The sequence below is a fragment of the Capra hircus genome, chromosome 15 (assembly GCF_001704415.2).
Source record: "Capra hircus breed San Clemente chromosome 15, ASM170441v1, whole genome shotgun sequence".
Lineage (NCBI taxonomy): Eukaryota > Metazoa > Chordata > Mammalia > Artiodactyla > Bovidae > Capra > Capra hircus.
The window spans coordinates 66,599,320-66,887,677 of record NC_030822.1 but is presented as its reverse complement, the minus strand read 5'-3'; the positions used below and the strand labels follow the sequence as shown (position 1 = coordinate 66,887,677).

The 288,358-nt window shown below is 44.7% G+C and overlaps 1 protein-coding gene across 4 annotated transcripts; it reads right to left on the bottom strand.

Annotated features, from left to right (window-relative positions):
- Positions 63,918–266,080, bottom strand: AMOTL1 (angiomotin like 1). 4 transcript variants are annotated; one of them, XM_018059853.1, is made up of 16 exons: positions 265,931–266,080; positions 249,950–249,999; positions 229,628–229,762; positions 215,762–215,812; positions 153,957–154,103; positions 146,595–147,528; positions 129,783–130,074; positions 122,375–122,519; positions 121,095–121,184; positions 96,656–96,801; positions 92,125–92,274; positions 86,173–86,363; positions 80,758–80,883; positions 79,454–79,680; positions 71,563–71,838; positions 63,918–69,908 (listed from the first exon to the last, which is right to left on the bottom strand). In XM_018059853.1, exons 3-16 carry the CDS (start codon positions 229,710–229,712, stop codon positions 69,802–69,804), a joined length of 2,967 nt encoding a protein of 988 aa, XP_017915342.1. In that variant the 5' UTR covers positions 229,713–229,762; positions 249,950–249,999; positions 265,931–266,080; the 3' UTR covers positions 63,918–69,801. The 4 variants fall into 4 exon arrangements, with proteins under 4 accessions (XP_017915342.1, XP_017915341.1, XP_017915343.1 ...); XM_018059852.1 differs by lacking the exon at positions 249,950–249,999 and having other exon boundaries at positions 265,931–266,079; XM_018059854.1 differs by lacking the exons at positions 215,762–215,812; positions 229,628–229,762; positions 249,950–249,999; positions 265,931–266,080 and adding an exon at positions 187,491–187,771.

Here is a 288,358-nt window from a genome sequence, read left to right as displayed (position 1 = left end):
CCCACATGCCAGGATAGATGATGAGGTTGTCCTTGGCAAGGCGGGAAACCAAACTCAGATCTCTGTCTTTTCCTCCTGTGATTTTTCAGAATAGTGAGGATAAAGTACCCTGTTATGTTCAGTTCAGTCACTCAGTCATGTCTGACTCTTTGTGACCCCATGGATCACAGCACGCCAGGCTTCCCTGTACATCACCAACTCCTGGAGTTTGCTCAAACTCATGTCTGTCAAGTCAGTGTTGCCATCCTAACATCTCATCCTCTGTCATCCCCTTCTCCTCCCCTCTTCAATCTTTCCCAGCATCAGGGTCTTTTCCAATGAGTCAGTTCTTCACATCAGGTGGCCAAAGAGTTTGAGCTTCAGCTTCAGCATCAGTCCTTCCAATGAACACTCAGGACTGATCTCCTTTAGGATGGACTGGTTGGATCTCCCTGTAGTTCAAGGGGCTCTCAAGAGTCTTCTCCAACACCGCAGTTCAAAAGCATCAATTCTTCAGCACTCAGCTTTCTTCAGCACTCAGTCCAGCTCTCACATCCATACATGACCAATGGAAAAACCATAGCCTTGACTAGATGGACTTTGTTGGCAAGTAATGTCTCTGCTTTTTAATATGCTATCTAGGTTTGTTAGCCCTATTATGTTGTTGTTAGTCACTCAATCATGTCTGACTGTTTGTGATCCCATGGAATATAGCCTGCCGGGCTCCTCTGTCCTTGGGATTCTCCAGGCAAGAATACTGCAGTGGGTTGCCATTTCCTTCTCCAGTTATGGTCTCCTATTATGTTAGAAAACTGCTAAACAAATATACTAGGTTCTGAATGTATTCTTAACCCACACCGAGGCATTCTTCAAGTTGATTTATGGGTTAAACCCCAGCATAGCTTGGCCAGAGCTAGATTTGTGTGGGAATTCTAGGTTTACAGAGAAGTCCAAGGGCTTCCAGGTGGTACTAGTGGTGAAGAACCCACCTGACAATGCAGAAGACATAAGAGATGTGGGTTCAATCCCTGGGTGGGGAAGATCCCCTAGAGCAGGGCATGGCAACCCAATCTAGCATTCTTGCCTAAAGAATCCCATGGACAGAGGATTCTGGCAGGCCACAGTCCATGGGGTCACAAAGAGCCAGACACAACCGAAGTGACTTGCATGCGTGTATTCAGAGAAGCCCCAAAAGTCTTGCAGACTGATGTTTCTGATCTTGAGAGGTGGTTCTAATGTCAGGAGTGAATTTTTATTGCTACTGCATTATCTCATTCATACTATAATGAAGGAATCTAAGCGATTTGTTCCCAAAAAATCAACTCTTGAATTTAGTGATTCTGTGACTATATGGGTTTGTTTCTCATATCCACACATGTATTTTTAAATAATGCTATAGTTCATTTGAAACTCTTGTAAAGCTACTTCCTGGGAAGTTTGCCTAGCCAGGGTGGTAGGATTGCTCCTCCCTGTCTTAAGGTTGAGCCTTTGGCCATCCTTGGAGGAGGAAAGTCAGGGTATCTTCCTGTTATTCCAGGAGAGCATCCATCTACATGTAGATTCCCCTCCTGCCTGGTGCTCCACTGGGAACACGACACCCATCAGATGACAAACTTGTTCCTTCCACCCTTCCCTGCTTATCTTCCCCTTATTTCCCACATTTTTCCCTAATAAGAATTCTTTGATTTCATGTATTATTTTATTGATACATTATTTATTGTTTCTTTAATAATTGTTATGTAAAATAATAATTTACAAAGTAATAACAATAATAAATTCACCATATGTCACTTGATACATACTATTCATCACTCACCATATTTATATCTTTTTGCCTCCCTTTGCCTTTGTTTAAAAATTTTTGATGCAGACATGCAATTTCATGTAAAATAAATAAAATTATATTTCATGTATTATGTGTGATTAAAACATATATATTAAAAGACCCAGTATTTTTCTTCTGCTTTGTTTCTTGCTTTCCCTTCTGTCTCTACTTCTACTACTCCCATGTTAGCGCCAGCCAGGTAACCCGTGTACAACCTAATGTGTACCATCCATGCTTTTCTTCATGCTCATATGGGCTTCCCTACTTGGGCTTCCCTGGTGGCTCAGTGGTAAAGAATTTGCCTGCCATGTGGGAGACCTGGGTTCGATCCCTGGGTTGGGAAGATCCGCTGGAGGAGAGCATGGCAACCTGCTTCAGTATTCCTGCCTGGAGAATCCGCATGGACAGAGGTGCCTGGTGGGCCACAGTCCATGTAATTGCAAGGAGTTGGACACAACTGAGCGACTAAGCACATATAACTACTCACCACGTACACATACACACAGAGACATATTTGTTTTACATATATGAGATTGTGTGGCATAATTCCATATCTTTGTCATTCTGACACAATAAATTTTTTAGAAATATTTCTAAGATAACTAGTATAAGTCTAATTTACCCCTCTTAATAGCAATGTGCAAGACTCTGTGGTGTTCTAGAATCATTACATATTTAATACTCACCTCTTACAAGAGCTAGTTATTAAATATTCAAGAAGTCTGAAAGCTGGTTATAAATACTAAGTAAGCTTGATGAAATCTGTGGTGGGAGAATTTACACCACGGAAATTGGCAAACACTACAAATGCTAGACTTTGATTTTTCAGAGAGCTTTCACCACTGGAGAAAGTTTATAATAATTTTACATAAGCAATCACATTTTGAAAGTCTGTTCACTTTATTTTTCTTTTCTATTCTTTTTCTGTATTTTCCCCCCTCTATGAACAATGCTGTAATGAAAAACAGGGGGAGTTGAGCAAGTCTCTACTGAAGACATTTGGACAGTTGCTCCAAAGTTATTATGAATCCACACAGGGCAGGATAATGAGGGAGTATGGGCATCAGACCCTGACTGACGCTGCCTTACTGTGCCCCGGCTGCCTCCGTTTTTGAGAATCCCCTTCTTGGACGCTTCTTGTATGGCCTCCCACAGGGTTGACCGCTCATCCTTCCATTCCATAGTCACCTCTATTTAAGCCTGTCCTGCCTATTGCCCTTAGCAGCCTCCTCCACCCTAACATTCTGAGGAAGACTCACACAGAATAGCAAAGGCACAGTCCCCTGAGTTTTGAGAGTTCTGCAGCTGATGGCTCATGGTGGTGTGGAGCTGGGTACAGATAGAACAGAGTTGCTCCACTGGGTTACACTCTTTCAGGAAGCCACAGTACGGCTTTATGTGGCTGATCCCCACAACTCCATCTCTGGCTCATGTATTTCAATTTCCCCCATCTACATCTTCGCAAGCTTCTGTTCTTTGTTTCCAGTCATCTGCTGAGCAGTCAATCAGAATCTCACATTCAACAGACGTATCCAACCCAGCACCCTGCCTTTTGCCAACGTCATGGCTTTGGGCAGTGCTGCCATTTCTTCATTAATTTCTGTGGCATTTAAATGATATGCATGAAAAAAAAATAAACGATATGCATGTAAAAGGCCTAAATGGTCATCAAATGTTAGTTCTTTCTCCCTCCTTCCCTTCCTTTATTTCTTCTCTCTTTTTGGAGGAAGAGAAGTTGCAGTTTAGGGGGAACACTCTCACAAAGTTGCCAAAGACAATGCACTTGCCCTTCAAAGTAGACAGAAAAGCCAAGCTCCAGAGTCTCAAGAGGAAAGTGACACTCAGAGTTGATACATTTTACTGCCCTTTTATTGACCAAGGCTCGAGGAAGAGGAGCGATGAACTGGGTGCGAGGAAGGAAGGAACTGGGTTCATCCCGGCTGTCCTGTCACTAGCTACAAGGGGGCTCCAGTCCAGAGTCCGCTGGAACGGATGATGCCCTTTAGGACACTGGTCAGGCTGCAGAAGACAGAGTTATTTGAGGTCATCTAAATCAGAGGGGAGAAAAAAAAAATCAAACTCCTTCTCTTGAGTTTCAGTTTTCTTCTACTTGAAAATCACCAAAGGCTGCAGGCCCATCTGTCAGCCCCTGATGAACCACATCTGTCCTCCCATTATCTCCTGAGCTGGGTCACTGGGAAAATCTCATAAAACATGTGAGGACAGAACAGAACTATTTAATAGGCTGTCAGAAGCCCTAGAGCACCAGGGCCCAGCAGGAAGGCTGGAAGATCGCTCAAGGAGGGCTGGGAGAGGGAGGAGGTAGGAGGGGGGATGTTTGTGGTTTTGAAGTGAAAAGAAACAAAAAAAGATATGCAGGAAATAGAGTTGGAATATGTTTTGCTTATAATAAATAGCGAGGCAGTGCTTTTAGAGAGTGTGTCTAACAACTGCTTAAAACTGAGCACCTACAGTATGTAAGGCGCTGTTCTAAATTTGGAGATTCAAAGGTGTTCAAGACCAGGGCTAGTCTTCTGACACAGCTGTCTGTCTGTCTGGAGTCAGACAGAGGCAGGCTCCAATCAGAGCTCCACTACTTATTTGACTTCGGTTGAGCAATTTCATTTCCCTGTGTCTCAGTTTGCTGATCTGCAAAATGGGAGTAATGGCCCCATTTTTGGAAGAATAAGACATAATATGTGTAAATCTCTTTGCATCCTGCCCGGTACCTGGTAAATGACCAACACACCTCAGTTCTCTCCTGCCCCGCCCCAACTCCCCCTTCCCTTCCCATCAACAAGTTGTCTACTTGCCTCACTGCTGTGTTCCCAGTACCCAGAGGAGTACTTACTGGCACTCAGAGAAGATGGGCATGGTGGGTTGTCCAAAGCTGCACTTGGGGGGAAATAAATGAACATGTTCAGAGGAGAACAAGAGAAAAGAAGAAAAATGGGGAACAGGAACTGCTGAGAGAATCTCACATTTAGTCAAGAGAAGAGAAGACATAGGGCTTGGTTAGAAGGGCAGGAATCCTGTATTCATCAGTGTAGATGGCTGTTGTGTGGACGGGGAGGGAGCCTTGATGGTTGCAGACCAAGGCACAGGTTTCAGCATGGTGACAGAGCCGTCAAGGTGCAGCAACGCTCCCTCCAGTGGGGTAAGGGGCTGGAGGGTGCCGGGTGGAGTTATGAGGAGGGGGGCATAGGTGCTGCAGGCTGGCGAAGAGGAGAAACGACCTTTAACTTTTACCCCTTTCAGCACTGAAGACTCCGATTCTGAAAATCCTACTCTATTAGAAACAGTTACTCAATATCTTGTAATAACCTATAATGGAAAAGAATCTAAGAGAATCTAGCGTGTGCTAAGTTGCTTCAATCCTGTCCGACTCTTAGCGACCCTGTGAACTACTTCGGGATGGGATTCTCCAGGCAAGAAGTGGCCAGGCCCTCCTCCAGGGGATCTTCCCCACCCAAGGACCAAACCTGTGTCCCATGTGTCTCCTGCAGGGGCAGACAGATTCTTTACTCCTAGAGCCACCAATGCAGCTTTGTCACTCACGATGATGATAACCACCGTTTAACTTGGCCCCTGTGTTGGTCTGCCTGTAGCTTCTCAAAGGTTCCAGCAGGCTTCCTACTTCCAGCACTCACTCACACTGTCCCTCTTCCCTTGAGGGCCACCTCCCTCCTCCCAAACTGTCTTTTCAAGTCATGCCCGTCCCTCGTGGCCCAGCTTACATCTATCAGGAAGCTTTCCAGACCCCCACACGGGCAGTCAGCCTGTTCCTGACCCTCTGTCCATGCATTCTCTTTTTAGGTGCAGGAGAGCTCTCCAGGGATAACTCCCTCCCACCCTAGATTAGAAGCTTCGGGCCTCTCACAGAAGCCTAGTGTTACTTATTCTTACTTCCTGACCCCCTCAAAGTTAATGGAGGCTCAATATTTGACTTTTACTTGCCTGAATAGGGCAAGTAACTACACATTATCCTCTCCCCTTTAAAAACAATCAAACGAAAGAAAATGAGAAAGCAAAACCAAAAATCTTGCTTGCATGAGTTTCTGTTTGTCCACTTCATAGCCTCTTCATATTTTGGGTCGAGGAAAAGGAGCTATTACTGACCAAAAAAAACATACAGACTAAAAGTTGGAAATTATATTTTGTTCAGTGGCCTTACTGACAACTGTAGCCTGGGATGTCAGCTTCTCAGATCACTCTGAGGGACTGTTCCAAAGAGGTAAGGGATGAGCAAGGATATATAGGAGCTTTTGCAAAAGTACAAAGCAGCAACAAAACCCCAAGTAGTAAAACAAGAAAAGATTCCTGCTAATGACACATACTCCAAAAGACAGACGTCTCAATGTGATGCAGCTAGCACTCTCCTGTGTGTGGGAAGGTGCAAGAGTCTGGCCACTTAAAAATCATTCGTTTGATATGCATCTTAACCATCTAGGGCCAGTATCCTGTTATATTCCATCCCTCAGGGTGCACCTTGGGGTGGCGGCAGGCACCACAGTGGTAGGTGGCTGATGGCCAGACATCCTATATTTTCTGAAATGGCAGGTGACAGTCTTTGCCCACACTATGCAACTGTTAACTGCTTAGACTGACTGCCAGACCATGATTACTTCCTAGTCTCACGTTCCCAAATATCACCTTTACTCATTTGTTCACTGTAATCCTGACAAATCTCCAGCGGTGAGGAACACAGTTTTATGTATTTGGGTTCAAGTTCTGGCCCCAGCACATTCTAACAGGGTGACCTTCAGTAAGAGAATAGACCTAGGGGACTGTGCCCAGGTTTCCTCCGCTGTCACACAGAGCGGATGACCAACTTGCTCTCGGGATGAGGTGAGAATCCAATAAAATGCCAAGTGCTTTATGAGTGTTGGGAGCTAGTGTTGTTAGTATTTGGTGCAATCATCCCTTCCGTGTTGTTACCAAGCAGAGCCCTGTGGGGCTCCTGGGCACAAAAGCCTTTCTGTGTCCCCCATTTCTTTGATTACAGAAAACAGGCTTCTTTCAGCCTCTAAGACCTTCCCAGTGTTCCAAGTTCCAACTGGCAGAGTCAAACAGTTGTTAATTAGGGAAGGGAGGGGCTGCAAGACCAGGGAGAAACACTCAAGGGAAACAATGGTGCCGCCTTGGGGCAAAGTCCTGGTTTCCCATCAATGGATACACAGGACAGTACCTTTCAGCTTTTTTGCAGATATGGAAACCCCAGCAAGTGGGATAACTTATCGGTTAAAAAGGGCTTGCTGCCCACAAGCACAGAGACCCCAGACCAGTTGGAAACAGATTGAGGAATGCAGACTCCTACTTACCTCCCCGCCCACCCATCAGAAGAAAGTCCCTGAACTGATAAAGCCTCCTTTGAACCATTACTATAAAACTTCTCCAAGGCGGGGGTGGGGACAGACAGTTTGGAGGGCCTTAGCTCTCTGTGACCCCCTTTGCCTGGCAAAGCAATGAAGCTATTCTTTTCTCTTTTTTTTTTTTTTTGCCATCAGATTGGTAGTTTCTTTTCTTTTTTTTTAATATACCAAAACTCTGTCTCAGAGATTTAATTCGGGTACAGATTTGTTTTAGTGTCAAACACATCATGCCAAGCATATGCTTGGAAAAGGGCAGGGGTCTACCCAGCCCATGGGCCTTGACACCTAAACAGGAGCTCAGAAAGGCTGCTCTCCCTCCCCACACCCTGTGCCTGCTATTTCTATGAAGCTCACTTCCTCTCCTGGGATGTCTTGTTCTGAAAGAAAAGAGAAAAGCATTGTGTCCTGCAAAGCCAAAGCATCATTTAAACTCCCTCTTTCATCTACTTTAGTCCTTACCGAAAAGAAGGAACTGTCCGTTCCCCACTGCGGAAGCCTGAAGGGAGATTAATAACAATAATAGTTCATGTGAAGCTAACGCTCCGTGCAAAATACCCCTCCATTCTAATTCTTTCAGTTCAGAGGGACGGGGCCTGAGAGGCAGTGAAATGGATATGACGATGGCATTCTTGGGGAGATACAGAAATAACTCAATGGCCTCAGATTCCTGTCACTTTCCTTCCCTGAGTTCTCCATCAAACTGTTTGTTGCAGGAAGGGGGACCTCTTCCAGGGCCTGAGAATGGGCTCTTGTCTAACACTTAGAAATGAATGATCTGAGGAGACACACGTATGGACAAAGCGGGAGACTTTGTTAGGAAGGGGAGCCAGGCCAGAGGGCAGCAGGGTCAGGGAGCCCAGGAGGACTGCGCGGCCATGTGACTTGCAGTCTCGGGTTTTATGGTGACGGTGTCAGTTTCAGGATCATCGCTAACCAGTCACTCTCAGGGTCCTTCCTGGTGGCACACATCCCTCAGCCAAGACGGATTCCAGCGAGAAGGGTTCTGGGAGGCTGCTAGGATATGCGGTGTCTGGTGTCTCCTTTTGACCTTTCCGAATTCTTCCAGTTGGCAGTAGCTTGTCAGCTCTGCGTTTCTTACCAGGACCTCCTGTTGTAAGACGACTCATGCAGATGGTTACTATGATGCCTGGTGAGGGTGGGTGGTTTCAGACAGCGGTGCCCCCCTCACATATTTGCTTTTCTCAAGGCAGAGTTTTAGTGATGACTAAGCCAGTCCTGAAATTTGAGCCCACAGCACACCCATACCTTTCCATATGCCTGATCTTATTTAAATTAATGGCTTAGATATTGTCTCTGCCCCTTCCTGGCTGGGTGAGCCCAGGCAAGGCACCAGGTGATGCTGGGCCATCCCCTAGAACAAGGGAGCGGCAATGAGACTTTGGTTGTCTAGTCCCTGGCATAGGTAGGTTTTGGCAGCTGAAGAAGCAGTGGCTCTTCTGGAAGAAATGGGTTGGTTTTACCTGACAGACTTCGTGAGTCCTGCAGAGGCCAGGAGCCGCTCTTTGCTGGGTCACTAGGGAATTCTGAGGCTGATCTGTGCAGACCCCTGTGCCCCACCTGCTTCCACCTGTCATCTGCTGGTCACTCACCAGCCCTATTTTTCCTTTGCCTGAGTCCCTCTACCATTTTTTCCTCCTTGGGAGTCATATGTATTTTTGTAAGCACTACCCAGCTTTTCTAGGAAAAAGAGGAAATTCTAAATACATTTCAGAAATCATAGGATGTCTTGGGTTGCTTCTTAATGGTATCTTGTATATCCATTTAAACACAAGTAGATTACACTCAAAACAAGAGAAGGGTGGTATGGATTGAATGTTCGTGGTCCTCCAAAACAATTATCAATATGTCTTAATCCCCAATGTGATGTATTAGGGGTGGAGCCTTTGGGAGGTAATTAAATCATGAGGATAGAGCCTTCGTGAATGGGATTAGCACCCTTATAAGGAGAGGAGTGAGAATGAATACACATATGTTTGGCTGAGTCTGTTTGCTGTCCATCTGAAACTAACACAACATTGTTAATTGTCTATCCTTCAATCTAAATTTAAAAGTTTTTTTAGAAAGTAAGCATCAAAAAAGTTTTTCAAAACATTATTTGTATTGTTATGATAATTATTACAATATTCATTATATTCATCATAATTCTGTATATACTTTGGCTTCCTTAAAATCTCAATTCTTTTTAAAAAACTTTTAATTTTATATTACAGTATAATTAACAATGTTGTAATAATTTCAGGTTTATAGCAAAGGGACTCATCATTACATATACATGTATCCATCCTCCTCAAAATTCCTCTTCCATCCAGGATGCCACATAATGTTGAACAGAGTTCCCTATGCTGTACAGTAGGACCTTGTTGGTTATCTATTTTATTTTTTTAAACATTTATTTATATTTTTAGCTGCATTGATTTTCTAAATTTATTTTTATTTGGAGGATAATTGCTTTACAATGTTGTGTGGGTTTCTGTCATATATCAACATGAAATAGCCGTAGGGTTATCCATCTTAAATATAGTAGTGTGTACATGTCAACACCAAACTCCTAACTATCCCTTCCCCCCATTCTTTCCGCATGGCAACCGTAAGTTCATTCTCTAAGTCTATGAGTTTTGTAATTAAGTTCATTAGTGTCCTTTCTTTTTCAGTTCCACATGTGAGGGATTGCATATGCTCTTTCTCCCTCTCTGCCTGACTTCACTGAGTGACGCTCTCTAGGTCCATCCATGTCGCTGCCAATGGCCTTATTTCATTCTTTTTAATGGCTGAGCAATATTCTGTTGCATACGTGTACCACTTCTTCTTTATCCTTTCATCTGTCAATGCACATTTAGATTGCTTCCGTGTCTTGGTTATTGTAAACAGTGCTGAAGTGAACATTGGGGGTGCATGCATCCTTTCAGACCATGCATTTTTCTCCAGGTATATGCCCAGGAACGGGATTGCCGAGTCATATGGTAACTCTATTTTTTAATTTCTTAAGGGGCCTCTGTACTGTTCTCCACAGTGACTGCACCAATTTACATTTCTACCAACAGCGTAGGATGGTTCCCTTCTCTACATACCCTCTCCAGCATATATTCATCATAATTTCGTATATACTTTGTATCTCCTAGGTAAAAATCTCACCTCTTAAAAAAAGGAAGAGGAATGAGAGAGATGATCTCAGGGCCATGTGAGGGTGTAGCAAGAAGGTCGCTGTGGCAAATGAGGAAGATGGTTCTTGCCAGCTGTTGTTGCAAACAAGGAAGACAGTTCTCACTGAATCTGCCAGCATCTTGATTTCAGACGTCCCAGCTTCCGGGCCTTTGAGAAATAAATCTGTGCTGTTTAAGCCATATAACTTAGGGTATTTTGTTATAGCCGCCCAAGCAGACTAACAGAATCATTTTCCCCCAACTTCTTTTATTTCTCTCATTGTGTCAGCTTGGATCCTCTTAGAAGTAAATGCCAAGACAGAATCAGGCAGGTAAGAGATTTATTGGGGAGCGCACCTATGAAGGATAAAGGGGCAAAGAAGCAGGAGTAAGATGGGTGGGCCGTCTGTCCTGATGCTGGTCTGACATCTGGGGAAGGACAGTGGGAAGGCAGGAGCAGAGAGTCTCGGCCAGGCCGACGGGAGCCTCACTGAAATGTTCTCCACCAGGGGCATCGGCACGGACCAGGGACGTCAGGCTGTGTTATCGTGCTTGGTCACTGACTGTCAACAGCCTGGGGAGAGCACGGCCTCAGCCTGAATGCTTGGGGAGATTCCAAGGAGGTTCTCTTGAAAGGAGATCTGAGCTGCACCGCTGAGTGGCTGCCTCACCCACAGTGTCCAGCTGACTCACCGCAGGAGCTCGGTGCGCTAACTCAGAAGTTTCTTAGAGCTGTGGTCAGGTTTCACACCTTCCAGCTCCTTTTCCACATCAATACACAGCTGTTTTGCATACTCCTCTCTAAGAAATCGTGTCCCATTTTCTTAGGACTTTGACGCCCTCTCCGGGAAATGACTCTCACAGGAGAGTGGTCAGGGGTGTAGGTTCTGGCACCAGATTGCCTGGGTCCATAGCCTGGGAACCCATCACCTACTAGCTGGGGGAACTGGCACAGAGTACTAAACTTTATACCTCAGTTTCCTCATTTACTGAATTATGACAGGAATAAGACCTGTCTCATGGGGTTGTGAAAAAAGCTGTGAAGCACTTAAAACAGAGCTTTGGAAATAATAAGTTCTCAAACAATATTAATTAACAACTGAGAATAGGATCTGCATATGAATGTGGATAGTATATGAATGTGTCCCCCCGAATTCTTACGTTGAAATCTAATCCCCAAAGTGACGGTATTAGAAGGAGGGGCCTTTGGGAAGCCATTAGCTCATGAGGTGGTGGTTGTTGATCAGTTGCTAAGTCATATCCAACTCTTTGTGACCCCATGGACTGCAGCACACCAGGCTTCTCTGTTCTTCACTGTCTCCTGGAGTTTGCTCAAACTCATGTCGATTGAATTGGTGATGTTACCCAACCATGTCATCCTCTGTTGCCCCCTTCTCTTTCCCACCATCAGGGTCTTTTCCAATGGCTCTTCGTATCAGGTGGCCAAAGTACTGGAGCTTCAGCTTCAGCATCAGTCCTTCTGATGAATATTCAGGGTTGATTTCCTTTTGTTATGTGAGGACACAATCAGAAGTCTGCAACCGTGATGAGGGCCCTCACCTGATCATGCTGGCACCCTGATCCTGGGCCATTTAGCCTCTAGAACTGGGAGAAGTAAATTTCTCTTATCTATAAGCCACTTAGTCTGTGGTATTTTGTTATAGCAGTCCGAATGGACTAAGACTACTCATTAATTAAAAATGAATACATTCTCAATCAAAATTAATGTATTAACATTAACATGGCCTATGTCTCATGAATAGTTTTGTCTTTCAATTTGTCCTACTCGAAAATTCCTCATAGGCATTTCAAACAGACTGGCAGAAGGCTTTCAGGAACCCTTCACATCATTCCATGTAGGCTGCTATCTATCTGTCTGACTTTAGAATCAGACATAAAGTGGTTAGCTTAAAGCTCACCACATAACAAGCACTGGAAATGGGAGCTATTTCTACCATGAGCACCATTAAAGGTAGTCTCTGCCTTACATTTTCTTTCCTTTTACCCAGCAATTATTGAGTATCTATGGGTGTCAGGCATGGTGACAAATACCAGGGAATCAGAGATTAGCCAGACAGATCTTGCCCTCCACAAAACCAAACTCTAAGTGAAGAGAAGTTAGAGGCACAAAAAGTAACTAGAATAAAGGATAAAAAGAATTTTCTACTAAAAAGAATTTTAGCAGACAGCTGGATAAAGAGCAGAAAGAAAGAGACACTGCTTCCACCTGAGCACAGAAAAAATGTTCTGGAAAAGTAAATCCTTCACTTGGTTTGTAAATGCCAAGACCTAGACCCATAGGGCCTGGAGATGTGCTGAACGGCAGGAAAATGATGAACTTTGTACTTTCTGTTTGCTATAGCCTATCCTTAGGGAGACCGTTTATGTTGTCAGGGAGATATTGCTTTACAGGGACCAGCTGCCTCTCAAATCATATTAGAAATATAAATGGCAGAACTAACAGCAATGAGAGCTTCAAGCCTGTCACTGCTCCTTTTAAGTGTTCTATAATGAGTGCTCACCTCAGTGCCTTTCTGGAATTCTGGCAAGACACATCCAGGCCCTTTCCTTTCTTTTGTTGCAGGTCATTAGCAGAGTCGTTGGCTTAGGTGCCAGCACCCTGTTGAAGATGGTAACTGCACCCTGCAGGGGAATTGTCACCTGTCTCCGGTTCAGCCTGAATTCCGTGTTACTCTTTTCTAAAAATATTATTATTATTATTATTTTGCCTGTGCTTTGTGGCATGCGGAATTTTAGTTCCTTGACCAGGGAAGGAACCCGTGTCCCCCGCATTGGGAGCACAGAGTCTTAACCACTGGACTGCCAGGGAAGTCCCCATGTTACTCTTTTGATTGGTTCACATTCTACCTTCACAACCTCCACCTCACCCATGTCTCCCACTCGGCTTCTCCTAAGATAAGTGCAACACATGGTCTCACATCACTTGCATTTCTGTTCCTCCAGGCCTCCTCTGGGAGACCGCCATGGCTGAGATTTCCAGTAAGAAGGGCTGGTCGCTGGTCACATTTCAATTGACCCAATTTGGGGTCCATTTTGTGGAACGGTGAGAAATTCCAGGTTGGTTTCACCACCCCACCTTTAATAACCATGAAGGACATGGGACTGGCCAGGTGATCTCACTTAGGCCCCCAAATTGATGGTGGCCATTCTGATTCTAAAGTAGGAGAAAGAATTCCTTGGCAATCCAGTGATTAGGACTCTGTGATTCCACTGCTGAGGGTACAGGTTTGATCCCGGATCAGGGAACCAAGATGCAGCAAGTTGCATAGGGAGGCCAAAACAAAAAACACACAAAACCCCCAAACTCCCTAAGTGTGTGTATCTATTTTTGTTTTGTAAATAAGTTCATTTGTATTTATTATTTGTATTATTTAAGATTCTGCACATAAGCAATATCATATGATACTTCTCTTTCTCTGTCTGACTTACTTCACTCAGCATGACAATCTCTAGATCCATCCATGTTGCTGCAAATGGCACTATTTCATTCTTTTTTAATGGTTGGGTAATATTCCATCATATATATTTATATATGATGTATGTATATGTACATATATAGATATATACATGGACCACATTCTCCTGTAGATGGACAATTAGATTTGCCCCGTGTCTTGGCTTTTGTAAACAGTGCTGCAATGAACACGAGGTGCATGCATCCTTTTGGACTGTGTTTTCCTCCAGGTATATGCCCAGGAGTGGGGTTGCAGAGTCATATGGTAGCTCTATTTTTGGTTTCCTAAGGAACCTCCATAAAGTCTCTGTAGTGACTGTACCCAAGCCACTCCAGTGTTCTTGCCTAGAGAATCCCAGGGATGGGGGGGCCTGGTGGGCTGCTGTCTATGGGGTCGCACAGAGTTGGACACGACTGAAGCAACTTAGCAGCAGCAGCAGCAGCAGCAGCAGTGACTGTACCAATTTACATTCCCACCAACAGAAGGTTCCCTTCTCCCCAGAATTTATTCATTGTGAATTTTTCGATGAGGGCCATTCTGATGGCTGTGAGGCGATATCTCACTGCAGTTGGGATTTGCAGTTCTCTAATAATTAGCGATGATGAACATCTTTTCATATGCCACTCTGCATATGTATGTCTTCTGTTTGTCCTCTGTATGTCTTCTGATTTAAAATGGATAAACAACAAAGTCCTACTGTACAGCACAGGGAACTCAGCTCAATGTTCTGTAACAACCTAGCTGGGAAAAGAATTTGAAAAAGAATAGATCTACGTGTATGTGTAAGTGAATCACTTTGTGGTACCCTTGAAACGAGCACAGCATTGCAAATCAACTATACTTCAATATAAAGTGAAAAGTTAACAAAACAAAAAATAAAGCAGCAGAAATGCAGGGAAGCACGTGGTGTCTGTCACATGAGGCAAGAGAAGTTTCTGGATTTCTGGCACTCTTACCCGGAGGTCCCTTTCATTGAGATGGGAAGCCTGGGGGAGGAGTTGATGGGGAAAGGGGAGGGCAGGGGAAAGAAAAGTTCAGTTTTGGAAAGTCTGAGCTCCCTTTTAAATCATCCAAAGGGAGTTGTAGGGTAGGCAGGTTTGTATCTGAATGTGGAATTCTGAAGCACTGTTGGGCTTAGAGGTATATACAGAGAGAAATGTGAGAACCTTTATGATGTAGGTGTTATTTAAATCTGTGGGACTGAAGACTGTCACCAAGGAAGTAAATGTTTATAGAGAACAGAAGAAGAGCTCTAGAAACTTCCAAAGGTTAGAAGTCAGGGAGAAGATGAGAATCCAGCAGCGGAGGCTTAAGAAGGAACAGTCCAATGAGGCAGAAATCATCTAGGAGAATTCATCCTGGAAGCCACTGAAGGGAGCATTTCGAGCGAAAGGAATGATCAATCAGGCCAGCTGGCTGATAAGTCAAGTTAGGGTAGTACTGAGAACTGATCATTGGATTTAGCAATACATAAGTTGTTGGTGACCTTGACAAGAGCAGTTTCAGGCAAATTTGCTCTGATTTCTGGGCCCATTTTCCCTCTGCTTTCTCTCCCTGAGCCTCACTCTCAGCCTCAAGTGTCTGCGAAGTCCTTTGCCACTGCCCTGATCTTCTGTCTTTAGACACTGCAGAGATTCTTCACATTTTAGGGTCAGGAACTCAGTGAAAAACCTATTTAAGTATGTGATCTTCTTCACATACACATACAATTATGTATTATAATTTTACGGGTTCACAGACTGCCTAATCCCTGATCCCAGGGTAAGAACAACTTAAGACAGGTTACTCTAATGAATTTCCTTTGGGGCTTCTGCGGAGGCTCAGATGGTAAAGAATCTGCCTGCAGTATGGTAGACCTGGATTCAATCCCTGGGTCAGGACTATCCTCTGGAGAAGGAAATGGCAACCCACTCCAGTATTCTTGCCTGGGAAATCCCATGAACAGAGGAGCCTGGCAGGCTACAGCCCATGGGGTCACGAAGAGCTGGACATGACAAGGTGAATTTCACCTTTTTTAAATGAGTTTCCTTTAGCTACAGCCACACAGAGGTCTTGAAACCCCAGTTTGTCCATCCCAGGCCCAAACCCCTCTTTAGATATTTATTCAGATCAGAGACAATGAAAGCTAAGAATGAATGTTTTTAATACAAGCTCTTAGGGAGGCAAATTTAGGACAAACACGAGTAGACATAGTAACCAATTCAAGTAGGTATTGAATGGTATGATTTCACCTATATTCATAGCATCCTAGCTCTGCTTTAGATCTGATATCTTCTGGTAGTTTCCATAGGTGGTTAGGCTAGGGGCAGCCACATCCTCTACAATGAGGATCATAAACTCAACATCTGTGAGAACTGGGCACATAATGACATAAGCTGAAATGCATGGGAAACACCCAAGTGACAGGGTCAATGGTGAACAGGGAAAGTGGGGACTACATGGTAAGTTTAAAAAAGAGAAGCTGAGGGCTTGCCTGGTGGTCCAGTGGTTAAGACACCATGCTCCCGATGCAGGGGACACAGGTTCAATCCCTGCTCAGGGAATTAGATCCCACATGCCAAAGATCCTATGTGCCACAAAGAAGATAAATATCCCACAGGCTGCAAACTAAGACCCAGAGCAGCCAAAAAAATGAAAAGGAACAGATGATACTCTTCTGGCAAATGTTGACATATGAGAATTTCAGCTCATATTGCTGAAATTTTTCAAGACAATGGAAAATATCTTGATTTTTCAAGATAATCTGTAGACTTGATTCCTATTCCTGGGCCATGTCCAAGAGAGAATTAAATTATGTTTATAGATGAGTTTTGGTGTAGAGTCTACTTCTTCTGTTCATTGTGACAGATTGTGTTTTCCAAAAATTACCAAAGTCATATTTCCAGTCCCACACTGTTTCCAGGATATTGCCAGTTGTATTAAGTGAACCTGGAACCCAGGCTGGTCTTTGTAGCTGGCTCCACAGCAGACACTTGGACATATGACTTCCACGATCAAATCATACAAAGCAATATGGTTTCCACGTGAGTCTCTCTCCCTCCCAGGATGCTCAGCCTGGGAAACAAGCCCTCAGGCTGTGAGTAAAAGCCCAGACTAACCTAGCAGAGGTCTCATTTCCGGAAGTGAACAGGCATCAACCACCCAGCTAGTAGGAGAACAAACCTTCAAATGACTTAAGCCCTGGGCCTTGAGTCATCCAGCTGAGGCCATCAAGGAGCAACAGCCAGCTGTTCCTGCTGTGCCTTGTTTAAATTCCTGACCCTCAGATTCTGTGAGCACAGTTGCTTTATGTCACTAAGTTGCAGTGATTTCTTAGTCTGCCTCAGTAACTGAGTTTTCATTTATAAATATGGAAGTGCTTTAGCAAATCCACCTGAGGAATACACCTTTTGGAAAAACGCTTTCTCTCTGGAGTCTTTTTTTTAGAATCAAAAAAAAAAAAAATGAAGGACAGTTGATTTACAAGGTTGTATTAATTTTTATTGTACAGCAAAGTGCTTCAGCTGTACATATATATACATATACATCTATACATTCTTTTTTATATTCTTTCCCATTGTGGTTTATCACAGGACATTGACTATAGTTCCCCGTGCTATACAGTAGGACCTTGTTGTTTGTCCATCCTACAGTATCACCGTCTGCATCTGCTAATCCCAAGCTCCTACTCCATCCCTCCCCCAGCCCCACCCCCTACTCCCTTGGCAGCCACGCCTTTCCTCTGTCTGAGTGCTTCGTAGGTATAGTCATTTGTGCCACATTTAAATTCTACATGCAAGTGATATTATACGGTATCTGTCTTCTGCTCTCTGACTTACTTCACTTAGCATGATCAACTCTAGGGAGTCTTTTTCAATTTTGATGTCCTTTAGCTGATGTCCCTTAGGATTCATGCCCTCCTATGACTCAGACCTTGGGAATCAGGAACTCTAGGAGAGGACCCAGCAGTCTGTATTTGAGCAAGGCCTCCGGTGACTCTGATGCTTGCTCAAGCTTGGGAATGGCTGATCCAGACCACATGTAATGAGATATTAAAGAGTGACACGGAAACGCGAGGAGGGGCATGGACAGTGAGGCCATGAGGTTATCTGGTGTTCCGGAAGTAAAGCCCTGGGGGACCATGAGGAGTGCAGGGGCTGAGGGCTGCAGGAGGAAGGGAAGGCCTGGAGGGGCCGGGCTGGAGCAGACAGTAAAGCTTTCGAGGCGCCCTCAGCTCGGATGTGGCCACTCTGTAGGCTCACTTCAGCGAGACTTGTAAAGTCCTTCCAACTCCACAGCAATCCTGATTTTCCAACGAAACACCATGTGGAGTTGTGTTCAAGAGGGCAGACCGAGCAGCTCGGGCCGAGGGGCCTAGTTGCTGAGGGCCTCTGCCTCTGTCCCTGTGGTATCCTTTGAGCTACTTGCAGAAACCACACATTCAGCTTCCTTGTAGCTGTGGTTCTCTAAAGCTATGAACAGGGCGCTTGGTCATGCCTTAGGGCTGAGCTCAGGGGAGGCCACTAAATTCGTCAGGGGCATGTGGGAGAGTGTAGACAGGTGCGGACTGCTGCTAAACCCCTGTGTTTAGCAGGGGGCGCCAGGGCACAGGCCCCTGGAGGCCTGGTCCCACTGGAAGCAATGTGAAGGTTGGATACCAGGCCAGCCCACCTGACTGCGAGGCCCAGGCCGGTGAGGGGAGTGGGAAGACAGAAACCAAGGGTCAGTCTCCCCCAGGAGGCAGGAGCTGACCAGGACACAGACTCCAGAATAACCACGGGTGCTGGGTCAGCTGGGACAGTTTCTCCCAACAGCCTTCCAGTGGGAGGGTATTTCGGTGGAATGTCATATTGGGCTTCCCTGGTGGCTCAGATGGTAAAGAATGTGCCTGCAATACAGGAGACCTGGATTTGATCCCTGAGTTTGGAAGATCCCCTGGAGGAAGGTATGGCAACCCACTCCAGTATTCTTGCCTGGAGAATCCCCATGGACAGAGGAGCCTGGTGGGCTACAGTCCACGGGATCACAAAGAGTCAGACGTGACAGTGATGAAGCACGCACGTACGCACACGCACACACATACACGCACACACACACACGGAGTTTAGAAAACTAGCCATGATTCTTGATCCTCAGAGAGTTCAGTCCCTTTCACCAAGACATTTTGTTGCAGTTATGAGATGCATCACAGTTACACACCATGGTGTTATTTACCCTTCCACCTTTGCTCTTTCTGGAAAACCTTTCCCTCCCTGAAGATTCCTATCAGGTATTTCCTCTCCCTGGAAGTCCTCCTGATTGCCCTCCCCTACCTTCCATTCCTGCTGCATGTATTTCTGCCATATTAAATTGCTTGTGGACTTGTTGCTTTAGTCTGAGAACCCTTGAGGGCAGGCTCTGTGCATTCAGTGAAAGCCAGCCCCGCCCTACTGCATAACAGACACTTGTAAAATCCCCGCAGAACGACTGCCTCAGTCATCGCCAAGCCCAGCTGACGGTGGAGGTCAGCGCAATGGCCTGGGCTCAGGGTGGCAGGGCAGCGGGACATCACACCTGCTGGGGGTGGGGGGCAGCCTTCACATCCACGGGGAGCCTCTGGTTTCCCTCCTTCCTGCTCCGAAAGAGCAGCTGGTGCGACAGGGAAGGCACAGATCCAGAGCCCAGGAAAGCGCAGCATCCCGTTGGTGGTAAACATCACTGCTAACACCATGGGACTGAAGTCAGTTTCACTGGCCCCCAGACTCAGAAGAACGAATCCTTTTGGCTACAGATTTGCTGGTGACTCTAGAGTTTTCTGCCCAGTTGCTTTTTGTTGCAGCTAATTTGAAGCTCCTTCTCACTGCCCAGGCTCTTAAAAAAGAGGGTTGGTGAAAATCAGATGCTATTGATTAATCTGACCAAGTGGGCTCTTTGCCTTTTTTCCTTCATATCCGAGGAGAGACAGTTTCCATTCATGGGATGGATGCTTGTCTGAGCTGAGACGAAATGCTTTCTCTTTTATCTGGATATATATTATGGGGGATTTACTCTGAATTCAAAAATGAATTAATGTCTACAATGGGGTTTTGTTTTTAAAGCTGGCATTTTAAATATTAACTAAAATGTTATCAGTAAAGTCCAAGTAATTATAAAGTTTGGATGAAAGAAGAAAGTCTCCTCACCCAGGAAGGAGCAGGGCAGTCAAGGACTATTATGGACTGACTCTTTGTATCCCACCAAACTGAACTGAATTTCTGTCTTCCCAATGGCAAGTACCAAGGAAAGGCCATGTGAGGGCACAGCGAGAAGCCTTTACAAGCCGGGAGGGGGCTCCTCACCAGGAGCTGAGCCGGCCAGCACCTTGATCTTCCTTTTCCCAGACTCTAAAACTGTGAGGAAATACATTTTTGTTTAAGCCGCCAGACTACCGTAACTTGTCCTGCAGTCCCCCAAAAGCGAAAGTGTTAGTTGCTCAGTCCTGTCTGACTCTTTGTGACTCCCATGGACTGTAGTCCGCCAGGTTCCTCTATCCATGGAATTCTCTGGGCAAGGATACTGGAGTAGGGTGCCATTCCCTTCTCCAGGGGACCTTCCTGACCCAGGGATCAAACCCATGTCTCACGCATCGCAGGCAGAGCTCAAGCTGAGTGAGAAAAGGACAAAGATGGGAGAAAAACAGAGAAGGCTGGAGCCAGGTCCCAGCTCTGACGCTATCTTCCCCCAGGGCTTGTGTGAAACCAGGCTCTCTTAGCAGATGTACAGCTGGTTGCTATGGCAACGAGGCTGTAGCTGGGGTGACGCCTGGGCACAGACTCCCTCATCTCTGCAACAGGACCGCCTGCTAACAAGGATTGTCACGTGCTAGGCACACTGTGGCATTCAGGCCTACACCCAACCTCAAGTGTCCCCACAGTCCACCCCTCACCAGCAACCCACTCCATACCCCCCACGGTGGAACCACCCAGAGCCATGCTCTCTTGGGGCTTTTCGAGCCAAGGAGCAAATAGCATGTGTGTTTGGGAGAAGTAGGAGGTCAAACAAATTGCGCACGAAATTGGCAACTTTCAACTCCTGCCTTTTCTCCCCACAGTGGAGCTGGCCAGTGGGTTGTAGGGAGGCTGATAACCTTGAATGTTGGTTTGGCATGTTGCTAGAAGGCAACAGCTGTTCCAAGGGAAAGACAAATGTCCTTCTCTGTCACCAAAAGGCCATATCCTGAACTTCAACCCCACCACCTGGCCAGATCCTCACATCAAGGCAGAGAGGAAGGTGAGCCAGAAAGGTTATAACCATACTTTAAAGAGAAAAGGTTTATGCAAGCCCATAACCATAGTCAAAGGTATGGTTTTTTTCAGTAGTCATGTATGGATATGAGAGATAGACCATAAAGAAGGCTGACTGCCAAGGAATTGATGCTTTCGAACTGTGATGCTGGAGAAGACTCTTGAGAATCCCTTGGACTGCAAGGAGATCTAACCAGTCCATCCTAAAGGGGATCAGTCCTGAGTATTCATTAGAAGGACTGATGCTGAGGCTGAAATTCCAATACTTTGGCCACCTGATGCGAAGAACTGACTCATTTGAAAAGACCCTGATGCTGGGAAAGATTGAAGGCGGGAGGAGAAGGGGATGACAGAGCACTAGATGGTTCACTGACTCAGTGGACATGAGTTTGAGCAAGCTCCAGGAGTTGGTGAAGGACAGGGAAGCCTGGTGTGTCACAGTCAGACATGACTGAGCAACTGCATAACAACAACAATATTCTACCACATGGGAAAAAGAATATATATTCTTATATATATATATGGGAAAAAGAATATATATATTATTTTTCAAATTGTTTTCCCTTATAAGTTATTATAAGATATTGAGTATAGTTCTCCATGCCATACAGTAAGTCCTTGTTGTTCATCTGTTTTATACATAGTAGTGTGTATATGTTAATCCCAAACTCCTAATTTATCCCTGCCCCCAACTGTTTTGGTTTTTGAAAACACATTTTGGGGGATTTTTTTTTTTTTAGATTTTGATGGTGGTTGGCTGACTCTTGCGACCCTGTGGACTGTATCCTACCAGGCTCTTCTGTCCATGGGATTTTCCATGCAAGAATATTGGAGTAGCTTGCCATTTCCTTCTCCAGGGGATCTTCCCAACTCAGGAATCAAACCCAGGTCTCCTACACAGAAGGCAGATTCTTTACCAATAACTATGGCTTTATTTGGGCCTGTAACTAATATTTTGAAAAGTTTAAATGAAAAATTTCATAGAATTTTTGTGTTATTTCAGAGATAGCAAAATGCAACCATTCCTTTTCACTTTTATGTAAAGAAATTGGAGTTCACAGAGATGGAGAGATCCCAGGGTCAAACATGTAATAGTGGTACTGTTGGAACCTATCTTTAGCATCTCCTTTCTCACTCTTCACTTGAGCCTTTCCTGACAAACACCACAAAATTGTTTTAAAAATCTCTCTCTTGTTTCTAGAGCTCCTATCCCACTTAATAGCACTTGCCTGGCCACTTATTAGCATTCTCTAATTTCTTAAGGTCAGGCACCCTATTTTTATTGATGTATTCCCAGAACCCGGCTTAGTTCTGTGTTCAAAGTAGGGCCCAATAAAAATGTGTTGCATGAATGTTCTCCAACCCTGGAACACCAATGTCAGTATAGCAGGCCCGTGACCACCCCCAAATCACTTCCCCAGTTCTTGTTTACAGATGGCCCCAGCTTGGCTATAAGGAGCAAACAGAAACAACCCTCAATTATCCCTGCTAATTGGAGCATGAATACGGAAAATTCCAGAGAGTTCCCAAAGCCTCATTTAAGCCCAGAATTGCAAAGCCTCTGAAAATAGTAAAAGCCATGCATGCCAGAAGTATGGATTTGTGATCCAGACATTTCTGCTGTCCCTGTTCACTGAGTTACACTAAGACCTGCAGGCAGGGAGGAAGAGGAGGCAGTGAAGATGGAGATTTTCCACAAACCCCCAGGAGCTGAATGGTATTGTTGTTTCACGGTATGAAATTTGAGACCAGAAGTCCCTGTGAGCCCCATGGACCTGGTCTCAGGTCAGCTGGCCTCTATAAGGCCAGGGGGTGTGGATCACCATTCCACCAACCTGTTAAATTTTTTTTTTCCCTCCAGATCTCTGCTACCTCCATCTGATGTTAGGGATACCTGATCATCCTGGGGGATATAGAACTGGGGACCAAATGGGGAATTACTGATTCACAGCACATAATAAAAATAGTTCTACTTATTGAATACCTAATACATACCAGGCCGTGAAACAGGCTCTCTGCTCAGTCCTCCAACTAGTCAGCAAAGTGAGCTCACACGCGCAGTCGTTTCGGTCGGGTCCAGTACTCTGTGACGCTATGGACTGCAGCCTGCCAGGCTCCTCTGTCCATGGGATTCTCCAGGGGATCTTCCCAACCCAGGGAGCAAACCTGAGTCTCTTACATCTCCTGCATTGGCAGTGGGTTCTTTACCACTAGCACCACCTGGGAAATCCAGTCGCAAAGCAGCTGTTCCTAAAAGCAATGGCATCCCCAACAACTCAAACCATCCCCAACCCTTGACACAGCTGGTGTGCCATTTCTGAAAGCAACTCTCCTTGGCATCATCTTGTTTGACTTTTACAAAATGCCATCATCTCGGCACAGGGTCTTGTTCCTATTTGGTAAACAGAAAAACTGAGCCCTAGACAGCATTTCATCTGGGCTCACACAGATGGTGGAGTCTGATACGCACCTCCCTGTGCTGCCCGCATCCCAAGTTTGGGATCTCTTTGCGAGGTAGCTGCCCAGAGGGTGTTTGTCGCCCAAAGCCACATGGCTGTGCTGACCCACATGGCTTCCCATATGGAAGAAAGAACCCTGGGATGATTTTATTTCTGTTACTGAGGAGCTCTATGAAATGCAAACTCTCTGAGCTTCTGTTTCTTCATCTGCAAACTGGGGCTGGTAATACCTGCCCTGCCTGGCTACTTTGTGGTGTTTTGAGAGCATCAGAAGAGATGAGGTCAGGGAAAGCATTTCGAAAGAGAGACAAGTGCCCAGGAGTGTTGTTATTAGGGACACAGCATTCCGGGGAACACCGAATTCCTTTGCTTGTAAAGATTTTAAGGTGACCTTTAAAGGAGCCAGCTGGGTTCTTAGTTCACGGTAGTTTAGAACATTTGAATTCAGAGGTTTTTGAAAGTGCAGATGAATCCAGAGAGAAATATTTTAGGCGCAGTTCCCAGAAATAGAAAAGAGAAACCAGAGCTCCCATGGGGTGTGGGGCTGGGGGTCAGGAAGCAAGCCCAGATCTGCTCTGCCACCAGTTTCTCATCCTCGGATGGGGAGACCCTTGCCACTCCGGGGGCTGTTTCCCGCACTGACTTTCCCACTTCCTCCTGCTGGGGCAGGGGCTTTCCTCTGCCCCTCCATCCTAGCCTGGGTGTGGGGAGGAAGCTGGAGGGTTTGTGTGAGGCCTACCGGCCTACGTGGAGGGGGCGTGGGAGAGAGGAGAGAGGGACTGTCATTGCCAATGATCTTCCCCTGTATCATTCCACCGTGCTCCCTTTATCTTATGTCATATGTTAAACACAAAGGCCGTAGGAGGGAGATGTGCCAGTTTCCATTTGAGAAATGAGACGGAGGGTTGAGTGTCATTTGAGAACGATCCCACAGCTCTGAAGTGGAGGAGCTGGATTTAGAACACAAGTCACAGTCACAGCCACTGCTTTCTCCCAAGGCACCTTCTGCGTGTTCATTTCACGGATGTGCAAACCCAGCACTGCACGTGGCGTGGCGGGTAACTTGCTGACCGTGAATGCGCATGCTCCGTGCCCCAAGCCCTGTGCTTACCTCTTCAGTCATTTTCCTAGTTGCGTTATAGTGGATTTACAATGTTGTATCCATTTCTGCTGTACAGCACAATGATTTATGTATATATCCATTGATGTATATATCCATTATGTATATATCCAATGATGTATGTATATATCCATTCCCTTTCATATTCTTTTCCATTGCGCTCCATCGCAGGATGTTGAACATAGGTCTCTACGCAGTAAGTCCCTTACCTCCGAAGCCAAGTTGCAGACTTTCAAAGAGGTGAACATGCACTCACAGGTTCAATCACGGAAGTCAGTTCTGTTTGAGGAGGCACTGTTAGCTCTGGAGACACAGGACCCGAGCGTAGAGCTGTACAGGAAGGTTGCAGCAGCCATTCAGAGTGCAGTCCAGTGCTACCGTGTCATCTATGATGAGAAATAAAGGAGCCACCGCCCAGACATCACCGGATCCTTTATTTAAGAGGGTAGATAGAATCGACTCCAGCTGTGGCATCAACGTCGGGCGTGAGTGAAACTATAGCTTTTCCTCCGTCTCCTTTTGCTGAGGATCCTTCGGCTCTACCGTCTCCCACCCTCCTCCCTCCTCCAGGCTGTAACTCTTCTCGGTTGTTCACTCTGTGCCAGTCCCTGGATGCCAGCTGCTGTGCTGTGCTACTGTGCTTTTCAAGGTCCTGTACTATAGTATTAAAAATGTTTTTTTTTTCTAATCTATTCTTCATGTGGAAAGAATCATAAACCTGTTACAATGCAGTACTACATAGCTGAGTTAGTTGAGTACCTAGGCTAACTTTGCCAGGGTGTTTGTGTGTGTCTTCAGGCAAGAACAGAGGAGTGGGTTGCCGTTTCCTGCTCTAGGACGTTTTCCCACAGCATCTCTTGTGCCATCTGGGAAGCCCCTAACTTCGTTGGCCTTATGAACAAACTGGACTTACATGGGTGTTCTTGATGAGGAACTCATTCATATGTAGGGGATTGATTGTACCTCTTCAGTCTTACCCTCTGTCTTCCCTGTTTTGAATATCTGGCACCGCCACAAAATCCCCAGATACCCCAAACATGCCTCCTCGTCTTTGTGCCCAAGGTCCCCTCAGTCTGCAGCTCCCCTCCAGCCTGCTTCCCAGGGTTCCCCACTGTTCCCTGGACCAGATGCCAAGGGCCTGTCAACTCCCAACTGTCAAAAGATAAACTGAGGCATATTAAACATTAGAAGGGTTTATCTGAACATTGATTGATTTGAGTCGGGCAGCACCAAATCAGCAGTGGTTAGGAGTGCTCCAACAACAGCAGGGTAGAGACTTTTACAGAGAAAAGGTGGAAGCAAAACAAGGACATTTTTAAAAAATTCGTTTTATTTTATTTACTTATTTTTGGCTGCACTGGGTCTTCTGTGCTGCCTGCAGGCTTTTCCTAGTTGCAGTCCACAGGCCTCTCAGGCTGGGCTCTAGACATGTGGGCTTAGTTCGGTAGTTGTGGCTCAAGGGCTGCAGACCACAGGCTCAGTAGTCGGGGCCCAGCGGCTTAGTTGCTCCACAGCGTGTGGAGTCTTTCTGGAGGGAACCCATGTCCTCTGCATTGGCAGGCAGATTCCTAACCACAGGACCACCCAGGAAGTCCAGCAAGAACATCACTGATTGGTTATAGCAGAAAGCCCAGTTATCTCTGATTAGCTGTCCTTGGATTTTGATTTTGTAACCTTGAAGCCTCTGCAAGCTTAGATTTTTGCTTGCTTATGTAGGCGACCATGCATTAGAGCTGCTTCGGTCTAATAGCCTCAAGGGTTAATTAATTTAACATGACTCATCTTTTAAGACGCAGCTCAAGTGTTGCTACCTCCTTGATGCCTTTCTTTATCCCAACCATCATCCAAAGGTGGCATTAATTTTCCTCCTTTGAGCTCCCACTGTGATGTGTACAGATTTCCACCACAGTATGAATAATATTTTGTCCTTTTCTTTTTTCAGGTCTATCCCCTCCTCCCCCAATCAGATTACAAGCCCTTTAGAACAGGGACCATCTATTCATTTTGGACGTTTCACAACTTTTCATAGTGCCTGGGACTTAGTAAATGCAATTTTAATTTTAAAACAGGTGTTAGTGCACAAATACTACACTAATATGTTGCCATTGTAAACATTCCAAGCAATAAAGATGCTGCTAAGTCACTTTAGTCGTGTCCGACTCTGTGCGACCCCATAGACAGAAGCCCACCAGGCTCCCCCGTCCCTGGGATTCTCCAGGCAAGAACACTGGAGTGGGTTGCCATTTCCTTCTCCAATGCATGAAAGTGAAAAATGAAAGGGAAGTTGTCGCTCAGTCGTGTCCAACTCTTAGCGACCGCATGGACTACAGCCTACCAGGCTCCTCTATCCATGGGATTTTCCAGGCAAGAGTACTGGAGTGGAGTGCCATTGCCTTCTCCAGCAATAAAGATAATGAGCAATAAACATCATGAGAGTCCTCCTTGACCCCAGTTCAATCTCTCTGCTCTTCCCAGAATAATCAATGCATTAATGCATCCTTTCAGGTCTTTTTCTATGCCCTTACACATCTGGAAACATGGAGAAATATACAATTTTGAGAAGGTAAAAGAAAAAAATAAGATCAGACAAGCAATTATTTTACAACTTTTTTGTTTTCATTTAAAAACATTCCAGGGCTTCCCTCATGGTCCAGTGGTTACGAATCTGCCTGCCAATGCAAGGGACACTAGTTCAATCCCTGGTCCAGGATGGTTCCATGTGCCAAGGAGCAACTAACTATGGGCACCATGCCACAGCTACTGAGCCTTCACTCTAGAGCCATGCCCTGCAACAAGAGAAGCCACTGTAATGAGGAGCCCACTCACCACGCAACCAGACAGTAGTCCCTGATCCCAACAACTAGAGAAAGCCCATGCATGGCCAAAAGTAACTTAAAAATAAATAAGTAAAAAATATATTCCAGACATCTTAACAACTCGGTATGTATTAATCTATCCATTCTGTTTTAACTGCCAATATTTTTCAATATTAGTGTACCACCCTTGATTTAGCTAGTTCTTTATTAGTGGACATTTATATGTCTTCCAAGATTTACTACAATGAATATCCCAAGACTTACCTCTCAGAATACATGATCGAGTATTTCTCTATGTCAGTAGCTCTCAACCAAAGCTCACCTGGAGAGCTTTTAAAAAATGAAAATAGTTGCAAAAATCCTCAACAAAATATTAGCAGGTCAAATCAAACAATGTACTAAAAAACTGGTTGAACATTCTAAAATCGACTAATATAATCCTATCAATATAAGCAGGAAAAGCATTTAGCAAAATCCAATACCCATTCATGATAAAAAGTTTCAGAAAAGTAGGTATAGAGGGAAGCCTCTTCAACTTGACAAGGAATATCTGCTATATTGTAAATCAACAATTCTATTTTTTAAACTTAATAAAAAAGAGTATCTACCAAAATTCGGACTTCTCAATTGGCAAAGAATCTGCCTGCCAATGCAGGAGATGCAGGTTTGATCCCTGGGTTAGGAAGATGCCCTGGAGAAGGGAATGGCAACCTGATCCACTATTCTTGCCTGGAGAATTCCATGGATAGAGGAGGCTGACAGGCTACAGTCCACGGAGTCACAAAGTCAGACATGACTGAGCATGCACAGACCAAAAATTTATAGCTAATATCATACCTGAAGGTGAGAAACTGGATGCTTTCTCTCCATGACCAAGAACAGGACAAGGTTGTGCCCTCTCACCACTTCTTTCAACATCATCCTGGAAGTCCTGGAATCAACCAAAAAACTCCTAAGACTAATAAAATGACTATAGCAAGCATGCAGGACATGAAGTTAATTGCTTTCCTATATACCTGCTAATGAACAACTGGAATTTAAAATAAAAAACACAACACCACTTACATTAGGTTCCTCAAAATAGAAATACTTAGTGATAAATCAAACAAAATTTCTATAAGGTCTATCCAAGGAAAACTATGAAACACTGATGATAGAAGTCAAAGAACGAAATAAATGGACACATATTCCATGTTTATGAATAGGGAGACTCAAATATGTTACAGTGTCAGTTCTTCCCAGCTTAATCTATAGGTTCAGCGGAATTGAAATCAGAATCTCAGCAAGTTATTTGTGGTTTGTTGTTTAGTGGCTCAGTCTTGTCCAACTCTTTTGGGACCCCATGGACTGCAGGCCGCCAGGCTCCTCTATCCAAGGGAGTCTCCAGGCAGGAATACTGGAGTGGGTAGCCACTCCCTTCTCCAGGAGATCTTCCCAACCCAGGGATCATACTCAGGACTCCTGCATTAGCAAGTAGATTCTTTACTACTGAGCCACCAGGGAAGCCCTCAGTGAACAATTCTAAAGTTATTACTAACAGGCTAAAGATTGAGAATAACTAACACAGCACTGAACAAAATAGGAGGACTGATACTGCTTGATTTTAAGGCTCAGCTAGAGTAATCAAGACAGTGTGGTATTGGTGAAAGAACAGACAAATAGGTCAATGGAATGGAACCGAGAGTCCAGACAGAGACCACACAAATATGGTCAACTGCTGTCGAATAAGGAGCAGGAAGTGGCAACCCACTCCAATGTTCTTGCCCGGAGAATCCCAGGGACGGGGAAGCCTGGTGGGCTGCCGTCTATGGGGTTGCACAGAGTCGGACACGACTGAAGCGACTCAGCAGCAGCAGCAGCTGTCGAATAAAGAGCAAAGCAAGTTCAATGGAGAAAGGATAGTCTTTCGATCAAATGATAGTGGACTAACTAGATATCCACATGCAAAACAGTGATACATAGACTTTACATCTTTCACAAAATTTAACTCAAAATGGACCACAGACTTATAAAATGCTAAACTTATAAAACACTTATAAAACAGAACTATAAAACTTCTAGAAGATAATAAAAGAGAAAATCTAAATGATCTTGCATTTGGCAAGAGCTTTTTAGATACAACACCAAATGCACAATCCATGAAAGAAAAACCTGGTAAGCTGGACTTCATTAAATTTTTAAAACTTCTCTGCAAATGACACTATTGAGGGAATGAAAAATGACCCTATTGAGGGAATGAAAAGACAAGCACAGACTGAGAGAAAATCTCAGCAAAACACATATCTGATAAAGGACTGTCAACAAAATACACAAAGAGCTCTTAAAACTTAACAATGAGAAAACAACTTAACTTTTAAATGGTCCAAAATTTTAAATGGACAGCTTGCCAGTGAAGACATACATATGGCACGTAAACATGAATAACTGCTCAACATTATACGTTGTTAGTGGATCTCAAATTAAAACAAGATACTACTGCAGACCTATTAGAATGGCTTAAATCCAAAGCAATGGCAACAGCAGGTGCTTGTAAGAATGTGGGTACAACAGAAACTTTCCTTCATTGCTGATGGAAATGCAAAATGGTACAGCCACTTTGGAAGACAATTTGGCACTTTCTTACAAAGCTAAACATAAGTGCCCCATATGATCCAGAAATCATCAGGCTCCAAATATTTATCCAAATGAGTTGAAAACTTATGTCTACACAAGAACTGCACATGAATATTTATAGCAGCTTTAAACTTGGAAGCAACCAAGATGTCCTTCAATAGGTGAACAGTGTGGCATATCCATATAGTAGAATATAACGCAGCCATAAAAAGAAATGGGTTATTAAGCCATGAAAATCCACGGAGGCACCTTGAGTGCTAAGTGACAGAAACCAATCTGAAAAGTTGATACATCGTCTGATTCTAGTGTTACGGCAGTGTCACCACCGCCGCCATCATCACCGTGTGTGCAGCCCCCCACCACGTCCAGAAAGCACCTTCACACCAGGGGTCTGAAGTGACCCTCACCACAAGGATCTCAGAGCAGGCGGGGCAGAGGTCCTGACCACAGTGTGCAGATGGGGAAGCTGTGCTTGGCAGCTTGCCCTGCCTGAGTCACATAGCTGGAAACAGCATCACATCTTTTTATCCTAAAGCTTATACCTTAGTTCCTCCAGTTCAGCCTCCTGGGCCTCAATGGACCTTGGACCACAGTGGTGGGGGGATGGGGTGTGTAACTACAGGACTTGATGTGTCATTGTGGACAGGAGTGTGGAAGAGGGTGTTCTGACAAGTTTGCTCAGTGGCCCTTGCTCTTTCTGGGCCCTGGACCAGCTCTTTCCTCCCTCAGTCCCTCCCCGTATCTTTCTCTGTTGCAGGCATTGACACTCACAGCACGCAGAGCGCTGGCAGCAGAATGCTTATTATTTATTCATTGGAAGTACATCAGCTGTCCCTCCTCCATTTGCCTGGAGGAAGCAGGTCAAGAGGTACCAATTAATACCCTATATATCCCAGGGCTGGATTCACTAGTCACAGAGATGCCCACTTGCAGAAAGCAGAAAGAGGACTTCTTTTTATTTTTAGGTAGAAGAGTGGCCCTGAAATATCCATAGATGAATGCAATGGAGATTTGCTGAGGGGTGGGTACAGAGGGGTGGGAAATGGGAAAGAGGTGAGAGAATCTCTAGCTTCTGGTCACCATGCCAATGATGGCATCTTAAAAGAAGCATGACTGATCGTTGTAAGCAGAAGGGGTTTTTGCTTGTTTGTCTTGTTTTAACTTCTTCCCTAATGCTGGAATAAATGAAGGGAAAGGTGAGCCTGCACCTCATCTAGGCATAAAGTACTGGGGACAAATGTGGATCTGAGTCTGGAAGTCCCTAATTTAGTCACCCTGACTCAGAACATCCTTTTGAAAATAGCTGAGCCTGTTAGTGGGAACCAAAAGAACCCATGCTTGGAGTGATTATGGTAGGGGAACAGGCAATGGCTTTTTTCAGAAGAACCAATGGGGCTTACCCTCCAGCAAGGAAGACAGGTACTCTTCACAGTAATGAACAAGGGTGAAGCAGCTATGAGAGATCTGTAGCAGGCTGAGTGATGACCCCCTAAGTATGTCCATGTCCTAATCCCTGGAATTTATTAATATATTACCTTCACAAAAAGCACTAAGCAGGTATAAGTTCAGAATCTTAAAATAGGAGAGATTATCACTGTCCTGGTGACCCAATATAGTTACAGGATCATTTTAAGAGGAATTAGGAGGATATGTGTTAGAGAAGATGAATGCAGGTAGACCCTGGGTCTAACCCCTGGTTCAGGAAGATCCCCTGGAGAAGGAAATGGCAACCCACTCCAATATTCTTGCCTGGAGAATCCCATGGACAGAGGAGCCTGGTGGGCTACAGTCCATGGGGTTGCAAAGAGCTGGACACAACTGAGTGACCAACACTTTCGCTTTCACAGGAGGATAAGAGAGAAGCTGATGTGACAATGGAAATGGAGGAAAATGCAGAAATATGACCACGGAAGTGGGGACCACAAGCCAAAGTATGCAAACAACGTCTGCTGCTGCTGCCGCTAAGTCGCTTCAGTCGTGTCCGACTCTGTGCGACCCCAGAGACGGCAACCCACGAGGCTCCCCCGTCCCTGGGATTCTCCAGGCAAGAACACTGGAGTGGCTTGCCATTTCTTTCTCCAGCAAACAACGTCTAGAAACTGGAAAAGGCAAGAAAAACAGACTCTTTCCTAGAGTCTCCAGAAGGAGGCAGCTCTTTCAACACCTTGATTTTAGACTCCCAACCTCCAGAACGATAAGAGGATGAATGTGTGATGATTTAAGCCACTAAGCTTGTGGTCATTTGCTACAGCAGAATTAGGGAAATCACGAAGGACTGATCAGTAAGGGCAGCAACTGCTGTCACAAACGCAAAAGGGCCAGAAAACAAGGACCTATCAGTGAATGAACAGATTCTCCAAACCTCCGTGTGCCGGGCATCTGAAAGCAGGGCAGGCCCCTTGCGATGATCGGTAAGGTATATAGGATGAGGGAAAGAAGGACGCTAAAGAGTAGAGAAAGGGGCTGGCCCTCATGAGAAGCAGGCAGTGGCGAGAAGCACCGCAGCGCAGGGCCCACCCTTCTTTTCCACATAATCGTGGGGATTGGAAGGAGAAGAGGCGGGGAAGGGAAGCATGAGCTTCAGGGTTTTGAGAACATCAGCCATGGTCAGGAGTGTCAAGTATTATAACTTTCCTAACTCATGCAAACAACTGAAGAAGGAAAACAGAGCAGGTAAGGAGGTAACTGTGGTGAATACTCACCGGCAAATCCAGTCGACGAGTATTTCCTTTGCAAAGCCAGTTACATCCTTGTATTTTGATGTGATTTGAAACTGTTTATGCACATTTATGTATCTATCTCGTGTCTCTGGAATATCCTGTTCTTCCGCATGCACAGGTCTCTCCTGGTTCAGGCCATCACTATCTGCCATCGGGGTTACCATAACAACCTCTATTGGTCCTCCTGCCTCCTCTCTTTCTGCTCTCAGATCCAGCCTCTGAGTGCTTTCCACAACGCCAATCATACTCTATCACCTTCTGAATAAAGCTGTCACATGGCTTCCCATTGCCCTTACGATAAAAGCCCAAATCCTTCACTTCTCAAGACTAAAAGCTAGTGGGTTCAGGTAGGACTTGCCAGCGTGGTAACAGGGCACAGAGCCCGGTAGACACATAATGGGTATCAATAGGGGGCTTCTCCAGTGGCTCAGTGGTAAAGGTAAAGAATCCACCTGCAAGGCAGGAGCTGCAAGAGATGCAGGTTCAATCCCTAGGTTGACAGGATCCCCTGGAGGAGAGCATGGCAACCCACTCCAGTCTTCTTGCCTGGAGAGCCCCATGGACAGAGGAGCCTGGCAAGCTCCGGTCCATAGGGTTGCAAACAGTTGGACATGACTGAAGTGACTTAGCGCAAAACACACACGTATCAATAGGGGGCCTTGTAAGAACTCTGATTCATCTTTTTGAGTTCCTTTTTCAGACTACTCCAGCCCTACTACATCTCTCAATTCCTTGAGCGATCTATTTCTCCTCCAGGTCTTTGGATATACTCTTCCCCATTTCCTGGGTCTCCCATCCCTCCTCCCTTGCGTTGCAATGTCCTACTCATTCTTGGGGATTTAGTTTAAACATCTCCTGTTCTCAGAGACCTGTCCTGCTCTCTAGTTTAAGTCCTCATCGTACAGATTCTTGCAGTATCTCGAGCTTCCTCTACCATGACACTAGTTACACTTGTTTGATGATCATAGACTTTATGCTTAACGATAGGTCTTCTCAACCTCAGCACTGTTGACATTTTTAGCCTGATAATTCTTTGTTGTGGGTGCTCCCTATGTATTGTAGGACATTGATAGCAACCCCCTCCCAAATCATGATAATCAAAAATGTCTGCAGACATTGCCAAATATCCCCTGGGAGGGAGTGAAATTGCCCCACATTGAGAGCCTTTGCTCTATGAAAGTAGGGTCTATGACTTTCTTGATGACTTTGGCATTTCTGATGTTTAGCAAAGTACCTGGGCCATAGCAGGCACTAATAGGTACCTTAAAAACAGGACTTCCTACTACTGGTGGGGCAAGTGGCCAGGTTGCGCATGTCTGGATCTGCACTTTCTCCCTCCATTGTCTGTTTCTGGATCACCCTCATCATCCAGACTCTATTCAGGGACACTGCAGGGATGACCTCCTTGAGTCACGGTGGATCTGCTGCCGTAGACGTTTTAGGCTTGGGACACTCACAGAGTCGCTGTCTTTGTAATGCTGATGCTGTCAGCTGCCCAGACTTCAACTGTTCTGGCTCTTGCCATTCCTCTTTGCAACTGCGCAGAGTCACACATTAAAAGGGACTCTTGGAGATGGCTGTAACCATCCTAGTGCCTTGTCCCATGCTTGGATCAAAATAAGTGCTCCATAAATATTTATGGAGTGAATGAATAATGCTTCTGAAAACCACCTCTTACTAAATGCCTACCAATATACTCATCCAAAGTGTCTGCTGTAGCACCACTGGGAGAAGTTGCCACTGCCCCATTTTCCAAGAGCCTTTTTTCTTTCCTGGACATCAAAACTATGCTTAATGCAATAGCTAGAGCCAAAAAAACAAAACAAAATGAAACACCACACTTGTTCCTTTCAATAAAATGTAGCTTTGTCCCCTCTTTACAATTTGACTGTTTTATCTTCACTGCATGAAGATTTCAAATGAGGCTTGAAAACTGGGAAGGCCCATAAAAGCAGAATAGCTACTGTTTCATGTGGAGTAATAAGTTATTCAAGGTTTAAAACAAAAAGAACCTGACCTGACTCCCTGGTCCTAATGTTCAGTAGATATAACTATATTTAAATGGGTTCAGTGTAGCAAAAGTGCATTTGAAAGAAACAGGGAAACATAAGATGAAAAATTCTTTTGAGTGGCTCACTGAAACAGTTTGATTGCTAGGAATCTCTTATTCCTACAGGCAGCAAACCTCGGTTACATCAGTTAAACAGTGAGACAGAAAGAAGTGCTCAGGTTTCAGGCTTTTTTTTTTTTTTTTAAATGTGGCTAAAGATCATCAGAATAAAAAAAAATTATTTAGAATAAAAAAAAGTGCACCTGCCCCGCCCCCTCTGCCTGACCAATCACCCTATGATACAAGGGCCACAGAGATCCCTCTATAAGATCCAACTTGGTTCCTGGAACACCACTCTCTTCTGGTTTTCCTTCGACCATTTTGGTTTTCCCTTCTCTGTCTCCACTGAAGGCTGGCCTTCCTTATTCTATCCTCCCATGGAGCTCCTCAAGGCTTCAGCATAAGTCCTCTCAGTACTGACTCCATGTGATCTCCCCTGACAACCTCAAACATATTTGCAGGTTTAATTCCCACCTACAGACCTATGACCAGGATATTTACTTCTCTAGCCCAGGTATCTCCTCTGACTTCCAGACGAATTCATTCGGTTGCTTCCTTGATGTCTTAAACACCATCTCAGCGGCGTTTCAAACTCAGTTCAAAATGAACACGTGATCTTTACTTTTCTGCACTGTCACTTGTGTTGGCCAATGGCCCTGCCAGCTGTCCGGCTGCACAAGCCAGATTCAACTGTCCTCTCCAACACAGGCATCCTCCTCCAGCCCCATGTCTATCACCGAGTTTTCTTTCCATCTCCATCATTACTACTCAGGAACAAGTGACCACAACATGTCACCGCAGTTATTACAACAGCCTTTCAACAGATTCCTGTGGACCTTTCGGTTCTTCCAAGTAATTCCTGTCCACTGAATTGCAGATCTAACTAGCTCCCCACTCCCAACAACCTTAAAAAGTCAATGGCTTTTCCCAGGAGTCCCAAACTCTCCTGAAGATGAAGATCACCTGGAAAATCGTTGAAAACAGTTTTCGGGGGCCTAATACAGATCGATTGAATTAGAATTTCCAGAAGAGATGTCTAGTAATCTGGTTACTAAACAACAATTCCAGTGATTCTTATCACTGGGAAAAATTTTAAATGCCCCATACACCCTCTCCTTCCCTTCTTTAATGCCACCTTTCACGTCTACCTGCAGGCCTTCAAAACTGGATTCATTTATTCCTTCTGGGGCTGGGGGTGGGAGGAGAAGTCAGCAGCCAGGATACAACTGAACCAGACTTCTCCAGGTTTCTAGGACTCTCCAGAGAGCTTGTCCTTCTGCCCTCACTCTCCTGTATGAAATACAGAGCTGACCGATGCAGAGATGACCTTGCCACCAGCTAGGGCAGTATCTTTTCCCCTACTGCTCCCCGCCAGCTCTATCACCCTTTCTTTTCGGCTCAGAGGGTTCAGTGCAGATGCCTCTCTCCTTGCTTTCCTGGTCGAGGGGCCAGAGTAAATTTTAAGAGAGCTCTGTAGAGCTTTCTTCCCTTTTGGGTCCTGGCTGGGTGAGGAAATACCTTAAGAGACCACCTCTCTGTTGGGATATGAAAGTGAAAGTGTTAGTAATTCTTTTTGACCCCATAAACTGTAGCCCACCAGGCTCCTCTGTCCATGGAATTTTCTAGGCAAGAATACTGTAGTGGGAAGCCATTCCCTTCTTCAGGGGATCTTCCCAACCTAGGGGTCGCACCCAGGTCTCCTGCATTACAGGCAGATTCTTTACCATCTGAGCCACCAGGCAGGTTGTTGGGATGGATCCCAAGGAAATGGCTTCTCCCGGTGAAAAGAAGATGATAAGATGGGACTAGTCCTGGGGCAGAAGGATTTATGCAAGAAGAAGACAACCTGTACTGCCTGTAAGATTCGAGAGAGTCTGGCATCTTTGTACCTTCCCTGTCTTTGCTCCTTCTAATGTCTAGCATAGTGTATAATGTGGGATTAGGCCTGGGATTCAGACCACCTGCGTCTGACTCTCAGCTCAGCCACTTACTAGCAGGGTGATGTCACACAAGTTACTTAACTCTTCTACACCTCCATTTCCTTATCTATAAAGTGGAGATGTTGGTGCATATACCACAGAGTTGTTGTGAAGAGTAACTGTGTTATACTCAGAACATGTGAAACAGTGACTAGCCCAGATTAGGAGCTAAGAGTCATTATTCCTGTTATTGCCTGTATTCCCATTATTAGTGATAATTATCAAGGGCATCAACAGAAGAGATGCTGGGGTCCACTGAGACTCCAGTGTCTACCTTGTCTAGGGGCAAAGAGTGTGAGGGGCAGAGAAGGTGGCCAGAGGACTAAAGGAGAAAGATGAGACCCTGGATGGCCAAGAGGAGACCCAGGTTAAGCAGAAGTCCAGGGGTCAATGAAGGTCTATGAGATATAGGGGTTCAGAGTGTGAGCCTTAGAATCTTTCAGACCTGCACTCAAATGCCTGAAGGGATATGGATGGACTATGCTCCAGGGTTTGTTTGTCTTTTTTTTTTTTAATATATAATGGAAATAATATTAGTATATACTAAATACTGTGGAAATAAAGACCACCCAGATTGGAACATACAGAGGCCATTGTTCAGAGTTTTCTATAACAAGGGCCAGCCACCATCAGTCGGGCTTGGTAAACAATCAAATGTAGGCAGGGGAGTTAGAAGGTCTGTCACAGGTAGGAGAGAAGACTTCAGGTGATCCCTGACTGGAGGCTGTTGGCACCGGGAAGCTAGAGACTGGCTAAGGAAGCAGACCCTCTTTTGTGATTGGTTCAGGAAGAACATTTGCCTTTCTCTGATTGGATCAGAGTTGGAGGTGGAGGCAACAATTATGGAAGCTGTCAGTCATTAAGTTCTAATTATTTGGGGCTCTTTTGCTACTGGGGTTGTGGTTGGGCCTCTGGGGCTGGTTGCTGTAGCGTTCTGTCTTCATATAGGGTCAAGTGATTGTCCATTTGTTTATTCAGTCTCTCAGTATTAACTTCTGTTTATAATTATCAGTGACAGATTCTACTAAAATGACTAAAGCGCTTAGCAGAATGCTTGGCACATTAGTGTTTAAGCAATCTTGGGAAAAGGAAAAACATAGTGAAACAAGTTCTTGAGAACATACAGCTACGAACCACATAAATCAAACATTGTGAAATCAAGCTTAGTGTGTTTGACATTGGAGAGGTGGATGGGCTGGACAAAATGCTTTTCTAGCTCTAAGATTCAAGGACGCCGAAGGGAACATGTGTGCCTCTCATTGCATGAGCATTTATGTGATTGTCAGCATTTCCCAGTGGAAAAAAGCCTGTTCATGTCTGCACTCGCACCCTCCAACAGCACCCAGCTCCTAGCAGACACTCAGGGAGCATCACCTTTACATTTAAACCCTTGACCAGCATGGGCTGTGCTCTGGCTCATCTTTTTACTTGCAGAAGGAAGCTTGGTCCTACCAAGCACAGCCTAAGTGACACTCGACAAGTCATTGCTCCATTTGAGTTTCCTTCTCTGTAATGTGGGAATAGTGATTCCTGCTCACTCAGCTTCACGGGGTTTGTAATGAGGATGCAGTGAATCAGTGTGCCCGAAAGCACTTTGTACACTGTCAGTAGGGGCTGGATTATTAATGTGTATTCCTTGTCCTTCTCTGTGCTCCCTTAGACTAAATTCCCAGCATGCTACCTCTCTGACTAGGAAGTGAGGCTCTGGGAAGGGAGGATCAGGGAAGGCCAATTCTGAGAATGACATGAAAGACATAAATGAGCTTGAGGTCGTGGGTGTGATCGGCTCAGGAGCCAGTTAACTCCCCCACAAATGGGACTTCAGTCATAAACAAGCACGGCAGAAACCCAGGAACCTTAGAGACGGGCAGGGCCTCACTTTCAAGTCCTCCAAGCCAGCCCCCACTCAGGGCAGAGTCATGTATCCAGGCGTCCCGACAGGTGGCCCCAGACTAACCTGGGAGCACCTCTCCTGATGGAGAGCCCCTTCTCTTTGGGGGGTGTTCTGGTTATCTAAAAAGTCCTCCGTAGGGCATAGCATAGCCAAGACTGTTTCTCTGTTAGGCCACGCTTGGACCACTGCCTCGAGTGGCTCAGGGCGAGTAGACGTTCCTCACTGCATGGCAGTCCTTCCGGTATTTCTGAACAATAACTGACCTTATCATTATCGTCAGCTGAAGAGGAATGGTTACACGGCACCAGCCTGGAGCTGCTGCATGTGGGAAGGTTGCCCAGGCCTGGCCAGGTTCCCCACAGATGGAATCTGATTTAAGCTCAAAGCTCATTTGGTCTAGAACAGTTACACTTCCTGACCCAAAGCAGAGGGAACAATCCTGCATTGAGAGGGAGCCATTATCCTACCATGAGCAGCAATCAAGAGCTTTATGCAAAGGGCATACTGCTGCTGCTGCTGCTAAGTAGCTTCAGTCATGTCTGAGTCTGTGTGACCCCACAGACTGCAGCCCACCAGGCTCCCCTGTCCCTGGGATTCTCCAGGCAAGAACACTGTGGGTTGCCATTTCCTTCTCCAATGCATGAAAGTGAAAAGTGAAAGTGAAGTCGCTCAGTCGTGTCCGACTCGTAGCGACCCCATGGACTGCAGCCTACCAGGCTCCTCCGTCCATGAGATTTTCCAGGCAAGAGTATTGGAGTGGGGTGCCATCGCCTTCTCCTATGCAAAGGGCATAGAAATAAGTAAATCTCCTTAGAACATAGATCATATTTGCCACGAAAAGTGAATTCTAATCAGTAACAAACGCAACACTTTTCAACATTTTAATAAGAAGCACTCTGTTACAGGGAAACTGCTGCTCAGAGCATACTAGAGGAGGCAAGAATAGGGCAGAATAGGCCCATGAAGAGATGTTCAACATTGCTAATTAATAGAGAAATGCAAATCAAAACTACAATGAGATATTACCTCACACAAGTCAGAATGGGCATCATCAAAAAATCTACAAACATTAAATGCTGGAGAGGGTGTGGAGAAAAGGGAACCCGCCTACACTGCTGGTGGAAATGTAAACTGGCGCTCTGACAATGGAGAACAGTATGAGAGTTTCTTGGAAAAATTAAAAATACTGAAGAAAACCATAATTCAAAAAAATCCATGTACCCCATGTTCATTGCGGCACTATTAACCATAGCCAGAACATGGAAGCCACCTAACTGTCCATTGAAGGAGGAATGGATAAAAAAGATGTGGGGGATGTGTGTGTGTATATATATATATATGTGTATATATATATATAAATTATGGCAGTATATATATAAATGTGCATATAGATATATATATATAAATTATGGCTGTTTTTGGGAAGGGGAGGAGTGATGGCAGAGAAACATGTAGATTAAAAGAGACTGAAAAACATATCACCCAAACACAGTGAGTAGACCTTGCTTGGATCCTGATTTACACCAATGGTAAAAAATTAACATCTATTACATTCTGAGACAAATGAAAGTTTGATATTTCATTTGATATCAAGAAACCTTGAAGTTTCTTCAGGTGACATTAGTACTGTGGTTTACTTTTTTATTCTTTTGAAAATTGTGTTAAAGTAGATTTACAATGTTGTATTAATTTCTGCTATACAGCAAGAAATACGTATATACATATGTATCAGTTATACATATATATTCTTTTTCATATTCTTTTCCACTATGATTTTTAACACAGGATATTGAACATAGCTCCTTGTGTTATACAGTAGGATCTTGTTGTTTATCCATCCTATATATAATAGTTTGCATCTGTTAATCCCAAGCTTGCAATCCTTCCCTCCCCACTGCCCTTCTCTTTGGCAAACACATGTTTTCTATCTATGAGTTTGTTTCTTACATACGTTCATTTATGTTGTATTTTAGCTTCTACATATAGATACCATACAGTGTTTGTCTTTCTCTTTCTGATTCACTTCACTTAGTATGATAATCTCTAGGTCCATCCATGTTACTGTGAACGGCAGTATTTCATTTTTTATGGCCAAGTAATATTCCATTTTAACCTGTGCCACATCTTTATCGTTCCTCTGTTGATGGATATTTAGGTTGTTTCCGTGTCTTGTAAATAGTGCTGCTATGAACACAGGGGTGCATGTATCTTTTCCAATCATAGTTTTGTCTGGGTATATGTCCAGGAGTGGGATTTCTGGATCATATGGCAACTCTATTTTGAACTTTTTGAGGAACCTCCATACCGTTTTCCATGGTTTTATTTTTTTTAATATCCTTATCTTTTAGGGATTAAATTACATAATGCTTGAAATTTGCTTCAGAATGATATGAGAAAGGGGAAATTGATGAGGATACGGGCTGTGAATGGAGTCACGTGGAGTAGCTGGACCTCTCTCAAAAGTGCAATGGTGGAAGGTGCCAGGCCTTCCTAAGGCTCGGGAGGCCTCTGTCTCCTCCTCAGAGGGAGCCACGGGCTGGTCGACGCACCGGCTGGAGTGAGCCACCCTTCTCAGGAGCGCCCTTCTCCGGGGGCCTTCCCTGGAGCCCCTCCCTCTCCTAGCAGGGGCTCAGGCCTCACGCCTCGGAGCCCCACGCACCCCCATCTGCCAGCCTACCCTCCGGAGCAGAGGTCAGGGCAGACTCCCCTGTAAGCGCACCTCCACGGCCCTTAGGATGCAGTCCAGACCCCAGGGAGCGGCCCTCGAGGCCCTGCGCACTTTGCCGTCTCCTGGCCCACCTGGCCGGGCTCAGCCCGCTCCCGGCCTCCTGAGCCCTGGGCTTCCTCTGAACGGCCACACACGCTGGTCCCTCCACCTGCTCCCACCCCCTGCCCAGCTCACATGTGTACCCCGTGTTTATCCTTCACGTCTGGGCTTGGATGTTACCTGTTCTAGGAAGCCTCCTCCCAGGCAGCCACGAGGCCGGCAGACCCGGATCCGCCCTCGGGGAGGCTCCCCTCGTGAGGAACGCGTGAGCGGGCAGCCCTGGCTGCCGGCCGCAGGCCTCCACATCCAGCCGCTGCGCAGGGCTGGGGGCGGGGGGCAGGCCCAGCAGTGTCAGCCCCACCAGGGACCCCGTGACGGGCTGCCTTCTCTCCGGAGCCCCCCACCCCGCCAGCCGCAGCTGGCTGAGGCGACACCGCAGTTCAGTTTCTTCCCTGGCCCCATCCTGCCTCCTCACCTTCCTTTCCCAGGAGTTCATCCCATGCAACATCCCACACCCCAAACTCCATCTCAGCATCCTCTTCCCGAGAATCCAGCCTGCCATCCTGCCCCTAGCCCACATCTCTGCTGATCCCAACTCTGGGTAACCGCCTCTTTTAGCTCATCAAACAACACCCACAATCATCCCATTCTTTCAGGTCACCACCCCCCTGCATCATCATTGTCCATGTAAGAGTCTTTAGCCCCCGCTGGATGAGAAGCTCCACCTTGCAGGCTCACCTGGCTGCACTCCAGACCTAATACAATTCTCAGGACTTAACTGACCTTCAGTCAACTCACAGAAACCCCAGAGAGGAGGGAACTGGAAATCAGTGTGAGAATCCTACTGTTCATGGAATGCATAAATGACTTCCCCACTTTTTTTTTTTGATATTTTGCACCATTTGGTCTAGGAAGCCATTGTTAATGAAATGAAAGCATCAACATTTCAGAGTCATGAGAAACTTTAGAGAAGAAACACCGTTTTTTAAAAATAGGTGGATTATTAAGAGAACCATGAAAGATGAGTTATGCAATGGACATAGCTATCCTTTGGATCTATTAATAAAGAACTTTGTCGCCTGGGCAAGACATTTGAAGACACCATCCTATAGACAGGTTCAAAGAAAAGTTTTAAAAATACTCATAAAGGCTGAGCAGTGAATGGGAACTGACCTCCTCTGGGATGTGGAGGGCCCGAGGAGTGGTGCAGGTATGCTAAGTCTTCCTTAACATTCGCGGGGCTCTCTGGGGCCGTTTTAGACCCATTTCTCATAAGGAATCTGCAGTCAGAGAGAGGCTGCCTGGATTCTCTTCCTGAGTAGCTGCACGGTCATCAGAACACAGAGGGAAAAAAACCCTCTTCTCTCTTTCCCGTGCCCTACAAGCAGATGAGCCGAGTCTCCACAGAACAAAATGAGTAATAACAATATCTGGCGTGTGCTGACTGCTTCATGTGCACCAGGCCTGTGCTGTGAGCTCAGTGTTGGTTATCTGAGTAAACAGGCTGCAGGTTGCCTGCAGCAAACCTGGGAGACAAATGTTATCCCCAACCAGATGCAGAAGCTGAAACTGAGAGATGAAGATGCCCAAAGTTTGTGGGAACATTCAAATCAAGGTTTGAATCCAGGGCTCTTTGACTCCATAACCCATCACCTGAGCCACAAGTGACATCACCTCACCAAGACGGTGCCCGTCATAGGGACTGACAATGGCAGCTCTCAGGGCAAGAGGAGGCCCCGAGGGCAGAGGGACAGCCGCTTCACTGGGCTTATGTTCTGCTGTGTCGGCAACGACCCGGTTTATAAAGGCCCAGAGCCTGCCTTGTAACTGACTTTCTGAAATATGCTAAATGTATGAAAAGTTCTGGGACCAGTTCCAGTGTTGGGGTGGTAGGGCGGAGGGATGGCGGTGAGGGTGGTTTTCATACATCACCAAGCAATTCTCCAAACACCAGCTGGGTGTCCTACAATTTAACCCAATTCTGACACTTTCAGATTCCAGTCTAAAGGCTGTATCTCCTACGAGACTGCCACCCACTCTCCACCTACTGAAGACGCTAATTGTAAACCCAAAGCAACTGACTACAGACTGGAGCTTTCTCAGGCTTGTTTAATCTGCCAGTATGAACTTTAGATGCCCGAGTCCAGATTGTACCTATGCTTCTGATCAACTGAAGTTTCCACAACCCTCTTTTTGAGTTGTGTTAGTTTGGTAGAGCAGTTCATACATGTGTGTGTGCTAAGCTGCTTCAGTTATGTCTGACTCTCAGTGACCCCAAGGACTGTAGCCCAGCAATCTCCTTGTTCATGGGCAAGCATACCAGAGTGAGTTGCCATTTCCTTCTGCAAGGGATCTTCCTGACCCAGGGATCGAACCCATGTCTCTTATGTCTCCTGCGTTAGCATTCCAGTTCTTTACCACTAGCATCCTGGGAAGCCTAGAGCAGCTCCTAGAACTCAGGAAACCTGTTTACTTGCTAGATTGCCAATTTATCTCAAAGGATATTAAAGGACACAAATCAATAGCCAGATTAACAGACAGATAGGGTGAAGTCCTGAACAAAGGAGCTTCTATCTTCATGGAGTTTGGAGCCTGGCATGGGGCATAGGAAGTGTCCTGTTTCCCCAGTCTGGAAACTCTCTGCACCTCCTTTTGGGTCTTTATGGATGCTTCCTTACACAGGCAGGATTGATTAAATCACTGACTGTTGGTGATCGCTTTAACCTCTAGTCCCTCTCCCTTCCTTGGAGTGCTCTGGGGTAGGACTGAAAGTGGGAAACTTCTATTCAGGGTTGGTTCCCTTGGCCACCAATCTCCATCCTTCCTGCTTTTCAAAACTCACCTTATTAATATAAACCAAGTTATGGTGGAAGGTGGCTTGTTATTAATAAATAACAAGACACCCATTTAGCCTCTAAGGCTCTCATGTCAAGAACTGAGGACAAGAGATCATAAATGTAAGGGTTTATTGCTAGGCTCTCAATTCCATTCCATTGATCCACACGTCTAAATTTATGTCAGTTCTCTACTGTCTTGATAAGTGTAGCTTTGAGGTAAGTTTGGAAACTGAGAAGTGTGTCTTCCCACTTTGTTCTTTTCAAGTTTGTTTGATATATTCTCCATCTTTTGCATTTCTATGTGAATTTTATGCCTATGTCTGCAAAAAAAAACACAAAAACAGAAGCTGGGATTTTGATAAGGATTATATTGAATTTGTAAGTATTTGGGGGAACTATTGCCATCCTAACAAGATTAAATATTCCGTTCCCTGAACATGTATGTTTTTCCATAGGTTTGCTTTCATTTCTTTCAGGAGTGTTTTATAGTTTTCAGTGTACAAATCTTATAATAATCTTGTTATATTTATTCCGAAATATTTTCATCTTTTGGATGCTATTACAAATGGAATTGCATTGTTAATTTCACTTTCAGATTATTCATTGCTAGTTTATAGAAATATGATTTTTCATATATTTATTTTCTATCCTGCCTATTAGTAAACTTATTTATTGGTTCTAATTTTTTTCTTTTTCCTGCTATTGCTGTGAACTCTTCATTATGTTCAATATACATGATTACGTTATCTGTGAATAAAAATAGTTTTACTTTTTCCTTTTCAACCTGAATGCCTTTTATTTCTTTTTCTTGTCTGATTGCCCTGGCTAGAACTTCCAATACAACATTGAATAGAAGTGATGAGAAGAGAGCAGACATCCTTGTTTTGTTCCTGAACTTGAAGTAAAAGTATTTAATCTTTCACCATTAAGTATGATGTTAGCTGTGGTCTTTGGTAATTGCCCTTATCAGGTTGAGAAAGTTTCCTTTCTATTCCTATTTTATTGTGTGTTTTTATCATGAAAGAGTGTTGCATTGTGTCAAATACTTCTTCTCCATATATTAAGATGATGATTTTTTTGATCTTTTATTCTATTAATATGGTTTATCACACTAATTGCTTTTGGAATTTGAACCAACCTTATATCCTGGAGAAGGGAATGGCTACTCACTCCCATATACTTGCTTGGAGAATTCCCTGGGGTTGCAAAGAGTCAGATACAGGTGAGTGACTTTCACTTCACTACATCCTGGGATAAATTAGTTATGATATATAATCCCTTTTATATGTTGCTGGGATTAGTTTTTTATTATTTTGTTGAGGATTTTGGCTCTATATTCACAGTGAATATTAGTCTGTAGTTTTCTTTTTCGTAATGTCATTGTCTGGTTGTGGTATCAGAATAATATTGGCCTAATGGAATGAGTTGGAAGGTGTTCCCTCCTGTTCTATTTTTGTGGGGGGGGATGGAAGAGTTTGTGGAAAATTGGCATTAATTACTCTTTTAAGCTTTTGATAGAATTCATCAGAGAAACCAGGTTTTCAGTATATTCAGAGAGTTGTGCAACCATTGCAGCATTCTAATTTTTGAGCATTTCTGTCATCCCAAAGAGAAGCCCTGTGCCCATTAGCGGTAACTCTTCCTTTCTCCCAGCCGAAGGCAACCAGTGCCCTACTTTTGTCCCTATAGATGTACCTATTCTGAATATTTTATACAAATGAAATCATGCAAAAATATGGCATTTATGACCAGTCTTCTTTACTGAGCATATTGCTGTCAAGTTTCACCATCCTTATATTAATACTTCATTCATTTTAATTACTGAATAACATTGCTGTAGAGACATACTAAATTTTGTTCACTGTCAAATGTGAGACGTGGGTCATTTCCACTTTGAGCGACCATGAGTAATGCAGCTATAAACATTTGTGTACAAGCTTTTGTGTGAGTTAGCAATGTTTTTTTTTTTTAAATACAATTTAAAAATTTCATCTAACACTTTGTTTTTGTCAACTGAACTGCCAGAAACAGAAATCAAGTTGTGCTTTTTCCCACTCAGCTTGTGCTGCCTTTTTAGCCCTCACCCTAAAAAGCATTTGGTGTCCCAGCATGAAGAGAATCTCCAGCAGCCGTAACTGAGGGCTTTTTGCAGGGGAATGCAGGAAATCCGCCCATCCATAAATACCACTCATTAATTAATAGTTCTGAGCATCTACTATGTATGAGAGGCTGAAGATGCAAGGGAGTACGAGACAAATCTGGCTCCTACCTCAGAGCGCTTACAAACCAGCAAGCTGCAATACAATTTCATAAGTGCAATGAAAAGGGAAGAACAGGGGAATATGGGAGGAAATGGGAGGACTCAGACCGTGTGGAGAGGGCAGGAAAATCTTCCCAGAGGCAACAGGAGCCACTTCAGTTGTGTGTGAGGCAGGAGGTTGACATGCGAATAAAACTTCTTGCACTGTTCACAGCCTCTTATCCAGAGACTCTGATGCAGAGACGTATTTGCACAACCCAGGCCCTCCTCCTGGTAGGACGATGCGCTTAGTACAGTGCTTGGCCGAGACATGCAGGTTCTCTCTGTGTGTGCACTGTGTATTTTATGGGACACATGTACACACGAAACGAATGAGTCCATGCCAACGTGAACTGCATCCCCCAGGGTGGCTGTGATCTTCCTAAACTTACACACCGCTGCATGAAAACTCTCCTTCAAGGGCCGAGCAGAAGGGGGGAATGTGAAGTTTGTTCTTCAGTTCTCTAGGCTGCAGGACTGTCCCACAGAACTTTCTGTGATGATAGAAATGTTCTAGACCTGTGCTCTGTAATACGGTAGCCACTAGCCACACGTAGCTACGGATCACTTGAGATGTAGCCAGGGTGACTGAAGCACCGAATTTTTATTTAATTTTAATCAATTTAAATTTAAGTAGTTGCATGTGGCTAGACAGCATACAGAACTACCTTAACATTTATTTATGGATGCAGTTTTCACCTCCTTTTTCCTTTACTGTCTCTTTTGATCCTCACAACAATTTTATGAGAGGCAGACACCAGACATCATTAATCTCATTTCACAGATAAGAAAACTGAGCCTAAACGGAGGCTAACGAGTTGCCCCTGCTAAAGACTGAGCTTGGCCTAGAGACCTGGTCTCTTGAACAGTCTGAGGGAGTGAGGTTCTTGCCCTCTAGACATCAAAAGATGACCAGAAAGCCCAAATCATGTCTCACCTCATTGCTATGACTGTTTAAAGAGTGAGGCAGGCCAGAAGCCAGCACTGGACTAGCAGAACTTTCAAGTCCCCATCCTAGGAGAATGGTGGCCATTTCCATGGTGAACCACTAGAGGGATTTAGAGCAGCAAGTTCTGACACCAGCTCATCTCCTTTATTCTAGACATTTCAAAAGTAGAACAGATGGTCAACTTCTTGGTGATATTTCCATGTCATATGTAGGAACTGGCTCCCAAATATCTTTTCCTGAGATTCAAACGCATTGATTAGATTTGGGTGTTTTTTCTTTTTGGTCTGAAGTTATTTAGAGGCAACTTCCCTGGTGGCTTAGAGGGTAAAGTGTCTGCCTGAAATGCGGGAGACCCGGGTTCGACCCCTGGGTTGGGAAGATTCCCCTCGAGAAGGATATGGCAACCCACTCCAGTACTCTTGCCTGGAAAATCCCGTGGATGGAAGAGCCTGGTAGGCTACAGTCCATGGGGTCGCAGAAAGTCGGACATGACTGAGCGACTTCACTTCACTTTTTCAAAGAATTGTTGTTGTTGTTCAGTCGCTAAGTCATGCCTAACTTTTTGCTACCCGATGAAGTTCAGCACACCAGGCTTCACCATCTCCCAGAGTCTGCTCAAACTCATGTCCATGAGAATCACTGAGGCTTACCAATCATTTTCTGAAAGTAGATTGAATAGGAGAAAGAATAGAAAAGCAATGAGTTGGGTAGGATTTAGGGGAGGAACTGGTCACTGAGAAAGTAGGAGCAGAGGAAACTAATGGCAAACCTCAATTACCAGCCCAGCTGTCTCCCCATGTGAAAAGAAAACACACGAAGAGTTAAAAGGACTCCATTATCCCCCCGTGGCTGGTGGAGAGGCTGGGAGGGTTGTGTGTCCTCCTGGGACAAGGCCCCAGCCTCTGATTTTGAGTATTTCCATCTTATTCCAAGAAGCAAAGCTCTCCCTCTGGGTCTTAAGCAACAGCTCTTTCTTGTTTCCCCATTTAAACCTGTGAACAAGTTAGATAGGGGGCCACATGGACCCTATTCTATTAGAGACTGAGCTTCAGTGAGCCCAGTGACCTGCCCAAGATCACTCAGCTGGTAAATGGCAGAACCAGTGTAGAACTGGGACTGTGTGGCTTGGCCTGATCAGTACGGTTGTATTGGTTGGGCACTAGCCAATTGCAGGAAGTGAATGAATTTAGGGACCTCCCTAGATATGTATGTTTACAATCATAGGTTTCCAGCAAATGTGCAAATGTTAATCAAAAGTCTTGAGGGAGGGTGCCTTTTTCTAGTTTGCTAAAGGGGCCATTTGATCTTTCAGCATTCCTGGCATGGCTGCAGTCACTCCTTTATGAGGAAGTGGAGCCATGGTGGGCGGTTCCAGGTGCCCAGAAGATCAGCCTCGAGGGCTGGTCCTGCTCAGTTGACTCCTTCATGCACCTTTACTCACCCTAATTCTATGAGGGTCTATGAGAACTTGCTGAATCCCAACCAGGCCTTTGGGTATAGATAGAGGCTGGAGGTCAGTGGAAGATGCCCTTCAGTGAGGAAGAATTTGCTAATAATAATAATTGAAAGTAAACAAGAAAGAAAAAGAGAAAGAGAGAAATAAAGGAAAGAAGGAAGGAAGGAGGAAAGAAAGAAAAAATGAAAAAGAAAAACCCATTTCTTAAGATATATGTCTATATTTTGGGGATGTGGACCACTCTTAAAGTTTTTACCGAATTTGTTACAATATTGCTTCTGTTTCACGCTTTGCTTTTTGTCCGCGAAGGATGTGGGATCTTAGCCCCCGACTAGAGACTGAACTCACATCCCTGGACTGGAAGGTGAAGTCTTAACCACTGGGCCACCAGGAAGTCCCCCCGACCCCCCGACATTCCCGACCCCCCGCTGTTCCTTCCCGACTAGGAAAGGAACAGAAACATTTCCAATGAGCTTGCATTGTGGAGGCAGCCAGACTGTGGCCAATACTCGCCTCCATCACCTACCAGCTGGCTGACAGACAGTAGGTCCCTTACCTTCTCTGAACCTCAGTTTCTTTATCCGTCAATGGTAGACAGGGAGGGGTCACACTTTTTCAAAAGATGAGAGGATTAAATGGAATAAAGCACACAGAGGGCTTGGCATGGTGCCAGGCAGTGTCTAGGCCCCACAGAGTTCAGCCACCACCTTGGCTCGTGGATATCAGATCAGCAGTCAAGGTTGTGGACTTGGAGGGCTGTGGGCTGGGAATGTGGAAGTCACGGACCCAGAGCCAAGAAACCCTTGGCCATCCTGATTGACCTGGGAAGTTGGGAAGTCCCACCCCAAATTTATCACGGAAAGTTGTTGAGAGGGATGACCTCTCCTGGGTATGCCAAGAATGCAAGGGCCTGACTGTTCTTTATCCAGACCAATTTTCAGGGTTGTATTTGCTGCAAGCACCTTTGAGGGTCAGGGTAATGTCTCCCTCTGGACAAAGAGGAGGCTTGCTTACCATGCTCTCTGAAAGCATGGCTGCCTCAATCAAGCTCCGTAATCTCCAGCTTTGAAGTAAACCCACTGCATGGCCAGCATCCACCTGGACCCAGCTGCACGGTCCTGTGTGATGTCGTCCCCAGCGGCAGGGGGGTGTGGGAAATGCCAGTGTGATGCTCAGGCTGCTTTCTGTGCTGTGAATAACAAAGTCATTTGTCTCTGACTCAGGGGTGTCACGCCTTCTTCCAGCCTCCCTGGAACAGTAACAGGCTAGCTTATTACCTGGGAAGTGGGGCAAAATCCCAGACCCAGATGGGAGGGTTGGGAGCCTTCTGTTGGGAGGAAGGACTATGGAGATTTGTCATTTTATAATTCTTTTATTGTTAATTTTTTATTGACATACATTTGATTTACAATATTATGTTAGTTTTATGTGTACAGTAAAGCAAATCTCTCTATATTTACATGTACACATATATGCTTTTTCAGATGATTTTTCATTATAGGTTATTACAAGATATTGGATACAATTCCCTGTGCTATACAGTACATCCTTGTTATTTATCTATTTTGTATATAGTGGTAAGTATCTGTTAATCCCAAACTCCTAATTTACCTCACTCTCCACCACTTTCCCCTTTGGTAACTATGAATTTGTTTCTATATCCTTGAGTTTGTGTCTGTTTTGTAAATAAATTCATTTGAGTTTTTTTAGATTCCACATAAAGGTGATATCATATGATATTTTATCAGTATGATAAACTCTAGGTCTATCCATGTTGCTACAAATGGTGTTATTCCATTCCTTTTTTATGGCTGAGTAATATTCCTGTGTGTGTGTGTGTGTGTGTGTGTGTGTGTGTGTGTGTGTATACCACATCTTATTGATCCATTCATCTGTCAATAACAGCATATGACAGCTCTATTTTTAGTTTTCGTTTGGTGCGGTTTTATTTTTTATTGGAGCATAAGTGCTTTACAGTATTGTGTTATTTTCTGCTGCACAGTGAAGGGAATCAGCTATATGTATACACATATCCCCCAACTCTTGGACCTCTCACCCACCTCCCCGCTTCACACCCATGTAGGTCATCACAGACACTGAACTGAGCTCCCCGTGCTTTATACCAGGTTCCCACTAGCTGTCTGTTTTACACATGGTAGCGGATATATGTCAGGCTTCCCGGTGGCTCAGTGGTAAAGAACCCGCCTGCCAATGCAGGAGATGTAAGAGACGCGGGTTCAATCCCTGGGTCTGAAAATCCCCTGAAAGAGGGCATGGCAACGCCGTCCAGTATTCTTGCCTGGAGAATCCCATGGACAGAGGAGCTGGGTGGGCTGCAAAGAGTCGGACACGACTGAGCAGGCACGCAGTGTGTGTGTCAGTCCTAATCTCCCAGTTTTCCCCCCCTCCCCCCTCCCCTGTGTTCATATTTGTCGTCTATGCCTGCGTCTCTGTTCCTTCCTGGAGACAGGTTCATCTGTGCCATTTTTCTAGATTCCACATGTATCCATCAATGTATAAAGATGTTTGTTTTTCTTTTTCTGACTTCCTTCATTCTGTATGACAGACTCTAGGTCCATCCACATAACAAATGAGCTAATTTCATTCCTTTTTATGGCTAATGCTTCATTGCATATACGTGCCTTATCTTCTTTATCCATTCATCTGTCAGTGGACATCTAGGTTGATCCCTTGTCCTGATGTACATAGTGCTGTGATGAATATCGGGGTACATGTGTCATTTTGAATTATGGTTTTCTCAGGGTATATGCCCAGCAGTGGCATTGCTGTGTCATATGGTAGCTCTCTTTTTAATTTTTTAGGGAACCTTCATAATGTTTTCTAGAGTGGCTGCACCAATTTACATTCCTACCAATAGTGGGATTGTCCACACCCTCTCCAGCGTTTATAGAAATTCTTGAAGTTGCATCTGATTATCAAACACACTAGGGGCAGAAGAGCACATTGAAATTGTATTGACACACCTGCCCCGCCCCACAAATTTCCCCTTTGGCATCAGCACGGTCTTGGACAGTGTCTCATGATTCAGGAGGCAAGTGAGTTGCCTTGGGAGGCTGGTCACCCTGGCCCACTGCTGGCTGTGTCCCGGATGGTGCTGCTGGACTTGGGGAGGGAATGGGGTGAGCCTGCAATGCTTTATTGATTCTGGAGCGTGCAGACCGTCCTGTCTCCTAGGAAAGTCTGAGGCTGAGTGGCTCGACTTTCAAGGGGTTTTAAAATTCTACGTCACTGATCTTCAGCATTATTAAAGAAGAGCTGAAACTGGGAATTTGAAATCACAAACATCAAAGGTATCCTATTTTTGTTTTATGAACCATTCTCTGTGTGTACTTTGCTGCTAGCCGCCTGGAATCCTTGTGGGAAAGATAAAAGATAAAAACAAGTAAGCAAACAAATGTCAGAAAGCTCACAATCAGATCTCCTGTGGGAGAAGCTGGCCAACTTCAAAGGAGGTGAGAGAGGGGAGGGATGGAGATTTTGAGAACATGAAACTGACGTGTTTTGAAAGCTGTGTGTAAACAGAAGCATTGTAAAACTCCCACTTGAAACGCACGGTGGGGTGGAAGGGGCCGTTTCTTGACTTGGGACTCTCGGGGGCCTGTATCTGGCATCAAGAGGGTGGAAATGTAAGGTATAGCTATAGTCTTTAATGTTGATTCTTGCTTTTCAAAAAGGAAAGGAGAAAAGGGCAGATTTAGCTGACAAGAAAGCCTGCAGAGTTGATACCATAGAAAGACGGGAAGCATTCTCACATTTGAAACTGTCAGAAGTCTGACAATGGGGTGCACAGTGAGGACACCCCGAGATCTGGTTTTGAGGTGTTTGGAAGGACACCATGCTCTGGATCCTCTACCCTTGAGGTGGGCATGGGGGCAAGCTGCCTGGGCTGATCCAGGAGCCCTCCTGTGCCTACCTTACTTGGGACCCTGAGTGATGGGTGACTTCAGGGACACAGGTCACCAGCTTGGGCAAGAGGAGAGATGTTTTAGCACCTCACCAAGTCACCAGAAGGACAAGAGCTCAGTGGGGCTGGGATAGCAGGAACAAAGGACAGGAACCCAGCCGGGAGGCTCGCAGCCTCTCCTCTCTGCTATGATCTTTCAACTCTGCTTCCAGACCACTGGGCACCTGTCCACCAGACCCCAGCTCTGCCAGCAGAGAAGGACTGTGGCCTGGCTTGAGCTGAAAAGGTTGCTGCAGAGTGCTGGGGAGGACCGGACAGCTTTCTTTCTCCTTGAAAGCAAAAGTGGGTTGGGCCAAGAATGGACGTGACAGGTGGTAAGATGCTGACGATTACTGGTGGCTTCATCCGTAGCACATCCACAGCTCTTCTGCTAACCCAAAGCACAGGAGCCTGAATCCAGGGCCTCTGGCCCATAGGGGATACAGCTGTATGGGCCCTGACTCAGGGCATCAGTCACGCCTCTGTGTTTGGGGCCAGTTCTCTGCACTTTCCAGCATCTATGAAGCTGCACGTCTGCAAACTGCTCTCCTCCTCCACTGTCTCAATTGTTGGCTTATCCCTTGCATCTGGCTGGACAGATTGACTCCATCTCCACCCCAACAAGGCCAGTAAAATCAGTTGCTTCCTGGACTCCTGCAGAAAACAATGCGTGACCCTGGACCATGAGAATTCACCAAGAAGCCCTTGGCACCGGCCTGCACGCTAAGAACAATAGCTGGCATCTCTCAATTGCTTTCTCCTGGCCGGGTACTACCCAGGGGTGTCTTGTACTTCTGATGGGAACCTCTGTGAGAAAGAGACTGTATTCGCATGTTACAGGTGAGGATGCTGGGGTACTGTGAGGCTGAGTGATGGGCCCAGGCTCACAGCTAGTAAACAGTGGAGCTGGTTTCCACTCGACCAGTCTGACTCCAGAGACAGGCCTTCCTGACCACTCCATGGCCAATGGTGCCATTGAGACGGGAGGCTATCGCTTTATTTACTCATGTCATCATTTGCTGGATGGCAAAGGGATTCATACCAGGTAGGTGGGAAGTCCCTTGGGGGTGATGTCCTCTCTGCACAACGTTAATGAATGACTTGACACCTAATAACAGCAACAATAATAATACCCGGGAATATTAAATTAGTTAATGCACAGAGAATACTTGGCACAGTGCCTGGCCCTTGAAAAGTGACAACGGTCATCTCTGCCTCCTCGGTGGCTGCCCTGATGACATGGGAAGTGCCTGTCATCTGGCACCGTGATGCGGACACAGTCCGAATCTGGCTGGTCCTATTCAGCTCATCAGTCACCTGCCCTTCTTCCTGGTGGAAGCATTCGGGAGCAGAACAATGACTCTGAAGTCTGTCTCCATGCTCTCCTCCCTGTGGCTGAAGCTGCAGCTGGGAGCACACACAGGGCCTTGGGGTCATTAGACTCACACACAGAATCCAGCTCTGTCCCTTTGGGCAGACCTCTTAACATCTTCAGGCCTCAATTTCCTGATATATAAAATGGGCAAGATAATACCTACCTCTTAGATAGAGGGGAGAGGAAGATGAGAAAATGTATGTAAAACTTCAGGATACTGGGTTGGGCGGGTGCCTAGTGAGACAAACTTTGTTTTCCAAAAGAGTCATGGTAATGGACGGATCTCCAGGCACTTGTGCTCTTCTAGAAGCTTGCCATTTCCACTTGAAGAGATCAAGTCTACCCTGCCCCCCACCTGCCCTTGAATCCTGGCAGGTCCTGGCAAATGCCAGACAAATAGTTGTGGCAGAGAGATGCTGTGTGACATCTGGGGCCAGGTCATAAAAGGCAGAATGTCTTTTCTCTGGCACTGTCTTCTCATGTGCATTTGGCACTCAAAACTACTATGTCAAAAGCCCATTCACCCCAAGGTCAACCCGTCCTGCATGCTGGAGAGAACCTGGGAGAGACCACAGTGGGAGATGCCTCGGACTCCCCACTCTTGTAGCCTCTATGCTTTTGAGCCACCCCAGCTGAACCAAGAAGAGCCAAGCAGAACTACTCCCACCCCCACGTTAAGTCCTGCCCAAATTGCAAAGTTTTGAGCAAAATAAACAATTGTTTTATGCCACTAAGTTTGAGAGTAATTGGGACATGGCCATAGAAATGGAAACATCCAGTGTCTTTACTGTCCCTTCTTCATTGTGAAGACTCAATGCAGCCCTTGGTTACTTTCCTACAACATGGCATTGATGGAATCAGAGTATATACCTTTGCACTCCCAACACCGATGACCACAGGACCAAGGCCAGTGTCTTTGGCACAGCAGACCACTTGTCTCATGCCCACTGGCCCCTGCAGCCCAGAGCCATGGTGTCTGGAGCACACCCGGCCTCTGTGCCTACTGTCTCCTCTGCCCTGACCTCAGCCTTGTCTCATTTTTCTCACTCATCCACATTCCACTCACACACCACCTGCCTTTCTGTTTTCCTGCTCTTTCAGACCAACAGAACAACCTGTATAACCCATGAGTTTGATGTTTATTATACATGGTATTGTGGTTCCCTCTGATCTTTTCGCCCAGACTATGAGCACGGGGTGTGGGGTGTGGAGATCAGGTATAGCATCTGGTTTATCCTTGCATCCTTCCTCTAATGCAATAAGGGTTCAGTTCAGTTCAGGGCAGTTCAGTTGCTCAGTCATGTCCAACTCTTTGAGATTGCATGGACTGCAGCATGCCACTCTTCCCTGTCCATCACCAAGCTGGGAGCTTGCTCAAACTCATGTCCATTGAGTCAATGATGCCATCCAACCATCTCATCCTCTGTCACCCCCTTTTCCTCCTGTCTTCAATCTTCCCCAGCATCAGGGTCTTTTCCACTGAGTCAGTTCTTCGCATCAGATGGCCAAAGTGTTGGAGCTTCAGCTTTAGCATCAGTCCTTCCAATGAATATTCAGGACTGATTTCCTTTAGGATGGACTGATTGGATCTCCTTGCAGTCCAAGGGACTCTCAAGAGTCTTTTCCAACACCACCACAGTTCAAAAGCATCAATTCTTCGGCACTCAGCTTTCTTTATGGTCCAACTCTCACGTCCATACATGACTACTGGAAAAACCATAGCCTTGACTAGATGGACCTTTGTCAGCAAAGTAATGTCTCTGCTTTTTAACATGCTGTTGAGGTTGGTCATAGATTTTCTTCCAAGAAGGAAGCATCTTTTAATTTCATGGCTGCAGTCACCATCTACAATGATTTTGGAGCCCACGAAAATAAAGTCTGTCACTGTTTCCCCATCTATTTGCCATGAAGTGATGGGACTGGATGCCATGATCTTCATTTTTTGAATGTTGAGTTTTAAGTCAGCTTTTTCACTCTCCTCTTTCACTTTCATCAAGAGGCTCTTCAGTTTCTCTTCGCTTTCTGCCATAAGGGTGGTGTCATCTGCATATCTGAAGTTGTTGATATTTCTCCTGGCAATCTTGATTCCAGCCTGTGCTTCATCCAGTCTGGCATTTCGCATGATATATTCTGCATATAAGTTAAATAAGCAGGGTGACAATATACAGCCTTAACGTACTCTTTTCCCAATTTGGAACCAGTCCATTATGTCCGGTTCTGTTGCTTCTTGACCTGCATACAGATTTCTCAGGAGGCAGGTAAGGTGGTCTGGTATTCTCATCTCTTGAAGAATTTTTTAGTTTGCTGTGATCCACACAGTCAAAGGCTTTGGCGTAGTCAATGAAGCAAAAGTAGATGTTCTTCTGGAACTCTCTTGCTTTTTTGATGACCCAACAGATGTTGGCAATTTGATCTCTGGATCCTCTGCCTTTTCTAAAACCAACTTGAACATCTGGAAGTTCTCAGCTCAAGTACTGTTGAAGCCTGACTTGGACAATTTTGAACATTACTTGCTAGTGTGTGAGATGAGTGCAATTGTGCAGTTTGAGCATTCTTTGACATTGCCTTTCTTTGGGATTGGAGTGAAAACTGACCTTTTCTAGTCCTGTGGCCATTGCTGAGTTTTCCAAATTTGCTGGCATATTGAGTGCAGCACTTTCACAGCATCATCTTTTAGGATTTGAAATAGCTCAGCTGGAATTCCATCACCTCGTCTAGCTTTGTTTGTAGTGATGCTTTCTAACGCCCACTTGACTTTGGACTCCCGGATGTCTGGCTCTTAGTGAGTGATCACACCATCATGGTTATCTGGGTCACTAAGATCTTTTTTGTATAGTTCATCTATATATTCTTGCCACCTTTTCTTAATATCTTCTGCTTCTGTTGGGTCTATACTGTTTAAGCGTGCTTCTCAGTATGAATCATGAGGGTTTTTTTTTTTTTAATACTATAAACTAGGTGGTTTTTGGCTTTGTTTTTTGCAGTTAGCTTATTTGGCTGCATTGAGTCTTAGTCATTGCATGCAGGATCTGTGTTGTGTCGTGTGCTCTTTCATCGTGGCGTGCAGACCCTCTGGTTGTGGTGCACGGGCTTAGTTGCTCTGTGGCATGTAGGGTCCTAGTTCCCGGTCCAGGGATCGAATCTGTGTTCTCTGCATTGCAAAGTGGATTCTTAACCATTGGCCCACCAGAGAAGTCCCAAGTCATGAGCTATTGGGATGATTTGGGACTCAGCCTGTTACATGTGGTCCCTGCCAGACTGTCATGGGAGGTGCCACTCCAACTCTGTTTCTCAAATACAAAGGGGCCCTGCATCTGCCATCAGCTCTCTCATCGCTGGGAGAGGCCCCTTATCTGTTTCCACGTGCTGTCTTGCTGCAGGGTCATGCTCATCTCAGCTCTGCTATAAGGTTATAGGTTTTGAGGCTGTCAGAGGAAGAGTCCTCAAGCATTGTCTTCTGCATTCCCACGATCCTGGACCCCAGTCTCCTGGATCTGACACTGGGAGAAATCCCAACCTCCGAGTCTGGAAGGATGTCTCTGTGAAATCTCTTGGCTCTTTAGACACATGAGTTAGATGTGAAGCTCTTCTTGGGTGATGCCCTGATCGATCCACTCCACACCCATCACTTCTCCATTTGCTGCTTCCCAGGCAGGAAAGGGTGCAGGGCTCTGAAAAGACCTGATGATGCCCACACAGCATCAGCACAGATGGCTCCATCTGCTCCAAAAAGCACTCAAAGGGCTGCAGGAGGGCCCAGTTCTAATCTGGCTCAGCTGGCACTTCACCATGGCCTTGGGAAGGTGCCCCAGTTCTGTTCTTGTTCTCCCAGCTGTGTAACAAGGAATCGCATACCCATCCCTAGGCAGCTTTAATAGCATGTAACCAAATAGCAATAGGGGTGCCCTGGTGGCTCAGTCGGTAAAGAAGCCGCCTGCAAGTGCAGGAGATACAGATGATGCAGGCTCAGTCCCTGGGTCAAGAAAATCCACCGGCGACAGGGCACCCGCGCCAGGTATTCTTGCCTGGGGATTCCATGGACAGAGGAGTCTGCTGGGCTACAGTGCTTGGTGTCACGAAGAGCTGGACGTGACTGAGTGTGCATGCACCCCACACCAAATGGCAATGAAAGACGCACTTAGGTTCATTTTGCATAGAGTGGGAATGTCACTAAGTAGAGATTTCACATTTATCAGCCACTCATTGCGGCTGCTGCTGCTGCTGCTGCTGCTGCTGCTGCTGCTGCTAAGTTGCTTCAGTCATGTCTGACTCTGTTCGACCCCATAGACGGCAGTCCACCAGGCTCCCCCATCCCTGGGATTCTCTAGGCAAGAACACTGGAATGGGTTGCCATTTCCTTCTGCAATGCATGATAGTGAAAAGTGAAAGTGAAGTCGCTCAGTCGTGTCCGACTCGTAGCGACCCCATGGACTGCAGCCTACCAGTCTCCTCCACCCATGGGATTTTCCAGGCAAGAGTACTGGAGTGGGGTGCCATTGCCTTCTCTGCATTGGCTGTCTGGTATTACCCTACAGAAAGCAGACGTGGGTGGTGTTTGTTACCAGAAGCTCTAATGCAAAGGGCTCCCCTCCAGCTCACTGTGATGGCCTTGACTGAGAGGCACAGAGGACTGAGCAGTCAGTGGCTCTGCCCTTTCGCTGTGTTTATTACTGAGGTATGACGTCAGTTGCACTGCCGGGACAGCCTGAGTTCATGAATCCAGTGGGAAAGGGGAGCAGTGATCAGACAGCAAGAAGAAATGGGAAAGGGAATTTTGTATTTTTTTAAAGATATAAATTATTGACAGAATTTAAAAATTATTATTATTTGGCAGCAGTGCATGGCTAAATGTGGGATTTTAGTTTCCCAACTGGGATCGAACTGAGACCCCTGGCAATGAAAGCATGGAATTCCAACCACTGAACTGCCAGGGAATTTCCAAACAATTTTTTTTTTTTTAATTTTAAATAAAGGCACTGCTTATGGCTATTGGCTCCAACTACCTCCCTTCCAGGTAAAATGAAATTGAGAAAGTAATTAGGCCAGTGAGAGGGGAGGGCAGGGAGCACGCCTGGCTCCTGCCCCTTGGTGGCTCTCCCGGCTCCGCCCCTTCCATGGCCCTCCCGGCCCCGCCCCCTCCGTAGCTGTCCCGGCTCCGCCCCCTCCGTGGTTCTCCCGGCTCCGCCCCCTTCATGGCCCTCCCGGCTCCTCCCTCTCTGTGGCTCTCCCAGCCCCTCCCCCTCCGTGGCTGTCCCGGCTCCGCCCCCTCGGTGGCTCTGCTCCAGAGGCTGGCCCAGGACAGCTGATGGGCCTTGCTGGTGGCCGTGGAGCTTGCAGACACAGCAGAAGGGGGAAGAGAAAGGGAATCTGAACAATGGGGATATGTATATGTATACCTGAATTACTTAGCTGTACACCTGAAACTAACAGAACTATATGTAAATCAACAATATCCAACATAAAATTTAAAACTTATCCCCCCACCCCCCAAAAAAATAGAAGAGGGAAAAGGTGGAGTCCCAGCTGGGGATGGCAGTAGCTGGCTGGAAAATCAGCCAAATCCTTGCTTCCCAATTGCCAGGGGTGATGGGATCTTAACAGGTCTGTCCAGGAAAGCTGGTTTACATACCCCAACAAGGATGAGCAGGGAGCAATGTATTTCTTGTACCCGCAATCTCAATTAGACTTAAAGGCAGAGGCTGCCTTAACGGGAAGATCTTGACTTGTAGGCACCCAAGCCTAGGCTCAAATGCCACCCTGACACTTATCTGGGTAAGGGTGGACCCCGGTTACTTGCAGAAGCTCTCTGAATCCCCCCGTACTTGCTATTCTGAGGCTGCAGTGCAGTGACTGATATAAAATGCTTGCCCAGAGAAGGTGGTCAGCTCACCTGTTCCCCTCCTCTTCCTTCAGGAGAGGAATCACTAGAGCAATCTCTACCCCTGGTTTCCCCTCAGGATCTGAGACGTGCTAGGTGCATAATTAATTCTCAGTAGTAGCACGATTAAATGAGGGGTTCCCTGGTGGTGCCATGGTAAAGAACCCGCCCGCCAGTGCAGGAGACACAGAAGATATGGGTTCAATCCTTGGTTGGGAAGATCGTCTGGAGGAGGAAATGGCAACCTATTCCAATATTCTTGCCTGGAAAATTCCATGCACAAAAGGAGTCTGGCGGGCTTTAGTCTGTGGGTTTGCAGTCAGACATGATTGAGCAACTGAGCACACACATGCATGCATGCTCAACATGGTAAGTGAATCATGAACTGGGCTTCTGTTTACAGGCTATTCCTAAATCTAAATATTTGAAAAATCTGATAGACGCTTTACAAAATGAAAGTGCCAGGGACAAGACAGGGATCAATGTCATCATCACTGGATAAAGTCAGACTGGGCTCACGTTGAGCTGGGTTATGCCAGGAAAATGTTTTTCTCAGGGCGAAAGGCTAGGACACTGGATGGAAAATGAGCCTGTCAGAGCTGGCAGGCTTTCTGGATAGACATAGAGCAGGCCAGGCCGGGCCATGCCTGAGCCATCAGCTGGGGCCGTGGCATTGTCCAGTCCTTGGGATCCCAATGTCACCATGACAGGAATCACCAACTGAGGCTTGGATGGGCGCGTGGAAATGTTACGAGGCCTTGGAGGAACTCGGGGGCAGCGTTTGGCCAAGCCTGACTCATCCTGCAAGTTTGGGCCTGTTTCTTAGCTCTTAGCTGGCTGTCAACGGCTGGGAAAATGCCATGGGGTAGCTGGGGGAGAGGCTACAACGGAACGTAGACGTCAATCATCTCCCCTCTTCCATACAAAACACTATGCAGCCGCCAAAGATAAGAAGACAGGCGTATACACACTGGTAGAGAAATCTGCCTGTGATCTATTACTGAGTGGATAAAACACATTGTGTGAACTAGCATGACTGTAATTTTAAAATTAATACTCACATGTATCTGTACACCTACCTATTTGGCTGTACACAACTGTCCACAGCGGTGACTTATAGGCGTTTAGAGGGGGAGGTAGCTTCTATTTTGTGCACTTCCTTATGGGATTGTTTCTGTAATTAATGTGCCTTTTTTTTTTTCAGCACGATTTTACTCTAGCTTCCCTCTTCTGGTCTGCCTGAAAACTATCCTTGAAGATATGAAAGCAGCAGCTCGGGAGAACTCATATGTGGTTGAAATTTTAATTAGCATCTCCTCTGGATACAGGGTGGCATACCAGGCAGCTCAGAGGTAAAGAAACTGCCTGCCAGTGCTGGAGACGCAGGAGACGAGGGTTCGATCCCTGGGTCGGGAAGATCCCCTGGAGGAGGAAATGGCAACCCACTCTGGCATTCTTGCCTGGAGAATCCCATGGGCAGAGGAGAATGGCAGGCTGTACAGTCCACGGGGTCACAAAAGAATTGGACATGGCTTAGCGCCTAAACAACAATGCGCCATTCACAAACTCCAGAATTTGGGCAAGAGACTTAGTTCTCTGCCTCTTAGTTTTACCAATAAAACGAGGATCTAGTAACAGTGCCGGCCTCAGAGTGACCATAAGAATTCAACGCCCTTAGGCAGGAGTGGTTCACGGGGGCACGTGTGCTCATTCGCTTCAGTTGTGTCTGAGTCTTTGCGACTTATGGACTGTAGCCCGCCAGGCTCCTCTGTCCATGGGATTCTCCAGGCAAGAATACTGGAGTGGGTTGCCATTTCCTTCTTCAGGGGATCATCCCGATCCAGGGATTGAACCCACGTCTCCTGCACTGGCGGGTGGATCCTTTCCCACGGAGCCACCTGGGAAGCCCCAGGGTTGGGCGTGCTGCTGATAAACTCTGGCTACCTCCTGTGGTGGGTAGATTCACTTTATTTTACTCCTAATTAACCAGCTACTCAGTCTGCGAACCCTGTACTCTTTTCACATGAGTTACTTGGGAAGTCACTGTTTGACAGAAAGCCACATCAGATGGGGAGGGTCTCCTGGGGCTCCGTAAGGGGAGAGTTCGGAGGGAGACAGACCGGCCAGGAGAGCTGCCTGCCAGGAGCTCAGTGGCTAAAGGGAGCATGTGGGAGACAGGGCGGTGCCTGCTAAAAGGGCACCGGAAACAGGGAGACAGCAAAAGCTCCTGTTTCATCATCACTGAACTCTATATTTTAAGAAGGGCATTTCAGAGCTCCAGGTTTATTTCTCATTTGGGACCTGCCTCCTGACTACGATGAGCCCAGGCAATCTCAAGGCCTCGCTACTATTTCCTGCGGTGCAGAGGCCCCGGCCCAGGATTCAGGACAAAGGCCAGACCTTGCAGGCGACTCTCTCCAGCAGCAGGCACGGGGTTAGGGCAGGGAGATGGTAGAGCGGGGCGCCCAGCTCGGGAGCCCCCCTCTCCTCCTCTGAGCCCCAGGGCATGCGGATCCTCCAGCTGTCTTCCCAAAGTCACGCTGGGAGGCGGAGGCTGGGGGCTGCCCAGTTTGCCCTTTATTCTCACATGTCACATCTGCACGCATGCGGGGGTCCAGGGGTCCCCGCAGAGAAGAGCTCCTTTGGGTAGAAGGCAGGACAGGTAAGAACCCAAGCTCTCAGCCCCTACCCACAAGTATTGCCAAGTGCATGGGCTCCTGGTCACAGACCTGGATTCCAATCCTGCCATCTTTCACAAGTGACCTGTCCGAGGTTTTTGAGCCTCAGTTTCCTTGTCTTTAAAATGGGGCCAACCAGGTTGTTGTGAAGACTGAAGGCAGGAACACGTGCAGGCCACAACAGCCATCACTGCGGACTAAGGTGCCCCTCTCTCTCCCGGCGCTCACACTGAAGAAGCCTTTGCCAAGCCTGGGTTGGGGGGTGGGCTGGGCGGCAAGAGAGGCTTCCGCTAAAAGACACAGGACTAGGGAACAAAGAGGGCATCTCGTCCTCCGACAGTGTTCCCAGTCCACTGTCCCCTTGGGACAGTACTACACCTGGGGACTCTCCTGACATTTATTCTGAGGCCCCCACCATTTACCACGTGACTTCTTTCTACCAAAGCCCCCCACACTTCCTATGACCCGAAGAAACTAACAAGGCAGCAACATCTGCCACGTCCATCATGGGGTGCAGAGACACGTCTGACCCCAGCCCAGACTCAGGGCCCAGGCTACTCAGGTTAATTCCTGTGTGACGCTGGTCGCTGGCAGGCCCTGAGCCCACGGATGTCCCAAGGGGAAGCTCAGATGCCATCAAGTGGCCACCATCTCCCGGGCCCACGTCCCTGTGTTTCCTCGTACTTGTCTGGAGGGGCGGGTGGGGGCTGGATGGCAAGCTCCAGTGGCCTGGATGACTCATTTCCTCCTTGGGATCAAGAGCAGGAGTTCCACAAGGAGGGGATGGTGGTGGAGGGGTGCAGTGGGGGACTGGAGGCCTCTGGAAGCAAAACAGCAAGTGAGGCCGCCTCCAGGAGTAAAACGAGATGAAATTCAACCCACACTGACTGAGCACCGGGTACATAAGTTCCTAGGGAAAGAAAAGAGCAAATGAGAGGGAAAGAACTGGTTTTTTTTTTAATCCATTTATTATATACAATATTAAGGCACAAATTTAAGCAGCAAAGGATAGGAAAATCTTTGGCTGACCAACAGGATCAATATTTGCTGTAGGGGACACACCGTCTTCCTGAATTTCCCTGCTCTGTACACAGACCCATCCGGCCGTTGCAGCTCTGGGCTCCCCGGCCCCCAGGACAGACCAGCCATACAAAGATGCCAGAATGTTACATCAGAGTCTGCTGGAGAGAACACAGCACACGCAGCCGGTGGGAAGCGTGGTGGCACCCAGGCCAGTGGAGTTCTGGCTGAGGTGGGTGCTCGACCCGCCTTGCCTCACAGAACGTCCCAGATTCTGCTCCGCAAAAGGGGGAAAACACCTTAAATCAAAGAAAACCACTATGGGTCAGTCTGTTCACATCCCAGTTTGTAATAAATACTTGCAGGTGTCTCTGCGTGAACAGAATTCTAGGTAAACCACATGGAAACAGACCACTGGGTACCAGAACTCCAGGAGCTGATACAAGAGAACGCTGTATATGGGCTCCATTATACTGAAAACAGTGTGTTAATTCTGTGAAGAAGCAAAGTTTCACGACAAAGAAACACCCCGGTTTTGGCCTAATATGACAATAACATGCACTTAAGTCTAACATGGTTTTATGGAATTCCAACTGGAGGCAGACAGATACGCATGAATGTGTGTTTACATCCGTGTGTACGCAGAGATGGGAACATGTATAAGGCGTGACAAGAGAGCAGCTTTTTTTTTTTTTTAATCCATTGGAAGTTACATGTACTAGTGACTACTGTTTTCCTTTGAAGTGGTCACTCTGAAAGGAGTCCAAAGATGCAGCATGCCCAGGCACATCTTAAGGACTTTTTTTTTCTAAAAGAAAGAGCTAAAAGGATGTGACTTACCTTCATCACCCATTTTTACTTATCCAACTGAGTCAATGACTTGGGTTTATTTCCAAACTTAAACCCATTCTCAAAGGATGATGATCCCTCATCTCTAAGGACAACCAGAGGAACATGCCAGGCCCCCAGATCCATCCTAACAGAGGTGTTTACAGAATGTTTCTACTTGGACAGCACCGCAGTCATTGGCAAGAGTCTCACAAGGCAGGGTGAGATGAAACACTTGGATCTTCTGGATATTAAGAAAAGAAACTCGACATACAATCTTAGAGCCACATCTCATATGTATGCACTGACAATATATACAGGTTTTTTTTTTTTTTAATGCATGTCTTTAGATACCTTTAAATTACCAAACAAGAAAAGGGGGGTACTACTTAAAAGTGAGAGGAAAAAAAAAAACTGCTTATTAGGTCCAGAAGAAATCCATTTACTGAAGTGCTAACCTTTTCATGCTCCCAGATGATCAGCTTCTGGTAACTTCTTAATGACTCTGCCTATCTTCCATGGAGCCACACACACGGGGACCCTGAACAACCCTCATGTTGAATGAAGACATTCTAAACACACTGATTAATTAGCAAAAAAACACACACACACACACACACACACACACACAGAAGAAGAAGAGAAAAAACATTTGTAAAGCATACACCGCAGCTGCGTCAAGCTTGGGGATAAGCAGGCAGTTGTGGGCAGGATGTTCTGTGTAAAAGGACTCCCTCATATCACGGCCACGGTCCTCCCTGGCTCAGGAGGAGTGTGAGATCACAGGGGGCACACAGAAGCACACCCACTGGCACCAGGGCACATACGCTGGCTGTAGGGCTTTGTTTTGGAAGACACACCTCTCTGCTCATGTGAGCTCCCTGCCTCCAAACCTTGCAACCAGCCACCTACTCTTGGAACCCTGCCTCTTCTGACGTTTGTATTCACACCAGGCTCTGGGACTCAGGATGCAGTAGGGGGAGTTTCTATCATCATCAGCTACCAAGGAGGAATGGAGAAGGAAATGGCCACCCACTCCAGTATTCTTGCCTGGAGAATCCCTGGACAGAGGAGCTTGGTGGGTTACATGCAGTCCATGGAGTCACAAGAGTCACACACGACTTAGAGACTAAATCACCAGCACTGCAGAGGACGAAGGAGACATCTCTAACTGTTAGCACTCAGCATCACAAGGTCAAAGCCACGAGACAACAAACTGCAGGGGTGGCTGACTGTTCTGCAGGGAGCATTCCTGCACGCCTGGATACCCAACCCAAGTCCTGTGTAGTTAAATGCTCACGTGAGTCCCAAAGAGCAAGCTCCGCAAACCTAAAGACAGAAAGAAGGGCCCCCACTCTCTGCCTCCAACCCAAGTCCCGGGAGGGACATGGCAGCCCTGTCCCACGTGTCCACTTCGAGCAGGCGCAGCGCAATGCTGTGGCTGGCCTCCAGCCTGTGGGAAGCCGAAGACAAGCTGAGAAGAAAACGTCAAGGAAAGGCTCTGCACACACTCGGAAATCAGTGCCAGAAAGCAGTGACATCGCCTGCTCCACACGGTACCCCGGGCGGCACGTGGAAATTGCCAGATGACATGCTCAAGGAGGAGGCAGGGTGGCTGCGGCATGTCATCATCACCCAGGGCCTAGGCCTTGACCCTTCACCCTGAGACAGGGCCCAGGAGTTCATGATCAGACACCACACTGGGATGTTCTGGAGGAGGCCTGGCCTCTGGATTACATGCAAGTAAGAGCTTTATAAAACAGACTTTGTGGCCTAGTGTAACAGTACACAGACTCCCATCTATAGCTTGTTTACGGGCAGTCCTAGCAGTTCAGAGGGTCGGGGGGATGAAGAAGGAAGCTGTGTGTGTGTGCGCATGTGCACAGACACACACAGGGGACAGAGCGGGTCAAGGTGTGACCCCGAAAGATGCTTATCACCCCCAAGTCAGAGGCAGTCTGGCCCGCGTCAAGGCTGCTCTCCCAAACCCTCGGTCCAGATGCTGGTCTCTCCTGCAGAAGGGACTTGACCTCCCTGAGCCCCTGTTTCCTCCTCTGTGAAATAAGGATATAAACCTGCCCCTGCTCCCATGTGGTCTGAGGATGCACTGAAAGGTACCCAGTGCTTGCACACAGTTGGCACTAAAAAATACAGCAAGGATTCTTTTCCAAAGATCCAATCAGATCATGTATCATCAACGGCAGGAACGCACAGTGGGAGTTCAGTATCTGCTTTCTCCTAAAGGCAAGAAAGGCTTCGAGAAATCTACGGAGATGAAGAGCAGTGAGGCCCTCGCTGGGCCGGAAATCTGCCATAAAAGAAGAGATTTCAAAGCTGTAAGTCCCTTTTGTTGCAGAGGAGGCAGGTCAGAAGCAAAAAAGGTGGACAGACAGCACAGCACAGTAGAAAAACGGTGACGTCTGTGCATTGTGAGAGTTACCAAGCCTGGCAACTTGGGGGACCAAGGACAGTCAGCGAGCCTTGTGCCTGCACTGCCAGCAAGATGTGCAGGGGCCTAAAGATGAGGCTCTGGCTCTCACCCATTTCTGGGGGACACAGCTCACATTTGGGGTGGCCCAGGCATGGACAGCAGTGGTGGTGGGGCCCTATTTCTACATACTAATTTTTTCCATTCTCAACATTAATCAGGGGTCAAAAGGTCCTTGAGAGAGTCAGGTGCCATCAACGGAGCCTCATCACTTGTTGAAAGTGAAAGAGAAGAGAGATGGGACAGAGAGCCCTCTGCCCCTCCACCCCAACGTGTCCATACTCGCCACGGCCTTGCACCACCCATGAGGTTCACTGCTCTGGCGGAACCCGGGACTGCTTGGCCCCGCAAAGCCACTCCGGTTCCTCAGGCTGCACAACCCTCAGTGATGCTTAAAGTGGGGCCACAGAAGGCAACACGTGTGATACACAGAGCCCCCCACAGAGCCAGGCTTGAGGTGCCTCCCTTCTGCTCATTCTGACCACCAGGCAGCTCCGAGAAGCTCCTGGGCAAAGCCAGCAGTTTCCTTCCCTCCACCCGCTCATCACCCTCTTCTACCATGTGGATCTGGAGAGGCTTCACCCAAGTTACAGGGCTCCCCACAGGTGGCCCTTGTGGTAAAGAACCCACCTGCCAGGGCAGGAGACATAAGAGACACGGGTTCGATCCCTGGGTTGGGAAGATCCCAGGAGGATGGCATGGCAACCCACTCCAGCATTCTTGCCTGGAGAATCGCCACGGACAGAAGAGCCTAGCGGGCTATGGTCCACAGGGTTGCACAGAGTTGGACACGACTGAGGCGACTTGGCAGGCAGGCAGGCACCCAGGTTACACTCCAAAGGCCCACTCTTCAAGGAGCTACCCCAGCCAATGTTCTGAAGTGACATGGTCTTCAGGGCCTCATTTGGGTGGGATGTGAGAAAGTCTCAGATCGTGGGCATGAGGACCTGGGGTGACAAAGATGCCACTGGCCTGGAGGGAGTAAATTCATCAGGACCCCACAAGGGCATCTGATGGCCTGGCTAGCCTCTTTCCACTGATCCGGCACCTTCCAGGTTTGTAAAGGAAGCCGACGTCTGAGAAGTCAGATGCGAAGCCCTAGAGCACGGGGAAAAGGGGGCCACGACCTCACTCATTCCGGGCTCTCTGACCTGGTGCTTCTGTCTTACTTTGGACCAGTTGCTTCAAACTAAACCCTTGAACAATCCAACCACACTGTATCGATACTGGCCTATCAGGTTATGAAGCAAGTCCCCAGCAGGGCAAACCTGACCTGCTGACAACCACAGAATCTGCGTGCTCACCAACTACATCCAGAAGGATTCAAGGGGCTGGCAGAGCAGGGGCCACAAACAGTAGCAAGCAGGACAAGGTGCCAGGGGAGATTCTAAATGCCACCAAGTCAAGTGTCCCTTGTTTCCTGGAGCGCAATCCTGAAAGTCTGACCTCAATGGAGCAGTGAGGTGGATATACCAAAATCCACGCAAGAGCTAATGTGAGGGGAGAAAGTGGTGGTGGCAGGAGCTTAATGCAAGATGTCACAGTGGCCATGAATCCTCTGTCTCATTGGAGCTGACCAAGTTCACTGTCAGAACGTCAACTGCTGCAGCCCAACTCCTCCAAGGCGGAGGAAGCTGCCAGAAAGACACCAAAAGGCTTTGTCCCACTCGTCACTGTGCATGATGACAGATCAGATACTGCTCTGGCAACCCCCAGAATGAAGGAACTCTGCAAGGCTTATTTCAAGAGGAAAAAAAAATGAAGGAAAAAAGGGTAAAATGAAAGAGAATGAAGCAGAGACAGAGATGAACTCAGAGAAGTGGTGGGGGGGGGGTGATGAACCACAAGACCAGAAAGCTCCCATCCTGCTTAGAATATACCGCTCAGTGCAGAAAAGCCAAGAAGGCCCATAACCTCCTGAAAATCCAAACCAATCAGGTAGAGAGGTGGAGATGGCCTTTTAAACCCTCCATCACCCCAGACATTTCTCTTCCCTGCCACACCCACACGCATTCACAGGACAGATCACGGAGGGCACAGGTGAAATGATGTTATGTCAAGACAGACTACAAGATTTCTAGGAGGTTCTTCTCAAAACAAGCTAAGAGCAAGGAGAATGGGCGTATTCCAAGGAAGATCCATGCTCAGGTTTATCTGTTTATAACCAGACCATGGGTGTACACAGACCCTCCCCGAGAGGTACATTTTTCTGTACAATGAAAAAATTTCATTTCCTAGATCTTTGTTTCCAAACCTACATGCATCTTCTCTCTTCCACCATAAGCAGTAAAAATCCACGGCATCCTCTTCATCTTCAGTCATGTAGGTCTCCTGTTTTTGTTTTAACATTTATAAAAAGTATTCTCACTAATCTGAAATCCTTATCTGCTCAAACCATCCCTGATTTCCCATCCGCAACCTTCGTGATCTTTCTTTCTCTTTGCCACGTTCCTCGCGCCTCAGTGTTCCGCTGTTAAATTCAACAGGGAGCCCAGGGTTAGATGAGAACTTCCATCATCTCCCCGTCGGGGAACTCGGGCTTGTGGAGTAAGTTGCTGACGCGGCCTTTGTGGTCAGGCGACTTTCCGTGGCCGGGAGAGTTCTCTGCCAAACAGAAGGGACATATCAGTGGCCCGTTCCCCAGGAGGACCACAGGCCTACCCAGCTCTCTCTCAAATGGAACCACTTCAAGTACCACCCATCACCATCAGCACACACAGGTTAAGGCCACAGAGCCCAGCTTTGGTGGACCAAAGCTAAATGCCTGGGCCTGGGATTCAGACACAAAGAACACAACCAGGACATGAAGGGGGAAGGGGGCATTAGGACTTTGTGCGGGGACCTCACCCACCCTGTTCCCCTCCTCTCCTCTAAATTAAAATTATCAAGTGCCTACAATGCGGCAGGTCCCTCCCCGGTTCCCTGCCTTCTCGGCAAAAGGGTATCCCAGGAATTACATCTCCAAAAATCGAGAATATTATGTGTACTTGTTTATTTTGGAGGATGAACACAGGGAATCCCGTTGGAGAAAACAAGTCATTTATGCCCAGGAGCCCCCACCTCCTCCAAAGGATTCCCTAGCAGAGGGATCCTCACCCCACGACTTTGAACAGTCCAAAGCCAAGTCTGCTCTCTCCAAGGACATTTCTGGACTTGTTGCAAAACTCCTCCCAACCTGTCTTCTATTAAATGTTTGAAAGCAACTCCTCAGAACTGGCCTGAGTGCTGGGCCAGTTCACCTACCTTAAATCTACCTTCTGCTTCAATCGGGACTGAATCAGTGTCTCCTTCAGTCGACACTGAATCCTTGATGAGTAAACACCCTGAAGGCAACATCTCTGTATCTGATGCTCTTGATGGACCTGGTACCTGGTACCAGGTCCCAAACATACGGTGGGGGGGGGGGGGCTAATTCCTTAGCATCCCTCGGAGGGTCTGTTTGCACACCTTCTGGGAAGGGCTAGCTATTAAACATCCGCTAAAAGGACAAATGCCAATTTGTTTGCTCTTTCAAATGGTAATAGGTTAGGAGTCTCTATACACATTTTAGGGCTTCCCAGGTGGCGCTAGCGGTAAAGAACCTGCCTGCCAATGCAGGAGACGTGAGACTGGGTCAGGAAGAGCCCCTGGAGAAGGAAATGGCAACCCACTTCAGTATTCTTGCCTGGAGGATTCCATGAACAGAGGAGCCTGGCGGGCTACAGTTCACGGAGTCACAAAGAGTCGGACGCGACAGAAGCGACTTAGCACGCAAGCACACAAATTTCAATCCCAGAATAATACAGAGCCTGCAGAGTCTAGGGCATCCCTGGGGGCTCAGATGGTAAAGAATCTGCCTGCACTGCAGAAGACTCAGGTTTGGTCCATGGGTTGGGAAGCTCCCCTGGAGAAGAGAACGGCAACCCACTCCAGTATTCTTGCCTGGAGAATCCCATGGATGGAGGAGCCTGGTGGGCTACAGTCCATAGAATTGCAAAGAGTCAGACACAACTGAGCGACTAACCATACCACAGAAAGTGAAATCACTCAGTCATGTCCAACTCTTTGCGACCCTGTGGACTATAGCATACCAGGCTCCTCCGTCCAGGCAAGAATACTGGAGTGGGTTGCCATTTCCTTCTCCAACCATACCGTAAGATAACCCATAAGTGAGAGTAGGTTGGTAGCCCGGCTCCCTCCCCAGCTCAATAGAAGCCCCTCCCCCACCCGACAGGATAGGAAGCTCTATGGAGCTAGAGAGCAGGTGGAGACCTCGTACCCAGTTTTTCTGCTGCGCCCTTGGCCGCTGGGTGCTTCAGCACGGGGCTGTTGGAAGGGGTCCCGCTGAGCCTGCTGCGCGTGGGCAGGGAGGCCACGCCGGGCCAGAAGAGCTCAGCACTCTTGTCGGTCTGCGTGCTGCTGTCCTTGCTGCCCGTCTTGGCGTGGGCGCTGCTGGCCGACGTGCCGGGGGCTGGGGGCGACAGCGTGGTGGCAGAGGGGGTGGGCAGCACGGGGGTGGACGCGTGGTCGTGGTGCTCCTTCCCCAGCAGCAGCCCTGCGGGTGGAAGAACAGCTTCTTCAGTGTCGTGCCTCAAGAAGCAAGACCCATCGGCTGGGCAGGGATACAGACGCCAGCAAAGAGAACGGACGCCTGTACAAGGCTGGGGAGCCGTGAACTGGGAGATCAGGACTGACACACGTACACCACCTGGGTGGCACTGGTGGTCAAGAACCCGCCTGCCAGTGCAGGCCATGTAGGAGACTTGGGTTTGATCCCTAGGTCGGGAAGATCCCCTGAAGGAGGGCATGGCTACCCACTCCACTATTCTTGACTGGAGAATCTCATGGACAGAGGAGCTTGGTAGGCTACAGAGCACGGGGTTGCAAAGAGTCAGACATGACTGAGCTTACACACACGTGTGTAAAAGAGGCAGATAGTGGAAACCTGCTGTATAGCACAGGAGCCCTGTGCTCTGCGGATGGGATGGGATGGGGGTCACAGTGGGAAGGGGGTCCAAGGGGGAGGGATTATATGTATATGGATGGCTGGTTCACTCTCCTGTAGAGCAGAAACTAACACAACATTGTAAGGCAACTGCGTTGCCAACAAAGGTCCATCAAGTCAAGGCTATGATTTTTCCAGTAGTCATGTATGGATGTGAGAGTTGGACTATAAAGAAAGCTGAGCGCAGAAGAATTGATGCTTTTGAACTGTGATGTTGAAGACTATTAAGAATCCCTCGGACTGAAAGGAGATCTAACCAGTCCATCCTAAAGAACATCAGTCCTGGGTGTTCACTGGAGGCACTGATGTTGAAGCTGAAACTCCAATACTTTGGCCACCTGATGCAAAGAGCTGACTCACTGGAAAAGACCCTGATGCTGGGAAAGATTCAAAGTGGGAGGAGAAGGGGACGACAGAGAATGAGATGGTTGGATGGCATCACTGACTCAATGGACATGAGTTTGAGAAAACTCTGAGAGCTGGTGATGGACAGGGAGGCCTGGCGTGCTGCAGTCCATGGAGTCACAAAGAGTCGGACATGACTGAGCAACTGAACTGAACTGAATACCCCAATTAAAAACCAAAAACAAAAAACCTAGCATGGGGCAGGGGAGGAGCTGTCACATAAACTGGTTATAATGTAACATGACAAATGATAGGATACTACTATTCTGAGGATGCTATGGAAAGAAGGGAGAAGAGATGCCTTACAGGCAGAGTGTCAAGGGGCAGGGGCACTCTGCGAGGCTTTCTGGAGACAATGCTTTCTTTCTGTATGCAGCCCAAGAGGGCTAGTCCTGAGCAGTGGCAGCCTGTATCGGCTTCTCTGCTCCTAGACACAGCCCTGTTGGCTTGCTGCTTGCTTAACAGCCCCCAACTCCACTCTTCTCTGGTAATGAATTATCTCCCCAGGGCCTGGGTCAAGACAAGCATGCCTCCTGGTCACGGCAACAGAGTTGTGTACAATATTCCCCAGAGAGCTCCTTGTGATGAAGAGCCATGTCCTCCAAGAGGAAGGAAGCCAGCTGGGTTCCTGCGGAGGGCCGCTTGAACCCACCTGTCCCAAGACCAAAGTGTCCGGGGTGGGAAGAGGGCGGCTGGCTGGGCAAAAGGGAGGTGTGATGTGCCCCATTTCCTCAATGTCTTTCTGCGAGCTGGACAGCACAGCAATTGTTCTAATTGTGAAATACGGCCCTCGTTCTACACCAGCCTACACAAAATGCAGTAACCACAATCAAGTGTCTGTTCATTTAACGAAGTTCACAGTCTCCTTGCTAGGGCTATTTCAGGTTGCCCATTCATAATGCAACACAACTCAATCCAGTCTGTCTACAGTGATGCTTCTCAACATGTTCACACACACATCAATTACTTGCATATAGTTAAGATAAAGATTCAAGTCAGCGGGGGACCTCGAGCTTCTGTTTCTCTAATAAGCTCCCAAGCGATGCTGGTGGTGCTGGCCCACAGACCACACCTTGAGGAGCAAGAAGCCTTGACTAGGTGCTTCCCAGACATCATCTCACTTCCTATGAGGTAGGTCCTGTTGCTATCTTTTGTTTTACAGAAAAGGAAATGGCCGAAATTAGCGTCTCACCGTTGAGAAGTAGCAGAAATGGCATTTGAAGCCAGAGGTGCCTGCCTTTAAGTCTACTTTCTGTCCTTTTCCGCCTCATCACCCTACCCCTGCATGGAGAGCCACAGTCTAGCGAGGATACTCCTGTGCAACTAAGCCACTGGCCGGTCATCTCACCTGAGAGCCCAAGCCATCAGAAAGGGATATGTTATCACCTCCACCTCCTTCCAGAGCTCCTCAGACAAGACACCGTGGGAACGCTGCGGGGCCTGTGCAGGAGGTCTGTGAGAATTGAACGTGTGCCTCCCTCTGCAGTGGGAGGGCTCCACTGTCTTGTGACATGTGGATGTTGATCACAGTAAGGAGGGGGAATACGAGTGTGGAGAACACAGGAGCTCTTCCTGCAGCTGAGTCCTCCGCTCCCAGGCCTGGCTGAGGCACATCAAATGCTAGGGGTATGGGCACAGCCCCCATGGAAATATCTGCCTGGCTGGATGTCACAGACAGGCTTCTGCCAGAGAGGTTTCTATGGGAGCTGAGCACATGCTGAGTCCCCTCCCAAGTCCACATGAGCACTGCTGCTGAGGCTCTCTAAATTGGGAGGGGAGCTAAGAGTCCTTGGGAGGGGCTTTGAAGATCCCAGCTGCTGTCCACACGCCTCTTCTTTGAAGCGCATTTCCTTGGAGGGCAGGGGCTACAGAAGTAACCCATGGGGGGATTTCAAACAGAGATAATGGCTAGATGCCTTTGATTCTCCCCCAAGTCTGTCAGCTTCCTCCTGGAAGCTCTTATCCCCTTTGACATGAAGCAGCCAGGCTCCTCCACCGTCCTGGGCTAACAAAAACAGGCTCTCAGCTCCATGGATAAACAAAACACACTCTGACCCAGAGAAATGCATCAAAGAAGGGCCAGGCCCCTGGGGCTGCAGAGTCAGGGACAAGAGCGGAAGACGTGTGACCGGGAGTGCTGCCTGTGACCTGGGCAGCTGTCTCATCCTCTCTGACTCAGTGAGCTGGGCTGCTGGTCCCCGTCACCCTAGGATACCAGTTCATGGCTATGACTGTGTTTGCAGAATGCAATTCCAAACTCTGCCTGTGCAAGAACAACCCAACAAAATACCACCAGCAGCCCCTTATGCGAGAGCACTGCTTGCAAAGCGCTTTCTCTCCAGTATGTCATTTTGGCCTTGCAATGACCCCATGAGGTACAGCAGGGAAGATACCTCTAGACACCACCCAGCTTTTCTAGACACAGAAGCAGAGGTGGAGTAGTCCTACCACTGGTTTGGGGCAGAACCAAGTTCAGAGGCCTGAAGTCTCAAAGTCTTCTTCCTACTAAAAATTTTTATAGTGTAAGACACCTTAGCTTTCAGTCATAATGATAATGATTATGATGTGAGTCAACTCATGGCTAACAGTGACTCTGGTGGGGTGGCCTTTGCTTCCACCACCAAAGTATGATGCATTATCCTTTCCACACCTCCACTGGAGACTCCTGGACACTCACAGGCAATTCTGGCTCAGTCTCTTGTGGGGTCACTGCTCCTTTCTCCTGGGTCCTGGTGTGCACAAGGTTTTGTCTGTGCCCTCCAAGGGTCTGTTCCCCAGTCCTGTGGAAGTTCTGCAATCAAATCCCACTGGCCTTCAAAGTCAAATTCCCTGGGGGTTCTCAGTCCCTTTGCCAGATCCCCAGGTTGGGAAATCTGGTGTGGGTCCCAGAACTTTCGCAACAGTGCAAAAACTTCATTGGTATTAACTGTTCTCCGGCTTGTAGGTTGTCTGCTGGGTGGTTCTGTGGTGGGGCTCACACCCGACACCTCCCAGGTCTGCTGCAGCCAGAGCTCCTGTTCCCATGGCAGGCAACTGGTGACCCATGCCCCACCCATCAGAGCAAGATTCAGATTTCCCCACAGCCAGTCCCTCCCATCAGGAAGCTTCCACAAACCTCTTATCTTCATCCACCAGAGGGCAGACAGAATGGAAACCACAGTCACAGAAAACTAACCAAACCGATCATGAGGATCACAGCCTTCTCTAACTCAATGAAACTATGAGACATGCTGCGTAGGGTCACCCAAGACTGACAGGTCGTGGTGGAGAGTTCTGACAAAACATGGTCCACTGGAGAGTGAATGGAAAACCATTTCAGTATACTTCAGAAGAATCCTGAGAAGAACCATATGAACAGTATGAACAAGCAAAAGATATGACACTGAAAGATGAACTCCCCAGGTCTGTAGGTGCCCAATATGCTACTGGAAAAGACTGGAGAAATAGCTCCAGAAAGAATGAAGAGGTTGAGCCAAAGTGGAAACAATACCCATTTGTGGATATGACTGGTGTTGGAAGTAAAGTCCTATGTTGTAAAGAGCAATATTGCTTAGAAACCTGGAATGTTAGGTTCATGAATCAAGGTAAATTGGAAGTGGTAAAACAGGAGATAGCAACAGTGAATATTGACATTTTAGGAATCAGTGAACTAAAAAGGACCAAATTGGGCAAATTTAATTCAGATGACCATTACATCTACTACTGTGGCAAAAAATCCCTTAGTAGAAATGGAGTAGCCCTCATAGTCAACAAAAGAGTCCAAAATGCAGTACTTGGATGCAATGTCAAAAATGAGATTTTTTTTGTTCATTTCTGAGGCAAGCCATTCAATATCACAGTGACCCAAGTCTATGTCCCAACCACAAATGCCAAAGAAGCTAAAGTTGAATGGATCTATGAGGACCTACAAGAACTAGAACTAAAACCAAAAATAAAAGTCTTTTTCATCATAGGGGACTGGAATGCAAAAGTAGGAAGTCAACAGATACCTGGAGTAACACGCAACTTTGGTCTTGGAGTACCAAATGAAGCAGGGCAAAGGCTAACAGTTTTGTCAGGACAATGTACTGCTCATAGCAAACACCCTGTTCCAACAACACAAGAGGTGACTCTACACATGGCCATCACCAGATGGTCAACACCAAAATCAGACTGATTATATTCTTTGCAGACAAAGATGGAGAAGCTATATACAGTCAGCAAAAACAAGACCAGGAGCTGACTGTGGCTCAGATCATGAACTCCTTATTGCCAAATTCAGACTTAAATTGAAGAAAGTAGGGAAAACCACTAAACCATTCAGGTATGACCTAAATCAAATCCATTACGATTATACAGTGGAAGTGAGAAATACTCAAGGGATACGATCTGATAGAAAAGAGTGCCTTAAGAACTACTGACAGAGGTTTGTAACACTGTGTAGGAGGTGGTGATCAAAACTATCTCCAAGAAGGAGAAATGCAAAAAGGCAAAATGGTTGTCTGAGGAGGCCTTACAAATAGCTGAGAAAAGAAGAGAAGCTAAAGGCAAACGAGAAAAGGAAAGACATACCCATTTGAATGCAGAGTTCCAAAGAATAGCAAGGAGAGATAAGAAAGCCTTCCTCAGTGATCAATGCATAGAAATAGAGGAAAACAATAGAATGGGAAAGACTAGAGATCTCTCCAAGAAAATTAGAAATGGTAAGGGAACATTTCATGCAAAGATGGGCACAATAAATTACAGAAACAGTATGGACTTAACAGAAACAGAAGATATTAAGAAGAGGTGGCAAGAATACACAGAACTAATATACAAAAAAGATCTTAATGACCCAGATAACCACGATGGTGTGACCACTCACCTAGAGCCAGACATCTTAGAGTGCGAAGTCAAGTGGGCCTTAGGAAGCATCAAAGATAAATAAAGCTGGTGCAGGTGATGGAATTTCAGGTGAGCTATTTCAAATCCTAAAAGATGCTGCTGTGAAAGTGCTGCGAGCCAGCAAATATGGAAAACTCAGCAGTGGCTACAGAACTGAAGGTCAGTTTTCATTCCAATCCCAAAAAAGGCAAGGCCAAAGAATGTTCAAACTACCACATAATCGCACTCATCCCACATGCTAGCAAAGCAATGCTCAAAATTCTCAAAGCTAGGTTTTAATAGTACACGAACCGAGAACTTCCAGATGTTCAAGTTGGACTTAGACAAGGCAGAGGAACCAGAGATCAAATTGCCAATATCCTTTGGATCCTCAAAAATGCAAGAGAATTCCAGAAAAACATCTACTTATGTTTCATTGACTACTTTAGTCAAAGACTAAAGCCTTTTGACTGTTTGGATTACAACAAACTGTGGAAAATTCATCAAGAGATGGGAATACCAAACCACCTGACCTGCCTCCTGAGAAATCTGTATGCAGATCAAGAAGCAACAGTTAGAACCAGACATGGAACAATGGACTGGTTCCAAATTGGGAAAGCAGTACGTCAAGGCTGTATACTGTCACCTTGCTTATTTAACTTACATGCAGAGTACATCATGAGAAAAGCCGGGCTGGATGAAGCACAAGCTGGAAGCAAAACTGCCGAGAAAAATATCAATAACCTCAGATATGCAGATGACACCACCCTGACGGCAGAAAGTGAAGAAGAACTGAAGAGCCTCTTGATGAAAGTGAAAGAGGGGAGTGAAAAGTTGGTTTAAAGCTCAACATTCAGAAAACTAAGATCATGGCATCTGGTCCCATCACTTCATGGCAAATAGATGGGGAAACAATGGCAACAGTGACAGACTTTATTTTCTTGGGCTTCAAAATCACTGCAGATGGTGACTGCAGCCATGAAATTAAGTTGCTTGCTCCTTGGAAGAAAAGCTATGACAAGACTAGACAGCATATTACAAAGCAGTCATATTACTTTGCCGACAAACGTCCATATAGTCAAAGCTATGGTTTTTCCAATCATCCACGCATGTATGGATGTGAGAATTGGACCATAAAGAAAGCTGAGTGCTGAAGAACTGATGCTTTTGAACTGTGGTGCTGGAGATGACTCTTGAAAGTCCCTTGGTCAGCAAGGACATCAGAGCAGTCAATCCTAAAGGAAATCACTTCTGAATACTCACTGGAAGGACTGATGCTTAAGCTGAAGCCCCAATACTTTGGCCACCTGATGGGAAGGTCTTTTCATTAGAAAAGGCTCTGATGCTGGGAAAGATTGACAGCAAGAGGAGACGGGGACTACAGAAAATGAGATGGCTGGATGGTATCACCGAGCTGACGGAAATGAGTTTGAGCCAAGTTCTGGGAGATTGTGAAAGACGGGGAAGCCTGGTGTGCTGCTGTCCACGGGGTCACAACGAGCTGCACACAACTGAGCGAGGGAACCGAACTTCACATGTGAGTAAACTGGGACTTGGAGATACTCAAAATTCCTATTTTCACAAGGGGGTCTGAACTCCACTGGCCAACTGAGGTGCCTCAGTGTTTATGTGACTCCTGCTCTTCAGAGGCTCACATGAGGAGTGGAGGGGCTCACCTATGCAGGGGTGGGGCTTGCCTGGGGGTGAGTGGGGCTCACTTACGGAGGGAGGAACCTTGCCTGAGGGGGTGGGGCTCACCTGCAGAGGGGCAGGGCTTGCTTGGGGAGGGGCGGGGTGCACCTGCAGAGAGGCAGAGCTTGCTTGGGAGGGGCGGGGCTTGTTGAGGGGGTGGGTCTCTCTGCAGAGGGGCAGGGCTTGCTTGGGGAGGGGCGGGGCTTGTTGAGGGCGTGGGGCTCACCTATGCTCCCCTTCCAGGTCTTCTCCTCCTTTTTCTCCTCAGCCAACTGGCTGCTAGTGAGCGAGGTCTGGCGGGAGTGAGTCCCGGTGGCTGCTGCAATGGATGGCACAGAGCGGGCGGGTCTCAGGCTGGAGGAGTCCGTCTTCCCGGCATCTTTACGGGATCGCTGTTGAAGGACCTTAATCATGGCGTCCTTCTCTATGATTTTGGCATGGAGATTTTTAATACTGTGTAAGAAAACAAAACAGTCATGATCAAAATCCATGGAACGACAGGGATATTTATATTTCTCTCAGGACCCCACAGATTTTAACTATAATTCCAAGGACAGAGTTAATTGCCGCCTGAGTCTTCAGTTACAATCTCCATTGTAGAAGACTGATCTTTTATAGTACCTGAAAAGGGGGCACCTTCTCTGGCCCCTTACGAGGCTCTGGGACCCTGAGGACACACAGTTTGAGTGCCTGTGGCCACCTGGCAGGGACCTCTTGACTGAAGTGTGTCTAGAAGCCTGGCAGTGGGAAGGGCGCGAGGAACTATGGGGAAACACACACAAACTCAAGCCTCACACAGGGTAGGCTGCTCACGAGAGTCAATTTGCCTATTTTCTGAGCGAGGTGGGGGGGGTGGGGTGGGCAGGAAATGGACAAGTTTTCTGTAAGAAGATGATGTTTTCCTCCCTGAAGGTAAAAGATGAGAATTAGGAGACACGCGAGTTCTTTTTCACAACCTAAGTAGTAACTTGCTGAGCTTATCAACGACTCAGGCACGCAGTTCTATTTTCACAGAATGAGAAGCTCAGCTTCCCAGGGCTTGACGGAGAGGGCTGGGGGTGGGTGGCAGGCTAGCTCTGCGATGTCACAAAGCCTGCTGGAGGACTTCTTGTTTACTTCAGGAGAAAAACATATTAGCTACATATATTCTTTATTACTGGCTGGAATATATAAATACTGACTCAAAAACTCTGAGACTCTGGCATATGATGGTTCCCTCTGTCCAGCTGATAATGTCGAGTAGGCTGTTGAGACAGACACCCAGAAAACACATGGGCTTCTAAATTCTTGTTATTAGCCTCCATCTAAATATCTGCATCTGACATGAAATTAGTTCCCAGAGACCTCGGGCTCCAGGCCCCTTGTTAACAGGACTCTTTCCCTGGAATGCGGACTGAGAGGGCTCAAGCTGAAGGGCTGTCTAGACGGGAAAGGGCTGGAGATGAGTGCACACAGTGGGCTGGTGGCCCCGCCGGGCTCGTGACGGGTGGCAGGCGTGGGGCCCGGGGGCTGGGCACGGCCGTCCCTTACGTGTACTCCATGTCCTGACACCTCCTGGTGGCCTGCACCACCTCCTCCTCCTCCTGCCAGATGTGGGCCTCCAGTGAGCTCTCGCCATAGCTGCCATTCCTTGAGTGGTTGACGATCGTGGTGTCCCTGGCAACACAGGACACACACACAGACTGATGTCAGTCAGTTCTCTCCCTGAACCGCTAGAACGAAGCTAGTATCTAAGGAACATAAAATGCAAAATTCCAAATTCCCTGCCCTTTCTACCAATGATCCTGAATCACAAGCGATGTGGTGTGTGTTGAATACAGACACTGTATACTTACAGGTGTAAGGGCAAGTGTCTCCTAGCATGTGGACACTGGATAGTATCATGTCAGTTAGTATGTCCATGCTTGTGCTCTTTCACACTTCTCCTTTCTTACTTTCTCAAACAGAATTCAGGTGTCATTCTATTTCTCCCCCATTTAGGAGCTATCTCAGTGTTTACAGTAAATGGGGACTCAGGAAATCCCTGAGATGGAGCCTGGTCCTCCTGGACAGCAAGGCCCTGGCTGGAGTCCTCTCCCCGCTTACGTCCAGCTCGCTTCTCCTGTGAGCTCCTGCCTAGGATTCAGGTCCGTTCAGTGTGACAACCGTGCTGGGCAGCAGGACACAAACGTGAAGAAGACACACCCTGTGTCCTGGCAAATGCCAGTCGAGGGGGTGGAGTCGGGGAGGGACAGACAGAGGGAGACTGCAAAGCAGTGCAGCTGGCAGCAGGTGCCTGGCTGGAAACAGCCGCTCAAAGAGGACTGCTCTCCTGTCTCTGCTTCTGTCAATATAGTTACTCCTAACAGGGCTTCCCTGGTGCCTCACACGGTAAAGAATCTGCCTGCAATGCATGAGACCCGGGTTCGATCCCTGGGTCAGGAAGATCCCCTGGAGGAGGGCATGGAAACCCACTCCAGTATTCTTGCCTGGAGAATCCCACGGACAGAGGAACCTGGCAGGCATGGTCCATGGGGTCATAAAGAGTCAGATACAACCAACACTCTCTTTCAATGATGCCTGGTAAAGACAAGATAACCATGTCATCTAAGTCAGTGGTCCTTAACCTTTTTGGCACTAGGGACAGGTTTCATGGAAGACGATTTGTCCACAAGGGTGGGGTAGGATGGGGTGGGAGAGGGTGGATGGTTCAGGTGATGATGTGAGCGATGGGGAGTGACAGACAGATGCAGAAGCTTCAGTCGCTGTGTTAGTCGGTCGCTCCTAAGAGCCCATGGTACTGGTTCTCGGCCTGGGGGTTGGGGATCTCAGAATTCTAAGAGATCTAAGCATGTCTGAGGCTGAAAGGCATAATCTTAAATTAGGAAGTGAATCTTTAGTAAGAAGTGATCCAGCTTCACATCCCTTTAACTTCACATTACAGTGTTAAAATCTTTAAGTTCTTTTCTAGAACACTTAAAAGTAGCAAAAAGAGGGGCCTTCTTGCATGTGTCCATGAGGGAGTGTTTCATCATGCCCGGACCTGGGTGAAGCACATTATCCGAGGTATCTCATGTAGCTCTCTCAGGAACTTGGGCAGTAAGCATTATTATCCTCATTTTACAGATGAACAAATGAGTGAGTTTGCAAGAGCACCCAGTTAGTGAAGGCACATGGATTCAAATCCAGATATCCCTGACTCCAAAGTCCATGCTCTTAACCATCACTTCACACTCCTGAGCGTCCCGTGTCTTTATGAAGAAGGCCTCAGCAAAGGTACACAAATGATAAGATAAACCGACAAAGAGGGCACACGTGAGAATGTGGCCAAGTGCAGACTGACTAAAACAAGTCAGAATGCCTAACAAGACAGGGAGCCAGCAGAGTGCTTTACACATACTGACACAATTACAAATTCACTCCACGGTGCTCAAAACTCATCAATACAGGGAATTAGAGCCAGAAACATTTGCAACTGATTTATTTTTAGAGAATTTACTGGAGACATATTTAAAAATTCATATTTACACTATCAAGGACAGGAAGTACAATTAGATGAAAACAACTTAGAAGGTATACACGCACAACTCTCAACAAAATATTACATTGCTTTGAAATGTTTAAAAAGTTTCAAAACTTCCCCACCCCACAAAACAGCCTAGCCTCTCAAACTTCTGATCACTGGTGCCAAAAATCCATCCAGATGGCAAAAGCAGTTGGTACACAAATATCACACTGCCTATAAACATGAAGTATGCAGCAGTCGCTGCAAAGTCACTAAGCTAATGGCTGGGAATAGTCATTTGTACCAGTTCTTACGTAGCCATTTAGCATCTCAGCAATAAGAGCTCAGAATTTTGACCTTTCTCAAAAATTCATTTTCCCTTTCTCCCTTTTTGTTAACAGCAAAGCCATGCTAAACTACAGAGGTTTTCTTTGAAAAGAACAGTAAGATAGGAGTTACAAATGTGACCTCCTCTGAACTGACTTTTCGCAAGACTGGGGGAAGCAGTGGTCAGTAGAAGGGAGGGAAGTTTCCCACGGAATTGTTAGATGCTCAGTAATGACATGTGAAAGTAAAGAAAGGGGAAGGGAGGGATGGTGCAAAGCATCCCCCATCCACCTACAAATCCATCCATCCATCCATCCGGGACTTTAAAGAGCTAAGGAGGAGAGCAACAGGGCTGGGTAAATCCCACAGGATTATTGCCTGAGTGCAAGAGGCCTTTCCCCTGCTTGAAGGACGACAGACGGCCAAGGCTGGGCCTAACATAGTGGGATGGGCCTGACTGCGTGTGGGCTCTGGCTGGTTCGACTCACAACACTCTGCCACCCCCATCCTGTGCCCACTGAGCAGTCTCATGCCTCAGACCCGTTCCATCCCCTACTTCTGACTTTACATTCCAGTCCCATTTGTCTCCGGAACCCCTCTTCTTTTTTTTTTTTTTTGGTTGTTTAGTTACGAAGTCCTGTCCAACTCTTTCACGACACCATGGACTATAGCCCACCAGGCTCCTCTGTCCACAGGATTTCCCAGGCAGGAATACTGGAGTGAGTCGCCATTTCTTTCTCCAGGGTATCTTCCCGATCTAGGGATCAAACCTGAGTTTCTTGCATTGACAGGTGGACTCTTTACCACTGAGCCATCAAGGAAGCCCTCCTGGGGATCCCAAGCATGCATCTAATCCGATAAATCAGGAGTTGAGACAGCAAGGACCCATAACAGCCTTGGGTCATGCTTCCAAGGTAGCGCTATTGGGGTTTCTGTGTTCTCAGCCAGGGGAATACAGTCTGTTTCCTTGCACATCACCAGTCAAGAACTATAATTTCCATTTCAGAAATTAGGTAATTTCTGTAAAGTAAGTGACACTCAGAAAGGCCTTGTGCGTCACACACCTATAGTGGGCAAAAAGCAGGCAGTGAGAGCCCTGACTGGCAGAACGCACAGCCTTGCAGGTCAGCGCAGTGAAAATGCATGCTGGTGAAACAGAAGGGCTGAAAGTGGACGTCCTGCCTGCCTACTCGGTGTTCTTTCCATCGAAAGTCATGCAGAAAGACAATTCCCAGGGCAACCACTGACAGGCAGGTGTCAGACTAAGCTGGCAAACAAGGCCACATCCTTCCATGCAACTTTATGATGGGCTGTTCTCTGCATCGGGATCCAGAGGTGATTTAGTTATTAGCTCAGAAAACAAAGAGCTGAAGATAAAAACATTTCAGTTATGTAAAAAATCAAGTGTTTCCAAGGGCTTCACCAATGTCACCCATACATTTCAAGGGCTGGCCTGAGGCTGCAACTTCCTCCACAGCTGGAGTTGCAACTCACCAAGAGATTGACACATTTCCACTCCCAAACACACACTAAGAGGGGACACTGTGGGCTGTTTTCCCTCACAGCACAGACATACAGAATCAACACTTGAGCACTAATAAAGGATCCCCAAATAGTCATATTCCACTTGGGTCTGCAGGTGCAAGTGTGTTGAGCACCCAGAAGAAGGCATCTGTGCCCACGTGGGTAGCACTGGTCTAAGTTCCTGGAGGTGCCATCTGGGCATTCAGCTAGCAATTCTCCACCTGGGTAATGAACATGCCAGCCCACGCTCAACTTATAAAGTAACTGCCCCGAACCACAAGGGACCTTCTCTACCTCATTCAAGAAGAAATCACAGAGCCCAAGAAGTGGAGGGCTGACTAAACGACAGCATTCTCTTCTCCTGCCTGGTTCATACCCTACCATCCCCAAAGGTACAACAACCCTTATTTAGTCCAGGTTTATTGATGCTCAGTTTTATCTGAGGCTCTCTGCCAAATATGCTGACTCAAAATTTTGGTAAATTCCAAACAACTCTGAATTCAATGCCCACAACTTATGGGCAAAAAGGAGGGTGGTGAGAATCTGGACTAGCAGAACACACAGCCTTGCAGGTCGGTGCAGCAGAAGTGAATGCAGGCTAGGTCCAGCAGTTGAGGAAAACGACCTGTTCATTCAGACAAGGGTAGAACCTAACAGAATTATCATGTGAATTATCAAGCATTTTGAGCTAATTTTTAAAGAAAGAATAAGGCTGTGCACCCACAACAAAGGAAATAAATAAAGCAAGAGAGGTAGTAACTGATAGTCGCAGAAAACCATTTCAAACCAAGTGAAATCAGGCTTTAAGCCGGGCAAATTTCAATTTGGTGGGTGGTACCACCAATTACTACCACTGTGTCTCTCTAAACCCCAATTCTTCACCTGCAAAATGAGGATAATAATAGTCCTCACTCTCAGGGCTGTTATGAGGATTGCATGTTCTTGTCTGGCCCATGAAACATACCCACTGTTAAAAAGAAGTATACTTTTCCAGCATCATTCTGAAAGACCACATAGTACTTTGCTGAACAGATGGACTTTAAAGTATTGACTGACTCCTACTTGTTGGGCTCTACTCTGTTTTAAATGTATTGATGTTTTCAACCACACTGAGATGAACGTCCTTGGACATAAGTCTTCAGGTACTTATATGATTTCCTTAAAAGAAATGTTGAGAACCAGAATTGTGGAACCAAAGCAGAGGTGGTGTTGCTCAGTCGCTAGATCCTATCCAACTCTTTGTGACCCCATTTGTCCACAGCAGGCACGCTTCCCCGTCCATCACCAACTCCCAGAGTTGACTCAAACTCATGTCCACTGAGTCAATGATGCCATCCAACCATCTCATCCTCTGTCGCCCCCTCCTCCTCCTGCCCTCAATCTTTCCCAGCATCAGGGTCTTTTCCAATGAGTCCTCCAAAGAAGACGGAGAGATTACCGAAATCATTCTCCAGAAATCTTACACCACAGCTTGCTCTCCAACTAGCACTACAGCCACGTTGAAATTACTTTTAACCGCTCTCACTCCCTGGGATGCACCCGTGAACCACTCCGGACACCCCGCGCTTCTTTCCACTGTGTTTTCCGAGCCGCGCGGTGCCGGGCCTCACCTCTCTGCGGCGGCGGTGGCCGCGGCGCTCATGGCGAAGTGGCGAATGGCGCTCTCCTCCACGTACTTCTGCTCCCACTTAGTCATGTCAGCCTCCAGCGCCAGGATGCGCTCCTCCTTCTCCCTCACGAGTTCCATGAGCGCGGGAGCGTTGTACTCCGGCAGGCTGGCTGGCTGGCCGTTGCCGTGTTTCTGGAGAAGCGGAAGAAATAACACCTTGATGCTAAACCTGGCTGCAAAGGAGATCGCGCGTGGGCAGAGCTCCCCCGGGGAGAGCGCGCGGTTCATGCAGGTCCTGCTGCGCGTTTCACACGCATCCGCATGCCCTTGCCTCCTCTCCAGCACTGGTGACCCTAACGGGTGGATCCCCACACTGTCAACCCCTATGTCCGGTTCCTCTAGCTCATTTAATTCTCCTGGAACTCTACCAAACGCACAATGTGATCCCAATTCTGCAGACGGGAAAACTAAGCTGTCGAGGAAGCTTGAATGCACTGTTCTGTGTCTCTAAGGCTACTCTTAAGCAGGTTCAGGATTTAAACCAGAAGTCTGTCTGGCTACATTCAGCTTCACCTGTCAGGAAGTGCCTTTGTCCAATGTCTCCCAGTTGATTTATCCCAAGAGTAAGAACAAGAAAGAAGACTGGGCCTCTGGGTCTAGGGCATTTTCTCCAGAGTTCAAGGAAGTGATTCAGCTGTTTGCTTTCCCTGAGGCTGGGAGTCAGAAGGGAGGCACAGGAAGTGGGAGTGAGGTGCCCTAAGGCAGCAGACCTCAACCTTTTTGGCAGGGGACTGGTTTCCTGGAAGACATCCACAGACTGGGGGTGGGGCAGGGGGAAGATGATTTTGGGATGATTCAAGCACATTAATTTACTGTGCACTTTATTTCTATTATTATTACATCAGCTCCACCTCAGATTATCAGGCATTAGATCCCAGTGGCTGGAGACCCCTGCCTTGAGGGCATGCTGCCCAACCTCACCGCTGTCATCTGGGAAACAGAAATTAACACCTACCCCACGTGGAAGCCGAGTAATCAAACAGGACAACTGTGAAAGCACTTAATACAATTTAAGGGGCTAAACAAAGTGCTACCAGAAAACCTCTGATGCAAGTCAAGCTCATTTCCCAGCCCCTTCTCTCCATCTGGGTCCACAAGAAAGCCACCTCTCAGTTTCTGTCTAAATCCCGTGTTGCATCTGAGGCTGGTGACCTTCTCGGGTTAAGAGCTATTTGAGCAAATACATGCAACTCAAGTGTTCAGAGATAGCACAATCTAATGGGTAAGTATGTTGGCCAGAAAAACATACGAAGAGTCAGGCAGGCCAACTTCTGCTGCCTGTTCAGCTAGTCACCAAGTATTTACTAAGCATGCACTCTGTACAGGGGTACCACAAAGAACAGTGCAGAGAAAATCTTTGCCCCCAATGTGTTCACCTGGGAGAAATGCCCTAATTAGCGCCTTGACCTTAAAATGGTCTCTCAGCTGTCCTTGACCTCATTTTGCTCTTCAAGGATATTTCCCCTAGACTTCCCTGGTGGTGCAGTGGATAGGAATCTGCCTGCCAATGCAGGGGACAAGGGTTCAATCCCTGGTCCTGGGAGATTCCACATGGCGTGGAACTAATCCAGTGTACCAAAATGATTGAGTCTGTGCTCTAGAGCCTGAGAGCCACAGCTACTGACCCCACGTGCTGCAGCTACTGAAGACCACGTGCCTAGAGCCTGTGCTCCGCAACAAGAGAAGCCATCCCAGTGAGAAACCCATGCACCGCAACCAAGAGTGGCCCTCACTCATTGCAACTAGAGAAAGTCTGCACTGCAATGAAGATCCAGTGTAACCAAAGCAAAAATAAGTCAGTATATATTTTTTAAAAAGAGTATTTCCCCTTCTCTTCTACCTCCTAAGACCACCTGAGCTCTGTTGCAGGAAAGAGAAGACTGTGAGTTCTAAAAATTTTAATTTCCCTTCCCTTTTTACTGTTACTCTATTTCACTTTCTCCCAACTTCTAATAATGCTTGAGTACTACACTTCACCTCCCAAAGTAGAGGGAGGTGACTTCTAAAAAAAGAATCTGTTCGTGGAGAACTGCTATTTCCTGCTGGTCCTAGCGTCTTGACCTATCTTCCTCTTCCCTCTTCTCAGTCCAGCCACATTTGTCACTTTTTATTTCAGTGGCATTGGAAAAGTTGGAGTAATTTGATCAAACGACTCTGAAAGTAATGATGAGAAAAAACAGCAATGATAGTTATTCTTCATCAGTTGCTACGTGTCAACCACTGTAAGGATTTTGTGCAGATTCTCTTATTTGTAATTACAAGTATATGGTAAGTATAATTTATGTGCCCCATTTTAGAGACAAGGAAGTGAAGGCTCAGAAAGATGACTCTTTCAATAGGAGAAGGCAGGATTCAACCCTGGTCAGCCTAACCTCACAGTCCATGTTCTGAACTGAATTATGATTCCATGCCACTCTGCTCACCTCCAGTCTAACCATCCTTCTGGAAGGTTCCAGGGCACCTTGCAGGGATAATGGAGCTCATCTGGGGCTCGTGTTGTTAGAGGGCTGGGTGGAGAGAGTCAGCAGTGTCTTGATGTGTGTCTAAAGGCAGAGCCCTTTTGCGAGGCAGTTGATTCAAAAGTGCTCTAAGCTGTTCTCTCAATGGTCCTTTCAGAATGACTTTCTATGGGGAGGGTGGGCAATGTGACCTTACTGCTTTGTTGAAGAGAGAGATGACCGGGAGCTTTATTCCTTTTGTGTAACCTCAGTATGCCTTCTGATAGGGTCAGATAAATACTTGGATAGCACTAGAGTGAAGGAGCAGGGTGCAGTGTGGGCTGCCCATATCCCAGGCGGGCAGATGCGTGAGCTCCTCACAGTGAATGAGGAGGAAGCGGGTCAGAGTATGAGTTCCTTGGGTGACCCCGCACTCCAGAGTGGATGCTGGTCATCCCTGCTGAGGGTCAACAGAACTGTGATCGCCACACTTATTCACAGACTACAGGCAGGAATTAGACCAATCTATACAGTATCTGCCACATGGAACTATTAAAACCCCAAGGTGTTCTGGTGGGTTTCTTTGAGACAACATTTTTGCCTTTTCTGGTTATAGAATAACGTATGTGAAGCGTTAGTTGATAAGTCGTGTCCAACTCTTTGTGACCCCATGGACGGTAGCCTGCCAGGCTTCTCTGTCCATGGGCTTCTCCAGGCAAGAATACTGGAATGGGTTGCCATTCCCTTCTCCAGGGGATCTTCCTGATCCAGGGATTGAACCTGGGTCTCCTGCATTGCGGGCAGATTCTTTACTGTCTGAGCCACTAGGGAGTATGCTCACTGGTAAAATGAGAAAATGAAGCATGAAAGGAAAAAAAAATTATCTTTTTAATGAGTAGGGAAAAGTAGGGAAACCCTCAAGTGCCTTTCATAACAGAGGAGACAGATTAACACTCTGATTAAAAAACAACAAAAAAACCCTGTAATATTAATGTAAAGAAATGCTGGGCAGTTGTGTTTGAAGATGTTTCCCCTTTCTCTGGTCTCATGTCAGCCACACACAGCTGGGGTCTGCTATTCCCTCCAAAGACAAGTCCAAACTATAAGCCACATGAGTCCCAATTCTGAAACATCCGTCTTCCCAGTGCGTGCATGCAAAGCTAAGTCGCTTCAGTCACGTCCGACTCTTTGCAACCCACTGGACCCGCCAGGCTCCTCTGTCTTTGGGATTCTCCAGGCAAGAATACTGGAGTGGGTTGCCATGCCCTCCTCCAGGGGATCTTCCCAGCCCAGGGATGGAACCTGCATCTCTAACATCTCCTGCATTAGCAGGTGGGTCCTTTACCACTAGTACCACCCAGGAATTCCTCTGTCCTCCCCACGTAGCCTAACTACCTCCCCTAGCAGCTGACTTTATGTACACCAGGAACGTTGTGTTTGCTGGTCTAAGGGAAAAATGGATGTGAGCGTGCAAGGGTCTAAGTGTGCATATGGGAACAGGCCTCTGTGGCAATAGAGGTATTTTCCAAATAATGTTAACTTCACATTTCTTCTGGATATATAACAAGGATAATGGAGTTGAGTCTGGCTTCTTTCTTTCCTCTTTTTTTTTTTTTAAGAAAGAGACATCGTACAAAACTAAATGTTGTGGATAATGTACAGGAAGATATTCTTATACATTTCAGATAAGAAATTGGTACATTTACTTTGTAGAGCGATTTGGCAATATCTAGCGATGTTTAGCATATGCATTCGCTATCCAGAAATTCCACTTTTAGATATATCCTCTTGGGAAACTCTCACATTCTTTAGCAAGAAGACATGTAAAAAGGCAGCTCACTAGAGTAGTCTACAACAGCAATACCACTGACAAAAATCCAGAGAGTAATCAGTGGGGGAGAGATGGTTGAGAATACACAGAGGAGCTGAAATGAAGAGTCTGGTTTCATGGCACTCAGAAGATCCAGGGGTAAGTAATTTAACTGTAGGGTGTGGGTGGCACATTAACTGGAAAGGAACATTCTTTTTTGCTCTACATACTGAGATGTGCCTATTCTGTCAGCCAGAAACTCGTAAATACCCACCAGCTGCCAGCACAGTACCAGAGAGGCTGGCACCAGAGAGCCTACCCTTCAGTTGGGAAGCTTAAGATCTCAATAACCGAGCAACAGAGACAGCCGAAGGGTGGACCTGAAATGCTGAGGAATGTGGCACAGGTTAGATAGATCGGAGACAGACTCACTTCTTCCTAAGAAGCCAAGTTGGCGGGGGCCTGGGTGGGCTCCTGAATTTTCCGGGCAATCTCGCCAACACCTCCATCTCCAGCCAAGTACACGTGCAGAGGGAGCTGTGTGCGCTGCCACAGAAAGGGCTGAACTGGCCTGAGCCTATGCTTTCAAGCGTTTTCAAGTGTTTCAACCATAACCACTATGCGCTGTCCACTAGACAATTCCATGGAGCCTTGTCTTGTGTTTCCCTGGTTCCAAACTTACAGCACACCCTTCACCAGCTGCACAGAGGACTGGGCCCACAGCACTGGCCGATGATATGCTGGGAGCCCCTGACCAGCCTGTAAAGGGGTCTGACCCAGCTGGCGGATGTCTGCCCTTGTCGAGGCCCACATGGACCCTGGGCTGGGGTGTTTTCATCTGAGCTTCTTCATAGCTGCATTACAGGAACAGCTGTTACCAGGAGAAACAGGGAGTGGCAGACTAAGCGCCTATGGCCAATACTAGCTTTTCGGGATAGTCCTGACTTCTTTTGTCCTTTACCTCTGAAAACTCACTGATGGTCATGTCCTCCTTATTTCACCTCCATTCTAGGTACCTGCCCCACCCCGACTCCCACCATATCTACCCCCTTGAAGACATTAAGAGCCATTCAGGCTGGCCTTCCTGACTTTGACACCTGTCCCTCCAGCCCCTCCTCTGACACCACTGGAGGGCTCCTCCCTCGATCCTACGGGGGTGGGGGCAGGGGTGGGGATCCACTTTCCCAACCTGAGCAAATGCCCTCCACAAACTGGCAGTTGCCTCCTGACCAGCCAGCTCCTTGGACACACTCCCCAAACTGTCTTGGACTCACCGCGTGTCTCACACCTCTCCTCTATGCACTGAACTCCTCTATCTCTGATGCTTCCTGCCGAATGGCCAACAAGCTCTCCTCTCCGAGTCCTACTCAAAGTCATCTTCTGTGAAGTCTATACTTGCATTACTCCATGCTCAGCCCCCAGGGGTCACCTACTTCTTTCTGTAAGGACCTCTGTTCTTCCAAGGGAGTGGACTGACTGCTCCAATGGCTGGACCACAGAGCACAGACGCTCTCACTACTCCTGACCTCTCAGCGCAGAGCGCAGCCCACTGGCAGCAGGCACCCTGCTCCACGCATGCGCCCCCGCTCCACGCACGCGGCCCCCGCTCCACGCATGCGCCCCCCGCCCCGCCCCGCCCCCTCACCTGCTGGGTCCTCAGGGCGTCCAGCTCCCTCTCCAGCCAGGTGCGAAGCCTCCGCTCCATCTGCTCGCGCTTCTCACATGCTGACTGCAGCTGGGTCAGGGCCTGCTGCAGCTTCTCGACTTTCTCCACATATGCCTGCTTCTCTCGGAGCTGAGCAGAGTAAAAAGGAACACGGGATTTAGACAGTGACTCTCGAAGCTGGGGTGGAGGTGAGGGCGGGGTGGGGGGAAGAAAAGGTCAAAGTACCTGGAGATGCTGTCCTTTCCCCACTCCTATACCTTAGCCGTGCTGAAACAGAAAAGATTTAGGCCAAGGCCAGCAGTTACACCTAAAACGGCTGGGATGCTCTGAACTGAAGACCCTAAGAGGGCACCTGCTTTCAGTCATTTATATACTCTGGTTATTGCTTAGTAATTACAGCATGTATGGGCATTGGAAATGAGGTTAATAAAGAATTTTTAATTGTCATGAGGAAATGATTATTCTATAATGTTAACTGAAAAATCTAGAGTCAAAAGTTATATACAACATCATCACAAATATGTCTATCATCAATGTATGAAAAAAGACTGAAAGGAAACAAAAGCATTGTGTTTACCTGTATAGCAGAATGATAATTTCTCATCTTCTTTACTCTCTTCTGTATTTTTCAAATTTTCTATAGTATCAATTACTATTGTAACAGAGAGAGTGTGTCTGTATGTACATATGCATGTGTATCAATTTGTGTATGTGTGAATAAGTATAAACATTTCTTATTATAGATATTTGGAAGTAACTTTCTCCTAAAGATTTCAGAGCCCTTTACGGATGAATAGCTGACAGCCCTGGAGAGAAGGAAGGGCCTAATGAACATGCAAACCACACAATAACTGAGGAGAGGCAGATTAAGGTAAAAATGATTTATGTAAATATCATGTCAGGTATGGATTTAGAACCATCAATCAACAGCTTCAAATTCTTACCCTCAGAGTTTGTTTCCTCCCAATTAGGTGTCTGGTCCATGTTCATAAATTCCAGGCACATTTCTAACTTGCTGGGGATTGGCTGGGGCCAAAAATCAGACTGAGGCATTTATCTGATCTGGTCCTGGGTGAGAAGACACCAGATGCTACTTCCTGTCACTCTGCACCTCAGTGTACAGACACTTGGCAGGTGGTTCAGATCCTGAGTTCAACCTGACTGCACTGGCAACATGCTAGTGGAACACGCTAGTGATTAAAGTACTTACTCACTGCAAAGGTCGGTGTCTGACTTCAGCAGGCAGTCCTGCCGTGACCAATGCCTGTGTCCTAGCCAAAGCCACTGCGATAAAGAAAGGAGAGGCTTCTGACCTTTTGCAGGGAGTGCAGACAGCAACAACCTTTTCCACACCTGCTCTTGGGCTTAGTTTTCCTCTGGCTTTTCCTTCACTGTGACTTTGGTTGCTTGAGGACCTACTGACTGCAGGTTCCTGTGCTAGAACAGCCTCATCTGATAGAATATTTTGTGAGTACTGTTCATATACCACTTACCACGTCCTGGATTTTATACTGTTCTGAGTGTGTAGCCCCTAAAATACTAATATAAGTGCCACAAGACCTGTCTCCCCGGGGCAGAGTGCGCAGTATGTCCCCAAGGCTTGGGACAGTACCTGCCATCCAGTTCAGTAAATATTTGTTAAATGAATGAATTAATATTAACTCTAACTGCAGGATTCCTAAAGACATGGTTCTCTCTCACTCACCCTTGTAACAGCCCTAAGCTCAGCAAGGAGTATGTAATGATGAGGGTGATTAGTCATAACAGTAATTAATCACCCAACATTTTACAAGCACAGCATGCCAAGCCTTGTGCTTTATATGCAATATCTCGTTTAATCTGCCCAATGACAGTAGAGAAGGTAAACTCTTACTGTCTCGATATAACAGATGAGAAAACTGAGGACTGAATAGGTTAGTGATTCACTCAAGGTTACACAGCTGATTTACCAGTCCTGGGGTCAGGATTCTAACTCATGTGGTCTGCCTTTAGAGTTCAAACACTTAAGCGTTGTGGAAAGTTATGGTAAGCCCTCAGTGTGAGCCATCTAAGCTGAGTTAACACCCTTCTTTAATAAGAACAAGGAGGAATACTGGAAGCCAGACACATGAGACATTTTGGAGAAGTTATGTACAATCAGTTGAGCAAAGATCTTATATAAATATAATAACAAGGGAAGATCCATAGTGGTGATTATAAAGAACCTGTCTTCAAGGAGTTCACAACTTTGGCTTTAACAGAAATATTAAATGAAAAGGTTAAAAAATAATCATTTTTCTTCACTCCACACATGGAGATGGGCCCTTGAGAAATGATCTTAGTTATACCGATAATGAGTCCCAGCCTCCATTGCTCAAAGCAGGCCTCCTGTCCTTCAGGGGTTAAGGTCACTTTCTGTAGCAAATGTTTTCCTATTTAATGAGCTACTTGGTGGTGACAGGGAAAACTGTGGGGCTGTTGCCTGAGAAAACTCATGTAGGCATTAAAACTGTATGCAGGGACATTCCTGGTAGTCGAGTGGTTAGGATGCCACACTTCCACTGCAAGGGGCATGGGTTTGATCCCCAGCTGGGGAACTAAGATCCCACATGCCACATGGTGTGACCAAAAAATAGGGGAGAAAAAGAAAATTAAGCATAAGTTGCTAGAAAAAAAAATTGTACATAACACTCGTGGGGTTTAACAAACAGATCTAATGGATGAAACCCTACTGACTTAAATAGAATGGGAAAAAGTGGAAATAGTGACAGATTTTATTTTCTTGGGCTCCAAAATCACTGCTGACTGCAGCCATGAAATTAAAAGATGCTTGCTCCTTGGAAGGAAAACTGTGACAAACCTAGACAGTGTATTAAAAAAGCAGAGACATCACTTTGCTGACAAAGGTCCAAATAGTCAAAGCTATACTTTTTCCAGTAGTTATGTACCGATGTGAGAGTTGGATCATAAAGAACGCCAAAGAAGTGATGCTTTTGAATTGTGATGCTGCAGAAGACTCTTGAGAGTCTCCTGGACTACAAGGAGATCAAACCAGTCAATCCTAAGGAGATCAACCCTGACTATTCACCAGAAGGACTGATGCTGAAGCTCCAATACTTTGGCCACTTAATGGGAAGAGCTGATGCACTGGGAAAGACTGATGCTAGGAAAGATTAAGGGCAGGAGGAGAAGGGGGCGGCACAGGATGAGATGGTTAGATAGCATCACCAACTCAATGGACAGGAATTTGAGCAAACTTCAGGAGATAGTGGAGGACAGAGGAGCCTGGTGTGTTGCCGTCCATGGTGTTGCAAAGAGTCAGACATGACTGAGCAACTGAAAAACAACAGCTACTACTGACTTAACAATCTTTGCCTTTAACTGCTTCAGGCTTGAAGTTTGCTGAGACACTCAAGTCCCTTGGCACCAGGAGATGTTTTTGGAAGGAACAGTTTTTCATTTTCAACAAGAATAAATGCACTTAGATTAATAACAATACTGCATCGTGAGTGTCAAGCACCAACTGGGTTCTGGGGGAGTGTATTTCAGTCCTGTGTCTCTCTGACTTCCAGTTCCTGCACTCCACAGCAGGTCTGTTCAACTCAGCCCCACCACACAGGGGCTTGTGCAGCCGGCTTCTCTGTGCTGTGGTATCTATACCCTGGATCCTGGAACTGGGGCCTCAGGAGTGGTCATTCTCCTTCCCTGGTCAGACTTAAAGGAAAAAGTGCTTCCCTGGTGGTTCAGATGGTAAAGAATCTGACTGCAATAAGAGAGGCCTGGGTTTGATCCCTGGATCAGGAAGATCCCCCCTGGAGGAGGGCATGGTACTCCAGTATCCACTCCAGTATCCTTGCCTGGAGAATTACATGGACAGAGGAGCCTGGTGGGCTACAGTCCTTGGGGTTGCAGTCAGTCAGTCACAACTAAGAGATGAATGCTTTTACTTTCTACTTCTCAAAACTTCACCTAAAGGCTTGATTTCAACAAAAAAGCACTAAACCCATAATGCTTGAGCAGCATCAATATTTCCTGGACCGGGTTGGGGGCAGGGGTGTGGGCGATGGTCGTTGTTAACTGAGCCAACTTCTAAAAACTGGAGACAGGTTTACTGAACAACACTCCTACCCCACCCAGTCAGAAGACTGGGCCTTTTTTATGTACGGGAGAAACCCAAAGACACAACACTTGAACTGTTTTCTTAATTGAGTCTCTTTTCTTCACAGGCACCAGTGGTTCCCAGTCCTTCCATTTATTTCCAGCCCCTGGACACCTGCCAGGTGGTGGGCGGCAGGCTGGGTTTATCGCTGAGACTGAGGTCTTTGCCGATGGTATTCACCACTGCCTCTCATCCTTTGCCCGACGCTGGGGTGGATAAGCTCTGTTTTTACTCATTTTTATTTGAGAGGTCGCCTACATTGCTCCCCTGGAGTTGGCTCTGGTTAAAGTTGCTGGGTTAGGAAATGGACATGGAGGCCCTTGGGGCTCTGGGCACCACCCCTTGTACCCCCTAATTCCCCCACGAGCTCACCTCCTCTTCCAGCTTGATGACCCTGGCCTGGGCGTTGCTCAGAGCCTGGTCTAGGATCTCGATGTGTCTCCGGTGGTCCTCACTCGCGGTCCGCACTGCCGCCAACTCCATCTCTAACTTCTCCTTTTCCTTCAGGAATTCCTTGTCTAGAAGGGAGACAGGAACAAAACGAGCTCTATCAGAAAGCACTCCCCGTCTGGGCTCCCCGCCAGTCTACATCTGGCAAGGATTAGGAGTTGAAAAACATGCACAAAGTGGAGGCTGGAACTACTGCTTCTGCTTCTTGTTCATAGGGGTGGTGTGTAAGGCAAGGATTTTCTTACAAACCACTGTTAACTCTAGGCATACTCCTGGTCACAGCTCCAGAGATGTACGGCACACACAGACCTAGTGAGCCCATATTCTCAGGGGTTCATTTCTGCACATTTGCTTTAAGGCTTCAAATTAACCTTGGGCCTACGATTTCCTTTTCAGCTCACAAGCTCTCCCACCTCTAACTTCCAAACCAGTGATGGAAAGGCAGGCAATACTAATGATAACACTAACACTCCCATTCACTGAAAAATAAACCCCGGTCCAGGAGGTTCAGCTTTTGCTCTGAGGCCAGGCAGCAGAGGGGAGCTTCAACCCAAGCCTCTAATCTCTGGCTGGGTCCTCTTCCATGTAACCCAGCTTCACCTTTTCTCTTGGTTCTGTTCATGAGAGGAACGATGAAGTGCTCTGGATGTGTGCAAACAGCCTTCCTCTCCTCCGCTGACACTGTAACTGAGGGTGATCACATCTCTCCGCATGTGGCATGCAAAGGGCGCCTCCCCCTTGCCGCTCCCACCTGGCCCTCCAGTAGCCTCGCCTGCCGTTTGACAAGCAGGCAGGGCCCATGGTGTCAAGAGGTCAGTATTTTTTACGGAAAACATGTCTCCTGTTACAAAGCAGTGCAGGCATACCTCAGAGATGCTGTGGGTTCTACTCCAGACCACCATAATAAAGCAAGTCACATAAATTTTTTTGGTTTCCCAGTGCATATAAAAGTTATGGGCTCCCCAGGTTGGTAAGGAACCTGCCTGCCAATGAAGGAGGCGTAAGAGACACAGATTCAGTCCCTGGGTCCAGAAGATCTTAGACTATATTGTAGTCTACTAAGTGTGCAATGGGCTTCCCAGTGGATAAAGAATCCGCCTGCAATGCAGGAGACACCGGTGACGCGGGTTCAATACCTGGGTTGGGAAGATCCCGTGGAGGAGGACAGGGCAACCCACTCCAGTATTCTTGCCTGGAGAATCCCATGGACAGAAGAGCCTGTCGGGCTACCGTCCACAGGATCCCAAAGAGTCAGACACAACCGAAGCAGCTGAGCCCGCACAAGCCTGCAGTGATGGCACTGTGACTAAAAAACAATCCTCATACTTTCATTAAAATAGACTTTATTGCTAAAAAAGGCCAAACCAAAACAGTACTGTCAAAGATCATTGATCACGTCACCATGACAAGTATGATAATAATGAAAAAGTCTGAGATATTGTGCGATTTACCAAAACATAACATAGGAACTGGAGTAGATACTTTTGGAAAAACGGCACGAAGAGACTTACTCAAAAGTTTGTAACTACAAACCTTTAATTTGAAAGAAAAAAAAAAGGCAACAAAACAAAGTGCAATAAAGTGAGACATGCCTGTATATTTTATTTTTAAAGTAACTTAGAATATTTAGATATGTTGATTTTAATATGGAGAAACTTGAATGGACTTAATGTGTAAAATTAAGGGATTGGTTAAATAAAGCACAGTAAACCCTACAATAGAGTAGGATGCTGCTATTAAAACTAAATAAGAGAATATTAGTGATGAGGAAAAAAACATCTGCATTGTTGAAAAAAGGTGGTTACAAAACCCTGTGCATACACTTTCATATTTGTAGAAAACAGGGCATTTAACAGCAACAACAATTACAAATTGACTTCTCCATACATGGGATTTTTAAAAGTATCTTTGATATCAATTTCTCATTTAAATGAGATTCTTCTCTTTTAAGAAAAAAATGATTTCTTCTCTGCAATCACCCTCTGTGTTTTTTTAGTCTTTTAACTTTATTGAGGCTTTCAATGGCTAAGTCAAAGATCTCTCATGGTAAATGTCACACAGAACCTGAAAATAAATTGGTCATTTTCAAATATCTTTTGATATTGATTTTTAACATAATTCCACAGTGATAAGAGAACAGAACTCTGTATGATTTCAATATCTTTAGATCATCAAATTTCTGCACCTTGTTTTATGCCCCTGGATATGTTCCAATGTCTCCTGGTTTAGAGTCTATGGGAACTTGAGTAGAATTTGCATCCTATTGTTGTTTGAATAATATATAAATTTTAATTATGTTGAATCGTTTCATAGTGCTTTTCAGGTCCACTATATCGTACCTCTATATATTCATTCTATTACTTTTTGAGAGTTTAATACTGAAACTCCAACCAAAAATCTTAATTTATCTACTTAAAAAATAATTGTAACATATGGTGGAACTATATGTAACCTTGTTCTGTATTTTTCAAGTCTCCTGTAAATGTGTTATCATACTTTCATAATTTTAAAAAAAAAAGGAAAAAAAAAAAAGAAATTGATTTCCCTGTGCCCACACCACTCAAATGCCTCATCCTGGTTATCTAGTCCTCCTAGCGAACCAAACTGAAACACTAAGAACCACAGTCTGGAAGCTGTACAAGCCTGTGACAGTGGTTCCATTCATTCATGGTTTCCTTGGATGGCCACTCATTCATTTAGCAGAGTTATCAAACATCAAGGACTGGTCTTACAGGCACTGAAGCAGTAGAGGCAATTCCGCTCGTAAGGAGAAGGGAAAGTGTGGTTCTGAATATAGGGTGAAGACATTTTAGGGCTGCTTACTGTTGTTCATTTGCTCTGTTGTATCCAACTCTTTGAGACCCCATGGACTATAACACGTCAGGCCTCCCTGTCCATCACCAACTCCTGGAGCTTATTCAAACTCATTTCCATTGAGTCGGTGATGCCATCCAACCATCTCATCCTCTGCTGTCCCGTTCTCTTCTTGCCATCAATCTTAGAGTCTTTTCAAATGAGTCAGTTCGTCGTATCAGGTGGCTAAAGTATTTGGAGCTTCAACCTCAGCATCAGTCCTTCCAATGAATATTCAGGACTGATTTCCTTTGGGATTAACTGGCTTGATCTCCTTGTAAAGGGACTCTCAAAAGTCTTCCCCAACACCACAGTTCAAAAGCATCGATCCTTTGGCTAATATTGAGTAAACAACTCACAATTTTAAAGCCAGAGGGAATCATAGGAAACATCACCATCCAGTTCTGTCCCTTTTGTTTAACGTGTGAGGAAAGGGAAGCCCGGGAGCAAAGGCACTTGCCCAGTGTGCCCGCCAGCTGGGGCAGAGCCAGGGACAAAGGCCGGTCTCCTGATGGCTGCCGTGATGTCCTTCCCGCCTGACTGCACTGTCCTTGCCCTGTGAGCTTATGTCAAGGGAATCAGCATACAATGGAACAGCTTCAGAACGGATGGAATGAACGAGCACACTTGTAAAGAGAGCGCTGGCTGTGATGGTGAGAAATAATGGCATCTCTTGAAAACAAAGTGAGGCCACCAACATCCTGACCCGGAAGAGAGCATTACTTCTGGGCTCTCAGATCCCACTGCAACGACCAACTGCCTTCTCTCTTCTCCCTTTCAGTGGCATGAGACACTACTTCTGAAACTTCCTTCCCAGTGCATGCAAGAGGCCTAAACAAATGGGCCAGAAGCTCTGGGCATCCCCATCCACAGCCCTGGGAGGACCAGAGTATTTCACGCCTTCTGTGCAAAATTACTGACATTTGAGCACTAGCTCCCTGGGTTTGGACAACATCTGAACAGGCATGGTGCCCACTGGCCTTGTCCAGGCTCTGGAGGGCACCCAGGGGTTAGTTTCTCAGCAGGCAGACCTGGGGATGAACCACTGGATTTCAGAGTTTCTGCTTGGTTATCAACCTAAGTTTAACAGTTTCTATCTTTGTTGAGGGCAAAGACACCTCAGGTTTGACCAAAGGCAAAGTCTAGAAGCCACAACTAGAGCTTCTTGCATTTTGCAAGTCGATGATCACAAACACTGCCTTGTCACAATGACAACTATGACAACTCCTTGGATTTCTGGATTAATGAATACCTCCCACTTCCCCCACAAATACAAGTCCAGCTTTTGCTATTCCTTTGATTGGCAGTATCAGCCTGTGGATAGAGAATGGACTTGGCATCTAAAAGAACTGGATTCAAATCCCAGGTTCACCACTTTCCAGCTTTGAGACCTTGGGCGAGGAATAACCTCTTTGAATCTCAGAGCCTTCATCTATCAAATGGGAAAGACAAAAGCTACATCATGGAATTGTTGTGATGAGTCTGTTGACAAAAATGAGGCAGATAAAGGACGGAAATAGATAGATCTTTATCTCTTTAGGTCATTATTGACTCCGTGAGCCTAGCCATTGCCTGGCTCAGTAAATGTTGAATGAATAAGTGAATGAACGAATCTCTACTGGGTGCCAAGTTCACTGCCAACAGTACAATAAACGGCAGCTCTTGTTAGCAGTTAGCATTTGGCCTCCTTGAGGTCTCCTGACAGCCTTTGCTATGCAGCGGTCCACTTCACCTCCGAAGCCAGCACTCATCAGATGGCTGCTACTGACCTGGCAGGTCTCTGGCTCCCCTCTCTGCCCAGGCTCCCTGAATCTCACAGTTGGCGCATCAGGACAAAGATGTGGGTACTGGGTGGAGACTGCATTAGCTCGAATTCCTGGGTTCAGACGTCTCTGCCCTGAGTTTGATGACCTTAAACTTCAGGCTGAAGCAATGTTAGTGTCATTCACACAGGCTCAGAACTCCTTGTCCATCGACAGGAAGTAGTGCTCCCATTTTAAAAACAATGTTCATGACAGCTCGTGTTTGTGAATGGCTACTGTGTCCCAGGAATGGTGACTTACATTATTCCCTTTCATTATTTCATTCTTGATCTCTCCTTTCAACTTACTCTACGAGGGAGGCACTGTTAGGATTCCCATTTTCCCAGTGGAGAATAAGTAACGTGCCCACAAAGGTGACGCTCGTCAGTGGGAGAGCCAGGACCCTCACCACACCTCTGTAATGTATGTTCACAGGCAAAGTGCCACATGCCTCTGCTGTACAAGCATGAAGGGTGAAGACCCCCGGAATGACAGAACAGGAGGTGTGGGAGAGTACCATCGCTACCCAGCTCATCATGGCACAAGTCATGTCGTAAGTATGTCACGGGTCATATCATCATCTCAGTACACAGCAATTGATACTACACGTGTATCTTTTTGCAAATATTAATTGTATTTGCTATGTGGAGGATTCAGAGTACTGGACAAAAGCATGAATCCTTTCTCTTTTAATTAACTTTTACTGGAGCATAGTTGTCTTACAATTTTTTTTTTTAAAACACTTTAAACTTTTTATGTTGTATTGGAGTATAGCCAATCAGCAATGTTGTAGTTTCAGGTGAAGAGTGAAGGGATTCAGCCATACATATACATGTAATCCATTCTCCCCCAAATCCCACTCCCATCCAGGCTGCCACATAACATTGAACAGAGTTCCATGTGCTATACAATAGGATTTTGTTGGTTATCCATTTCAAATGTAGCAGTGTAAACATGACCTTCCCAAAGTCTCTAGCTATCCCTTCCCCTCCGGCAACCATAAGTTTATTTTCTAAGTCTGTGAGTCTCTCTCTGTTTTGTAAATAAGCTTATTTGTATCATTTCTTTCTACACTCCACATATAAGAGACACCATATGTTTTTTTCTCTGATTTGCTTCACTCAGCATGACACTCTCTAGGTCCATCCATGTTGCTGCAAATGGCATTATTTCATTCTTTTCAATGGCTGAGTAATATTCCATTATCAACAGACACCGCATCTTCTTTATCCATTCCCCTGTCAATGGACATTTAGGTAAAGAGTAAACAGCATGTTTACTGGTAAACAGTGCTGCAATGGATATTGAGGTGTACATATCCTTTCGGATCATGTTTTTCTCCAGGTACAAAAGCACGAATCTAGTATCAAGTTTCCTATACAGTTTTGTGACTCAGAATAAATATCTTTGTGCCTCAGTTTCCTTGTCTTTAAGGTAAGGATCCTACTCACCTACTCACCAACAGTACCTATTTCAAAATGCATATATGCATATAACAAATATCAACTATGACACGCTGAAGCTATTCTTCTTGTCCAAAAAGTGTGATAAGTCCTCAAGCTACAAGGTAAGTAGGCCAGAGCACCCTGCTCTTAGTCGGGTGGGAAGAGAGGCAGGGACACAGGCAAAGGCCCTGGGACCAGCTGCTCTAAGAGATGCTGGCGCAGTTTCTATGACAACACAGGGAGGACCCCTGCCACAGGCCCAGGATAGGAAGAAGAGGGGGTGTCAAGGCAGTGAGCCTACGTGGTGGGGTCACTGTGCCCCTTAATCCTCTGGAGACACAGGGACTAGGTATGTCAGAGCCATCTGAAAAAGTCATCTCTTAGGAGATGCCAAGGGTAAGTCCTATAAATGATACCATCTCATAGGAAGGTCCCTCCAGTTTATTAGTGAAGCCCCTTGGGATGGATCTTGAGAAAGACCAGCCTCACACTAAACTTCTGGTTGAGCTCCAAGGTATATACTGAGAATTCTTAGAACAGGCAAGTTGACACAAGGGAACTCACGCCCAGAATGGTCTGTTTACTCAGTGGATATGAATTACCCTCGACTGTGTGGAGTGGGGCGTTGTTTAGCCTAATGGCTCCCGTCCCATTTACACAGAGGATGTCTGCTTGCACACTGTTGACTCTGGAAACCACAGTGATGGCATGAGCTTTGTAGCTGGCCGACCTGGTACGATTCTGGCACCTTCACAGAAGGCTGGCTCACTTTAAACACGTGACTTCCCCTTGCAGACTCCATCTCCTCCGATGCAACTAAGAAGACTGATTTTGCAGGAATGTAGTGAGGATTAAAATGACGACCTAAGCGGCACCAGTGGTAAAGAACCCAGCTGCCCACGCAGGAGACCTAAGAGCCATGGGTTCACTCCCTGGGTCAGGAAGATCCCTGGAGAAGGGACTGGCAACCCACTCCAGTATTCTTACCTGGAGAATCCCATGGACAGAGGAGCCTGGTGGGCTACAGTCCATAGGGTTGCACAGAGTTGGCCATGATGGAAGCGACTTAGCACATAAAATACCTACCGTGGGACCTGGCACTTAACAGACACTTAATAAACAACAAGAGCTGAGACGCACGACACTGGTGCTTCTCCTGCCCCGGGAACTGTGCCTTCAGCTTTACCACACAACCTCATTTCATGAATCCTCGCATTAACTCCATTTGCCAACTGGAAAATCTGAAGCAACATGAGCTATGACACTTGCGACAGGTATAACGGTAGTTTCGTTTGTGGTAGCCTCTACCCATAGGGTCATCTCTTGGCTTGAAAAAGAGCAGAAGTCGATGGAAATGAGAACTGGGTCCAGAATTCAAAGAAGCTCCCCTCCCGTCTTACCCTTCACCTTTGCCAGTTCTGGGCAAAGTCTGCAGTGGACTGTCTGTTGCAAGTGTTCCTGCAATTACTATTAGAGCACCAAGCTTAACTGCTGGCTGAACCACAGGGTGATGCATCCTAGTAACCTCTGTGGTTACTAGGGTAACTGAGGGTGGAGCCTGGGCTGTGGGGTCTGGCAGTGGGGGTGTCAGGGCACTGTGCCCTGCACTGCTGGGTTTTTGTTGCTGTTATTTTTAACTGGAGGATTATCACTTTACAATGTTGTGCTGGTTTCTGACATACTATGATGTGAATCAGTCATATGTATACATATATGTCCCCTCCCTCCTGAACCTCCCTGTCACCTCACCCACCTCTCTAGGTTGTCACAGAGCACAAGGCTGGGGATCCTGTGTCATATAGCAGCTTCCCACTAGCTATCTATTTAACATATGGCCAGTTAGTCAGTCAGTTCAGTCGCTTAGTCGTGTCCAAGTCTTTGCAACCCCATGAACCGCAGCACACCAGGCTTCCCTGTCCATCACCAACTCCTGGAGCTTACTCAAACTCATGTCCATTGAGTCGGTGATGCCATCCAACCATCTCATCCTCTGTTGTCCCCTTCTCCTCCCGCCTTCAATCTTTCCCAGCATCGGGGTCTTTTCCAGTGAGTCAGTTCTTCGCATCAGGCGGCCAAAGTATTGGAGTTTCAGCTTCAGCATCAGTCCTTCCAATGAATATTCAAGACTGATTTCCTTTAGGATTGACTGGCTGGATCTCCTTGCAGTCCAAGAGACTCTCAAGAGTCTTCTCCAACACCACAGTTCAAAAGCATCAATTCTTCGGTGTTCAGCTTTCTTCACAGTCCAACTCTCACATCCATAAACGACCACTGGAAAAACCATAGCCTTGACTAGACAGATCTTTGTTCGTAAAGTAATGTCTCTGCTTTTTAATATGCTGTCTAGGTTTGTCATAGCTTTTCTTCCAAGGAGCAAGCGTCTTTTAATTTCATGACTGCAGTCACCATCTGCAGTGATTTTGGAGCCCCCCAAAATAAAGTCTGTCACTGTTTCCATTGTTTCCCCACTATTTGCCATGAAGTGATGGGACCGGATGCCATGATCTTAGTTTTCTGAATGTTGAGTTTTAAGCCAACTTTTTCACTCTCCTCTTTCACTTTCATAAAATTTCACATATGGTAGTGTATATTACATGTTTCAATGCTACTCTCTCAAATTGTCCCACCCTCTCCTTCCCCTGCTGGATCCATCAGTCTATTCTCTATGTCTGTGTTTCTATTCCTGCTTTGTAAATAGGTTAATACAATTTTTCTAGATTCCTTACATATGCATTAATATATGGTATTTGTTTTTCTCTTTCTGACTTACTTCACTTTGTATAACAGGCTTTAGATTCATCCACCCGACTAGAATGGACTCAAATTCATTCCTTTTAAAGGCTGAGTAATATTCCACTGTATATATGTACCACAGATTCTTTATCCATTCATCCACTGATGGACATGTAGGTTGTTTCCATGTCCTAGCTATTGTAAACAGTGCTGCGATGAACACTGGGGTACCTGTGTCTTTTTCAATTATGGTTTTCTCAGGGTATATGCTCAGTAGTGGGATTGCTGGGTTATATGGTAGTTTTTTTTCCCTAATTTTTTAAGGAATTTCCATACTGTTCTCCATAGTGACTGCATCAATTTACATTCCCACAGCTGTACAAGAGGGTTCCCTTTTCTCCAGAGCCTCTCCAGCATTTATTGCTTGTAGATTTTTTGGATGATGGCCATTCTGATGATCAGTGTGAGCAAATACCTCATTGTAGTTTTGATTTGCATTTCTCTAATAAATGTGCTGCTGGTTTTTAATGCAGAGCTCCAACTCATGGCTGGAGCTGATGAGGGGAGCAAAGCTACAAACTGGCCCTTCTCAAGCAGGAATTAATTTTTTAGGCCTTTCTTTTTAAAAATTTATTTATTTTTAATTGAAGGATAATTGGTTTACAATATTGTGTTGGTTTCTGCATAACATCAATCAGCCATAGGTACACATATATTCCCTCACTTTTACACCTCCCACCCCTTCCCACCTCTCTAGGTTGTTATAGGCCTTTCTTGATATAAAGGTTTTTTGATAAGTTTTCCCCTAAGCCCAATATAGCTAAAGGGACAGAGGAGTCTGGCTACCACCAGCCTGACCAAGGGGTGACTAATTCACTAGAATGCTTGGAAGGCAAAAGAGAGGTCCAAATATCACATGATGTAATTTATATGCGGAATCTAAAAAAAAAAAAAACTTATTTATAAGACAGAAATAGAGTCCTAGACATAAAAAACAAACTTATGGTTACCAAAGGGGATGGTGCTTGTGTGTTGGGGGGAGATATTAATAAATTAGGAGTTTGGGATTAACACATACACACTACTGTATATAAAATAGATAACCAAGAAGGATGGACTGTACTGTACAGGAATATACTCAATATCTTACAATAACCTAAAATGAAAGAGAATCTAAAAAGTATGATGATATATATATAATATATATACACACATATATATTTATGTATGTATATACATAAAGTTGAATCATCTTGCTGTACACTTGAAACTAATACAAAGTTGTAAATTAACTCGATACCTATCTACATAAAGAGGCAAGTACATCTTTACCTGGAGTAGACAGCTGTCACAGTGGCTGCTCAGAGAACTCTCCACTTGGAAAAATGTCTACTATGGTCCCCGTTTTGCAGGGCTAAATTCCAAGCAGCCACGTCTGCATTATAAAGCCCTTATCATCCCCCACCCCACTCTCCATGTGACAGGAGCAAACCTGAAGGGCCCTGTGATCTGAGCTAGGCCAAGCAAAACGTCTTCTCTGGAACTGCATGAGGGGGCACCTGGGCGAGGGGGGTGCTGACACAGACCGGCAGCCCAGCTCTGAGGCCAGAGACCACATCCCACATGTGCGCCAGACAGAGCGTGTACATGCAGAGGGTGAAGAATCAAACAGATGGACATGGAGAGGCCATGGTAGGAAGGGGAGAGGGAAAGGAAAGTCCCCCCAAACCATCTCCCCTTGGATTCTCACAGACAGGCTGGCCTGGGCCCCTGGCCCCTGCGAAGCGTGTCTACACATCTCGCCTAGGGCCTCCTTCACATACTAAGATACTAAAAAAACAAAACAAAACAAAAAACCCAAACTCAACAATAATAGTTCTCTTATCCAGGGCTAAGCTAGCCCAATCAAATCTTTCTTTTTATAACCAAAAGGTCACTAACACATTCACTGTTCTTTCTTTACACCTCTATTTTCTCCTCCACCAAAAAAGGACTTGGACTGCAAGGACATCCAACCAGTCCATACTAAGGGAAATCAGTCCTGAATATTCATTGGAAAGACTGATGCTAAAGCTGAAACTCCAATACCTTGGCCACCTGATGTGAAGAACTGACTCGCTGGAAAAGACTCCAATGCTGGGAAAGATTGAAGGCAAGAGGAGAAGGGGACAGAGGATGAGATGGTTGGATGGCATCACTGACTCAATGGACATGAGTTTGAGTAAACTCCCGGAGTTGGTGATGGACGGGGGCGGGGGGGCGGCTAGTGTGCTGTGGTTCAAGGGGTTGCAAAGAGTCGGACACAACTGGGCAACTGAACTGAGCTGATTCCCTCCTCCACCAAGAAAGGACCTGGTAGTAATGCCTCAGGACAGGCTGCCCAGGACTCATGGCACCAATTCTGGTAATTGGACACTGCTCCACCATGCTGATAAAATGGAGTCCTTCTTCTGGAAAGACATCTGAATAATTATTTGCCTTACTATCCCTTCTTAAAATGTCCCCTCCTGTTTCTTCTTCCTCAGGATTCTTTGGCCATATCCTGGTACCGTATCTTGTAATTCTGAGCAGATGTGGCAGAGGAGCCTATTCCAAGGGTTGGCTATGACTCATGGAATAACTGGAGAGTCAGATCCACTTGCAAGTCCCCTCTACTGGGGTTATGAGAGTGGAAAGACAAGAGGAAGGTACTCCAAGTACTTCACTATAAGCCAAGCTATTTAGGTTCATTCTGCCTCAAAGATATTCTCTTAATGCCCTCCGAAGCTCCTTCTTCCATCTGCCCTCACTCCCTCACTCCAGTTTGAAAGCCACACTGACACATCCAGAAAACATAATCCAAACAGAGCACTGTTTACAGCACATAAGAGCGATCTGTTCACGAGGTTTATCTGATGCAAAACAACCTGAGAGACGATCCACCTTTAAAAGCCACACTCATTCATTCAGAAATGCAAAAGTGACAGAATACAAAGCTGACCCCATATCCTCCTGGTTTGGCTTTTTGTTGTCTTTGTAAACTGAGCTGATAAAAGTTTCTCAGGTAAGGAAGCTCATTATTTCAGACCAGGCTGTTGGGCTCCCTGCCATCCTCGTACGCACGTGCGTGCTGCCACGGTTCACGGCAACAGGGAGACCCGGGTTGTGAGTGGGCGGCTAAATAGGTCTGTGAACAAACAGAACGCTCTAGCCAAGATTTGTTTTAAATGGCTGAGAGTGAACTGTTTCAAAATGAATTCTGTAGTAAGAAAGATTAAGGACCAAACTCTGTTCTGCAGTCCTGTGGGGAGGAGGGGGAGGGGAGAAAAGGGATGCTGGGCCACGTAGTAAGGGGCTCCTGACAAATGCACCCCTGTCTTAACCAGAAACCTGTTCCGGCTTCGTGCGTTTTATCTGGGCTTCCAAATAAGCGTTCTTTTCTTATTTTGGCCGCACCACTCAGCATGGGGGATCTTAGATCCTTGACCGAGGATCTTAGATCCTTGGCCAGGGATCAAACTTGCACCCCCCTGCCTTGGGAACATGGAATATTAACCCCTGGACCACCAGAGAAGTCCCCGGATAAACTCTCTTTAAATAAGACCTCTGAGGTTGACAGCCAATAGTTCAGACATTACAAGGGGAACACAGATTTGTGGATATGGCTGCTGTTAAAATGTAGGGAAGATACTTGGAGAAATGAATCAATCAATATGGGAGGTAAAGCCTTAAGCGTGAAGGATTCATTCAGTCTTCACTGCCCAAAGTTAAAAAGAAAATAGAAAATGTACCTTTTACAAATGGACAAAGAAATGGCAACCCACTTGAGTATTCTTGCCTGGGAAATCCCATGGGTAGAGGCGCCTGGTGGACTACAGCCCATGGGGTCACAAAGAGGTGGACATGACTTAGCCACTCAGCAGCAGCATGGCAGCTAAATTACTCTAACGTACACACCTGTTTTCGAGGCCCGCACTGAAGGCCACACACTGATTCTTGCAATAAAGGAGACCTCTCCTGCACGGGAGAACCTGCACACAGACACTTTGAGGGGGAAAGTAGTTCTTTCCCCAGTCTTGACAGTCTTCTACTTGTACTCCAGGGACAGTGGCCAACGTCTGAGTTAATCCTTTCACCTCCTGGACTTACTTTAGACTTTGTCTAAATCCTTCTATCTTTGTAGGATTTTAGGGATCTAAGATAGTAGAAGTGTTTCCTACGGGAAGAAATATAAAAAGTTCAGGCAACACCTCACCAAATGAGTATTAATCTATTAAGACATGATCAAATTCTAACTTAATCTTTAAAATGAAATTCAAAAATAATCCTTTTCGGATGCTTTTCCCTGGAAAGTAACGAACTCAAACCACAAAATCTACTGATCTAGTTGAGGAAAACAACAGATTTTGGTCTTATCATACTCTATTTATCTGTTGCTCTTTAGTATCTAGAAAGTGAGTTTAATACCCCAAAGTGCTTTTTATAGCACCCAATGTAAAATATCTCAGGCATGGATTTGGTAAAATATTTGAATAGCAGTAAAAGCTCTCTCAATATAATTTTTCTAATCTAATCATTTTTAGTATTGCATTTTTATTTTAGAAACTATACGTATACTTTCAAGTATAATTCATAGGTATTTTTTAACCTGCCTAAATATATACCCAACCTGCAAACTTACTCAGCAAAGCCTTCTATATTCATACATTCATTCACCCGGCTCAGCCTCCTCATGTGCTATTTGACCTTCCACTTTATATTTTTAACATGAAGTAAAAATGTACTGCTACTTCTGTGTCACTGCAGACAGCATAATAAATTATGCAATGCATTAAAAATGCCAGGACCCATAGGGCATTTGATTTTGACTATACACCTATGCATGAACTGACTGTCAATGAAACCTGATGGCTTATGCTTTCTATAATCTCCACAGAAGTCCTTTTTTGCCTTCTCTCTTCACACAAAAAGATAAAGAACAGACATGTCTGTTTCCAAGTATGACAGTCAGAACCTACCAGACAATTTTGCTGCCCCTGCAGAAAACAACCACAAAGCCTGGATATAACGCAGAGACCAACGACCTGAAGGGAGTAAAACAGGAGGCAGGCAGACAGATGGCGTGGGGAGGCCTGTCACTGCAGAGGTCAGAGCTGCACATGCTGGACCTGCACTGGGGCTGGACTGTGACAGCTGTCATGGCTTATTGCCCTGTACACTTAAAATGTGTAAACTTTACTGTATGAAAATATAGGTATGTGTTATAAACCTATATTTGGTTTAATTAAGGGCCTCCCTGGTGACTCAAATGGTAAAAAACCTACCTGCAATGTTGGAGACCTGGGTTTGATCTCTGGGTCGGGAAGATCCCCTGGAGGAGGGCATGGCAACCCACTCCAGTATTCTTTCCTGGAGAATCCCATGGACAGAGGAGCCTGGCAGGTGATACTACTTCACTTTCACTTCAAGGCATTATTATAATATGTATAATAAAACTATGCTTTCTAAACGGGACCTCTGAACGGCAGATATGGCTTAACACCAAAACCTGGGTGAAAGAAGTAGATGCTGGGGAAACTGTTATATGTGGGAACAGAAGTGGTTTAATCTCCTGATCAGGGAGAAAGAAATGAGTCACCTGCAATTACAGATTCTCCCTTCCTTTAGCTTCTGTGAGCTCTTCCATTGTCAATTTTGTAACTTGCTTTGAGCAGATCCTTTTCTTCTTCTTTCTACCAAACCACAGTCTTTGTCGGCAAGAAGCAAATTAGAAGCAGATGCAAGCTTATTTTTAATGGTCCAAGACCAAATTTTCTGAACTTAAAAGAAACACTTTGTCCCCTCAAAGTTCTTGGATTCCATTAAGATACAACCGCATATTCTCTTTCCAATTCATGAACCAAAAATAATTTCAAAAACTAACTGTAAGAAACCACACCCCAGGGTTACTTATTGTAATTTTTTTTTTTTAAATTCTTATCATCCAGAGAACAAAGAGTTTAATTTCATAGATATTTGAGAAAATTTTTAAGATTCTAGGCTGGTCTCAACAATTTTCTTGTTTTAGTATCTGAGGAGATATACTGAATTATCCAGCAAGGCTTTTTATTATAATTGGCTCAGGTTCAAAGACAGATATAAAAGGTTAAGAAACAAAAAATGTTCATTCCAGTAGCTAGAACTCATTTGAGATGACTTGAATACACTATCATTAAGTTACAGTACTGGGCTAAATAATTTGCAGTAAAAATTCTAGTACAAGAATTATTTATGTTTGCTTACTAAGCTGGATTCTTCTCTGGGTAAAAAATGTGAAATCTCTTATTACTTCCAGAGCTAACAGAGATGACCTTTGGAGGCTGGAAAAAAAAAAATAAGAAAAAGGAGGTCCCTATTCTTATCATGGTCTTGCACATTAAGTACTGAGGGAGCCTTGGACAAATCGTTTAGTCATCTTTGGTCACAGTTTCTTCTTTAATGAAGCATGGTGGCCACACTAAGTGAGCCCTAAAATCACTGGGCATCCAACTCTGCTACCTGTCTCCAATGCCCGGTACACAGGAAGTGGCTCTCGAGAATTAGGATGCCCTGGGTTCAAAGCCTGTCTACTCCACCTGCCTGTATGACCGTGGACAAGTTCCTTAACCTTCTTGTGCCATAGTTCCCTCATCCGTTAAAGACCTGTAATACCCACCTCACAGGGCTGCTTGCAGGATGAACCGGGACTGCGCACCAACAGAGGTCAGCACGGTGCTTGGTGAACAGGAAGTGCTCAATCCATGGTGGCCACCTCACCGTTTTTGCATGATCTGAACAAGGACCTGAAGGCTAGATTACAAGGGAGCATGCCTGCAACTCCACCTAAAGGTAAACTTTGAACCATCAGATCAACAGTCTCTGAAATCACTGTCACTCATAATGGCCATCAGATGGCTTTTAACGAGCTCCAGTTCAGAGGATACACGCGCTGCTGGTACGGCCATTCAGATACTCCTCAACCCAAGAACTGTAGACTTCACCTCACAGCAGGATGCTTATGGGAAGATTAATGGCCCTGCTGGGAGAGGGACCCCCTAAGACCTCGGCACCCAGGAGGCTACCACCGGTGGCTAACCACAGGACTATCCTGCCCAGCCCTGTTTCCACCATTAGCTAATTATGGATTCCCACTGGGCTAACAAAGGCTTGTAACTGCATTCATACGTGTCTCAGTTTATCTCATGTGAAATAACCATGCTCACCTAATTAGGAATGAAGTAAGAGATGAAAAAACCCTACCAGGAAAAGAAAATAACAATTAAATCCTGATTTATAAATTCGGACAATTAACAAAATGAGATCTAATAAATGTTTCTGAAGTTCTTTATTTTCCATGCTCCTTTTTTGTTGGGGCTTCTTCTTTCCCTTCCTCCTCCATAGGCATGCATGCTAAGTCACTTCTCCATAACCAGCGCCTAAAACAGAAGTCCATACACTACGGCCTGCAGGCTGAATCCAGCCCACAGCCACAGCATCTGTCCATGGCTCATCTACAGTGACTTTCAGACCATAGGGACGGAGTTGAATAGCTGTAGCCCTCAAGCCTAGACTTATTTACATTTTGTCCGTTTATGGAAAGAGTTTCCTGATCCATGGTCTAGAACACAGCTCATTCATAGGAGGTAGCTAACAGCCCTGGGATTTCTTTGGAAGGAATGATGCTAAAGCTGAAGCTCCAGTACTTCGGCCACCTCACGCGAAGAGTTGACTCATTGGAAAAGACTCTGATGCTGGGAGGGATTGGGGGCAGGAGGAGAAGGAGACGACAGAGGATGAGATGGCTAGATGGCATCACGGACTCAATGGACGTGAATCTGAGTGAACTCTGGGAGTTGGTGATGGACAGGGAGGCCTGGCGTGCTGCGATTCATGGGGTTGCAAAGAGTTGGATACGACTGAGCGACTGAACTGAACTGAGTAACTGTTTTGGACAAAATGATAATGGTCATCATTTCATTCAACATCCAGCAAGTGCTTATTAAATGCTTCCAAGCACCAGGCACTGTGCCAGCTTCTGGAAACATGGTAATTGAGACTATAGTGGTGGGAATGACAGGGTCCATGCCCTCATGGTGTGGACAATTTAGAAAGGGAAGGGAGAAAATGGTCATCCAAATGGTTCCTTATTTACAGTATGATGAGTATTTATAAAGGGAACGGGGGGCTGGAGGGAAATATAAAAGGAAGACTGGAACTTATCTCAGGCAGCCTTCTCTGAGTAACTGTCATTTAATTTGAGCTGAGACCTGAACGTGGATTTCCTGGCTCTGAACTGTCAGCAAAAGTGAAGGGTCCCTGATGCCACATGAAATGCAAATGGGTTTCAGTCTGTGCTTTTTCCATCCATCCATCTAGCTATGAGTGCAAGGAACACAGATCATAATGAAGTTTAAGACACTTGATTTTTCAACCCTCAGACAGGAATAGTAAGCAAATAATTTAAAAACCAATGACGTGAAAATCATAAGCCATGTTTGCTCGTTAGAGACTGGACATCAACATGTGACCGAGAGACAGTTCTGTCATCAGCTCTGGTTCTTCAGGCACAGAAAATCAGCTTAAATTGAATAACATTAATTTTCGCACTTGGGGAGAAGATTTGATGGAATGTAAACAGACACCCTGCAGGCTGGATGCACTGCTGGTTGTCATGAAGGTTTGAAGTTTCTCAGTGCTGCCTGTCGAGGCTGATCAAGTGGTGTAAGCAGTCACACACTCTGCTTTCAAAACCTAGCAAGGCTCGGCAGGCCACACAGGCATTCCTTGGGAACACGGCCCATTTCCCCACTCTGAAAACTGGCAGGTTCTTCCGGAGAAGGTGGAGGAAGGATGCAAAGGAACAGGAAGAAGCGTTGCAGAATAAATGTATAGCCTAACAAATCCATAAATGCAAGTCTGCAGAATAAATGCATAAAGTCTTCTTTGCATTTCCTATCACTGATGAGCCCACAGAGCTCTGCTGGCTGAATTGGGAAGATTTTGTTCTCTATTTCTTTAGATGAAATGTAGGTACAGGGAGATTAAGCATCTTACTTCAGGTCACTGAGCATGTGAGTGAGAACCCAAGAACTGGAAGATGTGGTGACTGATCCAAAATTAGGTTGCTTGAGCTTGTGCCTATAAAGCCTTTGCTTTTTAGGACTGAATTTTTAGTCCTAGTAAAGCAAGGAGATCAAACCAGTCAATCCTAAAGGAAATCAACCCTGAATATTCATTAGAAGGACTGATGCTGAAGCTCTGATACTTTGGCCACCTGATGCAAAGAGCTGATTCACTGGAAAAGACTCTGATGCTGGGAAAGATTGAGGGCAGAAGGAGAAGGGGATGACAGAGGATGAGATGGTTAGATAGCATTACTGACACAATGGACATGAATCTGAGCAAACTCTGGGAGATAGTGAAGGACAGGGAAGCCTGGTGTGTTACAGTCCATGGGATCACAAAGAGTAGGACATGCTTGAGCAATAACTAAATGCAGAGGCCATCTAAAGGTTAATTTAGGGCAAGAAAATTTTCTCAGTTTAAGAAATGTACCTTAGCAGGCTTTCGTGGACATTCCCTTCCTCTGTGCCCAGGAGCTGATCTGTGGTGTCTGGCATGGTCTATGGACTGGTCTGTGCAAGAATATGGCCGGCTGCCCCCCAAATTTTTATATACCACAGTCAGCTCTCAACTTCAACACAACCACAGCAGAGTAAAAAAGGAATCAGGGAACCAACTACATTTTAGTATATAGTAGTCATTTTCATGAAAAACACTACCGTTCCTGGAAGTAGAAGGAAGAATCCCTTTACCTAGATATCTTCGTACTTGAAAAAGCAAGAAAGAAGGGGAAGGGGGAAGGTGAAAGGCAAAAAAAAAAAAAAAAAAAATCAAGGATTTTTAAGTTGCTTCTATTCTATTCTCATTAACAATTTCACCTACTATCTTGAAATAATTGAGCAGAACCAGAGGTAGCTCCTAACATGGGTGGGAGCTAAAAAGAACATTTTGATACTGATGTGCCATGATGAAAATTTCAAGCCTGTTCTTACAAGGATTTCCCACTTTTACTCATTTCCTCAATAAACATTTATTGAGCTCCAGGTACATAAAGATCCAAGGGGTTTTAATGAAGGCTGGGGCTGGATGTTGACAAAGAATGCCTGTAATTCTTTCATCTAGCGGAGGAGATTCACATTAAGAAATGGTGCCCACAGAGAACGCAGGCAAAATAAGTGCTGCAGTACGGGCTTCGCGCCCAGGTGGCAGCTGCAAGCACCATCGGGCCCACAGAGGAGGAGGGAACCCAGATGCATCCACGTGTGACAACATCTAGCCTCTCCTTCCTAATGAAGCCTAATAGAAACCCACAACAGAATGGAATGAAACACAATGAGGATTCAGAATAAGCTCCTTAGGCTCTATGTGGGTCAACAGAATTAATATTTATGTCATTGTAATTTCTGCTTTGGGTTTCACATAAGCCCTTAGAGCAAATACAAAAAGAAGGATTTTCTTGTAGGAAATTATTTTTGTCTCTTTTATGTTCTAAAAAAGACAGAAAATCAAAGTATCTAAAGTAAGACTTAACATGATGATTGTAAGATAAATTGAAAACGGCAAATTATTGTTATTTTTAAAACAGTGGTCCCACACTTTTTCTGGGGGGTTCATTTTTAAACCCATGGGGATTATAAAGGAAATTAAATCCTATGAATTACTCTTATTTACATCCATAACTTATTAATTTAAACAAATAAATGAATGTCCCCAAAATATTTTTTTTTTCTTAGAGAGGGACATTTAACAGACAGAATTTAATGTACACAGACTTCAGTGTAACCAAATATGCTGAACCCATGAGGCCTAAAGAATCCCAAGGAGTGAATGGGGAGTGAAGTTTCTAGCCATCCTGTAACACACATGGGTTTTATCCTGGAATAATACAAGCTGCCAGAGCTCATCAGCTGCCCCTCCACTCAAGAACATAAGATCTCTGCCAGTCTAGTTTCCCCATATCTAGTATTTTATTTTTGGCTTTCTGACCTACTAGTACGGGCTTCCCCGATGGCTCAAAAAGAATAAGCCTGAGATGTAAGAAACACAGGAAATGCAGGTTCAATCCCTGGGTCAGGAAGATCCCCTGGAGGAGGAAATGGCAACCCACTCCAGACAGACTAGTGATAGAAATTCTGTAGAGTTACTAATTTTCAGAAAGAAACAGATAAAACGTTTCACTTATTGACAAGACAGAGCTGAGAGTGATGACAGACATTCCTGGGGAACTTCATTTGGTGGACAGTGGTCTCTTTGCTGTGTGTGTGTGCGTGTGTGTGTGTGTGTGTGTGTGTGTGCGTGTGTATGTGTGTATGTGTGAGACAGATGAGTAAATGGGGAAACCAGGAATCTCAGTAAGTTAAAAAAGCTGAAGTACCCAGTTTCACTCAGCCAGATCAAAAAAGAAATTGGCTAGATGCCCTGTTTTTAAGGAGTAATTTGGCTGTAAACATATTTGGAAAAACAAGAAGTAAAGCCAGAAAAGGCTTCCCAGGTGGCTCCACTGTAAAGAATCTGCCTGCCAATGCAGGAGACTCAGGTTCGATCCCTGGATCAGGAAGATCCCCTGAAGAAGGAAATGACCAACCACTCTAGGATTCTTGCCTGGGAAACTGCTACAGACCATGGGCTTGCAAAGAGCTGGACATGACTGTGCAACTGAGCACACACACGGAATCAGAAAACACACATACAAATTTTTGAATTCTTTGATAGAGAAGAACACTCCCCTGACTCTTGAAGAGTCCCTTGGACTGCAAGGAGATCCAACCAGTCCATTCTAAAGGAGATCAGCCCTGGGTGTTCTTTGGAAGGAATGATCGAAACTCCAGTACTTTGGCCACCTCATGCGAAGAGTTGACTCATTGCAAAAGACTCTGATGCTGGAAGGGATTGAGGGCAGGAGGAAAAGGGGATGACAGAGGATGAGATGGCTGGACGGCATCACTGACTCGATGGACGTGAGTTTGAGTGAACTCCAGGAGTTGGTGATGGACAGGGAGGCCTGGTGTGCTGCAATTCATGGGGTCACCAAGAGTCGGACACGACTGAGCGACTGAACTGAACTGAACTGAGTTTTAAAGCTCCTAATCACTTCATTCAGAGAGATTTTTAATTCAGACAATCTCATGTCCGAGAGGAGCATAATTATCGCTCTGTTGAATGCTTATTTCAACTTGTAGAGCTACGTGTTAATGACCCAGGCAGACCAACGAAGAGAAGAGTTTTGTCTTTAAAGGAAAACTACTCTGGGCAGCAGAGAAACTTGGAAATCAGGCCAGGAAGGACATCCCCTTCCACTGGTTGAGACTTTACAGAAATCCTCCCAACCGCTCATATTGCAAGAATGCCTTGGGTGTGTTGGGACCCGGACTCTGAGCTTCCGCTGGAACATGGACCAAAAGCATCAAACGTGTTATTCTCTATTTTCCCCTTTCCCTGTAACTTTTCCATTGGCCAAGGTGGTTGTCAGGGCCTTCCCAACTTAGCCTTAGCTCCTGGTAGGTAGGATCCAGAGACATCACTACTATTTGCTATGCAGTCAGTCTTACCTTTCTCTTAGCCAAGCATTAGACTCTCAAAAGGCTCACCTGGAAAACATGGCTCCTCTTGAGTGTATATTCAGTGTTTATGATATGATTCTTAGGCATTGAGAAGTATTCTTATAATGGACTTTCTAAAAGACTATACAGGTAATGGAACACATTAATAACTGAAGATATAGTGATTTGTGCCTGCCATTCTGTGCCCACATGCTAAAAGGAAAGCCTGACAGAGAGCACCCCCCATCACCAGCCTCCAGGGTACGTCTGCACCTTTGTCATTACAGCTGCTCACTTAGCTACGGGCTGCAGCAGGAGATGACTCAACATGCTCAAACCTTCACTTGTTCCCGAATCCCCATGTCTCCTCCTCCTCCTTCTGCTTTTTATTGGTAAAGGATGACCATACACCCAGTGGTTCTAGTCACACTCATTTCACTCTCTGTCATTATTCGATTGGTCACCAAGTCCTCTAGTTTGTCAACTGTTGATTTGTCTCCTACCCTCCACTACTACTTCTTAGTTCAGGACCTCCATCTCTCTTGCCCAGACACTAAATTATCTGTTAACCAGTCTCCTTGCCTCCAGATTAGTTCTTCATGAATTTCCCTTCTTTGGTGCCTCCTTAACTAGCTTCTAAAACATAAGCCTTACAAACAATGAAATCATAAACATACATGAAGAAAACACAGGTGAATATGTTAATAATTTTGGAGTAGAAAAAGCATTTCTAAGCATGACCTAAAACCTAGAAGGCACAAATATAGTCACTTGAAAAATCTATAAGATAAAGGGCACTATATTCAAAGATATAAAAACAACTGGGGAAAAAAATACCTGCACTATATATGGCAGGAAACATGTTAATTTTCTTCATACAAAGAATTCTTCCAACTCACTAAGGAAAAAAAACTATTTGTAAATTTGAAATAACATCTCAAGTCCACCTCTTGGCCACTCCAGGAGAGGAAAAGCTAATGCAAATAATTATAAATAAAGCTGGCAGGCAGGCAAGGCACAAAGTGTCCTGCAAAGACTAGGTAATGAAACATTGGTTAGTTATCAGTGTTAGCAACCCTGCTTCAAAGGCCCTGCCGAGATGCAATTACATCACACATCAACACTGAGGCCCCCTTCAGCAGTTGAAAAATGCCCCGGACTCTCTTGTTTATACCTTTGGAACAGCAGAACATATTTGCACGGAACAATTCATTCTTTGTAAAGCTGGAAGGGCCTCTTTGCCTGCACTATTGATGCTTTAGCTTTGAGCCAGAAGGTTAAAGTTGTCGGAACATTTCTGAACTCACACAACACCAAAACCTATTAGTCCATCAGCATAGCCTGAGCTGGGAGGCTACAGCAAATGCTCATCTGATGAAACTCATTGACTTTTCCATTTTGACCTGAACTACATGACAAAATAGTATCTCCTGACAAGAAGGCAGAGTATCAGCAGAGTGACATTGCTGACATAACGGCCACAAGGATACTTACTCTACCTAGTAATATGATCATCCAAAATTAAGGTGTCAAACCCAGAGGAACAGGGTGAGGAGGCAGGTGGGTGGGAGGTTCAGGATGGGGAGGACATATGTATACCTGAGCCAATTTATGCTGATGTATGGCAAAAACCATCACAGTACTGTAAAGAAATTATCCTCCAATTAAAATATAAATTAATTTTTAAAAATTAAGGTGTCAAAATCCTAAGTGCTAACAGTACAGATGACTCATTTATCAAATGAATGTTCAGATGAAACAGTAAATCCACGCATCTATAAGTAGAAATAACTTTTGTTAGGAAAGTGAATAACTCAAGATGCTTATATATATATATAGCTTTGTATACAAGTCTGGAGCACAGGCCAATTCACCTAATGCAAAGGAATCCGGTGCAAAAGCTCAAGACTGTATGAGTGTCTATTTGCCAGACAGAGTTTGAAAAATTAAGCTGAAACTCAAGCTGGAGTCTGATCATGAGAAAATCTGGGAAAAACTGGAGTGCAATTGTGAATTAATTTGGGAAAAAACAAAAAAGAAACATTAACCCCAATGGACAGTATTGGAAATTAGAAAATGTAACCAAATATTTCTCAGCTTTGAAAATGTAGACCTGTATTGAGGGATCCATGCACCAGAATATACTATCACTATACAGTGGATGGCTAGTGTTTGAACAAGACTTTTTGCTGTTAGAACTGTCTTTAGCTGTGAGCACTTAACTCACAATGCTGCTGAGAGTTATGACAGAGAAATGAATTCAATTTTCTATACCGTTTCCCAAAAAAGACAGCTGGATTTTTTCTGTTTCTGATTTAGACAATGAATTTACAGAAATTCAGACCTTAATTGATGGTTTTTCAAAACCCATTTGCTTCTATTATTTGCCTCTGATGAAATTAGTAGAGTATTTCCCAATAAATCTAGAGGCAGAGGAAGCCAATTTCTGGCTGAAATGGGCTCGCTGGGTTCACCATCGAGCATCACCAATGAAGACCCATGCTGGGAACATCTCTATTGCTTCATGCTGCCAGGGGCGGACAGTTCAGAAATGCTCAACCTACGTGTACACACAGCATGACAAAAGAGCGAATCCCACCACAGACCTCCTTCCTTTTCCATGGAGATAAAGAACTATGCCTTACTTCAGGTGGTGCGTGCCAGGGAATACCGCAAGAGTGCTATTCCTCGGAGGGTATTGTAGAGAAACAGAAACTGGAGGTCAGAATAAACACTACTGAAGTATTACAACCTCGGCTTTGTCTTGGGCAGGCCCAAGAGGGCCTCATCTTTGGCCCAACAGCTTATTCCCCTAGTTAACAAACGAAAAGCAAGCAGCACAAATCTTACTCAAAATGAACAGGCTACTATCCTTAGGCCCTGAGCTTTTAAAACCACACAGTTGGGAAAGATAAGCAAGGAGACTCACTCTGGGATGCGTAAAGCCCCTCAGCCGCCCTGTCTTCATGTCCGTCATACTCCCTGCTGGACAGCTGTCTGTTGGCTGTCTCCAGTCGATCTGGACATAGAGAGGAGATGGTTACAAAGACACACATGTGGATCTAAGTCATCCTGCGACTGACAAATGACCTAGGTGCTGAGAGCTGGTAGGGAGAGCTGCGCAGGCAGCAGCCCCAAACTGAACAACTCCTAGGGAGAAACAAGATGTTCCAAAACATCGAAAGGAAAGTCTTCAGTGGCCACACTGTGTCTTTATGCTATCTACTGCCAAGGGGTGCACCAGCGGCAGGCAGTGACGAGCAGGCACCTGCAAGCCTAGCAAGGTCCTCGCAAAGGGCTTGAGTCCCCCTGGCCTCAAACCCAGCCCTCCTCTAAACTTGACTATCAGTTCTCTGTAGCTAGGAAACAAAAAAACTTAAAAATAACAAATAAATAAATACCAGAAAACAAATTAAGATGACCTAATGGATGAGGACTCTACTCAGTGAGTTCTAGGTTTGCTCATGCCATTTCGCCAGTCTTCATTTATTCAATTAAATAATTCAACCTAACAAGGTTTTATTGAGCATACAGCATACCCAAAACTGAAGGGTTTACAGTAATTAAAAAAAAAAAAATGTAGGTTCCACCTACAGAGTCCAAGTACACTGAGTCTTTTGACATGAGAAAACTGAAAAAAATGGCTTGGCTGACTGAAAGTGAAGTACAAGTTCACGGGTCAAATCAATCTGCGTGTGGGAGGTTGTCAAGATCCTGCAACATAGGACCCGAGCATTCAGGAAACTGATATATGTTTACTCTTCTCATAACCATGGGTTTGTTTTTTCTCCAAGAGGGACATGTGTCTAGCTCTGTCTTCTACACTATATATTGACCAAGTGTTAAGTGTTGGCTTTCAAAGAATGCAATCAAATGCTTCAGCTTGACATGATAAGGGTTGTGCATGCAACACTGGTCTTTTCAGACATTCCCATTCACAACAAGAATCATGCTAAGTACTTCTGAAGCAAGAAGGAGCTGCACACATATTCCCTCCCTTTCAAGGACTCATGCATAGAGGTTGTCACTTCTCAGGCTCAATGCTGCACTGGACAACCCATAAGGTGAAAAGAACACGTCTGCTCTTTGGTGCCCCTTCCCCAAGAGTTTGGGATTTACAAGGTTATCTAACACAACTTAGACCTGGAGTTAGACTATCAGCTACATGGGGCGAGGGTGTTTAGGGCAGGGAAAACGTGGGTGATGTACCTCGGAGGTCTCTGTTGAAGTCATGGAGCCTTCGAATCTCGCCTTCGAGTTTGTTCCTCATTGCTTTGTCCAGTGACTCTCGCTTGGTGGTAGACTTGACCAGGCTCTCATAGGCTTCCGAGATTCTCTGAAGTTCTTTCTCAAACTGAAAGAAAGAAACAGCATGGAAGTGGAACCTCTGACATTCTCACCCGTGACTTAGTTATACCAATTCTTGGACGTTCCCAGTGTGAAGGCTGTATCTTCAACACAGCCTTTCTGCACCTCAAGTTTGGCTAGCAAATCCTGTAGTCAACTTTGCTCCCCTGTGTCCCCCAGGACCACATTAGGATCCTGTGAATAACAGACTTGCAAGTCTGGTGGGACCATCTGATGTCACCTGGTACATCAGATGTCTCTCAGTACAATGTCCATCAGATGTCTATTAGGAAGGGGTGAATTTAAACATAACTCATACTCTTACATTTTGTATGCTAATTTATAACTATTATTTTTCCTAGTTAACTTAAGAAAAATATTAAAGTATAAGAAAATGAAAGGATCACAGCTAGAACCCAAACTGCCTGAGTCCAAGTACAGTGTTCTTCCTGAAACCCTCATCCCCAAAGAAATATAAAATCCACATGAAGAAAGGCTTCACTGCTTAGTTTTGTTACCCCTTTGTCTATGAAATTATCTATATAAAGGACTAATGGATTTGCATCTAAGTGTAAACCAGTCTGCCAAATTGTTTCTCTTTATGTGAAGGAACTGAAAAGACTTGAATTAAAACCACCTTTTCTCTTTCGTATTTCACTGAATCCAGGGCTGTCACTGGTAAACTCTTTAATCTATGGCATATATAAATCTATAACAAGTAGCTGAAACTGTTATAACAGGAGTCTAACACAATAGCATGCTTTAAAGTAGATATTAATAAATCCCATTTTATTGCTGTGCAACATACATGCAGGAGGAAAAGAAAAGTGAAAGTTGCTCTGTCGTGTCCGACTCTGGACACTCTACAGTCCATGGAATTCTCCAGGCCAGAACACTGTCCAGAATACTAGAGTGGGTAGCCTTTCCCTTTTCCCGAGGATCTTCCCAACCCAGGGATTGAACCCAGGTCTCCCACACGGCAGGCAGATTCTTTACCAGCTGAGCCACAAGGGAAGCCCACAAAAAGTAAAGAGTGCCTGCAAACTTGGCTACTAAAAGTTGGAATCAGAGGCAAAGTGGCGGGGTTGAGAACTCCAGCACCCCTCCCTGGGCACAGAGACCTACACCGCGTTTTGGTCTCTTCACAGGAGAGCTATGTCACCATAAGCCAGGTACCCTGATTGCCTCCAAATGCCCAGATCAGAAAGTCTCTGCTTAGACTCCTATAACTATTGCTAAACCAATACCTACCCTAACAGACACCTACCACACACTCACTGCGTGTCTGGGTGCCAGGGGAACAGAAATAAGACAGTGTCTGCTCTTGCGGGTCTCGCAGCCTTGCTGGCCTGTGTGTAGGCACACATGCCTCCTCTCCAGTGCAGTCGGACAAAAGGTGTGGTGTTAATGCTATGGTAGTCTACAGATCCCTTAGCAGGGGTAAGAAGGGGTTTCTTTAAAATAAGATTTCAGAGAAAACGCCATTTAAAATGAGTCCTGAGAGATGAACAGGAACTTGCCAAGCAGGAAAGAAAAGGCTAAAGGGCTTTGGCATTCAAGGCAGAAGACAGGGAGGGCGTGAGCCAAGACAGAGCCACGAATGAGTGTGTGTGTGTCTAACAGGGCGGGTCATCTGAGGATGGCAGCAAGGGGCCAGAGGCAGGAGCCAGGCAGCCCGAAGGCAGGGCTTTAAGAGAATGATGGGGATGGGAGAGCTTGGGGAGGGCAGGGCAGCATAAATCTCACCTGAGGTTTTACAGAGTTCAGACTAAAGGACGGGGCTGCCGAGACAGAAGGCAGGAGAAAGGAGTCCAGGTAACAGCTACTGTAAACAGTTCAGTGACACATAACCAAGAGTGAACCCAGACAACCAAAAAGACAGATCCCAAAGACACTGAAGAGAAGATTCAGTAAGCCTCCGTGACGGGTCTGGACGGGCAAGGGAGAAAGAAACCAAACACAGCCACAGCTTAGAAGACAGAGTAACGAGAGTCAGCCAAGATAAATGATGATAAGGCAAACACGTTTACCAAAGAAAGAAAACCAGTCTGCGTTTGGAGATACCAGGCCTGAAGTGCCTGCAGAACAACACGGCAAAGATTTCCAGCTGGCCGGGGAGAGACAGGTCTGAAAGTTGGGAGGGCAAAGTTGTGCCGCTGTGTGTAGAGGACAGATGAGGCCACGAAGTGGAGGCCACGAAGTGGAGGCCACTTAGGGAGGTCACCAGATGCTCCTAGGGCCGAGGATGGAGCGCTGATACTGCAGAAGGTGGGACAGGAGGACCCGGGAGAGAGACCAACACAGGACCGCCTCAGCAGCCAGGAAGCCAGAAACTAAAGGAGAGTGTGGTCACTGCCCCAGAGGTTGCAACGGAGCCAAGACACATCAGAGAAGAGGTGGGTGATGAGGCTGCAGGGTGTCGGGCCTCCTGCTCGGTGGCCTCCAGCTAGGGCAGGGCCGAATACCGAGGCTCCGTTCGGCATGGATGTTCCCAAAGGTCTTCTAATACCAGAGTGGGTTCCTCCACAGTCCCCTTATTTCAACGAGGCCTTTCTATCTCTTCCAAAGATATCATGAATTATTGGTCATGTGGCAGCAGAAAGAACAGCCTGTCCTGAATCCTGCTCATAGTCCTACCGCAAAATTATGTTCCTTCCTTTTAGTTTTGTTTTCAAAAGAGATGGCTCCAAAACATACCACCACTTCTATGCTAATTTCATCTGTAAAAGGTAGCCTTTGCTTGCAGACAGATGGGCAATGCTGCAGGGACAATCCCCCAGTAAGACAGGGCAGCGGTGAAGCCTTCTTCAACTAGGCCACCCATGGGAACTTCCCTCCACCTGATTTCATATACTCTCCTATGTTATATTCAGCTGACTGGAATTCCGATGCATTCTGTGTCTCTGATTTGACTGTCAACTCCTTGAGAGCAGAAACAGCCCCAAAGCCCTAGACTTGCGCCCTGCCTCATGACAAAAGTACCAACTGCATAATTAACCTTTAAATGTCTTACAGAACTACAACTGTATGTAGGAAGTTAGCAAGATGAAATTGTGATTCAACCTCAGGCAGAATTTCCTAACAATCTCTTCCAGAAGTCTACCCAGTAGTGAGCGTCTCTGCTCTGGAGGCATTCAAGTGAAAAAATGAATGACCTCCTTTCAGAGACATGAGATTTCTAAGGAGTGGGAAATTGGACTAGAATCAGTTTAAGAATTTTAAGTCTAAAGCTCTGTGGTTTCTGACTGCACACTCCTTCAGAAGGACGACCACACCCTTTTCTTCAGTGCCTTGGGTCAAAATATCTTAACGCCCTCTTAATGTCACTTCCTAGGTGGTGCTAGTGATAAAGAATCTGCCTGCCAATACAGGAGACATAAAAGACATGGGTTCGATCCCTAGATTGGAAGGATAACCTGGAGAAGGGTATGGCAACCCATCCAGTATCCTTGCTTAGAGAATCTGATGGACAGAGGAGCCTGGGAGGCTACAGTCCAGAGGGTTGCACAGAGTTGGACCCGACGGAAACGACCTAGCACACACACACAATGTGTGTCAGAGGTGAAAGGAGTTGGACAGGTTGGTCTTGATATACAGACCATTTGGGCCAGTCCCGAGTCTGAGCAGGAACATATGAAGAGAGTTTGCCTCCACAGCTCCCAGCAAAGACGTCAAGAAGCTCTTAGGGCAGGCTGCAGGAGATCCGGGAATCTCCGAGAAGCAATCTCTGGCCCAGAAACGGAACTCCAAGCAGAGTGGAAAGCTTACAGTTTCAGCAGGGGCTGCCGCCATGAAGCAAAGGGGCAGAGAGGGCTGTGAGAAAGTCTCAGCCCTTCCCAGTTTAGAGACTGGCTTGTTCCCAGACATCTTCACATGTACAACTCAGGGACCTATAGGGTTGAAGACAGGCCTGCCGTCCACGCCTCAGACTGCCCAACCACAGCCACTGCTGCTTTACTGACAAAAGAAGAGGGTCTTTGCTAAAGCAAGCCCAAAGGAACCATCGACATGAGGCTCTTCAAACATCCACCTACACCCTGGTGGCTTCTGAGGCCAGCCTGCTCAGCAGCCCACAGTCTGGTTCTGCTGGAAATTCCATGCATGAATTATGCTTCAGGGAAACTGGGAGGAAAAAGAAGCAAAATGAGTGGCCGAAAGGAAGTGATGAAAAACCGCCACTCTCTCTGGGGGTCCGCGGTCCTCATTCCAACACTAACAGGGGTAATCACCACCCTGCCCCTCTCTGGAAACAGGGTCTTCATTTCCAGGTGGTTCTTTGGCAGCCTCTGAGCTCAGTCATTGTTTCCTGCTGTGTTCCTGGCGTGCCGCACACAGGCTAAAGCCCTGCAATTAAAAATTTATCTATTTTTGGTTCTGCCTTGGAGATGAATCTCTGAGCAGTCCCAAGGCTGTGAAGAAGGATTCCAGAATGGGCGTTCCTGCCAACACAGGGTGGCCACATCCTACAACGTGGCACCACCCAAAGTGGGGGTCTTCATCCCCGAGGAGTACAGTCACCTCACTGGACAAGCCTCTCCCCAGACCTGGGGCTCAAATTAGAGACACAGCTACAGAGACGCACAGAGCAGAGGGGCCTGGACTAGGGTGACCCCGGGAACACAGGCCTTGAACCACCCAGTCACGGTTTCAGGCCGCTCTTGTGTCTCTTGGTCCCAGTTGCCGAGGACAGCTACAAAGCTAGTGCTGAATACGGCTCGTATCCATCGAAATCTGAGTTTTCAAACCCACAGTTTCAATTAGATACACAACTAATTAGTGATTGATGAAATGTAATATTTACAGACCCATTCACAACATTCAAGGGACTGAAGGAGTTTGGGATTTCAGAAGGGGTACAGCCTTCGATTTTTCCCCTTTTCCAGAAGTTACCAAAATGCTTTTGGCTGCGAAACTTAAGGATCATACCCATGCAGGGAAATTGAGTCCCTGCGAGGCTGATTTTGGTTTTCAAAAACAGAAATGGTCATCGACATCAAGAAAGATGTGTGTTACAGGCCAATAAAGATACGTCTGAATTTTTAAAAAGTCAATGAAGAATAATAAGAACTCCCAGTTTCTGCATCTTCCCTGTAACTGTTCAAAAATATTTATGGAAAAGCGGGAGAATGACACTGGGCCTCAGGAGTCTGCACGGCTCCTGGACACGTTTGCCACTGGGCTCCCTCAGAGAGAGAGGGGAAAAAAAAAAAAGCGACAGACTTCCCAAGAAGTGCTGAGGTGGCCCGTCCTAATTTTCAGCCTGGATCAGGAAAGAAGCTGCCCCGGGAGGCGTGAGAGGCAAGCCAAGGCCTGAGCGAGACTTCCAGGCACGGCCAGGAGCCCGCACACGCGCAACCACGTGACCGGCCCAGGGCGGAGGCCGCCATCTTGGGCAGCCCACCGGTCCCCGCCCCTCGTCTGCCGCCTCCAGGAAAGGCGGTCAGGCCTCTCGCAGCCAAGCCTGGTCTTGACTTCGGGGAGCTCCAGACCCTCGCCGCGGAAGCTCCACACAGACGCGCTGGGACAGGTCCCGTCTGTGAACGGCTGCATCATCCCACCCACAGCACCCAGCCCTCGGGGGAATCAGAGGGGCTGACGGCTCTGACACCTGGACCAGCAGAAAGGCCAGGCTTTACGGAGAAGTCAGCACGGAGCAGCCTCGTCATACAGACGCAGTGACCACTGTGGTCCAGCTGGGAGCAAGCCTTGGCCTGAGGAACCAAAGGGCAAGGCTGCTGTGCTCAGGGGGGTTTACAGTCCCACTTTTTCTCTTTACAAAAGCCCCCACCTGCCCAGGACAGAGAAGGCCCCTAGACTTATGAGATGGCCCCAACCACACATGCCGCTTTGTCCCCAGAAAGGAAACTCCGGTGCCCTGTGGCTCTGCTGCCTGAAACCATCCTATGACTTTTGTCCCTGACCTGCAGGGCCTTTCTGCCTGCAGCTTTTCGGGTGCTGGCATGTGGGTCATGGTGAAATCACTGCCTGTAACAGTTCACTCTCGATAGATGTCTCCCTGTTGACTTTGGGTCTCGGCATAAAGCCCTAAGAATGAAGGCTGCCGTGCGTCCTAATGATCCCATGACAAAGACACGGGCTGGAATTCTGCAGCATCTCCCCACCTGCTGAGTCACAAGCAGAAGGAGAGCATGCCGGAACTTGCACTCTGCCCTGGGTGCTGAGGCATCACTGCTTTTTTTTTGCAGAGACCGGCTAATGAAACCAGCACAGCAATCACCAGGTTCCTGTGTGAGATCCTAGATGTAAAGAAAGAACCTGTCTCTCTCAGCTTGCTGCTCTATATCCCTCTCGGTGTCCCCTCTCCCACACTGTCCATTTGGGGAGATGCTGCTTAGCTGCTGAGTCCCTGTCCAGGGGCACCTCTCCTGTCTCTCCTGTAGCCCCTTGACATTCTACTGCAAGTTTAGCTTGGGTGACTCCCCCGCAACCCCTGCTTTTTTTTTACATAATCAATAGTAAAAGATGTATATCAGTTTTCACAATCAATAGCCAGACAAAAAATACAAGATAATTACAACTGCAAGCCATAATGGGAACATGAGTAACCTAACAATATAAAATAATTACCATTTGGCAGGAGGCCGTCAGGCAGAGTGATGAGGTAAGTGGAAGTACATATATGCACAGATTTTCATCTGCTCAGCCAGCCTATATCTTTTGGTTGGTGCATTTAATCCACTTATGTTTAAGGCAATTATCGATATGTATTATCCTATTAATGTTTTCTTAATTGTTTGGGGTTTATTTTCTGTAGTTAGGTCTTTTTCTTCTCTTGTTTCCTGCCTAGAGAAATTCCTTTGGCATTGGCTATAAAGCTGGTTTGGTGGTGCTGAATTCTCTTAACTTTTGCTTTGTCGGGAAAGCTTTTGATTTCTCCATCAAACCTGAAGGAGTGACTCTCCCTCTTTTGGAAAATAATCTCCTCCAAGGGAGGCACCCTGGCATATTTATTTTTGTCTTCCTAAAGCCTTACATGGTGCCTGGCATAAAAAGGTGTTGAGTTAAACGCTGGCCAGTGAGTCAGTGAATCAACCCCCTTGAAACGTAAGGAACTATGTGCCTTTCGATAACCTTCCCTCTGGCCTCATCTCGTGCTGTTCCTGCCGACTGGGCTCTGTGTCCACTTGCTTTCTCCTACTTGATCTGCTCCTCTCACTCTTGCCTTAGGTCCCGCTAGCCCCGGATTCGATCTGTCTACCTGGAGTACTGAGAACCTTCCCCCGCCCCGTCCCCGGGGAAGCTCCCCTACCTTGTGGAGCTTGTCGGCGTTGTCATAGTAACCCTGAAGCTCCTGGTGCAGCACGCGGTTCTCCTCCGTGAGGATCTCCACCATCTGCTGGGCTCGCTCCACGATCGCGAACGCGTCAGGGCCAAGCTGCTGGCTGGGCGAGGCGGCGGGCGGGGGCGGCGCGGCGCCCAGGGCCATGGGAGGAGCGAGCGGCAGGGGCACGGAGTGCAGCGGCCCGCTGACCGAGGAGTTCTGCGAGGACACCGGGCTGTGCTGCTGCGCCGTGGACGGGAAAGGAAGCTGGCATGGGCGGCTGCAAGGGAACAGACCAGGAGTCAGGGCCAGGGCCACAGGCTGGGGCGGGGGTGGGGGTGGGGTGGGAGGAAAGCCCACAGCACAGGCACTGTGGGTGGTCCCTACCCACAGTGATGCCAGGGGTCAGCATCAACGCAGGGTCCAGGCTGGGCTGAGAGATGCAGCTTCAACCCCCCATCCCACAGATATTCAGCGCTCTCCCTCTGAATCTGCACTGCTCTGGCCATCGGGAAAAGGTGGGCCAGACAGACAGGGCCCTTCCCTGCTCGCATGGAGTTTATGTTCTTGGAGAGAGAGAGATGGGCACAGCAGCAAATGCTGAACACGCAACGCTGGGTATTGAAAAGCAATGACACCTCTCCAAGAATCAACCCAAGGGACAGGGATGGGGAATCACTGAGTGGCCAGTTCATACAGAGGGTCAGGGAAGTGGTCTCTGAGAAGCAGACACCTGAGCTGAAGTCTGTTGACAGACATGGAGCAAAGGGTGGCTGGGGGCAGGGGGTGGAGAAGCAGGGGACGTTTTCCAGGATCAGGGGCGAACGGGACCTAAGGCAGGACGGAGAGGAGCAGATCAAGTGGAAGAAAGCAAGTGGACACAGAGCCCAGACGGCAGGAACAGCGAGATGAGGCCAGAGGGATGGGCATGGGCCTCTGGGAGCCAAAGCCAGACCCTCTCTTGGAGTGTGGAGGGGGCAGGGGAGGAGCTGTCTTCCTGCCTGTGGGTAGGATGTATGTTGGCAAGGATGGACCAAAGGTGCCCAGTGAGGAAACCTGGGAAAGACTGAAGGCAAAAGGAGAAGGGGGTGACAGAAGATGAGATGGTCAGATAGCATCACCAACTCCATGGACGTAAATTAGAGCAAACTCCAGGAGACAGCACAGGACACAGGAGTGAGCTGCCATCCATGGGGTCACAAAGAGACAGATATGACCTACTGACTGAACAACAACAGCCAGGTTAAGAAAAACACAGATGTTCCTTGATGGTTCAAATTCTGGTACGAGCTTCTTTACCTGAAGTCATGAATTTTCATCTCCAATCCCCCCTTCGAAGGATCCCCGCCTCCTGATTCTGTTAATCGGTTTCCTAAGAATCACTGTATTTTCTTCCAGCCTACACCAAGAGCTCCTAACAACAACTCTATAGTATAAACAGCAAAGACAGTCTTGGCATCTAGTTCTGCGACCATGGCTATCTCTGCTCTGTAGACTTGGGGAAACTGGTGTTCTTGTTTACCCCTCCAACCTTTAGGTCCCAGTCTGGGAACTGGGGTGCTAAGAATTATCAGCAACCCCCAAATCACTGACTTCTTTATATCAAAGGGTTGAGCGCCTTCTAGTCCGTAACAGTTTCATGTGTTACCTCCATTCCTTTTGATCCTCCAGGGCCAAATCTCTCAGAACTACCTCCCTTTATCCTCAGAGGTCATCTGACCTTGTATTTCCTTTTAAGTATATTTGCCGCAGTGTTTTTGGACTGTGTCAGCCTCCATATCTCACTATGCAAGTGTATCTTACAGCATTAAGCATCCTCTGAATGCTGACTTCTGCAGCTAAACGTCAAACTCGAGAAGAAAGGGTGTCACCTTAGCCCTCCCTACATGGAGATGCAAACGCCCCTAAAGATACCCTCAGAAGAAACCCAGGGATCCCACCTGAGTGACTAACCACTGGCTCTGTTCTGGTACCCAATATCAGAGTGCTCCACCGGGCTCCCAAGCCAGTTTCCAACTAGATCTCCTTATGGTTTTGATCTAGGAGCCCATCCATTTCATGGTAAAATAGCTGGGGTCTAAGCTCCCTGAGTCAAAGTAGGGAACCATGGAGCTTAAGGTGGTTCTTTACTCCTTAAGGGCCTCAGATTTCAGAAAGGAGTGCTCAGGGTGGGGAGGTGTAAACCCTCCCCCTTCCCTCCCTTTCCACACCTACGATTATTATCTGACCTCATTAGAAATAAAGTATTTCTGCAGTTTGATGAAATACGTGAATGTATTGTCTCGTGTGCATGAGGATGTCTGTGTGTACGAGGTCCAACTCCACAGTGAGAGTGAAATGCCCTTGGCTGCCTTTCACAATGCCCAACTTTCACCCCGACACGGGGATTCCCATCAGTTGTGGACCCAAAACACCACAGGTCCTTTGTGAGTAAGTGCATTCCTGCAGCCTGGCTAAATTCTACAGTGTATTTTTCATGCAAAGAGGTTACCTTGACAAGAGACAAAATATCACAAATTACACTGCCTCAATCCAAAGGTAGACACCCATTCCCATCTCCAAGTTCTCCTTTCCCACTTCATCCAACGCAAACAACAAACATGGCATGTCTCCTTGGAGCTGGGGTGGGCACAGATGAAGCATCAGGGCCCCAGCAGGACCCTTCAGGCATGGGCTTCAGGGTGGGGCTTCTACCTTTTGATATTTGTTAGGCTCTGGCATTTGGAACTCACAATCAAGGATGGGCCTATGTTCTCAGTCATCGTCCCTTATATAACAAAAAGGAAGTTTTCATAATGCCAGCCTAAGTCATCCATGATGGTGACTAGCCACCTGAGTGGCAAGGCAGGAAAAAGGTTCTTGCCAAGTTCAGGGACAGAAAGAATGGGTTTTTCAAAATAGGAAGTCTTTTATGATAAGTAGAGAACACTGGCTTCAAAAAATAACCCAGTTACACATTCAAGAAGCATGGTATTACAATGGACGATGTATAGCCAGGAGAGCAAACCACTGTTCCTTGGCTCCACTTCTCAGCCACTGGGGCGGGTGGGCTCAAAGGTCCGTACAAGGCAGATCTGGATGAGAGTAAATGAAGGGGAAAGAACGGTGTGTGTGTGTGGTGGAGGGGGTGGGGGTGGGGGGTGGTCACAGGAAAATGTCACACACCATCAGACCAGTGCTATGAATCAAGATATCCTCCACTCCCAAAGATAATGCTACTGATCAGCCACCATTAGGATAAAGACTTCTTCACAGTGAAGACACAGAGAAAAAATAAAAAGGAGATGGGAACCAATATTTATTGAGAAACTACCTTGTATAGAATTCTATGTTGTGCTGTGCTTAGTTGCTCAGTGGTGTCCGACTCTTTGCAACCCAATGGACTTAGCCCGCCAGATTCCTCTGTCCATGGGAATTCTCCAGGCAAGAATACTGGAGTGGGCTGCCACGCTCTACTCCAGAGGATCTTCCTGACCCAGGAACTGAACCAGAGTCTTATGCATTGCAGGGAGATTCTTTACCAGCTGAGCTAGTAAAGGTAAGCCCAGAATTCTATGCCACAACTGTCTATTTGACTATAGTTCACTTCCTCTGTTGGGGTTTCCCTGGTGGCTCAGAGGGTAAAGAATCTCCCTGCAATGTGGGAGACCTGGGTTCGATCCTTGGGTCAGGAAGATCCCCTGGAGAAGGGAATGGCTATCCATTCCAGTATTCTTGCCTGGAGAATTCCCATGGACAGAGGAACCTGGTGGGCTAGTCCATAAGGTAGCAGAAAGCAGGACACAACTGATCGACTAACACTTTCACTTACTTCCTCTACTAGAATGTGAAGGCAGAGAGCTGTTACTTGACACCTGTCTCAGTATCCTGGGACTATACCACCACTTGGCTTAAGTTAAAGGACTTAAGGAGTTAATATGTATAAAGCTGGGCACAAATTAAGTACTGGACAAATGTTAGCTATTACCACTATAATTATAATTAGTATCATCTGTATCCCATAGAAGGCTGAGCACTGAAGAATTGATGCTTTTGAATTGTGGTGCTGCTGAAGACTTTTGAGAGTCCCTTGGACTGCAAGAAAATCAAACCAGTCAATCCTAAAGGAAATCAATCTTGAATATTTACTGGAAGGACTGATGCTGAAGCTGAAGCTCCAATACTTTGGCCGCCTCATGCAAAGCGCTGACTCACTGGAAAAGACCCTGATGCTGGGAAAGATTGAGGGCAAAATGAGAAGCGGGTGACAGAGGATGGGATGGTTGGGGGACAGAGGATGGGATGGTTGGATGGCATCACCGACTCAATGAATGTGAACTTCAGCAAAGTCCAGGAGACAGTGGAGGACACAGGAGTCTGACATGCTGCAGTAAAGAGTCGGACACGACTCAGTGACTGAACGACAACAACCCAGAGCCTAGCCCTGACTGTGGCTTTCATGAGAAGTCCAATAATTTTCTTCTGTTACGGCTAACATTTATTGAGCACTTTTGACTCCAGCCACTGTAGTATGCACTGCTACACACATCATCTCACCTTGACCTTCATAACTGCCTTATAAAATAGGCATCACTATCAAGTCTCTGTATTTAGGTGAGAAAACAAGGCACAAGAAGGTCTGTGCTAAGCTGCTTTGGTCGTGTCCGACCCTTTGCGACTCCATGGCCTTAGAGCCCGCCAAGCTCTTCTGTCCATGGAATTCTCCAGGCAAGAATACTGGAGTGGGTTGCCATTTCCTTCTCCCAAACAAAATAGAGCAGAGATAACAGAAACATAAAGAAGATGCAAGCACAGGCTTTGGGATTCCAGAGCTTGCAGCTCACTCATTCCCTGAACAGTGCAGGGGAACACAGGGAGGACAGGCAGGCGCCCTGTGACCTCTGCTGCCAGGTCTCGCAGCTCAGTCTGAGTGACCGCCACGTCCCTGACTCACGCTCTAGAGAAAGCATCAGAGCTTTCCGTACATTCGAGCCGCCTCAGGGGAAGCATGAAGGCTAGAAACCTGCCCCTGTGTTGTTCTCTTGGACTGTTACTTACCTTCAATGCTATTGTCTTTCGCAGGTTAATCTCTTCTACAGAAGCACTCAACTAACACTATTAAGGGTCTACACCATCTGCCAGGAAGCACAACTCATCACCTCGCTTTATCCTCACACACACCAAGGCAGGACCACCACCAGGTTCTGCTCCTGTCTCACAGAATTGGAGAAATCTTGGAACACTGAAGAAAGGGATCTTTTCCCGCCTGCCATCGAACTGACTATTAAATATATCTGAGCAGGGCTGAAAAGCCTCTTCGCCCCAAGTCCACAGTGAGGTATTAGAAACAAGAATCAAGGAACATTTAAAGAGCCACATCTGGGATTTCTCTGGTGGTCCAGTGGTTAAGATTTCACCTTCCAATGGAGAGGGTGCGCGTTTGAGCCCTGGTCAGGGAACTAAGATTCCACATGCCTCATGATCAAAAAAAAAAAAAAAAAAAAAAAAATCAAAACATAAACCAGAAGCAATACTGTAAGTAATTCAATAAAGACTTTAAAAATGATTCACATCAAAAAAATTCTAATTAAAAAAAAAAAAAAGAGCCGCATCTATGATTCAGAATAGGGTCATACAGGGAATATATATGGGCTGATCTTCCGTCATCGATGATTTGGACCATGACTTTAAAAACAATCCACATCAAAAAAATTTTAATAGAAAAACAAAGAGCCGCATCTATGATTCAAAAATATAGGGTCATACAGGGAATATATATGGGCTGATCTTCCATCATTAATGACTTGGGACCGTGACACATAGCCTGACCTGGAATCTGCACTCATTTCTCGCTTGCTAATTTACAGCCCTGCTCGACTCACAGTCTTGACAACCTACCACCACTGGCCTATGTCACGGTTTTGTTCTCTTGAATTTTTATTTAAATATAATTTAATTTTTCATTCATTATTATTCTTCCTAATTAGTAGCAGGCATGTTTTCTGAGGGTAGAAAATTATGACTTACACTAAACTGGTACCCAGTACATTTTTGTCAGTTGATTTGGCCCCAGAGCCCAATAGCCAGTTAGGAGGTCATATATGCTTTATGAACTTCAACACTGTTTTATTGAGGAAGAGACCTCTGGTATTTATATTTGATCTGGATAATACAGTTAGAATCTCCAGTCACGACACTGCTAATTTAAGAACACAGCTCCATGTTGCTTCCTTTCTCATACACAAAATGCAGCTCAAGACTGAAGTGATGATGTAATTTGGATTAGGGAAGCAAGGTCATTGGTGACAGCTACTACTCAACAGCCCCTTTGCTTCTCTCTGCACACAACAAGCCTTCATAAATAAGCTTGTTTATATATTCTCTTAAAAAATTTTTTTGGGGGCCGTGCCTCACAGCATGTGGGATCCCCAACCAGGGATCAAACCCATGACCCCTGCATCGGAAGCACAGAGTCTTAACCATTGAACTACCAGGGAAGTTCCCATAAATAAGCTTGTTTAAACATCTGTATTTACACTACACCTAAATGTGCAATGTACTAAATGTGCCATGAATAGCACTTTACCTCCACTGCCATTTCATTCTCACAAGCTTGGACATTCCCTGCTCTCACAACATATATTATTATTCTGTTTTTAAAGTATGCAAACTAAAGCTCAGAGGATTAGTAAACCAGAGATCTCAGTCTTTACAAAGCAAAACAATGGGCTATGAACTGGGGGTTGGAACTCACATACCTCTACCATACCAGGGCTATCGCCTCATGCTGGGACAAGACTGCAGTATTCCTTAATATGGGACTCTTTTCTCTGCTTCTTTCTAGCCATGTACCCACGGGCAAGTTTTCAACTTCTTATTCACCTTTACATGGGGATAACGGTAGTTATCTACTTCACAGAGCTGTCATGAGAATTAAATGAGACCATGTATATAAAGCACTGCACACAGTGTCTATCTTTGGGAAAATGCTTAATAACTGCTAGCTAGCCTCTGTTATTCTTATTACACTGCTAATGGGTGTCAGGAGAAAAGCAAAGGATAATGCACCCTTGGGTGTCCCTTCCTCTTACACTCTGTGTGGAGAATCCCAGTCCCTAACACTAAAGCTTCAACCTGGAAACAAAGCAAATGCTAGCACCATAGAAGCTTCTATTTCTGAAGAGATTTCTTGAAATGCAATGCAGAACAAGAGTATAATGTCAAGGTGACGCACATGCATGTCGGGATACTCTCTCTTGAACACAGATCCTCACTTTCTTCTAGACCTGTACTGTCCAAATCACTAGCCACAAATCACATGTGGCTACTGAACACCTGAAATGTGTCTCATCTGAGCTGAAATGTGCATGAGATATAAAAGACACATCAAAATTTTAAGACAGTACAGAAAAGGTAAAATAGCAATCGTTTTTTATGTTGATAACCTGTTGAAATGATAATACTTTAGATATAATGGGTTAAATAAAACATGCATCTAAATGTACGTTTTAAAATGGATTAACTAACGGTATGGAAGTTCCTTAAAAACACTAAGAATACAGTTACTGTATGATCCAACAATCCTGCTCCTGAGCATATATCCACCAAACACAAAAACCAATTTGAAAAGACACATACACTTCAATGTTCACAGCAGTACTACTTACAATAGCCAAGACATGGAAGCAACCTAAGCGTCCACCCACAGATGAATGGATAAAGAAGATGTGCTAGGCGTACATAGTTGAATATTACTCAGCCATAAAAAGAAAGAAATGCCATTTGCAGTAATCTCTACGATGGACCCAGAGATTCTCATACTAAGAGAAGTCAGACAGACACAAATATATGATATCACCTGTATCTGGAATCTTAAAAATGAAACAAATGAACTGACTGACAAAACAGAAATAAACTCACAGACACAGAAAACAAACTTATGGTTACCAAAGAGGGGAAGGCTTGGCGGGGTTGGGGGGGGGTTGGATAAATTAGGAGTTTGGAATTAGCAGATACAAACTACTATACATAAAACACATAACAAAGTCTTAACGGTACAGCAAAGGGAACAATATTCAAGAGCAAAAAAAAAATTTAATGTAGTAAGTAAAATGTATAAATGAATCACTTTGCTTTATAGCAGCAACTAACACAAACAACACTGTAAATTAACTATATTCAATTTTTAAAAACAGGTTAACGAAAACATGTTTTTAAATTAATTTCACCTGTTTCTTTTAACTTTATAAAAATGTGGCTGTGAGAAAAATTTTACTTAGATATCTGACCCGCATTATATTTCTTTTTTTAAAGGATGTCAATGTCTTTAGTTTTTTAATTCAGCATTTTAAATTTTTAAATTCTTATTATTAGAGTATAGCTGATTTACAATGTCATGTTAGTTTCTGCTGTACAGCAAAGTAAATCAGTTACACACACAGGCACACAAACACACATCTAATAAAGAGTGTGTGTGTATAACACACATATATCTGTATACATATACAGATATATGTGTGTGTATATATATATGTACACACACACATATATGTATACATATACAGATATATGTGTGTATATATATATATATACACACACACACACAAATCTATCTCCACTCTTTTTTAGATTCTTTTCCCACATAGGTCATTACAGAGTACTGAGTAGAGCTCCCTGCGCTATACAGCAGGCCCTTACTAGTTATCTATTTTATACATAGTGGCATCTATACGTCAATTCCAATCTTCCAATTTATCCCTCCCCCCTTCCTCCTCAACAGTATATTTCCGTTGTTCAGCACTGCTTTGGTCCACACTACACGTACATCAAAAGGTTTCATTTTGGAAACAATTCCAGAATTCAGTGAGCAACAGAGCAATTCACGCAAACAGACCAGTAGCCCCCGCTCCACTAACCCCAGATCTGCAAGCATCAGTGGTGACCAGCAACCTATATTCAAAGTACTATATGTTTGGGGGCTTCCCAGGTGGCTCAGGGATAAAGGGTCCGCCTGCCAATACATGAGATGCAGCTTCTGTCCCTGGGATGGGAAGACCCCCTGGAGAAGGAACTGGCAGCCCACTCCAGTATTCTTGCCTGGAAAATCCCATGGACAGAAGAGCCTGGCGGGCTACAGTCCATGGGTCACAAAAGAGTCGGACATGACTTAGTAACTAAACAACAGCAACAACAACAACATGTTTATCTACAATTAGGCCATCGTGCTAACATTTAATATGGCTTATGTGATTGCCAAAAGTTGTCTAAAACATAACAGGAAAAGAGACATCAATGGATAAGAAGGATGTGTGACCAAGTAATTCAAAAGAGAAAATGCAAACAGCTAAATAAATTTCCCAAAGCAAAGTTATTAATAGACAACTAAAATCAAAACAACTTTTTTCAATGTATCAATATTAACAATCAGTTCAATGAATGTTTACTGAGCTTCAAAGCAAAGATTCTTTAAAATTCTCAAGACATGATACATATTAGGACTTTGCTTGAGTAAAACATTACAGAAAAATAACTAGAAGGAACTATGAAAAAGGACAGAATGACTATCTCCAGATGACAAATTCATGGATTTGTTTTCTCTCTTCCTATTTTTCTATTCTTTATGTAATTTATACAATGAATATGGGTAGCTATTCAAAAAGTTCTGCACTAATGTATATATTCATCATAGAGAAACATATACTAGCCACAGGGGCTTCCCTTGTGGCTCAGCTGGTAAAGAATCCACCTGCAATGCAGGAGACCTGGGTTCGATCCCTGGGTTGGGAAGATCCCCTGGAGAAGGGAACGGCTACCCACTCCAGTATTCTGGCCTGGAGAATTCCATGGATTGTATAGCCCATGGGGTCACAAAGAGTCAGATATGACTGAGAGACTTTCACTTATAGAAAAATTAGAAAATAGAGATAGTAAAAAATCAGCAGTTATTTTAATAATCAGAGGAAGTAAACATGACAAAATAATTTTAAAATGAGGTGAAAATAACAAATGGCAAGGTTCAAATTTTAAGACTTCTCCCTCAGTAAAAATACCTCTTCCCTAGAGGTTTCCAATTTCGAGTATTTTCTTATATTTTCTGATTGTGAAAGCAACAGTGAACAGAGTATTTAAGAGTGGTTTTGCCTGGATAATGGAACTGCAGGCAATTTCTATTTCCCTTCTTAACCATTTTTTAGGGAGTGGGGAAGTGGGAGTTATAGGATCTATATTACTAGATTTTTTATAATGAAAGTGTTTCATTGTTGTAAGGAAGAAAATCAGTCACTTTCAGGAAACATCAGCTACAACAAATTACAGATAAGGAAATTGAGGCTCTGAGAACTTAAGCAATTTGCTACAAAGTGGAAGAGCCAGGACTTAAAACCCCTCAAATCTTCTTTCCCAAACCCACAGCCTTCCCACCTGGACCCCTCTGGTGGTGTGACACGGGACTCTTAAGTGTTCAGACTGAGTCTAGACTCTTGGGTAAACTAAAACCCAAATATGGCTAGGCAGGATGCATATGGATGATCCTCTTGTTTGGAGAAGCCACGCATTTAATGCACTGCAGCTGCAGTTGTGTTACATTTCCTGAGAAAGCAACCTAAATTTGACCCCAGCCTTTTCAAATTCCCACACCGCAGAGTTGCTCCTCACAATAAACAGGGCATTTTACTTGGCTCACCCAGCCACAATTCAGCTTAAAAATTGTACAAACTCGTAAATTTGAATGCTGGTATTCAAAACACATGTTTAGCTGGTGGAATTAAAAAAAAAAAACAAAAAACAAAAAACTCCCTGGCCTCATTTCTGTTCAGAGCAACACATGGTGGTTAATCCAAAAACTTTGGGTTTAGCTCACCTTTTAATGCCACATAGCAATTCATTTTCGTTAACTATCTCAACTGCAAATCCGCACTTTGGAAACACACTCACTCCGAAAATCCCCCTTCCTCCTCTAGCCTTTTCCAACTCAGAGTGAGAGAGGGCCACTGAACATTCTCTGTTGTACTGTACAGCACATTTGAGACCTCACGCCCACCCAGAGTAAAGCTGCTCTTCAGCCCAAATTCTCACGCTTGTTGCACTCTGGCCGCACTGCCGCGTCTGTGTGGGTTCCTGGCGAGAGGCACGGTTTCTCTCTAATCGGCCACGTGGGCTCCAGGACTCTCCTCTTTGCTCCCCCTCTTCCCACTGCACTGTCTGACACGTTCCCAGAGAGCATGGGGGCTTCCCTGGTGGCTCAGACAGTGAAGAATCCACCTGCAATGCAGGAGACCCAGGATCCATCCCTGGGTCGGGACGATCCCCTGGAGGAGGGCATGGCAATCCACTCCAGTATTCTTGCCTGGAGAATCCCAGGGACGGAGGAGCCTGGCGGGCTACAGTCCATGGGGTCGCAGAAAGTTGGACACAGCTGAAGCACCTGAGCACCAGAGAGCATCAGGAACTTTGACTCTGTGCTAAATAAAACCAAACCGGGAGGTTTTTCTAGAGGAAAATTCATAATGAATATTCTAAGGAAAACATGCATGATTTGGGAGGCTGAGCACACCACAGGGTCCCTCCATGAATGCAGGAAGCCATGAGCCCCCAGAACTGATGGGAAGGATGGCAGTGGTGATGGCTGGCCTGTGAAGAGACAAAGCAAGCATGTTCTGTGGAAGGGGATCCATAGCACCACTGGCTCTGACGTCATCTCTTTTTTAATATTTATTTGGGGGATCTTTGTTGTGGCATTTGGAATCTTGAGTTGCAGCATGCAAACTTAGCTGTGGTGTGTGAGATCCAGTTCCGCAGTATCATTCGTGCCTTCACTTCCATTAATGGGACAGACCAGTCAGTCCTAAAGGAGATCAATCCTGAATATTCATTTTAAGGACTGATGCTGAGGCTCCAATACTTTGGCCACCTGATGTGAAGAGCTGACTCATTTGAAAAGACCCTGATGCTAGGAAAGGTTGAAGGCGGGAGGAGAAGGGGACGACAGAGGATGAGATCGCTAGATGGCATCACTGACTCAATGCACATGAGTCTGACTAAACTCCAGGAGCTGGTGATGGACAAGGAGGCCTGGCGTGTTGCGGTCCATGGGGTCATGAAGAGTTGGACACGACTGAGCAACTGAACTGAAGTGATGAAAGTCAAGGAGGCCTTGACCGGTGACCTGTCCATGGGGTTTCCCACAAGAAGAGACCATGACCTGTTACACACCTCCCATGGTTCACGGATCCGAGCACACCGTTACCATTTACTGATGGTAAATCAGTAACGGAGGCCAGAACTCCAGGTTCTTACTCATCCTAAGCTCTGTGCTCTTCAGACCTTTCCATCTCTAGACAGAAAGCAGTGAAGTCTCGACAGTGTGTGATGGATGGGGTGAGAGCGCTGAATATCCACAACATACTGAGCCCATCTTTGCAGCTCGAGGCCAGAACACGAGCCCAATGCAGACAAAGGCCTCCCTGACTCAAGGGTCGTCCATGACGCACTGACCCAACAGCAGGCGGCTTCCCAAACCATCACTGTTAATGACAAACTGTTAAGCACAAGGGAAGGTGACAGTGAAGCTAAAGGGAGACCTGCTCTTCTCTGGGCTTCCCAGGTGGCTCAGCGGGAAAGAACCTGCCTGCCACTGCAAGAGCCGCCGGAGGCACAGGTTTGATCCCTGGGTCGGGAAGGTCCCCTGCAGGAGGGCACGGCAACCCACCCCAGTATTCTCGCCTGGAGAATCCCACGGACAGAGGAGCCTGGCGAGCTGCAGTTCACAGGGCCGCAGGGTCGGAAATGGCTGAGCATGCATGCAACGGCTCTTCTTTTGGGTCAAAGATAGCGTGAACGTCACACCGTGCTGAGCTTCAGATCCAGTCCTTGGAGCTCAGGCCACACTGCATGCGTCTGAAGCAGGGCTGGTGTGGACGCAACTCTGTTTACCCTGCTTGCCAAAGGCTGCCCTGGGGGAGCCACGCTGGCGAGCTGCGGCCAGGCTCACAAAGCCACCTTGTAGCTCTGGGGCTGAGCCTCAATGGTCTGTCTGTTACATCTTTAGGGCATTTTGATGTGTCATGTGGACCCAGCTGCCAAGCCTGGCAACCAGCTCAAATCCTTCAGACACTGCTGCTTCTTTCTGACGTCATCACATCGAAACACAAGACACCGCCCACAAATACCTGGGCAGCCCTCCAGGAATAGCTTCCTCCTCCCCCTTCCTGTCTTCCACTCACAGCATACCTACTGCCAAATAGTAAAAAAGCAGCAAGACCCCTTTATGCCCTGCCACGTAACCAAGAATAAAGCCCAAGAGAAGTAAGGAGACTGGGGATATTTCCACTTTTGATCAAGCTCTAGACACAGAGTTAAATGATTAAGAGAAAGAAAATGTGAACTATCACAACCCAAACTCTGATATGATTCTGCAATCAGTACCATGGATTATTTAACTCTGGCAAATCAACGTGCTAATAACCAGAGATTTGAAGATATATTTTTCCTCTTCCAACCTGATAGCTTTTAAATTTCAATTTCTCCTTGGCTTAAAGATTCATAAAAGGGTGAGAACAAGAGCTCTCCCAGGCTGCATTTGTATACCCCAGTGGGGTCACACTGTGTCCACTGCATCCTGCTGCCTGTCAGGGGCCTGCAGGTCAGTACATTGCTTCAAAACTGCCACTGCCACCGAAGGCAGGGAAACAGGTCAGCAGCTGCCACGTGAGTGACAGGCCAGCTCACTCTCTCTGCCAAGGCCCAGTCACTCTCTTTTCAGAAGATGTACAGCCAAAGTAGGCCCTGCACCCAGCCATTGGGGTCACTTGGGAAAATCTCAGCTCATTTGATTTGGAATCTGATCAATAAAGCCTCTGGCGAGAATGAAGACACAGCCATAACAGGCAGTGACCCACTTGTCTGCTGTTATGCTCCACAGTCTCCCCAGGCAGAGCAAGCTCAGAAACATCTGCTGCTGCTGCTGCTAAGTCGCTTCAGTCATGTCCGACTCTGTGCAACTTCATAGATGGCAGCCCACCAGGCTCCCCTGTCCCTGGGATTCTCCAGGCAAGAACACTGGAGTGGATTGCCATTTCCTTCTCCAATGCATGAAAGTGAAAAGTGAAAGTGAAGTCACTCAGTCATGTCCGACTCTTAGCGACCTCATGGACTGCAGCCTACCAGGCTTCTCCGTCCATGAGATTTTCCAGGCAAGAGTACTGGAGTGGGTTGTCATTGCCGTTTCCGAAACAAAAACTTCTAAACTCTAGCAATTTCCAAATGGGTATCTCCAGAGCCAACTTCTCTCCTGAGAGTTTGCTTTCCAACTGCCTTATTTCCAAGTGTCCATACCTAATCAATCATTAAATGATGTCAGCTCTATTTCTCTTAGCATATAATGCTCCTCCATACCTACGGTCTCAAAGCTGGGCTACCCTCCCCAAGTCTTAACTGGACACAACTGACCCCATCTCTGATGGTCCTCATGGCTTCGAGGTTCCCCTTTCTCTAATTCATCCTTTGCTGCCGTTAACATTAGCCTAGTAAACATCAACACAGTCTTTACTGAAAAACACTGGTTCTTGCAATTGTTTATGGATAAATTCTAAACTCTAGTATGACACTCAAAGATCTTCATCAACGGGTCTCAGTTTCCTCGTCCAAACACACTTTCTGCCACTTCCTACCCCGCCATGGTTCTGCATGACTGCAGCTCATGCCAGACAAAACCCCCTAAGCTCTGGTCTGAAAGTAATGGCCTTTCCCTGCACAGTACCTCCTGCTACTTCACCGCTATCCCACAGCTCTGATTTATTCTTCAAGACCCAACTCAAACGTCACCTCCTCCATGCAGCTCTCCCCAAGCCCTCGAGCTGTGAGTCATAGCACTCTGTCCGGTTCTCGAATGCTCTCTGCACCTTTCTATCCTAAAACGGTACCCTGTAGCCCAAGGATCTGTTCAGATGCTGGCTTCCCTGAGACGATGCTGGGAGGACCTTGAGGGTGGAAACTGTATCTTTATCTCTGAACTGAGTTGCACAGGGCTGCACAGACTACACACATGGTAAGTGTTGTTGAATTCATCAGTGGGAGCAATTAGGGCAATAGAGGGAAAATGGTTTTGAGAATCAGGATACCTGAGCCTCACCCCAGCCGCCTCAGAGTTGAGTACTGCAGGAACTGAGTTTCTCATCTCTTGAATAAACAGAGCTTCTTCCCTGGTGGCTCAAACGGTAAAAGAATCTGCCTGCAATGCAGGAGACCCGGGTACAATCCCTGGGTCAGGAAGATCCCCAGGAGAAGGGCATGGCAACCCACTCCAGTATTCTTGTCTGGAGAATCCCATGGACAGAGGAGCCTGGTGGGCTACAGTTTACAGGGTCACGAAGAGTTGGACACGACTGAGCGACTAACACTTTCACTTTTCTGTTGAATAAAGGGGTGAGGCTGTATGATTTCTAGGTCCCTTTTGCTCCTCTGTTCTAGAATTCAGACTACATTTTCCTTTAAAATCTACAGTGAAGAAAGACTCTATAAAACCCCATGGTAATAACATGTTCCAGAAGTTTGGACACTCTCCACAAAGCCAGCCAGGAAAACCAGTGCTCCTCTAGACCACTGGGCCAAGCTCCCCAGGGACAGCCCGCAATGGAGGCTCCGCCCTAAACTCAGAAATCCCCACCCGCCTTCTGGAACACCTGGAGAAAATCCCCAGTTGACCTCTATTCTGTCTTACTCTATATATTTTGGCCAAAATGCTGCTTACTAAATATTGTGCACAGACCAAAAAAAAAAAACAAAACAACTGATGACAAAAACCTAATATGCCTTGAAAATAATGAGTGTTAAAACCATGAGTGAAACCACTAGGCTTACTGTGGAAAATGGTATGAAGGTTTCTCAAAAAACTAAAACAGAACTACCGTATGACCCAGCAATTCCACTCCTGGGTCTATATCTGAGAAAAATTAAAACACGAATTCAGAAAGACACATGCATCACAGTATTCACAGCAGCATTCTAAGTGGCTCAATGGTAAAGAATCTGCCTGCTAATGCAGGAGACACAGGTTCGATCCCTCTGTTGGGAAGATCTCCTGGAGGAAAAAATGGCAACCCACTCCAGTATTCTTGCCTGGAAAAATCCCATGGACAGAGGAGCCTGGTGGGCTACAGCCCAAGGGGTTGCAAAGAGTTGGACACAACTGAGCAACTGAGCACGCATGTACGCAAAAGTGTTCAAAGGGGCACAGATCAAGAATCGTGCATTCACAGATGATGCAACTTCACGGAAGATAGGGAAGCAACCCAAGTCTCATCAACTGATCAATGGATAAAGAAGTTGTGGTAGATACACATGATGGAATACCACTCAGTCATATTAAAGAATGAAGGTTTGCCATTTGCAGCAACACAGACGGACTTGGAGGGCACTCTGCTAACTGCAATAGGTCAGACAGAGAGAGACAAGCACTGTTTGATATCACTAATATGTGGAATCTAAAAAAATACAACAAACTAGTAAAAGTGATATAAAAGAAACAGATGCAGGCATACAAGGAACAAACTAGTGGTGACCAGTGGGGAGAAGGGAAGGAGGAGGGGCAGTGTAGGGGCAGGGGATTAAGAGGAACAGACTATTAGCTATAAAACAGGCTACAAGGATACACTGTAAGACATGGGGAATATAGCCAATATTTTATAATAACTATAGACGGGGCATGATATTTAAAAATTATGCATCACTCTATTGTACATCTGCAAAACAGTAATAATATTATCTATCAACTATACTTCAATTAAAAGAATAAATTGTTTAAAATTCTCTAGGCTAGATAATCACCTCGTTACCCCGTACTCTGGGGGTGGCTGGTACCTCAGGACGGCCACTTCTGTCCTTGCAGGCTGGGGCGCAGGGTAAGGCTTGACCATCTCGTGGAGCAACCCGGGGTGCTGGTCACTGTAGAACAGTCCATGCTCCTGGGTCTTGCTGACCGGGGACACCATCTGCTTGGTCTTGAAGGGGTACTCAGGTGGAGGTCCTCGGGGGTCCAGCATCTTGGCTGCAGGCTGGGCTGGGGAGGGGCCCCCTCCCGCCTTAAACGCCTTTCCGTTCCCGGGGCCAGGGAGGTGCTGCTTGGCGCCGTTCCTCTCCAGCGACAGCTGCATGATCCTCTCGCTGAGAGAGCGGACGTGGCCCTGCTTGAGTTCCTTCAGCGCCTCGTCCTTGTGCGCCTGTCCGCTGTTGGCGCGGCTCACCGTCGGCCTGCCCTCAGTCCGGGCCTTCTGACTGGCGCCCCCGGCCATGTAGTAGCTGTGCCCCACGGCCCCTGGTTGCTGCTGCTGCGGCGGCGGCGGCGGCTGCTGTCCCCGGAAGAACTGGGACTGCGCCTTGGCCTCCTCGTACGTGGGCAGCTCCTCGTTGTTCTGCTGAGGCTGTGCGGACCGCACCTGTTTCTCCATCACAGTGTTGTCCACCTGGTGTTCCTGACCCTGCGGTTCCTGGCGTGCTGACTGGTAGACCATTTGTGGGTCTTCTTGAGCGAGGTTTTCCGTGGAAGAAAAGTTGTTGGTGGGGTGGGCTGGCCCTGCACTCCCTGTGGCCTGGTGCTGAATGGCCAGCAAGTTCATGTTCTCGGTCGGGGTGCCATAGCGCAGTTGCTCCTGGATCAGCCGCTGTAACACTGTTCCAGCTGCCGCATCCTCGGAACCTCTCATCTCCACCTCTGGGATCCTCGGGAAGTTCGGGGGGTGGAAGTTACAGAGAGGATCCTCAACTGGAAGATAAACATGGGAAAAACATGTCAGGCTGTTCCATACAGGTCTCAGTGTATATTGTGAATAATGAACTTTCTAATGATAGAGGCATTTAAAGTGTTCCAACACCCCGTCACCCCCATTTACCCTGCCGTTTATCCCAGGGAGCATCTCTCCAGCTCAGTGCGCCTCTCCCACTCTCCCTCCCCTCACTTCCTGCTTCCTTCTAGACCCTGGTCAGGCCTTCAAGCTCTCCCTTTAAGCTCTCCACTGACCCCTTCTCTTCATCATATAAACAGTCTTTCCCATCTTAAAAAAATAAAAATCAGAACAACAACAAAAGAAATCACCTTCTCATAGCCCAGTGTAAACCTCTAAGTGCCACCCGGCTTCTCTTCTCTCTTCTTTTCTAACTGTCCTCAGAAAGCAAGCAACCGGCACTTGCCGTCTCCACTTTCCGAACGCTCCAGCCACTGCCCGCCCTACTGCTCTGAGGGTTCAAGTTCCAGCAACACACCAAGAACACAGAGTTCCCAAACATGCTAGCGCTCTCTGGCCTCCAGGACTTTGTCCCCATTCATCCCTCTGCCTGGAAAGATGCATCTCACTACATTTTTCTTGGGAAAGTCCTAGATGTGCTTTCAGTGATGGCTCTAAAGCTGCCTTCTAAGTAAAACCCTTCCTGCTGCAGCCCAGCAGGCTTGAGCCCTCCTTCTCCGATATCGAACCTCTGTTGTCATACATCCCAAAGACCAATCATCACAAGTTGCGGTTTAGTTGCTAAGTTGTGTCAGATGGCACTCATTTATGTAAACAAGACTTTGAACATCTTAAAGGCAGAGATCATGGCTCCTCATCTGGGTCTCCCTAGCATACAACTCTATGGTTTTTCCAGTAGTCATGTATGGATGTAAGAGCTGGACCACAAAGAAGGCTGAGCACTGAAGAATTGATGCTTTAGAACTGTCGTGCTGGAGAAGACTCCTGAGAGTCCCTTGGACTGCAAGGAGATCAAACCAGTTAATCCTGAAGGAAATCAACCCTGAATATTCAATGAAAAGACTGATGCTGAAGCTGAAGCTCCAATACTTTGGCCACCTGATTCAAAGAGCTGTCTCATTGGAAAAAACCCTGATGCTGGGATAGACTGAAGCCAGGAGGACAAGGGGATGACAGAGGATGAGATGGTTGGATGGTATCATGGACTCAATGGACATGAGTTTGAGCTAACTCTGGGAGATGGTAAAGGACAAGGAACCCTGGGGTGCTGTGGTCTATGGGGTTGCAAAAAGTTGGATTCAACTTAGCAATTGAGCAACAACAAGCAACCTAGTGCCTGCATGTAATGGGTGTCAAACATTTAACCAGTAAAAGAGTACCATGAAATATATAATTCATGCCTTTTCACAAAAGTACTTAGAAGGAGTGTATTGAGGATATTTATAGCGATAGGCTAGTAAACATTCTACTACTTACTACTGATAAGACTCTGAGCAAATCACTTGCTGTCTTTGGGCTCAAAATCCTTACCTGTAAATGGAGGGAGCTAGGTGAGCCCATCTCTAAGTAGCCTTCAGCCCTACAATTCCAAGCAGTGATGGTTCTGTGTTTTTATATATACGAAGGACACATTATTTCCCCCCAAACCATCTCCCTTCCCCAAAGTTGCCTTTTTTCTGATAAATGGCATCCTCATCTATGACCAAAGAGTCATCCAGATACAAAGTGCAGATACAATTTTGTCCCGTTTGTTTCCTTTGCTCCCTCCATTTTTTTAAAAAAGTTTTTTTTTAAAAATTGTTGAATTGTAGAGATACTTCATTAATTTATTTATCTATGTATTTGGCCACACCACATGGCATGTGGGATCTTAGGTCCCCAACCAGCGGTCAAATCCACGTCCCCTGCATTGGAAGCATGGAGTCGGAACCACTGAACTGCCAGGGAAGTCCCCTTTGCTCCCTACATTTAATCAAGTGCCAAGCTAGGTTTTCAGTTTATAGTAAAATAAGAAAAAAAATGAAGGTGGTTGCGATACTCTTACAAGATATATAAATACACACATACTCACACATATATATGTGTATATACCTAGATACACATAAACTGAGTTTACTACCTTCTTTTAGCAGGGGCTGCTATCAAGGACTACATTCCTCTTATACTTTTCGGTATTAAAATATGAGAAAAGGTGACAGTAGATGACATTTTGGGTGTCTCTGTAACAGCAAAGACTGCAGCCCCAGCTTCTATGATCTCAACCATTCCCCGGGTTCCAGCTCCCCTACTGCTGCTGCTGCTGCTAAGTCGCTTCAGTCGTGTCCGACTCTGTGCGACCCCATAGACAGCAGCCCACCAGGCTCCCCCGTCCCTGGGATTCTCCAGGCAAGAACACTGGGTTGCCATTTCCTTCTCCAATGCATGAAAGTGAAAAGTGAAAGTGAAGTTGCTCAGTCGTGTCGACTCTTGGCGACCCCATGGACTGCAGCCTACCAGGCTCCTCTGTCCATGGGATTTTCTAGGCAAGAGTACTGGAGCGGGGTGCCACTGCCTTCTCCGCCAGCTCCCCTAACCAGTTGCTAAATGTCCTGAACAGCCTAACATCTGGTCTTGTCACTGGCCTTCTCTTTCAATTAACAGTGTATTTATTACCTGTCTTCTACTAGAATTCTCTAGCACCAGGGAACAGACAGCCTTATCTTAACACGTGCTGTGAACCCACTGTCTACAACACTACCACGATACACAAAAGGCATTCAGGAAAGAACTGATGGAGGGTGGGAGATATCTTAGAAGTTTGCGATTAACATATACACAGTACTATAGTGACTCAGATGGTAAAGCGTCTGTCTGCAATGCAGGAGACCCGGGTACGATCCCTGAGTTGGGAAGATCCCCTGCAGAAGGAAATGGCAGCCCACTCCAGTATTCTTGCCTGGAAAATCCCATGGACCGCAGAATCTGGTAGGCTACCGTCCATGGGGTTGCAAAGAGTCGGACACAACCGAGTGACTTTACTTTCACTTCCACTTTTCATAATGAAATCAGTAACCAACAAGGACCTACTGCATAGCACAGGGAACTATATTTGATATCTTGTAATAATCTATAGCTATGAAAAGAAGAGAAGTGAAAAGCCAAGGAGAAAAGGAAAGATATAAGCATATGAATGCAAAGTTCCAAAGAACAGCAAGAAGAGATAAGAAAGCCTTCTTCAGCGATCAATGCAGAGAAATAGAGGAAAACAACAGAATGGGAAAGACTAGAGATCTCTTCAAGAAAACTAGAGATACCAAGGGAACATTTCATGCAAAGATGGGCTCAATAAAGGACAGAAATGGTATGGACCTAACAGAAGCAGAAGATATTAAGAAGAGATGGCAAGAATACACAGAAGAACTGTACAAAAGACCTTCACTACTCGGATAATCACGATGGTGTGATCACTCATCTAGAGCCAGACATCCTGGAATGTGAAGTCAAGTGGGCCTTAGAAAGCATCACTACGAACAAAGCTAGTGGAGGTGATGGAATTCCAGTAGAGCTATTTCAAATTCTGAAAGATGATGCTGTGAAAGTGCTGCACTCAATATGCCAGCAAATTTGGAAAACTCAGCAGTGGCCACAGGACTGGAAAAGGTCAGTTTTCATTCCAATCCCAAAGAAAGGCAATGCCAAAGAATGCTCAGACTACCGCACAATTGCACTCATCTCACACACTAGTAAAGTAATGCTCAAAATTCTCCAAGCCAGGCTTCAGCAATATGTGAACCATGAACTTCCAGATGTTCAAGCTGGTTTTAGAAAAGGCAGAGGAACCAGAGGTCAAATTGCCAACATAAGCTGGATCATGGAAAAAGCAAAAGAGTTCCAGAAAAACATCTATTTCTGCTTTATTGACTATGCTAAAGCCTTCGTCTGTGTGGATCACAATAAACTGTGGAAAATTCTGAAAGAGATGGGAATACCAGACCACCTGACCTGCCTCTTGAGAAATCTGTATGCAGGTCAGGAAGCAACAGTTAGAACTGGACATGGAACAACAGACTGGTTCCAAATAGGAAAAGGAGTACGTTAAGCTGTATATTGTCACCCTGCTTATTTAACTTATATGCAGAGTACATCATGAGAAACGCTGGACTGGAAGAAACACAAGCTGGAATCAAGATTGCCGGGAGAAATATCAATGACCTCAGATATGCAGATGACAACACCCGTATGGCAGAGAGTGAAGAGGAACTAAAAAGCCTCTTGATGAAAGTGAAAGTGGAGAGTGAAAAAGTTGGCTTAAAGCTCAACATTCAGAAAACAAAGATCATGGCATCCGGTCCCATCACTTCATGGGAAATAGATGGGGAAACAGTAACAGACTTTATTTTTTGGGGCTCCAAAATCACTGCAGATGGTGACTGCAGCCATGAAATTAAAAGACGCTTACTCCTTGGAGGAAAAGTTATGACCAACCTTGACAGTACATTCAAAAGCAGAGACATTACTTTGCCGACTAAGGTCGGTCAAGTCAAGGCTATGGTTTTTCCTGTGGTCATGTATGGATGTAAGAGTTGGACTGTGAAGAAAGCTGAGCGCCAAAGAATTGATGCTTTTGAATTGTGGTGCTGGAGAAGACTCTTGAAAGTCCCTTGGACTGCAAGGAGATCCAACCAGTCCATTCTGAAGGAGATCAGCCCTGGGATTTCTTTGGAAGGAATGATGCTAAAGCTGAAACTCCAGTACTTTGGCCACCTCATGTGAAGAGTTGACTCATTGGAAAAGACTCTGACGCTGGGAGGGATTGGGGGCAGGAGAAGAAGGGGACGACTGAGGATGAGATGGCTGGATGGCATCACCGACTCGATGGATGTAAGTCTGAGTGAACTCCGGGAGTTGGTGATGGACAGGGAGGCCTGGCGTGCTGCAATTCATGGGCTCGCAAAGAGTCGACACAACTGAGCGACTGAACTGATACTGAACTGAATAATCTATAATGGAAACAAATCTGAAAAATAATCGACATATACAGATATATAGATATAACTGAATCACTTCACTATACACTTGAAATTAGCACAGTATTGTAAATTAACTATACTTCAGTTAAAAAAAATGGTTTAAAAAACAAGAAAGGATTGCTGAGTAAAAACTCTACAGACTGGTTTCTGAAGCTCACCTCTGATCTACCCTTCGTGAGCTCAGGCAATTACTTGGCTTCTCTGAATCTCTCTCTCTTCTGAGGTCAGGCTTCATATCTACTTCACAGGATGGTATGTGGAATAAATTCAAACTTACTGCTCATTTTCAGAGAATGTGCACAGTAACTGAGATATAAACCTGAACTTCAACAATTAGAACTTCGCAACAACAAAAACAGACCATTGAAAGTTCACCCAAGATGAACTGCTGAGTAACTGTACTAAGCAATGCACAATCCTAGGAAAGCAATTAACAGCGTGGGTTGAGTTGAGCCATCACTCACTCCACAAATACCAACTAATGTGATATTCAGGCATTCTGACAAGTGCTGGGATAGGAGAGTAAAGAAGACAGTTCTTACCCTCAGGGTTTGATGAACAAGCAAATTCAAATAAAAAAATCAACACTTTAAAACAAAATGGATAAAAATTTAAATAAAAACGTATTTCCAAAGGAAAATGATTTTTTGGATGAATAATAAAAGGAATGGGGTCTCATTAGACCCAGAAACTACTGAATCTCCTTTTCATGAGCACATCTGGCAAGAACCTTAAGATCCTTCTTTAATGTGGTTTTGAAGAGTCCTTCATGGTGTAACCAATCTCATAAACCCTTAAAAATAGGCAGGAAATTTGTACAAAGCAAGCGGTTCCTTTCCAAATATAGTTTAGAATTACTCTGAATTTCTGAATTACCTGCAAAAAGAGGTATAAATGAAAGCAGAGAAGAAAAAAGAAATGAAAGATTCCAGGAAAGAGTACAAAAACATTTAGAAATTAAGAGAAAAATTAGGCACTCAATGCTATAATTCGGAAGTTCCTACATACTCAGGAACTCTCTCTGTTGAGTGAGTCAGGTATTATAATAAATAGTCTATTAACACCAGTGGCAAAGAATCCACCTGCAATGAAAGAGCCACAGGAGACAGAGCTTCCATCCCTGGGTCAGCAAGATCCCCTGGAAGAGGGCATGGCAACCCACTCCAGTATTCTTGCCTGAAGAATCTCAAGGGCAGAGGAGCCTGGCCAGCTACAGTCCATAAGGTTGCAAAGAGTTGGACACTGCTGAAGCAACTTAGCATGCACGCACACACAATGTTAATAGCAAACATTAAAAATAAGGCACCTACCAATAAAGAAACAACCAGTAATCCAATATGTTGCTTTTTAAAAAGAGGATAGAGAAAAAATTATTCAGAAGAGTGAAAAACATAAAATCGTTCTGCTTTGCCAAAATGAGTGCCAGTGAAAGAACTTACCAACTTTTTCTCTGATGCTACTGTTTGCCTCCACTGTCAAAGATGCTTCATGCCTCCCAGGATAGAGCTGAAAGTCTGGGAAAAAGTAGCTGGGGTCCTCCAGAATCTGGACGGGACTGCTGGGGCTGTAACAGGCTGGAGGGGGACCTGGGGGCAGAGAGTAAAGTACACCTTAGTGTCAACGAAGTCCTCCTCGCCATGTGACTCACACCAGCCATTCTCCCCCATGCCTTTCCACTGGCAGGGGCAGCTCTGTCTTTTTGACTCATAAAATTCCAAAGTAACTATTCAGAATCATCACAAGTCTGGCACCCACCACAATGACCTGTGAGGTCATAATCATAATTTTCAAGACACACTGAGCAAAGGCAGGGGCCGTTTCACACAACTCATTACCAAGGCCAGCAGTAGCAGCACCCACAAACATTAAGCCCCCTGTGGAGCTGGACAAGCCACCAGGTTCGGAGTAGTCAAAGGGAAGGGGGCAGGGAGGCCAGACAGGGAAAACTAAAACGGAAAGAGCAGCTGTCTCTTGGAGCATCTTGAAGATGCAGAGGAGTGGTCATTTTGCCAGACCATGTGTTAGCAAGGGCTGGCTGTAGCCCAGCACAGCGCGGCCCCACTCTGGGGGTTCTGGAGCCTTGTGCGGCAGTGTGAGCCTGGGTCATGGGTTCTGGCCCTCTGCCCAGCACTGGCCTTTTGGATCCCACGTGTCTGTTTCACACACAAAGCTGAAAAGTCTTCCTGTTTCAATTAAACGTGACACTGGGTTCAATCCTGCTCTCACTGAACATGAGGTACCATGACATGACGCTGATACACCACAAACAACACTGAGGGAGCACTCAGTGTGATGAGTGGGAGCACCCAGTGTGAGGGGAGAGTCCAGGCTCCGCCCCCTCTGCACTGACTTCTCCCTGTGGGCACCAAGTTGAAGGCTCTTTTTGGCAAAGGTAATTTAGTTTACTCTGGGGAAGGAGTCATGCTTTTTTAAAAAATTAAAATCCCTGCCTCCAAGATCATCCCATTAGTAAAAAATACAGTTTTTCAGCCATCACATCAAATGGGTCATTCGTAATTTCTTGCTAGGAAGGTTATCTATCCATTTCCCATAAGACCAAAGCACCTAATTATTCCGAAAGGCCACAAGACGGAAATTTACTCATCCTCTTCCTGAGTTTCTCTCCCTCAACCCATGAAATGACATTTGGACATGTGCTCACATGTAGCAAAAGGCTTTCCTGGTGGCTCAGTTGGTAAAGAGTCTGCCTACTACGTGGGAGACCTGGGTTTGATCCCTGGGTTCAGAAGATGCCCAGGAGAAGGGAAAGGCTACCCACTCCAGTATTCCATGGACAGAGTGGGCTACAGTTTATGGGGTCACAGACCAAGTGATTAGCTATCTTTCTCTTCACATGAAGCATAAGCATGTCTAGACTACAGAAAAAAAGAGAAAAAAAAGGTTTTGACAACTAGAATATCTTACAATGTTAAAATAAATAATGCAGTCGTGAGTTAGAGCTTAAGGTTGAATATAATCCGGGTATGAATGACATACTATATAAAGATCAGCCTAAAATGACAGTTCCAGCGCCTCTGACAGCATCCGTCGGCACTCTCTTTCTGGCCAATCCGCAGGGACTACCATGGAAAGACACTCAGCCCCTTCTGGGCCTCACCCTCTACATCTATAAGTCTCAAAGTCGAGAGTTAAAATTAGAAATCGTCAATGGCCTGGATCCAAAGGCAAATCTAGGCTGGCTTCTAATTCAGACAGGTGGAAAATGTTGGTGGAAAGTTGGAGAGCCGCATGGAGCAAGCGTGGCCGCCCGAGAGGATCCCCTGGGGAGCTCTCCAATGCCAGCACCCCGGCCTCACCCAGGCCTGGCAGTCAGCGTCCCAGGATAGGACCCGGGCATCTGCATTTCATAGAGCTCTTCGTATGATTCCGATATGCAGCCGCAGTTGAGAAGCCCTAAGCCAGAAGGAGAACAGTGTACACAGACAAAGAAACAGGCAAACACAAACACACCTGCTGCACCCGCAGCCCCTCCCCCACCAGATGAGCGTCAGGGGCAGCTGAGGACCCACACACTTCGGCAAGGAGAAGAGAGTGCGACAGATACGTACCACTGTGTATAAGATAGATAAACAACAACATATTATATACAAAATAGATAAACAGTAGCTAAACTACACAGCACAAGGAGCTGTATCCAATACCTTGTAATAAGCTAAATGGAAAAGAATCTGGAAAAAAATTATATATATATATATATATACGCATACAACTGTATCACTTTACTGTACACCTGAAAGAAACACAACATTGTAAATCAATTACACTCCAATTCAACTTTTTTTTTTTATTGTGGTATTCTCTTACAGTAGATCTGAGTCAGGAATGGCATATGCCGGCGGATTACAACTTCAGGCCCTACTATCAAATTGTATTATCAGATTGACCTCAAATTATAAGTGATAACAGAGAGCAAACTGCCAATAAAATTGAGGCATACCTAAGAATATACATGTGTATTGTATGGGTGTATAAAGGAGTGTGTAGGGGATGTGTGTATGTATGGATACATGCTTTCAACATGGATGCCAGTTGCCATGCGCTCCAGTAACCCCACTCTGGGCATGTATCTAGACAAAACTCTGAATTCAAAAAGACTCATGCACTGCTGTATTCACAGCAGCACGATTCACAACAGCCAAGACCTGAAAACACCCTAAATGTCCATCATCGACAGATGACTGGATAAAGAAGACATGGTACATGTAGACAATGGAATATTACTCAGCCATCAAAAGAACAAAGCAATGCCATTTGTAGCCACATGGATGCAGCTAGAGATTATCATCTTAAGTGAGGTAAGTCAGACAAAGACAAATACCATATGATATCAATAAAGTGCGGAATCTAAAATAAGACCCAAATGAACCTATCTATGGGACAGAAACAATGTCACAGACAAAGAGAGCAGACTTGTGGCTGCAAGGGGGAGGGGGCCGGAGGAGGGGTGGGGTGGGAGGTTGAGATTAGCAGAGGCAAACTATTACATCCAGAATGGATAAACAAGGTCCTACTGCACAGCACAGGGAACTACATTCAGTAGTGAATCATCATGGAGAAAGGAGATTAAAAAAAGAATGCGTGTGTGTGTGTATATATGTACATATGTACCTGAATCACTTTGCTGTATAGCAGAAATTAAAACATTGTAAATCAACTAGACGTCAGTTAAAATTTTTTTTCAAAAATAAATTAATTGGTGGGTGGGGGGGAGAAGCCCACACTAAGTCACTCCTATCACCACCAGACTGGTATAAATCACTTTTCCACATCTTATCCAACGGCCTGCCAAGTGACAGCGAGCTCCCGGGCTCCAGGCCACAGAGCGCTGTGCAGAGGGCAGCGCTGGATGCTGGGCCGAGCACTGAGGACATCAAAGACGTGCCCCTGTCACCATTTCTTCCACAGGCTTCAGTATTAGGAAACAGTATGCAGTTCACACCCGTGCATGAACACACGCACCTATGGAGACTGAAGGATAGGATGCCCAGTTTCTCACCGACAGTCATTTAAGACGCGGCAGCCCCTACACTGAGTCCTGTTCCCACTCCGCCCCTCTTAGAGGGCGAGAGAGAAGGCTGGCCAAGAAGATGATCAGGACAGACCCTGCGGACAGACAGGCCCAGGGTTCATCACTCCACTGAGCGCAGAGATCCCTCCCCTGGAGCCGGGGGGGCGGGGGGTCAGGTACTGCCACACCCAAAAGGAATCACTTTATTTCCCTTCCCTCACTGGGAAGCCAAGGGCAAACAACAGTAACACGGATCACAGGCTCTGAAAGAGCTTCCTGGGCTCTGCGGCAAAAAACAGACATACCAATCCCAGGCCCACGAGCACGTAATCTTTCCCTTCCTGTTCAGTTCAGGATCTTCATTAGGAACACTGGTCGTATAATTTGCATCTGTTTTCCTATGTAAAAACACACTGTCCATAATCTAACCAGTAGGGTCAAGGGTCCCTGAAATCAGAAAACTGGATGTCAGCATCCGTCATGAGCAGAAACAGTGGTTTTCCTTGTTAGCACTTCTCCAGTTCTGGGAGCAGGAACTGCAAGAAACCACAGGAGACGCCTGGACGCCACCCCTTCCTGGAGAGTGCTGCAGGGCCTGGCTGGGGCCCAGGGCATAAGGAACACGGCAGTGTTTAGGGGCGTCCATGAAAGCTGGACCATAAAGGTTGAGTGTGGAAGAACAGATGCTTTCGAAGTCTCTGGAGAGTCCCTCGGATTGCAGAGATCAAATCAGTCAATCCTAAAGGAATTTGTATGGAAATACAAAAAAGCTCGAATAGCCAAAGCAATCTTGAGAAAGAAGAATGGAACTGGAGGAATCAACTTGCCTGACTTCAGGCTCTACTACAAAGCCACAGTCATCAAGACAGTATGGTACTGGCACAAAGACAGACATATAGATCAATGGAACAAAATAGAAAGCCCAGAGATAAATCCACACACATATGGACACCTTATCTTTGACAAAGGAGGCAAGAATATACAATGGAGTAAAGACAATCTCTTTAACAAGTGGTGCTGGGAAAACTGGTCAACCACTTGTAAAAGAATGAAACTAGATCACTTTCTAACACCGTACACAAAAATAAACTCAAAATGGATTAAAGATCTAAATGTAAGATTAGAAACTATAAAACTCCTAGAGGAGAACATAGGCAAAACACTCTCAGACATAAATCACAGCAGGATCCTCTATGATCCACCTCCCAGAATTCTGGAAATAAAAGCAAAAATAAACAAATGGGATCTAATTAAAATTAAAAGCTTCTGCACAACAAAGGAAAATATAAGCAAGGTGAAAAGACAGCCTTCTGAATGGGAGAAAATAATAGCAAATGAAGCAACTGACAAACAACTAATCTCAAAAATATACAAGCAACTTCTGCAGCTCAATTCCAGAACAATAAACGACCCAATCAAAAAATGGGCCAAAGAACTAAATAGACATTTCTCCAAAGAAGACATACGGATGGCTAACAAACACATGAAAAGATGCTCAACATCACTCATTATTAGAGAAATGCAAATCAAAACCACAATGAGGTACCACTTCACACCAGTCAGAATGGCTGCGATCCAAAAATCTGCAAGCAATAAATGCTGGAGAGGGTGTGGAGAAAAGGGAACCCTCCTACACTGTTGGTGGGAATGCAAACTAGTACAGCCACTATGGAGAACAGTGTGGAGATTCCTTAAAAAATTGCAAATAGAACTACCTTATGACCCAGCAATCCCATTGCTGGGCATACACACTGAGGAAACCAGAATTGAAAGAGACACATGTACCCCAATGTTCATCGCAGCACTGTTTATAATAGCCAGGACATGGAAACAACCTAGATGTCCATCAGCAGATGAATGGATAAGAAAGCTGTGGTACATATACACAATGGAGTATTACTCAGCCGTTAAAAAGAATTCATTTGAATCAGTTCTGATGAGATGGATGAAACTGGAGCCAATTATACAGAGTGAAGTAAGTCAGAAAGAAAAACACCAATACCGTATACTAACACATATATATGGAATTTAGGAAGATGGCAATGACGACCCTGTAGGCAAGACAGGAAAAAAAGACACAGATGTGTATAACGGACTTTTGGACTCAGAGGGAGAGGGAGAGGGTGGGATGATTTGGAAGAATGGGAATTCTAACATGTATACTGTCATGTAAGAATTGAATCGCCAGTCCATGTCTGACGTAGGGTGCAGCATGCTTGGGGCTGGTGCATGGGGATGACCCAGAGAGATGTTGTGGGGAGGGAGGTGGGAGGGGGGTTCATGTTTGGGAACGCATGTAAGAATTAAAGATTTTAAAATTTAAAAAATTAAAAAAAAAATTTAAAAAAAAAATAAATAAAGGAAATCAACCTGAATATTCATTGGAAGGACTGATGCTGAAGCTGAGCTCCAATACTTTGGCCACCTGATGCAAAGAGCCCACTCATGGAAAAGACCCTGATGCTGGGAAAGATTGAGGGCAGGAGGCAAAGGGGACGACAGAGGATGAGATGTTTAGACAGCATCACTGACTCAATGGACATGAATTTGCACAAACTCCGGGAGATGGTGGAGGACAGGGAAGCCTAGCATGCTACAGTCCTTGGGGTCACAAAGAGTTGGACACAACTGAGCAGCTGAACAACAATAACAGTGGCTGAGCGAGGATTCTGCGTCTGTGTAATCTTTACAAGGAGTTGCCTCTAGGGTTTCAAAAAGTCAATCTCCACATAAGGTTCTCTTGACTCAGTAAACTGCAGTTACCTGTTTTCAAGCCAGACCTTCATCTAAGGACCACCAAGGGCACAGCTTTGGTCTGCATGGGGAAAGTGGCAGGAGCAACAGAAAACAAGCTCAGGGTCTCCCTCTGGGCAGGGGCCCCCACCTGAAGGAAAACCAGACATCTGTTTGTGTTGCAGTCCACAGAGGGTGAAATTCTGCAAGTCCAGTTTGAGGGTTCAACCTTTCTGCCTTGATTGATGATGACCCATTTCACCCAGAATAGTTTCTTTCTCTTTGCAAAAACTGTATGTCATTTGTCAACAAGAAGAACCCTTTGCTTCTCTATGAGCATGACTGCTTCCGGCTAGCTTCTAAAGCACAGAAAACTTCCTTCCCATTATGGTTCTACACTCTTACTTTCTTTGTAAATGTCCAGAGGCCTTTAGGCAACGCGACACAGAACCAACGAGGCTTTTTTCTGCCTCACTCCATAGTAGTGATGACAAAGGCCTCCTTGTTGAGGGGAAATGAATCAAGGGAAAAATGAAGTGAGTTTCCTGGTGGAAGCGAGAGGCACAAGAACCCTGGTCACCTGCTCACCAGCTTCGCCTTCACCGTTAACTAGTTTGTTCCCTAAGACCAGATCCAGAATCCACAAACAGACCAACGTAACAGGCTCGGGAGCCTCCTTCAGGTGTAGACAGCAGAGGACACACAGCTGGGAATCACCCGTCCTTAATTAAACTGCACTGCCAGCTTGTCAATCCCCCTATACATAACCATTTCGGCTATAGCTTCAAGTTCAAACTCTGCTTGGTTTTCAAGGCCACTACATTCAGACCCTTCCTTTAGCTGTCACCAGTCTCGCCGGTCCCCTGAGCGTTCAAGCATCCCATGGACACGCCACCTTCACTCTCCAAGGCCCAGTTTCACACTCCCTTCCTGAGGTCCTCTAAAGTTCACCCCTACCTCTTCAGGTTACTCCCTCTAGAACACCTCCCCCTACAATGGCCTGCCTGCCCCCAACAGCCACGGCAATTATGATCGAAAGTGCACAACTGAGCACTTGAACTGTCCAGCAGTTTGCAGTAGTCATTTAACACAGGCTGGTGCATCCAGCAATCCCACTCCTGGGCACATATCCATGCAAAGCTGTAATTCAAAAAGAGACATGTACCCCAATGTTCATTACAGCATTATTTACAATTGCCAAGAGATGGAAATAGCCTAAATATCCATCCACAGATGAATGGCTAAAGAAGATGTGATTATATATGTACATATGGGGCTTTCCCGGTGGCTCAGCAGTAAAGAATCCACCTGCAATACAGGAGATGTGAGTCTGATCCCTGGGTTGGGAAGATCCCCTGGAAGAGGGCACGGCAACCCACTCCAGTATTCTTGCCTGAAGAATCTGGCAGGCTACAGTCCATAGGGATGCAAAGAATCGGACACAACTGAAGTAACTAACCATGCAAGCATATATGTGCGTGTGCGTGTAAATAATGGAGATTTATTAAGTCATTAAAAAGAATGAAATACTGCCATTTGCTGCAACATGGATGGACCTAAAGATTATCAGACTAAGCAAGTAAGTCAGAAAGATAAACACCAAATGATACCAGTTACATGTGGAATCTGCATATGACACAAATGAACAAAAACAGACTCACAGATACACAGAACAGACTTGTGGTTACCAAGGGTGGGGGAGAGATGGGGGAAGGACTGGGAGTTTGGGATTAACAGATGCAAACTATATATATAGGATGGATAAACAAGATCCTACTGTATAACACAGCGAACTACACTTAACATCCTATGATAAAACCATAATGAAGAATATACATATGTAGAATCGAGTCACTTTGTCATAACTGCAGAAATTAAACACAGTACTGCAAATCAGCTATACTTCAATAAAATTTTAAAAATACCTATAGGCTGGGGCCAGTGTCCTGGAAAGCCTGGAGCTGGGCACTATCCGAGTCCTTGCTCCTTTCTGTCTACGGCCTGTGTTCTCTTACTCCCTCCTTGCTGACTGATGGAGAGACTTGGCATATCCTCTGGGATGCAGTCACTGCCAAGTTTAAAGAGGTCCTTCCAAAGTGGGTCTCTGAGAGTTCCCGATGACTCCCAGGCCCTCTCAGTCCCCTAAGAGGAGGAAGCACTCACTATCCCCACTGTAGCTGGCAGTGATGCTCTGGGGTCTGCAGGCCAGGTTCCTCAAAGCCTTCACTCACTGCAAAAAAAAACAAAAAACAAAAAACCTCCCAGGTGTCATTGCACCCAAGTGCAAGACTTTCGGCCAGGCCCACATAAGCCAAAACCACCTAATGCCTTCAAAAACAACTTTACCGACGAGATGAGAATAACCTCCTCTAACTTTATAACAGAGATTTTAACCACAGGCAACAGAACAATTCTGCGGCCTCCACCTTCCTTTTCAAAGAGCTGAGGAATTTACTGAGTATGCCAGCGTCCTCAAAGTCAAATGTAAGCAATCAAGCCTTCCGATCCTGGCAGGACTGGAGGTTTCCCTGGGGAGCTGAATACTCCACTCCAGGAGACAGATGCCCTAGAAACGTCGTCTTAGGAGCAATCTGGAGACCCCACGGCCAGTACCAGAAAAATAAGGGCTGGTCTGTTCACAGGCCCTCATGTGAAGCCAAGCTCCCTCCCTGGGGTAGCCAAGTCACACTTTTGAACTTGAGGCCTGGGGGAAGACAGGTCCCAGCAACCCAGGCTATGAATACCTGCATGCATTGTAAAAGGTAACAGGAATCTCCAACACAAAACTGAAGGCACACACCTGAAGAGGCCTTCTCACTTACTTTCCCCCAAGGAACCAGTTTGTGAAACCTAAGGTAGGGTTGGGAAGAGGGTGGGAGCGGGGAAGGTTTCCAAACTTCCCAGTCCCTACCGGGTATGGTCATCCTCGGCACTGAACTTGAATTTGAATCCTTGGACCATCATAAAGTACATGTACAGTAAATATACTTATTTAATTTAGACTCTCTCAAGGTGGAATTTGTGATGAATAACTTTCTCTAAAGTTGTGTGAAGTATAACTCTGTAATGCTTATTTAAAAATATCTCTGAGATATTATCAGTGTGAACCAAAATGCGAATGTATGCTTAACCTTTAAAGCAACAGCTGAGTTCAACAAGGCACTGTGCTGGGAGCTATAAATAACAAAGAAATGAGTAAGACTGTCCTTGGCCTTAGGATGTTATGATTTGGTACTGGAGACAAGGTGCACACAGCGATCCAAGTTTCACTGCAGAGTAAGTGCCCTATTACAGGGACACAAAGTTTTGGAAACTCAGGAGTAATTCCTTCCTACCTGTTGATTGATGGAGGTGAGTTGGGAGCTGAAATGATCAGGAGAAAGAGACTCCTAAGCTTTTTTCCTAAGTGGAAAAAAGGAGGAGGCTGTTAATCCAATTCAGGGTGAGGAGAGGGTGCTAGTGAGGAAAGATGAGCCCAGTGAGGTAAAGGTGAGGCACAGGGACTGACTCACCGAGATGCCTGGGCACTTTAAGCGATAGGGAGTTCACTGGCGCTTAAGTATGGGTAGGGAGCACGACGAAGCTGTATCTACAGATCCAGAATCCAGTATTTAAGGGAGGTTTTCAAAATCCAATAAAGTTATCACAGGATCCAGCAATCCCACCCCTTGGCATATACCTAGAAAATTCAAAAAGATACCTGCACCCCAATGTTCACAGCAGCACAACTTATACCAGTCAAGACACGGAGGCAACCTAAACGTCCGTGAGCAGAGGAAAGGATAGAGAAGATGTGATGCATAATGGAATATTACTGACCCATAAAAAAGAAGAGAATGCCACTTGCAGCAGCGTGGATGGACCTAGAGATTATTATACTGAAGGAAGTCAGAAAGAGAAAGGCAAATACCAAGTGGCATCACTTCCATGCAGAATCTAAAACATGATACAAATGAACAGAAAGACTCACAGACATAAAAAACGAACTTATGGTTACCAAAGGGGAAACAGGATGGGAGGAGGAATTGTTTGGGATTAGCAGATACACACTACTAAATATGAAACAGATAAACTAGAAGATCCTACTGTACAGGGAACTATATTCAATATCCTTTAATAAGCCATAATCGAGGGACTTCCCTAGTGGTCCAGCAGTTAACACTCCATGATCCCAATGCAAGGGGCCAGGGTTCAATCCCTGGTCAGGGAACTAGATCCCACATGCCCCAACTAAGAGTTTGCATGCCACAGTGAAGATCCCACATGTGCAAATAAGGCATAGCCAATTAAATAAGTATTAAAAATAAACCATGATTGAAAATAATATGATAATATATATATGTGTGTGTATCTATAACTGAATCACTTTGCTGTACACCAGAAACTAACACAACATTGTAAATAAACTGTACTTCAATAAAAATAAATAAATAAAAGCCCTAGTGCATTATAAACACTATAGAAATGGAAAATAATTTAGAATTACGTGGTTCAACTTTCAACTATTACCTATCATATTCCTGGTAGGCTGCTGCTGCTGCTGCTGCTGCTAAGTCGCTTCAGTCGTGTCCGACTCTGTGCAATCACCTCTAATTAAATACTAAATTAAATAGTGTTGGAGAACTCTGAATTCACTGTGTAAGCCTTGGGGCTGAGTCCATCTCCTGTTACAGAAACCAAAAGGTCCCCTCTCTGTTCTAGCAGTTAGAAGGACCTAGGCCTAGTCAACTGATATTCCAACCAAAGATTCTGAATCTCGAGGAAATGACACAAAAACAAAGGGTGTTGCTAACGTGTCTATGGTAACAGAACCCCCAAGAGTTTAAGAGCAGCAGTGGTGTCTATGGTGACCGCCATCATCACAAGACAAGTAGTCTAGCCCTGCCTGGCTTCCCAGTATATCTTCACCTAAAGATATACTGTTCATTTTCTGAGCCTTTCCATTAATATGTGAGCTGCCCAAGGTACTTCCAATAAATTCTTCTATTGCTTAAGTTGGCCACCTGATGCAAAGTGCTGACATTAGAAAAGACCCTGATGCTGGGAAAGACTGAAGGCAGGAGGAGAAGGGGACGACAGAGGACGAGATGGTTGGATGGCATCACTGACTCAATAGACATGAGTTTGACCAAGTTCTGGGAGATGATAAAGAACAGGGAAGCCTGGCATGCCGCAGTCCATGGGATTGTAAAGAGTCAGACACGACTGAGCGATGACAACAAACTGCTTAAGTTAGCCAAACTTACTTTTTGCAACTTCCATCAAGAACTTCTGATAGACATATATCATATGATACCACTCATAGGTGGCATCTAAAAAATATATACAAATGAACTTATTTACAAAACACAAAAAGACTCACAGACAATAGAAAACAAACAACACTTATCCGAGGGGAAGGAGAAAAGGGATAAATTAAGAGTTTGGGATTAAAATATACACACTACTATATATAAAATAAATAAACAACAAAGACCTACTGTATAGCACACGGAACTATACTCAGTACCTTGTAATAATCTATAATGGAAGAGAACGGAAAGAAATAATACATTTATACATATATGTATAACTGAATCGCTTTGCTATACACCTGAAACTAACACATCGCAAATTAACTAAATTTCAATAAATTTTTAAAAGAGAACTTCTGATATCTAACTTATTAAAAAAATTAATTGTTCTGACACCTATTCTAGGAAAATAACACTGTTAATAACTAAAGTACTACACGACTTAGCACAATCTCGTGTCTATTAATCCAAATATCCTTTGCACAAAACCTAGAGTAATACTTGCAGTTCCTCCAGAGTTTTCTCCATCTGGAGGGACTTTCTCCCTGTATGAGTTGAGTCAAGGAAGCTCTAACTTCAGCACACACTAAACACTACAATATACACCCTGACTATCCCAATGTCTCTGGAAGTCCTCCTCTAGTGCCACTTCCTCCAGGAAGTCCTCTACCCCTCCTCTCCCAATTTTTTACATGCCACTCACTTACGTTCCCATCACAGTTCATGCACGCTTATGCCACAACATATTAAATTCCCTGTGCATTTAATTTTTTTAGTCCATCCCCCTAATAACTTATAATTGATTAACAGCAGAGGCCATGTCTTATTCATCTCTGTATCTCCAATTTCTAGCAGGAATAAGACCAAAGTAAGTGCTCAATACATATTTATGGGATCAATGACTCATCTGCACACACTCACGATAAGTGAACGTAGCAGTCTCTAGCATGTAATGGATACTCAATGAAAAAGGAAAGAAAAGGAAAAATGTTAGTCACTCAGTCGGGTACAACTCTACAAGCCTGTGAACTATATAGCCCGCCAGGCTCTTCAGTTCATGGAATCTTCCAGGTAAGAATACTGGAGTGGGCAGCCATTCCCTTCTCCAGAGGATCTTCTTGACCCAGGGATCGAACCCGAGCGTCTTGCATTGCAGGCTGATTCTTTACCATCTGAACTACCAGGGATACTCAATAAACATATATTAATGGAATTAAGGTACATGTAAAAATAACCAATTACAAACATATTCTCAATTCTACAGAGCTTAACTCAAAGGTGAGTTGTCTCTTTCAAACTGCTCAGGAACCAAGGCTTGGTAAAAGCTACTGGGGAAAAAAAAAAAGATAGCCATCTAGTGCTAAAACAGGTTAATTACAGGCACGTGTGTGTGCACGCTTAGTCGCTCAGTCATGTCCAACTCTGTGACCCCATGGACTGCAGCCCCACCAGGCTCCTCTGTCCATGGGGATTCTCCAAGCCAGAATACTGGAGTGGATTGCCATTTTCTTCTCCAGTGCATCTTCCCGAAACAAAAATCAAACCTGCATCTCCAGCATCTCCCATATTGGCAGGCAGATTCTTTTACCACTGCGCCACCCTGGGAGCCCTGGGATTGTGTTCTCAATGCAGCCCTTGATTTCTGCTTCCTTCCCACAGGTCTGAGAGCTGGTGCAAAGTCAGGAGACCTCTGAGGGTATCCAACCATGCGCCATTAAAACACACAAACAAAAAAGGAATCATCCCAGTCCTACCACCTAGATTCACAATGAGACAGTCCATGATAAAAGAACTTTACCTACCAAGAGGAAATCATTTTTTAAATGAGGTTTTTTCTTTTTGTCTAAGCTGGATCTTCACTGCTGCATATGGAATCTCTAGCTGTGGCTGGCAGGGGGCTACTCTGCAGTAGAGGTGCTTGGCTTCTCATTGCAGTGGCTTCTCTTGTCTCTGAGCGCAGGCTCTAGGGTGCAAGGGCATCAGTAGTTGCAGCTCTCGGGCTCTAGAGCTTGGCCTTCAGTAGCTGTGGTCCACAGGCTTAGCTGCCTCTTAACATGTGGCATCTTCCCCGACCAGGGATCGAACCTGTGTCCCTTGCATTGGCAGGTAGATTCTTAACCAGTGGACCACAAGGGAAGTCCTAAATTTGAATTTTAATATCAAATCCAAAGACTATGCAAATATCTTGACTCAAATGCACATAATATTATAATTCATATTTCACATTGATGTATTTGCTGTTTAACTTACTTAAAACTAGAAGTACCTAGACTTCAGAGATCTTTTCCTCATGTGTTTTATTAAAACCATTTTATTAAGGTGTTATAAACATGTAAAAAGCTATACATGTTTAATGTATGCAACTCGATGAGTTTGGGGATAATATACCATGAAATCATCACCACCATCAAGGTCACGGACATATCCATGACCTCCCAAAGTTTTCTCTCACCATCTCTGTTGTTTGGTGCGAGAGTGATGTGTGCATGTGTGTGTGGTAAGATCTTACATTAGACCCATCCTCTTAGCAGCTTTTCACATCACAATACAGTACTGTCAGCTCTAGGCACTACGCTGTATGACAGATCTGTCTCTAGAAATCATTTACTCAGATCAGTTTCAATAAATAAGTCCTATATAAATTGAATGACTGAAATTTAAATCATCTTTAAACATATGTATTTGCTTATTTCAGGACCACAAAGGGATTCTTTCAGGTACCCTGGCTCACATTTTGTTCCCGCTGAGGAAGAAAAATTATCACCAGCACATAAGCTTCAAACGTGTTTCTATCACTGTATGCAGACAGCAAGTACTTAATGCTTGGGGAGCAAAGGAAAACAACAGGATGAAGAGCCTTACAACAAACCCCAAGACAGAAAATAAACGCACAGTTGTGCTCCTCATGGCTCCCTCTCACCCACACTGTGGTGAGAAGAGCAGTCCAGTCATGCCTGGCCCTGTTCCTTCAGCTTTCCAGATCTTATGGACGCAGGTTGCTGCGGCTGAGCGACACCCAGAGGCCTGCCAGGCAGCAGTGTCTTGTGGGGACTGGGACTCTCAAGAGGCAAAGTACCTTTCTTCTCATCACACTCACCACCAACTTCACAAATCAACATCGGCTCATGAATGAACTACACAATTTAAGCAGCCAATATCCCCCCAAGAAATTAAACATCTCTTTGGTAATAAGAATATAACCATTCAAGCAGGAGCTACCATTTATTGAGGGCCTATTAAGTGCAAAAGACTCTTGAGTGTTCCTAAACTGCAAGATCAAACCAGTCAATCCTAAAGAAAATCAACCCTGAATATTCATTAGGACTGATGCTGAAGCTCCAACACTTTGGCCACCTGATGCAAAGAGCCCACTCACTAGAAAAGACCCTGATGCTGGAAAAGATTGAGGGCAGGAGGAGAAGGGGATGAAAGAGGATGAGATGGTTAGATGGCATCACTGACTCAATGGACATGAGTTTGAGCAAGCTCTAGGAGACGGTGAAGGACAGGGAAGCCTGGCGTGCTGCAGTCCCAGGGTCGCAGAGTCAGACATGACTGAGTGACTGAACAACATTAAGTGCAAGGGTGATATAAAAATTACTGTATTTAATTATCACAACACTATTCCCATTTTGTAGACAAGGATACTAGGCTCATAGTGGTTAAGTCATGCCCAGAGTCACAAAACCAGCCAGCAGAAGAGTCCCTCAGCCCCTCCAACAACAAAGTTCTTCTTACTAAGCACTCCTGCCTTCCAAAGATCAGTCAGTCGTGCACACAATTTATCGAATTATAGTTGAGGTACAATATTATATGTTACAAGTGTTCAATAGAGTAATACACAATTTTATAGGTTATACTCCATTTTTAGTTATAATAAGATATTGGCTATGTAAGCTAAGTATATCCCTGGAGCTTATTTTAATCATAATAATTTGTATCTCTTAATCCTCTCCCCTATATTGACCTTCCCCCTGCTTCCCTCTCTTCCCGCTGGTAACCACTGGTCAGGTTTCTCTGGATCTGTGAGTCTGCTCATTTTTGTTATATTCACTAGTTTGGGGTATTTTTTAGATTTCATATATAAGTGATATCATATAGCGCTTGCCTTTCTCTGTATGTCTTGCCCTCCAACTCCATCCACGTTAGTGCAAATAACAAAATATCACTCCTTTTTATGGTTGAGTAGTATTCCATTGTGTATATATATCACATCTTCCTTACCCATTCCTCTGTTGTTGGACACTTAGGTTGCTTCCATATCCTGGCAACTGTAAAAAATGCTGCTATGAACACTGGGATCTTTTTGAATTCGTATTCTTGGGGTTATTTTTGGATATATACCCAGGACTGGGATTGTAATGTATACTTAATTCTTTTTTTAACTGAAGTCTAGTTAATTTACAATGATTCAGGTATACAGCAAAGTGCACACTTGATTCTAAGTCCTCTTTTCCTGCCTGATTTCAGTATTAGAGGAGTTTTAATGAAATGTCCTTGCTTGTGAACACTGGGAAAAGGCTCAGAGAAAGCTTCCTTCTCTCCCTATATGCCTGCATAAATGCCAATATATATAAGCAGGTTTGTGTTATTACTTATAAAAGCTTAGGAGAGCAAGCTGCTGCCAACCACTATAACACCAAGGCAGAGGATGAAGCTGCCCCTCCCACCTCTCTCATTTAGCCATCTATTATTTTCACGATAGTGTCTCCACTTTAACAATGAATTCCAGACCTGTGGTGCGTCAAAGTACTCAGGGACATTTTTAAAACGTCACCTCCAAGTCCCCATGTCAGACCTGTAACATCAAGATCACCTCAAGTATGGACCAGAAATGAATTTTGGAGAGCCACACTTCACAATTGATTTGAATGCAGATCAGGGTTGGGAAGTTTGGACTTCCCTGTCATATAAGATCTTGTACAACACACGAACTGAAAAGTTGTGGTAAACTGAAATTTTGTAAATCAATCATGTTTTAAGCCAAAACGTGTTAGATTTATGAACCAAAATGATGATGAACAATTAAAAGTGATAACTTTTCCTAAAATTAGTGAACCAACTAATCTGCATTTACTCCTTTAAAGTGAAGAATTCTTTGCATAAATTTGTTACTTTTTAATAAATTTATATTTGAAGTTGATAGTTTTGGTACCCCGTTATTTCATAACTGCTAACCTGAATGACTGGTTAGCATAATGGAATATGGCTATTTCAGTTACATCGAAAATATTGTTATAAAGATACAATAACAAAGCAATCATACAAAAAATACATCTAATTCAATATGATGAAAAAAAGCCTGGGAAACTGCCTATCATATTATACAATAAATATGTCTACCTCTGAAACTCAGCAATCACATGGCCAACTATTTGTCACCAAGCCAAACATGACAAGCAGCTATCTAATTACAGGGAAGCAAGGCAGAGAAAGTAACATTATTGAGCACGATATGGTACAAACATTACCTCAGATAATTCTCACATCCCAGAGAATTAGGTTTCATTATCTCCTTTTTACCTAAACAAAAACAGGAATGACACTCTGAGTCACAAAGCTCAGAGCCTTAAGGTTAAGATGCAAACTCAACTTGGACTGTTCCAAAGCACACCACAGAATTTAAATGATATTTTAACACACGTAGGTATCTGTGATAGTATCTGGGTTTCTTACAACTGCTATGAGTTACAAAAGCTCGCGGGTCTGTGAGTTGGATTAGCAGCACCGTGCGGAATCACTAATTCACTCATCTCCTTATGTACGGGCTTCCCTGTTGGCGCAGTGGTACATAACCCGCCTGCCAATGCAGGAGAGGCAGCTTCAGCCCCTGGGTCGGGAAGACCCCCCTGGAGAAGGAAACGGCTACCCGCTCCAGTATTCTTGCCTGGAAAATTCTATGGACAGAGGAGCCTGGCGGGCTGCAGTCCCTGGGATCACAAAGAGTCAGACACAACTTGGCAACTAAACAACTCATCTACATATTCCACAAAGATCTATGCCGCTGAGTATCTGTCAGGGTAAAAGAGTGCCCAGTACGAGGCTTGTGACAAATATGAGCTTGTGAGAGACAGCTGTACAAAGTGGAGGACTGCTCACCGGTACAGAAACGTAACAATGCAAGCCGCTGGATGGTGGCGTGGAACAAGCAGTGAGCAGGGATAGAGTCCCACATCCCTCTCAGGGCACACACACTGGATCTACTGGGCCACGCTTACCTCCTTCCTCTCTTTCACCTGCATGTTTAGGATCACCGACAACACCTTTCAAAGAATCTGTCAAGAGCTACAGAGCTAGGTCAAGAAGAATGCACACATACTGAATTCATGAAGTTCACACACAATAACGCCAGTAGAAAAAACACTATTTACTTTTTAAGGTCTGTGACATTGCTTTTATTTCTGCTGTTCAATTTCCCTTAATTCACATCTGATGACTTATCAAACTTCTAGTTTTGTATTGGAGCATAGCTGATTAACAATGTTGTGATAATTTCAGGTGGACAACAGAGGGACTCAGCCATACACATACACATATCCATTCTCCCCCAAACTCCCCTCCCATCCAGGCTGCCATATAACATTGAGCAGAGTTCCCTGTGCTACACAGTAGGCCCTTGTTGGTTATCCATTTTAAATAGAGCAAGTGTACATGTTGGTCCCAAACTCCCTAATTATCCCTTCCCCCGACCCTTACCCTCTGGTAACCATAAGTTCACTCTCTAGGTCTGTGAGTCTATTTATGTTTTGTAATAAGAACTCCCAGTTTATACTAGAACAGAGGGAAACATGCTGCAAAATACAATTTCCTGGAGGCAAATGAACTACATGTCTTGGAAAGAGGGAAATGGAAGTAACCAAACACTACTGACAATTTCCTACGTGAAGGGCATTGAGTAACTCACATGAACTCATTTAGTCCTCCCAATCGCTTTATGAGGCTTATCTTCATTTGTCAAATAAGGAAACTAAGGCACAGAGAATAACTTGCTAAAAACTTACATAACTAGTAAATGGCAAAAAAGCCCAGCTGGTCTGGCTCCAGAATCTATAGTCTTTGCCACTCAAAAAGGAAAAAAGTGCTCTCCTTTAAATTTTTAAAAATTATTGAGGACCCATAAGTTTTTGTTTCCAGAGGTCAAATCTATCCATACTTACTGCATTAGAAACTAAAACTGAAAAACATTAAAATTTATGTTAATAAAATATATGTCAACCATTTAAAACCAATAAACCCAGTATGTTACACATTAGGAACACTCAATTCTAAAACAAAAAGCAGTAAGTAGAATGGTATTGTTTTATAATTTTGCAGATTTCTTTAATGTTTGGCTGAACAGAAGACAGCTGTACTTTAACATTTGCCTCTGCTGTCAATCTACTGCTACACAATTTTTAGGTGAAGTAGATGAAGAAAATCTGGCCTCATTCAAACACACAGGTGGAAAAAGTATTTTAATACCCTTCTCATATATTTGTGACTATTCTTTGAAACTATACCAAAACACAGCAAGTGATAATTCTCTAAAGGTAGTTGCAATGTGCATTATGAAACCATATCATAGACATTTCTCCAAAGAAAAAACAGAGATGGCCAAAAGACACATGAAAAGATGCTCAACATCACTAATTATTGGAGAAAAGGAAATCAAAATGACAATGGGGTATCACCTCACACCAATCAGAATGGCCATCATCAAAAAGTCTACAAATAATAAATGTTAGAGGTGTGCAGAAAAGGAAACCCTCCTATACGGTTGCTGGGAAAGTAAACTGGTGAAGCCACTATGGAGACCAGTTTGGAGGTTCCTCATCTAAAAATAGAGCTATCATATGATCCAGCATCCCACTACTGGGCATACATCCAGAGAAAACCATAATTCAAAAGATACACGTATTCGAATGTTTACTGTAGAACTATTACAAAAGCCAAGACATGCAAGCAACCTAAATGTTCATCAACAGATGAATGGATAAAGAAGATGTGCATATATATATATATACACACACACACACACACACACACACACACACAATGAAATGTTGTATGTGTCAGTTGCTCAGTCGTGTCTGACTCTGCAACCCTATGAACTGTAGCCTGCCAGGCTCCTCTGTCCATAGAATTCTCCAGGCAAGAATACTGGAGTGGGTTGCCATTTCCTTCTCCAGGGACAATGGAATGTTACTCAGCCATAAAAAAAGAATGAAATAGTGTTAACTGCAGCAACACCATGGACCTAGAGACTGTAATACCAAGGTAAAGTAAGTCAGACAAAGATAAATATCATACACTTATATGCTGAATCTTAAAAAATGATACTAATGAACTTACAAAAGATTGAAACAGACTCACAGACTTAGAAAACAAACTTATGGTTACCAAAGGGGAAAAGTGGAAGGGAGGGATAAATTAGGAATCTGGGGATAATATATACACACTGCTGCTGCTGCTGCTGCTAAGTCTCTTCAGTCGTGTCCGACTCTGTGCGACCCCATCAAGCATACACACTACTATATGTAAAACAGATAAATAACAAGGACCCACTGTATAGCAAAGGGAACTATTTTACAACCTATATAGGAAAAGAATCTGAAAAAGAATAGGTACTAGAACTGAATCACTTTGCTGTATACCTGAAACTAACACAACATTGCAAATCAACTACATTTCAATAAAAAATAAGCTTTTCAAAAAGCCATTTCAGGTGAACGTTTCCTGGATATTTCTCTATATTCTGTTATGTTAAAATCTATCAGTCCACCTTTCACTTTGGAATTTTCTTTATCAGTGCAGGATTTGCTAACATCATAGGTTGGTCATAGAAAAATAATGGTTCATTGACCTATACAAAATCTTCCATACATGGAAATATTTCAAGTAAGCAATATCAAGAAAATCACATTGTTAATACACCACAGATCACAATCATCAGAAAACTCTTTCACATATTGGGTAGCTGTCAAGCTCACAGTTGGCAAATGCAAGTTTTTCAAAATTCTAATTTTCACTTGAAAGCTTGAGTTTTACCGTCAGTAGCAAATACTGTCCATTGATTTTCTTGACGTCTCCCTTTATTCACTTTTGAGAAAACAGCAGCTACCAAATACCTAACTCAGAATAACCATAGTTTGTCCATTGTTCTTTCAGCTAAACCTGAGAGAAGCTGCTAGTTAAACTCAGGACTCAAGTGCTTGTCACACAAGGACTCTTCTTCCCTTTGCAACAGAAGTACTTTACGTGTACTTCCCACTTGGTCACACATGACACTGAAAAGATGTACTTGAGCCTGGAGATTTAATAGAATTGATCATTTGTACCACAAGAACATTCTTAAGTGAAATGGGCTTTCTATACTATGTTGGTTAGAAGTGGCCTGATTTCCAGTACAGTCGGAGGCCTCTGCCTTGATTCATATCGATCTGCCTGCAGTTTTACCCACTGTTGCTTCTGTACCATCAGTACAAACATCAATACAGTGGAAAAGACACACATCTTAGTAGTCTTAATATTATTATGAAGCTAATTATTAGGTCTCAGAAACCCTCCTGGTGTTCCACATGACACCACTTTGAAAAACACTACTCTTGTTCTATAACCTCTTCCAGGGAAAGATGTGAAACTTAAGGATAACTTTAAGATGAAAACGGCTGCAAGTCAATCATACCTGAAAATGAGTCACCTCCCTGCCCAGGCAAAGAAAGATGCCCACAGCCCTCAGAAGCTGGTGAAACTTACAGAGAAGACGCACACAGCCCCTTTGATGCAAAGCCCTGCTTGAACTCTATCAGATGAACGAATCCTGCTGATTAAAGGAAATGCATCTGAAGAGAGAGAGCAGCCTCTCTAGAAAACACCTCCACAGGAATACATTTTCTTGCCCTTGAGGAATTCTTATAAAAAGGAACACAAATCAACAATGATATGTGATTGGCAAAAAGCCTCCGTGAGATTACTTTTAAGAGGCGGGAAGAAAAGAAATTGTAATAACTAGCTCAGCAGGAAGTCAGGCAACCCTTGGACAAAGGGAAGGATGTAAGAAAGGATGACTGAAACGAAAAGAGAATGATACTCTCAAGCCAGAAGACCAGAGTATTAGAAAGATTTAAAGAATAAAAATGACAGAAGAGAAAATATCCACCAAATGGAAAGGATGTGCCATGCTTTTCATTTTATTTTGGCAAATCTGCTTCTTAAACAATGTACGTTGAGTCTTAAACAGTGTAAGAATCCAGGCTCTGCCATATATTAAACTACCTGAACTAGAGCAAATGAGTTAACTTCTTGTTGGCCATTACACTGGTATTAATAATTGGGGATAATAGGACCTACTACACGGGGCTGTTATAAAGTTTAACTGAGACAATGGCAAGGGCTACAAGCAGTTGCTCCAGCACAAAGTGTATGTTCAATACATTTTGGCTTCTTTTACGAGAATGGGGAAATGGAACAAGAATCATGACTATTGGATGGAGATTATCAGACTAAGTGAAGTAAATTGGAAAGACAAATATCATATGATATCATTACATGTGGAATCTAAAATATGACATAAATGAACTTATCTCAACTTAAATGAACTTCTCTATGTCAGACGTAGAGAACCGACTTGCAGTTGCCAAGGCGACTGGTGGAGAGATGGATTGGGAGTTTGGGATTAGCGGATGCAGACTAACATAAAAGGCAGAGCAGTTTCTACCTTGCTTGCTGGGACACTCACAGCTGGAGCTCTGAGCCACCATGTAAGAATTCTGACTAGCTTGATACTGAGACGAAAGGCCACTTGTAGGAGCTCCAGTCTGCACACCTAGCCTTGAAGTGCACCCCAGCCCTGGGGCCAGGTTAATGAATGAAGGAGTCTCCAAATGACCCAATCCCAAATCATCCAGTCACCTCCGGCCTCTTCTCAGCACAGAGGACAGAAACAAGCCGTCTCTACTAGGCGCTGCCACAGTCCAGACCCACGGCATTGGCTGGGAGCCTTACTTCTATTATTACTACTTTATACAGCTGAAATAATTATACAGCTGACCATAAGACAGAACCAGGGGAAGTCCTGAGCTTGTTTCCCTGAAACTAGACAGTCCCATTTGGAGGTGATGGGAGACAGTGGCAGCCACACCCCAAGGCTAGCCTCACCAACACAGATCATCAGACATTAGATTCCCCGAAGGAACCGGCAACCTAAATCCCTCACGTGCGCAGTTCACGGTAGGGTTCGAGCTCTACTGAGAATCTAATGCCACAGCTGATTGACAGGAGGCGGAGCTCAGGAGGTAACGCAATGGGGAGCGGCTGTAAATACAGACAAGCTTTGCTGGCTCACCGGCTGCTCACCCAGTTCCTTCCTAACAGGCCACACGACCACTACAGGTCCATGGCCTGGGGGTTGGGGACCCCTCGCCCTTAACAAACCTCCAACTTCTTACACTCACAATCCCCACTGTCCTCAAGGTTTTGTGTAAATGGTATTGTGCTGCTGGTTACAGTACTTTCCCAGGTGCCTTCATTTAAGCCTACTGTGATTGCAGAAGGCATTTTCTTTTCCTCTTCTAGTGAAAGGAACATTAGACCACTCTTTTTTTCAGAAACTAGAGTGCAGTTAGTTGTGTTCTGCAGGGAGTTTAATGCACAGACAGATGTCTACTGCATCCACAAGGTTCCATGATTCTGAAAAAGAACATTTCCTAGTCTCTGTTTCTACCCTTCCTCCTTCTTGACCCGTCCCTCAAAACAGACCCCAGAGAGGCCCTCTTGTCTGCCCTCACATCTTTTTCTTTGACAATTAATGGCTCATCCTTCAATGTATAAGGAGATCTTGCAAATCAATATGCAAAAGTTTCACAGAAATAGAAAGTTCTCAGGAAAACAAATAGTTTATAAATGTCTAAAATGATGCTAAATGCCACTCATAATAAATAAATAAAAATTTAAAATATAACAGTTGTTTTGTTTATCAGTCGGTAAAATTTGAACAAAACTGATTTGAGGAGAATTTATGGAAAAAAACAGAACCTCTGGAAGGTAACTTGGCAATATCCATTAACATTCAAAAGGTACTCATATGTAGTTATCATTCTATGAATTTATATTAGATATATATTAGCACATTTGCAAAGAGGTAGGCACAAAGCTATTAAAGTACTGCCTGTAATATCAAGCACTGAAAACAAACCTAACATCCTAAAATGAGGGTTGATTATAAATTAAGAGTTCATATGAATGGACAAATTGCCCTCACATCTTTCAACCAAAATTTCCCCCATCACCAGGATGAACAACCTGGTGGCCGTGATACTAGGAGGCCATCCCTCAGGAAACAGCCTCACTGGAGAATATGACATTCCCTCCTTTCCCCAGACTGCCCAGACAGAAAGGCTGACTCACGAGAAACCTGGATCTCAGAGCCCTTCAGAGCATGGCTCCCGTGAGGAAGGGCAAGACGGGCCCACACCTGCTCCGGGGCCCCATGCCTGGGCCTCACCTCCCGGAGCAGCCCTTACGGCTGAGCAGCGGCTGCTGGCAGGGAGGTGCCAGGGGCACGCAGGGAGGCGCAGGGCCACGGGGCGTTTGTGGGCCTGACCTCACGCTGAGGAGGCAGAGCGGGCCTGGAGACAGGACACCTGCCATCCTCGTCTGGCTCTGCCAGTTCTGAGAGGGGTAGGGGGGAGGACCGGGCTCATCGGAAGAGGTGCGAGACAGCAGAGAGGGGAGCGCCTATCGCGTGGCTCCCCCACGAGCCCAGGCCACCGGAGTCCAGCCAGCGGGGCGGTGGAGGCACGTGAAGGAAGGGGATGGGTCCAGGAAACTTCCTGGGGCCCACCTGGTGACTGAGCGGACGCGGTAGTCTGCGGAACACCTTCAGAGGCAGCAACAGCGAGAATGACGCAGTGGGGAATGGCATCCGAGCAAGTCCGAACCGGCGCCCTGAACCAGATGAACGAGCCCCCCGCCCACCACCCGCTGGCACTGGCTGGTGCAACGGAGCTGCCGACCCGAGGTGGAGGAGGCCAGGCTGATGGCAGGGCCTCCCCAGGAGAGGGGTTCTCAGGGCTAAATCCCTCCCCAGGAGAGGGGCATCTCAGGGCTAAATCCCGCCCCAGCAGAGGGCATCTCAGGGCTAAATCCTGCCCCAGGAGAGGGGCATCTCAAGGCAAAAGCCTTCCCTAGGAGAGGGGCATCTCAGGGCTAAAGCCCACCCCAGGAGAGGGGCATCTCAGGGCTAAATCCCGCCCCAGGAGAGGGCATCTCAGGGCTAAATCCTTCCCCAGGAGAGGGGCATCTCAAGGCTAAAGCCTTCCCTAGGAGAGGAGCATCTCAGGGCTAAAGCCCTCCCCAGGAGAGGGGCATCTCAGGCCTAAATCCCGCCCCAGGAGAGGGCATCTCAGGGTTAAAGCCTTCCCTAGGAGAGGGGCATCTCAGGCCTAAATCCCACCCCAGGAGAGGGGCATCTCAGGGCTAAATCCTTCCCTAGGAGAGGGGCAACTCAGGGCTAAAGTCCTCCCCAGGGGAGGGGCATCTCGGGGCTAAAGCCCTCCCCAGAAGAGGGGCATCTCAGGGCTAAACCCACCCTGACACTTCCATTTGTTTCTCTCAAGGACTAGATTCCTGGAAGAACCCCACAAACAAATCTAGGAATACCCCTGAGAAACAGTAGACCCCCCCTCCCTTGACAGCAGCCTGCTAAGTTGGTAAGCTCCACACCCAGATGCCTCACTGACCTACCTTCCAAGTGAAGAGTCTCAGAAACACCAAGCGGCAAAGCGGGGTTCAAGCTGACAAGAGCATCCCCCGTGGTATTTTCTCCCCATCAGTCCACACCAGACCTCCAAGGAGGAGTGGTTCATTTCACTCAGAAACATGTCCTGGTCCCACAGTACGAAGCTCAGTGATACTGCCTTCAGACAAACAGGGTTAGTATCTTTCTAGAATAGCACTGGCCAGTGGAACTTGCTGTGATGATTGGAAATGGTTCATAGGCACTTGAATTGTGACTAAACTAAATTGAAGGTTTAATTTCATTTAATGCTCATTAATTTTAGATGGCCACATGTGGCTAGTGGTTACTGAGGACGGAGGAAATCTCGAACTTTAAAAAAAAAAAATAGACGGGCCAGATTAAGCTGCCGGGGGGTGGGGGGTGGGGGTGGGGGGGGTGGGGTGGGAATCATGGAATTCTATTTCTCTACTGTGAGGAAGTGAACTTCCTTAACAGCGCAGCATCCGCTCAAGCATTTTTCCAGCCCTGAACTCTTCTCTGGTCATGACAATTATATATCAATGTGCCTCCAACACATCACAACTCGGAAGGCCCTTAGAGACCCGAGCCCAAACGGTCCACTGTAGGAAGCCACTCTACAATGTACCTACCATCTTTACCAGGTGCCCTCAGCAGCGGTGAGACTCAGCATCAATCCACCCCCAAAATCCTAGGATACTCTTTCAAAGGGAAATCAAGGATGCTCAAAATAATAAAAAAATAAATTTTGCACCATGCTTTACCTCTTATGTGGTCCTTTCACATGCATTATCTCAGGTAAGCCTCACCTCACGTCAGGATATAAGCATTAGTAACACATTTATTTTACAAAAGTGAATTGGCCAAGGCAATATCGCCGGCACTTGGTGACCATGTACCCTAACCTCACATGTCTTCCAAGGAGTGAGAGGTCAAAAGACAATGGAAAAGTCATGGTGGTGAAGGGGGAAGGCGTGGAGGAGGGATTAGAGGATGCAATCAGGCATATCAGCCAGGAGCCACAGAAATCAAACTGACGTTAATCTCAACTATTAAACAGGACAAACTCAGTTCCAAAGAGTAAAGCACCAGTCTAGGCTAATTTATAGGGGCGGGGAGGCTATGCCCTAAAATAGTGCTTCTCAAAGTGTGGTCCCCGAACCAGAACCAGCAGCAACAGTGGCCCCTGGAAACTTGTCTGAAGTGCAAATTCTGAAGCCCTCTCCAAGCCCTGTGGAAACAGAAACAGCCAGTGGGGCCCAGCAGTCTGGCTTAAAACAAGCCCTCCTCCTCCTCCATGTCCACCCACGTTTGAGAACCACAGCGCCACAATTCTATATCTGAAGCCCAGGCCATTTCCTCTGGGAAATAAACAACCTGGTCATCAAGGGAAAGGAAAGGGAGCCGCCAGGAGTGAAGTTTGAGACACGTCCTGGTGACGTCAGCCCTGATGTACTGTACTTCGGGTAATAAGGACTCAGTCCAGTCAGTAGAGAATCTGCCTGCAATGCAGGAGACCTAGGGTTGAGCGCTAGGTCGAGAAGATCCCCTGGAGAAGGAAATGGCGACCCATTCTGGTATTCTTGCCTGGAGAATCCCATGGACAGAGCAGCCTGGCGGGCTTCAGTCCATGCAGTCACAAAAGTCAGACATGACTTAGTGTCTTAGTGACACCACCACCAAGCTCTGAACTAGCTCGGGACCGCACACACCTCCTGTGGTCAGGGCACAGAGGAAATTGTTCTTTAACAGGAAATCTTGGTTTAGGAGCTTTCCTGTTGGCCCAGTGGATAAGATTCTGGATGCAAGTTCCATCCCTGGTCTGGGAGCTAACTACATGCTGCAGGACAACTAAGCCTGTGTGCTCAGCCACAAGTGCAGCCAAAAAAAATTTTTTTATAGAAATTCTAAAAAAGAAATTGGTTTAGAAATAGGGGAAAGGTATATTCTATAGAGAATACTAGATTGTGAACAGGGTATCCTAGCTTCTAATCTCAATAAATATTTGCAAACAGCAAGGTCTTACTGTATAGCACAGGGAACTATGTTTAATATCTTGTAATAAGGCATCATGGAGAAAATATGAAAAAGAATATATATATAAAAATCACTTTGCTGTACAGCATAAATTAACACAATATTGTAAATCAACTATACTTAAATAAATTTTAGAATAGTATTTAGTATACAACCATGTTCCCAAGTGTGAAAAGACAAAGTTCTATGGCTTTTTTTAAGCATCAATGATTAAGAGCTGGTATTCCAGTTTCTCAGAGAAAGAAATGAGAATATACAAAACAAAATCATTTATCTCCTGCTATTTTAAAATAACAACAGGCATTTATTGAATGTGCCCAGCACTGTGCTAAGTACTATATATGCATCATTTCATTTCACCTGCACCCTCCTCCCCCAGGTGAGCACTATGACTATCTCCACTGTCTCTGTGAGGCTGCACAGGTCACATTCGCTGAGATCACACAGCAAGGAGGTGGCAGGGCCAAGAAGCAAACCAGATCTATCTGACCCAAACAATCCAAAATACTACTGCTTTTTTCATTTTGACACATATTCTAACTTTAAATCTATTCAACCTTACTCATACTCTTTATGTTATTCAGTTTTAAGTACTTCCTTTTAAATGCCAGTATGTCACGTGCTGTTCAAAAGAGTCCTCAACCACTCAGTTTACCCAGAGTCCTTCAGCCCGTGCTCAAGAACCAGGGTAACTTACACTGAAGAATTCATGCCAGTAAAATATTCAAAAACTAGATCAAAGGCAAGAATCCACTGTCTTCTCACCATGCTCAGGCAACATGCCCAGGGAAGCCCTCCCTGACCACCAGATCAGAGCAGGAACTCCCTGAGGCTTCTGTTCTCTGGGTTCCCACATACGCCTCGCTCTTCTCTATTCCGACAGTAACACCTGGGAATGTCCACACACCACTGCACCAATAGTGAGCTCGGGAGAGTGGGAACTATATCTGATTCACCAGTGGGCTTCCAGAGCACTAAAATACACAATCGATACCTAAGAGATGGTTGATAACATGGATAGCAAGACATACACATTATTAAGAGAACTGCACTGTATAAGGGAACTGCAATTTGAAGACATAAAATATGAGACTTAAAAAAAAAAAACCAGAAAATCTTTGGGAAATTAACTTGGGCAAAATGTTCTTAGATGTAACACCAAAAGCACAGTTCATAAGAGCAAAAAAAAAAGAATAAATTGGATATTAGCAAAATTTTAAAAAATTTTGTCCTCTAAATGATCCTGTTAAAAGTTCAAAAAGACAGGATACATGTTGGAAAAAAATATATACACAAGCCACATATCTGACAAAGGACTCATATCTGGACTACATGAAGAATTCTCAAAGCTCAATAGCAAAAAAAAAAATACACTTAGAACATCAGCTCACCATAAAGGACACACAGATCACACAGATGACAAATAAGCACATGATGGTCCAACACCATCAGCCATTAGAGAATGCAAATCAAAACCATGATGAGACTAGAACATTTACTGGGACGCTAAAATAATAAACAAATGGTGGTGTGGACGCAGAAAAACTGCACCTCTCACACATTGCTGGTGGGAATGTGAAATAGTATAGCCACTCTGGAAAAGTTTGACGATTTCTTTAAAAAAGAAAAAACTAAACATATGCTTACCATCCAAAACCCAGCAATCGCAATCCAAGGCATTTGTCTTAGAGAAATGAAAACTCTGTCCTCATCAAAACCTGTACATGTACGTTCACAGCAACCTCAACTGTAAGAGCCAAAAACTGAAAACAAGCTAGGTGTCTTTTAGTGGGTAAATGCTTAAACAAACTGGTATATCAACACCAAAGAATACTACTCAGCAATAAAAAGGAATGAACTAGTGATGATGCAACGGTTTGGGTGGATCTCAAGGGTGTTAAGCTGAGTGAAAATGCTAATCTCAAAAGACCACATACCGCATAAAGCTATGTATGTAACATTCTCAAAATTACAGATGGCGAAGGGGTTGAGTAGTCACCAGGGTTAAGAGATGGGGCGGGGTTAAGGGAGGCGTGACTACAAAGGCGTGGTGCAAAGAGCTCGGAGGTGATAGAAGAGCTCTGTATCTTGACTGTGGAAGTAGCTACAGAAATCCACACAGACGAACGATTCTACACGCCACCCCCACACACAAAATGTCCGCATGTAAAACTGGTGAAGTGTGAATATGGTTTCGATCGTACCAACGTTTATTTACTGGTTCCACTGCCATGCTCTGGTTACGTGAGATGTTACCACTGGGGGAAACTGGGTGAAGTGAACACGGGACCTCTCTACGATTTTTGCAACTTCCCATAAAGCAACAATCATTTCAAAACTAAAAGTTAAACAAGGGAATTACAGGCATTTCACTTAAAACAAACAAAGAAGTATACATAGCTGCACGACTGGCCAGTGAGGTCCCAAGTACAGATTTAAACACACAAAGTAGGACCACTGGCTTGATTTTTTTTTGTTGTTTAAGTTAAACCCAATTCTCCAGAGGCATAAAGGGGATACATTTCCTAATATGTTGGAGCTACTCCCCCATACCCCAATAAAGGGAGGAAAGATGCCTGATGTGTGAGCCACTTTGGGAATCCAGGAGTCTGGTCCTAACAGCCTGGCATGAACAGACCCTAGAGTTTCACAAGGATGGAGGCCAAGGGCCCACAAGTCAGAGAACTGAAAGTGGTGCCAACACACAAGCCCAGGCGAGGCTCTCTTTCAGAAAATGCCCTGTGCGGATCTACCCACAATGGCCAAGATTTAAATTCTGCCTTCCTTCCGAGACAAAACAAACCAACAAAATAAATTTTAAAAAATAAATTGCTAAGCAAACAAATAAAAACCTCAACAACCCCAGACTATTTTCAACAAAACTTATAATTAAATATGTCCTCTTCCATGACCTCCAAGCTATCCCTTGCTTTTCAAGTATTCCACTGCCTAGTTAATTCTGGGACATAAGAACCTACCAAAATTAGTGAAAAACTAGGAGGAGAAAAATTATTCAAAACACTAGAGAATTTACTGATCTAAGCTACCATATCCATTTAAAATGCAGACAGATTCTTGGAAGTGGTGAGGGGTTGCGGGGGGTGGGGCGGGACAGGAGAATGCTACTTTGTGAGAATTTTGCTTATCAGGACTATTAACAGGTCTTACAAAGTTACTTCCTTTTTCATTTACTGGCCTGGAAAATCAGATTTTTACAATTTTCACTAGCAATCCCCTCCTTTCCTAAGTCATTCATTATTATTTTTTCTTTGAAAAGCTTTATGTCACACGATACCTCATCATTTTCAAAGCATTTTCACAAATTACTAAGAAACACAGCACTGGTACCCATGGGCTGTACTTTCCCATAAAACTCACCAGCCAGACTGCCATCTAATTTCAATTAGTTCAGCCATGTTTCCCCCAGGCACTGGGTCCACACTTCTCCACAGGGGTGGACATCAAAAAAAAAAAAAGGCAGAGTACTCTACACATAAGCCTTCCAGACCAACCAGTCAAGGGCAGACACTCTCAAGTTTAATCAGCAGAGTGCCTTCCCATAAAATCATTCACATTTCTGCATTCCTGTGCTTTTCTTAAGGACAGTACTTTAAAATTTCATTTAAACTCAAAGTCCTCCATTAGTTTCCATGAAAAGATGCATTTTTAAGTGCTTTGATCTCCACATGTCCTTCTGTACATTAGTATTCTTCACCCTCCACCATCTGCACAGAAGCAAAACACCAGGACTTGTGCACATTTTAAAAAGAAGGGAGAGGGAAGTGGAGTTAAGAGTACCTTCTCAGGACTTCCCTGGTGCTAGAGTGGCTAAGACTCCCTGATCTCAAAACCTGGGACCTGTGTTACATCCCTGGTCAGGGAACTATATCCCAGTGCCACAACTAAGACTGCCTCCCCACCTAAATCAAAATAATTATTATTTTTTTAAGAGCGCCTTTTCTCATCCTATCCTACTTATAGAGTTCACAAGGGTTTCTTCATTTATCTTGAAAAAATGTATCTCACAAAGCAAAGTATATCCATCCAAAAACTAAGCATCCACCCACACCTCACCAGGGAGTAGAAGCAGGCGGCTCTAAAGCTTTCTCCTCTATGCCCTACTCCTTTTTATTTAAATCAGTGGTTTCCAATCCTCTGCTCCCCTGCAGAACAGCTCAAAATGTGAGAAGTACTATGACCACACTTCTTCCATAAAAAGCATTATAGTAGATGCACTATGATGATCTGAGCCCGGTCCTGGGGGTTAAATGTCACACTGGTCTAGATGCTTCAAGAACTTGCAATCTAGAGAGACTCCAATCCCTACCATGGGTTAGATATCCAAGGAGAGCTGCGGGGTCCAGGAGAGGTGGGCAGTCAGGGGAAATCTTAAGTCAGTCTGGCAGGGACACACTGGCCAGTTCTGGAAGCAGAGAGAGGAATGACTGTTCAACATTTCAAGTCCAGACTTTTCACTTCCCGAAAAGGAAGGGCATTTTTTGGAATAGGAGCTATGAATAAGCCCTCTATTCTGGTTGTATTTGCTTATAGCAAGTACCCTTATTGTTTGGGGGTGGTCCAAAGCATCTTTGGGGATCATAAAGGGCCCTCCTGATTCCCTACCTCCATTGCCTGTTGTGTGTGTGTGTGTGTCTGTGTGTGTGTGTCTGTGTGTTTAGTTGTCGAGTCAGTGACTCCTTCCGACCCTTTGGACTGTAGCCCCCCAAGCTCCTCTGCCTATGAGGTTTTTCTGGCCAGAATACTAGAGTGGGTTGCCATTTCCTTCTCCAGGGGATCTTCCCAACCCAGGGATGGAACAAAAACTCGATCCTCCTAACACGCCTTGGAAGAAGGAAGCGGGCAACCATGTCCACACTCCACCAGGACAGGGCAAAGGAACTGAGGGACCGCGAGCAAAAAGTGTTCTGTCCCAACCGCCAAGTCTCCGAGGCCGGCCCATCACCAGGACCACGTCTACAGAAGCCCCAGTCCAGGTGATCCACACACCAGCCGGGCATTTTCCAAAGCACGTGCCACCTGGGGACAGTAAACCAACACCGAAGTCAAAGATGCAAAAACCCTTGGAACCAAAATGTAAAGTCTCTACAGCCATCAATCAAGATACTAGAGGGCAGGGCGTGGCGAGGAGCGGGAGCAGCGGGCCGCCAGCCAGGTTCTCAGCCCAAGCTCCTAAGGGGGAAACCTGGAAAGGTCGCCGCGGCGGGGGCCCCGGAGCTGGTTGTGCGCCAGCAGCTCGTCGGTTCGGCCGCCCGGTCCTCCAGCTCGGCTGCCCACGGGGCACGTCCGGCCCCTGGCCCAGCGCGGGGGCCCGGCTCTGCCCAGCTGTCATCAACCAAAGTGCCAATCTCCCTCCTGCCACGGAAGTCCCATTCCAAGAAAGGCCAGTGCCTTGGAAAGTTTAATGTTTCTCCCACCCCGAAAACAGATGCTTTTGAAGCAACAGTAACAGCAAGGGAGAGAAAGGGATCTAACTCCCCAGTTTCGGCCAAAGAAACTTGTCCGCGGAGAACAAAGAAGGGGCAATCGGAGAAGGCGAACCGAGGCTGGGGCGTCCCTTCGCCGCCCCCACCAGTCAGGGCCGACAGTTTGGGGCCGTAGGAAGGTCCCGCGTGTCGGGCGGGCGGGCGGGCGTGCGCGCCTTTGTCTCGCGCGCCGGGAAGCTACCGCCGGCCACCCGTTCCCTCGGCCGTCGGGGACCGCGCGCGGGCGGGTCGCGCGCAGCGCGGCCATATGGCAGCGCCCCTCCGTTAAAGGCCCGCCCCACGGCTCGGGCGCCCCTGCACCTCGGGTCCCGGGCCGCGACGGCCAAACGACTCCCAGTCTGGGGCCTGCAGAGTGGCGCGGAAACGGAGTTCTAATTTTTTTTTTTTTTTTTAAGTAATCTGGGTGAGGGAGATCAAGATTCCGGTGGCGGGCACTCTCGGTCCCCGGGGCCGAAAAAAGGCTGCCCAAGTCGCTCTGGAGTCGGGCCGACCTCAGCCCGGAGCCCCCCGGGAAAGGAGCTCTCCCCCAACCGCCTCCCCCGGCCCGGAGTGGCTGGGGGCGGAGAGCATCGATCGGCTGGGTCCTCGGCGCTGGAGACTCGGGGGCGCCCCTCCCTGCACCCCGACCGGGGACTGGTTACCTCTCACCGCAGACTCACAAGTTCCCCGGCGCAACTTTGCCCTCCACATGAGGCGATCATGGCCAGCTCAGCTCCGTGACTGGGGACGGCGGCCGCCAGGCAGCGAGCAGGGCACGGCGTGGGGGCAGCCTGCGGAAGCGGCGCCCGGCGATCGCCCCCATTCACACGGGAAGCGGAGACCAGCCCGGGGCTTCCCCTCCAGCCCCAAACCCCAGCGCCGCCTCTGGGTCCTAGAGCGCCCCGCGCCCGCGCCGCCGCCCGGGGAGGGTGGTCCGGGCTGGTCCGCGTAACCCTACACTCCACCCCCGCCGGGCGCCCGGCCGCTGGGCCCTAGAGCCCGCCTGCACCCGCTCGCCGCCCCTCCCCAGGCCACGGAGACCGCCTGCTGCCGCCGCCCAGGGCTCCAGCTCCTGTGTCCGCCCCGGAGTGAGGAGGGCGACGGCCTCTCTCGATTCGGTCTCCTTCCTGCGACTTTCTCTTCCTCCCCACCAGGCCAACTCCGGCCGAAATCGTTTTCCCGATCTGCCCTCAAAGTCCAGATGAGGTCTCTATAGGATTCTTTTTTTCTTCTTCTTCTTCTTAAGAAGCATTTTCAGATGAAAAGTGGCCAGAGTTTTCTCTCTGCATTGCCCTGGTCTCCAGGGCTTCTATCACGCACTGGGATTGGGCGACCAGCCGCTGCGATGGGCTCCGTTGACAAGCAGAAGGGCCAAAACAGATTCTACAACCCGAGAGCCTGCAACCGGTGGTCATACCCCCTCTAGGAGTCGAGGCAAAGAAAGGAACTCTGGGAAAAGGTTGCTGATTCTGCCTCAAGTCTTAAGTCAGGCAATATTGAGTATAATACTCCTCAACCGCTCCTGCATATCCAATTAATGCATCTCTGGAGCCTTGATCTGGGGACCCGAAACTCACCCACATCTTGTAACATTCTCCCTAGTTTCCAGGAGCTGGCTCTGCTGCTCAGCGGAGGAGAGTCAGGGCATTCCAAACCTCTCACCCTGTGCTCCTCTCTAGACCAGGGTTCTTTCAGGGATTCCTGCCTGGACTGAGGCAATGAGCTAACCAGTCCACCAGCAGTTTTACTTCTCCACTCAATCCTAGTGGGTTGTGTGCCCTTCTGATTCCAGTCTGTTCTCCTAATACATCCCTAATGGTTCAGGAACCTCTGCTCTCAAGATTTGTTGTTGTTCAGTCACGAAGTCCTGACACTTCGTGACCCCAATGGACTGCAGCATGCCAGGCTTCCCTGTCCATCACCAACTCCCGGAGCTTGCTCAAACTCACGTCCATCGAGTCAGTGATGCCATCCAACCATCTCATCCTCTGTTGTCCCCTTTTCCTCCCACCTTCTATCTTTCCCAGCATCAGGGTCTTTTCCAATGAGTCAGTTCTTCACATCAGGTGGCCAAAGTATTGGAGATTCAGCTTCAGTATCAGTCCTTCCAATGAATATTCAGGACTGATTTCCTTTAGGATTGACTGGCTTGATCTCCTTGCAGTCCAAGGGACTCTCAAGAGTCTTTTCCAACACCACAGTTTAAAAGCATCAAGGTGCAATAATATATAACAATTATTTACCAAATACCTATCACATTTAGAGTTTGATACCCTAGTACTTGATAACACACAAAAGAAACAGCAGCTAACCACCCCTTCAAGGATTTATTTATTTAAAATAACAAAATATGTCACCACAAAGCAGGAAAGCACTGAAGATACTTGGAAAAACTGAGAGGACTGAGCTACATGCAGGAGAAAGGAGAGCCGTGAAGGGTTCTGGAGCTCAGAGCCACTGGCATTTGTAGGGATTTAGCATCGGCTGGGGCTTCTTCAAATCAAGCTTCCTTGGTGGTTGAGATGGTAAAGAGTCTGCCTGCAATGCAAGAGACTGGGTTCCATCCCTGGGTCAAGAAGATCCTCTGGAGAAGGGACTGGCAACCCACTCCAGTACTTTGCCTGGAGAATCCCATGGACAGAGGAGCCTGATGGGCTACAGTCCATAGGGTCACAGTCAGTCGTGACTAAGTGACTAACATAGGCTGAGGGAGAATGATGTATAGAAAGAAGAGGAAAAGTAGGAAGGAAACTAAAATGTATTAATTGCCCATGATTCTATATCACTATATCCCGAGAGACAGCAGAATTTAATAGTTAAAAGTATCCACTGGAATGAAACCTAGATGGATTGGTGAGTCACAGTTCCACCACTCTATCTGCGGACACTTGGGCAAGTCACCTAACTTTGCTAAATCTCAGTTTCTTCCTTTGCAAGATCAGGGAAATAGCATCAAACCTCACGAGGTGGTTGTAGGAACTGAATAAAGTAGTAAATATAAAATAGCACAATGCACATAAGTGCTCAACAAACATTTGCTATTATTTCAAGCAACACTCCAATAGCCCTGGAGATAGGAAGCCCATCGGGGAAATAGCTGCAGAAAACAATGACACGTGAGGTTGGGCAAAGGAGGTAGAAAAGAGAGATACCAAATCTCTGAAGATACCAAATAAAGGGAAAATAACCAAATCTTTGAAGTTAACATTTTATCTCTTTTCATTGACTGGACAGCTATCCTGGGAGAAAGAACAAAGTAATCAAGTTAACTCGGATTTTGTGGCTGGGTCATAGAAAGAATGGATCATTCTTGGAAGATTTATAAATGAGTTAATCCAAAGGATGGACCAAGGATGGAAGAAGAACTGAGAGGGAAAACTGGTTTGAGAAAGATGTTGAAGGGCTTCCTGTCCTCTGAGCAAGAGAAAATAAGGCACAAGGGCCTTAGCTGAGAAGTCAAGAACAGAATTATAGAGAAAAAGAGATGAAACTGGGAAGATCAGTTTACTTGGAGAATGCCCATAACAGAAAATTCAGGGAAGAAGGAGGCAGAAGAGGCAGGAGCTTGGGAAGAACATGGGTCTTCCACGTTGTAGGCAGACACTTTACCATCTGAGCCACCAGGGAAGTCCAGTAGAAGAGCTAGGAAGGTTTAAAGGCATGTAATCCCAGGGACGGGGGAGCCTGGTAGGCTGCCGTCTATGGGGTCGCACAGAGTTGGACACAACTGAAGCAACTTAGAAGCAGCAGCAGCAGCAAGACAGAGGGGGTTTTAAGAAGATGCTATCAAATACTACAGATTCTTAGGCTTCTGAAGAAGTGACAGGCACAGTATGTGGGCTCAAGAATCTGCTGATCCAATCAAGCAGACGACACCTAGAATTTTCAAATTGATCCGAGTGATGATTAATTTGGCAAGCCAAACATTTTAATTTTCTCAACCATTAATAATCACTATATCAAATACAGAAAATGAATAGTCTTCTACATCAAATATATGTGACTATTTTTCAGGCGTTAAAACCTGAGAAAAACACTTTGGACTTGACCAGTAAGAGGTCATCAATAACATTTTACATATATTTGGTTTCAGATTCCAACTATGATTGGGACCAAATAGAAACAAGGTATGTTTACACTAAAAACTGAATGCAGCTCTACGGGCAGAAAGGTAGTTAATGAGTCAGCATCTGTGGTTTTGGACCTACATACCCTACATTGCTTTCAAACTGTGGTGCTGGAGAAGACTCTTGAGAGTTTCTTGGACTGCAAGATCAAACCAGTCCATCCTAAAGGAAATCAGCCCTGAACATTCATTGGAAGGATTGATGCTGAAGCTGAAGTTCCAGTACTTTGGCCACCTGATGTGAAGAGCTGACTCATTAGAAAAGACCCTGATGCTGGGAAAGACTGAGGGCAGGATGAGAAGGGGGCGACAGAGGATGAGATGGCTGGATGGCATCACTGACTCAATGGACGTGAGTCTGAGCAAACTCCAGGAGACAGTGAAGGACAAGGAAGCCTGGCGTGCCACAGTCCCTGGGGTCGCAAAGAGTCGGACACGACTGAGCAACTGAACAATAAAACAAGCAGGGCCAGGCTCTGTGCTGTCATCCTACGCAGGCATTTGGTTCATTGAGTGAATGATGGATATGAGGCCGGTTTGTCTGGATGTTTCAGCTTCACACCCATGGTGACACACTGGTCTCTTCTTGCCTCATGGCTTTCTCTTCTGAGCACACTACCTAATATTCATTAAACACATGTGCGTGTGTGCTAAGTCTCTTCAGTCATGTCTGACTCTTTGTGACCCCATGGACTGTAGTCCACCAGGCTCCTCTGTCCAGGGGAACCTCCAGGCGAGAACACTGGAGTGGGTTGCCAGGCCCTACTCCAGGGGATCTTCCCTACCCAGGGATTGAACCTGAGTTTCTCATGTCTCCTACATTGGCAGGCAGGTTCTTTACCAGTAGCACCACCTGGGAAGCCCATTAAACACATAATCTGATCTATATAAAACACAAGAAGCAGAGGGTGGATACCATCATGTACAGGGGAAATGCACCGACATTAGAAAGCTCATAAGGAAGAGGAGAGACGTTAGCTGCAAACAAACCCAAGATCCTGACTGAGACACTCAGTAGCTCAGAATATAAAGCGCCTGGCATGTCACAGGTATTTATTAAATGATAATCATTGTTATTTTCTATTCTTACTACAGAAACTTTCAGAATATTGAAAGCTCATACTGTTTTGGCTGAATGGTTGTTTCAAGGTTTCTCAACCTTGGCACGTGTGACATTTGGGGTTGAGATTTTTTGTGATGAGGACTGCCTTCTGCATTGTTAGATGCTTAGCAGCATCCCTGCCTCTACCCATGTGATGCCAGTAGCAACCTTCCCACTCCACGTTGTGGCAACTAATAACGTCTCGTCATTGTTCAGTCGCTCAGTCGTGTCCAACTCTTTGTGACTCCATGGACTGCAGGGCGCCAGGCTTCCCTGTCCTTCACTATCTCCTGGAGTTTGCTCAAACTCATCTCCATTGAATTAGTGATGCCATCCAACCATCTCATCCTCTGTTGTCCCCTTCTTCTCCTGCCCTCAATCTTTCCAGCACCAGGGTCTTTTCCAATGAGTCAGGTCTTCACATCAGGTGGCCAAAGTATTGGAGCTTCAGTTTCAGCATCAGTCCTTCCAATGACTAGTTAAGGTTGATTTCCTTTAGGATGGACTGGTTTGATCTCCTTGCCATCCAAGTTTAACTCTCAAAAGTCTTCTTCAGCATCATAGTTCAAAAGCATTAATTTTGTGGTGCTCAGCTTTCTTTATGGTCCAACTCTCACATCCATCCAAACTATTGCTTTAACCAGATGGACCTCTGTTGGCAAAGTAATATGTCTGCTTTGTAACATGCTGTCAAGGCTTGTCATAGCTTCTCTTCCAAGGAGCAAGCGTCTTTTAATTTCATGGCTGCAGTCACCATCTGCAGTGATTTTGGAGCCCAAGAAAATAAAGTCTGTCACTGTTTCCATTGTGTCCCCATCAATTTGCTATAAGGTGATGAGACTATGATGCCATGATCTTTGGCAATTTTTGAATGTTGAGTTTTAAGCCAGCTTTTTCACACTCTTCTTTCACCTTCATCAGGAGACTGTTTAATTCCTCTTCACTTTTTGCCTTAAGGATAATGTCATCTGTGTATCTGGTAATGTCATCTGGCTATTGATATTTCTCCTGGAAACTTTGATTCCAGCTTGTGCTTCATCCAGCCCTGCATTTCGCATGATGTACTCTGCATATAAGTTAAATAAGCAGGGTGACAATATACAGCCTTGAGGTACTCCTTTCCCAATTTGGAATCAGTCCATTGTTTCATGCCTAGTTCTAACTGTTGCTTCTTGACCTGCACGCAGATTTCTCAAGAGGCAGATCAGGTGGTCTGGTATTCCCATCTTTTTAAGAATTTTCCACAGTTTGTTGTGATCCACACAGTCAAAGGCTTAAGTGTGGTCAATGAAGCAGAAGTAGATGTTTTTCTAGAATTCTCTAGCTTTTTCTATGATCCAATGGACCACCGGGCTCCTCTGTCCCTGCGATTTCCAGGCAAGAATAATGGAATGGGTTGCCATTTCCTTCTCCAGGGAATACTGGCTCCAGACATTGCCAAATGTCTCCTGTGGGCAAAACTGCCCCTGGTTAAGAACGTCTAAATTAGCTGAGTAGTTAATGTTGCCCAGCTTACAAGCTCCCAAGCTTCTAACTATATTGATCATTCCATTGAGTTGTTGGGTGAATCCAATTGCATTACTAATATGAGCCAGCCTCACTTTTGTTCATTCTACAGTTTATGTTATATTATGACAATTTCTTTCTCTTTCTCTCTTCATGAACAAAAAACTAGTTAGGTTTTATTCTGTTTCCAAAGATGGTACAGAAAGTGTCTTTTTTCCCTAAAACCTGGAATCATACTGAGTTTCTAAAACAACAGCAACAAACAATCACTATTAAAAACAAGGACTGTTATAACTGGAGATAACTTCGATCAGAATGTTTACACTTATGATTGCTTACAGTTACCATTCTGAAAAGTATGCTGGTGTGTTTTATTCCAAAAACATGTCCTCTCTGTTCATAGCTAGAAAGAACAGCGAGAAGAATGGCCCCTCCACGGCCTATCCAGCCTATCTAGTTCTTCTCTTTCTAGAATATGTATTAAAGACAAGAACATCTTCCAGTACATCTTGTACCTTAAATGCCAAAGACAAAGAAATGGGGAAGCTCTCACCATTCCCAAGGACTCCAGCCATTCCGTATGGTTCAATTCAAGAGAAAAAAATTCTTTTACAGCATAATCTCAGAGTGGGGGTTTTTGTGGTTGTTCAGTTGCTCAGTCATGTCCGACCTTTTGCGACCCCATGAACTGCAGCACACCAGGCTTCCCTGTCCTTCACTATCTCCTGGAGTTTGCTCAGATTCATGCCCATTGAGTCGTTGATGCCATCGGACCATCTCATTCTCTGTTGCCCCCTTCTCCTCCTGCCTTCAATCTTTCCCAGCAGTGGGGGTGAGGAGTTAAAATTCACATCTTATACGTGATCCATCCAGAAATCAAAAATTACTTATTGTGCGTCAGTGACAGAGCCAGTATTATGCTAAGCAGAACATAATCTTCAGGAAAGTCCAAGGTCAGGAGGGGAAAAATTAGAAATAACTCGAAAAAAAATTAAGTCCTAAACAGAAAGACTACGTGAACGAAATAACAGAAAGCACAACAGGGTTTGAAAGGAGGCAGAACCATGTGAGAGCGGCAGTGGTTCATTTATTCATTCATTTACTCAAAAAATATTATCAATTACGTTGAATAAGCCACACCCTCCACTAGGTGTGCAGATACCCTACCACAGGCCCTGCTCATTACAATGCACATACATCTATAACTACAAACGGGCCTACCTGTGATGAAGAAAAGGAACAGGGTTCAATAACAAAGATTAGTGATGGACAGAGTAGCTACTGAGAGGGAGTGGAAAGGAAGGCTTCTCCAAGGTGACAAAGAAGAGGATGCAGAACAGTCCCGTTGAGCAAATAGCCTTAAGAAGGAGCTTAAAGGAGGCAAAGCAAGGGGTGCCTGTAGGGACCCAGGCCAGAGCACCCCGGGATGAGTTCCTCAGGAAGGTTACGTGTGTTAGTTGTTAAGTCATGCCAGATCTTTGCGACCCCATGGGCTGTAGTCTGCCAGGTGGCTCTGTCCATGGGATTTCCCAGGCAAGAATACTGAAATTGGTTGCCATTTCCTTCTCCATTAGGAAGTGAAAGCCACTCAGTCATGTCTGACTCTTTGCGACCCCAAGGACAGTCCATGGAATTCTACAGGCCAGAATTTCGGAGTGGGTAGCCATTCCCTTTTCCAGGGGATCTTCCTAACTCAGGTTCAAACTCAGGTCTCCAGCATTGCAGGCAGATTCCTAACCAGCTGAGCCATGAGAGAAGCTCAAGAATACTGGAGTGGATAGCCTATCCCTTCTCCAAGGGATCTTCCAAACTCAGGAGTCAAACTGGGGTCCCCCACACTGCAGGCAGATTCTTTACCAACTGAGCTACCAGCCTGTGGGAATGGTCCCTTTCCAATCATCCTTCCCTGGTGGCTCAGATGGTGGAGAATCTGCCTGCAATGCAGGAGACCCTGGTTCAGTCCCTGGGTTGGGAACAGACCCTGGAGATGGAAATGGCAACCCACTCCAGTATTCTTGCCTGGAGAATTCCATGGATGGAGGAGCCTGGCAGACTACAATCCATAGGGTTGCAAAGAGTTGGACACGACTGAGAGATTAACACTTTAACTTTAGGATGTATACTTTATGAGTCTCCAGCAACATGAGTTTCAAATTAAGTGGAACAGAGAAAAGGAACAGCAGAAAATGACCAATTTGGCTCATCTCACACGCTAGCAAAGTAATGCTCAAAATTCTCCAAGCCAGGCTTCAACAGTACGTGAACTGTGAACTTCCAGATATTCAAGCTAGATTTAGAAAAGGCAGAGGAACCAGAGATCAAATTGACAACATCCACTGGATCATTGAAAAAGCAAGAGAATTTCAGAAAAACATCAACTTCTGCTTTATTGACTATGCCATAGCCTTTGACTGTGTGGATCACAGTAAACTGTGGAGAATTCTTCAAGAGATGGGAATACCAGACCACCTGACCTGCCTCTTGAGAAATCTGTATGCAGGTCAAGAAGCAACAGTTAGAACTGGACATGAAACAATGGACTGGTTCCAAATCAGGAAAGGAGTATGTGAAGGCTGTTTGGTGTCACCCTGCTTATTTAACTTATATGCAGAGTACATCATGAGAAACTCTGGGCTGGAAGAAGCTCAAGCTGGAATCAAGATTGCCAGGAGAAATATCAATAACCATATGCAGATGAAACCACCCTTATGGCAGAAAGCAAAGAAGAACTAAAGAGCCTCTTGATGAACGTGAAAGAGGAGAGTGAAAAAGTTGGCTTAAAGCTCAACATTCAGAAAACGAAGATCATGGCATCCGGTCCCACCACTTCATGACAAATAGATGGGGAAACAGTGGAAACAGTAACAGGCTTTATTTTTGCAGGCTCCAAAATCACTGCAGATGGTAACTGCAGCCATGAAATTAAGAGACGCTTGCTCCTTGGAAGAAAAGTTATAAGCAACCTAGACAGCATATTAAAAAGCAGAGACATTACTTTGCCAACGAAAGTCCATCTAGTCAAAGCTATGGTTTTTCCAGTAGTCATGTATGGATGTCAGAGTTGGACTATAAAGAAAGCTGAGCACTGAAGAACTGATGCTTTTGATCTGTGGTATTGCAAAAGACTCTTGAGAGTCCCTTGGACTGCAGATCCAACCAGTCCATCCTAAAGGAAATCAGTCCTGAATTTTCATTGGAAGGACTGATGCTGAAGCTGAAATTTCAATACTTTGGCTACCTGATGCGAAGAACTGACTCATTTTAAAAGACCCTGATGCTGGGCAAGATTGAAGGCAGGAGAAGAAGGGGATGACAGAAGATGAGATGGTTGGATGGCATCACGGACTTGATGAACATGAGTTTGAGTAAGCTCCAGGAGATGGTGATGGACAGGGAGGCCTGGTGTACTGCAGTCCATGGGATTGCAAAGTGACTGAACTGAACTGAACTGTAAAAAGTTTAAGATGGGAACAACCTGAACATGAACTCTACATTGGTCACCTAACCACATGAAAGGTGCAGGCTCTCTAGAGCCTTCAAGTGAGTCCTGCTGAAAACAGAGGAAGACTCAGGATGCTCAGTGCCTACAGGGCAGTGGTTCTTAAACTTTAGCTGCATGAAAGTCACCAGAAGAGCTTACTGAAACAGACTGCTGTGCCCCACCATGGAGTTTCTGATTCTGTTGGTCAGAGTAGGGTCCAAGGATTGCACTTCTAACAAGCTCCCAGATGCTGCTGATGCTGCTGGTCTGGACCACACTTTGAGAACCCCAGGTTTAGAATATTTGAGGACCTACATTTCAATGCACTTAGAATCCCAACCTAAATGAGGGATCAGGTAAGTGATACTGTAGGAGGAGATTGATCAAAACTCAGTTTTCTTTCTGGAGCAAGCAAGTACGGAGGAGCATCTCCTGTGTCCCAGGTGATGTCGTGCGTTATGTGTGTTAACCTTGTTTCATCGGTACATGACACACTGCATGGGAGGCATCATTACCTGTGTTTTACACCTGAGGGAAAGAGGCTGGGCCAGGTTATGGGAATCTTCCAAGATCACATGGCTCTAAAGTGACAGGGCCAGGTTTCAAACCTGTTCTTCAGCGCAGAGCTCTTGATCTTGCCGCTACACTTTGTAGCCTCCCAAGCACACGTCCCCTCCTCCAAGCTCCCCTGGAGAGGAGAGATGCTTCCCTGGCCCCACACCCACCACGCCACTGCAAAGCACTCTGGGGCCTACCCCGTGCAGTCAGTGATGGATACAGACAGTTGTCACCTGGGCTTCCCCAGTGGCTTAGATGGTAAAGAATCTGCATGCAGTGTGGGAGACCCAGGTTCAATCTCTGCGTTGGAAAGATCCCCCAGAGAAGGGACTGGCAACCCCCTCCAGTATTCTTGCTTGGAGAATCCAATGGACAGAGGAGCCTGGCGGGCTACAGTCCATGGGGTGGCAAAGATTTGGACACGACTGAGAGACTAACACTTTCTTTCTCTTGCCTCTTGAGGGCTGCTAGGGACCTGAACTTGTTATTAAGTTCTTCTCTTTCCTTAGGAGACGGAAGAAGCTCTATTAAGCCCCCACAAATGCAATGCCCAAAGTATGTTACAGGGCTTCCCAGGTAGTGCTAATGGTAAAGAATCTGCCTGACAATGCAGGAGATGTCAGAGACAAGGGTTTGATCCCTGGGTTGGAAAGATCCCCCGGAGTAGGAAATGGCAACCCACCCCAGTATTTTTGCCTGGAGAATCCTATGGACAGAGGAGCCTGGTGGACTACTTACTGTCCAAGGGGTTGCAGAGAGTCGCACACGACTGAGCCCGTACTGGGTAGGGGGAAGCATGTTACATACATTATCTCTTTCTAAACCAGCAGAAGTGGTTTTCACTCTGTGGGGTGCAGTTAAGTATTTTAAAACTCAGGCTGAAGACTGAGATGGTTCTGGGCTTAACTTCCCTTCTGTCACTTATTAGTTACATGACTGGCCAAATTAACTGACTAAAGATCAGGTTTTCTTCTTTTGAGAAAGTAGTAATTACAACAGTATTTGCCTCAAAGGGTTGTGAGAAATTCATGAGTCAGTTTCGTGAAAAGCTGCCAGCTCTTAGCATGCAACAAAAACTCCATAATTATTAGCAATGATTGCTAACCTGTTACCCATTTTTTTCAAAATATAGCCATTTTAGAGGACTTTTAATTATTGATGGGCCAGACAGTGCCAGACACACAGCTTCTTCTTGACATTTTTTTTTTTTCTTTTGGCCATGCTGTGTGGCATGCAGGATCTTAGTTCCCTGATCAGGGGTCAAACCTGTGCCCCCTGCAACAGAAGCACAGTGTCTGAACCACTGGACCGCCTGGAAAGTCCCTTTTGACATGTCTTGAGTTTAAGAACATTTGGTTGGTGGATCCAGGAAATATGAATGATGGTATCTTTCTTGATTTGAGCCTCTCCCACATTCCAGCTAGGAAACACATCTCCAGAGACTCTTAACAGACAAAACAGGAAAAATGTGAGGGATTTTTTGATTAAGCATTTTGGGTCCATAAAAAAATTAAATAAGCACACCCAATGGGTACTGATTAATGGAGTGATATTAACTTGAGTGGCCTTTTCTGGAGGCTCTGTGGTAAAGAATCCGCCTGCCAGTGCAGAAGACGTAAGAGACTCGGGTTCTACCCTGGGTCAAGAAGATCCCCTGGAGGAGGAAATGGTAACCCACTCCACTATTCTTGCCTGGTGGGCTATAGTCCATGGGCTCAAAAAAGAGTCAGACACAACTGAGCAACTAAACAACAGCAACAGATTAATTTGGGTGGGGGTCTGAGGTCAAGGGTTCTGATGATCCCACTATGACAAGTATCGGTCAAGTCATACGTGAGGTCAGGCTCAGTTCTTAATGACAAGTTAAAACCAGATTCTTCTCTTAGAAAGCACCTGGCAGAGGTTGAGCAGGATGGAAAGGGATGGCAAACCAGAGCATGTTAAAAAAGAGACCCACAGCCACTGTGGAAAACCGTATGCAGGTTCTTTTAAAAACTAAAAATAAAAGTTACCATATAATCTAGCAATCACACTCCTGGGCATACATCCAGGGAAAACCCTAATTCAAAAAGATATAGACACCCAAATGTTCATAGCAGCACTGTTTACAATAGCCAAGAAATGGAAGCAACCGAGGTATCCATCAACAGCTGAATGGATAAACAAGCTGTGGCCCATATATACGATGGAATATTACTCAGCCACAAAAAGAGTGAAATAATGCCATTTCACAGCAACACGGGTAGACAGACCTAGAGATTATATACTAAGTGAAGTCAGACAGAGAAAGACAAATGTTATATGATGTCACTTAAAGGTGGAATCTACAAAATAATACATATGAATCTATATACAAGACAGAAAAAGACAAACAAGAAATATATGGTAAACAGAGGGGAAGGAGGGAACCATAAATTGGGAGTATGGGATTAACAAATGCACACTACCGTACGCAAAATAGATAAGCAAAGATTTCCTGTATAGTGCAAGGAACTATATTCATTATCCTGTAACAAACTACAATGGAAAAATAGAAAAAAGAATATACATATATATGCGTAACTGAATCGTTTTGCTGTATACCTGAAACTAGCACAATATGGTAAATCAATTAAATCTAATTTTAAAATTAGAGGTAGTAGGGAGGAGATTAAGATACAATTTGATAGCCATCTTTGAATATCTCTAGAGCTTTCAGAAAAAGAGGAACAGATTTACTCTATGTTTGCTATAAAACCTCTAGAGCATTCTTTTTCAAACAGTAGTAGAAAACCCATTACTGGAAATCAATTGAACAGGTTAATCAACATTTTAAGTAAATAAAATAGGACAAAATATAAAATATCAGATGCAGTCAATCTAATAAGAGGTAATGGCTATTCCACGAAACTTCTGTTTTAGTCATATTTATATTCAAATTTGTGTGAGTCTAATATAAAATGTATCCTTATGTTGGGCCACAGTAAAAAAAAAAAAAGAGTGTGAAAGTTCTAGAAGGAGAAACATGGACAAGTGGGCACAAGAAACAAGAAATAAGGGTTCGGCTTTTTCAAAGAAGCTAAAACTTCTTTGATTGTAATAATCAGTTCAGTTCAGTTGCTCAGTCGTGTACGACTCTTCGCGACCCCACGGACTGCAGCCCGCCAGGCCTCCCTGTCCATCACCAACTCCGGGAGCCTACTCAGACTCATGTCCGTTGAGTTGGTGATGCCATCCAACCATCTCATCCTCTGTCATTACCTGCCTACATGGGTGGTGTCTCTAAACTTGCTTTAGAGGATCCCTCAGTCTCTCATTTGGCAAACAGTCTGGAATGTTAAGTTGACAGTCACAAAAATAATGATGATTATAATGGAAAAAGCAGTGAAATTCAAAAGGACATGGTTTGCCAGCTTTGTCCCACTGAACCCTACCACTCCAAATTTGAGGGCCAAACAAGTGGGACAAACACAGGACCTCCCTGGTGGTCCAGTGGTTAAGACTCCACCCTTCCAATGCAGGGGGCCTGGGTTCGATCCTGGTCAGGGAACTAGGTCCCACATGCCCCAACTAAGAGTTCGCATGCCACGACTGAAAGATCCAGCATGCTACAAAGCTCCTGTGTGCTGCAACTAAGACCAGATTCAGCCAAATAAATAAATAAAAATATTTTAAAAGGAAGAGAATTATCTTATATATATATATATATATAAAAGAGTGGGACAAACAGACCCCACAGGATGTGCACAGAATTTGAGGAAGGGGTTACAGTCTCACTTTGTAGAGTTTCCATGCTCAAACTGGGCTTGTGCCAGGGAGAAGATCCTGCCTCATTCACCTGCACCCCAGCATTCAGAACTCAATTTCAGGGAGCCCAGAGGAGGAGTTGACTTTAGCTGCCACCAGCTGTTCTAACACAGACATAACCTGTTCATGCCCTATATCTTTCCTCTTGCAGCTCATGCTGTGAAGGGTGGCTCTCCTCCAGGAAGCTTGCCTGGCTTCCCCTTGACCTCCATGGCTGAGTCAGGCTCATCTTCCCTGGGGTCCCACGCCTCCTTGAATACTTCCCTTATAGCACTCATCATCATAAAAGGTAACTGAAAACACTCCTGGAGTGCCAACTGTTAATATGTGCTAAGCACATAGTTTGCATAGATCATCTCGTTTAATCCCTTCCCTGATGGCTCAGCAGGTAAAGAATCCACCTGCAGTGGAGGAGAGACTGGAGACACTAGTTCAATCCCTGGGTCCGGAAGATCCCCTAGAGGAGGAAAAGGCAACCCACTCCAGGATTCTTGCCTGGGAAATCCATGGACAGAGGAGTCTGACAGGCTACAGTCCAAAGGGTCACAAAGAGTTGGACACAACTGAGTGAATAAATGCAGCTCTACCCTATGAAGTATTTGCCTTCCCATACCAAAGATGGGTAAACTGAGGCCTAGAAAGGTCTGATAACTTGCACAAGGTCACACAGTCAGTACGTGCCCACTGGCCTAGAGAAGCCAGAGCTCCTAAATTGTAAATTTTTCTGTCTATTGAGCTTTCTCCTCGAGTTAGGTTATCAAGTCTCTGAGGGAAAGATTGGGTCTTATTCACCCTCATGTCTCCAAGCCCAGCCTGCTGTGTCTGGTAAGCTGTAGGCAGTATTATAAATGGGTCAGCCCATAATATTATAGTCAAACAGGCCCTTGGACAGCAAGGAGATCAAACCAATCAATCTAAAGAAAATCAACATTCATTGGACAGAATGATGCTGAAGCTGAAGCTCCAATACTTTGGCCACCCGATGTGAAGAGCTGACTCACTGATAAAGACCCTGATGCTGGGAAAGATTGAGGGCGGGAGGAGAAGGGGATGACAGAGGATGAGATGGTTGGATGGCATCACCAACTCGATGGACATGAGTTTGAGTAAGCTCCAGGAGATGGTGATGGACAGGAAGCCTGGCGTGATGCAGTCCATGGGGTCACAAAGAGTGTGACATGACTTAGTAACTTAATAAGAACAAGCCTGGATACAAATCATGGTTCTGCCAAGAATCTGCCACTGAGTATCTGCCACTGAGAATCAAGAGTCCGGGTTCTAATAATTTGCTCCAGAGTTGAGGACAGAGGTTAGGAATTCCAGCAAGAGAGAACAGAACTGGCTCAAGCCCTGGCTCCCCGACTCCCCAGATGTGACTTGGCAAGTTACTGAGCTTGTCTAAACTGTTGCTCTCCATCTGTCAAGTCAGGGAAATCTCCTACCTCAGCGCCTACCTCACAGGATTGTTTTGAGATGCCTGACATAAAGTTCTTAGTGAGTCACCTAATACGTGAAAGGCACGCCACAAAAACTAGCTCTTTGTAAAGTTAATTAATTAATTAATTTGGCTGCACTATGTCTTAGTTTTGGGATGTGAGATCTTTGTTGCGGCATCCAAGGTCTTTAATTGCAGGGCGCAGGCTCTCTCTCTGTGGTCTTTGGGCTCAGTAGTTGAGGTACATGGGCTTAGTTGCCCCAAGGCATATGGGATCTTAGTTCCCCAACCAGGGATCGAACCCACGTTCCTTGCACTGCAAGGAGGAGACTGTCAACCATTGGACTGTCAGGGAAGTCCCAACTCTTTTTATTATTAATATACTGCATTTTATAAAGCCATTTGAACTGGAGTAAATAAATTTTAGTTAACTATTGGCATAAGTATTGCAAGTTTTAGACATAGCTTTTATTCAGGAGATCAGAACTTGGGGAAAATGTGTAAATAATTTTGGGGAAATTTCTTGTATAATTATTTATTTATTTGGCTGTGCCGGGTCTCAGCTATGACCTGCAGGATCTTGATTCTTCATTGCAGTGTGCCATATCTTTTAGTTGTAGCTTGTGGGATCTAGTTGTCTGACCAGGGATTGAACCCAGGCCCCCTGCACTGGGAGCAGGGAGTCTCAGGTACTGGACCATCAGGGAAGTCCTGGGGGAAATCGCTTTTAAAGAATTACTCCAAGAAGAATTTGGGCTTTCTTGTATTTACACAACACTGAAAGAGCTCCCGGAAAAGGAGGGGAAAAAAAATCCATGAGAAGGTTGGGGATGAGGGCTACCATGTCCAGTTACATAAGCTGTTCACTGCACAAGAGTGCCTGGCTGAGGGTGTGTATGAAACAGAGGCGTGGAGCCAGAATCTAGCTTGCCCTCTACTCATGAAACTGGGAACACAGTCTCTGCTTTTCATCCACTTGGAGAGCATGCTTTTTTCTATTTTGCTCTAAGGCACTCTTTGGGCCTGTGGTGGCTCTAGCTTTATACCTTTGTGATTGATCTAGTTTGTTCTTTTCTTTCAGTGTTGCTTCCCTGGTGGCTCAGATGGTAAAGAATCTGCCTGCAATGCAAGAGACCTGGGCTTCAGCCCTGGGTTGGGAAGATCCCCTGGAGGAGGGCATGGCAACCCACTCCAGTATTCTTGCCTGGAGAATTCCATGGATAGAGGAGCCTGGTGGGTCACAGTCCATGGGATCGCAAAGAGTCGGACACAGCTGAGCAACTAAGCACCAGTACAGATGACAGAACAGGGGAGAAGAAACAGAATGGAGCTCAGGGAAGGAAAGCATACTTGAAAGTGACGAGGGACGTGAAGGAAGGTGGGAACAAAGGAAAGCAGTGGAATGAGGGTGACGTTTAGTAAATGCTGGCCATTTGCCGGGCACTGTTCCATGTGCTTTAGTTGTGCTGACTCACTGGGTCCTGGTTACACTCCTACACGACAAGGAGAACCACTGGAGAAGGAGCCGGCAGGTGGGCACGTGAGGTTAACCCACACGTTCATCTGCCCAGGACAGACACTGCTGGCTACGCTCCTTAGTCTATGAAAATGTTCAGAATCTGGAATCTCTCTTTTGAGTCTATGGTGGAAATGGCTTTTAGAGCCATAAGGAAAATAGTTTTTTAAAGGAGATAAATCTGAGTTCTCAGGTGGGTGGCTGGCCCACCACCAGGGCTACATAATGGACTTCTATTTTTGATCAACAGCCGGTCCTTTGGCAGACAGAAGCAAAGGACCCCTGACAGGTTACAAGTCCCAGCTTGTAACATGGTCCCAGAGTTCGACCATGAACTTTCCATATGATTCATCTCAGACCAGGTTCTGACACACAAGCTCCTTCTCTATTTTCTTAAGAACCTGTGAGTGCATGCTAGGTCACTGCAGTCATATCCGACTTTGCAACCCTATGGTCTATAGCCCACCAGGATCCTCTGTCCATGGGATTCTTCGGGCAGGAATACTGGAGTGGGTTGTCATATCCTTCTCCAGGGGATCTTCCCGACCCAGGGATCGAACCCCCCATCTCCTGAGGCTCCTGCATTGCAAGCAGATTCTTTACCGCTGAGCCACCTGGAAGAACCTGAAGTTCCATAAGATATTTACTGTTAAACAGTGACCTGAAAGCAGCTCCAGTGTCCAGTCTTCCTGGTGGTCTTTAAAAGAAACCCTTCGAGGGTGTGGTAGGGAACCCTCCTACACTGTTGGTGCTATGGAGAGCAGTATGGAGCTTCCTTAAAAAACTAAAAACAGAGCTTAATTTATAATCCAGCAATCCCACTCCTGGGCATACACCCAGAGAAACTGCGACTAGAAAAGATACACGCACCCCAATGTTCACTGTAGCACTACTTACAATAGCCAAGGCCTAAGACCTTAGGAAGTAACCTAAGCAGCCATCAACAGATAAAGGTGATGTGGTATATATACAGTGGAATATTACTCAGCCTTAAAAAAGAATGAAATTATGCCATTTGGGGCAACATGGGTGGATCTAGAGATTACCATACTAAGTGAAGTAAGTCAGACAAAGACCAAAATTGCTTATGTGTGTAATCTAAAAAAATTAGTACAAATGAAGTTATTTATAAAACAGAAATAGATGCACAGACATGGAAAACAAATTTGTGGCTACCAAAGGGGAAAGTGGGAAAAGGGATAAATTAGAAGTTTGGGATTATACACACTATTGTACATAAGATAGGTAACCAACAAGGGTCTACTGTATAGCACAGGGAATTCAATATCTTGTAATAACCTATAAGGGGAAATAATTTGAAAAATTATATGTATATATATATATATATAGAGAGAGAGAGAACTGAATCCCTGTGATGTACACCTAAAAACCAACACAGCATTGTAAGTCACCTATATTTCAATAAAAATATTTGTAAATAGATACAATAAAACCTTCTAGGGCCCCCTCCAAAAAAATAACCCTTCTGAAAAGAGGGTGAAAATAAACCTTGCTAGCAGGTGGTCAGTAATCTTGCCTACTCTGGATTTGGGGCTACAAAGGTGACGGCGGGATGAGAATTGAGCAGAGACAAATACATATACATACACAGATTTGATGTTAAAACCACCACACATGTGACATGATGATGAATGCCCACATCTAGCTATTCTGTAAGGAAGGTGTTTCAACTGACAGCCCGAGACAGCAAAACCACCCCTGAACATCTGTTTCCCCCATTTTGCCAAAGAGCATTCTTTTTTAATCCTTTTTTAATAATCTGACCTGTTCCATTTTTCTGGCAGAGGGCCCTGGCAAGGCAAGCACTGGCTTTTCTGTCTGTATTCCAACTTCAGATGGGAACAGGAAGGAAGCAGCAAGAGGGGGAAGGGAGAGGAAAAGACAGAGGGGAAATGAGGCAGACACCGGGGAGAGGGTATACAGGGATCCAGAGGCGGGGAGAAAGGAGAAAAGGGGAGGGACACCCAGGAGAGAGAGAGCCGAAGAGTCCCAGCAGGCCACTTTAATATGCCCACCCCAGGGGGGCACGACTGATTTGAAAGAAACCCAAACCGACAGGACATATTCCAGAAAGATCATCCAGTACAAATGTGACCCAGAAACCCGTAATCACGGCATTCTCGAACAGATCAAGCTGGTTATTTAACACTCTTTAGACTCGGAAAGTCTTTAACAATTGATGAAATATCATCATTTCTAAGTGGTTTGTGTTTAACATTCAAGAATAAATGGACACAGTCCTATATTTTTCTAGTAAAACATCTCTTTGGCAAGGAAAATGTCCTTTCCATTCTGTGTGTGTGTGTGTGTGTGTGTGTGTGTGACTTTTATCCCACTATTCCATACCTCTTTTGCCCTTTTAGCCTAGATAGACAACCATTTGGGCTTCCCAGGTGGCGCTAGCGGTAAAGAACCTGTCTGCCAATGCAGGAGATGTTAAGAGACTCCGGTTCGATCCCTGGGTCAGGAAGATCCCCTGGAGGAGGGCATGGCAACCCACTTCACTATTCTTGCCTGGAGAATCCCATGGACAGAGGAGCCTGGCAGGTTACAGTCCGTGGGGTCACAGTCAAACACGACTGGAGCGACTTAACACAGCACAGCACAGCACAGATAATCACTTACCCGCCGCCCCCCCACCCTAGCCAAAAGTGATTCTCATTTTCTCCTGCCTACTCCATTCTCTCGCCCAACACCTCAAAATAAGACCTCGCCTCCTGCGCAGTGAGCAGTATCACTTCGCCGACAAACACCAGGGGAACTGGGATGAGTTTTACACCCAGGCTGGGGTCCACCTGCCCTCAGTTACACTTTCAGACATTCCCCTCCAGGCTGCCCCTGCCCTGCCCCGAACTGCGCGGCCGCCAAGCTCTGGTTTCCTTAGAAATGGCGTTGGCACCATCCAGAAACGGTAAGAGCTTTCCTGTCCCAGCGGCTCCGCGCTGCTGAAACACGGATAGGAGAGCGGGAACTGGATGATGGAAGCTAGGAAGAGTTTTTCTGATTGCCGTTTCAGATCCCATTATGGAAAATTCCTTTAGACTATATTAATCATTATTTGGTGGTCTAAAGGAAAAATATATATATAGACACATACACATATGGCTTTGCGCATCTCCTATTCATTCATTTATTCAACAAGAACGTATTGGACAGGCTTCTACTGTGTAATCAAGCCCTGTGCCAGTTACTTTTACATCATTTATAGAAACCAAATCCTCCTGCATGCATGCTCCGTTGTGTCTGATTCTGCAATGCTGTGTACTATAGCCCGCCAGGCCCCTTCTGTCCATGGAACTTTCCAGGCAAGAATACTGGAGTGGGTTGCCATTTCCTTCTTCAATCCCCCTGGGAGGAGGGCAACGTCTATATTCTCCTCTCCAAGAAACAGACTTGCTTCTGGAGCCAGAAATTCTATTTCGAGTGGAAGTTTTCCCTCTAACTTTAGCTGAGGGACGTGGGGCAGATAACTTAATCCCTCTGAGCCTCTGTTTCCTCCTCCATGAGGTGAAGATAACTCCTTCTGCCTCACTGAGTTCTTCTGCATTTGAAAGGAACTGATAAACTCAAGGAGATCAATCATGCAAGAGGCTGAGTGCCCAGATTTTGGAAACTGTAACAATGGTGAGCCACTCTGTAATTGTTTTGCTGGAGCCAGGAGGCCAGACCGCGCCTTGCGGTAGGGTGAGGTTTCCTGTGAAGAGAATTGAATTTTCCACAGTCAATCATCCTGAGAAAAGTTAAACTGGAGTGAAAACTCCCTCCCTCTCAGAAGCCACGGCCAGGGGAGGAGGAAGGCAGGCCAGACGGGCTTCGAAAGCTGTAGAGATCTGGGACAGATCCATGGGTGGAGTGAACGGCCCTGGCCGTTTAAAGACCAGCTCAGAGCCAGGCATGTGGCCAACCTAATCCCAGCCCCTAGGTGAGTGGGGGCTTGTGTAGTGACTAGAAAGCCCTAGGCCAACTCTGCAGCATTTGGAGAGGGGTGCCCTTGGCCCTTTGGCCAGCCCAAGGCAGGTCACTGGGAAACCAGTTAGGCTCCAGGCAGGCGAACGCCAAGCCCTGGGTTCTGTCCTGAGTAGAGGCAGCAGCAGTGATGCCTGTGTCGTGGGGTCACTGGTTTCTGGAGAAAGAGGTTGTGAGCAGTTACCAAGGTGTCCACTGGCCTCAATAAGGTGTATCTGGATTCCAGCTCCTTTGGCAAAAGACTGGAACAATCAGAACTGACTCTGTGGATGTGAACAAGCACCCCTGAGAATTACTGGTCTTAAAATTAGAGGGTAGCCTTAGAAAAATTGATTTGTTAGTAATGTGTGCTTAGCCGCTCAGTCGTGTCCAACTCTTTGCAACCCTTTGGACTAGCCTGCCAGGCTCTTCTGTCCATGGGATTCTCCAGGCAAGAATACTGGAGTGGGTAGCCATTCCCTTCTCCAGGGGATCTTCCTGACCCCGAGATTGAACCCAGGTCTCCTGCACTACAGGCAGGAGCCATCAGGGAAGCCCAATTTGTTAGTAATATGCACAGGAAAATCCTTGGAAATTGTTATTGGGCTATCAATGTGGTTGGTATGATTTAAACTCCAAGCTGGGAAGCTGGGTAGACTGTTTAAGTGAATAATAATAAAGGTCTGGGACTTTTCTCCTTATTTCTCCCCACATGATGAGAAGGAAGAAACTTTGGTTGCAGGAACAGATCTGCAACCTCTTGCTGCATCCTCTTAACACAGGGTGCAGAAGAGGAGATGAGTGGCCATATTATTTATGTCAAAAACCAGGTCTTTCAGAAGGCTTGACCATGCCTGTAGGGATCAGGGCATTCGTCCAGGGACATGAAACATAGTAAACATTTAATGATGGTTACGACATTCAGAAGACTCTTGAGTCCCTTGGACTGCAAAGGAGATCAAACCAATCAATATTAAAGGAAATTAACCCTGAATATTCATCAGAAGCACTGATTCTCAAGCTGAAGCGCTAATACTTTGGCCACCTGATGCAAAGAGGCAACTCATTGGAAAAGACCCTGATTCTGGGAAAGACTGAGGGCAGGAGGAGAAGGGGCGACAGAGGGTGAGATGGTTGGATGGTGTCACTGACTTGATGGACGTGAGTTTGATCAAGCTCCGGGAGATAGTGAAGGACAGGGAAGCCTTATATGCTGCAGTCCCTGGGTTCCCAAATAGTTAGACACGACTGAGTGACTGAACAACAACAACGACGACATTCAAGTGTTCCTTCTAAAACCCATTTGCTCCTCACCACTATGGTCTGAGGCTGGAACTATTATTAGCCCTATCATATCGGAGAGAGTCCCAACAGGAAATGGGTGGTATACTCTAGAAAAAGTGGTTGAAGGGCCTGCTGATGACAGTGTGATGGGCAGGGAGAAGGGAAAACAGGTGATGGGGGAGCAGCCTGGGGCGAGCCAGATTGGGTGTGGCTGCCACCCCTCATTCAGAAGGGGAGGTTCCAGAACCCAGCAGGATCCGACGCTGCAGGAGAACAAGCAGTGGCCTAGACTGATGCAGCCATGTCATCCCACAGCCCCATGGGAAGGGACTAAGTACCTTGACATCCCTTGGTTTCCACCCTCCCACAGCCTGGTGGTACCTTTCACTGGCCAAAAAGGAAGCCAGGGGTGTCCATCCAGAAAGGTAAGTTTTCCAGGGCAGTGAGCAGGGTAGTGAAGGATGGTAAGTGGGTCTGGAAGAGCATCAGAAGAGAGCTGACACATGAGTTTATAGATTAGGAAACAGACATATAGATGACATAACCTGCCCAGTGTCACAGAGCAAATAAGAGGTGGGATCAAACTGAAGCCCACACAGTATGACTCTGAATTCATGCTCTCAACCACTAAGACATGCACCCTAGAACTGACTGACAAGATTACTCGTTATCCAGCACCTTCTCCCCCTGCATCCGGCTCAGTCATCCTTCCACTAACAGACTCCACTTACTCCCACCCAGATTTTCCAGCCTTCTTGGAGCAAGGTATGGCCATCTGACTAGAGTTCAGGCCAAAGGAATGCAAATGAAACAATGTGAGCAGCTTTTAGATTACACCCTCCACTTTTCTTCTCTCTTTCCTATAGACGGGGATGTGGGATGTGATGGTGCGATCTGAAGCAGCCACCTTAGCCCACGGCAGGGAAACTCCATTTGAGGTTATCAGAGGATGGCGAAGCCACTACATCAGCGCTGAACTGCTTATGCTCCAAGTGAAAGACAATTTAACTTGTTTCTTGTTTCACTCACTGTTATTTTAGCCTTGGTTGTAGCAGCCGAACCAGTAACTTAAACAATACAAAGACCAGGATGTAGCTCAGTCACTGTGGTTAAAGCAGTAGGAGACGTGACCAGTAGAGGTGGTTAGTGATCACCAATGCAAGTGCGCTTCTCTTCTTTCTGGCTGTTGCTGCTGCTGCTGTTAGTCGCTTCAGTCATGTCTGACTCTGTGCGACCCCATAGACGGCAGCCCAACAGGCTCCCCCTGTTACTAGACTACATTTCCCAGCCTCTTTCCATCTGCGTGAGGCTATAGGACTAGCTCCCACCTCTGGAATTGGAGGGAAGGTGAGTGTGCTACCCCCAGGCTGAGACAACCATCAGTGAGCGTACCTTTGTCCCGCTCACCTTATTCACTTGTCTGCCAAAAGCATGTAAAGCATCCAGTGAAGGAACGTGATGTTCTAGAGTAGGATGGATGAAAACAGGAAAGGAGCCTGGGGTTCTCCATGACCACATGGATCAGAGCCCTCCGACAACTCAACACTTGACTACAATACAAGCAACAAACACCACCTCTATGGTGTTCACTGACATTTGAGCTTGTTTGTTACAGCAGCAGTTTCTCTGTCTATTCTGACTATTTTCATACTTCCCAGTTGCTGCACTCTGACAGACTGAGTACTATTATCCAGCAGTGCAGTCTTAGCCCCTGTTTTAGGAGGGCAAGGGGTGGGCTGGCAAACATTTACTGTTTTAAAGAAGTTACACGACTGTTACCAATTATTGTAATAAAGCCCCTACATCCTGCTTGAATAAGGAAGGCAAGAATAGTACAAGAAAACCCTTTCTCATGGTACACTGGCCCTGGGGGCACTGGCCTTGATCTCTCAAGAATGCTATTCCCATGAACATTCCTTTGGGGACTCAGGAAAGTTCACAGAGTCTGAGCAAAAAAGAGCATCAACTGAACACACTGAGGCATTTCAGAGGGTCAAGAAACCCCAAAGGGCAGCAAATTAGGGAAAGTTAAGGAAACAGCGACCCATCCATGTCCATGTCCTTTTCAGTGGTAAGGGAGTGGACTCTCTTCCATTCTTCCTAATGTCCAAATTTTCTAAAGTAAGCATGTGCTACTTTTATATTAAAAAGTGGCTTTAAAATTTCCATTTTTAAGAAACAAGATAAACCGATTAAGCCTAAGGAATGAACAGATGAGAGAGATACAGGTCAAAGGATAGAAGTGCCCCAAGGCATTGGTATGACAAACAGACAGTTCAGTCTTAGGAATATACAACGATGAAAAAACAAAGCATCTCAGAGGTGACCCTCCTTCACTCATTCAATAAGCATTTCCTGTACCAGGTACTGGGCTGGCTGCTCGATCTGCAAAGAAGAATGAAGTGGCCACAACCGCATACAGTAGCCGACAACCCTGGCTACACACCAGAATAACTTGGGATTCGGTTTTTAAAACACAGTGATAAAATACGGACGCTTAGGTCCACGCTCCAGGGATTCTAATGTAATTGGTCAGGGTTACGACTTGGTCTTAGGACTCTTAATAGCTCCCCTGATTCTAATGAGCAGGGTGGAGAATCCCTAGGAGCATGTGACACATGAACTAAGTGTTGAAGGAAGGGTAGGAGCCAGCCAGGAAAGGAAGAGAGAAGGGGCAGTATTATGTAGCCAGAGCTGCATTTAGACTGTCCCGTCGTTCAATGTAAACAGAGGTTAGGGTGAGGGGGGTTGATGCAAATGGTGGGCGTTACCTCATGGCTAACTGAATGTCTATCTTCCAGGTAGTAGGAAGTTGATAAAGGTTACTAGACAGGGGCAGACATGATCACACCTAGCTTCATTCCAACTCTCCATGCATTCTCTCTTACCCTCTCCGATGGCCATCATTTCTACCTACGCATGGGGCTATAGAAGGGCTATGGAGAGACGATGCAATTTTGCCTCTAGAAAATGGTACCATCACAGGACAGAGGGCATATTTCTGGACTCTCCATCAGAAGACACCTTCAATACAGCATTCATCTCGAGTTAGACTCCTATTTTCACTGCCTTTTCAAAAATTCCTTTTTGTTTTGTAGGGGGAAATTAAAGTTTATTTTACTCACAGGCCCGAGAAACAGGAAGTGTGATGAACTTCTGGGGGGGCACAAGAGATGCCTCAGGGTGGTCAGAGGGCAGAAAGTAGGAGTGCAGGGGAACAAAAACCCCTTTTTGGTTACTTAAATTCATTACAGGATCTTGCTGCAACACTGAGAATAAATGCCCCAAAGCGCTAGTCATAGCTTATTTGGAGACTGATATGAAAATTTGGAGTTGAAGCAAACTACCTATCACATCACAAGAAAGTAGTGGGACTGTCACTGAAGACCCTCAATGGAACACCATTCCATATGCAGCTCCAAAACAAATCACTAAATAATTCAAATAACCTGATCACCATTTCTGAGCATCTGTTTGAAGAATAAGCAAATTACAGAGGAATTTCTAGAAATAAAAATGGTTTCAGTTAATAGGTTGGGACAACTGGTGAGAGCTAGTCCATACTTTATGCATTGGAAATGTGTATTTTAACTGAATAATAATAATAATAATAAATTAACAGCCATAGCACTTTCTGAATATCTGCACGTACAACATGTGGGGCTAGGACTTTACACACACCATTGATCATAGTCACGCAAGGTCTGCTATTAGGTTGAGAGATAACCGAGGCTCAGAGCAGTTTTGTCATCTGCCCAAGGTCACAGGTAAGTGCAGTGATAGAATTCAAACTAAGTCTTCATGGCCTCCCTCCATCTCTTCTCCAGGTCCCTAAGATCCTGGGGACCTAAGGGGTGAATCTGTGTTCTTTTGTGCTTCAGAAAGAATGGCTGCTTGACAAGCTCACCAACTGCTGTAGGGTAATCTTTCCTGCTGTGTGTCTAAGGAAAGCACCGAAAAGTATCACGATTCTTTCCAAGGAAAAAAATGCCAGCTCCCTCTTTGACCTGAATAGTGTGGAAACAATGCAGTCTCATCCAGTGAGCTGCTCTGTCAGGAAGAGGAAATCCATCTGGAGACACCATGCACCCAAGCAGCATGGCACCCGGTGTAAATAATAAACATCCAACAGCCAAACGCCTCCTTTGGCTTAAGATTTCAGGAGGCTGGAATTGGGTGATGCCTTAGAGGCTGCTTGGCACAACCCCTGCTTTTCAAAGATGAGAAAACAGACTGGTTAACAGATCTACTAAAGCAGGCACGGCTCCCCAGGTGGCTCAGTGGTAAAGACTCTCCCCATCAACGCAGGAGACACCGAAGACACGGGTTCAATCCCTGGGTCGGGAAGATCTCCTGGAGTAGGAAATGGCACCCGACTCCAGTATTCTTGCCTGAAGAATCCCATGGACAGAGGAACCTGGCGGACTGCAGTCCATGGGATTGCAAGAGTCGGACACAACTGAGCACAAGCCTAAGGAAGGCATAGCAGCCAGAAACTTGGTCTCAAACTCTGACTCTGTATTTTATATTTTGTATTCTCAATCATCTTGCATCCCAGAGCCCAGGAGGGAACCCCATGATTCCTATAACACTCTCACCTCCTCATGAAAAACTGGGCTTTCCCCACAGAGAAGCTGAAGGGGGAAAAAAAATGCTGTTTTCTGAATTTCTACTGCTGATTTGAAGGGCTCCCCCTACTGATCAGCTGGGCCATCCAGGCTGTGTTAGTCCCAAAGGGAGAGATGGAAACAAAAGAGGATCAATCACCTGGGCCTTTCAGGTACATAAATCACTCTGCCAATGCAAACAATTACCTGTTTATACAGGTGGTTTCTCGGAGGAAGGAATGCTCATTCTGCCATGGCTGACACTTATCTATAATTTAAGAGAACCAAACAGCTTCTGTCCCACGTAAAGCACCAATGCTGGTGTCATTTACACACAAGTAGACACGTATAGAGCAGATCACCAAGAATCTGCCCTCTTCAGAAACTGCTTCATGCAAAGCTATGGCTTAGATGTCATTTCCATTTCATAAAAAGGCTCACCACAGTGTCCCTTCAGAAGCTAGTTTTGTTCATGCATTTAATTTGTGATTCCATTTCCAGAGATGTGATTGCTTCATAACTTGTCAGAAACACATTTTCTGAATAAAACAAGGTCCTCTTCCCTGCCTCAGAACGCCTCCCTTGATCCAGACCTATTTTGGGGGCCTGGCTCCTAGACATGGATGAAAGTCCTTGCTGCGGTGGAATTTAATTAACTTCAGCCAGCGTGGGTCTTGCCGAGGACACACAGACAAGGAGGAAAGGATGATCAGACACATGGTACCCGAGGCTCAGAGCCTCACTGTGGATAAACATTCTTAAACAGCTGTCATTTCATGGAAGGAAGGCGAGATGTTCAAGCTGGTGATAAAAGAACAGCAGAGACAGACTTGACAGCCCAGATTGTTAGTGGCTTAAGGAAACCGAGAATGAGAAAGAAAACCAACACCAAAACCCGTCAACCACTGAGCTACCAAATGAGGCTGGGTGGCAGGAATACGCGGAGGTATCCCAACAATGCAAATGTCTTTCTCTTCACGGGAGGAAGTCTGTCTCTGACAAGTGTGTCCTGGCTCACCCACCACAAATCTACACTTAGAATGACAGGCGGAAGAGGATGAAATGCCCTATTCCCAGACACCTGGAGGAAAAACAGACGTCAAGGACGATCGCAGCTCCAAGGTCTTGGAATTTAATTACCAGAACGTTTCTGGCCCTGGACTTCATTAAATTCAGGTTAGGGAGTAGCCACACGATGTCCTTGTGGCATTTACCTGCTAGCTGCATCTTTCCAGGCAGGATGAGACCGCCTGCTTGCAGGGGCCCGCTGATCAGGAAGTTTGCTGTGGCGCGCTCCTGGGAGCATCAGCAAAGACCAGGACACACACACACACACACACACACACACACACACACACACTGCACAGCCGACTCACACACACTCCCCTCCCCCGCCACCTCCAAAGCACACGCTCCAGGAAAAGGCCAGTTCTCACCGCGAAAGGAACGTGCAGCAGGGCCAGAGTCCCCCAGCCAGCCCTTTCTCTCCGCCCCTCGGGCTTGGACTCCACATTCGCGATTCCCAGGCTGGGTTCTAATAAGAAAAGGCAAAAAGGGCAGACTTACCGAACTCCTCCGGGCTGTAGGGCGCGGGAGAGGGTTCCACAAACTCGTTGTCTGGAGGAAGAAGAAAAGCAGAAAACAAAAATAGAATCTCAACCATTCAGGGCTAATCGATTAAAAATCAGTTACCGCGCAGATCCCTTAGAAAAGCGCGGGTTTCTCTCTCCCAGCGACGGGAATCCGTGAACCCGGGGCCTCACGGAGTTCCAGATGCCAGATCCACTGGGGGGAAGAAATCGTTAAAAAAACTTGGCGGGGAGCATTTCGGCCCAGGAACCAAGCGTCTTCTGGGCGCACGCAAGTGTGCGCCAACTTTCCGTAGGTGCGAGCCCATGGATCCCCAGGCCGGGCGCGCCAGGCAGCGACCTGCCCCTCTGCCCTCAGCCTGCGGGGCGCATCGCGGCGTCCCCCGGGTCTAGTGTTGACGCCCGGCGCCCAGGAGCCCCAAAGTTTCCTGGCGGGTCCGGGAGGCCCGAGAGCGCGCAGCGGCGGCGGCGGCGAGCTCCCTGCGCCCACCCGAAGGAGCGCCCGTGCGCATCCCCACTACCCGTTGCTAGGAGACCGCGGCCTTCACGCTTAGCAGTGGCGCGCGCGCTGCCTCCCGACTCCCGGTGGGAGGGCATCTTCCCCACCCCCACTCTCTCTGACCATTTATGACAAAAGAGCGGGTAACCATTTGTAAAACGATTTCTGCAGCATTTTTGTATTATGTCTGTCCTGTTCCCATGCTTGAGAAATCGTTTTTTGTTTTTTGTTTTTTTTTTTGCTTTTCTTCTCCTGGGGAAAGGCAGGAGTTTCAGAGCTTGAATATTCCCTGAAGCAAGGAAGGGTTTCCAACGCCCCCAATCCTCTCCTTTGAACCTGAATTTTGACTCCACTCCAAGCAATATTTCTTCCTCTTAAGAGACTAGCAGGGAAGATAATATGCCTTCATTTCACAGATAGGGAAACTGAGGCTCAGAAGTTAAGTAACTTATATATGACTGCGCACCGTTGTTATACTGTGTGTGTGTGTGTGTGTGTGTGTGTGTTTGCGCGCGCGTACACGTATCAGGAAAGAGCAGAGCCATATTCCTTCTAATATAAAAAGAGTTGAGCAGTTTCACGTACAGAATGTAGAAACAAAAGTTTGGGTCTGAAAGTCTGAGTTGTAGGTCCTAAAGAAATTGATGTCAGGTTGCGGGAATCTCCCTCCCTGGGTCAGTGGCCTGAATAACTTGTACAGATGGATTATGTGTTTCCTATCGGGACTGACTGACACCTCACTCAGGAGGGCCTTGGGCTACGGGAAAGTGCTCTAGAGATGCTGGGAGGAGGCAGAGGAAGGAAGGCGCAGACATAGAAAACGGCTCTCTATTCTCCATCCCCGGCCTTGGACACTGATAGTTGGAGAGTTAACAGTCTGGGCAACGTCCCGGGGACTTCTACAGTCTCAGACTGATCAGATCGCCAGCTGCAGCAGCCCAAGGGCCCATGGACCTGTGCTGAGGTGCTCTCATTCTGTAAACCTCGGTCATCTCTGTTCTACTGTCAGTCTACAGTTTACCCTGGAGAACAGAAAGAAGGCACCCTGGCCCCAGTACCCACAGAGGAATGGCCGGGGACCAGGCTGAGACTGTCCTCCTTCCACACCAGGGTAACCGTTCTTCTTCTTCTTCCTTTTCTGTTGGCTGCCCTGAGAGCGGCTTGAGGGATATCTCAGTTCCCTGACCAAGGACTGAACCAGGGCCACAGCAGTGAAAGCCCAAAATCCTAACCACTAGGCCAAGGAACTCCCCAAAGCAACCATTCTTGAACTGCCTAGCCTATCTCTCTATACTCTTCTGTTTTCCCCACTCCTGACAGTCTGAGCTCTGAAATCCAAGAAGTGAATGTGCTTAGGTGAATGTTTGCCTTATCAAGACATCCCCTCCCATCTCCTGAAAACCTCCATTTGCTCTCAGGAATTCATGGATTTCCCTGATGGCTAATTGATAAAGAATCCACCTGCAATGCAGGAGACCCCGGTTCGATTCCTGGGTTGGGAAGATCCCCTGGAGAAGGGAATGGTTACCCACTCCAGTATTCTCGCCTGGAGAATTCCATGAACTGGATCCCAAAGAGCTGGACACGACTGAGCGACTTTCACTTTCATTCATGGTTCATCAAACTTTCTTTCAACTCCTCACTCTGATGGAAACCTGGCTCTCCTTGAAAATAACAGAGCACGTTGTCCACGACCTTTACTCACTGCAGCCGTCTACAGACTTCTGTGTTATTCTACCTCATTTCTTGAAGGTGTTGGCATCTGGCTCACTGTCACTTTCCCCAATACCGTTCCCATGATAATTTTTATTTCCAAATCTACCAGTGGATTCTTCTCATACTCTGGTCTCTCAGCTCTTCAACATCCTCTCCCTTCCTGCAGCTCCAGCCATCCCAGCTTTCTGCCCTCCTAGTAACACCATCTGTAATCTCAACACCAAGCATTCCACTTTCCTATCACCATCACTCAGCCTTCCAAGCTTTCCAGCTTATTCTTCCTGTTATCCTCACCCAATGTCTCCTTGACCCCAACCGCTCCTGTAATTTGCTGATCCTGTGACCTTTTTTGTGTCCCTTACTGTCCCTCTTGACATTCTTTTCTCTTTTAACCAGCCTAGTTTCTAGGTTTACTATTATCATTTCTCTTATATGTGCCTTCAAATCCACCTCTCTCTATGTCTACTAAGTCTTTGGGAAAACTATACCCCTGATAAAATCTATTTCTTTATCTTCTCTCTGCCAGCACCGAGTGAAACATGATCAGAGAAGCATAGCATCATGCTGACTGGTCTTATTTTCAATGTGTGACCACTAGCCTCAAGTGGACATTAGTGCAGCCCAGCAATCCCGCTGTGTTTGCCTGGTTTACTTCTCTCCTGCTCTCTTGTTATTATGGATGAACCATCCGTTCTCCAGCTAAGGCCAACTCCTCCGTTGTGTATCAGATCCTCCGTGCCCTCTCACATGGATTTCTGCCCCCTCTCTTCTCTAAGTTGATCTCTGTTCTGGATCATTCCCATCAGTACACAAATATGCTACTATATTTAAAAAATTTTTTCCAACTCTACCTCTCTCTTCCAATTACCGATCTCAAGTCTCAATGACAATTTACCACAAAATTCATCAAAGAATTGTTAACACTCATTGTTTCCACCATCTTCCTTTAATCTTAAAGGCAAACAGGCTTATAGCTCATCACTCTTCCAGAGTAGCTCTTGTCAAGGTCAAGACTGACCTTGGCATTGCCAGATTCCAACGGTCAGTTCTTGGTCTGAGTAGGAGCCTTTGACTCCCTGATGCCATGAGGAGGTGAGCTCAGATGGCGTGTTTGCAGGACTAGTCGCCTCCAATTCCCTGTCAGATCAGGAGGCAACTAGTCTTTGCGTTCCAAGAGAGACAATCTACAGAGGGCTTTGGTATGAGAGCAAAGGTCTGGTTAGGGGTCAACCAGACCTTGGCTCTAATACCAGATTCACTATTAACTAGTAGTTTAATTTTTACTAACCTTAGTTTTCTATAAAAATGGAGATAATTACACCTAACTCATAAGGTTGTAGCAAGAATGCAATAAACTACAGCATTTAGAGCCTGTAGAATAGAGACTGTCACACTGAAAATCAAGTACATGTTAATTATTATTAGATGGTATGCTCTTTCACAACTGAGGAAAATGAGGCTCTTTTCTCTTCTTTAACGACTTCGAGTTACTGAAAGGAATCACTAACCACAGATTATGCTTCCAATTAAAAGAAATGTACATGGTCCCACCTCTTAGTTTGCTTTCTAAGAGTTTCCTTGAAAGTCGGTTATGTGGGATTAGGATCAGCCATTCCCCATAGGAAGAGCATTACAAATATTCTACCAGGTGATTAGGTTCTGGAGCCTGCCAGATTGTTCTAACTCACAATGGACTCCCTTTCAATTTGTTCCCTATAAATGGATGACTCATAAGCTAAGAACTTTTCTTGCAGCCCTTCAGTTATTTAAATTTCCTAATCAGTTGAAAGTTAATGAAAAAATATTTTTCTTGTTTTAATATTTGTTGTTGACAATTTTTCTAAAATATATGATTCCAATTTTCTATCTTAGGAAGCAAAGCAGAGCAAACAATAACATTTCCTGTTAGTTAAACAATATTTATGGGGAAGTATCATGCTTCTCTGGTGGTTCAAATGGTAAAGAATCCGCCTGCAATGCAGGAGACCTAGATTCCATCCCTGGGTCAGGAAGATCCCCTAGTGAAGGGAATGGCAACCCACTCCAGTATTCTTGCCTGGAGAATTCCCATGGACAGAGGAGCCTGGCAGGCTACCATCCATGGGGTTGCAAAGAGTCAGATACGACTGAGCAACTAAGCATACACACCATGCTGCCAGGATGGTAGGCAATGCATCTGCGAGGCAAGGCAGATACAATAGTGGTCAGAATGGGTTCCTGTCCTCATGTTGCTCACTTTCCAATAGGTTCAGAAGTCCTTCCTAACCTTAGGCAATATCTCAAACTGGATTCTTATAGATCTCTTATAAAGAAACGGTTCTGCAAATAAGTTAATCAGTTCCATTTTTCTGGATTCATATATATGCATTAATATACAATATTTGATTTTCTGACTTACTTTACTCCACATGACAGGTACTATTCAATTTGCAGGACACAAATAGAGATGCAGATGTTGAGAACGATCACGTGGACGTAGCGGGGGGAAGGGGAGGGTGAGGCAAACTGGGAGAGTAGCGTTGACATATGCACTATCATGTGTAAACAGACAGCTCGTGGGAAGCTGCTGTATAACACAGGGAGCTCAGATCGGTGCTCTGTGATGACCTAGAGGGGTGGGATGAAGGGAAGAGGCTCAGGAGGGAGGGGATGTATGTATACATATAGCTGAGTCCCTTTGTTGTACAGCAGAAACTAACATAACATTGTAAAGCAATTATGTGAAGTGAAGGTGAAAGTCTCTCAGTTGTGTCTGACTCTTTGCAACCCCATGGACTATAGAGTCCATGGAATTGTCCAGGCCAGAAAACTGGAGTGGGTAGCCATTCCTTTTTCCAGAGAATCTTCCCAATTCGGGGATCGAACTCAGGTCTCCCACATTGCAGGTGGATTCTTTACCAGCTGAGCCACAAGGGAAGCCCAAAGCAATTATACTCCAATATAAAAAGAAATTGTTCTGCTGGGAAGTTATAAAAGAGAGTACACAATATTATAGGTTGGAATCTCAGTTCTGTCAAATTATTAGGGGAGAAATCACAGGGTTGTTACTAGATCTCCCAGAGCTTCAGTTTCCTGACGATAATACTTAATACCGTATTGCTGGGAGAAGCTGAGCAGGTCAAGTGTGAAACAGACCAAGCACAGTGCTGGACACTGTGGATGCTGAGGAAGGAATGTTCCTTTCTCTCCCACACAGAAGGCTTGGGCATGCTGGAGTCCCTTTTTTTTGACTCTCCTACTGGGGCTTCCCTTGTAGTTCAGTCGGTAAAGAATCCGCCTGCAAGGCAGGAGACCCGGCTTCGATTCCTGGGTTGGGATGATCCCCTGGAGAAGAAAATGGCAACCCACTCCAGTATTCTTGCCTGGGAAACCCCATGGACAGAAGATCCTGGCGGGCTACAGACCATGGGGTCTCAAGAGTCACACATGACTTAGCAACCCAACCACCACAGAAGGAGAGTGGGCTTCCTGCTGCTATGGCCTCTAAAGACAGGGACGTAATCTCTGATCTTATTTCTGGGGCAGCATTTATTAGAAAGTGGGACATATGGAGAGAAAGCAGCAAGAAGGAAATATTTCTGGGGCTCAGGGTGAATTATTTCTGGGACTCAGGTTTTCCACAGAAGCAGAGTACAACAAAGGGCTGATGGCTAATCTCCACTCTTACTATTATCCTCTACATGAGGTGAGCAGACTTTTGAGAGCTAACCTGGGAACCCAACCCCTAGCTTTAATATTTCTTTGTATATATAAAGTTAAGAATACATCAAACTTTAAATGTTTTAAATTAATTTTATTTATAAGCAAATAATTTTATTTTATAAGCAAATAATATGTATTCAAGGGGAAAGAAAAAGATATTTATTCCCCATGGGTATAAACTGCAAAAATGGAAGTCCTCCTTTCTCAGTTTCCATCCACAAACTGAAATACCATCCACAGCTTCTTGTGTGCTCATCGAGATTGCTTTTTAGGCACATTCAAACATGTTTATGAATTATTGAAACAAGTTAGGTATCCTATGATGGCTTCTAAATGAAAGACACACTGCATCTCTAAATGAGATCTTGGTCCAACCTTAATCATAAACTGAGGTATGACTATTTTCTGTTTAGTAGTAGGGCAAGAAAGTGTATAAACAAATCTTTGGAAAAAAGTCTTATCAACTGTTATGTACAGAACAGTAAAATCTTGAACAGTATGTAGGCATTTAAAGGGTTCTATTTCAGTTATCCTGGAAACTCACTAAGCAGAGCTCTCATCCCTCCACCCAGGAGCTGTGCTCACGTGGCAACATGGAACATAATGCTAAAATCAAAGGAATTCTTTGATCCATTTTTCTAAAACTAAAAGCACTGGAAAATGCTTTTGGAAGTGTTTCTAGCAAAGCAGCCATCACTAATATCCTGCATGGTGGGCAGGACGGCAGCTGTGTACCAGCCCCTGCCCCCAGGAGGCTGGGGATGCCATCAGCCCCTGGCTGGCCTCTGCTGCGATGGGGCCAGGGCCTGCCTTGCTGCAGCGCTGCTTAGAGAAGAGGCCACAGGGAGGGCCAGCCTAGATGGGCTGCTTTGATACCGCAGGCCCCTTGGTCAATGGAGAAAAGGAGGAGACGGGCCTCATACAGGAGGTGACTTCTTCCCCCAAGAGATGGATGAGAGGTCTAAATGCCACCCTAGCAAGGACTTCCCTGGTGTTTCAGTGGTTAAGACGCCATGCTTCCAATATAGGGGATGCAAGTTTGATCCCTGGTCGGGGAACTAAGATCCCACATGCCCTGTGATGCCGCCAAAAACTTAAAAACAAAAAGTTAAAAAGAAAAAAAAATGCCACACAGGGAAAAGGTTATTTTTCGGCCAAGGTATGCTATCAATTCCCTTTGCAAGAAAAAGCTGCATGGATTCCGTAGTAAGTTAGGATGGTAGCCACAGGCTAGCATCTGTGCACAGCCTTCCGATCCCTACCCCTGGGAGGTCACCGATTTCAAGCATGAAAGACAAGGAGGAGAGAGCTAAACCTTCCCTCTGCCTCCCTCTTCTCCCTGATGTTGCCCTTTGCTCATCTTCTCTGTGGGTAGCCTTCTGTCTCCTGTAGGCTCTCTGCTAGTTAATGGCAGAAGGGAGTGGAGATGCGAAGCTTCTCCTCCCCTCCCCACCCTGGGGAGCGAGGGCGAGACTGATTTAGGAGAGAAGAGATAGGCTGTGGCTGCCCGGGCCAGTCTGACTCTCTGCTGTTATCCCGTCTCTGAGTGCATCCTCTTAGGACAAGCAGACAGAGGACAGCAGGGACACATATGCGCCCACCCATAGGGCTTCATCAAAGAAAATTTTCATTTAATTGGTCTCAGCATTAGCTCCAGGGATGAAATGGCCCAAAGGACATCTCTCTTCTCCTAGGGTTTAATATTCTTTTCTTTAAGCACAACCCCACTTTTTTTTTTTTTTAATAATCCTTGATGAAAGGCAGAAAGAAAACAGAGTTGCTTTGTTCGCTTTAAATGAAAATCAAGCCTCAGAGAATGCTTTAAGTGTTTGATACTGTCCAGAAGAAAGAAATGGCCCTAACGGAAGAATTGTGGGTACCTGCATGCTAAGTTGCTTCAGTCGTGTCCGACTCTGAGACCCTATGGACTGTAATCCACCAGGCTCCTCTGTCCATGGGATTCTCCGGGCAAGAATGCTGGAGTGGGTTGCCATGCCCTCCTCCAGGGACTCTTTCCCACCCAGGGATCAAACCCATGTCTCATGTCTCTTGCATGGGTAGGCGGGTTTGTTTTTTTTTTAACCACTAGTGCCACCTATATGTCACTATATGTCACTTGAAAAGAAAAAAAAATCATTCTTCTTACAGAAACAGTACAAGCCAAGAGATGATACGGTACTAAGTCTGACAGGAGGACAAGGATTCATTTTGGTAAAAATGCTAAGTATGTTCTCTGAACAATTCAAATACCAATGCAATAGATGCTACTAACAACAGCAAAGTGTTTTATGAAGTATATGAACTGGGATCCATCCAGCCCACCTCCCACCCCTAGGTAACACCCCCTGTTACCAACTATGGAATAGAGGTGAAGATTTAAAAGACTCTTCACTCAGCATCATATCAAAGGAAATGAACTCTGGCTGAGCCAAGAAGCGACTAGAAGGTATATGCGGCCATGACTCAGAATAAACCATTCCAAAAATACACACAGAAAAAGGTCCCTGCAGAAGAAAATCATACACTTTCAGCTTGCATTCAGCTGGATCTATTGAGTGAAATCAGACAAAATACCTTGGGTTAAGACGAAAGGTAAAAACATTCGGTGTCATTGAAATCTATAACTAAACTATTATGAGAGGTCCATAGAATGGATGTGAGTTTCTGCTGACATGCAGAGCCTGTCCTCATCTCCCATTTTGGACTGAGGCCTTAGAGGGAATCACTTCTTTCAGACATTGCAAATAGAGTCTACCTGGTGCACAAAAGCCTCTCTTTGTTTCACATTAAAATGGTTTTTCCAACAAACTATGGTCTTAGCAATGTAGGTGCTGAAAGGAGAAGTAGAAGCCTGAGTTCTCGCCTTAGTTTTGCCACTAAATCTTTGACAAGTCTCCAGACCTACCTAGCCTATGATCTCCTCTGTAAAAAAAACAAAAACAAAAACTGACATTTATGAAACTTGTTAAAACAAATGCCAATAGGAGACCAGGGATGACAGATTATGTTGTATCAATCTTTTTACCAGCCTGTATGCAGGAGAAACAGACACAAAGCTCAACTATATCCAATTTTATTTTATAAAATAAAATAATTTTTTTTAAAAAAGAAATAGGACTTCCTTGGTGGCCCAGCAGTTAGGAATCCAGCTGCCAATGCAGGAGGCATGAGTTCAATCCCTGATCTCGGAAGATTCCACATGCTGCGGGACAGCTAAGCCCATGTACCCAAGCCACCATAGTGAGAAGCCCTCACCCTGCCATTAGAAAGTAGCCCCACTCACCCAAACTAGAGAAAGCATGCAGAATCTTCCTGGACATGTTTCGTGGAGTGCTACCTTCAGGTCGTCTAAGTCAGAGCAGTGCTTATTGAAATTAATCATTTCAGGGGGTTCCTGAATCATTGGAGGGGATTCCATCTTCATCCAGGAAGACGCCGCGTGCTACAGGGCGACTAAGCTGGTGGGCCACAGCTACTGAACCCACGTGTCCTAGAGCTCGTGCTTTGCAACAAGAGAAGCCAGAGCAATGAGAAGGTCACAGACTGCTGCTGGAGAGTAGTCCCTGCTTACTGCAGCTACAGAAAGCCCGCACACAGCAACAAGGATTGAACACAGCAAAAGTAAGCAAATAATTTTTTTTTTTTTTTTTTTTTAAGAAATAGACTCAAAGGATCAAGCTTCCTAGACACGTGGCACTGCCCCCTTGAAACTGACAGGGAAGTGAACTGGATGGAGCAGAGCCGTGGAGAACAAAGACCTAAGTGTGACTGTGAGCTCTACTGTCGTTTGCTGTGCAAGCTGGACTTCATATTTGTGTCTTCACACACCTCAGTTTCCTCATCCGCAAAATGGGGTTAATAGTAACTGCTCAAAGAGATTTCAGTGAGGATGTGAACAAAATGAAATAATGTCTACAGCAGTGCTTGGCACTCAGACCGCACTCGGAAAAATGTCCTTCCTTCGTGCAGGAGGGAAGTCCGCCCCTTCCTGTTTTTATAACCAGAATGGAGAAACAGCGCCAATGAATTTCTAGACACACCTGGCTCGGGCTGCCAGGTTATGTTCCCCGCACTTCCTGCCTCTTCCCTGATGATAAGTTTAAGCAGGTTGGGTCCCCTGGGAATAGTGAATGACAGCAGGGTTCCCAAACAGCTGAGTGAACACATGTATTATAGGAAGATGTGTTTTATGGATTCACTGTGAAGGTCTGAGGAAGCCTCCCCTCCTGTGCCAAATCCCCACATGTCTGATGGGGCAGCTGGCGAATCAGAGGCGCCTACAGCACAGCGGTCAGAACCAGGGCTCTGGCCCCCTTCTATTTTGTGTGTCAGGCTCTGCATTTGATTTCATTTGGAAAATGTGTTCCAGGCCTTTAAAATAAATTTGCGTAACCACTGGCCCAGGCCCTTGAGGGGATTTTAAGAGTGTAGGCATTGGGAGTGGCAGAGGGACTTTCCTGGAGAAATTCTGTATCTCCCCCAGACATCCTGGGCTCTTCCCAGCCAGCTTTCCAGGAGGTTGACCCACCCTCATGGTAGCTGAGAGGCCCAGATGTTGCATGGAACTGGCCTTGCCTCCAGGCTCATGACTCACCAGGATAACTGAGCCTCCCTGGCAGATAACACGGTTCTCAAACGACTCGGTGAAGCCAAGAATAAGATCTCAAGGCCTGGACACTTTCAGGACTTTCTCTGGTAGCTCACTAGAAATGTAAACCCCACTGGCCCACACTGAGCCTCCGAGATGGAGCAGCTGGCACCAGCCAGTGTTGGGAGATGGGGGACGTGGGGTAAAGGGTGGAGGGAGGATGGTCCAAAGCAGGTGGATCAAGGCCTTGGCAATGTATTAGCTGAGGTGGCCGTCGGTGGCTCTTGGATGGTAATCCACACATTGCGGCAGCACTGTCGGTTTTCTGGCCTTGTTAGAGCTAGTGTTCTTTTCTACCGTGTCAACAAAATAAGCAGCAAAAAAAAAAAAAAAAAGGTCTGTAACTGGGCCCCCAGAGCTTCTAATTGAGAAGGCAGAGTACCTAGTTTTGGAGGGTGAATTGTCAGGCAATAAGTTGGCAGGGCTAAGCGTTAGGCAGACCTCCGTTCAAATCCCCACATTGCCCGTGACCGTGAGCAAGTTTCCCAGCATCTTCAGGCTCAATTTTTTTCATTCATAAAAGGAGAATAAGGTTGTTGTGAGAGTGAATAGTGATGGTCTTTATACTAAAAAAGGGTGTAGCATCACATCCAGTGTAAGGTATCTATCTAATGAGGGATTACAAATATTCTTTTGTAATTCATCCAGTTCTGACTTAAGTCTGGCACAGAAGTCTCCCACCGTGCAAGTCTGTTTGTTTCTGAGTGTGTTTCCTCACCTCGTTTCAACATTTCACCATATTTCCATTTTACCACCCTACCTAGTCCTCTCAGGACCTGCATCCTTTCCCTGAACCTTGACCTAGACCTCTGGTGGTGGTGGTGGTTTAGTTGTTAAGTCATGTCCAACTCGAGATGCCATGGACTGTAGCCCACCAGGTTCCTCTATCGATAGGATTTTCCAGGCAAGAGTACTTAAGTGGATTGCCATTTCCTTTTCCAGGAGATCTTCCCAATCCAGGGATAGAACACTGGTCTCCTGCACTGCAGGCAGATTCTTTACTGACTGAGCTACCAGGGAAGCCCAGCTTAATCCAGCCTGAGAACCACCCTAATCCAGCCGCCCACAAGAACTTTCACATTTCAGCATACCGCTTCCTTGTGAGGGTGCTTCACCCGCACAGGACAATACAGCCAAACTCTGTCTTGGACACCTCCAACATCACAGACGGACTGTCTGAACTGGGGCCAGATAACATGGTATCTGCTGCCCATCTGAGCCAAGCTTTTCCATCAGCTCCAGAGGCTCATCACTTACCCAAAGTGCCTCTCCATCAGGCAGATCTAGACACCGGCCTGGGTCCCCTTCCTACAAGCCAGCTGTATCTCCAAAGACTGTAGATACATAATGTGGTGAACTCAAGGAGATGTGTGGTAATGCTTGGAACTGCTCACGGTAGAATTTCCAGCCACCCCTTTGTCACAGTGACCCCTGAGGCTTCTTTCTGCTCTAAACTTCCATGATGGATGATGCAGACAAACCATACTTAATTCTTTCTTATGCCATCCAGCTTTGATGAACAAGCCTGGGGTCACTGAGCAAAATGCTCTAGGTGTGCCAAAAGCAAGGTGAAGTGATGCCAGAAGCAGTTGTGCAATGCATTGGGCTGCCACAGTTCAAAAACATTCTCAGTGACCACAGAAATATGCAGAGGACCTGGTCTCCGCCATCATTCATTCATACATCCATTCATTCATCAAGCCACCTGGCCAGCCAGCCACCAAATACGTATCAGATATTCGCCAGGCTGCTTGTGAAAGGGAGGCAAAGGCAAATAAAATAAGACGTCTGCCCCTGAGAGGCTCACAGGTCATCTAGGATGCAGACAGTGACAATACAACATAGCAACTCTGTAACATGGCAGCTCGTTCAGATGAGGATGGGGGTGGACGGGTAAAGAGATTCCAGAAGAGATGACTGAAGCTGGAGCTTCAGAGATGAGCAGGACCTGGCCAGGGAGAAGGCACACACTAATGACAGTCTTTGCAGAGGCTCACAGGTGTGTGAGGGCATGCGGTACTCAAGGCTGCATGGGGAGGTAGATACGGTGACGAGGAAGGGCTTCGTGTTTAGTGAGGAGCAGCAGGAGGTGAGTCTAGAGAGGCAGGCAGAGGTCAGACCAGGAAAGGCAGGCTGTGTGTGGAGCTGAGGAGGTCCAACTTTGTGCCCTGGGCTGTGAGGAGACATGGCCTAAGAACCTCTAAAAAGTGGCTCAGGTGGCAATGTGACAGGGCGTAGGAGTGAACAGAGATTGGTTTTTGTCTGGACTGCATCCAAGTTTCTTCTCTCAGAACCTAAAGCTTCCCTCTGGGGAAACTCCCATTGTGTGTAGTCGTCTTGGTTGGAAAATGTACCCTGATGCAGTGCAAAAACTAAGTAAGTGTTTATTGCTATCTAAGTTACTGCATTTTAGAGATGGGGCACTGTAGGGAGTGTAGTCTGGTGATCTCTGTGTCTATCTTAATCTCTTTTTTATATTCCCAGTGCTTGGCACGTAGTAGCTGCTCATTATTAATTGAGTGAATGAATAAATAACAGCAAATGAGAGGCATACCATTTCTAAAAAGATCATGTGACTGCATTAACTTCAGTGGCCTCTATTTTCTCATCCACAGATTAGCTCCTACCAAAGTGGATCCCCATTAGATCTGGGGGACGGGCAATGGGGCAGACCTTGGACCTGACAGAGGACCACTTGTCTGTGTCAGGGGTATGGTTTTGACACCTGTATGCTCCATGCCAGGACAGTAACAACATTCCAGACTTAACACTGAGTTGCATTAATCAGATGCTAGGATGTGGACACAGAAGGAAATCTACGCCGGTTATACCGGTTGCATTATCCCCAGTATTAATCTTTGCATGGCTGTGGAGAGATGAGAGGGAAGAGATGGGAGACAGGCAAGAAAATAGCGCCTGGATGTTGGGTGCTCAAAGCTATGTGACCGGCTTCCCACCCAGCTAGGGTAAGGGCTCAGTCAATGACAGCTTACATTATTTAATGGTGCTCATCACTAGCCTCCAAGTAGGATTTCTTACTTTCATGTTAAGGCTGAGGAAACAATAGAGTTTCTTAAGGCCCCATAGTGTATAAAGAGAAAATTCCGTATCTGAACCTGGGTCTGTCTGACTCCAAAGTCCATGCCTTCGCCTCTCCACCCAGCTGGTTTTGAAAAGGCAGATAGCACTGGGCACGTAGTGTGTACAGCTGGGTTGACCCAGTGGGTGCATGAGTTGAAGAGGACCGCGTGTATCTGGGACAGCAAAAGCAGCCATACCCCCTCTGGTGTTGGCAAAATGATGAACTCCAGCGTGAGACAGCCAGGTTCCTTCCTCCAAAGGCCATGTTTCACTAAGGTCCATGCTTCCCGCAAGTCTCTTGTATGTGCAGCTCTCTCATCAAACGGAATCTCCTGAAATAATGAGCATGAAAAAATGGAGATAATTGACTACTGATACTCTGCTGAGGGGGGAACATACTCTTGAAGGGAAGCAGTCAATTTCTAGTTTATTATGTTTCTTTAGCACGTGAAGATTGTTGTCAAGATTCAGGTATTCACAATAGCCAAGACAATCCCACTTCTGGGCATCTATCCAGAAGAAAACTCTGAATTCTAAAAGATATACACACTCCTAGGTTCATAGCAGCTCTATTTACAATACCCAAGACATGGAAGCAACCTAAGTGTCCATTGACAAATGAATTGATAGAGAAGAAATGGTACATATATACAACGGAATATTACTCAAGCATAAAAGAGAATGAAAAATGCCATTTGCAACAACAGGGATGCAATTAGAGATTCTTATACCAAATGAAGTATGTCAGGGAGAGAAAGACAAATGTTATATGATATCACATGTATGAGCAATCTAAAATATGACACAATTGAAGGTATCGATGAAGCTGAAACAGACATAGAGAACAGACTTGTAGCTGCCAACAGGGAAGGAGGGTCGTGGGGGATGGACTGAGAGTGGAGCTCGTAGATGCCAACTGTTACATATAGAACAAAACAGATAAACAACAAGGTCCTAACGCATAACACAGGGAACTATATTCAGTGACCTGGGATAAACCATAGCGGGAAATAATATAAAAAGAATATATGTATGTGTGTGTGTGTATGTAACTGAGTCACTTTGCGGTACAGCAGGAATTCACACAACATTGTAAATCAACTATGTGTGTGTGCGCACGTGCATGTGTGCGTGTTAGTTGCTCAGTCATGTCTGACATTTTGTGACCCCATGGACTGTAGCCTGCCAGGCTCCTCTGTCTATGGGATTTTCCAGGCAAGAACACTGGGATGGGTTGCCATTCCCTTCTCCTGGGGATCTTCCCAACCCAGAGATTGAACCCAGATCTCCTGCATTGCAGGCAGATTCTTTACCATCTGAGCCACCTGTACTTCAATAAAACATAAAAATTAAAAGATTCAGGCATAGTCTGAGTGTGAGATCTTCAACAAGTCTAATCGAGTCAAAAAATCATGGTTCCCCGTTTCATTCATTTAGCATGTTTGTGGAACAACAATCACATTCAAGGCTTTGAGCAAGAAACTTACTGTATTTAGTTCTGCATGTTTTATAGAATCCTAGAACTTCAGGGTAGGATAAGAGTTTCATTAAAAAAAACTAAATATATACTTCTATATGTGACTAAAAAACAGACTGGAAAATCTGAACTAAACTTTGGAGGTAAATCCCATCATATTGGAAATATGAGTACTTCTCATTTTCTTTGTAATCTTCTGCATTTTCCATAAGAGACAAGCATTACTTTTATAATCTGAAAAAATATATAATAAATATTATTTTGAAAGAAAATCCGAGGGCTGAGAAGGACCATGCATTTTCCACTTTCTCTTGAAAACCATGATAGAATGTCCATGTCATGAGGGCTCTAGTTTTCATAAAAAGGTCACTTCACTGGCTGTCTCCAAGAAGTCCAGCCTGGGAATCCCTTCCAGTAAACTGTATCTGGGAAGATTTCAACTCACAGCCAAACTTCTCCCTACATTACAAAGAGACTTTATAATGCTCTGCATTGCAGGTCCTCCAAAGAACACGACTGAATAATTGAAGGTGACTGATGGACCTAATCTGTGAATGCAGCCAATGAGACATTCTCCAGGGCAGAAACCCTGTCAGCCTCATTAGGATGGGCCCTGGTGATCACCAGCTGCAATCAGAGCAGCTGGCTTCCTTCAGTCTCAAGAATGCTGCTCAGAGTTGCCCTGCAGTTCCTGCACTGCCAGTCTGTCTGTGGACAAGGCAGACTGATGTGATGGGTTTTGGCTGTCTGCCTAGAGAAGGGTGGTACTCTTGGAGAGTTGCAACAAACATCCACAAATCTCTAGTCGAATACCAGGAGGCACCAAAGATGCACTTAACTGGGTCCTGGCTCACTAGGGGTTTGTGTTCAATCCAAGCACCCCAAAATTTTAGAGGGGAATTCTAGACCAGAATGGGTATAGCCTAATACCATAGGGACAACACTGGATTTGTCATTAGACTCAGATTTTAATGCTAATGCTGGTACTAACTGGGTGACTTTGGGAAAATCCATTTATACTCTTGAGGTTTAATTTCCTCAACTGCAAATGAAGGAATTAGGACTAGATGATGTCAAAGGTTTGTGAAGTCTATAACACTATGCTTTTACATACAAAGGTCACCTATCCAATCACGTTAGTAGGCTGAGAAAGCTGTGTTATTTGTCCACTAGCAAATTTGAGACTTCAGCCTCAGCATGTGAGAGAGGTGGCTGATGAGACTAGAGGTAGTCTGCCTTTGGAACAAGATGGGTGCTCTGTGCAAAACTAAAAACATGTTTGGAACAGAAATTCAATCCTGGGCCATGATCATACCAGTTTCTTGTTCAATCACTAAGTTATATCCAACTCTTTGCAATCCCATGGACTGCAGCATGCAGGCTCCCCTGTCCTTCACTATCTCCCAGTGTTTGCTCAAACTCATGTCCACTGAGTTGGTGATGCCATCCAACCATCTCATCTTCTGTCACCCCCTTCTCCTTTTGCCTTCAATCTGTCCCAGCATCAGGGTCTCTTCTAATCAGTAGGCTCTTCACATCAGGTGGCTAAGTACTGGCGTTTCAGCTTCAGCCTCAGTCCTTCCAATAAATATTCAGGACTGATTTCCTTTAGGATCTATTGGTTTGATCTCCTTGTAGTCCAAAGGACTCTCAAGAGTCTTCTCCAGCACCAGTTTGAAAGCATCAATTCTTTGGCACTTGGCCTTCTTTATGGTCCAACTCTCACATCCATTCATGACTACCGGAAAAACCGTAGCTTTGACGATATGTACCTTTGTCAGTAAACTGATGTTTCTGCTTTAATACACTGTCTAGTTTTGTTGTAGTTTTCTTTCCAAGGAGAAAGTACTTTTTAATTTCATGGCTGCAGGTCATACAGGTATCATCATTTAATCAAATAAGCTAAATATTCAAAGTCTTATATCTTTACCAATTGTAAAATAACATTAATAATAATATTACATCATTTAAAAGCAACATGTATTTGTCATATATTGTTCATTCAAAATCATTTTATTAATCTTGAGAAGTGAGTTGGAGATTATAATAACTTTGTTTGACAAAGATGGAACTTTACTGAATCATTGGAGAAGGGTTTTCAAAGTAGATTCTTCATCTCTCTTGGTCCAATGGCCTAGACACCCACTTCCCTTCTCCAGGGGATCTTCCTAACCCAGGGATTGAACCTGGATCTCCCACATTGCAGACAGATTCTTCACCATCTGAGCCACCAAGAAGGCGGGGGGATGAAACCCACTGGACCCCAAGAAAGAGATTTGTAAGGTGTTATCTTCTGGATGAGGGAGGTTAGGCTCTCACACCCATACATTTTATTTTATTAATCTGAACTACACAGGTTCATGTTGAGTGTTTTATTAACTTCAACTTGAAAGCCCTGCTGGTTTTTCTGATGCTTGAATGTCACACCTCAACTTGGGAAATTTAAGCACAAAATGTGAAATTAAATTGCATCAAACACAAATATTTCAAGGAAGACTGATCAGTTGCATCCGTTCCTGAAAGTCTAACACCATCACGCCAGTCACAGAGTTGCTCACAAAACTCTGGAGGCTAGTGGATATTTTCCTAGCTTCTAGCCATATAAGAAAACTTATCCAGAGTTTTCTATAAAATGTTTACTCTGTAGCCAAGTCAAAATTCTATCAAGGACCAAGTCCATGTAAAAGAAACTAAAAGGCAAAAAAAAAAAAAAAAAAAGCAAGCATAGGAATAAGAAGTGAAGAAAGTTTTCTGTAAAACAGCACATAGCAGCTCAAACAATAATACATATGATAAGGCAGAGTAAAGGGCATGAGTGGGAAAGTACTGGGAACTTACTGTTGTAATTCTGACTTTGAGAAGCTCTTTTTTTCCGAAGAGATATCTGTACTCCCATGTTCACTAATGCATTATTCACAATAGCCAAGATATGGAAACAACCTACGTGTCTTGTCAGTGGACAAATAGATGTGGAAGATACATACAATTAAATATTATTCAGCTGGGGCTTCCCTGGTGGCTCAGCGGTAAAGAATCCACCTGCATTGCAGGAGACCCAGGTTCAGTTCCTGGGTCAGGAAGATCCCTTGGAGGAGAACATGGCAACCCACTCCAGTATTCTTGCCTGGAGAATCCCCATGGACAGAGGAGCCTGGCGGGCGACAGTCCATAGGGTTGCACAGAGTCGGACACGACTGAAGAGACTTAGTGTGCGCGCGTGCGCGCGCACACACACACACACACACACACACACACACACACATTATTCAGCCATAAGAAAGAAGGGAATCTTGCCATTTGCAACAACATGGATGGACCTGGAGGGCATTGTGCTGGTGAAATAAACCAGACTGAGAAAGACAAATAGTGCATGGTATCATGTACATGTAAAATCTGAAGAAAAGAAAGAACTCATAGAAACAGAGTATAAAAAACAGTTGCCAAGGGCAGGGTGGCAGGGGAAATAGGAAAAGGTTGGTATAAAGGGTAGAACTTTCAATTATATGTTGAACAAGTTCTAAGGATCTAATTGTATAACATTGTGACTATAACTGATAACACTATTGTATAACTGAAATTGTTTGAAAGAGTTGAATTTAATGTTCTCACTGAGAGAAAAAATAAGATTGTGTTTACTAGATGGGAGAATCATTTCACAATGTGTGTGTGTATATATATACATCTCAAATCATCATGATGTACACTTTAAATGTCTTCCAATATTATTTGTCAATTATACCTCAATAAATCTTAAAAAATTAAAATAATAAATAGCAAAAAATGGGGAGAGAGACAGAAAGAACTGAGCAGAGTTGGACACTGGGATCTATGGAATACTGGAGTACTTTGAGCTTAATATTGATATTTAATAAATACTGGATGATTCAGTTCAGTTCAGTCCCTCAGTCGTGTCCAACTCTTGCGACCCCATGGACTACTGCATGACGGGCTTCCCTGTCCATAATCAACTCCCGGAGTTTACTCAAAGTCATGTCCATTGAGTCGGTGATGCCATCCAACCATCTCATCCTCTGTCATCCCCTTCTCCTCCTGCCTTCAATCTTTCCCAGCATCAGGATCTTTTCCAATGAATCAGTTCTTCACATCAGATGGCCAAAGTATTGGAGTTTCAGCTTCAGCATCAGTTCTTTCAATGAATATTCAGGACTGATCTCCTTTAGGATTGACTGATTAGATTTCTTTGCAGTCTAAGGGACTCTCAAGAGTCTTCCAACACCACAGTTCAAAAGCATTGAACGAATGAATAAATGATAATGGCCAGTGTAGGTAAGGACCCTAGTCAGATACTATATCCTATTAAGCTCCCAAAGGCAACCTATCTACCCTAAGAGAGGGTGTGAAGCCAAATGGATCTTTGGACTTGAGTTTAGGGCTCAGGTTCTCCAACCACCAGAATTCTTTTTGGAGCTGCCTCTAGAGCAAGCCACCTCCCCAGCTGCCTGAGGGATCTTAATTCCCAAGCAGGGATTGAACCTGGGTACTGGCAATGAAAGCACCAAGTCTTAATCACTGGACAACCAGGGAATTCCCTGGTCATCCTTGATTAGTTGATTGCATCTCACATCTGATCAATCACCAAACTTTGTCCAGTGTAACATCTAAATATCTCAAGATTGCAATTGCTACCCTCTGCTTTCATTGCCTCAGCCTTACTGCAGCCACCATCCCTTCTTACTGAGACACTGTGGTGACTTCAGTGGGTCCCTGGTCTTTCTTTCCTCCAACCCTTTCTCCACACTTTGCTGTAATATTTTTAGAACACAGATTTGATCGTGTCCCCTCCTTGATCAAAATATTCTAATGATTCATTATTCCCAGGAGAAAGTCTGGACCACTTAACATGGCATATAAGGGCCAACTATTGCAAAGTATTTGCAACCCCTGAATTAGCTCCCTTCTTGGATTTTTGGATATTCAGCTATTCCTGGAGCTGAAGCAAGAGTGCTCCTCCTTCCTCACCTTGCAATTTATCCTTCACATTTCATCTTGTATTTGGTTCCTTGTCTCCCAGACTGCCCTGTGCTTGCTTCATTACAGTGGTATCACACTGCACTGTAATTATCTATTAATATGTATGTAGAGTTTAGTTCAAGTTTATGCACATAAGAGCAGAGATTCTATTTGTATCCCTAGCATTGATACAGGGGTTTCACAAGCACTGATTATTTGTTTGTTGAATGAATGAATATATGACTGAATGGTGGTGTTTGGTGCAAGCGTGCCTCATTTTTTTAATATAAATTTATTTATTTTAATTGGAGGCTAATTACTTTACAATATTGTATTGATTTTGCCATACATCAACATGAATCCACCACGGGTATACACATGCTCCCCATCCTGAACCCCTCTTCCACCTCCCTCCCCGTACCATCCCTCTGGGTCATCCCAGGGCACCAGCTCCATGAAACGAATCGCCAGTCCAGGTTCGATGCATGATACTGCATGCCTCATTTTAACATGTCCTTTTAGCAAGGATTCCCTTTGCAACCTCAGCTACCTCCTCTGCTTCTCTGGTAATTTCTCCACCTAAAAATCACACCCTATCTGCCTCTGCTTCCTGGCTGTATTCTTACCTTCTCATCTGGTCTAACTGGCTGAGATTCTCCCACTTATGCTCCCACTTCAGTGTACATCCCTGCTCCTCCACCCAGCATGCCTCTGCCTATTGTACACCTACCTGCTTCCCTTCCCAAGGCTGGATGAAGCTACTTCTGATCATCCGCAGGAGACTCCTGCCCACTGAATGCAGCCAAGTCACACCTAGACCTCTAACCAATACCTCCAGGGTCTTTTCTGGTGGTGGGGGGTTTAATCTAGAAATACAAATTCATAAAAACCCTGTCCCAACTTTGATTCTGCCTTAGCTAGCATAACAGAGCTCCATTTTGTAGAGAAGTGATGAAATAATTAGAAGTGCCATGTTTGGAGATTCGTATGGAATATTCCATCATTCAGGCATTCAAGCAGCCATGGAACCCGTGAAGAATTTGAACACCCTCCACTTGCTGATAACTTGCACAATAAATCAAGATATATATATATATATATATATATATATATACACACACACACACATATGTGTGTATGTGTGTCTAGCTAGAGATATCAGTATATAAAATAAACTTCATGAATGAACTTGTTCATTCATTTGATAAATACTTACTTGATGTCTCCTATATACTAGTCATTGTGCTAAGTGGTTGGGATAGAAAAGGATAAATCTTGCCTTTCCTTCAGGAAGTTTTCAACCTTGAGGGGGAGATAAATATCTTAGCATATTACTATAGAACAATGTACTAAGTGCAAGCTTTGAGGCATGCACAGATGAATCAAGGATCTGCAAATAATAGAATCAGAAAGTTAGACAGCAGCTGAGGACCTTTAGTCTAACCCTTCCATTATGCACGACTCTCCAGTCTATGTCTTTGCAACCTGTACTTCAGTACCCAGGAAGGAGTTAATTTTCTCCCAGACAGACATTGTATCTGTGAACTCTCCTATCAAGAAATCCATTTTAAAATTTTCAACAAAATATCGAGTCACCAAAAGTCCTCAGTGCTGCTAAGCCATTCTGGGACCTCCTGCCCCTCGTCCTGTTCTTCAGAGGTTGCTGAAGATGAGATACTCTTCCTGGAATATTAAGATTTTACCCCAGTTCTAATGCCCTCCAAGCTTTGCAGATCTGGGCCTTATTCTTCAGTGAGTCAGGAATCAGAAGGAATGCTCCATCTTGGGTTTGAATAGGGAGGGCTTTGAATGTAATCTGTCTGATTACATCCAGAAAACAAACCAAACAACTAAGTTGAAGCACAAGAGGGAAGAGGTCACGTGATGAGATCTTCCTTCTCAACTAGGAATTTCTAGCTAAGATCTCCATTACCTAGGGGCTAGGTGCCTTTGTCAGGATGGGACGTTATAACCGAGTACCCCAGACTGGATGGCTTATAAACAACAGAAATGTGTTGCTTATAGTTCTTGAGGCTGGAAGTCTGGGATTAGGTTGCTAGCACAGTCAGGTTCTGGAGGAACTCTCTTCCATTATAGAATACTGACTTCTCATTGCATTCTCACATGGCAGGAGAGCTAGAGAGTTCTCTGGGGAGGGGAGTCCTCTCATAAGGGCACTAATTCCATTCATGAAGGCTCCACCCTTATGACCTAATCACTTTCCAAAGGCCCCACTCTTAAGACCACCACAGTGGGCGTTAGGACTTCAACATATGGATTTTGAGGGAACACAAACCCTCAGTCCATTGCACAATGTCTAGCCTGGTATTAGCTATCAGAAAACTCAATCATAGGCACCCTTATGGACCACACTAAAATAGAGGACACTCTCCTCTTGGACTGCCCCAAGGGTTTGACTCTGATCAGTTTCCATTTCTAAACTTTGACAGATATTTTCCTTTTGTTGTTGTTGTTCAGTTGCTAAGTTGTGTCTGACTCTTTGTAACTCCATGGACTGCAGCACACCAGGCTTCCCTGTCCTTCACTATCTCCCGAAGGTTGTTCAAACTTATGTCCAATGAGTCAGTGATGCCATCCAATCATCTTATCCTCTGATGCCTCCTTTTCCTCCTGTCCTCAATCTTTCCCAGCATCAGAATCTTTTCCAATGAGTCAGCTCTTTGCATCAGGTGGTCAAAGAACTGAAGCCCCAGTATCAGTCCTTCCAATGAATATTCAGGGTTGATTTCCTTTAGGTTTGATTTTAACTCCAAATAAAACAAACACATTAGAGTGTACATCTGGGCTCTTGATATTCCAATGATTAAATTCAGTAGCACATACAAGACTTTTGCTTGGTTGGAAGAGAAGAGAGAGTAGAACACTCTAAATATCCCCTGTGAAAGAAAATACCTCTTTGATGAATAAAAGGACATGGAATCTAGAGGCATGAAGTCTTTCTCTGAAATGGGCTGATGTTCAGAGAGTTGACATGATTCTTCTGGGCTTCATTTGTTTCTCCACATAGTCTTACCAACTTTGTAGAATTGGAAACCATTCTTCCAAATTGGCTTAACCAACTGGGCAGAGTATTCATGAAATTCCTATGGAATTTACTGATGTTAATATTTTAAGTACTCTACTGAATAATTCATGCTACTACTCTCTAAGGAGCTGTGGCAACAAGCATATTTTTAGGAAACTTAATGAAGTTATAAGATGAAGAAGTCCTTTGCAGAACACTCAGTGACTCAGGCTTTTCATCTCTAAAGTCAGTCCTTTGAAACCAGAACTCAGAAGTTCCCTCCACCATGAAACTTTCCCAGGGAGAGTTATTTCCTTCTCCCTTTCCGCCTCTCCTCCTAACTTTTAAAATTCCATTAAGACTACACTTTCCCATTGGATAATACTCTCTTTGCAAGATGATTCCTGTCCTTGTTAGAAGGTAATCTTCTTAGGACAAAGTCGTATCTTATCCACCTTTCCATGCCCACTGTTAGCACAATGGCTGGCCAGATTTAGGGTCAGGAAATTTTGCTGAATGAATGAAACTGACACACCTACAGCTGAGAAACTCATATGAGTCTGTACCTGCAAACACTTCCCATAACTCACATTAAATCACGCATCATAACACATGATTTGCCACCATATTCTGCCATCCAAGCAGCATAATGCCTAGTATACTCTGAAGAGGAAAGAAAAAGGAGAATAAATATTTCCAGAAAACTGGGTTCTTGCCTGGCTGGGGATTGTTACTCAACCAAGTAGCCCCAGAAGAATCATTTCATCTTGGAGCTCAGTTTTTCCAGTATGTGAAATAGGGCTTATAAAGCCCATTATAATTTTTTAATCAAAGTTTCGTGAGAATTGTATGTCAACTAGAGAATCATCAAAACAGTATACAAATGCACATCACTGTTATCCTTCAGCAAATTTGCTTATACATGTCACTTGCTATGAGGCATTAATTCCAATTTTGAGTTCCTAACTTGGGAGATGACACAGCATGTGGAAGGCAGTGTTAAGTGTAATGGGTAAGAGCAAGGACTTTGAGACAGATGTGGATTTAAATCCCAGGGCTACCATTTCCCAGTGATAGGTAAGCAAGGACTGTAATGTCATTAAATATAACTTTTCCCATTTGTCATAGGGGATCACAGCATAGGCTTTGTGGGATTGTTGTCAGGGTTAAATGAAAACTATCTGTAATGTAAACAGTATAGATCCTGGCCAGTAATAAAACTCAATAAATAACAGTAGTTGTTTTTATTAAGATCATTATTAATTTTTGAAGCTGATACATCTCCAGAAGTGACTTAGTTCCATCCACAAACTTCATTCCATGGGGAGCAAAGCTAAAGGGTGACAAAGCATTAAGAAGCAGACATTTGTCCCCAGAGGAAAGGACATTTGTAAAAAGTGGGCAAAAATACAAAGGCAAGCTATTTGCTGTGGGCCAGTCCTGGGAAGGAAGGAGGGAATCGAGGCAAGAAAGAATAACAGAGACCAAGAGGCAGAGTGAAGTTCTGTAAGGATTCTCTGAGGCAGAGCCATAGACAGGGCTGTCTGTCCGGGGGATGTTAGGAAACCAAAGGAGAGGATTAAGTGTTTCTCTTTGAGAAAAGCAATTGGGCCGCAGTCTATGAGGCAAAGAGGAAGAACCAGAGTAGGATGAACTGCCACAGCTCTAATTACGAACCAAGAATAAGATACAGACTTGGGCCCCGCAGCAAAGACCTGTCATTTATATACAGATCGTTACAGCCAAATCCGTGCAGGGGAAAACAGCAGAGTTACCATCTAACCTAGCTGTCTCTGTGTCCATAATGTGAGCCATATGTGTCATTTAAAATTTTCTAATAGACATAGTTTTTTCAAAAAGTAATACAGACGAAATTAATTTTAATAATATATTTTCTTTAACCTACTATATCCAAAATAGTATGTGGTTGGCCAAAAAGTTGGTCTGGATTTTTCCATAACATCTTAGGGAAAAAGAACTTTTTGGCCGACACAATGTTTCTATATGCATTTAATAAAAAAATGACTGATGAATATGTCAGATTTCTTTTTTTATACCAAAGCTTCAAAATCCAGTCAATTATAGCACATGCCGACTTGTACCAGCCACACCTCAAGTGCTCAGTAGCCATGTGTAGCCCAGAGCTAATCCCAGGGGAAAATGAATTCCATTCTCTTGACCTCCTAAGCTGCTGTTTAAGACCTTTCAAAAGCTCAGATTCATAGAGCAAGAAAAGACCTTTGGAGATGTACTATGGGCAAGGGCTATCTATTTATTCCTAACAGTTTTTCTTTAACATCTCTGCTTCAATTTAAATAGTTCACACCCCACTGAAAACCTCCTCTAATTGAACACTCGCTGATGACTGACTAAGTGCTTGGTGCATGTGCTAAGTCACTTCAGTCATGTGCTACTCTTTGCTCCCCATGGACTGTAGCCTGCCAGTCTCGCTGTCCATGGGATTCTCCAGGCAAGAATGCTGGAATGGGTTGCCGTCTCCTTCTCCGGGGCATCTTCCTGACCTAGGGGTCGAACCTTTGTCTCCTGTATCTCCTGCTTTGGAAGCGGATTCTTTTACCACAGAGCCACTGGGGAAGCTCAAGTGCTTGGTCTGGGCAGGTTAATCATGGTGGATGTTCTGTCCACTCTCCCATTCTAAGGGAAACTGCCTGACCCACACTTTCTCCCTGCAATCCCAAGGCAGCTTTATGTACCCACCTCTTCTCGCTATACCCTCTCTGGCTCAGGTGACCAGGGATGAATAGGCACATGACTCCATGAACTGTTGGATTTATCTCTATAGTCACCTGGTGTGGAAAAGCTTGTCCAAGCAGAGACTGACCACTGAGGACTAGTTGGGCCAATCAGCTCCCCTGTCAGGAATATGGAGGCAGAATCAGACTTAGAGAGAAGCATCAGAGGAAGACACACATGCAAGAAGCAGAAAGAGCTTCAATAAAATTGTGTTTTCAGTTAGTTCTTCAGTTTCTTCAGGTTCCTCTCAGATCTATTTTCCACCTCAGGATTCCCAAGGCATTTCATTTTAACAAAGCACTTCTCCAGGTGAAAGAATTTTGAAAGCCTCCTATGGGAGGGTCTCCAAGTAACCCCAGTTCTTGGAACTGTGTTGGAACCTTCTAGTATCAACCACATTCTGGGCTCCTAAAGCATAGCTGTTTTGCTGTTTCTAGTTTACCGTGAGATTCCTGTATCTTTCATGGTTATGATTAGCTTATAAGACTCCCTTATGTGTGATGCAGTGGTAAAAAATCCGCCTACCAATGCAAGAGATACAAGAGACGCAGATTCTATCCCTGAGCTGATAAGATTCCCTGGAATAGGAAATGGCATTCCATTCCAGGATTCTTGTCTGGGAAATCTCATGGACAAAGAGTCAGACACGACTGAGCATGCATGCATACGTGTGGAGGAATCCTTAATGAGCCTATACCTTTCAACAAAAAGGCCTACCATAGAGATGGATGCTTCTACACACATTCAAGCAAAGATCTTTTCCATCACTCCCCTCCAGTCTTGTTTGCAGTCTGTCTCATGCTTACATTTAGCCTGACAGAGAAATGATAGATTACTTTGGGTTGCATTCTCAAATAACTATGCTCTGAGAAGACCTCATTTCAGTGACCTTCCTGGGACCCTTTTAAGCCGCACATCATCAACAGTAGTGATTCTCAACTATAACTTCACACCACAAACACCTGAGGTACTTCTAAAATCTATCGATGCCCACAGCCCTTCCCAGACCCATGAAACAAGAATCTCTGGGAGCAGGTCCCTTGACATCTGGATCTCTTAAAACGTCTCCAAATAATTCTAATGTGCAGCCACAATTGAGAAATACTGATATACAGGATATGCCCTTGTATAGGTTTGGGTTTATGGCAAATCAAACCAGGTATTGTCTTAACTATAAAAGAAATGTATATTTGTTTTCTAAAGAATACATAAAAAGTGGAGAACAGTCCAAAGTGGGAAAGTCTCTTTCATCAATAGAATCCCCAACAATCTCACTCCCTGGAAATAACTATTTTAGCTTCATATGTGCCCTTCCAAAAATTGTCTGTGTCAATGCAAATATATGGGGTTTCCCAGGTGGCTCAGTGGGTAAAGAAGCTGCCTGCAGTGCAGAAGACACAGGAGATGCAGGTGCAACCCCTGGGTCAGGAAGATCCCTTGGAGAAGGAAATGGCAACCTGCTCCAGTATTCTTCTTTGGGAAATTCCACGGACAAAGGACCCTGGTGGGCTAGAGTCCATGGGGTTGCAAAGAGTCAGACATGCCTGAGTGACTGAGCACAGCACAGCATGTAAATATAGGTATGGATATATGTATATCAGTTCAGTTCAGTCGCTCAGTCATGTCTGACTCTTCGCGACCCCATGAATCATAGCGCGCCAGGCCTCCCTGTCCATCACCAACTCCCAGAGTTCACTCAAACTCATGTCCATTGAGTCGGTGATGCCATCCAGCCATCTCATCCTCTGTCATCCCCTTCTCCTCCTGCCCTCAATCCCTCCCAGCATCAGAGTCTTTTCCAATGAGTCAATTCTTCACATGAGGTGACCAAAGTACTGGAGTTTCAGCTTCGACATCAGTCCTTCCAGTGAACACCCAGGGCTGATCTCCTTCCGAATGGACTGGTTGGATCTCCTTGCAGTCCAAGAGTCTTCTCCGACACCACAGCTCAAAAGCATCAGTTCTTCAGCTCTCAGCTTTCTTGACAGTCCAACTCTCACATCCATACATGACCACAGGAAAAACCATAGCCTTGACTAGATGGACCTTTGTTGACAAAGTAATATCTCTGCTTTTCAATATGCTATCTAGGTTGGTCATAACTTTCCTTCCAAGGAGTAAGCATCTTTTATATACGTATATATGCACATGTATTTATATATAGAAACATAGGTATATCTGTGGAGAGAGGCATACATATAAACAAATATATGTGCACATATACATTTTTTTCCTATGGTTGGCTTTTTTCATGCTAATATATTTTAGTTATTAGCCTAGAAATTTGTGATTTAAAAAATAATAGCAGGGGACTTCCCTGGGGGTCCAGTGGTTAAGAATTCACCTTCCAATGCAGGGGATACGAGTTTGATCTGCAGTTGGGGAACTAAGATCCCACATGCTACAGAGTAACTAGGCTTACACGCTGCAACTACTGGAACCCACATGCTCTGCAGCCCACATGCTGCCAACTATTGAGCCCACACCACAGCTCGAGAGTCTGTATACCACAAGGAAAGATCCCACATGATGCAAGGGAAATCCCAAGTACTGCAACTGACACAGCCAAATAAACAAATAAGCTTCGCAGATGACACTGGAGACACAGGAGATGCAGGTTTGAGCATTGGGTAGGGAAGATCCCCTGGAGATGGAAATGGCAACCCACTCCAGAATTCTTGCTGGAAAATCCGAGGACAGAGAGGGTGGGCTATGGTCCATGGGGCCACAAACAATCAGACATGACTGAGCAACATCCTATTAGTTGATATAGGTATATATATATAAAATAAGGGCAGTGTTTGAGAAGTTATTTACTTTCCCAGATAACACAACAAATTATAAAGCTAAAGTAATTAAAACAGTGTGATCTTATTCCTAGAATAAATGGTTTGTTTGACTAGAATAAAAAACTTTAAAAATAATGAAATTGATTTGGTATATGAAAAAATTGGCATTTCAGATCAGTAGGGGAAAAGATAGACTACTCAATAAATTGTTTTGGGGTAATTGGCTACTTTTTAAAAAGTGGACTCTTTCCAAGTGGTGGTCACTGGTGGATTCCCAATTCTGCTAGAATGAAATGCTACCTTGACAGGTTTATTGGATCTATTTCTGATTGCTTCGGTGCTTTTCCATAATCTCTCTAGTGTTGCACCAGTATTGTAATTATTATATGTTGTGACATTTAAAAATATCTAGTATGATTAGACTTCCTTCCTGACATTACTTTTCCCCCCAAATATTGCCTGGCTAGGGATTCATCACCTGCTCCACACTGACTAAGCAGCCCAGGAGGCACTTACAATGATAAAGTGAAAGTGGAAGTGTTAGATGCTCAGTCTTGTCTGACTCTTTGGGACCCCATGGACTGCAGACTCCTCTGTCCATGGACTTCTCCAGGTAAGAATACTGGGAGTCGGTTGCCATGCCCTCCTCCAAGGGATCTTCCCGACCCAGGGATTGAACCTGTGTCTTCTGCGTTAAAGGTGGATTCTTTACCACTTAGCCACCAGGGAAGCCCAGTAATAAAGCAAGAGCCCAAATAATACCAAAACAAAGTATCCTATATCAGTACTGAAGGCGCTCTGAAAACAAATTGTCATTGCAACTATAGCTCACAAAAGTTGGCCAGAACCTACACTCTAAGCTTAAATAAGGTGACTGCTACTAAAATAAAATATTTAGGTATGATCAAAAGTCTCCTAACATGTTATCCAAAATGTCCAAAATATAGTTGGAAATCACTCTCATACCAAGATCCAGGAAAAGCATAACTTGAATGAGAGAAGACAATCGAACAATGCCTACATTGAGGTGAATCAGACATTGGAAATATCTGACAAGAATTTTAAAGCAGCTGCTATAAAAATGTTTCAAGAATAATTACAAATTCTCTTGAAACAAATAAAACAATCTCAGCAAAGAAATGAAAGTTATGGTGGTTTAATCACTAAGTCATGTCTGACTCTTGCAACCCAATAGACGGTAGCCTGCCAGGCTTCTCTATCCATGGGATTCTCCAGGCAAGAATACTGGAGTGGGTTGCTATTTCCTTCTCCAGAGGATCCTCCCAAGCCAGGAATCAAACCCAGGTCTCCTGCATTTCAGGCAGATTCTTTAGCAGCTGAACTTCAAGGGAAGCCCCTTTAATAGGATATTATGTAGTAGTAGACTGAACTGAACTGAACTGAGACTGCATAGTATCCCACTGTATAGATAGACTATAATTTAATTAACCCATCTCCCACCATGAAAATTTAGGTTATGTCTCAGTACTGTGATGAACATCTTTATACATATATAGTTGTGTGTTTCCATGCTGAAGAATTTTTTAAATATAAAAATCAAGCCATTAAATATACAATAACAGAAGTTAATAAACAGGAAAGAAGTAATAAAGATAACATCAGAAATAAACTGAAAACAGTAACACAATAGAGAAAATCAATAAAAACAAATATCCGATTGTTATAAGAAAAAAATCAAGATTAGTAAACCTCTAGCTAGACTGATAGATATGAAAAGAAAAAAGACAAATTACCAACATCAGGAATGAAATAGGAGATATTGCTACAAATCTGGTAGCCTTTAAAAGGATAATAAAGAAATAAATGGACAATTTTGCAGTTTTAAATCCAGAAAAGAAGTGGGCTAATAGCTTGAAAACCATGAATAATGAAAATTCAAGTCAAGATGAAATGTCATCTAAATAATTCTACAATTATTATAAAAATTGATTTTATAATTTAAAAGCTCACAAAAAAGAAATCTCTAGGTTCAAATTATTTCACTGGAGAATTTTATCAAGCATTTAAGGAAGAATTAACACCAATTTTATATAATCATGTCCAAAAAATATAGAGAAGGAATCACTTTGTAATTCATTTTATGAGACTAGTATCACCTTGATATCAAAAGCAGATAGTACAAAAAGGGAAAATAGCAAATCAGTAACTCACAAACTGATATACAAAAATTGTCAACAAAGTATCAGTAAGTTGAATCCAGCAGTTTTTCCTAAAAAAGAATAATATGACCAAGTGGGGTTTTATTTCAGATATGCAAAGCTTCCTCAAATTTCAAAATCATTCAAATGTAATCCCCTCTATCAACAGGCTAAAGATGAAAAATCATATGATCATATCAATTAATGCAGAGAAAACATTTTTAAAAATTCAACATTCACTCATGATTTAAAGAAAGAAACCTTTCAATGAGCTAAAAATAGAGGAAAACTTTCCCTACTTGATCAAGAGTACTTATAACAAAATCTAAAATGAACATTATTCTTAATTGTGAAAGAAAGGCTGAAGGCTTTTCCTTTAAGATTGGGAACAACTAATAAACATGGAACAACAGACTGGTTCTAAATAGGAAAAGGAGTCCGTCAAGGCTGTATATTGTCACCCTGCTTATTTAACTTCTATGCAGAGTACATCATGAGAAATGCTGGACTGGAAGAAACACAAGCTGAAATCAAGATTGCCGGGAGAAATATCAATAACCTCAGATATGCAGATGACACCACCCTTATGGCAGAAAGTGAAGAGGAACTAAAAAGCCTCTTGATGAAAGTGAAAGAGGAGAGTGAAAAAGTTGGCTTAAAACTCAACATTCAGAAAACGAAGATCATTGCATCCAGTCCCATCACTCCATGGGAAATAGATGGGGAAACAGTGGAAACAGTGTCAGACTTTATTTGTTTGGGCTCCAAAATCACTGCAGATGGTGACTGCAGCCATGAAATTAAAAGATGCTTACTCCTTGGGAGAAAAGTTATGACCAACCTAGATAGCCTATTCAAAAGCAGAGACATTACTTTGCCGACTAAGGTCCATCTAGTCAAGGCTATGGTTTTTCTAGTAGTCATGTATGGATGTGAGAGTTGGACTGTAAAGAAGGCTGAGCGCCGAAGAATTGATGCTTTTGAACTGTGGTGTTGGAGAAGACTCTTGAGAGTCCCTTGGACTGCAAAGAGATCCAACCAGTCCATTCTAAAGGAGATCTACCTGGGGATTTCTTTGGAAGGAATGATGCTAAAGTTGAAACTCCAGTACTTTGGCCACCTCATGCAAAGAGTTGACTCATTGGAAAAGACTCTGATGCTGGGAGGGATTGGGGGCAGGAGGAGAAGGGGACAACAGAGGATGAGATGGCTGGATGGCATCACTGACTCGATGGACATGAGTCTGAATGAACTCCAAGAGTTGGTGATGGACAGGGAAGCCTGGCGTGCTGCGATTCATGGGGTCGCGAAGAGTCGGACACGACTGAGTGACTGAACTGACTGAACTGAATAAACAGAAATCTCTTGCATTCCTATACTCTAACAATGAGAAAACAGAAATGAAGGAAACAATCCCATTCACCACTGCAACAAAAAGAACAAAATAAATATAAATAAAAATACTTAGGAATAAATTTACCCAAAGAAACAAAAGCTTATATATAGAAAAGTATAAAGTACTGATGAAAGAAATCAAAGATGACACTCATAGATGGAGAAATACACCATGTTTCTGGATTGGAAGAATCAATATAGTGAAAGAGTATACACCCAAAGCAATCTATAGATTCAGAGCAATCCCTATCAAACTACCAATTGTATTTTTCACAGAACTAGAACAAATAATTTCACAATTTATATGGAAACACAGAAAACCTCTAATAGCCAAAGCAATCTTGAGAAAGAACAGAACTGGAGCAATCAACCTGCCTGACTTCAGACTATACTACAAAGCTACAGTCATCAAGACAGTATGGTACTGGCACAAAGACAGTAATATAGATCAATGGAACAAAACAGAAAGCCTAGAGATAAATCCACACACCTATGGAGGCCTTATCTTTGACAAAGGAGGCAAAAATATATAATGGAGAAAAGTAACCTTTTTAACAAATGGTGCTGGGAAAACTGGTCAACCACCATGAAAGAATGAAACTAGAACACTTTCTAACATTATATACAAAAATAAACTCAAAATGGATTAAAGATCTAAATGTAAGACCAGAAACTATAAAACTAATAGAGGAAAACATAGGCAAAACACTCTCTGACATAAATCACAGCAAGCTCCTCTATGACCCACCTCCCAGAGTAACAGAAATAAAAGCAAAAATAAACAAACGGGACCTAATTAAATTTAAAAGTTTTTGCACAATGAAGGAAACTATAACCAAGGTGAAAAGGCAGCCTTCAGAATGGGAGAAAATAATAGCAAATGAAACAATTGACAAAGAATTAATCTCCAAAATATACAAGCAGCTCATGCAGCTCAATACCAGAAAAGTCAATAACATAATCCAAAAATGGGCCAAAGAATTAAACAGACATTTCTCCAAAGAAGACATACAGATGGCTAACAAACACATGAAAAGATGTTCAACGTAACTCATTATCAGAGAAATGCAAATCAAAACCACAATGAGGTATCAATTCATGCCAGTCAGAATGGCTGCCATCAAAAAGTCTACAAACAATACATTCCGGAGAGAGTGTGGAGAAAAGGGAACCCTCTTACACTGTTGGTGGGAATGCAAACTAATACAGCCACTATGGAGAACAGTGTGGAGATTCCTTAAAAAAACTGGAAACAGAACTGCCTTATGACCCAGCAATCCCACTGCTGGGCATACACACCGAGGAAACCAGAAGTGAAAGAGACACATGTACCCCAGTGGTCATTGCAGCACGATTTGCAATAGCTAGGACATGGAAGCAACCTGGATGTCCATAGGCAGATGAATGGATAAGGAAGTTGTGGTACTTATACACAATGGAATATCACTCAGCTAAATAAAAGAACACATATGAGTCAGTTCTAATGAGGTATACAAAACAGGAGCCTATTATACAGAATGAAGTCAGAAAGAGAAACACCAATACAGTATATTAACACATATATATGGAATTTAGAATGACAGTAACAATGACCCTATATACAAGGTAGAAAAAGAGACACAGATGTAAAGAACAGAGTTTTGGACTCTGTGGGAGAAGGAGAGGGTGGGACAATATGGGAGAATAGCATTGAAACATGTATATTACCATATGCAAAATAGATGACCAGTGCAGGCTCAATGCATGAAGCACAGCCCTCAAAGCTGGTACTCTGGGACAATGTAGAGGGATAGGGTAGAGCGGGAGATGGGTGAGGGGTTCAGGATGGGGGGACACCTGTATACCGTGGCTGATTCATGTCAATGTATGGCAAAATCCACCACAATATTATAAAGTAATTAGCTTCCAATTAAAATAAATTAATTTAAAAATCACATTAAGTAACTTACCTTAGTTAATATACATCTGTCTCAGTTTTCTAGGAAGTTTGTCACTTTTCCTACAGATTAAAACATTTGATTAAAAAAAAAGATTGGGAACAAGGTAAGGGTGCCTGAATCACTACTCACACTCAACATAGTACTGAAAGTTCTAGCCAGTGCAATAAGACAAGACAAGGAATCAAAATCATACAGATAGGAAAGGGGAAATTAAAACAATCTCTATCTATAGATGATATGATGATCTATGTAGAGAATCTCAAAGAATCTATTAATAAAAGAAAAAATATCCCAAAACTATTGAGTTAAGCATGATTGCAGGATTTAACATCAACACACAAAAATTAATTATATTTTGAAGAGATATTGATCAAAGTATACATTCAGTTATAACATGAATAAACTCTAGAGACAGAGTGTACAGGGCTTCCCAGGTGGCACTATACAAATCTATTTCAAAATGGATTAGAGGCTTAAATGTAAAACTATAAGGCATTTAGAAAAAACAGGAGAAAATCTTTGAAAACTAGGACTAGGCAAAAAGGTTTTATTCTTTCCTCTAAAAGAACAATCTACAAAAGAAAATATTGATAAACTGGACTTTGTCAAAATTTAAAACATTTGCTCTTTGAAAGATCTTATTTAGAGGATGAAGTCAAATTTACCGAGTGGGAGAAAATATTTGTAAACTACACATCTGGAAAAAAGATATTTACCAAGAATATATAAAGAACTCATGGAACTCAATAGCAAAAAAAAACCCCAAAACAAACTAAAGATCCAATTTAAAAATGGATAAAAGTCATTAATTTGACATCTTATTGAAAAGGATATATAGATGGCAAATAAGTACATAAACAATGTTAAACACTATTAGCCATTGGAGAAATGCAAATTAAAATCACAATGAGATATCACTACCCACCTATCAGAAAGTCTAAAGTAAAAAATAGTGATAACACCAATGCTGACAAGGATGCAGAAAAGCTCCATGACTTCTACACTGCTAAGAGTAATCCAAAACGTTATGGCCACCATGGAAAATAGTTTGGCAGTTCACCCTAAAACTAGAAATGAACTTACCATAAGACTCAGATATTGTACTCTCAGGCATTGTTCTCAGAGAAATGGCAATTTATGTTCATGCAGAAACATATACACAAATGCTAATAATTTGTAGTTCCCCCAACTGGAAACTACCCAGATAGCCTCCAATGGGTAAATGGATGACTAATTAAACAAATTGAACAATTCCACATGCTGAGGAATACTATTCAGCAGTGAAAAAGAATCAACTATTGATACATGCAACAACTTGGATAGGTCTTAAGAAAATCTTGCTGAGTGGAAAAAGACTGTCTATACCATGTAATTACTGCATGATTACATTTATATAATGCTTCTGCAATAAAATTATCCAGATGGACAACAGATTAATGGTTTCAAAATGTTAGAGATGAGTGGAGTGTATGCAAAAAGATAGTGAAAGAGAGCCTTGTGGTGATGATAGGGTTTTATATCTGAATTGTTGTGATAGTTATACCATATAGTTATATGATATTAACATCATAAAATGGCACACAGTTATAAACATGTACACAAATGAGTTCATGTATGATGTAAAATTCTAATAAGGTTGATAGATTGTACCAAGGTCAGTTATCTAATTTTGATATTGTTCCATAGTTATGCAAAATGTTAATATTGGGGAGACTGATTGAAGTGGGCACATGTCAGGAAGCATTTAACAGGAGGCTTCCTGTGTGCTCTTTTGGATCTGTCAGGAATTCTCTGCTCCTTATTAATTCCTGAATACTCAGGAATTAAGAGGAGAGGCAAGCCTCTCCCAGGGGCTGAAGAATCCAGCCATTTCCTTCATTAGTTTTTCTATACAGTGATAAGAATCCTCTTCCATCTTGTAAACCATACGGTAAAAGTGATTGTTTACAACCCTCTCTTTCTTTAATATGGATTGCCTATGTTTTGTAAGTCTGGAATTTTAATCTTTATCTTTTCTGAGAATAACTACCTTGTAAGACAGTATATATGCCCACACCTTATTGATTAAAACACCTTTGCTCCATCAGAGCTCTGGTCCCCATGTCTTTCTTTCCCTCTCTCTCTCTCTCCTCCTCTCTTTTTCAGGCTGATCCCCTGGAGAGCAGAGGCTCTCTGAGTTCACTTTCCTGCCCAGGCTTCTAAGACCCTCTCGAGAAGGTGCTCTGCACCTTCACCCCATCGAGAGGGCCCCTGAGGTCTTTGTGAACAGAGCAAGCACTGCGTAGGGGCTTTATTGGCTTTCTGTGTAAACCAAGGAATATCAGCTTCTTTCTCTCTTTACTTTCTTATCGTCGACTCCGGACCACCAGGTTCTGGTCCAATAAAGGACCTCAACAGGCACATAGTCATGAATCAATAAATATTTCACTAGAAAAAATTTTTAAAGAAGTACACAGATCACTTCAGTGATCAAGTGAATCACAACCTTGTCTAATTCAATGAAACTATGAGCCATGCCACGTAATGTCACCCAAGACCAACAGGTCATGGTGGAGAGGTCTGACAGAATGTGGTCTACTGGAGAAATGAATGGCAAACGACTTCAGTATTCTTGCCTTGAGAACCCCATGAATAGTATGAAAAGGCAAAAAGAAATGACACTGAAAGATGAACTCCCCAGGTTAGTAGGTGCCCAATATGCTCCTGGAGAAGAGGGGAGAAATAACTTCTGAAAGAATGAAGAGATGGAGCCAAAGCAAAAACAACACCCAGCTGTGGATGTGACTGGTGATGGAAGTAAAGTCTGATGCTGTTAAGAACAATATTACATAGGCACTTGGAATGATAGGTCCATGAATCAAGGTAAATTGGGAGTGGTCAAACAGGAGATGCAAGAGTGAAAATTGACATTTCAGGAATCACTGAACTAAAATGGACTGGGATGGGCAAATTTAATTCAAATGACCATTATAACTACTACTGTGGGCAAGAATCCCTTAGAAGAAATGGAGTAGCCATCATAGGCAACAAAAGAGTCCTAAATGCAGTAATTGGATACAGTCTCAAAAATGACAGAATGATCTCTGTTTGTTTCCAAGGAAAGCCATTCACTATCACGGTGATCCAAGTCTATGTCCCAACCAGTAATGCTGAAGAAGCTGAACGGTTCTTTGAAGACCTACAAGATCTTCTAGAACTAACACCCAAAAGAGATGTCATTTTCCTCATAGGGGACTGGAATGCAAAAGTAGGAAGTCAAGAAACACCTGGAGTAACAGGCAAATTTTGCTTGAGAATACAAAGTGAAGCAGGGCAAAGGTTAACAGAGTTTTGCCAAGAGAATGCACTGGTCATAGCAAACACCCTCTTCCAACAACACCAGAGACGACCCTACATATGGACATCACCAGGTGGTCAACACCAAAATCAGATTGCTCTATACAGTCAGCAAAAACAAGACCAGCAGCTGACTGTGGCTCAGATCATGATCTCCTTAATGCCAAATTCAGACTTAAATTGAAGAAATTAGGGAAAACCACTAGACGATTCAGGTATGACCTTAATCAAATCCCTTAAAATTATACAATGGAAGTGGCAAATAGATTCAAGGGATTAGATCTGATACACAGAGGGCCTAGAGAACTATGGACAGAGCTTAGTGACATTGTACAGGAGGCAGTGATCAAGACCATCCCCAAGAAAAAGAAATGCAAAAAGGCAAAATGGTTGTCTGAGGAGGCCGTACAAATAGCTGAGAAAAGAAGAGAAGCTAAAGGCAAAGGAGAAAGGGAAAGATATACCCATCTGAATGCAGAGTTCCAAAGAATAAAAGGGGAGATAAGAAAGCCTTTCTCAATGATTAATGCAAAGAAATAGAGGAAAACAATGGAATGGGAAAGACTAGCGATCTCTTCAAGAAATTAGAGATAACAAGGGAACATCTCATGCAAAGATGGGCACAATAAAGGATTGAAATGGTATGGACCTAACAGAAGCATGTATGGACCTAGCTACCCCCGCCTGAGGCCAGGGGTGGCGGCTGGGAGGAGCTGCCCCACGTCCGAGGCCAGGGGCGGCCAGGACGAGCGACCCCACGTCCAAGGAGCGGTGGCTACATGGGTGCCGGAGCGCCTAGAGGAGCTATTCCATGTTCAAATTCGGGAGGGGAGGCGGTGAGGAGATAACCCTCGTCCAAGGTAAGGAACAGCAGCTGCGCTTTGCTGGGGCAGCTGTGAAGAGATACCCCATGTACAAGGTAAGAGAAACCCAAGTAAGACGGTATGTGTTGCAAGAGGGCAGACACACTGAAACCATAATCACAGAAAACTAGTCAATCTAATCACACTAGGACCACAGCCTTGTCTAACGCAATGAAACTAAGCCATGCCCTATGGGCCACCCAAGACGGGCGGCCATGGTGGAGAGGTCTGACACAATGTGGTCCACTGGAGAAGGGAATGGCAAACCACTTCAGTATTCTTGCCTTGAGAACCCCATGAACAGTATGAAAAGGCAAAATGATAGGATACTGAAAGAGGAACTTCCCAGGTCAGTAGGTGCCCAATATGCACTGGAGATCAGGGGAGAAAGAACTCCAGAAGAATGAAGGGATGGAGCCAAAGCAAAAACAATACACAGTTGTGGATGTGACTGGTGGTAGAAGCAAGATCCGATGCTGTAAAGAGCAATATTGCATAGGAACCTGGAATGTCAGGTCCATGAATCAAGGCAAATTGGAAGTGGTCAAACAGGAGATGGCAAGAGTGAACGTTGACATTCTAGGAATCAGCAAACTAAAATGAACTGGAATGGGTGTATTTAACTCAGATGACCATTATATCTACTACTGCGGGCAGGAATCCCTCAGAAGAAATGGAGTAGCCGTCATGGTCAACAAAAGAGTCTGAAATGCAGTACTTGGATGCAATCTCAAAAACGACAGAATGATCTCTGTTCATCTCCAAGGCAAACCATTCAATATCACAGTAATCCAAGTCTATACCCCAACCAGTAATGCTAAAGAAGCTGAAGTTGAATGGTTCTATGAAGACCTAAAAGACCTTTTAGAACTAACATCCAAAAAAGATTTCCTTTTCATTATAGGGGACTGGAATGCAAAAGTAGGAAGTCAAGAAACACCTGGAGTAACAGGCAAATTTGGCCTTGGAATGTGGAATGAAGCAGGGCAAAGTACTAACAGAGTTTTGTCAAGAAAATGCACTGGTCATAGCAAACACCCTCTTCCAACAACACAAGAGAAGACTCTACACATGGACATCACCAGATGGTCCACACCGAAATCAGATTGATTATATTCTTTGCAGCCAAAGATGGAGAAGCTCTATACAGTCAACGAAAACAAGACCAGGAGCTGACTGTGGCTCAGATCATGAACTCCTTATTGCCAAATTCAGACTTAAATTGAAGCAAGTAGGGAAAACTGCTTGACCATTCAGGTATGGCCTAAATCAAATCCCTTATGATTATACAGTGGAAGTGAGAAATAGATTTAAGGGCCTAGATCTGATAGATAGAGTGCCTGATGAACTATGGATTGAGGTTCGTGACATTGTACAGGAGACAAGGATCAAGGAAATGGAAAAGAAATGCAAAAAAGCGAAATGGCTGTCTGAGGAGGCCTTACAAATAGCTGTGAAAAGAAGAGAAGCGAAAAGCAAAGGAGAAAAGGAAAGATACAAGCATCTGAATGCAGAGTTCCAAAGAATAGCAAGAAGAGCTAAGAAAGCCTTCCTCAGTGATCAATGCAAAGAAATAGAGGAAAACAACAGAATGGGAAAAACTAGGGATCTCTTCAAGAAAATTAGAGATACCAAGGGAACATTTCATGCAAATATGGGCTCGATAAAGGACAGAAATGGTATGGACCTAACAGAAGCAGAAGATATTAAGAAGAGGTGGCAAGAATACACAGAAGAACTATACAAAAAAGATCTTCACGACCCAGATAATCACGATGGTGTGATCATTCACCTAGAGCCAGGCATCCGGGAATGTGAAGTCAAGTGGGCGTTAGAAAGCATCACTACAAACAAAGCTAGTGGAGGTGATGGCATTCCAGTTGAGCTATTTCAAATCCTGAAAGATGATGCTGTGAAAGTGCTGCACTCAATATGCCAGCAAATTTGGAAAACTCAGCAGTGGCCACAGGACTGGAAAAAGTCAGTTTTCATTCCAATCCAAAAGAAAGGCAATGCCAAAAAATGCTCAAACTACCACGCAATTGCATTCATCTCACATGCTAGTAAAGTAATGCTCAAAATTCTCCAAGCCAGGCTTCAGCAATACGTGACCCATGAAATTCCAGATGTTCAAGCTGGTTTTAGAAAAGGCAGAGGAACCAGAGATCAAATTGCCAACATCTGCTGGATCATGGAAAAAGCAAGAGAGTTCCAAAAAAACATCTATTTCTGCTTCATTGACTATGCCAAAGCCTTTGACTGTGTGGATCACAATAAACTGTGGAAAATGCTGAGAGAGGTGGGAATACCAGACCACCTGACCTGCCTCTTGAGAAACCTATATGCAGGTCAGGAAGCAAGAGTTAGAACCGGACATGGAACAACGGACTGGTTCCAAATAGGAAAAGGAGTATGTCAAGGCTGTATATTGTCACCCTGCTTATTTAACTTCTATGCAGAGTACATCATGAGAAATGCTGGGCTGGAGGAAGCACAAGCTGGACTCAAGATTGCCGGGAGAAATATCAATAACCTCAGACATGCAGATGACACCACCCTTATGGCAGAAAGTGAAGAGAAACTAAAAAGCCTCTTGATGAAAGTGAAAGAAGAGAGTGAAAAAGTTGGCTTAAAGCTCAACATTCAGAAAACGAAGATCATGGCATCCGGTCCCATCACTTCATGGGAAATAGATGGGGAAATAGTGGAAACAGTGTCAGACTTTATTTTCTGGGGCTCCCAAATCACTGCAGATGGTGACTGCAGCCATGAAATTAAAAGACGCTTACTCCTTGGGAGAAAAGTTATGACCAACCTAGATAGCATATTCAAAAGCAGAGACATTACTTTGCCAACAAAGGTTTGTCTAGTCATGGCTATGGTTTTCCTTGGTCATGTATGGATGTGAGAGTTGGACTGTGAAGAAGGCTGAGCACCAAAGAATTGATGCTTTTGAAGTGTGGTGTTGGAGAAGACTCTTGAGAGTCCCTTGGACTGCAAGGAGATCCAACCAGTCCATCCTAAAGGAGATCAGTCCTGTGTGTTCATTGGAGGGACTGATGTTGAAGCTGAAACTCCAGTACTTTGGCCACCTCATGCGAAGAGTTGACTCATTGGAAAAGACTTTGATGCTGGGAGGGATTGAGGGCAGGAGGAGAAGGGGACGATAGAGGATGAAATGGCTGGATGGCATTACTGACCCGATGGACGTGAGTCTGAGTGAACTCCGGGAGTTGGTGATGGGCAGGGAGGCCTGGCATGCTGCAATTCATGGGGTCGCAAAGAGTCGGACACGACTAAGCGACTGAACTGAACTGAACTGAACTGACATAACAGAAGCAGAAGATATTAAGAAGAGGTGGCAAGAATACATAGAAGAGCTATACAAAATAGATCTTCACGACACAGATAACCACGATGGTGTGATCACTCACCTAGAGCCAGACATCCTGGAATGCAAAGTCAAATGGGCCTTAGGAAGCATCACTACAAACAAAGCTAGTGGAGGTGATGGAATTCCAGCTGATCTATTTCAAATCCTAAAAATATGATGCTGTGAAATTGCTGCACTCAACATGTCAGCAAATTTGGAAAACTCAGCAGTGTCCGTAGAACTGAAAAAGGTCAGTTTTCCTCCAATCTCAAAGAAAAGCAATGCCAAAGAATGCTCAAACTACCGCACAATTGCACTCATCTCACACGCTAGTAAAGTAATGCTCGAAATTCTCCAAGTCAGCCTTCAACAGTATGTGAACCATTAACTTCCAGATGTTCAAGCTGTATTTAGAAACGGCAGAAGAATTCGAGATCAAATTGTCAACATCTGTTGAATCTTCAAAAAAGCAAGAGAATTCCAGATAAACATCTACTTCTGCTTCACTGACTATGCCAAATCCTTTGTGTAAATCACAACAAACTGTGGAAAATTCTTCAAGAGATGGGAATATCAGACCACCTTACCTGGCTCCTGAGAAATCTGTATGCAAGTCAAGAAGCAACGGTTAGAACTGGACATGGAACAACAGATTAGTTCCAAATTGGGAAAGCAGTATGTCAAGGCTGTATATTGTCATCCTGCTTATTTAACTTATATGCAGAGTCAGTCAGTCAGTTCAGTCGCTCAGTCGTGTCCGACTCTTTGCGACCCCATGAATCACAGCACACCAGGCCTCCCTGTCCATCACCAACTCCCAGGGTTCACTCAAACTCATGTCCATTGAGTCGGTGATGCCATCCAGCCATCTCATCCTCTGTCATCCCCTTCTCCTCCTGTCCCCAATCCCTCCCAGCATCAGGAGGGTCTTTTCCAATGAGTCAACTCTTCGCATGAGGTGGCCAAAGTATTGGAGTTTCAGCTTCAACATCAGTCCCTCCAATGAACACACAGGACTGATCTCCTTTAGGATGGACTGGTTGGATCTCCTTGCAGTCCAAGGGACTCTCAAGAGTCTTCTCCAACACCACAGTTTAAAAGCATCAATTCTTCGGCACTTAGCTTTCTTTATAGTCCAACTCTCATACCCAGACATGACTACTGGAAAAATCATAGCCTTGACTAGATGGACCTTTGTTGGCAGAGTAATGTCTCTGCTTTTTAATATGCTATCTAGGCTGGTCATAACTTTCATATGCAAAAGTACATCATGCGAAATGCCAGGCTGGGTGAAGTATAAGCTGGAATCAAGAACGCTTGGAGAAATATCAATAACCTCAGATATGCAGATGACACCACCCTTATGGCAGAAAGCAAAGTGGAACTGAAGAGCTTCTTGATGAAAGTGAAAGAGGAGAGTGAAAAAGCTGACTTAAAACTCAATATTCAAAAAACTAAGATAATGGCATCTGGTCCCATCAATTCATTGCAAATAGACGGGGAAACAATGGAAACAGTGACAGACTTTATTTTCTTGGGCTCCAAAATCACTGTTGATGGTGACTGCAGCCATGAAATTAAAAGAGGCTTGTTCCTTGGAAGAAAAGCTTTGACCAAACTAAACAGCATATTAAAAAGCAGAGATATTACTTTGCCAACAAAGGTCCATCTAGTCAAAGCTATGGTTATTCCAGTAGTCATGTCTGGATGTGAGTATTGGACTATAAAGAAAGCTGAGCACTGAAGAATTGATGCTTTTAAACTGTGGTGTTGGAGAAGACTTTTGAGAGTCCCTTGGACTGTAAGGACATCAAACCAGTCAATCGTAAAGGAAATCAGTCTTGAATATTCATTGGAGGGACTGATGCTGAAGCTGAAAGTCCAATACTTTGGCCACCTGATTCGAAGAACTGATTTCTTGGACAAGACCTTGATGCTGGGAAAGATGGAAGCCAGGAGAAGGGAATGACAGAGGATGAGATGGTTGGATGGCATTGTTGACTCAATGGCCATGAGTTTGAGCAAGCTCTGGGAGCTGGTGATGCACAGGGAAGCCTGATGTGCTGCAGTCCATGTGGTCACAAAGAGTCGAACATGACTGAGCAACTGAACTGAACTGAACGCAGATTAGTGTTTCTTAAATAGTCAGAATTCTCACATTATTCTTCATTAAAAAAGATCCACATAACTAGACCAATCGTAAATTCAACAAAACAAGTCTGCCTAATGTCAACTCATAGTTTAAGGTTTTAGTAAATTTTAGGGCTTACCTGATGTCTCAGACTGTAAAGAATCTGCCTGCAATGCAGAAGAACTGGGTTTGATTCCTGGGTTGGGAAGATCCTCTGAAGAAGGGAATGCCAACCCAGTCTACTAATCTTGCCTGGAGAATTCCATGGACAGAGAGGCCTGGTGGGCTACAGTTCACGGGGTCGCAAAGCATTGGATACAACTGAGCAACTAACACTTTCACTTTTTCATTTCACTCACAAAGTATAAATAAAGCAGGAGAACTTAACACTCACATTTGCTCTCAAGAATCATATTATCCTTCACCCTGATTTCCCTACCAAAGTGATGGCATCTGCAAAATGGTCTTGACATTTCTGTAGCACCTTGGGCTCAGGATTCCTGCAAAGTCACCCAAACTTATTAAATAGAATGCTTAAAATAATGAGTTAAAATGTATTGATTGTTGAACTGCTCAACTTCTATGCAGTAGAAGGTCAGAAGATGCCTCATGGAAAAATAAGAAAATATGATTTTAGCTTATTGCTTAAGATACAGGAGAAGTAATGCACGGTCACGCTTTTAAAGCCTTTGGAAATACATTCGGGAGAAAATAAGAAAAAACATTGGTGGCAGATTAAATAGTCAGAATATAGATAGTTGGTCTGTACTGAGTACTCATTGAACACTTCTCCTGGCCATCTGTGGTGTGGCTGGTTGACAGTCTCTGGTCTTGTGGGGAGCCTGTGGCTTTGGCACTTGTGACAGCAGTAACCCATAGGACTCCAACACTATCACTACTGATGGGTTGACTGCTGTTCATTCAGCACCATGTATTAAACATCATCTCAGTCAATCATCATGAGACCTTTATGAAATGGTATTATTATCCAGCTTTTAAAGATGAAGAAACGGAAAAGACAGCCATAAAAAAGAACAAAGCAATGCCATTTACAGCAACATGAATAGACTTAGAGATTATCATACTGAGTGAAGTAAGACAGACAAAGACAAATATCATATCATATCACTTACATGCAGAAACTAAGAAAAGGACATGAACTTATTTACAGAACAGAAATAGAATCACAGATGTAGAGAACAAATTTACGATTACCAAAGGGGATGCTGCTGCTGCTGCTGCTGTTAAGTCGCTTCAGTCGTGTCCGACTCTGTGAGACCCCATAGACGGCAGCCCCCCAGGCTCCCCCGTTCCTGGGATTCTCCAGGCAAGAACACTGGAGTGATTTGCCATTTCCTTCTCCAATGCATGAAAGTGAAAAGTGAAAGTGAAGTTGCTCAGTCGTGTCCGACTCTTCGCGACCCCATGGACTGCAGCCTACCAGGCTCCTCCATCCATGTGATTTTCCAGGCAAGAGTACTGGAGTGGGTTGCCATTGCCTTCTCCGCCAAAGGGGATGAGAGAGGGATAATTCAGGAGTTTGGGATTAACATGTACACACTACTATATATATAATAAAACAGATAAGCAATAAGGTCCTACTGTATAGCACAGGGAGCTATATTCAGTATCTTATAATAACCTATAATGAAAAGATTCTGAAAAAGAAGATACATATATAGATATTGAAATAACTGAATCACTTTGCTGTACACTTGAGTCTAACACAACAGTATGAATCAACTACTGTACTTCAATAGAAAGAAAGAGTGTGAGAAGAGAGATGCCTAGATCCTTTCCAAGGTCAGCCAAGTAGAAAATGTCAGAATCCAGATTGGAACCCAGGTCATGTGATTTCAAAACCCGTGCTTTGACTACTCATCCCTGTGACCAGACAAGAGAGTGTTTTTAAATCCTCCTCTTGGTTGCTCTTTTCTAAGGGTTTCACTTGCTTTCCCCCAGGGTTCTGGGCATTTTCTCAACTCCACGTTTTTTCTGCCTGTTTCTCCCAGCAAATTCCAGGTGGAGGCTGGAGCAAGTGAAGGATCGCTTCCGGCAGAGCTTTGCACGCGTGGAGTTAGATGCAGAAGTGATGGGGCAGATGGCAAGAGGAGAGGGAGAGACAGAGTTCTTTCACTGATTTGACTATAAGGGTAAAACTAGGTAGTAAAGTAATTGAGTCTCTTTGGCAAGCTTTTAAAAAATAATATGCTAAATTTTTATTTTATTCATTTTATTTATTTTTGGCTTCCCTGGGTCTTCACTGTTACGTAGGGGTTTTCTCTAGTTTCAGCGAGCAAGGGTTATTCCTTAGTTGCAGTAAACGGGCTTCTCATTGCAGTGGTTTCTCTTGCTGCAGAGTACAGCCTCTAGGGCACACGAGCTCAGTAGTTGTGGTGAATGGGCCTGGGTGTCCCGTGGCATATAGAATCTTCTCAAATCAAGGACTGAACCCATGTCCCCTACATTGGCAGGTGGATTCTTAACCACTGGACCATCAGGGAAGTCCTCTCAGGCCTTTTTAATCAAAATGTTTTCTCCCTTAGTGATCTGAGGCCTGAGACTGCTGCTGCCGCCGCCAAGTCACTTTAGTAATGTCCAACTCTGTGCGGCCCCAGAGGCGGCAGCCCACCAGGCTCCCCTATCCCTGGGATTCTCCAGGCAGAGGCCTGAGACTACACATGGACAAAGAATTCTCTGGATAGACCCCTCTAGACCTCCAACACTCTTGAAGGCTTAATCTAGGCTGGCTTCTGCATAAGCAAGAATACATACCACCTTGTTCCAGTTATTTTCGCTGTGTAACAAACATGTCTAAACTCAGAGGATACGAATTGTCAGATCTCTCAGGATGCGGTGGGGTGAGTGGGCAGAGCTGACAGGCTGTCCCTCAGGGTCTCCTATACAATGTAGTCAGACAGTGGCTGAGTCTGGAGTCATCTGAGAGTTTTTTCCCTGTAACCTAAGTGTGGATGGCTGGAAAATCTGGAGCAGGTTGGGTTTCTCTCCATGGAGCCTCTCCATGTAGTTAGCTTGGGCTTTCTCATGGTGTAACAGTCTCAGAGTCACCAGCAGTCACGCACTGGGGCTGGCTTTTACGAACTTGTAAGAATTGATTCAATGTATTTCTTTCCAACTCTTGCTTTCAGTGCTGTCACTCTGGTGGTTTGAAATCAGCCATGGTGGGATGGAATATTTATATCATGAAAACTGGTAAATAGTGCAAATTAGGGGGATTCCCCAACCCCCAGAGATCCAGGTTACCAGCACATGATTTTATATGGTGGTTGGCTTCCCCTAGAATATGCCAAGAAAGTCAGGAGGAGGCTGCAAAGCTTCTGAGAACCTATCTGGATGCTCCCACAGTTCACTTTCTTTTTATCCTATTGATCATCAAGTCCCTAGGGCTATGCCTGATTCAAGAAGAGGAGAATTACCCATGTCCCATGGAAGACATATACAAAGAAATTGTATAATAGAGGAGCCAGCGCAGAATAGGCATTCAACAAGTGTTTGATGAATGAATGAATGAGCAAAGACACTTTAACTCTAATCTGTATCTCCTTAAATCACCCTGAAAGTGTAAAGCCTTCTGGAAAGTTTTACATCAACATCAGAGAGGCCAGTGACCTTTAAGTCCCCAAAGAGCCTAAATCTAACGCTGCTTGATATAGATCTATTTACACTCTGTCTGCCAGTATTCACAGACCTGTTTACTCAAGCCCGTCCCACTGACATGCTTAACTGGGACTGTACACATAACAATGGTAGACTGCTTGTTTCATTGATGTTTTCATCCTAGGTACGTTTGCTCTACAACTGTAAGTAAACTGCAGATTCCTTGAGAGAGTTCACATGTATTTCTTTGCCATTCCTTCTCCCCACCTTACCCAAACTAGATAATCCTACATACACATACACATGGCTACTTATAAGAGATATGATAATTGGAGGTTATAAACCTTAAAGGATAACGAAAGAAGGAAAAGAACTAAAAGCTCTCAGTGGCTGTATTTCATAACAGCTCTCATTTAACTCATATTCATCCAGCGAAGTAAGCATTATCATTTCCATTTCACAGCTGAGGAAAATGAGTCTCAAGAAAATTTAACCAGTTTGGTCAAATCCACACTAGGAAGCAGGGAGCTAGGATTCCAACCTAGACCTGCATGGGTCCAAGCCAGAGCTTTATGTGTTCTTTCCCATTGAAATATACACTCCCATCTCCCCTCTACTTCTCTTTGCCCCCCGCACCTTGAAGTAGTCACAAAAGTCATAGAAATGTTAATGTTTTTAAACCCCAGATAGACGAATAGCTGTTTCAAGTTCTGCTCTTGTAAGAAACATCCTTAAAAAGCTTGGGCGAGGACTTCCCTGGTGGCACAGTGGATAAGAATCTGCCTGCTAGTGCAGGGCACGTGGGTTTGATCCCTGATCCAGAAAGATCGCATAGGCTGCAGAGCAACTGAGTCCACGTGTTACAACTACTGAGCCTGCAGCCCACAAATACTGAAGCCCGCGTGCCCTACAACCACACACCACAACTGCTGAGCCCATGTGTGCAACGACTGAGGCCTGAACACCTAGAGCTTGTGCTCTGCTGCAAGAGAAGCCACAATGAGAAGCCTGGACGCTGCAAAGAAGAGTAGTCCCCGCTCACCGCAACCAGAGAAAGCCCTTGGGCAGCAACAAAGGTCCAGTGCAACCAAGAGCAAAAATAAATTATTAATTAAAAAAAACTCTACTGTTTAAAAAGGAAAAAAACTGCTTGGGAGAGCAAGACGCTTAAAGTGTCTTACACTAGGAAGGGAGTGAGTCCAAGAGGTCAGCTAAGCAGCTCTTAACAATAGTTCAGGCAAAAAGCATTGATGGGATGGATGAAGGTAAGAGTGGCGGGATGGGAAGGTGTGAAAACTATTAGAAGACAGATCAATAGACTAGTGATGGTTTGGATTGTGCAGGCGCTGATCAGTCATTGTAGAATCACTGCTATGGCTGCTCCGGGAGAACGAGGCTGGAGAGAGGAAGCCGGGATGGGAGATTTCCGTATTTCGTGGAGAAGATGATAGGGCTGAAAGTAGCCGTGGAAGTGGGAGAGAGGATGGATCTAGAAAGAACATGGAAGAAGAATCTAGGGGATGTGCCGCCAAGCTAGACATGGGAATGTGAGGGCGAAGGAGGGGTCAAGGGTGAAGTCCAGAAATCTGTTGCGGACAGCCGGGTGCTTCTCACAGAGGTGGGGGACGCAGGGCTGGGGGGAGCGGGAGCAGCTTGCAGGCAAAGAGGGATTCTGGATGTGCCAGCTTTGAGGTGAATGTGTAAGTTGGCACTGGCAGCCAGAATGCAATTACATTTAAAACAAAACAAGCCTCTCTTATCTCAGTGAGATTCTTTGTCTCCTTCAGAGGCTGTGGATGAAAGCACTGAAGCCTGTGTGACGCAGGGTTCTGCGTCAGGTCATAAAGCAACTCTGCAGTTCCCTATGTTTTCACTTTATTGTGGTTCAACTCTCTCTCAAAAGCCATCTATCACCCAGTGGGGGCCTCTGTCATCACCAAGATGTCTTTATTGAGACTTCCAAAGCTCATAGGGGCAGTATGATTCGATTAGTGGCAGTGACTCACATAATTCATAGAAATTGTGGCAGGGAGGTTTCAGTGGCCCCTAGGGCCACAGGATGGCCATACACACACACATACACACACACACACACCCCATAGGTTAAAACTCGCATGGACAGGCTCTAAGACATTTTTGCACGCTTCTGCCCCACTAAAGAGCACTGGCATTGTTTACACAAGGCCCCTGCATGTCAGGACAGGGAGCCTGGACCTTCGTGCCTGCTACAGAGGAAGAAGGGAAGCATTCAAGCGGGTGAATGAGCAGATGAAGACTCCCCAGGGAGCTACTGCTTTTCCGCACATGAACTTTCATCATGAAACCCTCTACCCCAAATCCAAAGCCAGTTGTTAGGAAGGCAAATTGCATAGGGTCTCCCAGCTCAAGGAGACGACTTGTGGTTGCTTCCTCGATGTATTCACCGTGCCCGTGTTAGGACACCCGAAACCAAGCCCTGGTTAAACTCCCATTGCAGTGAGAGTTAAGTGGTCACCCAGCTCAGGGCCTGCCAGCCCACCAGGTGGGGACCAGCTGCCTGAGAAACAACTGCCCTCCTTATTCAGAATGTCCTTTGACCCGACTCCAACTTTACCCAGAGAGGCCCTAAAAAGTTCCCCCTCAAATCAAGCTTTCTTGCATGGAAACCCTCTAAAAAGGAGCTTCCTTACCTGAGAGAAGGTCCTGGTGACCGGCTGTGGGAAAAAAAAACAAACAAACCCAAAAACCAAGTTCCAGCAGACGTGACAGGGACTCATAGAGCAGATCTGTTGCTTTTAAAAGAAGAAAGGTGACTTCATCCCCGGTGCCGTGGTGTTTAGAAGAGCAGTGAATGCTGCCTGGCTGAGCCAACTCTGTCTCACCAGCGATGACTCCATCCAAATTATGCAGCCACTGCCCAGACATGCTCAGCCTTCAGAAGGTGGATCGCTGGAATCTGACTTGCCCCGTCATTTTCAGTAAGTTTCAGAAAGTCCGGAAGCACCAGTTGCCTTCACTGGCACCAGGGGTAGGGAAACCACACACTTATTTCCCCCCGAGTCATATTATTATCTCCCAAGAATCCAACACTCTAGGGAAGGAAAACAGGTATTTAAACTTTCTAGAGGTAGCAATTCTTGGGAAAGAAGAGGAGAGAGAAGAAGGAAAATCTTTCAAGCAGGATGCGGGTGGGGGGCAGTAAGAAGCTGGGAACAATCACCAATCACCGTGCTAAGAGGTTTGCAGAGCTGGTGGGTTTGCAAGCCTACAAAGGTGACAAATAGGTGATGGCCTGGACTTTTCAGGAGGGAAAGTATCTAGTTCAACAAAAGGAATGAGTCACTGTAGGAAAGGAAAGGTGATAGTCTTTCTTTCTTTTTTTTTTTTTTTAAGACTGATGTGAACTTTGAATTATCACTGGAAAACTGAAGCGAAGGTAATTTGTTAATAATACAAATGGTGGTAACACTTGGTCTAGAAGACAGGACCTCTGATTTCTCTTTTTTTTTCTTTTAAAGTTTTATTTTGTGTTGTGATAGTTTCAGGTGAACAGTGAAAGGACTTAGCCATACATATACGTTTATCCATTATCCTTCAAACTCCCCTCCCATCCAGGCTGCCACATACCATTGAACAGAGTTCCATGTGCTATACAACAGGTCTTTGTTGGTTATCTATTTTAAATATAGCAGTGTGTACATGAAAGAAATGGTTGTAATGGTAATGGTATGGGGGAAATGAGCTTGAGTTTAAACTTAGGAAAAAGGTGACAGTCTTTTAAATGAAGGTGACATATTTTTGTTTTCTTTTTTTTTTTTTTTTAGTTTTTTATTTTTTAAATTTTAAAATCTTTAATTCTTACATGCGTTCCCAAACATGAACCCCCCTCCCATCTTTTTGTTTTCTTTTTATTGAATATGGTACCACTCAATCCGTTTGGAATCATCTGTAACATTTATGTATTAGCTTATAACAAGCCCACATTCCACCAAGCTTTGGGAAGAGACATTTATTTAAGTCAGGAGTTGTCTCTTTTATATGTCAAAGGTAAGACTGAAGCAATGGGATTTGGAACATGGAATTCAAGGCCACGTCAAGCTACCCAGTAAGCTGGGTGCCTCTGCCTGATGCCACGTCCTTGGGTTAAACTTTGGGCAGACCTTCCGGCTGTGATGCCAGGATGAGACATGGTAATGCCAGTGACCTCCGTTGGAAGTAGGGCAGAGCTTAGCAGCTGGCTGCCTTCCCTCTCACGTCTGTGCTTTATGAGAGTGTACGGTGACTCTGGGTCACTACACACATGTCCAGTTTCTTGCTGAACTATTTTGAGGCTTTGGGGAATCTTCCTGTGTCAAGTTTCACTCCAGAGAGGATAAAACAAGAAAAAAAAAAAGTTCTTTCTATTGAAATGAAGACATTCAGTTCCAACATTAGAAAGGAGTTTTTGAATTCAGAGATTTAAGCAATGTCAACATGGCCTTATAGAAGAAACTTGTAAATCTCTTAGTCGGGGTGTAAACATTCAGAGTAGAAGAGGAGCAGAGTTTCATCAATGATAAAGTCAAAAAAGGGCAGGGACTACTTTTATTTGGTTTATCACGGACTCCTCATATCCTTGCACAGAGAGTAGTACATAGTAAGTGCCCAGTAGCCAGAGAGTAAATGGTGTCTGACAATCCCTTCTGTTCCAGATTTTTAGAACAGATCTGTTGAGGATCTTTTTTTTTTAATTGAAGCATAACTGACATACAATAGCATAGTAGTTTTATATGTGTTCATCATAGTGTACATCATCGTGATTTGATATTTATATGCATTAAGAATTCTTAAAGTCCCTTTCTGGTAAGCAAGGCAATTGCAGAGAGCATGAACCAGTGGGTCTTATGAAATGCAAGAGGCATTTTGTCCTTTGCTTTGTCTTAGTCTCCAGGTTCATTGCCACAGTTAGAACAAAGCAAAGAAAGCCAATATCTGGACCCAGGAGCCCCCTTTTTAACCCTATTGCCCTCTACATCAAGTAGACTCTGGTGTCTTTCCTCAGGCCCAGGACTCCAGCTCACAGGCAATCTGCCAATTCTCCTCAGTTTTCTTTTGTTCTCAACATTCCAATATAGAATGTTCAAACTTACAGCTATGTTGAAAGAATTTTATAGTGAACACCCAAATACATACCACGTAGTTTCTTCAACTGACATGTTACAGTATTTGCTATATTATATATTTATTCTTTATACACTCAGCAGCTAATTAACTTTGTTACTAAGTTTCGAAGAAAGTTCCAGACATTAATACATTCCCCCAAATACTTCAATGTTATTAATCAGAGCTCAAATTTTGTTTACAATTCTTTTATCTCTTTTCAGATGAAAATCTTGTACTACACAATGCAAAAACTGTCAGCATATCATTCGATGAGTTCCTATAAATGCACACACCTTTGCAGCCCAGACCCTATCAAGAAACAGAACATGGACCATCACCCTAGAATGTTTCTCTTGTCCTTTCCCAGCAAACTCTAGGCTTAACACTCCTAGAGAGATCCAACCTCCTCTTATTCTCACCAGATATCAATTTCACCTATTCTAGTACTTCATATAAATAAAAGCAAATAATTTGTATTCTTTTGTGGAATTTGTGTTCACTCAGCATGTTTTGAGATTCACCTATCCATGTTATTGGTTTCTTTTCTTTGATGAATAGTATTTTATTGTATGAATATGCCAAACTTTTTCAAGTCTCCTGTTCATGGACACTGGGTCCTCAAGTTTATTACGACTTATTATGACTTTATTATGGGGTTATTATGAATAAAGCTAACATGAACATATTCTAACCAAATTTTTGTGGACATGTATTTGTTTAGGTTCAGTTCAGCCGCTCAGTCATGTCCGACTCTTTGCGACCCCATGGACTGCAGCACGCCAGGCCTCCCTCTTTTTCCCCTGGGTAAATATCTAGGAACAGAATTGCTGGGTCTTAAAATTGTTGTGGTTCCTCGATCGTGTCTGGCTCTTTGCAACCCCATGAACTGCAGCACACCAAGCTTCCCTGTTCTTCACCATCTCCTGGAGTTTTTTCAAATGCATGTCCATTAAGTTGATGATGCCATCCAACCATCTCATCCTCTGTGGTCCCCTTCTCCTCCTACCTTCAATCTTTTCCAACATCAGAATCTTTTCCAATGAGTCAGCTCTTTGCATCACGTGGCCAAAGTACTGGCTTCAACTTCAGTCCTTCCAATGAATATTCAGGGTTGATTTCCTTGCAGTCCAAGGGACTCTCAAGAGTCTTCTCCAACACCACAGTTTGAAAGGATCAATTCTTTGGGTCTTAAAATAGGTATGTATCTTTCCCAATGTCTTGACCATTTTTCCCTCCTACCAACCATGTACAAGAGCCCTAGTTACTTTGCATTCTTCTGACAACAGTTGGTGCTGTCAGTTTAATTTCAGCTCTGTTGGTGCGTGTGGAATGGTACCTCACTGTGGCTCAGTTTTGTATGTCCTTGATGACTAAAAAGTTGAACACCTTTTCATGTGCCTGTTGGCCATTCATTTACCATCTTTTATGAAGTGTCTGTTCAAATCTTTTGGCCATTTAACAACTGATTGTCATTTTATTATTGAGTTTTAGGAGCATTTTGTGTATTCAGAATACCAGTTCTTTGTCTGACATGTTTTGCTGATATCATCTCCTGCCCTGTGGCTTGCCTATACATTTTATTAATGATGTTTCTTCTGATAAACAAAAACTTAATTTTGATTAAGTGCAGATTTTATTTATTTTTTTGCTTTTGTCTCCCCCGCCCCACTCCAAGTCATGAAAATAATCTCCTGTTTCTTCTAGAAGTGTTATAGCTCTGGCTTTCATGTTTAGATCCATGGTCAATCACAAATTGATTTTTGTAAATAGTATGATTTAGGGCAAGATTAATTTGTTTTCATATGAATACATAATCATTTCAACACTGTTTGTTCCTTTCCTAACAGGGTTGTTTTAACACCTTTGTCAAAAATAAAATAAATGTCTAAAAATGGACCTATTTCTGGACTCTATTCTGATTTACTCATCTGTTGATCCTTGTGCCAGCGCTGCACTGTCTTGATTATTGTAGCTTCAGGGTAAGTCTTGAATCAAGTAGAATAAGTCTACAACTTTGACTTCTTTTTCTCAAACCTTCTATTAATGTTCTAAATTCCTTACATTTCTACAGAAATTTTAGAATCAGCTTGTCAATTTTGACTAAAAAGCATACCAGGATTATGATTAGGATTGTAATGAATCCATAGTTCAAGTTAGTAATTACCATCTTAACAATACCAAATCTTTCAATCCATTAATGTAGTATATTTCTCCATTTAGTTACATCTTCAGTTTCTCTCAGCATTTTGTTGATTTTCTCTTTATCATTGATTTTTAGCAGTTTGTGACATGCATAAAGGTTTTTTATCTTTCTTTTGCTTGTTTTTGATATTAATCTTTCTTGGCATTTTTTGAAGTTTTAGAGTCTATAAACATCTGTCTTTTCCCAAATTTATAAACTTTTCACCTGTTATTTATTCAAATACTTTTCTGTGTTGTTCTTTCTCTCCTCACCTTTTGGGACTTCAATTATATGTATATAAGACATTTGGGTATTATTGCAATGATCTATGAGTCTCTGTACATTTACTACATCTCTGTTCCTCAGTTTGAATCATTTCTTATCATCTGTCTTCTAGTTCACCAACTTTTTGTTCTTTCATCTCCTTTGCGCTTTTAAGCACACACTGAATTTTTATCTCAGAAATTTATTTTTCAGTTCTTATATTTTCATTTGATTTATAAAAATAATTTCTACTTATCTGCTAAGATATTATTTCTATATTTTCCTTCATTATAACATTTTCCTTTGGGTACTTGAGCATACTTACAATAACTTCTTGAAAATTCTTGTTGGTTAATTTCATCATGCAAATTGTCTCAGATGTTGGTCTCTGGTGATTATCTTTTCTTTTTAAAATAAGTCCTGTTTTCCTATTTTGTTATATGGTGAATAGTTTTGGAGTGTATTATTGTCTTTAAGAATGACATGCTGTGGAAAGTCTGGATTCTATATTGCTCTTCTGATGAGTACTAACTTTTCTTTATTCAAATAGTTGAAGTGGCTGAACTCAAACTACAAAACTCTATCTCCCCTGTAGTAGCTAGAATTTTAATTCAGTTCTTTTAGCTTAGCTGGGACTTTTAAAATCTTCTTCTTCTATATATGGTTCACGATCAGCCATAGATGTGGGCAGAATTTATCCATAGAGTGTAGGGCTTCCTTTTTTCCCTGTTTATGACAGATAGGGCCCTATTCTTAGGCTAAAAGCTGTAAATCAGGGAACTTAACCCATGCCGTTTTCTTCTTCCAATGGCTCAGTCTCCTGTGGTTTCTGTCTGTTGTTTTTTTTTTTTTTTCCTCTTTAGCACCTTCAATTAGACATTTTTACATTTTGTCCAGAGCTTATATTTGTTATCCAGAAGATGTATGATCCAAGAGGAGCTACATGGCCATAACATTCAATTACCTTTTGAATCACCTAGTTTACCTTCAAAAAGATAATTCATAGCTCTTTCCTGGGGTACTAGTTATGTTTTATTTCAAGTACCACCTCAGAGTGAATGATTATGTTGAAATGGATACTGAGTTACAGCAGAAAAGTGTGACATAATCAATAAGCAAAGGAGGGGAGGTGTAAGCTGGATGTTTGCAATTTCTATTATGGTTATTTACAAAACAATATAATACTCAGCTGTTTGTACCTACCAAAACATCTTCCTGAAGTTTGTACTTACTTGTTTGACTGTTAATCTTCTCTGTTAAATTGTAAACTTCCTGAGAGCAGGGATTTGTATTTACAAAATTCACATTTATATGACCAGTGTCTGTCATCTGGAATATAGCATGTTCTCAATAAATATTTGCTAAGTGAATGAGAATAGTGTGCGATCAGGACCCATTCCAACTTGGTACAAGTTATCATTGTTAGCAATTTATCTCTGAAAAAAGTAGACAATTTAGAAATACCAAATCCAGTATTTGGGCTTCCCAGGTGGCTCTAGTAGTAAAGAACCACCTACCAATACAAGAGACATAAGAAACGCAGGTTCAGCCCCTGTGTCAGGAAGATCCCCTGGAGGAGGGCATAGCAACTGACTCCAGTATTGTTCAGTGGAAAATTGCATGGACAGAGGAGCCTGGTGGACTACAATCCATGGGGCTGTCAAAGAGCTGGACATGACTGAAGTGACTTAGCACAGCACAGCACAATCCAGTTTCATTTTTACCTTAGTCTTACTTTTTGAAATTGTATAACCAATGTGGAGAAATAGAGAACACAGATCAGCAAAAATAAAATAAATCAACAAACCCCATTTTTTCCCTTCACAGTCATAACCATTTTAATCATTTTTTTTCACATTGCTTTTTATTATCCTTCAGTTTTGCTTCTCAGCCTTGGGTGCATATTCTAATTCTCTGGGCAACTTTGAAAAGTGATAATGTTCATATCACATCTAGGACCAATTTAATCACATTCTCAAGGATTGGACCCAGGAGTTAGTACTATTTTTAATTTCCAAGATGATGCCAATATGCAATTAAGAGGACCCAAAGATGTCCCAGCTGGGACTATCAGAGGTTTTTCAGATCTTATTTTCTGTCTCCTAGATGATACAGTCCCTGTTTTCCAGGAGACTTCAAACTAGGCATGACTTGAAGCAATTAAATATGAAACAAGTAGAAATCAGAACATTAAAGATACATAATCAAGTGCTAAACTGCATAGAAGCTGTTAAGTTAAATGTGCCTGGACAGACATTCCTGAGTGATAGCAAAAGTGCACTCATCTGTACTTCTTACTTCTTGGCTGGGAGCCCTGCGAGTTACATCAAGGGACTCTCCTCCCTCTATAAAGTTTTGGTGAAATGGGCACAGTGACACGTTAAAATGATAGATGATGCTGATTCTTGTCCTCCCGATTTTTCTTTTTTTGAAGGGTTGTTGAGAATGCTTTGTGATTTTATTTATTTATTTTTTAAATTTACTGTTTTATTGAATTTTGTTGCTTTCTGTCAAACTTCAACATGAATCAACCATAGGTCTACATATATCCCCGCCCTTTTGAACCTCCCTTCCAGCTCCCTCCCCATCCCACCCCTCTAGGTTGACACAGAGCCCCTGTTTGAATTTCCTGAGACATACAGCAAATTCCCTGTTGGCTATCTATTTTACATATGCTAATGTAAGTTTACATGTTACTTTTTCCATTCATCTCACCCTCTCCTCCCCTCTCCCCATGTCCATAAGTCTATTCTCTATGTCTGTTTATCCATTGCTGCCCTGTAAATAAATTCTGTATCATTTTTCTAGATTCTGTATATATGCATTAGAATACAATATTTCTCCTTTTCTTTCCAACATAGTTCACTTTGTATAATAGGTTCTAGGTTCATCCACCTCATTAGAACTGACTCAAATGTGTTCCATTTTATGGTTGAGTAACATTCCATTCTGTATATGTACCACAACTTAAAGAATGGATAAAGATCCATTTATCTGTCGATGGACATCTAGGTTGCTTCCATGTTCAAGCTGCTGTAAATAGTCCTGCAAAGAACAGTGGGATACATGTGTCTTTTTCAATTTTGGTTTACTCAGAGTATATGCCTAGGAGTAGGATTGCTGGGTCATATGGTTGTTTTATTCCTAGGTTTTTTTAAGGAATCTCCATACCATCATCCATAGCGGCTCTATCAATTTACATTCCCACCAATGGTGCAAGAGTGTTCCCTTTTCTCCACACCCTCTCCAGCATTGATTGTTTTTAGACTTTTTATAATGGCCATTCTGACCAGTGTGAGGTGATATCTCATTGGAGTTTTGATTTGCATTTTTCTAATAATGAGCGATATTGAGCATCTTTTCATGTGTTTGTTAGTCATCTGTATGTCTTTTTTGGAGAAATGTCTGTTTAGGTCTTTTTCCACTTTTTGAATGGGTTGTTTCTTTTTCTAGCATTGAGTTGTATGAGCTGCTTGTATATTTTGAAAATTAATCCTTTGTCCATTGTTTCACTTGCTATTATTTTCTGACATTCTGAGGGTTGTCTTTTCACCTTGCTTATAGTTTCCTTTGCTGTTCAAAGGCTTTTACGTTTAATCAGGTCCCACTTAGTTTTTATTCTCAGTATTTTAGGAAGTAGATCATAGAGGATCCTACATTGATTTATGTCATCGAATGTTTTGCATATGTTTTCCACTAAGAGTTTTATAATTTCTGTTCTTACATTTAGGTCTTTAATCCATTTTGAATTTATCTTGTGTATGGTGTTAGGAAGTGTTCTAATTTCATTCTTTTACATGTAGCTGTCCAGTTTTCCCAGCACCATTTATTGAAGAAGCTGTCATTGCCCCATTGCATGTTGTTGCCTCCTTTGTGAAAGATAAGGTACCCATAGATGCATGGGTTTATTTCTGGGCTTTCTATCTTGTTCCATTGGTCTATATTTCTGTTTTTATGTCAGGACCATACTGTCTTGATGACTGTAGCTTTGTAGTATAATCTGAAGTCAGGAAGGTTGATTCCTCCAGCTCCATTCTTTCTCAAGGCTGCTTTGGCTATTCGGGGTCTTCTGTGTTTCCATATGAATTGTGAAATGTTTTGTTCTAGTTCTGTGAAAAATGTCATTGGACTTTTGATAGGAATCACATTGAATCTGTAGATTGCATTTGGTAGTATAGTCATTTTCACAATACTGATTCTTCCTACCCAGGAACATGGAATATCTCTCCATCTGTTTATGTCATCTTCGATTTCTTTCATTAGTGTCTTATAATTTTCTGTGTACAGTCCTTTTTTCTCCTTAGGTAGGTTTATTCCTAGATATTTAATTCTTTTTGTTGCAATGGTGAATGAGAGTGATTCCTAAATTTCTCTTTCTAATTTTTCATTGTTAGTGTATAGAAATGCAAGTGATTTCTGTGTATTGATTTTGTATCCTGCAACTTTGCAAAATTCACTGATTAGCTCTAATACTTTTTTGATGCTATCTTTAGGGTTTTCTATGTACAGTATCAGGTCATTTGCAGACAGTGAAAGCTTTACTTCTTTTCTGTTCTCGATTTCTTTTGTTTCTTTTTCTTCTCTGATTGCTATAGCTAGGACTTCTAGAACTACGTTGAATAATAGTGGTGAAAGTGGACACCCTTGTCTTGTTCCTGATCCTAGGGGTATGCTTTAAGTTTTTTACCATTGAGAATACAATGTTTGCTGTAGGCTTATCATATATGGCCTTTACCATATTGAGTTGTGTTCCTTTTATGCCCATTTTTTTGAGTTTAATCATAAACAGGTGCTGAATTTTGTCAAAGGCTTTTTCTGCATCTATTGAGATTATCATATGGTTTATATATTTCAATTTGTTAATGTGGTGTATCACATTGATTGATTTGCATATACTGAAGAATCCTTGCATCACTGGAATAAACCCAACTTGATCGTGATTATGAGCTTTTGATGTGTTGCTGAATTCTGTTAGCTAAAATTTTATTGAGGAATTTTGCATCTATGTTCATCAGTGATGTTGGCCTGCGGTTTTCTTTTTTTATGTGTTGTCTTTGTTGGTTTTGGTATCAGGGTGATGGTGGCCTCATAGAATCAGTTTGGAAGTGTTCCTTCCTCTGCAATTTTTTTGGGAGTTTTAGAAGGATAGACATTAGCTCTTCTGTAAATGTTTGATAGAATTCTCCTGTGAAGCCATCTTGTCCTGGGCTTTTATTTTATGGGAGATTTTTGAATCCAGCTTCAATTTCAGTGCTTGTAATTGGGTTGTTCATAATCTCTATTTCTTTCTGGTTCAGTCTTGGGAGGTTGAACTTTTCTAAGAATCTGTCCATTTCTTCCAGGTTATCTATTTTATTGCCACATAGTTGTTCATAATAGTCTCTTATAATCCTTTATATTTCTGCACTATCTATTGTAACCTCTCCTTTTTAATTTTTAATTTTGTTGATTTAATTCTTCTCTCTTTTATTCTTGATGAGTCTGGCTAAACATTTGTCCATTTTGTTTATCTTCTTAAAGAACCAGCTTTTAGTTTTATTAATCTTTAGTATTGTTTCTTTCATTTCTTTTTCATTCACTTCTGCCCTGATCTTTATGATTTCTTTCCTTCTCCTAATTTTGGGGGCTTTTTGTTCTTCTTTTTCCAGTTGTTTAAGGGCTAAAGTTAGGTTGTCTGTTCAATGTTTTTCTTGTTTCTTGAGGTAAGATTGCATTGCTATAAACTTCCCTCTTAGAACTGCTTTTGCTGCATCCCACAGGTTTTGCGTTGTCATGTTTTCACTGTCATTTGTTTCTAGAAATTTTTTGATTTCCCTTTTGATTTCTTTCTTTCTTTTTTTTTTTTTTTTAGTTCCAGTGATTTATTTATTTAAATTTAAATTTATTTATTTTAATTGGAGGCTAATTACTTTACAATATTGTATTGGTTCTGCCCCACATCAACATGAATCTGCCACGGGTGTACACGTGTTCCCCATCCTGAACCCCCCTCCCACCTCCCTCCCTGTACCATCCCTCCAGGTCACCCCAGTGCACCGGCCCCAAGGATCCTGTATCAAACCTGGACTGGTGATTCGTTTCTTATATCATATTATACATGTTTCTATGACATTCCCCCAAATCATCCCACCCTCACCCTCTCTCACAGAGTCCAAAAGACTGTTCTATACATCTGTGTCTCTTTTGCTATCTCGCATATAGGGTTATCATTACCATCTTTCTAAATTCCATATATATGCATTAGTATACTGTATTGGTGTTTTTCTTTCTGGCTTACTTCACTTTGTATAATAGGCTCCAGTTTCACCCACCTCACTAGAACTGATTCAAATGTATTCTTTTTAATGGCTGAGTAATGCTCCATTGTATTTCTTCAGTAACCTGTTGGTTATTGAGAAATGTGTTGTTTAATCTCCATGTGTTTGTTTCTTACAATTTTTTTTCTTGTAATTGATATGTAGTCTCATAGCATTGTGGTGGGAGAAGATGCTTGATACAATTTCAATTTTCTTAAATTTACTGAAGTTTGATTTGTGACCCAGGATGTGGTCTGTCTTGGAGAATGTTCCATGTGCACTTGAGAAGAAGGCTCTTATTCTTCTGCATTTGGATGGAATGTCCTGAAGATATCAGTGAGACCCATTCCATCTAGTGTATCATTTAAGACTTGTGTTTCCTTATTAATTTTCTGTTTTGATAATGTCTCTTGGTTTGAGTGGGGTGTTAAAGTCTCCTACTATTATTGTGTTACTGTCAATTTCTCCTTTTATGTCTCTTAGTGTTTGTCTTATGTACTGAGCTACTCCTATGTTGGGTGCATAGATATTTACAATTGTTATTTCTTCCTCTTAGATTGATCCCTTGATCTTTATGTAGTGTCCTTCCTTATCTCGTATAACATTCTTCATTTTAAGGTCTATTTTGTCTGATATGAGGATTGTTACTCAAGCTTTCTTTTGCTTCCCATTTGCATGGAATATATTTTTCCATCCTCTCACTTTCAGTGTCTTTAGGTCTGGAGTGGGTTTCTTGTAGACAGTATTTATATAGGTCTTGTTTTTTTATCCATTCAGTATGTGTCTTTTGGCTGGAGCATTTAATCTATTTACATTTAAAGTAGCTATTGATATATATGTTCCTATTGCCATTTTCTTAATTGTTTGGGGTTGATTTTGTAGATCTTTTTTCTTCTCTTATATTTCTTGACTATATAAGTCCCCTTAACATTTGTTATAATGCTGATTTGGTGGTACTGAATTCTCTTAAGTTTTGCTTGTCTGAAAAACTTTTTATTTCTCCATCAATTTTGAATGAGATCCTTGCCAAGTACAGTGATCTTGGTTGTAGATTTTTCCCTTTCAGTACTTTAAATATATACTCCCATTCCCTTCTGGCCTGTAGAGTTTCTGCTGAATGATCAGTTGTTAAATATATGGGGTTTCCCTTGTATGTTACTTGTTTCTTTTCCTTTGCTGCTTTTAATATTCTTTCTTTGTGTTAGTCTTTGTTAGTTTGATTAGTATGTGTCTTGGCGTGTTTCTCCTTGGGTTTATCCAGTATAGGACTCTTTGCACCTCTTATATTTGACTGACTATTTCTTTTTCCATGTTGGGGAAATTTTCAACTATAATCTCTTCAAAAATGTTCTCATGCCCTTTCTTTTTCTATTCTTCTTCTGAGACCCCTGTAATTCAAATGTAGGTGCATTTGATATTGCCCCAGAGGTCTGTGAGACTATCCTCAGTTCTTTTCATTCTTTTTACTTTATTCTGCTCTTCAAAAGTTGTTTCCACCATTTTATCTTCTAGCTCACGGATTCATTCTTCTGCTTCAGATATTCTGCTATTGATTCCTTCTAGAGTATTTTTAATTTCAGTAATTGTGTTGTTTGGCTCTGAATCCTTACTCTTTAATTCTTATAGGTCTTTGTTAATTGCTTGCATTTTCTCCATTTTGTTTTCAAGGTTTTTGATCGCCTTTACTTCATTATTCTGAATTCTTTTCCAGGTAGTTTGCCTAGTTCCTTTTCATTTATTTGGATTTCTGTGTTTCTAGTTTGTTCCTTTATTTGTGTAGTATTTCTCTGCCTTTTCATTATTTTTTTTTAGCTTGTTGTGTTCGAGGTCTCCTTTTCCCAAGCTTCGAGTTTGAATTCTTTCTTCCTTTTCATTTCTGCCCTCTTAAGGTTGATCCGGTGGTTTGTGCAAGCTTTGTATTGGATGAGATTTGTGCTGAGGTTTTGTTTGTTTGTTTTTTCCTCTGATAGGCAAGGCTGAGTGAGGTGGTAATCCTGTCTGCTGATTATTTGGTTTGTATTTTTGTTTTGTTTGTTGTTTAGATGAGGTGTCCTGCTCAGGGTGTTACTGGTGGTTGAATGATGCCAGGTCTTGTATTTAACTGGTTTCCTTGGTGTGAGTTCTCACTGTTTGATATTCCCTAGGGTTAGTTCTCTGGTGGTCTAGGGTCTTGGAGTCAGTGCTCCCACTCCAAAGGCTCAGGGCTTGATCTCTGGTCAGGAACGAAGATTCGGTTTGTTATGGCATTAAGTGAGATTAAAACAAATACCCAGAAATGAGAAACCAAAGATGAACTCCAGACAAATGGCAGTTACTAATTCAGGCAAATAATAATTAAAATAATGGAATATACACATATGCATATATACCCAGAAGCAAAGTCAAAACAGTCCAACAAAAATAAAGTACAGTAGATTAACCTGGTGAGCAAAGGAAATAAAAAATTATATTCACCAGTTAAGAACAAAACTAACTAAAGCACAAACTGGAAAACAAAACTAAAGCAGGGTGCCAAGTGGGGAATAAAGCAGTGAAAACAAAACTAACAAACATTTTGAGAGGAAAGGAAAGAATGAAAAGAAAGAAAGAATAGGTATGCAAAATTAAATAGAAATAAATGAACAAGATTTATATACATTAAGGATTAACTGCAAGGGGAAAAGAACAGTACACCCTGGGTGGGGTCCTACTCTGTAGATCAGTGGGTCAGGCATTCGATGGGCCAGTCTTTCTATTGTTCAGCTGCTGATGCTGGTGCGTGGGAAGAGAGAGGCTATGGTGATGGCTCAGGCCCATATGCGTGACTCAGCAGTATCGCCTTGCTTCCATGGCTGCCTGGCTTTCCTCCACAGGCATTTCCTACCAAAATCTCCTCCCTCACACCCCCTCAATCTGTTTCTCCACAGTCAACAGCAGCCCTCGCCCTGGGATTGCTCCAAAATCCCTACACTCCAGCTCCCAGCTGCTGTGCCTTCCTGCTGCGCAGGACACCTGCGTCCCTGTCCGGGGTATGCATAGCTGTGGCAAGGACTGTCTGATTCTCATTCCATTTAGGCTGCCACAGATGAGCTGTTTCACTCTTAGCCTTAAATTTTTCTCTTCTGACTCAGACAATTGTCCCTATGTGGGGATCGGACCCCTGCTTTAGTTCCCCCACCCGCCAAGGGCAGGTCCAATTCTACTAATAGTCCTGTTTTTCCCCCTAGTTCTTTCATCCTACCGAGTTTTGCGTGGTTCTAAATATTCTTTTCCACTGTTCAGGTACTCCTCTCCGCTCTCAGTGGCTGTTCTGTATGCACTGCTGTGTCTGAAGGTGTATTCCTGATGTATCTGCAGAGAGAGACGTACTCAATGTCCACCTACTCCTCTGCCATCTTGTTCTCTCTTCCTCTCATTTTTGAAATTTTCTGCTTTATAGAATCCTTTATAAGTTCCTGGCCTCTATCCTCTCTTTATGGGGATGTATGTTAATTTTTTACCTGACTTCATAGATGATCAATCCTCAACCAGACAATCTTCTATGGAAAATGGCCATTACCGACCAAGTAGCCAGCTGGTCTGGAGTGGAACCCAGATAAGTCAGACATAAATGGGGGAACTGATCAGCAATCAACCACAAGAGCCTTGCTCTTGACCCAAGTACCATAAGAGACTCTCCCAGGAGATTGTAAAATACCTCTGCTTAGGCCCTGCCCCAGAGCAGTTACACAGAAGTACTGGGTGATGGTGCCCAGGCATTGGTACTTTTGTCAAGGCTCCCTAGGAAATTAGTACATGATCCAAGGTGAAGAATACCGATGAGGCAACTTAGTGATCCATTCTCACGGGCTGTGGGTGGATTTGAAATTTCCCTTACTGCTGCTCCTAGAGGCAGCCACGCCTTATGTTGAACAGGCTAGGGTTTGAATCCCTGCTTGGCTGTGTATTGACTGTGTGATATTGGCTAACTTACTCAACAGCTCTGACATTCCATTCAGTCAATGCTAAAAGAGGCAAAGCAATAGTTCCCAGCAATAAAATTCCACGTGTGTGTGTGTGTGTGTGTGTGTGGTGTGTGTGCTCAATCATGTCTGACTCTTTTGGACCCCATGGACTGCAGCCCAATAGGTTCCTCTGTTCATGGAATTTTCCAGGCAAGAATACTGGTGTGAGTTGCTGTTTCTTACTCTAGGGGATATTCCCTACCTAGGAATCAAATCTGCGTCTCTTGCATCTCCTGCATTGGCAGGAGTGGACTCTTTAACACTGTGCCACCTGGGAAACCCTCCACAAAACCCCATATACAAAGCATCCAGCACACTCTTTATCTAGTAAACATCCGACTTCCTGCTTTCCCTGTACCTCCCATCCTCACCCTACCTTAGCATTGCAATAAGAGGTATGGGCAGCTCTGGTTTGGTTTTGTGCTGTTTCTCCTTGATTTGACCATGACCCTGGATCACTCTGGATTTGCAGCCCTGGACCTTGGATCTGGCGTTCTGATCCCGGCCCCTGAACTTGATATGGCTCTTCTTTCCTGCCTTGCAAGTTACAGGCGGCCCAGTTTCCAACACCTGTTTTTGTTGCTCAGCTCTAAGCCCCAAAGTGATGGTTTCTAAAAGTAACTGGCCTCATCGTGGCTCCAGCTGAGTTTAGCACTGGGAGGGGGTGGGGCTAATTTTACATTTGTCCTGGACTAACATCTGAGAAAAAGCAAGGCCAGGCAAGTCCAACCTTAGTACCCACCCCTCTTCAGTATCTGGGTTGGAATTTACAGTAAAAGTTGTGCAGGTGTTGCCACGGGTTTGTGTCTGCATCCTACCGGGTACTTTATACGGAAACATAATTCAAGAAATCATTTGCCTCAAAATCTGTTTGGATATGAGCCTCAGGGGCTGTGCTGAGTGGGAGTAGCCACAATGTCAACCTGAGTTTTTGATATGCTAATGCTTGTTCTAAACTGGGATGGATTCTTTTCTGCCTCCCCAGGGACAAGACCAGGCAGGCAGGCAGGCATAGGGCCCCCAGACGTGACAGCTTGCAGGAAAGAGGCTAATTAAGAGAAAAGATAGAAACAGTTATTGATTTATTTGTGTTTTGGAGAAACTGAGAAGGAAATAGGATGAAGCAGTATGGTGACAGAAAGCCCTGATTGAGAAAACTAAGGATGACTTGGCAGCTCCTAGAACAGGCCTGGCCCAGAGGAAGCTTTTAATGACTATTTGCTGCATGAGCATAGAGGGAAGGCCTTCTAAGGTAGAGAAAGAGAGACACTTTGGGAATGCCCAGTGAGCATTTTGTGCTTTGGGAGGAAGGGCAACCAGCTTGGAGCAAATTGGGTATCAAAGGACGGTTTACGGGATCCACAGCATCAGAAGGAATTTGTGACCTCTGAATCAAGAGGGAAATGGAAGGAGAAATTAACTGTTACAGGATCAGGCCCATAGACTAACAGCAAAGAAGTACTGAGGTTCCCCAGGGCTAATAAAGAAGATAGAGAAGATTAGTGAAAAGAATAGTCTTTAGAGTGAGTCAAACTACTTTCCTCATTCCATCACTTAATGCTGTATGATGTTATGCAAATTGATCAACTGCTCTGAGCTACAGTTACTCCATATACTTATGGAACATTCACCAGCACTGTACTGAGCATCTATTGCATGACCCAGACAGTTGGATCTGTGGTAAATAGACCCATTTCTTGTGCAGATGCATCTAATGATCTGGAAGAAAAGGCAGATGAGAGCGCAGAGCAAGACCAAGACAGATGGTGCTGAGAGCTGTGAATAAAATGAACAGGCTGAAGGGTGGAGGGTCATTTGGAGAGGGGTAAGGAAAGCTTCTTGGGCTGCAAGGAGATCAATCTTAAAGGAAATCAACCTTGAATATTCATCAGAAGGATTGATGATGAAGCTGAAGCTCCAATACTTTGGCCACCTGATGTGAAGAGCCCACTCACTGAAAATCCAAGACCCTGATGCTGGGAAAGGCTGCAGGCAAAAGGAGAAGGAGGCAGCATAGGATGATATGATCAGATAGCATCACTGAGTCAGTGGACATGAATTTGAGCAAACTCCAGGAGACAGTGAAAGACAGAGAAGCTTAGTGTGCTATAGTCCATGGGGTTACAAAAACTGAACAACAATGAAGGGAAGCCTCTGAGGAAGAGTCTTGGGACCCAGCTCTCAGTGGTAGGCGAAGGCGGCCCTGCAGAACACTCTAGGTGGAAAGAAGATCCTGTGCAAAACCCCCCAAATAGCAGAGAGCTTGACAGCCTGCAGAGTAGGAAGGAGGCCTGTGTGGATGGGGGACAGTGAGCCAAGAAGAGGCAGACTGAGGTCAGATGAGAGAGAGAAGGAGGACACAGGGCCTTGAGAAGGAGTCTGAACTTGATAAGAGGAGAACTCCCAGCTCCGGGAACACGAGGACAGGCATGAATTGGTTGGGTGGAGGCCTTTTCATTGCCACGAGATTGTAATAAAACATTGACCTGTGCTGTCAATGAAATTTTCTGAAAAGTTGCCTCTAACACCCTGGCACGGTGACCTGTAGACAGGCAAAGACTTCTTCAAGTTTTCTGTTAATCCATGACCCCTTTGCCCTCTGACCTCCTGCTTATAGCTCCTGTGTTGTCTCTGACTGTACATTGTTTTATTCACGGGGGTTCTGTTAAATAAAATTCAATTCCTATGAGCCCAGGTGATTTGGTGAGGAGTGAGAGGAAGGCTGCTTTTCACTGAATTGTGTTCCCCCAAAAAGATATACTGAGGTCCTAACCCCCCTACCTCATTACAAGATCTCTTTTGAAGGTAAGCTTTTTTGGTTTGTTTTCTTAAATTTTATTTTATTTATTTGACTTTGTCAGATCTTAGTTGCTTTATGCAGTAATTCACCGTGTAGTGTGGGATCTTTCATTGCAGCACATGGGCTCCCTAGTTGTGGCACGCCAGCTCCAGAGCATGCAGGCTCAGTGGTTACAATGCACAGGCTTAATTGCCCCATGGCTTGTGGGATCTTCGAATCCCCAACCAGGGATCGAATTCATGTCTCCTGCATTACAAGGCAGATCCTTAACCACTAGACCACCAGGGAATTCTCTGGAGGTAAATTCTTTACAGAGGTCATCAAGTTAAAATGAAGTCCTTAAGATGGGCCCTAATCTGACTGGTATCCTGATAAAAAGGATGCATTTGGAGGTACTCCACGCCCAAGATAAGAGAAACCCAAGTAAGATGGTAAGTGTTGCAAGAGGGCATCAGGGGGCAGACACACTGAAACCATACTCACAGAAAACTAGTCAATCTAATCAAACTAGGACCACGGCCTTGTCTAACTCAATGAAACTAAATCATGCCCGCGGGGCAACCCAAGACAGGCAGGTCATGGTGGAGAGGTCTGACAGAATGTGGTCCACTGGAGAAAGGAATGGCAAACCACTTCAGTATTCTTGCCTTGAGAACCCCATGAACAGTATGAAAAGGCAAAATGATACGATACTGAAAGAGGAACTCCCCAGGTCAGTAGGTGCCCAATATGCTACTGGAGATCAGGGGAGAAATAACTCCAGAAAGAATGAAGGGATGGAGCCAAAGCAAAAACAATACCCAGCTGTGAATGTGACTGGTGATAGAAGCAAGATCCGATGCTGTAAAGAGCAATATTGCATAGGAACCTGGAATGTCAGGTCCATGAATCAAGGCAAATTGGAAGTGGTCAAACAGGAGATGGCAAGAGTGAACGTCGATATTCTAGGAATCAGCGAACTAAAATGGACTGGAATGGGTGAATTTAACTCAGACGACCATTATATCTACTACTGCGGGCAGGAATCCTCAGAAGAAATGGAGTAGCCATCATGGTCAACAAAAGAGTCTGAAATGCAGTACTTGGATGCAATCTCAAAAACGACAGAATGATCTCTGTTAGTCTCCAAAGTAAACCATTCAATATCACAGTAATCCAAGTTTATGCCCCGACCAGTAACGCTGAAGAAGCTGAACTTGAACAGTTCTGTGAAGACCTACGAGATCTTTTAGAACTAACACCCAAAAAAGATGTCCTTTTCATTATAGGCGACTGGAATGCAAATGTAAGAAGTCAAGAAACACCTGGAGTAACAGGCAAATTTGGCCTTGGAATGTGGAATGAAGCAGGGCAAAGACTAATAGAGTTTTGCCAAGAAAATGCACTGGTCATAGCAAACACCCTCTTCCAACAACACCAGAGAAGACTCTACACATGGACATCACCAGATGGTCCACATCGAAATCAGATTGATTATATTCTTTGCAGCCAAAGATGGAGAAACTCTATACAGTCAAGAAAAACAAGACCAGGAGCTGACTGTGGCTCAGATCATGAACTCCTTATTGCCAAATTCAGACTTAAATTGAAGAAAGTAGGGAAAACCGCTTGAGCATTCAGGTATGACCTAAATCAAATCTCTTATGATTATACAGTGGAAGTGAGAAATAGATTTAAGGGATTAGATCTGATAGATAGAGTGCCTGAAGAACTATGGACAGAGGTTTGTGACATTGTACAGGAGACAGTGATCAAGACCATCCCCATGGAAAAGAAATGCAAAAAAGTAAAATGGCTGTCTGGGGAGGCTTTACAAATAGCTGTAAAAAGAAGAGAGGCAAAAAGCAAAGGAGAAAAGGAAAGATATAAGCATCTGAATGCAGAGTTCCAAAGAATAGCAAAAAGAGATAAGAAAGCCTTCTTCAGTGATCAATGCAAAGAAATAGAGGAAAACAACAGAATGGGAAAGACTAGAGATCTCTTTAAGAAAATTAGAGATAGCAAGGGAACATTTCATGCAAAGATGGGCTCAATAAAGGACAGAAATGGTATAGACCTAACAGAAGCAGAAGATATTAAGAAGAGGTGGCAAGAACACACAGAAGAACTGTACAAAAAAGATCTTCATGACCAAGATAATCATGATGGTGTGATCAGTCATCTAGACCCAGACATCCTGGAATGTGAAGTCAAGTGGGCGTTAGAAAGCATCACTACGAACAAAGCTAGTGGAGGTGATGGCATTCCAGTTGAGCTATTTCAAATCCTGAAAGATGATGCTGTGACAGTGCTGCACTCAATATGCCAGCAAATTTGGAAAACTCAGCAGTGGCCACAGGACTGGAAAAGGTCAGTTTTCATTCCTATCCCAAAGAAAGGCAATGTCAAAGAATGCTCAAACTACCACACAACTGCATTCATCTCACATGCTAGTAAAGTAATGCTCAAAATTCTCCAAGGCAGGCTTCAGCAATACGTGAACCGTGAACTTTCAGATGTTCAAGCTAGTTTTAGAAAAGGCAGAGGAACCAGAGATCAAATTGCCAGCATCTGCTGGATCATGGAAAAAGCAAGAGAGTTCCAGAAAAACATCTATTTCTGCTTTATTGACTATGCCAAAGCCTTTGACTGTCTGGATCGCAATCAACTGTGGAAAATTCTGAGATGGGAATACCAGACTACCTGACCTGCCTCTTGAGAAACCTATATGCAGGTCAGGAAGCAACAGTTAGAACTGGACATGGAACAGCAGACTGGTTCCAAATAGGAAAAGGAGTATGTCAAGGCTGTATATTGTCACCCTGCTTATTTAACTTATACGCAGAGTACATCATGAGAAACGCTGGACTGGAAGAAACACAAGCTGAAATCAAGATTGCCGGGAGAAATATCAATAACCTCAGACATGCAGATGACATCACCCTTATGGCAGAAAGTGAAGAGGAGCTAAAAAGCCTCTTGATGAAAGTGAAAGGAGAGTGAAAAAGTTGGCTTAAAGCTCAACATTCAGGAAATGAAGATCATGGCATCTGGTCCCATCACTCCATGGGAAATAGATGGGGAAACAGTGGAAACAGTGTCAGACTTTATTTTTTTGGGCTCCAAATCACTGCAGATGGTGACTGCAGCCATGAAATTAAAAGACACTTAGTCCTTGGAAGAAAAGTTATGACCAACCTAGATAGCCTATTCAAAAGCAGAGACATTACTTTGCCGACTAAGGTCCGTCTAGTCAAGGCTATGGTTTTTCCTGTTGTCATGTATGGATGTGAGAGTTGAACTGTGAAGAAGGCTGAGTGCCAAAGAATTGATGCTTTTGAACTGTGGTGTTGGAGAAGACTCTTGAGAGTCCCTTGGTCTGCAAGGAGATCCAACCAGTCCATTCTGAAGGAGATCAGCCCTGGAATTTCTTTGGAAGGAATGATGCTAAAGCTGAAACGCCAGTACTTTGGCCACCTCATGCGAAGAGCTGACTCATTGGAAAAGACTTTGATGCTGGGAGGGTTTGGGGGCAGGAGGAGAAGGGGACGACTGAGGATGAGATGGCTGGATGGCATCACTGACTTGATGGACGTGAGTCTGAGTGAACTCCGGGAGTTGGTGATGGGCAGGGAGGCCTGGTGTGCTGCGATTCATGGGGTCACAAAGAGTCGGACACGACTGAGTGACTGAACTGAACTGAACTATACACAGGAAGAATACCTTGTGAAGCCAGAAGGCAGAGATCAGGGTAATGCTTCTGTAAGGTAAGGAATACCAAAGATTTCACCGGAAGCTAGGGGAAAGGCGTGGAACAGTCTTCCTGCAAGAACCAACCTTGCCAGCACCTTGGTCTCAAAATTCTAGCTTCCAGAACTGTGACACATATAGTTCTGTTTAAGCCACCCAGCTTGTGGTACTTCATTATGGCAGCACTGTTGCAGGGAAGAGAACGGGGCATGAGAGGCTGGTCACGTCCTAGGTCTCAGGTGAGTCCCTGGGATGGGAACCAAGTGTGGGTCCTTGACTTCGGGCAGGAAAGAATTCAAGAACAGGCCATAGTGAAGCGAAGGAAAGTTTATTTAGGGAGGAAACACACTCCATGGACAAGAGTGTCGGCCATCTTGGAAGGCAAGAAAGGTATTAGGATACGGGATTGTCAGTTTTTGTAGAGGTGAGTAAATCACAGACTAATGATTAGGAGGCGTATCCCAGCTATTCTGGGCAAGGGGTGGGGACTTCCAGGAATTGGGCCACCACGCACTTTGAGACCTTTTATGGGAGGCCTTGGAACTGTCATGGCCCTGGTGGGTGTGTCATTTATTATTTTTGTCTGCGCTGGGTCTCCGTTGCTGCAGGCAGTCTTTTTCTAGTTGCGGCAAGTGAGAACTATTCCAGTTGCAGTGCGCAGGCTTCTCATCGCGGTGGCTTCTCTTGTTAGGCAGCATGGGCTGTGGCATGCAGGCTCAGGA

Bases quoted from the DNA above. Each gene is read 5' to 3' on its own strand.
- AMOTL1 (XM_018059853.1), bottom strand. From the start codon at position 229,712: ATGGACCTTAGTGAAACATGGCCTTTGGAGGAAGGAACCTGGCTGTCT. The intron at 71,839-79,453 runs GTGAGCCCCACG...TTCCACCCGCAG, and splicing joins GACCTGGAAGGGGAGCATAG to GGCTGCTGCTGGGGAAGGAG. The intron at 69,909-71,562 runs GTACGAGGTCTC...TCTGTTTGGCAG, and splicing joins GGGCGCAGCAGAAAAACTGG to AGAACTCTCCCGGCCACGGA.